The sequence below is a fragment of the Acomys minous genome, assembly GCF_964271855.1.
Source record: "Acomys minous genome assembly, chromosome: 11".
NCBI classification, from domain to species: domain Eukaryota; kingdom Metazoa; phylum Chordata; class Mammalia; order Rodentia; family Muridae; genus Acomys; species Acomys minous.
In genome coordinates, this window is record NC_140492.1 from 72,652,422 (window position 1) to 72,932,777 (window position 280,356).

The 280,356-nt window shown below is 50.6% G+C and overlaps 9 protein-coding genes and 1 long non-coding RNA gene across 35 annotated transcripts; 5 read left to right on the top strand and 5 right to left on the bottom strand.

Annotated features, from left to right (window-relative positions):
* Window positions 1-6,903: 6,903 nt before the first annotated feature.
* Window positions 6,904-58,637, bottom strand: TXNRD2 (thioredoxin reductase 2). Of its 5 annotated transcripts, none has more exons than XM_084802441.1 (18): window positions 58,524-58,637; window positions 55,237-55,302; window positions 49,880-49,936; window positions 49,122-49,266; window positions 48,569-48,643; window positions 46,585-46,663; window positions 45,700-45,762; window positions 44,658-44,728; window positions 34,457-34,476; window positions 33,632-33,723; window positions 32,422-32,596; window positions 18,369-18,505; window positions 14,142-14,237; window positions 13,517-13,609; window positions 11,673-11,744; window positions 11,087-11,184; window positions 8,286-8,492; window positions 6,904-7,137 (listed from the first exon to the last, which is right to left on the bottom strand). In XM_084802441.1, exons 1-17 carry the CDS (start codon window positions 58,624-58,626, stop codon window positions 8,369-8,371), a joined length of 1,566 nt encoding a protein of 521 aa, XP_084658567.1. In that variant the 5' UTR covers window positions 58,627-58,637; the 3' UTR covers window positions 6,904-7,137; window positions 8,286-8,368. The 5 variants fall into 5 exon arrangements, with proteins under 5 accessions (XP_084658567.1, XP_084658566.1, XP_084658569.1 ...); XM_084802440.1 differs by having other exon boundaries at window positions 55,237-55,305; window positions 58,524-58,635; XM_084802443.1 differs by lacking the exon at window positions 58,524-58,637 and adding an exon at window positions 57,809-57,922 and having other exon boundaries at window positions 55,237-55,305.
* On the top strand, window positions 58,563-81,702 carry COMT (catechol-O-methyltransferase). Its single transcript, XM_084802469.1, has 5 exons — window positions 58,563-58,719; window positions 75,138-75,405; window positions 75,848-76,041; window positions 76,358-76,489; window positions 80,371-81,702. Exons 2-5 carry the CDS (start codon window positions 75,138-75,140, stop codon window positions 80,563-80,565), a joined length of 789 nt encoding a protein of 262 aa, XP_084658595.1. The 5' UTR covers window positions 58,563-58,719; the 3' UTR covers window positions 80,566-81,702.
* ARVCF (ARVCF delta catenin family member) lies at window positions 81,376-140,748 on the bottom strand. 5 transcript variants are annotated; one of them, XM_084802424.1, is made up of 21 exons: window positions 140,493-140,746; window positions 135,947-135,998; window positions 124,291-124,389; window positions 100,851-101,081; window positions 92,985-93,143; window positions 92,297-92,823; window positions 90,713-91,212; window positions 89,912-90,095; window positions 89,309-89,426; window positions 88,829-89,000; window positions 88,295-88,312; window positions 87,393-87,464; window positions 86,108-86,235; window positions 85,730-85,880; window positions 85,266-85,464; window positions 85,027-85,138; window positions 84,842-84,929; window positions 84,558-84,611; window positions 84,203-84,282; window positions 83,533-83,652; window positions 81,376-83,125 (listed from the first exon to the last, which is right to left on the bottom strand). In XM_084802424.1, exons 3-20 carry the CDS (start codon window positions 124,297-124,299, stop codon window positions 83,545-83,547), a joined length of 2,910 nt encoding a protein of 969 aa, XP_084658550.1. In that variant the 5' UTR covers window positions 124,300-124,389; window positions 135,947-135,998; window positions 140,493-140,746; the 3' UTR covers window positions 81,376-83,125; window positions 83,533-83,544. The 5 variants fall into 5 exon arrangements, with proteins under 5 accessions (XP_084658550.1, XP_084658552.1, XP_084658551.1 ...); XM_084802426.1 differs by lacking the exon at window positions 83,533-83,652 and having other exon boundaries at window positions 140,493-140,748; XM_084802425.1 differs by lacking the exon at window positions 88,295-88,312 and having other exon boundaries at window positions 140,493-140,745.
* A 148-nt stretch (window positions 140,749-140,896) lies between these two features.
* On the top strand, window positions 140,897-185,981 carry TANGO2 (transport and golgi organization 2 homolog). 5 transcript variants are annotated; one of them, XM_084802463.1, is made up of 9 exons: window positions 140,897-141,087; window positions 163,904-163,997; window positions 172,543-172,631; window positions 175,705-175,824; window positions 176,511-176,625; window positions 179,134-179,204; window positions 182,081-182,234; window positions 183,545-183,649; window positions 185,067-185,981. In XM_084802463.1, the coding sequence occupies exons 2-9, from the start codon at window positions 163,942-163,944 to the stop codon at window positions 185,185-185,187; spliced, it is 831 nt and encodes a 276-aa protein (XP_084658589.1). In that variant the 5' UTR covers window positions 140,897-141,087; window positions 163,904-163,941; the 3' UTR covers window positions 185,188-185,981. The 5 variants fall into 5 exon arrangements, with proteins under 5 accessions (XP_084658589.1, XP_084658590.1, XP_084658588.1 ...); XM_084802464.1 differs by lacking the exon at window positions 140,897-141,087 and adding an exon at window positions 143,556-143,657; XM_084802462.1 differs by lacking the exon at window positions 140,897-141,087 and adding an exon at window positions 145,426-145,516.
* On the bottom strand, window positions 150,775-153,820 carry LOC311609392. Its single transcript, XR_014783376.1, has 2 exons — window positions 152,132-153,820; window positions 150,775-151,036 (listed from the first exon to the last, which is right to left on the bottom strand). It is a non-coding gene; the product is annotated as an uncharacterized lncRNA (long non-coding RNA).
* A 10,076-nt stretch (window positions 185,982-196,057) lies between the features above and the next one.
* DGCR8 (DGCR8 microprocessor complex subunit) lies at window positions 196,058-236,935 on the top strand. 2 transcript variants are annotated; one of them, XM_084802430.1, is made up of 15 exons: window positions 196,088-196,224; window positions 200,933-201,932; window positions 202,368-202,527; window positions 213,207-213,349; window positions 213,470-213,752; window positions 215,063-215,260; window positions 215,463-215,564; window positions 216,377-216,475; window positions 219,749-219,831; window positions 230,699-230,799; window positions 231,121-231,227; window positions 232,247-232,374; window positions 234,105-234,218; window positions 235,296-235,380; window positions 235,481-236,935. In XM_084802430.1, the coding sequence occupies exons 2-14, from the start codon at window positions 201,213-201,215 to the stop codon at window positions 235,377-235,379; spliced, it is 2,322 nt and encodes a 773-aa protein (XP_084658556.1). In that variant the 5' UTR covers window positions 196,088-196,224; window positions 200,933-201,212; the 3' UTR covers window position 235,380; window positions 235,481-236,935. The 2 variants fall into 2 exon arrangements, with proteins under 2 accessions (XP_084658555.1, XP_084658556.1); XM_084802429.1 differs by having other exon boundaries at window positions 196,058-196,163; window positions 235,296-236,935.
* Window positions 236,936-237,683: 748 nt separating this feature from the next.
* On the bottom strand, window positions 237,684-242,279 carry TRMT2A (tRNA methyltransferase 2 homolog A). 5 transcript variants are annotated; one of them, XM_084802435.1, is made up of 12 exons: window positions 241,994-242,279; window positions 241,181-241,725; window positions 240,656-240,764; window positions 240,149-240,330; window positions 239,873-239,987; window positions 239,671-239,786; window positions 239,486-239,597; window positions 238,931-239,053; window positions 238,693-238,768; window positions 238,401-238,517; window positions 238,206-238,302; window positions 237,684-238,101 (listed from the first exon to the last, which is right to left on the bottom strand). In XM_084802435.1, the coding sequence occupies exons 2-12, from the start codon at window positions 241,711-241,713 to the stop codon at window positions 237,876-237,878; spliced, it is 1,806 nt and encodes a 601-aa protein (XP_084658561.1). In that variant the 5' UTR covers window positions 241,714-241,725; window positions 241,994-242,279; the 3' UTR covers window positions 237,684-237,875. The 5 variants fall into 5 exon arrangements, with proteins under 5 accessions (XP_084658561.1, XP_084658558.1, XP_084658560.1 ...); XM_084802432.1 differs by having other exon boundaries at window positions 241,974-242,279; XM_084802434.1 differs by having other exon boundaries at window positions 241,969-242,279.
* Window positions 242,280-242,485: 206 nt separating this feature from the next.
* On the top strand, window positions 242,486-251,640 carry RANBP1 (RAN binding protein 1). Its single transcript, XM_084802467.1, has 6 exons — window positions 242,486-242,643; window positions 243,801-243,937; window positions 246,965-247,122; window positions 249,758-249,886; window positions 250,657-250,722; window positions 251,243-251,640. Exons 1-6 carry the CDS (start codon window positions 242,629-242,631, stop codon window positions 251,347-251,349), a joined length of 612 nt encoding a protein of 203 aa, XP_084658593.1. The 5' UTR covers window positions 242,486-242,628; the 3' UTR covers window positions 251,350-251,640.
* Window positions 251,641-256,085: 4,445 nt separating this feature from the next.
* ZDHHC8 (zDHHC palmitoyltransferase 8) lies at window positions 256,086-271,688 on the top strand. 4 transcript variants are annotated; one of them, XM_084800632.1, is made up of 11 exons: window positions 256,086-256,333; window positions 262,241-262,362; window positions 262,524-262,681; window positions 262,764-262,936; window positions 264,439-264,541; window positions 264,877-264,968; window positions 265,136-265,271; window positions 265,576-265,696; window positions 265,791-265,900; window positions 267,085-268,082; window positions 270,749-271,688. In XM_084800632.1, the coding sequence occupies exons 1-11, from the start codon at window positions 256,230-256,232 to the stop codon at window positions 270,960-270,962; spliced, it is 2,331 nt and encodes a 776-aa protein (XP_084656758.1). In that variant the 5' UTR covers window positions 256,086-256,229; the 3' UTR covers window positions 270,963-271,688. The 4 variants fall into 4 exon arrangements, with proteins under 4 accessions (XP_084656758.1, XP_084656759.1, XP_084656760.1 ...); XM_084800633.1 differs by lacking the exon at window positions 270,749-271,688 and adding an exon at window positions 269,005-270,178 and having other exon boundaries at window positions 256,087-256,333; XM_084800634.1 differs by lacking the exon at window positions 256,086-256,333 and adding an exon at window positions 256,394-256,452.
* A 152-nt stretch (window positions 271,689-271,840) lies between these two features.
* On the bottom strand, window positions 271,841-278,279 carry CCDC188 (coiled-coil domain containing 188). Of its 6 annotated transcripts, none has more exons than XM_084800639.1 (9): window positions 277,896-278,279; window positions 273,976-274,261; window positions 273,710-273,820; window positions 273,393-273,449; window positions 273,250-273,309; window positions 273,081-273,145; window positions 272,900-272,957; window positions 272,570-272,619; window positions 271,841-272,487 (listed from the first exon to the last, which is right to left on the bottom strand). In XM_084800639.1, exons 1-9 carry the CDS (start codon window positions 277,970-277,972, stop codon window positions 272,301-272,303), a joined length of 951 nt encoding a protein of 316 aa, XP_084656765.1. In that variant the 5' UTR covers window positions 277,973-278,279; the 3' UTR covers window positions 271,841-272,300. The 6 variants fall into 6 exon arrangements, with proteins under 6 accessions (XP_084656765.1, XP_084656767.1, XP_084656762.1 ...); XM_084800641.1 differs by lacking the exon at window positions 277,896-278,279 and adding an exon at window positions 274,559-275,431; XM_084800636.1 differs by lacking the exon at window positions 277,896-278,279 and having other exon boundaries at window positions 273,976-275,432.
* Window positions 278,280-280,356: the final 2,077 nt, after the last annotated feature.

The following is a 280,356-nucleotide window of genomic DNA, read 5'->3' on the forward strand; positions in this document are numbered from 1 at the left end:
CTCATGCTTTTGTCTCAAGAGTTCTGGGGTTATAGGCACAGGTCTCCATGACTGCCTGTAATAGCTGTTTTAAAATGTAATTCCAGAGGCTGGAGAGACAGCTCAGTGATTAAGGACCTGAATTCGATTCTTAGAAACCACATGGTGTTTTTCCTTTTTTCTCTGAACATAAAAAAGGAAGGTCCTTCTGAATAAGAGAAAAGCACCCTTTCAAATAACCGGTTGATCATGAGCAGGTGCCTCACCTGGGAAAACATCCGGGAGACCCTACATCGAATACTACCCAATCAAAGGAGGGAAAAGTCAACCAAGGCAGAAGGCTAAGGCACATCTCTGGGCTTTAACAACCACTTAGAACATGGCAGAAAGGGCCAGGCAAAAGCCAGCCATGGTGGCATGAGTAACTCCATCCAGGCAGAGGCAGGCAGACCTCTGTAAATTTGAGACTTGAATGTAGAAAGTCCTAGACTGGCCAGGCTACATTAAAACTGTTTCAGAAGCAAAAAGAGACAAGCTAGACAGAACTAACTGTGTGCTTAGGAGAACGTCCACCACAGAGGAACACTTCAACCTATTTGGCCCCCTGTGGCATCAGGCATCTGGTCCTCAAAGCAGCCTGCGGTGAGGTGGCTGGGGTGGATCTAGAGCTGGTGATGGCAGACTCGCTCTCAGTGTGTCTGCGTCTCCTGGTCTAGCTTCCCGCCCTGGCACGCCTGGGCGCTGGGGAGCTGACAGGTACAACACCTGAGAGAATGAAGCACGGGATAGGAGACTTGGCCTTGCAAAGAACAGGCTGACGGGAACAAGAAACTCCATTTACACACAGCTTCCCTCCCATAGACTTTGAAAATTAAATACTCCCCAAGCTATGGAAACCCAGGCACTGGCTGAGTGCTAGAACTTTATTATTATAATGGGTCGGCCCAGTTCCAGCCACCACAGGCAGAACAATGAGCCATTGAAGCCTTCTGAAGGTCTTGCTCCCCAAACACCCTCTCCCTCAGGCTGGGACCTGGTACAGAGGCCTCAGAGGGGAGAGCGGTAAGGCAGGCATGCCTAAGTTTTAGCTTTGCCATCTCAGCTCACAGGGACTCCTGGGGGGTCTGAGAAGTGCTTTCCTCACTCACCAAGCAGGGCCCCCATGAAAACTTTAAGCGGAGAACCCTATCCAGACACAGCTTCATACTGACACCCCATCATACGGCTTGACCCTTGTGGGTTAGGAGCTAATTGTATCTGCCTCCAGGGAAGTCATGTGAAGGTGCTGGAGACAAAAGGTGTTCTCGTCAGGCCTGGCCAGTGTGCCTGTCTAACATAAGTACAAAAGAGAGAGCAGGGTAGCCCTCGCCCCATGCCAGGGTGTTCATACTCAGACCCACACCCAGTGCAAGGCTCTGGGGCAGGGAGCTGTGCCCATCTGGCTACCAACCCCCAGTTGCTATGTAACAAGGTCACACTATATCTTGTTTATGGTCCTGCTTTATTCCCAAGCATTTGGTGTTATTTGATCATCAGTTCTAAGCCCAAAATATCCAATTTTATTGGGAGAGAAAAAATTTTAATTTTATGGAACTACAAGGCCCAATTGCTGTCCCATGAAATCCTAGAGGGGTTGGTGTTAGGTCTGCCTTGCCCATCCCTTTTGCCTTTGCCCCTGGCTTTAAGTTTCCTCCCCTAGATGAGGCCTCACTTTGCCCAAGGAGGCAACTGAAAGGGTCTGGCGTCTTAAGAGACCCCTTCGGTCTATCTGGATTGCATTTCCAGTCTGTGAGCTCTCAGCAGCCTGCTCTGGCCTTGGCAAAGGCCAGTCTGAACACAGAAGGCCTGTGAGAAGAGTTCTCTTACTGCCTACTAGGACGGCCTCGTGTGCTCCTCAGACGGCACTGGGACGGCCCCTGGGACCCCAGCTTGGGTTTCAGGATTATGGTAACCTGAGCATCATAAACCGCAGCAGGGCTGAGATTAGGCAGGCTCAGGTCTAAGATGCTTTGTTAGGCCCTTGGGAGATGGGAAGGGCTCCTCACTGGCCTCGTAGCCACAGGTGCTTGGCTGTGGACCAGAACGTGCAGGGCTCCAGAAACCCTCTGGTGGCAGCTCCAGAAACATGAGAGCTCCTGGAGAATTTAGGGGGCTGGGGGCAGCAAAGGGAGACAGCAGAATCCAGGTTCCAGCAGCAGGGATACTCTGTCAGGCCCCTGCCTGAGCTGCCGTGGCCTTGGCTGCCTCACCATCAAGATCAAATGGGCCTTCGGTCCCTCTCTTTCCTCCCAGGGCAGGTTCCTGTGCAGAGTGGACTGCATCTATCTTGGACCTTTGATAGACCTGGGCCACACCAGGTAAGCAATGGCAAGCATGAATGTGACATGAAAGTTCATGAAGAGATGCAGGGGACCACCCTCAGCCCCTGGATGTACTGGGAAGTGTGACTACAGTTTCCTTACCAAGGAGCTATGCATGGCACCAATGGAAACTCAGTCACTGTCTTCAGCCACTGGCAAAACTTCACCCTGCCATATGGGTTCTGAAAACAGGAGCCATAACTTCAGCTATATGTTCTGGGATTTGGAGGCAGGCTACAAATAAGGACCAAGGAGTGGCCAGGGGCAAGCCTGATGCCTCGTGGCTCAAGCCTGTGATCCATCAGCCTATGGTGTTGGTGATATCTCCCAGTTCTCTAGAGGTGCCTGGGTGCCCTGTGTTGACGAATCTTCTACCCAGCTCTTTCACATCCTCTCTGGGATACTTTTTTTCTAAACCCTGTCAGGAAGCGTTGCTGAGCAACTGGGCCATGCAGCATGGCTATGGCAGGAGAGAGGTGTCTCCACAGCTCTGGAGAATCTCCCGTCTCACCTGGAAGAAGCTAACCAAAGTACCAGGGAGACCCTCGCCTGGCTATGATGGATAAGCAAGGCCTGGGCCAGGCAGTGGCCTCCTATTGCCTTCTGCTGTGAGAACAAGGCACATGTGTGTGGCTCCGTTTATTTATTTGCGCCTTTGCCTAGTTCAGGAAGCATATTAAGTAGGGGCCCCTAGCACTGCAGCCTGAGCCTGGATCAGAAACCAAAGCCCTATAGATTCAGATGACTGTAGACTTCCACTGGAGCCAGCACCTTCTGGGGACAAGAGAAAGAGTGAGGCCAGCTCAAAGAGTGCAGAGGCTTGTACTTAGCTCAGCTTCCTCGGGGAGACAGACATCTTTTGTGCTGAGGGCCCATCAAGGCAGGTTTGGGGGCTGTGGTCATTTGAATAAAAATGGCCCCCAGAGGATTATATATTTGGATGCTTAGTCATCAGGGAGTGACACTATTTGGGAGGGATTATGAGATGTGGCCTTGTTGGAGGAAGTGTGTCACTGGGCCCCATGGAGCCAGGACTGTCTCAGGTCATTTAAATGGAGAATCAATGCACTGATGCTTCTAAAGGGAGTTAGTTAGGCCTGTGTGGTCCACTCCTAAGCATCGAGTGCCCAGCTGCTGGCTTCAAGCTATTGGAATGCCCACCCATGTCAGGTGTGACCTGCATACAGCATTCCCCCTGTGTATCCCAAGTGGAACTTAGGGTGGACTGGCTAGGGAGGTAGGAAGACAGCTAGGTAGAAGCCAGGCCAGACATGGTAAGAAGAGGCCCTTGCCTGGAGGATGTCTTCCACGGTTACTGGGTGCAGGGGAAGCAGTAACAGACAGTGAAGACACAGTCATGTATGTATTTCATGTGATCAGGGGACCAGACACGAATAGTGACTGACCTTCTTTGATTGATTTTTGAGACAGGGTTTCTTGTGTAGCCCTGGCTGTCCTGGAACTCATACTGTAGACCAGACTGGCCTCGAACTCAGAAATCCACCTACCTCTGCCTCTACCTCCTGAGTGCTGGAATTAAAGGCATGTGCTAATACCACCTGGGGTGACAATGGCCTTTTAATCCAGTCTCTTCAAGGACACAGGCTCCCTGACAGACATGCTGGGCAGCTGTCTCAAGGTGTTCTTAGCCCTGGTTTACCCATAGCTCCAGGCAGCGTGCAGAACGTGAGTGCTAGGCTTGGAGCTAGCTTTGCCTGGTTCTGAATCACACCGGGGCCAGGGCCCCTGTTTGGGCACTACTTCTGGAGCGGCTACCTCAAAATTTGAGTCATATGCCAAAATAACAGAGGACAAAAATGTGGATCTTGCCAGGTGTGGTGGCGCATGCCTTTAATCCCAGCACGCAGGAGGCAGAGGCAGTCAGATTGCTGTGAGTTCGAGGTCAGCATGGTCTACAAAGTGACTCCAGGACAGCCAAGGCTACAAAAAGAGACCTTGTCTTGAAAAACAATAACCACAAAACAAAACAACAACCAAAAAAAAAAAAGCCCAAACAAACAAAAATGTGGCTGTCAGGGACAAGCTCATATCTGAGGCCTCAGGCAGACACGGCTGTCCTGCCCTGGTCCACTTGCTGGCAAGGGTGCCCAGCCAGCACATGGAGATAATGTCCATGCACAGTAAGAACCCATGCCCTCTGCTGTCAGCTGAGCAGAGGCAGGGTCCCCAGGGGACTTTGCAGTACTCAGAATGGGGGAGAGGGGCAGCAGTCTCAGCAGCTCTGCCATTCTAAGAGCTGATGGCTTCTTTTATATCCTCTGCTGTTTGCCTCAGCTGGGCTTTGTCCTCCAAACCCTCCAAACCACTGTCACCCTTCGCTGTGTGGTGCTGCACAGGGATCTCAGGACAGCATGAAGTGGGGATGGCATGGGAAAGGGCAAGGTGCTAGGAGATGGGCACTTCCCAAGATAGGGAGGCAGGGAGGGGGCTCCTCCCACTCCTCCCCTTCCCACATCCTTGCGCAATCCAGAGCCACAAGCAGAGGTGTGTAAAACATTGCCGGGGGTAATTGCAGGTTACATAGAGCAATCTGAGGAATTAAAAACATATTTTCATTGCATCATAAAAACATGCAAAGGCAGGGAAGCGGCCGCCCAGAGGAGCACCTGGGCCTGGGGCATTCTAGCCCTTCTTGCATTTTCTGGTCCAGAAAAGGGACTGGCCATGCATTGATCCTGCAGTTAGGCAAGGCAGTTACTCAGGACAGATGCCATTGCTGATGCAGCTCATTCATGGGTCCTGCTCCTGGCACTGGCCCTGCCTTCAGCACAGGGCACAACAGTGTTGAGTGAGCGGTCCAGGGTAGTTACTGGTCTCTGCACTCTGCCCTATTGGGGTCCTCCTGGTTCTGTTTTAGCTTCACAGATGATTGACTGAGGGCTCTGGGCCCAGGTCTCACAAGAGCCCTGAGCTGCCTTTGTGGCAGCTGCTCCTGGGCTCTATAGCCAAGCCAATTGTGGGGCTGCACTGGCTAGCTCCAAAGATACCTTGCATGGTGTCTCGTCCCTATGGCAGTCTCTTCTTTGCAACACTCATTGCTTGTGAGCTGGCCAGACCCCTGATCACTGTTTTCAGGACCTGAAGCCACTAGACCATGGGTCTGTGGATATTTGGATCCTCCTAGAGGCTGGTACAGGCTGAGACAAAGATTCCAGGGGCAAGTACCCTGGTGCAAAATCCATTCTGGGAGAAAGTATAGAAGTACCCTGGGGCAGCACACACTAGCCTGGGGCAGCACACATTAGCCTGGCTATGGGGTCCAAGGACAGGTTCAGATCACAAAGGCGGCGCACTGCTCTGGTGAGGCCTGGGCCCAGAGCCCTCGCTCAATTGTCTGTGGAGCCAGAACAGGACTGGGAGAACCCCAAGGGGCAGTGTGCACAGATCAGTAAGCACCCTGAAGAGGCTCTGGGGATATGAACATATGGATGGTACTGGCTGACTGGGTAGGCAAGAAGCTACAGGCCAGTGTGCGTAAAGAACAGTCACGAGTTGCTTCTACTTGATCCTCACCAAGTACCAAGGACACTTTCAGTGTCTGCTTGCTGCCACGGCAGGGACTGCCCCCAGTGCTGCGGTACCCATGGGACGCACCTGGCCAGGCCCCCCAGGATTCCTACTCCAGTGGCCTGAAGCAGATGTTAGCTGACCTCTTCTGCCTCTGAGGCAGACAAAACCTCAAGCTAGAGGAGCCCTGTGCCTCGCCTCCCCCAACCACACCCCAGGATCCTGGCAGGCTGGGGCGTGCCACCAGTGGTGCATTAAATAGGACATGGCTGATCTGGCTCTGCACTTGTCAGGAGGGCCGGGCCCAACCCAGCACTTGGCGTCTTAATTGGGCGTCTGAGAGCACACTGCACACTTCCACTTCCAGCCAGGCTCCCGTAGGCCCATTACGGGCGCAAACACATTCCTTTGCTAGCTGACAAGCAGAGTCCCATCCAAGGCTCCCGGGCCAGGCTAAGTGATGTTTTCTTAAGGAAGACACGAGATTAGCCTCTGCTAAAGCCGGAGCACAATACAAGGCCCTGCCCCTCACTGTCAGGGCTGTCTCTCCCTGCAGTGACTGACAGGCGCTCCCAGGCCCATCAAGCTTCAGTGTGAAGGATTAGCCAAAACCAGTCTAGGAGCTGACTAGGAGGGCCACAGTGGAAGTCTAAGGTGACAGTTCAGGTCAGAGACAGAAAACCTTAAACAACCCTGCCAAGCCCTATCCTCCTGTTCCTACCCCTGATGCCTGCAGGAACTAGGCCACCCTTGCTTCAAGATGCACACAGAGACCTTAGGGAAAAGGTCCCGGAGGGATCCCTAGAAAGATATCTTCAGACCTGAGCCAACAGCTGAAGGGAGGATGAGGATGGTGGGGAGATGTTGCGTCCCACCAGGGACCAGAAGGGTCGGGTCAGGGTTGTTCCTCCCAATGGCTGCTGGGAATTGTAAGACATGAGGTTCAATGTATTATGGTTCTGGTGGTAGCAGATCCCAATTGGGAGCTACTGTCATGTGACATTGAGCAATCCAAAGACACCACAAGCAGACATGCTGTAGTAAAACACCCTCTTTATTGGCGCTCCAGAAATGCCAGGGGTTCAAACCTGGGCAGCCCACATCGGGGTTTCTGCCCAGGCTGTCATCATCTGACGCTGGGAGTATGAAAAGGCCGGCCAGAGGATGTAGGTGTGAAGCCATCCCTGCAGGACACATGCCATCTATGCAGACACATGATGTTCCATCCACATCTTCTGGGATCTCTGAGGAGGCAGCAGGCCTTCCAGTCCTGCCAATAATAGGTGGGGGTCAGCACAGGCCAACCCTCACACTGGCCTAGCCATGTCACCCCCAAACTACACAAGATCCTTGAGAAACTGGGAATAAGCCCTTGAAGAGAGTCGTCCCCCTCCATCCTCAACTCTCTCCCCGCCCCCTCCCCACTGCAGTTACTACAAAAATACTGTGATAAAAACATATACTGGGCTCTTAACAAAAACCCTGGAAAGTAGGACTAAAGAGATGGCTCAGAGGTTAAAGTACTGGCTGTTCTTGCAAAGGTCTTGAGTTTAATTCCCAACAACTGGTGCCCTCTTCTGGTGTGTAGGAAAACATGCAGACAGAATACTGTACAAATAATAAATAAAGTATTTTAAAAACCTGGAAGGTTTAATATTTTGGTAAGAACTTCCTTAGAGGGGTTGTCATTGTCAAATGCAGCCCTGGCCTGAGAATCTGTGGTGGAGCAGTTGCTGGGCTGCTCAGAGCAGACAGGGCATCCTGAGAGGAAAAGTGCTCTCTCTAGCCTCCTCAGCTCCAGTGAGGACAGTGGTTACCAAGGGCCCCAGACCAAGAAGGGGTGATAGACAAGAGACATCTAAGATGGGTTGTAGCTTGCAGATCAAAACGGGCTTCTGGAAGACACTGTCAGTCTGAGAGGTGCACTGCAGGGGCAGGAGGCCCTCACCACTACAATGGCTGGTAATGCACTGCGACTTCTAGCTGCCCACTCGCCACCCTGACTCTACACAGCTATAGCAGAGCCACATGTGTGGCGTGGCGTCCAGACAGCCGTGCACAAGGCAGTACCTCCACCTTCTGGACAAGAAGGAAATGAACCGGCACTAGAGCTCACTGCAGGGACAAATGGCACATAGGGAGCAGCACCTGACACTGCCAGCAGACACTGTGTGACCTAGCCCCCTGACATCCCTGCTTGTGGGGGACGGCAATGACAAGACGGGTGGGGATCTGACAGTGTCCTTCAGGGGCTGGATCCTTCATGGTTCTCCCTCAACCCTATTTCTGGGCCACCATGGTCTGACCAAGGCTCGGAATTCAGCTCTTCTAGATAGCCTCACCATGTACCGGGCATCATGCCCAACATGATGGCTCCCATGACTTATAGCCACACACTCTCTTCTCGAACCTGCTCACCTGGATCCGGGTGCCTGAGGAGCCTAGTGCTGGTCACATGGCATGGCATGTGCCCTCAGCTTGGCAGGGATGGTGACTTAACCTCAGCAACCAGTCACAACAGGCTCCAGGCCCGAGCGCTTGGAGATGTGCAGCTTGACCACCTCCTCGGAGCAGGTGGGATGGATCCCTACGGTCTGCATCACCTGGGCATATGAAGCCCCACATCTGCACACACCAAGAGGAGAATGGTGAGTGGTCAGCGCCAGGAGCTCTGTCCTTGGGGAGCCCTTTGACGGCAGGGGATTCCCTCACTGGGTCAGGACTAAGAATACCTGCCCACTGCCTCCCAGCAAACACCCACCATCCACAATTGCTAAGTTGCTACCCACCACAGGCCCTCCTATGCAACCTTTCCTCCTTGCCTTGCTCTGTCCTGGCCACCTGCTCTCCGATCCTTGAGGCCTGCTCTGTCACTGTCAGAGTATGTCAGGAACTACCCACCCTAGTCTTGTTTGACTGCAGCCTGCACCCTCCCCCCCACCCCCCAGCCAATTCTGCTCAGAAACTCCACATGGACATAGGACACCCAAGCACAAGGCCGGGAACTGGCCATTCTGTGGATGGTATTTGTGAACTCAGAGTAAGTGCCACGAAGGGAGGTGGTCTGGCCCAGTGTCGCCATTGGTCCTGTGAGAACAGCCTCCACGGCCAGCCTGTCTCTTGGCCTCTGAGATCTGGCCTCTGCCCAGGTGCCCCGGCCTAGCTGCCAAAGGTCTACAGGTGCATGACTGCTATGGGCATTCCAGGTGGCTGCACACGCACCTGCACTAACTCACACTCGCGGTGAGGATTATCTATCTCCTTGACTGGCTCAGGGCTCATGGATACCCTGCAGGGCACAGGTGACACAGAATTGGAACCTGCAGTTTTTGTAATGTGCAAGGTCTGTATAATGCGGGGTTCAGCAGGTAACTACCCATATGAACAACAGATGCATGCTCTTCAAATACAGTCAGGAGCTCCTAGTGGACAGGTCCACTGCAAGGCCTCCTGTCCGTGTCTGAAACATCTGTCTGAGCACTCCACCAGCACGCTCACACCTTCAATGTCTCTAGCTGCAGACCCTGGAGAACCATCGCAGTACAGTCTCAGGTGTTGCTCCATCACAGCCAAAACCGTTCTCTGGTATTTTAATAACATGACCAAATGAGTGAGGCTGACTCCGGGCCTTGAGTATCCTAGGAAAAGGCTGCCCAGTGTAGCTGTGTATCTGAGTCCTGGGCCATGGCTGTATGGGTTTTTGTTTGTATTGTGTGTATGCATGTGCCTATGTATGTGGCATGTACAAATATTCATGGTCCTCGGGATAGGACCCTGGAGGAAACAGAGGTAAGAAGGCATGGGAAAGGTGGACAGGAGGAGGGTGTATAGACATCTGGGTCCCCAGTGGGCTGGGAACACATGAGTGTGGCCAAGAGCTGGGCCTTGGTGTGAAGAGGCCTAGGGACAGGGTAGAGCAGGGAGAAGAACAGGACCAACAAGCTGAAGATGGTGTGGGCGAGACAAGGTGAGAGGGCCACACCTAACATTGGACAGCAAGTCTCAGGCCTGCCTGATCTGCGGAGGTATTAGGGCAATGGCTGGCAATAAAGTTCTCCCTGGCATGGGCAGTAGGTCCTAGGTGAGCCTATGTCTTTCAAATATATATCTGTGGTCTTTAGGAGATTGCAGCAGTCCTAGCATGGTGGTGCACGCTTTTAATCCCAGCACTCGGGAGGCAGAGGCAGGCAGACCTTTGTGAGTTCGAGGCCAGCTTGGTCTACAAAGCAAGTCCAGGGCAGCCAAGACTATTATACAAAGAAACTCTTGGAGAGGTGGGGAGGGAGGCAGGAGATTGCCAAGGAGTGATCATATGGAAGTTTACTCCAGTGCCAGCAGAATCACTAAGTAGGACCCACGAGCCAGGTGTGGCCTCTCCTGAACATCCTGCTGGTGTCTACCGCTGACAGTGAGCAGGCACCCACAGCACCAGCTTGGCTTTGGAGCCCTGGGACTAGCAAGACAGGACCGTCCCACAGCACACTCCCATTCGCCGTCCTGCACGCAAATTCATTGCCCAGACAATTCAGTTTCTGGAAGAACTGCTGAGTCTTTTAAATGGTGGCAGTCACTTTTTATAGTATTGATGTCCTTGTTATGCAAAGAGCTCCTATAACCCAATAATTGTAGCACAAACACTAGGATACAAATAGACAATTCGGCTGGGCGGTGGTGGTGCACACCTTTAATCCTAGCACTTGGGAGGCAGAGGCAGGTGGATCGCTATGAGTTCAAGGCCAGCCTGGTCAAGGCTACACAGAGAAAGCCTGTCTTGGAAAAACCAAAAACAACAACAACAAAACCAAACAAATAGACAATTCACAGGAAATAAAAATGAAAATGAAGCTGGGCATGGTGGTGCACACCTTTAATCCTGGCAGAGGCAGGAGAATCATTCTAGCCTGGTCTAGAGTGAGTTCCAGGGGAAAAGAGGAGGAGGAGGAAGAGGAAGAGGCTGGAGCAGTTAGGACTCAACCTCACTCATTTTGGCCATGCCCCAGGGCTGCAGCCATCCCTGCTTAGGACCCTATTGTGGCTGGAGAAAGTCCCTCTCTTGCTATGTCTGCCATGCCTAAGGCAGGCTGAAGGATGCCTGCTGCCGACATGTACCAACTCCCGTCCTGCAGAAGCGTGGACCCAGCAGCTTCCACACACTGTGCTGTCAAAACACAGATGGGAGCAGCTACAGTTCAAAATTGCCAAGATTCTACACCACTTACTTGATCCCCAGAGCAAATCCTTGAGTGACTTCTCCAGCGTTGGGGCCAAGGAAGTGCAGGCCCAGCACCAGTTGTGGGGGCTCCCTCATGCATACCATCTGAAAGCCACAGTGTGTTTGACTATCACGGAGCCACAGGGGACCCAGCCAACCATAGGCACCTGCCCCATCTCTGCAGCCCTCAGAGGGTTCCATCTGTGGTAGTGAGCTCTGTCAATTTGACAGGACCCAGAATCACCTAGAAGACCAACTCTGTGAGGAAGGTTCTACATTGGCTCAGTTGTGGGCGGCACCATTCCATGGGGTTGGGGTCCAGGCTGCAGGAAAGAGAGGCTGTGAACCGAGCACCAGCATCCATCTCTTTGCTTCTTGACTGCAGACCCCCTGCGACCAGCTGCTTCAAGCTCGGGCACCATGCTTTCCCTCACACTGTGAATTCACAATAAACCCTTCCTTCCTGACGTTCGAAGGGTTAAGTGGCTAATGTTTGCTGCTCTGCCCTGTGGATATAGAGCACTCCCCAGGGTCGCTCGCTTTCTCCCTCTTCATCCCGCTGCACCCTACCTGGGGCCCCTAAGCACACTCACCTTTATGTAGCACTGTGAGGCATCCCGATCCGCCACTGTGAACTCGAGTGGCTTATAATACGCATGGTAAACCTGAGTGACGAGACACCAGCACCTGAATCAGTGACCATGGCCAAGACAGTCCTATAGTCTTGGATACAACAGGAAAAGTACTGGGAAGGCAGGATTCTCAGGGACCCAGAGCCACTCATGCGACTCAAGGGTATAGTATGAGGTGTAGAAACAGCTCAGCTGGTTGTACAGAGTGTGTCATCCTATGTTCAGGCAGACTGTACCCATAGCCAGGTAGTCTACAGATAGACTCTCGCCCACCCAGATCTAAGACTCCCCACTGAACAACAGGAGAGTAGGCACCAGGCTGCTGAGGTGCCACTCGCCACGGTGTAACATAGAGCCCATGGTTTGAGCCATGGTACCGGGTATCCCCCAAGAGGAAGATGCTGGGTAGATCCATGCCTCCCAAAGACCAGTGCAGACTGGACAGAGAGACCTCAGGCAAGTCGCTGGTGTAGGAATGCCCATCCTACCCATGTAAGCAGGGATGGCGCTCAGATGGCTGCCTGGCCTCCCCGAAGCACCCTGCTGCTGGCCTGGCCTGAACTTCAGCTAAGAGGAGGGGCTGGTGCAGGGTTGTGGAGGAGCAGGGCAGGCCCCCAGCCTCACTGGAACTGTGGGACAAGGGCTTTCAGCACCCATGAAGGGCTTGACAGTATGTTCAGGGCTGTAGCCATATAAAAAATGAGCCGGGCCCCACATGTGCTACACAGCCATTATTAATTAATAGGGCTTTAGAGAATATTGTTCTAAGCAAGACAGAACTGAAGAAAAAACAAACAAGAATGTTTGGCCATTCACCATCACGAAACATAAAACATTATAAAATGCTCTGACCACATGTCCCAATGTACTTATGATGAATCTAACAAAAATAGCAAATAAAGTGCTGGGAAGGCAGGCCTGTCAGGCCTGTCTCCATGATGGAGAGGCCTGGGTACACGGAGCGGGCAGACTCTACAGCCTCGTGACCTGGGCTTCACGGCCTGCAAGCTGCTGCTACATAAAGGCCCATGTCAAAGTCATCTGGCCTCCACTACCTGGCAGCTTTCAAGGCTTCCAGCCACCTCTGAAAGTACCCCAGGGGCATAGCCAGCCTGCCGCTGCAGACTCCCCAAATCACCCTGGCCCAGTAAACATCCTTTTGCTTAGGACAAAGGTTCCAGTCAGGGCCATTGGGCCTATAGGCCCTGGAAGAGTTTGGGAAGGGGACAGAATTTGGGCTGGGAGTGAGTGACTTGCCCACTCCCAGGAAGTCACCAGGAAGATGGAGGTACAGGTGGGTAGGAGTGGGCCAGCCTGGGCTAGAAGGAAGAGGAGCCATTCAGGCTAAGGGAGACTCCTCCCCATAAGGGCCCTGCAGAGCAGCACTGGGACCTTCTGTTACAAGCTCTCCGCATGCTGAAGTAGAATGGACTTCAGATGCCCGAGGCTCTGGCGGTGACACCAGGGACCTCAACAGTGCACCTAGTTTATACAGTGTAGCAGGGGGCGGCTGGAGGCTGCCACATCACAGGACCTCAGAGGAAAGCAGCAGTCAGGAGCCCTGCCCTAAGGACAATCCAGGGCACCAGGTGACACTGAGTGGGACCAAGGAAACAAAGCTTGGCCACACACTTAAGTTGCCAGAGGCTTCTGTCTCCCCTTATTTCTGGGGCTGGTCTCCAACTCCTGTGGAGGCCCCACACCATGCCCTGCCAAGAACAGCCCCCTGTTTACCAGACCTCCAGTCCACAGAGGGGCTCTGTGGAGAGCGGCTATCCGGGTGCTCCTGCTGTCAGTCCCCCTACCTCCACGTGCTCCTGGCCGTGAAGAGCCACGGCCTCCTCCTCAGACAACCCCACGCAGCCGTACTCCAGTGGGGTGAAGACAGTCGTGGGAACCTAGAAAGTAGGCCTGGAATCAGATATGCCTTTTGACTCCCCCAAATTGAAACTGCATCTCCCGAGTGGTAACTGAGTAGTAATCTGAGGCCAGGGACCCAGCCACACACGAGCACAGCAGGTGGTCACTCACTGTTGCTGGGCTGCACCAGGAGGCAGACTACATACATCCCTTTCTCTAGAAGAGAGGATGAGCTGCCAGGCACAGCCCCGCTACTCTCACTGGCACAGGCTTTTCTCTGAACCTGTCACCCCAATGTGCTGGACTGATGACAGCTCAAAAGAGAGCCTGCTCATAGTTCCCAAAGACTAGAGATCTGGTTCCTGTGGCTCCAAGGACTGTGCCCTCTTTCTCCTGTACAAGCATGAACTCACATCCTCACATGTTTGTGCATATATACTCATGCACATGCATACATGTGTGCATATATACACCATGCACACGCAGGCACATGGGTGCAAATGCCCCTTTACCCAGAAGCAGGAGCCAAGCCTTTCTTAGGTTGGGTTTGGGTCTTTTAAAGGAACTTACATTGCTGTAATCCATTAAGGCTGAGGATCTCCCAAAGAGCCGCTGAGCCAGAAGCTTTCCGGCCTTGATAGCTGTGGGTGTCAGCTCAGGCCGCCCCTGACGGAGGAACAACACAACAGTGCTACATTCCAGGCAGCCTGTGCGGATGCCACACCACCAGCCAGCGCCTGCCCAGCAGGTGAAGAGTCCCAACACTGTGCCACGAGCTTTGAGGATGCAGACATAAGCAACACGGATATGGACATGAACCGTGAGGGTGTAGATACGAGTTGAGAGGGTGTAGACACGAGCTGTGAGAATGTACGTATGAGCTGTGAGGGTGTGGACACTGCTGCAAACTGTGACGCCTCGAAGTCTTTAGCATGCAAGGTTGAACTTCCCACAGTGACAATCCCAGGGCCCCTACGGATTTGCTCATTGCCACTGTCTTCCCTCCAGCCCACTTTGGGGACATGCTGAGTCATCATCACTTTCTCCAGAAGGGGAACAAGTGGCTGGGCATAGCCCCCACCCTAACTGGCACAGGCTTTTCCCTGAGGATCTCAGAGTGCTGGTTCCATGACAGAGCACAAGAGAAATCCTGCCCGTGTTTCCCAATGACTCGGGGTCTGGTTCATATGGCCCCAAGCATGTCACGTGCTCCTGACACACAGCTTGACATGCATGTCATAGTCCATGACAAATCCCAAATCAGTATCACTCCACAGGAGACCCCTCTGTCTCAGGGTGCACCTTGCCTGGGGTGTTCCTGCTTGTAGCAGCCCAGGCCCCGGCTGCCAATCACCTCAGCAGCAGGAAATGCAGATGCTGTTTGGCATTCCAGAAATGAGTAGAGATCTACAGAGATAAACTCTGCTTCCAGCCTGTGCATTCCATCAGGCCTGAGTAACTCAGGAAACATCCCCACACAGCACACTGTATCCCGTTATAACACCACCACCACCTCACCCTGGGGCTCTGTAGCTGCTGGCCTGACCTGACTGCCCGTTTGTTTGTTTGTTTGTTTGTTTGGTTTGAGACAGGGTTTCTCTGTGTAGCCCTGGCTGGCCTCAAATTCACAGCGATCTGCTTGCCTCTGCCTCCCGAGGGCTGGGATTAAAGGCCTGCGCCACCATGCCCGGCTGACTGCAGGGGTATTAACTGCATTGCTTACAATCATCTTTTAAACTGTGTACTGAAAATTAAAAATAATGAAAGAAGGCTTTCATGTGCCACATGCTGGTGGCAGCACAGCACCGGGCCCTAGGGTGTACAGAGACACACTTGATGTTCTTCTGAGAGAACACAGATGCTATCTCAGGGTGCAGTGCTCACAAGATAGAGCTGAGGCCTATAGACAGAGACTACAACCTCCAAACCAACCACAGGCAGAGACAAAGCAGCCACACTGCCCAGGTTCATGGCTTGGGCCTCATTTAGAGAGTGATGTGAGGGGCTGGAGAGATTGCTCAGTGGTTAAGAACACAGAGGGCCTGGGTTTCAGCATCCACATGACAGCTAAGAACTGTTTGTAACTTCATTTTCCGGGAATTTGATGCCCTCTTCTGGTCTCCACGTGCCCCACGCACACATGTGGTGCACAGGTATGCATGCAGGGGAAACACCCATACATTTAAAAAAAAAATGTTTTTTTAAGTGGTGAAATGATCAAGGAGTAGGGCTGGACAGCAAACCCCATGGAGTTTTCCTGCAGCACTGGAGGTCTGGCACCTCTTATAGAGTCACGTGTTGCTGAAATTCAGTCACAGGGCCTGATAGTATCTTGTACAGTGGCCACTTGGCTCTTATCTGAGCACGTTCACAATGGTAGGGGACCCCCCTGGTGCATCAAAGACTCCAGGGAGCCATGCTGACCAAGCAGGGGCTCTCCTTAGGATTCACTAGACTCAAACCCTGGTTCCAGCTCACCTCAGGTTTCTCTCTCCGTTTCCCAAAGTGAGTTCCAAAGGGAGCCAAGGTGGGGGGGGGGGGGCAGCCATTTTCACGCTCTGAAGGCATAGGTGCCAGGTGCCCTCGTCTAGCCTGCTTTGCTGCTGACCAGAACCTTCAGTGACCCAGCCCACAATCTCGGTACAGCAATGGCCGTGAGCATCCTGACACCTGAAGCTATTCACCACCTATGTCTCCTACCAAGATGCTCCTCCACAGGGCGTGTCCCTGCAGTGTCCCTCGTGTTCCTGGTGACTGGTGATGTCCAACACTCACGGCAGGAGCACATTGGCACAGGTTGAACAGTATCTCAGCAACAAGAAGGTAATACCTATTTAGAACTCGGCACTTGGGTTCACTTGAACTTGGGGCTTATGTATAACATACTGGATTTACACGGGCCTGAAGTCTGACAAAGGACAGTCTGTAAGAGACAAAGGAGGGCATACAGCTCCAGGAGGAGACTGTCAGTGATGATGCCCCAGAGCTGGCATCCAAGGACCACCCAGGCCCAGCATGGAGGAGGCAGGAAGTGATCTCCTAGAAGATACTGAGGAGTACAGCTCTGCCCATGCTCAGAGTGAACTCCAGGCCTCCAAGAGTGAGTGCTCTATGCTCCTGTATTTGTGGTGGCATAAACTGCTTGTCATAGCAGCCCCAGGACAGAAACACTCTCGTGGAAGATATGGCTGGTCTCAGCACAGAGACAAGGGGGCCGGCCTGGGGACTCTGGCGGCATCTATCAGCATGTCTAAGTGAGGCACCTGAGCAGCTTCCCATGATGCATCTGGACGGTTCGGTGCATGCTACTCCTGAGGCTAAGGAGACAGGACCCAGCGCTGATTGTGAAGGGGAGGACGCTGGCTGGGTGTTCCTCAAGCCAGGGCTTTACCAGGCAGGTGCTGGGGGTCATTGTCCGCATGGAAGAGTGGAGGCAGGGGGACATTTGAGGAAGTGTCCACAGCTGCAGGTCTAGTCATCAGGAAGGGGGTCCTGAACCTTGATACCGTCCCCACACTGGGCCCTTCATTCAAAACCACTGACAGCCTAATCAGAGAGAGAACTGCAGCAGGCCTGGGCTCAGAGGGGGAAATGTGGCTGAATGGATTGGGGGGAAGTGGGGTGCTGGCCCCCCTGCTGTGGTTGTAAGACTTCTCCAAGGTCACATCCAGGAGCAGCTAGTTCTGTGTAGAGCTAGGATTTTTTTTTTCTTTTTTAAGTTTTAAGAATTATTTTGTGAGCCGGGCGTGGTGACGCACACCTTTAATCCCAGCACTCAGAGAGGCAGAGGCAGGCAAATCTCCGTGAGTTCGAGGCCAGCCTGGTCTACAGAGTGAATTCCAGGATAGCCAAGACTACACAGAGAAACCCTGTCTCAAAAAAAAAAAAACCAAACAAACAAAAAGCAACTATTTTGTGCATAGGTGTTTTGCTTGCATGTATGTCTGTGTGCTCCACATGTTTGCTTGGTACCCAAGGAGGCCAGAAGAGGGTGTCAGATACCCTGGAACTGAAGTCACAGACGGCTATGAACTGCCATGTGTGTGCTGGGGTCCAGGTCCCCTGGAAGGGGAGCCAGTGCTCTTACCTGCTCAGCCATCCCTCCAGCCCCCAGTTTTCAACTGCCTCACCCTGAGCCTCCCAGAGAGGCAAAGTATTAGCAGGAGCAGAGGCGGGTGCTCCATCCCTCCTAGGATGCGCCTGAGCAGGATCCTGTGACTGGTGCTCTGGGTTTAGAGAGACACATGTCTTTTCCTGCATCGTGCTCATCTCAAGGCTCAGCTGAAACGGGTAAGTGAGAGCATAGAAACAGGAGTTTCGGGCTGGAGAGATGGCTCAGAGGTTAAGAGCATTGCCTGCTCTTCCAAAAGTCCTGAGTTCAGTTCCCAGCAACCACATGGTGGTTCACAACCATCTATAATGAGATCTGGTGCCCTCTTCCGGCCTTCAGGTGTACATGCAGGCAAAACACTGTACTTAATAAATACATCTTAAAAAGAGAGAGAGAAAGAAAGAAAGAAAGAAAGAAAAAAAAAGAAAGAAAGAAAGAAAGAGAGAGACTTGATACCCTATGAGCATATACAGGGGGAGGAAGTCACCCTCAGTCACAGTCATAGAGGAGGGGAGTAAGGGGAAAATGGGAGGGAGGGAGGAATGGGAGGATACAAGGGATGGGATAATCATTGAGATGTAATATGAATAAATTAATAAAAAAATTTCAAAAAAAAAAAAAGAAAGAAAAGAAAAGAAACAGGAGTTTCCAGTGGCTCGGGATGGCCAGACAGATGGAGAGCATACCTCAGCAACATCTCCAATGGCATAGATGTGGGGGACAGAGGTGGCCTCCTGCGCATCCACAATAATCTTCTGACTCTCAGGGTTGGTTTTCACACCAGCCTTCTCCAGATTCAGATTTCTGGTTTCTGGAATTCGACCTTAAGGAAAGATACAGTTGAAGGATCTAGGTTAGCAGTTTTGATGTGGGTGCCTTTTATTTAAAACAGTTCAACCAAATGCAGTGGCACCCACGCGAAATCCTAGCTCTTGGAAGGCTGAGGCAGGAGAATAACAAGTTCAAGGCCCGGCAAGGCTACACATATGCTCTAAGAAAACAGGGTTGGCTGGGCACGATGTCACACACCTTTGACCCCAGCACTGGGAAGGCAGAGGCAGATGGATCTCTGAGCTTGAGGCCGGTCTTGTCTACACAGAGAGCTCCAGGATGGCCTGGTCTACACAGTGAGCTTTGGGACACTTAGGGCTACAAAGCAAGCTCTGGGACAGCCTGGTATACATAGTAAGCTCTGGGACAGCCTGAGCTACACAGAGAAACCCTGTTGCCCAAACAAGGGTGAGGATATAGGTAGCAGACTGAGTATACACAAAACTCTGGTTTGAGTCCCTGTATAATAAGTAGATCAATCAGTCAATCAATTAACCAGCTAACACCAGGGGTGGGGTGGGGTGGCACATGCCCGTTAATCCCTGCACTCTGTAGGCAGAGGCACTCAGATGTCTGAAGTGGAGGCCAGCCTGGTCTACAGAGTGAGTTCCAGGCTGGCTGGCTTTGAATCCCAGCTACTTTGAGAGGCTGAGGCAAGATGATTGCTTGAGCACAGGAGTACAAAGCGGGCCTAGGCGAAATAGCAAGACTGTTCCCCAAAGACAAAAACAAACAGAGAAACCAAAGAATTCCTCAGAATGGCCACTTAGAAATTGACCAGGCTGATCGCGGAGGGGCAAGGTGACAGCTCAGCCATCAAGGGAACAGCAACAGCCTCCAGCTCCTTGTGGTAACTATGACAGCCACTTGTAGGTGCCCACACAGCCCCGTGCCAATCAGTACCATCCACCGAGGACGGTGTTCCTCTCGGGTGATGCTTTCTGAAGCATGGGTAAGAATCGCGTACCTGATGACACAATTGTAGCCTAACATTAGTTTATGGGGAGCCAGAACCTAGAACCTTCCATGCACTCCCCAGGACCAGTACCAGTTGTTTCTGAATCAAGAGAAGCCAGATCTCCCTAGGAGGCGGAATGGTGTACAGACATCTGTCTGTCTGTCTTTGCTGTGTTGTCCCCCACACAAAGCCTAACTCCACAACACTAGAACCACAGCTCCTCCCTGGGCCTCCTCTAAGGGACATCTAATAACATACTCCACAGACTGAGGTAGAGTTCGACCTCAGAACTGTGTCGTCGTCCCCCCACCCCCAGCCCATGCTCAGGGCCTCTGGCCAGGGAGGGCCTGTAGGTCTCTTTCCATGGAGGCTGCACACAGGGTCACACAGGCCCAGGTGGCAGGGTCTATAGTGGCTACCAAGGTGCAACAGGCCCCAACCAACCTCCACCTGTCCTCTTACTGTTTGCCCTTTGTCTCGCCTCACAATGACACTTACTCTTTCATCCCTTTGTTTGGTCTGTTTTGCAGTGCTGGCTAGACCTCGGGCCTCACACGTGTTGGGCAGGCTTTCAGGCTTTCTACCACTGAGCTTCATCCGTCATGAGACAAGGCTGCATAGTATTTTATGTCTAACAATGCAGAGGAGAGGGCTCCCACAGTAAAAGGTGTGACAACTTGGGATCTAGAGACCCAACAGACAGAGATCCTCATGAATGAAGATGCAGAGGCCACCAGAGCGGGTGAGGCACTGAGGACTCAGGGCTAGCCTGGCCCCAGCCGCTGATCTCTTCAGTGCCAGGTCCTGACCACCTTAACCTTGTCGCTCCTCTCAAGGGCTTCTTAAATGGGACAGTGCCCCCTGCCCCTTCCTGCTTTGGTTCTGCAGAGCTGCCAGTATAGCTGGCTGCCCGGGTTGCCGGGCTTTCTTCTGTACCTCAGAGTTCCCATTTGTAAAAGAAACCAATGTGGGCCCCAGGCAAGCTGAGGCATAGGGCTCACGAGGAAATCAACAGCCACACTGTTGCTCCTGCCACAAGGCCCTGACGGCTAAGCCCGGACAAGAGAAACTCCTCATGTCGGCTGAGGGCTCCTTAAGGATGGGGCAGGACGCGTACGTCTCCAATGGAGAGTATGTGTCCCCCTGTGAAGACAGGGTGCATCCATATACAAGTGCACATATACACACGTATATACATATTTGCCAAAGAAATAAATGAAAAGATTAAAAGCAGTGCCCTATAGAAAGGGGAGAGGTCAGCTATGGCGATACATGCCTGCCACCACAGCACTCAGGCAGATGTGTAAGAGGACCACTGAAAGTTCCAGGCCAGTCTAGGCTGCAGAATGGGTTCCAGCCAACGGTACACTGCAAGGCCCTGTCTCATTTAAAAAAAAAAAAAAGCAAAACAAACAAAAGAAAGAGAGGGAGATAGTGTGGAACAGAGGTGAAAATACTTGTCTAAACACATCCTTTGACACTTTGTTGGTTTTTTTTTATTTTTTGATGCTTATACATAGTTTATATATTCAAAAGAGACATTAACACTGAGAGAAAAAAAAAATCTAAAAACCACAAACAGTTTTAAACAAATGAACCAACAGGCTGTGAGAGAGCAGATGACAGGATCGCTACAGTTCTCTCAGCATCCCCAGGGGACAGCTCCAGGGCCCCCTTCCCAGATGCCGTGCCACACAGGGCACAGCATGCCCCGCCCTCTGTGCACTCTCCAGGCCTGCTTCAATCAGGGCTAAGTAAGGAGTTGCCATGCTGTCACCCAAGGGACAGGAAAAGAGGCGGTATGTGTTCAGTACAGTGCAGCAGTAACAAAGTATTTTGGGCTGGGTCTTTTGCTCAGTTGGTAGCATGCCTGTTCAGCATGTCTGAAGTCCTGGGTTCAGTCCCAGCACCGGGATGGGGGTGACAGCAGCAGGAGGACCAGAAAGTCTAGATCATCTTGGCTGTACATTGTACAGTATGCTCGAGGCCATCCTGGGCTACATGAGACCCTGTCTCAAAAACAGCAACAAACAAACAGTGGCAGAACACTGTCTCACATACACAAGTTTTGTTGCCAGCACTATTAAAAACATATCTACTCGCAGTGAGTCCAGAGCTGTGGAAATCCGCAGATGCCAGGCCAACAGTTCTGAAGAAATAGGAGATACTCACGGCCTCATGGTATGTATTTCTTTTTGTTGTTGTTGTTGTTGTTTTCTCTGTGTTATCTTAGGCTGTCCTGGCCTCACTTTGTAGACCAGGCTGGCCTTGAATTCACAGCGATCTATCTGCCTCTGTCTCCTGAGCTCTGGGATTAAAGGCGAGCACTGCCACCACCCAGCTATGGATTCTATCTTTTTTTTTTTTTTTTTTTTTGGTTCTTCAAGACAGGGTCTCTCTGTGTAGCCTTGGCTGTCCTGGCCTCACTTTGTAGACCAGGCTGGCCTCGAACTCACAGAGATCTGCCTGCCTCTGCCTCCCAAGTGCTGGGATTAAAGGTGTGTGCCACTACAGCCTGGCTTTGTGGATTCTATCTTAACAAAGAAGTTGCAAAGATACAAAGAGGACTGTTAACATCCTGTAATGTCAAATTCCTTCAGGAAAGTCAAGATTTCTTCTCTTTTCTAGAATATGTAGTTCATGTCCACAAATAGGACTTGCAGCACAGAGAGGCCTGGAGTGGCCCTGGTCTCAGCCTGGGCTCTCTACAGCCTCCCAGCTGCCCGGGAGTCAGACTCTCTGGAGCTGCAAGGAAGCAGCAGAGTGTGATCAGCGAGTCCCACAGGCTGCGCCGTGCAGGGAAGTGGCATGTGACCCCAGGGAGGTGGCTAGTCTATTTGTGTAAACTGGGGTGTCTTGGTTCATGTGGCCCCATGTAAGCTAACTGGCTGGAACTTCCTCACACAGTTCTTCACTGGGGGGAGGGGGGGTCGCTTCCACTTCCCCAAATAACGAGGACTCTGTTGGTGAAGTACTTGCTCTTCCCTGTCCACCCTGTAAGTCTCCTACAGACAGGCTCCAAGTGCCACCTCCCACCAACACGCTATCTGCATGGACAGACTAGGCCCTGTGTCTCTAGAATTGACCCAGATAGCCCGAGCATGCGCTGTATGAGGAGCACAGTGAGTGGAGCCAACAGTGAGAGCAAGCCAATTCACGCCCCACCCAGACCCTCAGTACAGGCCTGGAGCCACCTCACTAGGAGCCGGTAATGGTGCTGAATAAGTAGGGCTGGCAGCCAGGTCTCCAGAGCGCGGGCCTCAGCTTGCCATCCTCTGCACGCCCTGTAGCTGTCCAGCACAGCACTCACAGTCTTCAGACAGCGTGTCAATCACATCCGTTTGTCTCCCTGGGTATCAGTGTGTCTGTCCCTCATGCTCCACACAGCTCTGGGCCTTCAGGAAGGGGGTAGCATGTGAAGTTTTTAGCTCAGTTATCAGGGGAGGTCCCCTTTGCCTTGAGTTCAGATAGCTGTGGCCCCTGAGTGGGTGTTTCCCCCCCAGGGCCAGGCTGTTTATGCCTCTCAAGAGCCCAAGACAATTCCCCACCAACAGAGGTGATCTGGCATCAAAGGCGCCATTCCCACAGTTCTTGGAATATGGGACAAGCCAGACTTCAGCATCGCAATGTCCAGGAAGTGGGTGGCGCCCACCTAAACATCTGGCAGATGAAGCTTTAAGTCTCCAGCTGTTATGCTGGACGGGGAAGTCAAAACATGGAGGCTCGGCTAAGCCCGGCTGCCAGAGCTGGCTTGGGCCTGGCTCCAGCCTTCTTGGCACTGCTCAGCCACAGGAACAGGGTGTGGGCAGGCAGGCACCATGGGGATCAGCCTAGACTCAGGCGGTGGGAGGCCACATCAGAGGAAGGCGCTGGGCACATAAGAAGAGGCAAAGGCTCCGCCTGTGGGTCCCTTCCCTAGCTGCTGAGTGTAGCCTGATGCATTCACTGTCTCCTGGTAATTGTGCTAGGGCTGGAGTGGCCAAGGGAAAAACTGGTAGGCTGCTCTTTCTTGATGCTTGCCACACTATGTTCATGATCTCTCCTACACATAGGGCCCACCTGGTCCTGTGAGGCTAAGAGCATCTTTGTGCTCTTTGTGGTTACTATGGTAACAAGGAAGCCTATACCAAGGTCTTTATGGAAAAAAAAAAGACACTTAATGATAGAGATACATTCTGATAACTGTGTCACTGAGTAGCTTGCCATTGCATGAAGATCAAGGACGCTTACGCAAACCTAGATACTCTCGCCCACCTGTGTGGTACACATGTGTAGCAGTTTGTTCCTGGGCTAAAACTGCATACAGCACTCACTACACTGAATGCTACAGGCAACTGTAGTGCAACAGGTCTGTGCCTCTAAACAGGTTTATTTCCACATACGTCACCATTGTGCCACAGGAATGGTTTGGCACTGGCACAGTCTTACGGAAAGGCTGGCTGAGACACACTACACATGCATATGGAAGTGGTACTGGGAGAACAGGCAGGGGAGGAATTAAGGGCCCTTCACGGTCTATTGCAAAGCCGAGACGTCTAGGACGTGTGGTATATATACCTTTGGGAAGTACATGGGCACGTACGCCAAGTCTGCAGCATACCAAATGCCTGGCTGGCTGGATACAGGAGGAACACAGGGTAGCAAGGAATGTGGCACACATGCGGCGAGTGGTTTATTACTACTTCTGGAACGGATGGTGGAGACACCAGACCTAGAAAGCTGTAACAGCATGGTGTGACCCCCCCAAGCCAGAGAGGCCATCTCTCCCCAGGCATCCTCTATTGTGGGCCCAGTCCCTGAAACTGAGACTGAAGCCAGCGTACAGACCACAGCTCCCTCAAGCTCTGCTTTCGCCCTTGTGATGAGAGCTGCCCCCGAGGGCCCAACCAGAGATGTAGGCACATCCTCAGCTCAGGTCTGGAACCTCAGGGAAGCAGAAAACAGGTGCCAGGTGTCAACCTAAGCAGGTGGCTCTAGTCACTCTAGACCCAGGGACACAGTCACAAAGCGAGATGCAAGGTGCACGCCAACGCATGCGCGGAGCAGTGTCCCAGCACACAAGCTGTGCTGCCGTGATGCTGTCAGGCTGCCCTGTGCTCGGCCTCTCCAAACCGTGCTGTGGCCTGAGCCAGTCCGTTCGCTCGTCTCTGTGGTTTCCTTTCACAGCCTCAGCTCTGGAATAAGCGTGTGGTGGCAACAGGCTCCTGAGCAAGGAGACGTGCAGCGGCTCTCCGCACTCTACTGCCTGGACTCTAGCAGGAAACATACCTGAAGCATCCCGTGCCACGTAGCCCCAGATTTCCAGAGGAAGGAAAGCTAGACTGGAGGACAAGGCTTTCCCCGCTGGCAGCAAGCTGTTTGTCTGTCTGTCTGTTTGTTAACACTCTGGTCTTGGCGTAGCACCTCTCATGATGTTTTAATTTGCACTTCTCTAGTGACTAATAAAATAGCCAGGCGTGGTGGCGAACGCCTTTAATCCCAGCACTCGGGAGGCAGAGGCAGGTGTATCACTGTGAGTCTGAGGCCAGCCTGGTCTACAAAGAGAGTCCAGATTAGCCAAGGCTACACAGAGAAACCTTGTTTCGAAAAACCAAACCAAACAAACAAAAAGCCAAAACTGCTTCCTGCCTCCTCTTTATTAATGGCATTTCGTTTGCAAACTGCCAAGCCCCGCCTTTGCCTGTTGGTTGCCTTTCTTGCCTTGTAAGAGCTTCACATACAACCACTGTATGATGCTCTGCCTTCTCCGCTACGAGGGCACTCAAACACAGGTTCAAAGGCAGTTTTCCACTTTTCTGAGTAAGCATAGACCTAGGCCCACAGTGTCTGCTCCTGGAGCACTGTATTAAGCCTCTGGCTGTCTCTTCTAACAGCATTTCCACCCACCCCACCCCCCACACCTCCTGAAGCCTGCCGCCATCCCTCCCGAATAGCCGACCTTACCCTAAGAAGTGGCTAGAGAGGGCTGCAGGCCAAGATGCCCGATAAAGCAGCCCTCGGTCATTCCCACTTACTCTGCTCCATCCAAGGCTGCGCAGGTGGAGGGTCACAAGCAGCACCCTGCGCCTCTCTGATCCACGCTAGTTAAACGAGCATGCCCTCCAATTTCACGCCTGCCTACAGCACATGTTCCCACCAGGGAAGGGCAATCCGTGAAATGAGGTGAGACTTAAGTGCCAGCAGGAATAGGCAGGGCGAGTGAGGGGCTGAGATCCAGACTGACATGGCCACAGCAGGTGGCACAGAGCTGGACAGGCCAAGGTGCACACAGGCAGGTGTGGAGAGCCCAGGCTACTGTGCCGTGAGGCCCAGAGGCTCCTCGAATGTGCTGAGCCTGGCCTGCTGCTTGCCTGCTCCACTGAGGCGGTTTTTCAACTGATCTTCCCTCCCCCTTCCCTGTGTTCACGGGGTCTCATGTGAGCCACGGTGGCCTCCAGCTCGCTATGTCACTGAGGAGCCTCTGCCTGCCTTCCCGGGCTGGGATTACAGGTACATGCCTGCTTATGCCAGTGTATATGAAGCTCAGGACTGAACCCAGGGCTTTATGCTTGATAGGCAAGCACTCTACCAACCAAGTTACACCCCTAACCTTTTCTTTTACTCTTTTGGGGTTGGGGAGATGTGGAACAGGGTCTTACTCTGTAGCCCAGGCTTGCCTCAAACTCTCCCTCTAGCCCATGTTCCCCTTGGACTCATGGCAATCTGTCTGCAGCAAAGTGCAAGGTTTAGAGGTGACAGCCACCAGGCCACTTTCCTTATTCATCTAATCATTTACTTGGTACTGGAGATTGAACCCATGACCTCCAGCATGTGTCTACCACTGAACCCCAACCTCTTTCTTTTCCTCTCCTCATATTTCTCTTTTTCTATCAGAGCCCTGACTCAATATAGCTTAGGCCCACTTACAGCTGTGAGAGCCCCAGAAACATTCTAGCACCAGAGAGACCTACAGTGGGGAGACTCCAGGCTGGGCTGTGTCCATGCTCTGCTCCTCTTCAGTCTTAGCTTAGCAGCCAGTCCTGGGGACCAAGCTACCTCTCAAAACCTCCAGGCAGCCTAACGCTGCTTCTTTCCTTTTCCTGCACTCGGTGTCCAGCCTCACCTGTCCTTCTCCTGCCCCGTCTCCTGCTGCCTGGCACCCAGTGCAGAGCGTGGAGGGGGTTGTATGTGGCTGTGTCTGCAGTATGGGCACGTCCTGGGTGGGGAAGAAGAAGACTATATAGCTCACCCTGGGCTGACAAGGTAGGACCCCCAAACACTGGATGTCTCCACACAGCTCCCCTGGGCCCTGCCTCCCTGGCACTGTGGATGACCCCCACACGGGGTCCGATGGAAGCTGGGAAGTCTGGCTCCAATTCCAGACTGGCTGACTGGCTGCCCTCACACCATGCGAGGCTCAGACGTGGATTTATTCACACAGATGATGACAATGAAGACAAGATACTAGGTTGTCTAAGCCTGAGGAGGAAGAAATGGCTTAGTGGCCTGGGGGAGAGAAGGAGGTGAGTTCCCCTGCCAGGCCTCACCTGCCACTCTCCCACTCAGCAGGCACATGCTGTCCTCAGCAATTAGGTGAGTATGCAGGGACTACGTAGGGGCAGCGAGGCCCCTTTTCCACATGCAGGGAAGGAAGCCTGTGACCCAGGAATGGATGTATCACAGCCTTACAATCACATCTCAGCCCTACAAGAAGCACAGCCGGGGCTCAGAAAAGGCATCCGCTGGGGGCTGCCCTGGGCCAGCTCCCCAGGCAGCATCGGTTCAGGCCACAACTGGTTAACTCCTGGCTAGGCAAAGCAGATCCCGCCTGCCCGGGCTGTGCAGGCTGACTGTCTTCACTCAGCGCTGTAATCGGCACATCTGCAGACAGGAAATCCTCCACGCTGAGGTTCCCAGTCTATTATCTGAGACACCTGGTGTGGGCGGGTGATTCAGAGACAAACAATGAGGGGCCCCTGCACAGCAATTAACTGCTTTAACTGCTAATGTGTTTAATCCACCACTGGAGATCAAGGCTGTGTGGAGGAAAAGGCTGCCTGTCCCTCTTGGCTTCTACAGTGCAGTACCACTCTGTCAGGGCTGCAAACTCACATTCTCACCAACTACAGAACGCTGGCCTGGTCAGGGGTGAGGTGCTGGGCATCTTCTGTCCATGGATGTCATGGGAGGCTAGAAGGGCATCCATCCCTTTTATTTTATTTTTTACTTATTGATTTATTTAGATTTTTGAGACAGGGTTTCTCTGTGTTCGCCTTGGCTGTTCTGGAGTTGCTTTGTAGACCAGGCTGGCCTCGAACTCACAGTGATCCACCTCCCTCTACCTCACGAGTGCTGGGATTAAAGGCGTGCGCCACCATGCCCAGCTCCCATCCCTTTTATTAAATGTCCCTCCGAGTCCAGCTTGTTGGGACACAGTACCAGCTGCTTGCTTGGATGGATGGAAAGTACAATCTGCAGAGGTGTCTGTGCCCCTCCCAGGCCCCCACCCCCGCCCCACCCCCACCCCACCCCCACCCCATCCCCTGTTTTATTAGAACCTCCCAGACTGCATCATCTTATGGCAAACAGAAATAATGCTTCGTTAAAGGCTTATCAGTGTGAGGAGCAGAAAGCATCCCCAGTTGTTCAAATGGGAAGTGGCTCCTGAATGTTTACAAAACCTGGCTCAGAGGGGGGTGGTGAAGTCAGCACATGCCCAAGCGCCAGCCCCACCACCCAGAAGGCATGCCAGAAACCGCTGCCGCCACTGCCCCAGCCCTGGGGAGGCAGGGTCAGAGGCCAAGGACTTGGAAAAGCTTCCACCCCAGCATCAATCACTCCTGCAGCCTGTCTGGGGATACTCTTTTTGAAAATACAAAAAGTAGAACAGACTCCCAGCAGGGGAGGGCCAGAGGCTCTGCCTGGCGGGATGCCCCGCCCCCTGGAAGCCAGAAGCAAAGGCAGACCCTACTCCACAAGCCACAACTGTCCAACAGCATCAGGCCACACACCCTAACGACAAGACAACAAGATGAGGGTGGGGTGGGGGGGTGGGGGGATGGGGGGCTGGGGGTAGGGCATGGTGATACACACTCTGGTGGGCCCAAGACTTGGGAGACTGAAGCAGGAACACTGCAAGTTTGAGGCTAGCATGGGCTACTGTACTTTTCGTTACTATAAGACACACCTGACCATAAGACGCACCCAGTTTTTAGAGCAGTAAAACAGTAAAAACAAGAAAAACAGTAAAAATAGCTATCAGACCATAAAATGCACCCTAATTTCGCCCCCCACTTTTGGAGGGGAAAAGTGTGTCTTATGGCCCGAAAAATACAGTACATTGTAAGTTCAAATCAGCCTGGACTATGTAGTGAGGCCCTGTCTCAAAAACCAAATCAGTCATGCAAAAACAACAAAGGCAAGACAGGGTTCTGTGTCCCCTCAGTGAGGTACAGCGAATTGGGGTGAGGCAAGAAAAAAAGCTGTCTCCTCACTACTTAAGTTAGCCAGGCAGTGGTGGCACATACCTGTAACCCCAGCATTTTAGAGGGAGAAGCAGGCAGATCTCTGTGAGTTTGAAGCCAGCCTGGTCTACAGCCAAGGCTATACAGAGAAACCTTGTCTCAAAAAGCAAAAAGCAAAAACAAAAACACCCCTAAACAAACAAACAAACCACAAAAACAAAAACCCAAAAGTTTAAGGTAAACCAGACACTTCAGGGTGCGAGATGTCCCCTAATTTTTTGTACTGTTCATAATGGACTTATTTAAAAATACATTTTTACAATATGACCAAGAACACCCTCTTTGGTGACGGGGCTTTGGCTAAGGAGAGGATGTATTTGTGTTGGGGCACACAGATCCACACTCACACCCATCTCCTCTTGGTATAAGCCATTGGTCTATCTCCTCTGGATTAAACCTTATTTCTGAATTTTTTTTTCTCTTTGATTTTTTTTGAGACAGGGTTTCACTACGCAGGCCTGGTTATCCTAGGACTTACTCTGTAGACCAGGCTGGCCTTGAACTTATGGAGGGGCCTACCTCTCCGCCTGCAGAGTGCACCACCACCACCTGGCTCACATTTCTGATTTCTATGCAGGATAAAGTTTATCCAGAAGCATATTGCTCTGTGATACAGTCCCGTCCCTTAGAAAGCCCCATTCTGGGGCCCACTGTGCCCCGGACAGCCCCTCCGGCACACCTGGAGACCACCTGAGTCACTGAGGTGGAGCCAAAAGAGGCGTCAGAGCCTTGGCCAGCATCAGACCCCAGCCAGATGTTCTGGGACAACGCTGTAAGGTCAGCTTCTACTGTTCCAGGCATCCCCTGTGCCGCTGTGCAGGTTCATTAGGAAAACAAGAAGCCAGAAACTAGAAGGTACTCACACTGAGGCAGGCAGGGACGTTCATGTGGAGATGTGGTGTCCACATGCGGGACCCCCACTCACCACTGGCCACAGTGCCCTGGTCTCCTAGCATGCCTGTTACAGGAACGACATGTTGGATCTCTGTTTGCCCCGCTGTTCTCGGCTGAGCCTCCACACCCTCCATCACACAGAGCCAGGCCCTGGAGGCATGCCTCTGGCTACATTCTCCTTCTCTCTAGGCTGGCCCGTATGTTAGCAAAGTGAGCAACAGTTAAGTATACAGCCTCACCTGCTAGGCCTTCCTCCCCAGGAAAAGCTGCGCTTACCATTCCCAGAAAGCAGAAGGATGAGAGCAAGGCTATGCGGTGCCAGCCCAAGCACACCTGCGGGGGTGGAGCCCCTGTTAAAGAGCCATATCCGCTGGCCTGTATCCACACAGCTAGCCCGTGTTCGCTGCAATCGTCCTGACAATAACAAAAGGTGAAAGCAGCCTGCATGTCTATCAACAGATGGACGGATAAACAAAACTGTCCAGCCTTTAGAGGAAGGAAACGATGACACATGCTAGCACATGGATAAACCTTGAGGACATTATGATAAGTGACTCTGGTCAGCAACAAAAAGATAAATGCTGTATGAGTCCACTTATGCGTTCCTGGAGTCATCAAATGAAGACTGAAAGGGGAGCGGTAGGTGCCAGAGCAGGAGGAAGCACGGGGCTCCGGAGTAGGGTGATGCTCTGCAAACAGATGCTGGTGATGGCTGCACGCTGGCGTGGATGCCCTTAGTGCCACTGAGCTACATACCAAAAAAAAATGTTAAGGCTTCTTTCTAAAGATTTATTTATTTATTTTATGTATACAGTGTTCTATCTGCATGTACACCTGCAGGCCAGAAGAGGGCATCAGATCACATTACAGATGGCTGTGAGCCACCATGTGGTTGCTGGGAATTGAACTCAGGACCTCTGGAAGAGAAGTCAGTATTCTTAACCACTGAGCCATTTCTCCAGCCCCCATACCAAATAATTTAAAAAGAACCTTTTATGTTACGTGTATGACGACAATGGTTTTTTTTTAAGGTTCTTTGAGACAAGGTTTCTCTGCTTAACAGTCCTGGCTCTCTTGGACTTGCTTTTGTAGACCAGGCTGGCCTCCAACTCACATTGATCCAATCTGCCTGCCTTTGCCTCCCAAGGGCTGGGATTAAAAGCATGTACCACCACTCCTGGCTATGACCACAATTTTTAAACTTAAAAATGTTCTTGTGAAAACAGATGTGTGCAACTGTGTGTGTGTGTGTCCCCGTCCGTCCAGGTATGCATACATGCATGTGTGCATGTATGTAGGTGTGTGTGCAGATATGCATGCATGCATGTGTGTGTGTGTGTGTGTAGGTATGTAGGTGTGTGTGTATGTGCAGATATGCATGCCTGTATGTGTGTGTGCAAGTAGGGTGTGTGCATGCAGGTATATAGGGCTGTGTATGTGCAGGTATGCAGGGTGTGTATGTGCAGGTATGTATGGGTGTATGTGTGTATGTGTAGATATGCATGCATGTGTGTAGGTATGTAGGGTATGTGTATGTGTGTGCAGGTATATGTGTGTATGCAGGTATGTAGGGTGTGTGTGTGCATGTGTGTAGGGTGTGTGTGTGCAGGTATGTAGGGTGTGTGTGTGTATGTGTGCAGATATGTAGGTGTGTGTGCATGTGTGTAGGGTGTGTGTGTGCAGGTATGTAGGTGTCTGTGTAGGGTGTGCGTGCATGCATGTATATAGGGTTGTGTATGTGTGCGTGTGTGCGTATGTGTGAAGACCAGATGTCAACCTCCAGTGTCATTCCCCAGGGACTGGCCTCCATGTTTTATTGAGGCATGGTTGAAGCTCACTGAATAGGCTAGGCTGCCTAGCCAACAAGCTCCAGGGATCCGCCTGCTTCTGCCTCCCCGGCTCTTGAATTACAAGTAGGCTCCACCATCCCAACTTGTTAATCTGGGTGCTGGGGAGCAAATCCATGCTTAAGCAGCAAGCACTTTACTAACAGTCTCCGCAGCTCTCCACATATCATCTTTATGAGATGAACAACTGGCTTAAATCAGATGTGATGGGAAACACCTAGAGCCCCAGCACTTGGGAGGCAGAGGCAGGACGAGCAGGAGTTTAAGCTCATCCCTGACTACATATGGACCGTGAGGTTATCTTGGGCTGTGAGAATTAAAGACAATCTCTCACGGTTTAAGCCCTATGGGAAATCTCTAGGATTGACACTAAAGCCTTATTAGCAGTCTGTGAAGGGTTGTGGAAGGCCTCGCATACCTGTCCTGAATGATGACACCACCAAATCTTTTCTTTGGTTTGAATTTCCAGAATATCACATGGCAGTGGGAAAAGAAATAGAGGAGCACTGTGTTTGGGACAGCAGGCATGGGTACTGAGCCCCTTAGGCTTTCCCAGTGGCCTGCAAGGTGCAGTGCCCAATCTGCTTGGGAACAAAGAGAACAGGGAACCCAGAAGGTGAAGGAAGGAAGGGGAAGACATCTTTCCCAAAGGAATATGGTCTCCTTGAGCTAGAGACAGTGTGCATGTGGCTCGCCGCATCCTTACCTATGGCCCACAGGACAGTGTCAAAGGTGCCGGTGTCCCCCTTGCCAGAAGCACGGTCCTCCCAGGTGACTTGCAGTTGGTTAGTTGGGAGTTTTTGGATGAGAGAGGGGACACAGCCTTTCAAGAATCGGGTACCATGAGACTCCATGTGCTCTGTGACCAAAGATGACATTTGCTGCAAGGCACAAAAAGACACCATGAGGACCAGGTCACTACCCACCAGGCACTGGGAGAGGCCCCAGCCCCCCACTGTGTTCTCAGTGCCTTGGTAGGGCCCCAAAAGGGTTCCACCCAGAGAAGCAGGTGCTTGAAGGACACAAACCATCTAAATCCCGTGGCATCTGCCTAGGTGAGGCGCTTTATGCTGGGCCTCATGGAGGAGGGGCACTTTCTATCAGGGACCACATCTCAATTTGTCCCAAACAAAGGAACTGGCTCATTAGCTGCTTAGCACTCTGCATGCCATTAAATGCCTGGTGGACTCAGATATGCAGGTCCCTAAGGAGAGCTACAGGGGCTGTTCAGGGCCCGGAGCATCTCCTACCGCCTGGCCTGAGACGCCAGCCCCTTTCCCTCACCCTCCTCTACATCTGCAGGCTGTCTGCTGCCAACAGGTCCCCTGGCAGGAGGAAATTCAGGCTCTCCAGATGTGTCCCTGTAGAGGGGGCCTGGTGTGTACACCCTCAGCTACAGTAGCACAGCTTTAGGATGAAGCCCCAAACACAGCTGCATGGGCTGGAAAGATGTTTGCGGGGGAGGGTGATGGGGTCAGGGGTCATGAAACCACAGGCCCAGTTCACTCCCTTTTCAGCTGACATGGCCCAGGTTCTGTAATCAGAGTTTAACGTGACCGGAAACTAAACTATCTTTGGTAGAGGACACGGTATTTGACACCTCAGTAATAACCTCACACTTAGATTTTAATGGGTGGCTTATTTTGGCGGATAGGGCTTAAAGTAGCGCTCATGTTGGCCTTTACTCTTGGACTCAGGTGAGCCTCCTGTGTCGGCCTCTCAAGTGGCAGGAGTTTATTATATGCTGGTGCTAGGATGGTTGGCTTTTAAGGAACTGTTTCTGAAGATTTGGGTCTCTCCCCAAGGCCATACCTGAACCTGCTTGGGGTAGGGTAAAGGCAGACAAAAAAGAGTGCCACCTCACGGGAGGAGCCAAGCCGGGGGGGGGGGGGGGGGGGGGGGCTCGTGGGCACTACCTGGTCAAAGCCTCGGAGAGGAATGCTGCGCATCATGACGGTGGTATCCAGCCCAATCCCAGTGAGGAAGCCAGCACACTCTAGGGCCACGTCTGCAGCAGCAGCAGAGCTAAGGAACACTGACCGACTGTGAGGGAGGACAGCCCAGGGTCTCCTGTCCCTGCTCAGAGCCAGGAGCGGCCTCTGCTGAAAGCTTCAGAGATTCTGTAACCCCAGGTCTCAAGTGCATGGAGCGCCAGCTCTCCCAACAGCACCCGCAGCTCAGACAGGTTTATGTCTCCATGGGGCTTCCCTCTGGCTCGGGTGTTTCGTCTCAGTCTCCAGGAGAAACTGCAGAGATTCAATGGAGAGCTGCTGGCCAGACCTCGTGGGAGAAGAGCCTTGTGGGTAGAGGTGTAGAACACTGCCTGGGGTCTGTGCTCCTGTGCTCAGCCTGGGACTCTAGTTGGGGCTTTCATCTCCACCCCTCCCCACATCCTGTCCTGACCCCCAAGGCCCTCAGGGCTCCCCTCTTGACCCTTCCTGATCTGACTGCTTCTCCTGCAGGAATGAGGTCAGATCAGGGCTGCTCTCGAGGGAGATGCTCATCACAGCCATCCTGACTGCCTTGCAGCCCTCTCCAGCTGGCCTGGCTGGCTTAGTGTGAGGCTCAGGAAGCAGTGGCCTTCAAAGGTCAGCCTCAAACACTTCCCTGTGCCGGGACCCCTCCATAACAGGTCCATTTGAGTCCACGTGCAAGAAAACAAAGTATCTTCTGGAGTGAGAATGGTAGAGGGGCCAAGCATCATTCCTAAAGATGGCCATCTGCACGTTGGCAAAGGATACAACTGGCTCCAACCACCAACCTGCAGAGGAAACCAGCAGAGAGCACACAAAGTGAGTACCGGCAAGAGCGCATGCTGTTGTTCCAAGGCTGGGACAAAGATGGGCCCTGTAGCCTTCTTGCCAGGTACTCATAAACCAATGAGAGTTGATGCTGACTGTTCACACATGTGGTGCCAAGGTATAGAACTCACTTCCCAACAGCCAAAGCTATGAAATACAACACGGCAAACAGTGCTATTGAACCAGCAAATTGCCTGGTGGTGAAGGGTGCATGGTCAGTGACAAATGACACCTGGCTTGTGAAAAATAGAGAGCACCAGGCCCTGGTAGACATGTTGAGAGATGTCTCTCAGAAGCACAAGGTTTTCTTTCTGCCCACAGGTGAGTCCTGTCTTAGGTTCCTCAGAACCTCTTAAGCCAGGATGGAAGCAGGGATGAGTCAGACAGCAGGAGGACCAGAATGGGGACAGTGGCTTATGGGAACAGCTTCTAGAAACTGGGCCCATGTCTGTCCACCAAACCCCACAACACCTGGCCCAGAGCCAAGAGTTCATCCCCCGACCTTCCCACTGTGACCCACTGGAAACGGTCATTTTAATCCTATCTGGTGGCCAGCTCCACATTCCATATCCATGCATTTGCACATATGTACACATATGTACACGCATATAGGAACATGCAAACATGAAAAATCCTTTGCATGCACATACACAGGATGAACATGCTGGCACAGACAAGTTCTCTCTCTCTCTCTCTCTCTTACACACACACACACACACACACACACACACACACACACACACACACACATCTATACCCTCTCATATGCACGCCCAGGCACAAACACACAGGCACAAACACACAGGCACATATGTGCACACTCATGCAGAAGGCCTGAGCAAACACGGAATCCCAGCCAGGGCAGCTGCACGTGGGTGGGCTCGTCAGATCACCCCTTCGGTCTTTGAACAAGAGCAGGTGATGTAAGGATGGATAAGCCTGATGTCAGTACTAATCCTGGCAAGTACTAATGATATAATTCCATTTCAAAAAGCGGCGGATCCCTCGGAATACTCCTGCAGGTGCCCTGCGGGAACCATCTGGCATGCGGCTTCTGCGCAAGAGCTGGGGACAGAAACACACTGACTGGCTGAGTACAAGGTGGCCCCAGCTGGTCAGAGCCCTACTCAGCATGTGGTGAATATGGGCAGGGGATCCTGGGAGCCCCAGCAGGCCAGGAGAACAGAGGTGCTTTCCAGGCCCCTGGACACACCCCTGCAGACATCCAGCGTATAAAGCCTAACACTTTCTGGACGTGATGTATATAGTGAGAGGTCTGAGCCACTTAAGATATGAAACTACGAGTTACTTAAGCTGCAAACAGAACTGAGTTGCTTTGATCACCCTGTCTCACCTGCAGGATGAATGGTGAGAAAGTCTGTGAGCGTCCAACAAGCAGTGCCTTTGAAGAGCAGTGCCCACCTCCCAACAAGCTGCAGAGACCCCAGCCCAGCGGGGCAACACCAGTGTAGTCTTTTTGTTGGTGACGGGGCCTTTCTATCTCAAGCTCCCAGGACTTTCCCCAGCCCCCGTTTCTAGGCCCTCCTACTGCATTGCTGAGCATGAAGCAAGCAGTCTCCTGGATCTGATTCTTCCATTTCTGCAGTCCACGTGTGCCTCTCAGCCTCCCACAAAGCAGGCCGCGTGTAGGAGATGGATGGGCGGGCAGCCAGGGCTCACCATCTGCTCCAGCAGAGTCCCAGGAGCACGTGGACCTCCTTCTGAGGTGGCCCCATAACAGAAGGTGGGGAACCATTTCCCAGGTGCCCCCAGCCCTCAGGCCACCGACTCCAGATTGCCAACTCCAGAGCACACACAGGAAAGACAGACACCCACAGGCAGGGGCATTCCTGGGGGTGGGGGAGTCTTGAGTGTACGCACTGAAAATCTCTACAAGAGCTCACATTTTGCCAGAATGGACAGTGGCCTTGGGCCATTTGTTTTCTGAGCTATGATAATAGTTAGCATTGGTGTTTTACTCCACCTCTCCCTCTAATTAACCAATTAATGTGAAAGTTTATTCTTTGAAAGCTGAACACAAGAGCTCAGAGGCCTGAAGCTCCAGGAATGGCCACACATGCCAGCAATCCCAGCCCTTTGGAAGCGGAGGCAGGAGCATCATGAATTCAAGGCCAACTTGAGCAACACAGTCTGAAGCCAGCCTGGAACTTGTCTTGGGGGGTGGGGGGGGAGGGTAAAGAAGATGACGATGATGATGACACTGGGACAAAAGAGGAGACAAAACATGAAGCTTCCAGAATCAAAGTCAGTTCCCAGAGGCTGGTAGCTTTCGGTGGTTTCTACTGGCCACACTGATCCAGGACCAGCTACAAACGCACACTGACCAGTGACCAGCGCAGACGCAGCCTGGGGACCAGCAGTGCTGGCAGCCTGGAAGAAGGCTCAGAAGCCAGGGACTTAGCACTGTATTTAAATGCCCCGGGCCAGATCTAAGTCACCACCCTACACCCCAGTAGCCTTGAGCGCTATCTGAGGGGAGTGGGCTGGGCAGGGGGGTGTCTCTGTGCCTCTGGTGTGCCACTGTGAGATTAGTCTAATCACAGGGTGGCTTGCTCGTCAGAATTGAAAGCAAGGAGGAAGCAGAAAGAAGGGCATCAGCAGAGGCCTGGGAAGCCAGGCTCACTGTTCAGCCTGCCCCTCAGCCCCGCAGGACCCTAATCCTCTCTCCAGGAGGCACTCCCCACACAGGTAACGGTCTGCAGGTGCACCTGGCTCCCTGGTAGCACTACCAGCCCAGGAAGTGCCAGACAAAGTTCCAGCCCTCCAGACACTCCAGGAAAGCAGCGCCAGGGAGGAGACACCACAAATCCTAAATCCCAGTGGATTGGATCCAGAGTTGCCTGGACCTGCCGGCAACACCATATCCTTCGGAGGGGGGTGGGGGTGGGGGCAAGCCCCGAGGAGCGGAAGCCACCCGAGGTCCTGGCTCCACACAGGGCAACAAGCAGAAAACCGAGATTCAAGTCCTAGGCTGACAGCTGCTCTCCCTTCTGCTACACTAGATTAACAGAAAGAGAAATTAAGCAGAAAAGAATATTATGCAGCCATGACTCTAAGTGGCTCTTTTTTTTTTTTTAAGATTTATTTATTATTATGTGTATAGTACTCTGCCTACATGGACACCTGCACACGAGAAGAAGGCACCAGATCTCATTATAGATGGTTGTGAGCCACCATGTGGTTGCTGGGAATTGAACTCAGGACCTCCGGAAGAACAGTCAATGCTCTTAACCTCTGAGGCATCTTTCTAGCCCCTAAGTGGCTCTCCTAAGGTAAGATGCACCCTCCTATCTCCTATACTTAGGATGGCAGAAAAATGGCCACAGTACCTTGGCCTGACTTCATAAGGCTCAGACCGAAGACTTTCATGACAAACTCTGACCAATCTGCTACAAAAACTCTCTAGCTGGGCATGCTGACTCACACCTGTGAGGGTTGTCATGAAATTGAGGCTGGCTCAGGCTACATAGTAGGTTCTAGACTAGCTTGCACTAGAGACCCTGTCTCAAAGCACAAAACACTCTCTCAGCTTCCCAGTGCCCAGAGACAGAAAGCTTCGGGTTGGTACGGGCACATGGGAGTGGACAGTCGTGGGCTGGCTTCAGCGACCACCGTTTCCAGTGCCAGTGTGGTGTGTAGCCGGGACGTTTTGAACGGGACAAACAGCAGTGAGCGAGGTTGGCTCCAAACTCTATATGCCCTTTGAGGACCAGAAGCAGTGTGAAAGGACATTAGGAACAAACATCTGGAACAGTAACTCAGCCCCTGGGTCTCAGGCCCAGCACGCTGCCAAGCCAGATGCTCATCCACTGCGGCTTTTTCACCATCCTGGGTGTGCCAGCTCCAGGGCCAGAAACGGTGAGCCTAACAACAGCACCCACTGGCCAGCCCGCTGGGTAAGGGACGTGGAAGAGGGTGCCTGTGGGGCTGTGTGTCATGGTCTGAGAGAACACTTGAGAATATGTGGGAGCATTAGAGGCTTTCTGGAGGAATGGGGGTGCACGGAGACAGTCTGAGCTGCAGGGTTAGAGGCGGGGCTGGCAAGAGCCCTGCACACCTGACTCAGGCCCACTGTGACCCTGAAGTGAATCCCAGTGCCAAGCCCAAGCTCCCTAAAGCAGGAGCAAGCTCACATTTCTCACCCAGAACCTTCCGTTGCCAGGACCTCTAGATAGCCACAGGGATGTCACCTTCCTCACCTTCACCTTCCTCTCTGGCCGCAGATGCCTGTTCCCAAAGGGGCTTCTGGCTTCTGGCTTCTTTGCTCTCTCCTCCCTTCTCCAACATGGTTTTGGATCTTGAAAAGGCAACCAGGCCCAGCACACACTGGTGGCTGGGTAGCCAAGACTGGGCAAGTGCCAACTTGCTGCTCTACCCTGGGCCTCATACTGCCCAGCCTCAGGCCCTCTAAGACAGGACGAGGAGTCTGAGGCCACATCTGCAAGCTCAGGGCTTCTCTCTAGGAAGTTACTAACGCGCTGGGCTCTAGCCAGGTGCCCCATCACCTGACAGGTGTGCCCTTATTTGGCCAGTACCCAGCTGCAGGGTGAAGGGTATCGCTTAACCATGTCTCCTATGGACAGGCCTCAGACACAAGTGCCCCATCTCTGCCATCTGGCTCTCTGAGACCCAGATGTCATCCAAGGAGCAAAAGGGCCCCTCACCTCGATGTCCCGGGGGCAAAGGCAGTGGGAAGCCCAGACAGCTCTAGTCACCATGCTCATCTCGATCAACTTACCTCACGGATGACTAGCAGGCGTTAGTCACCTCGCCCCACATATATGCACCAGAAAATAAGCTGGGGCTGCTGCCTGTGCCAGGTAAACAACGGGAGGGAAAGCCGCTCTGAACACTACCGATCCCACCAAGGATCTAGGGCTAGGACCATACATACAAGTCCTCCTTCCTCAACAAGTGCCAGCCAACAGCCAGTGCCCACTGCAAGTCCAAGCCCAGAGGTACCATGCATCCTTGGCTGCTGACCTGGGCCTCCTGGATGAGCCATGTCAAAATGTCACCCGGCTCTGGGAGGCACCCTGGGGCCACAGGGACAGCCCTGGGATCCATATTAATTTCAGCTCCATTTTAAAGGCGAGTTAAAATAAACACAAGGGATATTTATAAGGCAAATAAATCTAGCAGAAACAGCCCCTCCAAGTGTGAGCAGGGCCTCCCCTTCTGCCCCAGCCCAAGCTGATAAAATACAGAAATGCTACTGTAGACCCTCCAGGCTTATTTTGACTGCACAGAGGAATGTAACATGTAAACACTGCCTCCCCTGCCGCACTGTTACAACTTGCATTAACAGCCTGGACAAAGCCGCATTTTCACAGAAGCATCGTACAGGGATATATCTCCAGCTTAATTTAAAAAAAAAAAAAAACCATTTCCTCACATAAATCATGCTCAGAACTAAACGGGTGACTGATGCACCACAAACACGTTTTTTTTCTTAAACAATAACATACCTAGATTCCAGCTACACGAAAGAGCTTAAACATAACAAAAATAAAATAAAATAAAATAAAAAACCTCTAAATGTTTTTTTCTGAAGAAAATAAACACTGCAGTTTTGTTCCTGACTGAAATATCTATGGCCATATCTTCCCAGCTGAGGCAGCTGCCCCCAGCATGCAGTCATACGAGAGCAGCCTCACTTCTAGCTCCTGGGGTTGGGGGTAGAGTTAGGGGGAACCTTCTTGCTGGGCTATGCTACATGGGCCTGACCAGAACTCAGCAAAGTCTGGCCTTTGGAGACAAGAATGGCTTACACCCAGGAAGAGGCCCAGGCTAGACAAGAGGTGGCACAGGGCTAGCTGACAGTGCCACTGCAGCCCCAGTGTCCCTCACGTAGAGTCCTGCACAAAGCATTATGGAAAGGCAAAAGAGTGAGAGTTGGGGTGAAAGAAGCCGAGAGGGAGTGAAGCAGGCTAAGCGGCAACCGGCAGCACTGCCTGCACATGGGCCACAGGGCCACGGCGGCCAGCAGGCACTGCCGCAGTCCAGCTCCACAGCAAAGGGCCATCAGGCCCCAAACATAAAAGAACATCCAGGCAGAGGTGACTAAAAACCAAACCAAATACCACGCTGGAGGCGGGACAGGCCCTTCTGAGCATGTAATAAATCTAAAACCCATTAAGAGCAAAGAGAGATTTAGGTTACATCTAAAGGGGAAAGAAACCATTTGTACATCTATACATTACAAAGAATCTTTCTGGTGTGCAACACAGGGCCATCTCTGATATTTGAACCAGCTGGGAGATAAAGAAGAGATGAGGGGAGGGAGGACCCAGCCAGGTACAAGGCCAAGGACCACAAAGGTGATCCACGCAGAGACACTCTGAATTTCAGAGGAGGCCAGGAAATAAATGCAAAGGTGACCCATGGAGTCTGAGGGCATTCAACAGACAAAGCTAGGAAAACAGACAAGGGGCTGGGGCTGGAGCTCAGAAGGAGACTGCCTGTATCGGGGTACAAAGCCCCGGGTGAGTCCAGATCTCCCCACACCTAGGAAGTATTACGGCATAGAAAACAATGATAACTGCTGACGTAAACATTCAGACTTCGGGTGGGGATGCCGCTCAGAGGTAGAGCATTTTGCTAGGATGTTTGATCTGCAGCAGTGCAAAAGACAAAGAAAATAAGAACAAGAAATTGGCACTGGGTATGGTGGCGCACGCCTTTAATCCCAGCACTTGGGAGGCAGAGGCAGACGGATCTCTGAGTTCGAGGCCAGCCTGGTCTACAAAGCGAGGCCTGGACAGCCAGAGCTACACAGAGGAACCCTGTCTTGAAAAACAAAAACAAAACAAAACACAAAGTAAGAAACTGAAGGGTTGAGTATTTAGCTCAGTAGCAGAGCACTTGCCTAGCAAGCTCAAGGCCCTGGGGTCAGTCCTTAGCTCGGGAAGGAAAAAAGAATAGGAATTTGAGAGATGGGGCAGTGGCCCACGCACTCGGAAGGCTGAGGGAGGAGAAGCACACACCCAGGGCTGAACAGTGAACTGCAGACCAGCTGGGCTCACAGTGGGGCTGTCAAAGAGAAAGGAAAAAACAAAACCCTAAACAAATGCATAAGTATCTTAAGAAGCCGGAATCCGAAAGGCAGGGGCTGGAGAGATGGTTTAGATGCAGTTGTTGCTCTTGCAGAGGACCCAAGCTGGATTCCCAGCACCCACAGGGTGGTGTGCAATCACCCACAACTCCAGTCCCAGGGGATCTGATACTCTCTTCTGACCTCCATGGGTACCAGGCATGTATGTGATGCATAAGTGAAGACAAGACAGTCATACACATAAATTATTTTTTTAAAGGCAAATCACAGTGGGAGTCATCACAAGCCAGTAGGAGCTCAGCCTTGGTGTGAGGGAGGGGCCACAGGCAGCAATAACAGGAACTCAACCTCACTCTGAGTGAGGGCTGCAGGCAACAATCATAGTCACACATGGGAATGAGAAGACGGACTTCCATTCTGTGTTTTATAGGAAAAAAGCTGTCCATGCTCATGTTATGGAGATGCGGAGGAGGCAGGTAGCAGGGCATAAGGGACAGAGTGCAGCCAGCCTGTCAGCAAAGGCCTTCGGACCCAGCTTTTCTGGAGCTAAAAAAGACTTCCCCTATAGGTGTATATAAACTGTCTAAGATCACTGTTTGTCAAACATGAGGATGCAGCAACACTGGACCCTAGTCTACCACCATTGGGAACACTGCCACTGGAACATCTCCAGTAGGAACATCCCCAGTGGGAATAGCACCACTGGGAACACCACCACTGGAACATCTCCAGTGGGAACACCACCACTGGGAACACCACCACTGGGAATACAACTGGAACATCTCCAGAGGGAACACCACCAGTGGTAACACCACCAGTGGGAACATCACCACTGGGAACACCACCACCAACGGGAACACCATAACTGGAACATCTCCAGTGGGAACACCACTACTGGGAACATCTCCAGTGGGAACACCGCCACTGTGAACATCTCCAGTGGGAACATCACCAGTGGGAACACGCTATTGCACTACTGAAGACAGTCTGATAAGCATACTTCCATTCCAGCCAAACAATCCCACTGTCAGGTACAGGCTCAAGAGTGAAAAGCATGACTCAGGTAACATCCGTGTGCCACCTTCACAGCAATGCAGTACACACTGCCCATCCATGGATGAGCAGACAAACAAATGTGAGCTGCTGGTGCATTATGAGGCAGCTGTGAGAAAGAAGGACAGGTGGACCAGATGGCTCCATGAGTGCAGGCACAAGCTGCCAAGCCTGATGAGTTCTATCCCCGGAACCCAGTGGGAGGGGAGAACCACTTTTCGAAGGCTGACCTCTGACTTGTACATGTAGGTCCTGCACACACACACATACAAATAAGCAAAGCAATAAAAATGTCTTGTTGTTGTTTAAGGAAAAAGGAGCCGGGAATGATGGAACACGCCTGTCATTCCAGAACCCAGTTGGTACACACAGGAGGATCAAAAGTTCAAGGTCATCTTTGTCTGCATTGTGAGCTCAAAGCCAGTCTAAGCTATACGAGCCCCTGTCTCAAAAGAAAGAAGCTGGAAGCCTGTAATCCCAGCACTCAGGGAGGCAGAGGCAAGCGGATTGCTGTGAGATCGAGGCCAGCCTGGTCTACAAAGTGAGTCCAGAACAGCCAAGGCAACACAGAGAAACCCTATCTTGGAAAGAAAGAAAGAAAGAAAGAAAGAAAGAAAGAAAGAAAGAAAGAAAGAAAGAAAGAAAGAAAGAAAGAAGAAAGAAAGAAAGAAAGAAAGAAGGAAGGAAGCTGGGCCAGTGAGATGGCTCAGCAGGCAAAGGTGCTAACGGCCTAGCTCAACAACTGATCTTGACCTCTGCAACCCACGTGGGAAGAAGAAAACCAACTCCTGTACATGGTATCTCGACCTCCACATGTACATCCTGGCATATGTATAGCTTACACACTGAACAGATAAACAGTGTGGGTCAGAGGAGACGGCCCAGGGACTGGGCAAAGCACACGCTGTGCAAACCTATAGAGCCTGAGTTTAATCCACAGCACCCATATAGAGGTAGAAGAAGACAACTGAACCCCAAGTTACCCTCTGACCTCCACATACACACTGTGACACACACACACTGTGGCACACACACACACACACACACACACACACACACACACACACACACCTTCATGCAATAATAAATAAGTTTTCTTTAAGGGTCTTGACAGTCAGGCATGACATGGTACACACAGCTTTAATCTCAGGACACAGAAACAGGTGGATTTCTGTGAGTCTGAGACCACTGTAGTTTACATTAGCAAGCTCCAGGATAGCCAGGACTATACAGAGACTCTTAAAACAACAGCAAAGGAGCTTGGAGCTTCAGAGATATGGAGTGCTTGCCTGGCTTAGTGAAGCCCTAGGTTCAATACTAAATACCATAGGTGTAGAGGGTGGCGTCTTTCATATGCTCCAACACATAGAAATGGAAGATTTTACACTTCACTGAAATATGTCCAGAGCACACATGCATGTTACATTCTCACACCTATGTACATACTCCAACATGCACACCATATACACTTGTATATCCGCACATATTTACATGCGTAACATATGTGTACACGGCCACACCACTGGGGTACTTTTTTTCCACTAGTATTTGCTTGAGAAGGCACAAGACAATGAACACTTATCAGCCAAGCCTGTGCCGCCCCCTCGTGGCCACTCTGGTTCCTGCAAGCTTCCAGTCTCCCAGGACAAATCAGCTGTGGGCAGGCTGCTGCTGCATTTAGCACATGTGCCTTACACAGCCTGCTGTTCTCACCTCCACACCTGGCCACAGCTTGGAGCATGCTCAATGCACAAAGTGGACATGGGAGGAGATGATCGAGAGGGACTCAGCAGGGTACAGGGGAAGCTGCTGACAGCCACTGCCTTGTGTCACAAATGGCTGACTCTCTGTGACACTCAGGCTATCACTTTCAAGACAGTCACGGGACATGGGGCACCTGCAGCCCTGCAAACGGTCCACAAAGGGCTGCCTTTCCTTCTTTTAGAGAGTGAGTTTGGGGCTCCCCTAGGAGCAGAAAGCAGATATGCCAGCACAACCGGCCCCAGGCCTTACGTTTTCCCAGGGGACTCCTTCAGCCAGAAGAGGTCATCACTTGTGATTCCATATTCCAGGGCTCCTTTGACCTGAAGAGGAAGAAGAGGGGACTCATGTGACAGGACTGCCTTGTCTGACATCCGTGTCTCCGGTCTGTGCCGTCTGGGGATGGGAGGTGACTCTGTGCACACTATGGCTGGTGCTGCAAGTGCTGGGCTCTTTCCCAAGCATGCAGCCCTGCCCAGGAAGGTGGAGTGGGGGCTCCATCCTCCTGCTGCAGATCTAAGACACAGGCATGCAGAGTGCAGCACGGACATGCGGAGAGAGATCTCGCGGTTCTGGGTTTTAACGGAAACCCCTGCAGTCTATAGCTGACACTGGCTAGTTAAGCAGACTCCAGTAGCCACACGTGACAAAAAAGAAATGCCTCAAAAAACCTGCTCAGAGAAGTCACCGCAGCAAAGACATCATCCCCGTGGGGGAGTTACTTGAAATATTCTACTTTCCCCAAAATCCCTGAGATATGTGAGGAAACCAGAGCCTGACTTCCAGCTGCAGGGAGTAAATATGGTGTGGCGTCTTCGAAAACAAGCTAGTGTCTCTCAAAAGGTTAAGACAAATGAGCTTGTGACCTAACTTCCATTCTTTTGTTTTGGTTTGGTTTGTTTTGTTTCGGTTTTTTGACACAGGGTTTCTCTGTGTAGCCCTGGCTGTCCTGGACTCACTTTGTAGACCAGGCCAAGTGTGGCGTCACATATCCCAGTCACAGCTAATGGAGACGGGGAGGAGGGCCGCAGGGCCAAGTGTGACGTCACGCATCTCAGTCACAGCTCACTGGGGAGGCTGAGGTGGAGGGACGCTGGAACCCAGGTGTTTGGAACCAGCCTGGACAACACAGCTAGACACTGAGGGAGGGAAGTCAGAGGACACTGGAGTAAAGGGACATGGGCCCCAGGAGCCTGCAGTGCAGAGTGGTCCTGAGGCCCTGCCATGTGAGGAGCCTGAGGTCCCATTTCAGCAGAGTACAGGACCCAGGCAAGGGGCACAGCAAGCCACTCACGTGTGTGGGGTACCTCGGCCGCCCTCCTGTAGCAATGACTATGTGGTCGGCTGAAAGCAGCGTCTGAGGATAAACAGAGAACTGTGGGTCAAACAGTGCGTGGTCAGCTGCCAAGGGGCTCAAATGCCTGCAGTGGCTGGGGCAGCACTTCCTGTGACCCTACTGTGCAGTGTGGATGCTCTGCAGTGTCTCACAGAGCAGGGGTCTCACAATGTCCCCTGAACAGGAGGGTCGGATGGAAGGCGCAATGAGGTGTTGCAGCTCCAAGCACTTTACAGTGTGCAGGGCCTTTGCAAACACCGTGCCTGCCTCCTCAGAGCCCCACAGACACTACGGGAAGGGAGTGACTCTCAATTTTGTCATCACCCCAAGCTGCAGGACAGTCAGCTGTGGCATTTAAGCTGCTTAACAAGGGTGTGTGCGACTGAAGATGGATCTAGTTCAGCCAAGGCAAGCTTCCTGCATTGAGTTACGCCCCCCAGCTCTGTTCAGTGTGTGTGTGAGTGTGAGAGTGTATATGTGTATGTGTGTGAGTGTGTGTGTGATGTGTGTGTATGAGTGTGTGTGTGTGTGTGTGTGTGTGTGTGTGTGTGTGTGTGTGTGTATCTGTGTGCTGGGGAGACATGGTCCCACTATATAGCCCAGGGCTGGTCTAGGACTCAAGATGCTGCTTCTGCCTCTCTAGTGCTGGGATCTCAGGCTTGGCCTCTGCACCCAGCTTTTGAATTACTCTGAGGAAGTGTGACCTCAAGGGCAGCTGTTAACACAAGAACAACGCCCAGGCCAAAAATAAATAAATAGATAAATAGATAAATAAATACATAAGTAAATAAAAAGGGATCAGGTGCTAGAGGAGCCCTGAGAGACAGGCCGATGCACACTTACCTCCTTCCCACCTTTGTCGACACCATAAATTGTGTTCTTGTTGACAAAGCTGGCTTTGATGTTAAAGTACTTGACTTTCCTGCAACATAAGGTGAGATTTACTTGCCTTTTCTTTTTTTTTTTTTTTCTTTTTTTTGAGATAGCACCAGCACGTGCTCTAGGCTAGCCTCAAATCCACTACCTATGTTAGGGTTTCTACTGCTGTAGAAACACCATGACCAAAAGCAACTTGGGGAGGGAAGGATCCATTTTCTTTCTTTCTTTCTTTCTTTCTTTCTTTCTTTCTTTCTTTCTTTCTTTCTTTCTTTCACCAAGGTTTCACTGTGTAGCCTTGGCTGTCCTGGACTCACTTTGTAGACCAGGCTGACCTCGAACTCACAGAGACCCACCTGCCTCTGCCTCCAAAGTGCTAGGATTAAAGGTGTACGCCACCACACTTGGTCCTTCAGGTTGCTTTCTTATAGACCACAGGACCACCAGCCTGGAAATGGCAATACCCACAATAGACTGGGCCCTCCCCACATCAATCACTAATTAAGAAAATGCCCTGCAGGCTTGCCTACAGCCCAGTCTTATAAAGGCATCTTCTCAATTGCGTTTCCCTCCTTTCAGGTGACTCTAGCTTGTGTCAAGTTGGCATAAATCTAAGCAGTGCACACACTATGTACCCACGGAGAGCCCTGAACTCCTCAACTTCCTGCTCCACCTCCACAGAGCTGATAAACCAGGATTAGAGGTATGCACCACCCGGCTGCCTCAGCCTCCAGGTCTAGTTACGTGGGTAGGCCCATGCAGGCTGCTAGGAGACAGACTTAGAGCTGACAGGCCGCACACAGGAAATAAACACATGCAAAGACTTTTTAATGTAAGAGAAATAAAAAAAAGAAAAGAAAAGAAAAAGAAACACAGCTCCAGCCCAGGGCCTGTGGCCCCACTGGGACAAGTAAGTGGGAAGCTACACTGGAAAGCAAGAGCACCCTGCCTGTCACTCTGGGTTCCCTGAGACATGACAACCACAGATGTTCAAGACAGCGACAAAACCATGCTTGCCACGTCCCCTCCCGAGAGGCCCACACTGTGACTGGAGGGGGAGGGAACCAGGCCTCCCAGAGGGAAGTTCCTTGGGGAACTCAAGTGTCATCATATATGTGTCACCTCTTAGGAGGGACACAGTGTCCCGTCTCAGGGGTGACTAGCCTGTCCCTGCTCATCAGTCCAGTCACATTCACAGGCTCAGGCCTGAGGCCGCCCCTCCCTGTCTCACTCTCACCCCAGCTCCAGCCATTCAGCTCACACACATGTAGCTCCTTTGCTGTCATTTCCTCAGTTGCAGGCCTCTGGGGCATCCTCCACACCACACAGCACTGACTGACTAGCCTCCACACAGCACTGACTAGCCTCCACACAGTACTGACTAGCCTCCACACAGCACTGACTGACTAGCCTCCACACAGCACTGACTAGCCTCCACACAGCACTGACTAGCCTCCACACAGCACTGACTGACTAGCCTCCACTCCACACAGCACTGACTGACTAGCCTCCACACAGCACTGACTAGCCTCCACACAGCACTGACTAGCCTCCACTCCACACAGCACTGACTGACTAGCCTCCACTCCACACAGCACTGACTGACTAGCCTCCACACAGCACTGACTAGCCTCCACACAGCACTGACTAGCCTCCACACAGCACTGACTGACTAGCCTCCACACAGCACTGACTAGCCTCCACACAGCACTGACTAGCCTCTACACAGCACTGACTGACTAGCCTCCACACGGCACTGACTGACGAGCCTCCACACAGCACTGACTGATTAGCCTCTGCCCTCTGAGGCAGAGGGACACTTGTTTTCACTGCCAGGGGTTGTGCTGCAGTGAACACTGTCACAGGCACAAAATGACCCCAAGAAGGCCAGGAGGGTGGACCTCCCAGGGCCACCTCACATATGGCCACTGAGTCCTGGGAGTCTCAGTACCTGTCCTGAAGCTGGACACGGTGACCCCAGTTCAAGGACTTCACATGGTTTTGCACAGCTTCTGCCATTTTCTTCCTGTGGACACATGCAAAAACCCGTGAACTCCACAGCAGCGGGGCTGGCTGCAGACTTCACTCAGACAGTGAGAGAAGACTGTGTACCCACAGGAATTCTGGGAAATAGAGATGTGGTTCTTTTATTTTTTTGGAGGGGGCAGGGCTTTTCTAAGTAACCCAGGCTAGCCTCAAACTTAAGATCCTCCTGTCTCGGCCTGCTGGGACCAGGCTGCAGGTGAGTATTACCACCCCCAGTTTGTAGATTGTTAAAGGGCTAAACCCTGACCCTCGTCCTCCAGGGCTGCCTGTCTCTGGGCTCTGACCAGGGTTTGGGCTGTGGAATCCTGGGCTCTCTCTACCCTGGGGAATTTGGTATGCTTCACCCCCAGTGACCACCAGAAGTGTGTGGAGAGTGCCTCTGCTGAGCCAGGACTAGAGATGAGTGGCAGAGAGCACATCTCCCCTCTCGACGGCACCCCACGGCAAGGGCTCCTCACCAGCTGTGCTGGATGGGCTGGGCCACTTCCCAGCCGTAGTGTTCAGCATCTCTGATCATGCCCCCCAGCAGTGCGGCCTGATGCATCAGCTTCTTGGGTATGCAACCCACATTGACGCAGGTGCCACCAAGGCCCCACCTGGTACCTGGAATATCAGAAAGAAGCATGTGCATGTACAGCATGTGTGTACATGCATGTGTGTATACGCATGTGTGTGTGTGTACATGTGTTGCAGGGAACAGAACCCAAGTCTTTGCACGTGACAGGAAAAGTGTTCTGTCACCAAGTCACCAAGGCCCTGGTAGGAGTGGCTCTGACTTCCCATGTAGGAAAATGCAAGAGGCTTCCACTCCACAGGCTCAGAATGCCTTCAGGAAGCTTCTATTTTGTGACTTGAACCTGGCCCAGGTGAGCCTTCCCATGTGAATTTGTTCCCCGTGTCTACTCAAGAGTCTTTTAAAAGCATTTTTTGAACATTTTATTTATTATTTTTGTGTATAGGAGTGCTTTGTGTACATGTGTGTGTGTAAACTACATTGTGCAGTGCTCACAGAGACCAGAAGAGGGTGTCAGATCCCCTGGGAGTGGAGTTATAACCAGTTGTGAGCCACCATGTGGGTGCTGGGAATTGAACCTCAGTCCTCTGGAAGAGCAGCCCACGGAGCCATCAGCATAGACATGTGTGTCTGGTGAGCAGGGCACTCTTAGGGGAGACTGTGGGCAGAAGGGAATGAGCGGCTTCTGTCTGGGCCACCTACCTCGGGGAGAGGGCTCCACATAGTCAGCCACAGCCACCTTCTTTCCGAGCTGAGCAGCTGAAATGACAAGGACATCTGCAGGTGAACACAGCAGGAAGCTGGCACAGAGCTTCCCAGGAGCCCTTGGGGCCCAGAAGGAGGCAGAGCATCCGGGCGGACACCTGAGCAAACAGGCCTCCCTTTGTCCATGCAGCTGCCCACCAGCAGCTCTGCACCAGCCCTCCCGGGTACCCACCCAGCTTGCTGCCTGCGGGCAGGAGCCCTCCAGCCTCTTCGCAGACTGCAACCTTCACACCCCACATGGAGGCAGTGCTAGAAGGCCTTGCTCCCAGACTTCCTGCTCCCTCCTATGGTAGGCTTGGAAGTTCAGGGTGAGACAAGTGTAGACTTGGAGCACAGGGTGTCAGCCTCACTGGCCACCGACAGAGTGACCATGATGTCAGCCAGAGGTGAGGTGGGGAACTGGGGCTGCTGGGAATATATGATATTACCCAACCATAAAGAAGTAAGTAAAGAAATGACAGAAGACACAGATGATCCTATTGATAAAAAGCGCTCAGAAGAAGCAAATCCACTAAGACAGAAAGTAAAGAGTGAGTATGACGGCCAGGGAGGAGAAGAGATGAGGTAGTCGGGAGAGCGAGTACTAATGAATACAGCACCCTCAGAGAGATGAAAATGTTCTAAAACTGTGATGGTGGTTATGCAATCCTTAGATATACCCAAATCTCCCGGGCAGTGGTGGTGCACGCCTTTAATCCCAGCACTGGGGAGGCAGAAACAGACGGATCTCTGGTGAGTTTGAGGTCAGCCTAGTCTACAAAAACGAGTCCAGGACAGGCAAGGCTACACAGAAAAAAAAAAAAAAACCTGTCTTGAAAAACAAAAACAAACAAACAAACAAAACAAAACAAAGAAGCAAACTGAGCAAACGCAGGGGAGCAATCCAGTAAGGACTTCTCAATAGCCTCTGCTTCAGTTCCTGCCTCCAGGTTCCTGCCTTGAGTTCCAGCCCTGACTTTCTTCATGATGGACTATGGTATGCAAGTGTAAGCCAAATAAACTCTTTTCTTCCCAAGTTCCTTTTTATTATAATTTTTAAAAAGTATTTATTTATTTATTATGTATACAGTATTCTGCCTTCATGTATGCCTGCACACCAGAAGAGGCCACCAGATCTTAGTACAGATGGTTGTAAGCCACCATGTGGTTGCTGGGAATTGAACTCATGACCTTTGGAAGAACAGACAGTGCTGTTAACCTCTGAGCCATCTCTCTAGCCCCATTGATCATACTTTTAAAAAGATTTATTTATTTATTTATTTATTATTTATTTATACAGTGTTCTGCTTGCACATATACCTACCCACCAGAAGAGGGCCCCAGATGTCATTACAAATGGTTGCGAGCCACCATGTGGTTGCTGGGAATTGAAATCAGGACCTTTTGAAGAGCAGACAGTGCCCTTAACCTCTGAACCATCTCTCCGGCCCCCTGATCATAATATTTTATAACAGACACAGGAAGCAAACTAGAGACAGAAATTGGTGTGAGGACTGTGAGACACTGCTGTGAAAACCTGGCCATGTTGTTTTGGGAGGACTGTGGCAGTGTTTGAAGCTTTGGACTGAAAAAGCCACTGAGTGTTCAGAGCTTAAATGGCTGTTCTATGGGAGCCTGGAAGATAAGAGCGTGGAAAACTACCAGGGTTGTTCTTGGTGTATTTGAATTGAGACTCTACGGATTCTGGTCAGTGGGAATGAAAAATCTGCTGTGGCTAAGAAGAGACCAGCACTGCTGAGGTGAAACTTTTCCTTCACTAGGACAGCAGATGCTGGTCAGCTGGAACTGCGACTAAGAGACCCACATCAGCGACTAGTGAAAATCTGCCAGGAAGTTTCTCCCATGGATCACCACTCAGACATGTGGAGGAATGTCTTGAGTAGATGTAACAACTGTCAATAAAGCACTATTTAGCCAATCAGCTGGACAGAGGGACAGGAAGTGGAAGGCGGGACTTCCTGGAGAGGGGGCGGAGCCAAGAATTGACAGTTGACAGAAGAGAGTTGACAGTTGAGAGCTAAAGAAGGAAGAAGCATCTGAGAATCAGATTGACAAGTGCTTGGGATATATGTATGTTATGAGGTTTAGAGCAGTTTATGTTAGTTTACGAGTAGATTAGAATCAGTTTAGATTCTGCCGGGTGTAGTGCCACCCTTAAAGTACGTTTCAGACTCTGTCAGTTATTGGCTTCCTAGGCTGAACCAATACCATTTATTGTAACAGACAGAAGCTGTGGTCCACAGGGGTCAAGACTACATCTCAAGCTGTCAGCCAAACTTGGTAACGTATACGAGTATGCCACACAGTACTGGCTCAGGGGCATGCAAGCTGTAGGAGTGAAGGGGTCATAGGCAGACAGTGAGGCTTGGCACCATGGAACATGGTCAGAATCTCTGAAGAGATACCAGGAGGGCATGGTGAGGTCAGCCTCAGATGCAGTAGATACCTTAACATACTAGAGATGCCAGGACCATGGGAGGACCACCAAGGACAGCAGCGGGTGTCATGTGGAGCTGGCCTACGTGCGCAACAGAGGGCAGAGGCGGAGACCATGAGTGAGCGCCAGGACTGCAGAATTCTATTTGGATGTTAGTTTTCCTTTGCTCTAACTGTAACTGTGGCCCGGTTCTTCCCTCTCGTAATAAGAAGTATGTAACTTTTTTATTTTACAGGAGCCCACAGCTGAGAGACTTTGCATTTTTAAAGAGCTACTGGGTTTTTAAAGAGAACTTGGACTTTTAAAATACTGACATTTTAAGCATGGCATTGTGGCACATGCCTTTAATCCTAACACACAGGAGCCAGAGGCAGGTGGATCTCTGCCTGATCTACAAAGTGAGTCCAGGACAGGAGGGCTGGCCACACAGAGAAACCGTGTCTCAAAAAAACAAAAAAAGAAAGAAAGAAAAAGAGAGGGAGAGAGAGGGAGAGAGAGGGAGAGAGAGAGAGAGAGAGAGAGAGAGAGAGAGAGAGAGAGAGAGAGAGCAAGCTACAAAATATTGCTGAGAAAAGGGGAGAGGAGGAAATCCCCAGAAGAAATACAGCATATGACTCAGCTGATACTTGTTTGTTCCCAAGAGGATTTCACACACACACCCAGAGCTGGGCATGGGGGCTCACGTCTATGATCTGTGCACTAGGGAAGCTGAGGCAGAAGGATCAGGACCACATCAGGGTCAGGCCACGCAGGGGCCACATCAGAACCTGTGTCACACAAAACAAAACAAGGGGAAAGGAAGCTGGAATAGTAATGGCTGAATTATATCCTCGGTGCTAAAACTCGTAAGTCAATCACAACCCTCAGTACCAAGGGATACAACTGTACTTGGATAAAACCACACAGACACACACGCACACACTCTAGAATTCACAGCACCAGTATTGACAAGAATAAACACTCAAGGCCGGGCGTGGTGGCGCACGCCTTTTATCCCAGCATTCGGGAGGCAGAGGCAGGCGGATCGCTGTGAGTTTGAGGCCAGCCTGGTCTATAAAGTGAGTCCAGGACAGCCAAGGCTACATAGAGAAACCAAAAAAAAACACCAAACAAAAAAAAAAAAAAACAAGAATAAACACTGAAGTACAGAGCTCAAAGAGATGGCTCAGCAGCTGAGAGCATGGGCCACTCTTGCAGGGGACCTGCTTTGGTACCAGCACTCACATGGCAGCTCACAACCATCTGTAACTCCGGTTTCAGGGGAGCCAACACCGTCTTCTGGCCTCTGTGGAAAACAGGTACCAGGCACACAATGTACATGCGCGTGCGCATACATACACACACACACACACACACACACACACACACACACAGAACAATCATACACATTTAAAACAAAAACAAAAAAAAGCTGGACACTCCTGGCACCTGGGAGGCAGAAGCAGGTGGATCTCTATGGATCTCAGCCTAGCCTACAGAGAGAGCTCCAGGACAGCCAGGGCTACACAGAGAAACTCTGTCTGGAAACAAACAAATAAATAAATGGCAACAATAACAAGACAGAACTTCAGTCAATACAGGCTATAGTCATGCAGCCCACACAGACTGGTGAGCGGCACCAGGGACACACTCACCGCCCTCACTGTGGTACAGGGTTCACAGATACACCTAGCCATCAGACTTTTCCCTTGATTCTTATCCCTTTACTTATTTACTTTGAGACAGGATCTCATTATGTTGCCCAGGCTGGTGTCAAGCACCTAGACTCATGTGATCGTCCTGTGTGGGAAAGACTGTAAGCTTTGTCACAGGTGAAAGCAGTCTTGGCGGGCTTTACCCTTGGGCACCCTATGGCTACCTTGTGATAGACTGAGTGGAGCCATACTGGGCCTGGAATTCAGGAAGCAGACCTGGGGACTCCACCTGGACTATTGTTTTTCTAATCGACCCTCAGTGGGAGAAGGAGGCCGCCCTTTGCACGTGACTCAGGCAGGAGGAGAGGAGAGAGCAGGAGCAGCTTCAGACCAGGCTTGAGTGCACATGGATCAGCTAGCTGGCTGGACCAGCACACAGGCCAGAGACACCTAAGGACCCGTCACGTGGAACAGATACCAGAAGGTTCATTCTTTTTTCCCTTTAACCTTTTTTCCCTCTTGTGTAAGCTAGTTGGGTTGTATAATAAAGTTTAATTGTTAAGAAACAGAACCTACACTCCTGCCTCTGCCTCCTGAGTAGCTAGTATCACAAATATTTTCATAACCAGACCCAGCCTTTGAATATGTACTGGCTTATTGTCTATTAATTCTATGTCATTAAAGACTCCATCTCAGAGCCGGGCATGGTGGCACACGCCTTTAATCCCAGCACTTGGGAGGCAGAGGCAGGCAGATCGCTGTGAGTTCGAGGCCAGCCTGGTCTACAAAACGAGTCCATCTCAGAAACAAAAACACTGGGACAAGAGAGATGGCTCAGTGGTTAAGAGAGCAGACCTACTCTTGCAGAGGACTTGATTTCAGTTCCTGGCATTCATGCCAGATGGCGCAAAACTAGCTGTAACTCCAGCTCTGGGGGATATGGTGCCCTCTTCTGGACTCTGCAAGCACCTGCACTCACAATCACATTCTCTTACACAGAGACATACATACATAATTTTAAAACACTAAAAATAAATTTAGGACAAACAGATAGGAATGGGACTATGCCACTTCAGGAGAGACCATATTCAGCCTCTGTGTGGATTCCTGACTAAAGAAGGCATCTGTTCCTTGAGCATTCTGCTCCTAGACACGATGCTGTCTGTGGTCACGCAGCACCACCCTGAACACAACAGAAGGTACACAAAACATGAGCTACATACCTTCCTTGGCACAAGCTAGGCCACCGGATCCCCCACCAATCACCAAGAGATCAAAGCTTTGCGGCCCTGCTGAGGAAGAACAGGCGGTAAGAAGGTGCCAGACCCACACCCTGACCTTGCTCTCCAAAGCTTTGTGGTGCAAAGTTTATCGGGATGGGGAATCCTATTGGGGCAGTCAGGGGTGACCACACTGTTATCACAAAGTAGAAACCAGGGTGTGGTGAAGTTGGTTACTAGGGTGTGGTGAAGTTGACTGCCAGGGTGTGTGACCATCTTTGCAGAGAATCTCCCTGACTCCCAAAAGGAGTCTCAGCACCCAAGACATCAGTGTCTTGAGCCAGACAGAACAGAAACGTCTTCCTTCTATCTACGTGCCTTTCAGGGATAAAGGTGACTTCAATACAGCAACTGGGAACACACACATAGTCCCTCCCACACAGTGAGGAGCCTCAGCGTCACCCTCTGACCTCCACACGTGTGCACCCACAGCCACGAACGCACCGAATAAACCCACAAACCAAATGTAAAAATAATACTTTTAAACGGCCACACCTGTCTTTGTATCCGCCTTAAGACGGCAAAGCTACCTTATATGCCTCAAGGTCGCTGGCCTGCACCCCCACTACAGGAACACACAGATGAAGGTCAGAGGTGGCCCATGGTTTGCAGCCGCACAGCTAAATCTACCCCAGGTTCAAGTCCTGAAAAAGCCTGAGCAGTTGCACATTATTTGATGGCTTTGATGTGATCCTAGAGAAGAAAGGAGAAAAGCGGGGTGGGGGGGGTGGGGGGGGGTGATGGGGGTGCCAATCTGTCTCCTCTCTTGCTTTTGGGTGCCTGGAAAAGAATCATACCTTCCATTGCTGACACCTGTCCTCCTGTTGCCAGCGTGGGCTTCCACTGGATCGCCCTGCCCTGAGGCCCCACCCTGTGCCCTCCAACTGTTTGCTATCAAGCAATTGGTAGGGCTGGCTTATCCTGGACCACCTGCTCCTCCCCCCCCCCCCCCCCCCCGCTGTGAGGAGCCTCCTCTCTGATAAACACTTGGGAGAAGTCCTCAGTGAACGTTTGCAAGGGTCAGTCCAGGGAAGGATATGAGAAGCCAGCTGAGGCTGGGGGATACCGCTCTATAGAGCAAAGCCTAGGCAGCGGCTGTCACGGGCCACCTCACCTAGCTGATTATAGCTTCCTGGAGGGAACCCTCATATTCTGGCCTTCGCTAGCTCGCTGTGGTTAGGCCCCTCCTCTTGCCCACAGTCCCCTCTCCAGACTGTGTCTTGGCTTCATCTCTGCCTCCTGACCCCACGTGTTCTTTCACTTTTAGTTCCTTTCTATTGTCTGGAACAGGGTGAACAGAAAGTAGGAATTTAACGGACACGGCAAGGTCCAAATAAAGGGCACACTGCTCTGATAAAATAAGATGGTTCCCTAATGTGTACCCATAGATGGGCTGCCCACCCACCAGAGGAGTCGCCTGTGGGGGGGGGGGGGACCCTGGGTAGCTGTCCACAGATGCCAAGTGTCTGGTCACTCTAGCTTCTTTTGGGACGATGCACCCCACCCCACCCCCTGCTGGAAAATATGGGTCCTACCCCTGCTCCGCAAGGACAGGCTGCAAGGCTGAGCTGGCGGGGACTCAGATGTGGGCTCTGGAGTCAAGTGGCAAATGGTATCTTCCCTAGACCCCAGAGGATCTTCACCCCAGCAAAGCTCTGAACTCCTTGGGGGTGTGAGATGGGATCCCCAAGGCAGCAGTGCCTCCTGCCCAGTGAAAAGCAAACCCCAAAGCCACATGGGGCTTCCGAGCAGCTTGAAGGGCCCTAGGCTTGAGGTCAGTGAAGCTCCTGTCTGCAGATTTAAACATTTTTTCTTATTTTTATTTTATGTGTATTATGAATGTTTACTTGCATATATGTCTTATGTACCATGGGCAAGCAGTGCCAGAGGCCAGACGAAGGCATTGGGTCTCCTCGGAATGGAGTCACCATATGGGTGCTGGGAATTGAATTTTGGTCCTCTGGAAGAGCAGTCAGTGTTTCGACATCTCTCTTGCCCCTTCTTTACAGATATTTTACTGCCACTATGTAGGGCGGTGGTGCCAAGGGCACAGGTACATTGATTGTTTTGCTTTTTTACCTCCACAAAATCATTGTAAATGTACCCGCTGAATACAGGCCGCAAGGAGGCTGCAAAGAGCCAGGGACCTGGGAGTTTGCAAAGCTACTGAAAGCAACCTTAGATCCCTAAGATCCGTCCCCTAGGTTCCCACTTGACTGCCTCCCCGGCTAGCTTCTGCCAATTTACACATGCCCTGAGCCAGCCTGCCCTCTCCCCCTGCAGGCCAAGGGCTTTCCATGCCACTGCCTCTGCGAAGAATCCTGGCCTGGCCTTGCTCCTGTCTCTCTACATTGACACCCTGTGAGCAGAACCGAGTTCTGAGCGGAGACCACTCAGGCCACCCATCTTACCACTGCAGACTGGAAACTGGAGAAACCTGGCCTGTTGCGGGAAGTGAGAACCACGCTAAGGCGAGCCCAGCCTCCCCTCCCCCATCCCCTTTGAACTCGCTTACTATCCTGATTTCAGCCAGAACCGTCCCAGGTGTTGTTTCCTCTTCATCCCAAGGATATACCCAGACCCTGAGAAGTGGGGGCGGGGCTGGGGGCGGGGTCTACTGTCTTTGTATTTACTCCCTGCGTGCAGAAGTAAAAATTACTTGCTAGGCACGCGATGAGCAGGTAGTTCAAGGTCAGTTCGGGCTGCACTACGGACCAACCATGACTCAAAACAATCAAAACAACAAACCAAGGCAGTTCATGACTCTACCTCCAGAAGGCAAAAGTCGGGGGCAAACTAGCTAGGCAATCTGAGGCCCGCTTGGTCTACATGGGGGTGGGATTAGGGGCAAAAACAAAAACAAAAAAATTACAACAACAAAGAGTACCTGCAACTAGGAAGTTGTGGACCAATGGGGTACTTGGTGACCACCAGGGCCTTTGACATCATCCCTGTCAATGCTACAATTAATATCGGGAGCACAAACTCCAGGAGACTGGGCTTGCCGCCAGCGCAGGAAGACCTCAAGCAAAGCACCTCCAACATTTTAGCCTTGTGAGAAGGGGAGCACCGGGTAGAAGCAAGTCCCCTCCTACCCACGACACAGGTTTTGTGACACCCCGGCCTGCGCGGGCACGCCCACGCGGATACAGCAGGGCCCCGCCACCGCGACCCCGTGTGGACACACGCCCGACGCCCTCTCCACGTGCACCGCCCACGACCCCACCTACCTCCAGCTGCATTCGCCGCGCCCCGTGTCCCGCGTGTCAGAGCCCGGATCCGCGACCGGAAGCGCGCGCCGGGTCCGCGCAGCACCGCCACCAACGCCGCCATGGTCGGGGGACCTCACGCGGTCCGGGCTGCCCTAAGCGGTGCCTGAGCCGTGAGCGCCTCGGGGGCCAGATCCGTGAGCGCGACCTTGGCGAGGTGAGTGCTCCTCCCCGGCTCCTCTGCGCTTTCGGGGAGCGCAGACCCCCGATCAGATTCTGCACCTTCGGAACTGGGACCCGGCTGATGGCGCTGACCTCGGGCGAGGGGTTCCCCAGATCTGAGTAGCGGACCTGACATAGGGGAGCCCCGGCTGGAGCTAGGTTATGTGGATACTTGTGAAGAGGGGCTCTGATCTTGGCAGGAGAGGGGGGGGGGGAGGTGTCGCTGAAGCCAGGCAGGTCTCCACACTTCTCTGAAGAGCTTGAAGATCAGTGTTGAGGAGGGAGATAATAGCCTTCGGTGGCCTTGAGCCTGGATTTGGGTTTAACCTGGACAGAATGTTGGCACATTCGGGGCCTCGCCCATCATAAGAGAGAGGGTCTCACTTAGTGCTTGGATTGGGATCCGAACCTTAGGGTCAGAGTTGCAGGGCCAAGGTTGGTCAGTAGAGTGGGAAGTGGTTGAGCAATCTCCTCAACAGGTGTTCTCTGAGAGTGACTTTAGTGTGCCTCTGGGTCTCTCCTTGCAAGAAATTGGGCTATCCTACAGAGAGGGACTCCTTGGAGCTCAGGAGCACTGGAGCCGGCTTTCGGTGTATGCTAGAGCCTAAGAGAGCAATGTGAGACAAAGTGCACGTCTTCCAGCCAGGGACTTTGGGGTACTTGTTGGCCTTTCAAGCCTTAGGAGTACATTGGGAGCTGTCACAGGCACTGGTAGCCTATTTTAGGGGCTTGTGATAGTGAAGGCCCCAAGAGGGCAGCTTGTCACAGAGAAACAGCACTACCATAATTAATGAAGGAGCAGCTTTTACCTAGGAACTGCTGACAGTTGGGGACAGGCAGACGCATCCCCATTTGAAAAGTGACAAGTGGATGTGGTTTGAAGGGGAACAAAGAAGTACAGAAGTCAGTGAAGGGAGCAATTACACAAATTAGGGAAGGGAAAGGTGGCCTATGCTCAGCCATCGTGTTCTGGCAGCTGGGCTTATGAAACCTATTTCCCATTCTCCCACAGAAGTTGGGGCTAGCAGAAAATTCGTTCGACATCTTGAATTTTCTCAAGCAGACACTTTGGGGTCTACAGTTCTCTAGGGATGCAGCCTTGAGCTGTCAGGCTAACGTTTAAGGAAGAGAGGGCACTTCTCCAAAGATGGAAACATCCTTCCTACTAAACAGAAGTCCATTTTCTGTTCTGTGACCTTTCACCTCACAGGGGATAGTTGTACTAAGACAAAGGTAATTGTTAACTGGCAGGAGCAAAAGTTTTGTGAGGGTCGTTCTTGAGAAAACACATAAAGGTTGGTGTCGGCTGCAAATCAGTTTTTGAGTGTGATGGGCATGTGTTGAACATATTTCCAGATGCAATGCGCCAAGTGCTTTTGAAATGTAGTTGAGCAGTCTGAAGGGTTTCCCAGGCTGTCTGAAGTGATTCACCACAAGGTTTCAGGCCTCGTCACTTCCTGGAACAGTGTGTGGACCCGGTAGAGGACCATGGCTGCAGGCAAGAAGTTAGCCACAGGACATATGATGTGTTGAAATCTCTGAAGTTTCTGTCAAGTTGTCTCTCAGGCTTTAGCCTGCAGGGCTTTCCCAGATCCTGGTGGGGCAAGACAGCTGCATCAAGCAAGGGTCCCACCAAGGACCCACACTGTCAGGCTTTTGCTCCAAGTGACAAGAAATTAAGAGGGAGAAAATTGGAGAACAGTTTGGAGAGTTGTGGTCAGATATTTTTTTTAATTTTATTTGTTTTTTATTTTATGTGCATTGGTGTTGTGCCTGCATGTATGTCTGTGTGAGGGTGTCAGATCTTGGAGTTACAGACAGTTGTGAGCTGCCCATGTGGGTGCTGGGAGTTGAACCTGGGTCCTTTGGAAGAGCCATCTCTCCAACCCTTGTGGCCAGATATTAAAGGCAGACGTACTGTGGGTGTTCTTATAAGCAGCTTCATAGATTAAGCAGAGTGTGGCAACACAGCACCTGTGGTCCCTGCACTCAGGAGGCAGAAGCCGGGGAGCTGTCATGAATTTGATGCCCGTCTGTGCCACATAGTGATTTCTAGGACAGCCTGGGTTTATAGAATGGGACTCTGTCTTTGATTTGTTTTTGTTGTGGTTGTTTTTTATTTTATTTTTTATTTTTGTTCTCTTTGAGACAGAGTTTCTCTGTGTAGCCTCAGCTGTGTTGGCCTCGAATTCACAGAGATCCGCCTGTCTCTGCCTTCTAAAGTACTGGAATTAAAAGTGTGCACCACCACAACCAGCTTGGGACCCTGTCTTTGCAGGGGGTGGAGGGTGAGGAGAAAAAGGCACAGGTTTATTCTTGCAAATGAAGCTGTAGATGTCTTGTGATGTCAGGGTTTTTTTTTTTATTAGGGGAAGACAGAGTACTAACACAGTAAAACTCAAAGTCATGAACATTTGGGCCCTAAGTATATACAGTTATTTATTTGTTTATTTGTTATAGTTGATTCATCTTTTTTTTAACTGGTCTAAAACTTGCACCAGGACATCCTGTGTTGGGATGACATGAGCTACCACGCCTGGCTCTGTGCTTGCATGTCTGTTTGTGTGTGTGACTATGGGCAAATACATGCCATGATCAACATGTAGAGGTCAGCACAATTGTGGGTGCCTTTTCACATCTTCCACTTTGTTTGAGGCAGGTCTTCTATCTTGTTTACTGCTGCTTAGGCCATAGTAGCTAGCCCACAAGCCTCTGGGGGTTCTTCTGTCTCTGTCACTGTCTCTCTGTCTCTCTGCCTCTCTCTGTGTCTCTCCCCACCCCCTCTGTCTCTCTCTCTCTGTCTCTCTGTCTCTCCCCCTCACCCCGTCTCTGTCTCTGTGTGTGTGTGTGTCTCCTCTCTCTCTCTCTCTCTCTCTCTCTCTCTCTCTCTCTCTCTCTCTCTCTCCCACCTCACAGCACTAGGATTATAAACCTGTAATACCATGTTTGGCTTTAAGTGGGAATAGGGATCCGAACTGAGGGGTCTTTCCTTGTTGTTTTAACATCTTTTACTATTCCTTTAGGAAAGCACTGTTATTTCTGTAGGCGATTTTGGCCTTATCAGTTGTATTAAAGTCTCTTTCCCTTTTCCTCTTCAGTTTTTCTGACATCAGAAGGGAAGAACAACGCATAGCCCAGTTGGTAGAGAGCTGTCCTGGCATGCATGAGGCCCTGGGTTCAATCCCTAGCACTTCATAAAATGAGGCATAGTGGGCTATGTCTGTATTCCTAGCACCCAAAGAGAACAGCAAGAGGATCAGAAAGTCAGTTGGCCTCTTCTTCTCCATAGCAAGTGTGAGGCTAGCCTGGGCTACATGAAATCCTATTGCCTCCCCATCCCCAAAATCAACAACACATGTAAGGAAACAGGATGAAACGAGTAAGTCATAAATCCTCAAAGCCAGTGAACAAGATCAGAATCTGAAATCCAGTCATGAGGGATACAGCATCTGGGAGGTAGAGGCAGGAGGATCAGGAATGCAAGGCCAGTCTTGGCTGTGGAGCAAGCCCAAGCCCAAGCTGGGGACCATGAGACCCTGCCTTAATAGAAGGAAGAGGAAGAGAAGAAAAGGAAGTTAAGAATCTGATCAGCTGCCAAGGTGTGCTGTGCTTCTCTGTTGAAACAAAACCACTTCTCTTTTTGATCAAAGATAAAGCAGAAAAAACAAAAAACAAAGATAAAGCAGCATTTTGACTTTTTGCAGGCCTGGGTGGGATTGCACCCTGGGATTTGGTGTGTGCTAACCCTCTCTATACCACTGAGCTCTATATACCGCAGCCCAAGATTATTCTTGTTTAAAAAAGAATTCTAATCTTGGTGGTGGTAGCGCACGCCTTTGATCCCAGCACTCGGGAGGCAGACAGATCTTTGTGAGTTCAAGGCCAGCCTGGTCTACAAAGTGAGGCCAGGACAGCCAAGGCTACACAGAGAAACCCTGTCTTGAAACAATAAACAAACAAACAAACAAACAAACCTAGGTGCTGGAGTGATGGATCAGGGGTTAAGAGTAAATGCTGCTCTTCCAGAGAACCTGAGTCTGTTTTCTATCACTGACATCAGGTGACTCATGGCTGCCTCTAACTCCAGCAACAGGAGATGGGACACCGTCTTCTGGCCTCATGGGCATGCACATATACACATACTCTCACAGAAACACATAAATAAAAAATTATTTAAAAAATTGTAGCTAGCCAAACTTTTAATTCCAGCACTCGGGAAGCAGAAGCAGTCAAATCTTTGTGGTTTTTAGGCAGGACCAGGGACCTCAGGGTATTTTGATGACCTCAGTAAGGACAAGCTACACTGACATTTATACACACGAATGAAGGTCTGGTGGCAGATTCTTGGGCGCTCCTGAGCCCTTAGGGGCTTTCTAGAATTCCTTACGGACCTCTGAGGCCAACAGCTATTAGACTTCTCTGGTATGAATAAGCCAACTAATTCTAATAAGATCAGAATGCTTTGTTGTGGTAGTGGTTGGTTTGGTTTGGTTTGGTTTTGGTTTTTCAAGACAGGGTTTCTTTATACAACCCTGGCTGCCCTGAACCTCACTCTGTAGTCCAAAATGGCCTTGAACTCAGAGATCCCCCTGCCACCCCTACTCCCCCACCCCCACCCCACCCTGTCTTCCAAGTGCTGCGATTAAAGTTGTGCACCACCATGCCCTGTGGTTTGGTTTGTTTGTTTTAAGGCACAACATGGAGTGGTTGTTTTGTCTTGTTCTGAGACAGGGTCTCTCCATGTACCTTGCTAACTTAGAGCTTGCTGTGTAGACCAGGCTTGTGAGCTTGCAGCAATCCTCCTGCCTCTGCGTCCAGAACAGTGGGGTGACAGATGCTGCCACAGCTGGCCTGCCAAGCTTTTCAAGGTTCCTTAAAGCTCTCTGGCACCACCTGGTTCTGGGTCCTGCCATGAGGCGAGCCGACTTAAGTACAACCCTGCACATAACTTACCATGAAAGGAAGTCCTTGGTAAGTGTGATGTTTGGAGGGATCAGACCCTGAGGAAGGAGAAATGTCTCAGTTTGGTTTAACGAAGTATCATTTACCGAATACTTGTGAGTCATGGATAGCTAAAGAGAAACCAGTTTCTTTTTATAACCAACAAATAAAAAAATAGACCCCTAGAGAGCGGCAGTGATGTATCTTTTTGTTTCACTCAGCCCCTGTCCTTAACCCTTTATTCATTTTAATTGTTTTAGTTGGGTTTTTTGGCAGGGGTGCATTTTTTAAAAAAGATTCATTTATTTATACAGCTCTCTGCCTGCATATACACCTGCATGCCAGAAGGGGGCACCAGATCACATTATAGATGGTTGTGAGCCACCATGTGGTTGCTGGGAATTGAGCTCTGGAAGAGCAGTCAGTGCTCTTAACCTCTGAGCCATCTCTCCAGCCTGAGACCTTTTTAATTTTTATTTTTGTGGGTTTTGCTCACTATGAAGATCCGACTGGCCATGAACTCACAGACCATCCTTGCCCTCCTTCCAAGTGCTGGGACTAAAGATGTGCACCACCACCACTGAGCTAATCTCCAGCCCTTTTCCTATAATATTATAGGTTGTTCCGCAGCGACAGGGTCCTGAGGAGGAAGGACCAGGGGATCAGAGATAAGTCAGAACAGGTGGCTTAGGAGGGATGCATAAGCTATGTGTTATACCAAAACAGTTTCTTAAGAAGTACAACATCAGGGCTGGAGAGATGGCTCAGAGGTTAAAGAGCACTGACTGCTCTTCCAAAGGTCCTGAGTTCAATTCCCAGCAACCACATGGTGGTTCACAACCATCTATAATGAAATCTGGTGCCCTCTTCTGGTGTACATGCAGGCAAAACACTATATTTAATAAATAAATCAATCTTATGTACTGTTTGCCGGGGACATGGGGCAGAGTCAGTGGCAAGCTATCAGTCATACAATGGGACAGAGTCAGCAGGCCCCTGATCAAGCACTGTTCCACAGGGGAACACAGGATTTCTCAAGGGTCTCAGAGACCCGAGCACCAGCAGCCTTGGGGCTGATTACGACAGTCTCTTTGGGGTGGAGGTGGTTTAAAAGTCAAGTTCCCAGGAAATAAATCCTGAAGTCCTTTGAGTCCCTGGCCCCAGCCCAAGTCTGGGCCTTGCCAGCCTGCCCCCGGGGAAGGAGGACACAGAACTAGGTTCCTTTTGTTGATTCATCAGGGCTTCTGAGAAAACCCTGGACTGGCCTGGCTCTCAGCAGACTATATATGCTATATTGATTATATATATTGTAAATGTATACGTGTGTGTGTGTGTGTTGCTGGGTATGGGACTCAGGACGTTGTGTATGCTACACATATGCTTTACACTAAACTGTATCCTCAAGTCACATTATTTACATTTGACATGGATTCTTACAAAAGCCAACTAGGAAGTAAACAATTACCAGTTTATCACATACCAGGACCTGTAGCAGATTAGTACAGCACGTGAATTCATCATCTCATACACACACGTATGTGTATGTGGACATGCATGTGCATGCATGTGGCCAGAGGATAGCTTTGGGTGTCATTGCTCAAGAACCAGATACTGTGATATTTGAGACAAGGTCTGTCACCAGCCTGGAGCTCTCCAGGTTGGTCAGGCTGACTGCCCAGTGAGTCAAGGGTCCTCCTGGGATTCTCCCCAGAGTACTCCCCATGCCTGGCTGGTTACTATCTCCCCAGATCCTGGTACTCTTTTTTTTTTTTTTTTTTTTTTTTAGACAGGTTCTCCTTATGTAGCCCTGGCTGGCCTGGAACTTGCTATGGTGACCAGGATGACCTAGCGCTCACTGAGATCTACCTGCCTCTGCCTCCCAAGTGCTGGGATTAAAGGTGGCAGCGCCCTGGCACAATTTTTTAATGTGCTGAAATATGTTTGTTAACTTATTAATTAGATACAAACTAGTCATTCTGTATATCTGAAAAATATCTAGTTCAGATGTAGAGGGTTTATTTTGCCTAGAAGACAGAGCTGTGGATTCGGACCCAGCACAGAGAGAGAAAGGAGAAGGAAGGGTTAGGAATCTGTAAGGCCAACACTGAGCGGTGGAGGCAGGAGTGTCAGGTCATCATTAGCTAACAGAAAGCTCAAGAACAGCCTAGACTACCTGGGACCCTGTCTCAAAGCGGGGAGATGGCCAGGTGGGCATTATGCTTGACATGCACACGTGAGGACCTGAGTGCCGAGTGCTAGAACCCATGCAGAGCATGGGCGAGCTGGCCAGACATGATGGCACGGGCCTCTAATCTCAGCACTCTGGAAGCAGGGGCAGGTGGATCTCTGTGAGTTCGAGGCCAGCCTGGCCTACATAGAGAGTTCTAGGACAACCAGGACTACATAGAGAGACCCTGTCTCAAATAATCAAACCAACCAAACAAGCAAAAAACCATGGACAAAATGGTGTACACCTGCATCTCCAATGATGGCGTTAGTGATAGTGATAGCTCACTAGCCAGCCAGTCCAGCTATTTCCAAGTTCCACTTTCAGCAAGAGACCCTGCTTTAAAAAAAAAAAAAAGAAAGAAAGAAAGAAAAGAAAAGAAAAGAAAAAGACATAGGTAGAGAGCGATAGAGGGAACCTGGTACCAGTGTCTGGCATGCATGCATACAGTCACACCCCATGTACCTGCGACACACCTATCCTTGTTTGCTTGGGCACTGGGGATGGAGTCTAAGGTCCCAAACAGGCTATGTGCACTGAGTGCTGAGGGCTCTGTCTGCTAGCATGGATAGGAGTGGAGCTTAGACTGCAGTGGGAACCTATGAGATGATGCTAGGGTGCCCAAGGGAGGGCCTGAGCGGTGAAAGGGTGAAGCCAAGGGTGGAACATGGCTCAGTGCCCAGCGGCTGTGCCTGCTCGTGTGTGCAGGGCTCTAGGCTCCATCCTACTGCGGGAAACTGGAATGGAGTGATGGTAGGGGAGGCACCATGGAGAAGACAGTTGGGGGCCCTTGTTGCATCTGCTCATCCTTGACAGTCACAGCAATGGAAAAGAGGATTGAGCGTTGGCTACGTAGGGGTAGGGGTGCTTTTGTGTGTTGACTTAGCACGGAATTGAGATAGGTGTGTCCTAGCCTGCTGACAAGCACCCATAGCGGAGTGGGGACACGGACATCAGAAAGGGCTTAGGAGGAGGCAGGAAGACAAGCTCCCAAGCCCCAAACCAAAGGTTAAGTTGTCACCTTCAGAAGAGGAAGGAAGACCAGGAGCCACCTAGCTCCCGGTGAGTGAGGTGGGAGAAATCAAGTCTGTCCTCATCATAGCAGCAGCTGTTTGCCTGAAGCCTTGGACCCAGCGATCTCTCAGGTCTGGTGAGCAGGCCAGCTGGACATGGGGTGTAGCTCTCTGAGCTGGGACTAGCCAGTCTGAGTCCTGGCTCCATAGGAGCAGCCAAGCCTGATGCTGAGCAAGGACACCTGGCTCCCAGAGGCAGGAGGATGAGTTTAAGGTCAATTGTTTGAGGCCAGCCTGGTCTGGTCTTTATGAAACTGGCTTTGGGGGGGGGGGGGCAGGTGGAGCTCTCTGGCTTGAACAGAGTTGGGAAATGGAAATGTCCTGGAAGCAGGAAGAAGAGTTGGCTCATGGGAACCCATTTGGATTTGCACTGGGGCTTATGGAAGTTCCACTCCTGGGTGGAGTGGCTCCGTGGTAGAATTTACATGGCGTATACAAGCTCCTGGGTTCTGTTCCCACCCAGCACTGTGAATGGGAGGGCAGGCGTTGAAGGCTGGCTAGGCCCTGCACAAGTCACCAAGGCTGGGAGGCACGCATCTTGTCTTCAAGTGTTGTGGCGGCTGCAACACACAGAGTATCTATTTGATGGCTTTGGGTCTTCTCAGGCAGATGCTGAAGGGTCCTAGGATCATCCTTAGGGTGTCACTTTGAGACATCGCGGAACTAGGTTCAGGTTTGTCACCTGGCCTCTTTCAGCCAAGGTGGAGGTCTGGGCCAGAAAAGACTCAAAGGAACCTGCTAAGGCCTTTGGAGGGAAAGAGAAAATCTTTGTTAAGGACACTGGTGTGATGGGGACCAGAGCTTGCTGTGGGAGGGGGTGTCGGCCATTCACCCTTTAGAGAGTGAGGTGAAGAGGTCAGTGTCAAGCCCTTTGTGCCCTCTACCCATCCCCTCAGCCCTCTCCACAGTATTCTGCTTCCTACTGAGAGTGTGCAAGCAATCCTGCTCCTAGCGCTGGGTCTCTCTGCTGCTGGGGCAGGATCAGCTGCCCGTCAAAGTGCAGAATAGAGGGCCATTAGCGCACACAGAGTCTGGCTTTGAGAAGACAGCAGAGGAGGGCGGGGCCTGCCCTGGGCTCTGAGGAGGCTGGGGTGAGGGTGGGGGCGGGGGTGGGGCAGGCATCTAGAATCTGCTGTAGGCAAAGATCTGCACCTCAGTATAAATATGACTACAGCTTCCATAATCTCTAGCGAAACCCAGCTCGCAGCTGGTACATAGCCCTGGTGAAAACCTTCAACCAAACTCTAGTTGCTGGCCTGTGGTGAGCTGCCAGACTGCACCAGCTGTTTTCGTTGTATTCTCTGATGCTCCAGGAAACCAGCAGGAGGGCAGCCTGCGCATCCTGTGCACTATAGCTATCTGTAATCCTTTGCTCCGCAGGCAAGAGTAGCTACCAGCAGGCAAGCCTGTGACCCATTCAGACGAAGCTTTGTTTACAATACTCAATAGGCCATATCTGCTTTCTCAGGTGCCCTAGGTACCTCCACCTTCCTCTGCAGACTAGAGAAATGATAGATGCTATACAGTGGGCCTGAGACAGTTGTAGGGAAAGACAGCTACAGTGCCAGTGTCCGGCTCCCAGCTGTGGAGGGCTGGAGGCCACGGTGTCCACGCTTTCATACTTCTGTTAGCTTTTTATGTGTTTGGAAGCTCAGAAGGGATTGCGGGGCTCTACAGATACAAGTGTGTGGTGTCTCGGCTCCTGGCTTCCCTGTGCACCCTAACGTGTCCTTCAGCATCACACCGGCTGCTGACAGTGTAGTCCATCCCTGAGGACCTCTCCAGTCTCTCCAGGAGGACAGGTGCCCTCTGTCTTGCGCTCACTGCAGCTCTAGTCATCACTGCCCTGCTCAGCAGGCCGCAGGTGGTGGCCCTCCCAGCCTTCTGGGGGAGCTGTGGGCAGAGTGGGGCTCCTTCTTCTTTCATTGCTAGTGCCCCAGTGTCCTTCCTGCAACCTGTCCCGCTTCTCACTTACCTGTCTCTCTCTTTTCTCTGAGCTGCCAGACTTGTGAGGCCAGTCTTCAGCCATTCTCAGGGCCAATATCAGTGGCTGGTCTCAGTAGTGGCAAAACAGGCCTGTAGTGGCTGTGTTAGTTGCTTTTCCTATAGCCGTGGCAAAAACAAAACAAACAAACAAAAAACCCTTGTGCCTTAGTAGCTATTCTATTGCTGTGGAGAGACACCATGGCCAAGGCAACTCTTATCAAAGGAAGCGTTCAATTGGTAGTATTGCATCTGAGTGTCTCCAGCTGCCATTGCAAGAAGCAACAGCAGGAATGGAGCGGGGGTGACACATCTGCACCCCTGAAGCTTCCCTATGCAGAAGTTTGGTGCTATGCTGCCACTGCATCCCTCTGGATCTGGACACAGGCTTTCCCAGGGGGCTGCTGTGTTCCACAGGCTGCCCTCTCAACTCTGACTTCTGGAAAACATAAAGATGTTTTCTCCGAGATCAAGATGCTCTTACAACCAAGCTGAAGCCAGAATCACAACAATGGTTTTAGGACAGTCCTTAGGGCCTGGCACATCGCTTGCCACTGAGTAATTCTTTCTTTTGTAAGCTAGGGGTAGAAGTCTCCCGGATCCTGCATGATTGAGGGCAAGGCAGGACAAGAGGTTACATAGCACCTGGCCCCTGCTGGCCACTAACATGCCCAAGAAGCACAGAGCACCCATCCAAGATGTAGGCAGTCTAGTCTAATGAGCCAGCCCCCAGCACAGCAATCAAAAGGCCAACTTAGATGATTCCAGGTGGGGGTGGTGCCTAGAGGTTACCCTGGAGGTGAGTGGCCTCCACCTGTTTAAAAACAAAAGGCCAAACAAAATTTTGTGTAACCCTGGGGCTTTTGAGACAGGTCTCACTATGTAGCCCAGGCTGGCCCAGAATGCACTATGTAGCCCAGGCTGGCTACAGGTGTGTACCACCATGCTTGGTCTTCCCCTCCTTCTCCTTCCCTCCTTTTCTGTTTCTGTTTTTGTTTTGGGATTTTTTTCTTTCTTTCTTTCTTTCTCTCCCTCTCTGCTTTCTCCCTCTCAGCCAGAGTACTTCAAAAGCCCTGCTGAGGCCTTGCAGCCCTTCCCCTCACAACTACAAGATAATTTTGTGGTTCAGTGGAGCCAAGAGTCACAGAAGCTTAGGTAGACTGACTCCCTTCCACCCCCTTGAAAAACTGTAGAAGTCAGAGATGTCCTTTGTGACGTTGTCCCCCCACCCCATCCTGGGCTGTACACAATAGCTGTCTTTCCTGTTCCACTTGAAGCCATCTCCCCCATTGTTCTCACTGTGCCCCCTTTTACCCCACCCCACCTTGAGGTGCGCTCTCTCCAGCCTGCACCTACCACCAGAAGAGGGCATCAGATCTCATTACAGATGGTTGTGAGCCACCATGTGGGTGCTGGGAATTGAACTCAGGACCTCTGAAAGAGCAGCCAGTGCTCTTAACCTCTGAGCCATCTCTCCAGCCCAAGGCTCTCTCTTAATAAAACGCATTCTGAATACTAACTGGCTCGCTCTGCTTCCCTCTCCTTGAACGAACCTGAAGTCAATAATTTATAACAGTGAGAGTTCTAGCCCTTGTACGCGCCCGTGTGTGTGTTTGTGTGTGTGTGACGATAGGATTCAACAATTTAGCATCTAGATCGAGCTTCTCCCATCCAGGAACGTGTATGTTTTGGCGTGCTGGGGATATGTGCCAAGTGCACGCACTGATTGAGCTACACCCAGCTTGGGTTCAGCATCAGCTGCCTTTATGCTTGTGCCATTAGTAGATGATTAACGTCCCCTTCAGTCCACCTTCTGGTACTTTATAAAATAACTTTAGGAGGAAAACATGAGACTTGGCCATTTGTCAGTTACAAAGGGCGTTCACGACGTTGTGTAAGTCCTACCAGAACCTTCCTGCCATTCCCCACTGTAACTCTGTACCCACTGAATTCCCTCTCCCCTTCCTGCAGCCCCAGAAGCTAGTCACCTGCCACTTTTGTGCTATCTGCTGGTCTGTGTCTGGAGGGTTTCACTCGTGGGGCCCATCCGTGCTGCAGCATGGGTCGGTGCCTCCTTCACCCCAGCGGAGTGCACCCTACTGTGGAGTGCCCTGGCTGGTTTAGCTCTTCAGTGTGGAGAACCCTAGGGTTGCTTCCACTTGTGGGTTACTGTGAGTCATGCTGCCATGAGCAAGAGTAGACAAGTGTCTGAGGCCTGCTCCCAGGTCTGGCTACACAGCACGGTCACGTGGCGATTCTTGGGATAACCTCTCATGAGACCATAAAACTTTCCACCAGTTTTCACTTCAGCAGTGTGCAGGGGTTCCAATTTTTTTTCCATATGTTTACCAACTTTATTGTCTTACTTTAAAATAGAAAAAAGAAAAAAATCAAGCCTGGTGGTGCAGGCCCTATAACCCAGCTAGCTACTTGGGAGCTGGAGTCAGGAAGATTGTAAGTTCAAGGCCTTCCTGGGCTAAAGTACATTTCAAGGCCAGCCTGGGCAATTTAATAACAGCTTGTCTCAAAATAAGTGGCTGGGAGTCTAGCTCAGTGAACCCTTGTGTGCACTGCTGAGTGTCCAACTCCAGAAAAAAGGCATTTTGGTGACAGAGAAATACAGCATGGTTTTGACAGGTGTTTCCGCAGTAACTGACTAACAATGTGAAGATTCTACACTGACAGGATCTTGTTTCCCAGGTTGTCCTTGAACTCCCAAGGATGATCTTGAACTTCTGACCTTCTGGGCTTCACGACTCCTGGATGTTGGGATGACAGGAGCGCGCCAGCGTTGCTCAGCTGGTGCGGGGCTGGAACCCAGGGCTGGAACCCAGGGCTAACATTCTGCCAGCTGAACTGCATCCAAGCCTCTCCCTGTGCCCTACTTTTAAAAACACTTTATGCACGTTATATTAGACAAGCATTCTACCACAGAACTACACCCAAGCCCTAAATCCTCTTTTTTTTTTCTTGAGGTTTTGTTGTTTTAATTTTTATTGATTTGATTGATTGTTTGAGACAGAGTCTAGTATGGCCCAGGCTGGCCTCAAACTCATGACCTTCTTCAGATTCCTGAGTGCTGGGATTACAGATATCCCTACTACTCAACTGGCTTACCACTCTGTTTTAATTACTGTAGCTTTGTAAGGTACTTCTTTTTCAAGAATTAATTTGGTTATTTATGCTCCCTAGAGATTCAGTAAGATTTAGCATGGTTTTCTCTACTGAAAAAGAAAATTGCCCTTGGGATTTTGGTAAAGATTATATTAAATCAGTAGACAGATCTGGGTAGCACTGAGAATCTTTTTTTTTTCCCCCTTCTTTTTGGTTTTTCGAGACAGGGTTTCTCTGTGTAGCCCTGACTGTCCTGGACTCACTGTATAGACCAGGCTGACCTCCAACTCAGAGGTCCACCTGCCTCTGCCTCCCAAGGTGGGGATTAAAGCCATGCTCTACCACTGCCTGGCTTAAATGTATATTTATTAATGTGTATATATAATATATATTGTATGTAATTTAGGCTGGCTTCAAACTCTTGACTTACTGCCTCAGCCTGTCAATGTTCGGCAAGGTTCTGAGCTACCTCCATAGCTGGGTTTTTGGATGGACGGATGGACGGACGGACGGACGGACAATACAGTTCATTGTCTCACCACTGTAATGCTACTTCCAGTAGTGATAATGGGTATCACCCAAGCACGTTAGGAAATTACACCATAAGGAAGGAGGAAGATGAGGCTGGTGTCAGGTGTCTGCCCACAATCCCAGCACTCAGCCTTTCAGGCTGCTTCCGGCACCTTTCCCGCTTTGCTGCACCCACTCTTGGCCTTTTCTGGTAAGCTGCCTGGTGCTCCCAAGGGCCATTGTTCCCCTGGATAGCTTCCTGTGGGCTTATGTGTGTGCTGAGTAACTAGCTGTTGGTGTGTGGTGGTGGGGAGCTGTGGCCTGAGCAAAAAGAACAGCTCTTTCTTCTGCTTCTCCCAAGATTTTTTTATGCAACAGGCCTTCTGAGTGATGCCTACATTCTGTGAGACTGGGAAAGTGCTGGACTTTTTCTAGGTCAGTTTCTGGAAAGAAAAAAAAATTGACCAAAGGCCAAATTGAGTCCCTCAGAATTCCATAAAATTTGCATGTCTGCTCAGCTCAATAAAAGGAGTCCAGGCCTCCCACAGCGCAGCATGGGGGCAGGTGCTTGGATGATGGAAGCAAGTTTGTGGGGCGTGGCATTCAGGCCCAGCATGCATGCAGACCAGCAACCATGTGAGCACTTGTGGAGACAGGCTCCTGTTAAGTGTAGGCTGCGACATCTCAGCACTCAGGTCTCTTCTGTTCTCTCCTGAGACTGTCCGAAGTGTGGACCTGCCTCCTCTAGAGACTCTTCCACTGGCCTTTCCGGCCTAGACCAGGGTCTGTGTCATCACCAGCGCCCCCTGCTGGAAGAAGTGTAAATGGCTACAGTCTTCAGAGAAAGCTTCACTGCCTCCTCTTGCTTGTGTCATCTTCTGTTTTAGAGTCACTGGTGTGAAATCACACAGTTTTGCTGTGAACTTACTGAGCTCTGCTCACAGTATCAGCTGTGGGAACTCTGGGCTGCTCCCCCAACTTTTGCTTACCCAAAGGCGAGTGTGTGTGAACACACTCATGCTTACCTTGTACTGCGGATGGAACTCGGGGCCTTATGTGTGCTAGGTAAACACCATGCCATCGAGCTCACCCGGCCCATGTGTGCTTTAGAGGGTCTGTAGTCTGCAGCTGTTCCCTACTTGTACAGGGGAGGACCCAGTATCTCACTCATTGCCTTTGTGGGGGTCTTCAGCCAAATGGAGCAAGTCGATCGCAGGAGCAGAGCTCCCTTATCTTATTGATTTTGTACAGCCCCAGAGATTTCCACAAGGAGATGTGGCCCAGGGAAATGACCAAAACATTGAGCATGGTGATACACGCCTGTTTTAATCCCAGCCCCCAGGAGGATTATGAGCTCAAGACCAGCCTGGGGGCTGAAGAGATGGCTCAGTGGTTAAAAGCACTGCCCAGAGGTCCAGCAACCACATGGGGGCTCACAACCTTCTAGACTGGGATCTGATGCCTTCTTCTGGCCTGCAGGTGTACAGGTGTAAATGCAGAGCACTTAAAATAAATGGAGAGATGGCTCAGAGATTAAGAGCACTGGCTGTTATTTCAAAGGTCCTGAGTTAAATTTCCAGAAACCACATGGTGGCTCACAGCCATCTATAATGAGATCTGGTGCCCTCTTCTGGCCTGCTGGCTCCCATGCAGGCAGAATACTGTATAAATATTAAGTAATTTAAAAAAATAATAATAATAATAAAGATATAAATAGATAAATCCTTATTTAAAAAAAAAAGACAAGCCTGGGATATATGCCTGGCTCAAGAAAACAAGGACTGGGGCTGGGCGGTGGTGGCGCACGCCTTTAATCCCAGCACTTGGGAGGCAGAGGCAGGCGGATTGCTGTGAGTTCGAAGCCAGCCTGGTCTACAAAGTGAGTCTAGGCCAGCCAAGGCTACACAGAGAGACCCTGTCTCGAAAAACCAAAAAAAAAAAGAAAACAAGGACTGATAATGGAGGTGAGCTTACCTTGTACACACAACCAAAAGGAAGAAAAGACCAAGGGGCCACAGCTTTCCTACTTTCTGAGGCAAAGAATGGTGATTTTGAGGGCAAAAACAGGATGAAGAGCTCTCTGGACTAGGCTGGTGAATTCTCGGGATGTCACCTGGTGATCTGTGGGGCTTGTGAAGCCAGTTGGAGAATGGGGGGTTGGGGGGGCCGAGGGTTCTCTCCAGTGAGCCCATCCATTCAGCTCTCCAGCCCCATTAACAGTGTCTGCTTGATGAAGGAAAGCTTCAGTTTTCTGACTTGGTACTAGACGATCCCCTCCCAAGAAATCTTCACCTTCCGCCACATGCAGGAACAGACAGGTCCTGTGCGCACAGTTCTTCTCTCAGCTTGAACCGATCAGAATGCTAGTTCAGTGAAAGATGGCACCTCCAGGCTTGAGGACCACCCCACCTTCCAGTCCTCTGGCTGCAGTGAGCAGTCTGCAAGCTGCACCTGGCTGTGACCCAGCGAGAGGCCCTGAGCCCTGGGGACGCAGTCTCTGAACCTTGACCCTGTCTCCCCGCGCCCCGCCCGCCCGCCCCCCCCCCCCCCCCCCCCCGCCCACAGATGCTGCTGGCTGTCGTCTCATTGGGTCTCCTGTTAGCCCTCCTCCTCCTGTTCCTGCGACACGTGGGCTGGGCCTTGGTAGCTATCTGCTGGTTTGAGTACGTGCAGCAGCCGATCTGCAACCTGCTCATGGGGGACACAAAGGAGCAGCGAATCCTGCGCCACGTGCAGCAGCACGCAAAGCCTGGAGACCCTGAGGGTGTCCTGGAAGCCATTGACAGCTACTGCTCACAGAAGGAGTGGGCCATGAACGTGGGTAACGTCAAAGGTACGAGGCATGGGGGGCCATGACCTGGGTATGGCAGTTCTGGCAGAAAAGTCTGTTAAAAGGAGAGGGAATTGTGGGTCATACTCCTGTCTAGCCCCTGTGGAGACATTTACCCTTGGAGGAACCAGGTAGGTGGGCTAGAGGGACCCGTGTGTGTGTGTGTGTGTGTGTGTGTGTGTGTGTGTGTGCACGCGCGCACGCACGTGCACGCGCGCCCACGCACACAAAGGGCTGGAAGATTCTCCAAGGCTGTGTACTATGGGCCTCGGGGTTATCGAGAGGCAGAAGGTCAGGAAGGAGCAAAAGGAAGGGTAGGAATGTTTCAGGCCAGAAACATGAGAAGAGTGGGAATGTTACCAGTCTGGAGAGGGGGAAGGCTCAGAATTGAGGATGGGGTTCCCCTCTTTCTATCTGTACTTCTGTCCACCTCACCACCAACCAGGCCAGATCGTGGATGCAGTGATTCGGGAGTACAACCCCTTGCTGGTGCTGGAGCTAGGCGCCTACTGCGGCTACTCAGCTGTGCGAATGGCCCGCCTGCTGCCACCGGGAGGCAGGCTTCTCACCATGGAGATGAACCCTGACTACGCTGCCATCACCCAGCAAATGGTGGACTTTGCCGGCCTAGGAGACAAAGTACGGCCCTGTGACTGGTGTGGGCAGCTGTGGCAGGGAGAGCTAGACAGGCGGGGGAGGGGGTGTTAAGGTCTTTGGCCAGTCATTAAGCACCTGCTGTGTCTGGGCTCCTTGGAGTCAAGGAAGGAACCCCAGCAGGTTAGGGAGATGGTCTTACTGACCTACCCTTCAGAGCAAGCAACTCCCTGGGCTGGCCCAGGGGAGACTACACAGTTTAGACTCTTCTCCAGAGCCCCCAAGAGATGTATATCCGGGTGGGGGTCCGGGCTCCTGCATAGCCCTGCAGGCACAGTGCTGACACAGAACACTGTTCCAGGTCACCATCCTCATTGGGGCATCACAGGACCTCATCCCCCAGCTCAAGAAGAAGTACGATGTGGACACGTTGGATATGGTCTTTCTGGACCACTGGAAAGACCGCTACCTGCCGGACACACATCTCCTGGAGGTAAGCTGACTTGCCCCTGCTCGGCAGGGTGGCTTCTGCGCTGTCATTACTGAGGTCACTGAAGAGCCCTGCTGAGGGTGGCCCAAGGGCGTAGGTAGGTCCAGGGATAATCTGAGAGGTCAGTGGACTGTAGAGGCCCTGTGGCAGGTGGAGATGCAAGGGAAGGGATTCTGGGAAGCAGTGCCAGGCCAGAGACTCCCTGCACTGTAAGCAGGGTGCTGCTAGGGAGTGCAGTGGGCACCAGAGACCAGAACACTCGGGCCTGAGGGACACAGAGAAGAGTACCTGAGGAGCAGAAAGGGCTGCCACACAGTCTGACTGGGGGTGATCAGGGCCTGGGCACTGGGAGGGCAAGTGTGTCTTTTTTTCCAGAAGCTTCTGCTATACAAACACTCCAGTCTCCCGAGGCCTTTTCAGCCCTCAGCACTGCTGTTCAGCCACCTTCACCTAGCAGGACCCCAGCTCTCACAGGGGTGGGGGTAGAGGGTGGGGGGGAGAGAGGTGTGACGGGGGCGGGGAGCCATCCCCACTCCAAAGTGACTAGAGCTTGAGGGTATAATACCTTGTCCTGCTCTGGTGGCCAGCAGAGGGACATGGGGTGGCTCCTTGGCCTCCACTAGGTCTCCTCACAGCCTTCTACAGCCAACATGGGGCTGTCCACATGGTGTTGACCAGCCACAGTTGTCTCACGAGCTGTACACCCTGTCATGTACAGTGGAGTCCGGAATGTGAGAGATCAGCCAACAAGCCCAGGGGCGGGACAGGGCCACTGTGGCTTGGGCATGAATATAAGGGCACAAAGGACAAGTCATGAGATCTGGGCGCGTGATAGGAGCTGAGTCCTGGCGTCTAAAAGGATGTCGTTGATCTTGTGGAAGCCTGGACAGGGTGAGACGGGGGATATTTCGGAGGTCCCTCGATATTTTGGAAGTGGTGAGCACTACTAGGGTGGGAGGCAGGGATATCCCAGAGCAAAGGACGTGTACCAGAGAACCTGTTTTTCCCAAGAGGGCAGGCAGTCAGGGATAAAAAGGAGACCAAAAAGGCCAGGCTAACCATGGGAAGCTGACTTGGGAAGGGGTCCATGCCTGGCAGACATTGGAAACAGGAGGTTACCTACTGTGGGCAGAGGACAGTTGAGCAGTCAGGCTCCACCTGGGCAGGAGAGCCAACCACAGTGCAGGGAATGGGCCTCTGCAGCTTTCGGTGTGCGGTAATTGCAGGCCTGCTTTTAGAAAGAGCCAAATATTGCTGTTCAGTAACTAGGAAACTAACAGTTTTCAGCACTGCCGCTCAAAGCTGGCAATTAGCTCCAGAAGAGAAACGTACATTGGCAATGGGTGCACTTCCGCGCTCCCCCAGCCCCCACCTCCACCCCCCCACCCCCCCACCCCCACCCCTCGCCGTATGTCTTTGGGGAATTAAGCCCAGAGGCTGCATCTTTAAGAACTAAAAACCGGGCAATGGTGGCACACGCCTTTAATCCCAGCACTCGGCAGGCAGAGGCAGGCAGATCACTGTGAGTTCGAGGCCAGCCTGGTCTACAAAGCGAGTACAGGACAGCCAGGGCTACACAGAAAAAAAAAATCCTGTCTCGAAAAACCAACAAAACAAAACCAAAATAAAAAAAGAACTAAAACTACATCACTACCCAGGCTTGGGAATGCACACGGACAGTCTCAGGACTTGAAGGCGGGGGCTCACCTGTTTGAGGCCAGCCTAGGTTAGACAGGAAGACCCTGTCTCACAAGCAGACATCTCACCCACAGCATTCTACACTCTCCTGTCCCCTCAGCACAGATGCCAGCTGCTCAGGCACAGGTACCCACTCACCTGCAATTCCAGGAGGCTCATGGTATCTGAATACTGGTAGGGCAGGGGCTGTCCCCAAAAAAGGTTATGTTCCCGAAGGGCAGTAGGACCCCAGCACCTCCAGAAGCGCATGCCTTGCTGTCATGATGAAACCAGCAAGTTTTGTTTTTTTTTTTTTTCTTTCTTTCTTTTTTAAAGTCTTCCCTTTATTAGCAGCAGTAGGATTGAACCTAGGGCACCAGGCATGGGAGGCAAGAGCTCTACCATGGAACCACAGCCCCGTTTTTTTGTTTGTTTGTTTGTTTTTTTGGGGGGACAGGGTTTCTCTATGTAGCCTTGGCTCTCCTAGACTCCCTTTGTAGACCAGGCTGGCCTCAAACTCACAGCCATCCACCTGCCTCTGCCTCCTGAGTGCTGGGATTAAAGGCGTGCACTACCACGCCCAACAGAGACCAGCAAGTTTTAGATGTCTCAGTGTCATTAGTCTTACTGACTTGTGACTCTCGATGTTTCCAAGCCCCTGGCTGAGCCTGGGAACTCCCAGCTCCTCTTGTTGCCTTCCTGCCCTGAGCTGCAGGGCCTCACAGTGGGCGGGGCAGCTGCCTTTGGGCCTCACAGTGGGCGGGGCAGCTGCCTTCCTGCAGAAGAGTTCTTCATTGATGTCTTCCCAACCAGTGCTGACTTGATGGTCTCTTTTCTACATCCTAAGCGAGACTGTGTCATGACCCATAATGAAACTCAGTCACACTGTAGCGCCTGAGGCTAGCCCCTGGATTTGCTGACCAGCCTGAGGGTCCCTCAGCTGTCTCAGAGCCCACAGGCTGAGATGACCATCCCCCCACCCCACCCCCACATGGCCACTAGGGCCAGCCAGAGCTTTGGACAACTGTTGAGAGTACAGTACTACTGATATGCAAGTCTGACTGGGAGTGATCAGGGGCTGGCCACAGGGAGGGCAAGTGTGTCTTGGATCTTTCTCCAGAAGCTTCTGCTATACAAACACTCCAGTCTCCCAAGACCGTTTCAGCCCCCACCCCACCCCCCCTTCAGTGTGGGACATTAGGAAGACGGGATGTTTTTATTTTCGTGTGGGGTGCTGGGAATACACTTTGGGTCACAGCTGCATGGCAGCGCTCCTCCCACTGAGCTATATATGTCAGCCCACACTACTTACTGGATTTACCTTTCCATTTTTAGGCTGCTTTCAATGTGTTTGAAGACAAGTGTCTTCCAAAGGCCAGGGAAGCCTAGAACCCTTAATCCTGCCTCAGCCTCCTGACTGCTGAGATTACAGATGTGGCCTCATCAGACACAACGGCCTTGTTTCATGATTATATTAAAAATAAACCCCAGCTGGGCATGGTGGTGCACGCCTTTAATCCCAGCACTTGGGAGGCAGAGGCAGGCGGATCTTTGTGAGTTCGAGGCCAGCCTGGTCTACAAAGTGAGTCCAGAATAGCCAAGGCTACACAGAGAAACCCTGTCTCAAAAAACAAAACAAAACAAAATAAATAAATAAATAAATAAATAAACAAACAAACCGCTAAGCCTCCTGGGCAACCCTCAGATGAGACATTCAGGTGCCTCACTTCCTGGCTGTCCCCACCCCCTACACACACAAGACACATTTTCTCATCAGGCACTTAAGTAATGTATATGTTATCAGCAGACTTACTTCCCAGAGGGGAGAGACAGGTACCCTGCATGTGGGGTTTCTCACATCCATAGGTTCTACAGCCACTGTTTCAGGGGCCCAGGGACAACTTTTTCCTCCTGCGCAGAGCCCAGCACCTACTGTCTTCCCCAGCCCAGGTGATCTCCAAAGATAGGGTTGTTGGTAAAGACGCCACATTCCTGGCATAGAGTGTTGGAGGGAAACTGGCCTTCTGGCTCCACCATCCCTTCCACTCCGCCAACCTCCAAACTTTCACCATGCTGCCTACATGCCCCTCCTGGGCTAGGGCTGGATACAGGGAGAAGGGATAGGAGCTGAAGTGACTGACTCCATGCCAAGTCCCACTGCACTGTGTTTGCCAAGCATTCCTGACCCTCCCTTTCTGTCCCTGCAGGAATGTGGCCTGTTGCGCAAAGGGACGGTGCTCCTAGCTGACAATGTCATCATCCCGGGCACCCCCGACTTCCTGGCATATGTGAGGGGGAGCAGCAGCTTCGAGTGCACACACTACAGCTCAGAGCTGGAGTACTTAAATGCGGTAGACGGCCTGGAGAAAGCGATCTACACGGGTCCAGGCAGCCCACCCTGAGCTTCCCTTTCAGCTCCCTTCTGCAAGATGACACACACCCACGCTGACCCCTTCTGTGCTTCTGGCGCCTGTCCTCAAGCGCTGCGGTTCCCGACCGACCGTCACAGCTCTCTCTGCAAACCCGCCACAATGAACCTGGGAACCACCTGTGGATAAGAGGCTGCACTGCAGGAGGTGTGGCAGCTCACAGGGCCTGCTCAGCATGCAGAGGCCTCACAGTTAATCCTCAGCATCAGACAACAAGGGAGACTTAAAAAAAAAAAATCAAAGCAGGTGTCAGTCTGATGGTGTCACCAACTGCAAGAGGAGATTCTTATAGGGTTTTAGTGCAGGATCCCTAGAAACTGCTGTCAGCCCAGCAAGAAGTCAGGAAACTGAAAATATCCAGATACCATTTGGCTGTCACCAAATGGCAGCACCTCAGAGACCGTACTGTCACCAGCAACTCGTACCACATTTCCTCTTAAGAATGAGTCATGGCCACGGCATGGTGGCACACGCCTTTAATCCCAGCACTCAGGAGGCAGAGGCAGGTGGATTGTTCAAGTGAGTCCAGGACAGCCAGGGCTACACAGAGGAACCCTGTCTCAAAAAACCAAGAAAAATACAAAACTAAAATGAAAATGAAAAGAGAATGAGTCTTGCTGGAGACATGGCGCAGAGGTTACTGGCTGCTCTTACAAGGGTCCTGAGTTCAATTCTCAGCAGCCACATGGTGGCTCACAACCAGCAAAGAGATCTGGTGCCCTCTACTGGTACACAGACATACATACAGGCAAAATACGATACATAATAAATAATCTTAAAAAAAAAAAAAAGTTGGGCAGTGGCTTTAATCCTAGCACTCCAAAGGCAGATGCAGGTGGATCTCTGTGAGTTTGAGGCCAGACTAATCTACAAAGTGAGTCCAGGGCAGGCTAGGCTACATACTAAGAAAAAAAAAAAAGTCATAAACTTGCAAGTGTGGTAGCCCACACCTGTAATCCCAGTACCCAAGAGGCAGAGGCAGCCAGATCTGAGTTCAAGGTCAGCCTATTCTACAGAGTGAGTTCCAGGACAGCCAAGACTACAAAGAGACACTCTTGTCTTAAAGATGTTACCTCTTATAAAAGAAATTAAAAGATCTAAATATTTGGATACAGATTCACTGACTGTTATTCACAACTACCACACTGCTCTTACCCGGTGCACACTGGACTGACAGCCTTTGCGCCTATCTTTGACTAAGCAAGAAAGGGAGGGGGCAGGGTGACACAGGTAGCCATGGGGCCATGCAGTCCCTGTTGCTCTCCACCCCTTTGTGACACCCAGGAGAAACCATCTCTCCAGTCCTACTTCCTGGCCTACAGAAGAGGAAGAAGGCTCAGACCACAGGCGCCTGTCTGCCAGGCACACCCCCCCACCCACCCAGTGAGGAAGCATGAAGTTTGGAGTTGCCCACCCCCACTTCACCTCCTCCAGGGGCTAAAGGTCTCACTCAATAGGATCCCATTTCCTAGACACAAAGATCAACTCCATCTTGGCTGGTCCTACCTGTGCCTAGCCAGTCAGTCAGCATGAAGGTCCCAACTGGAGCCAGGGAAGACAAGTAGGAAGTGTGTGCAGGGCTGGGGGGCTGGGCGAACCTCCCATCCCTCCCTCCTCCCAATCTCAGCAAAGGGATTTCAGGGGACTGTGCCATCACCAGGTGGCAGCAGTGGCTCAGTTAACCCAGTGGGATGCTCTCTTCCTCTGGGAGCAGAGTCAGAACACAGGGAGTTAGTTCCTTTGCTGCTTTTTTAATCTTTAAATTTTCTTACAAAATTTTCAATGTTTGTTGATACAGTCTTATTTTGGTTTCGTTTTTAACGCTTTTTGTCAGTTTTCTTTGTTTTTAAGTCACAAACAGCAGGCACTGAGCAGCAGTTCCCACGCTGCTGCCGGCAGTCAGGCCCCCGAGGTTACTTGAGGTTCTAGGCAGATGCGACAGCCAGGGTGGCCTCAGCCACAGGCAGCTTAGGAGGAGTTTGCTGCAGAGGGAAGATGTCCCAGGAACCCAAGGACATGGGTGCTGGGGACAAGCACAGCTTGCCCCCTAGCTGGCTGCCTCCTAAACTTCCCTGCCTGGACTTTTTAGGAACAGCCCTGGCTGTGATCAGCCTGCATGCAGCATAGTATTCCAGCCACCCTTGGGAGCCCATGTTCTCTTTCAAGGCCCCCTACTTGTCCCATTGCCTGCTCCAGGACCTCCTGTGCCGGCTTGTATTTGCTCCTCGGTGTCACTGTGCATGGGGGGGAGGGTAGGCTTGCCCCTCTCACCCCCTCTCCCACTACACAGCACCATGTCAGTAAACAGCTAACTCAGGCTTGAAGAGTTAGATCAGGAGAGTGGGGAAGAGGGTAGGGTAAGACAGGACAAGAGGGACAGCCATTAATTCAGGCCCTGGCTTGGGACAAGGGGCTTGGCCAACCCGCCACAGAAGGGCAGGGCTCCTCCGGCTCCGAGTCTGGGTCTGCTCAAGACAGCCCTCTTCCAGCTACTGCGATGTGATCCCTAAGAACAGACAGCTGAGCCAGGGCCCTGCAAAGGGAAAACAGACACATGCTTGAGCGAGGAGTCCAGACAGGCGACAGAGCCAGCAAGATGTAGCAAGGTGAATTAGAGCCTCAATACACAGTAACTGACCCCACAGGCCACACAGAAGCAGTGGCTGTGGATTGAAGGGAGGACCGTGCCAATAGCCTTGACACTGGGACCAGTCCTTTCTTGCTGGTCCTCACAGGGCAACATGCTGAGGGAATCTAAGGAAATAGGGGCGTGTCTCCTCAGGACCCCGATCTCTTCCAGGGGCTGGAATAAGGTTGTGAGCCCTGGGAAGACAGTCCTGTCGCCTGGATCTATCCTGCCAGGATCACACAGGGAGCTCAAGACGTGCAACAAGCAGAGATGAACAAGAATGGGCAAACCGACCAGACGAAGGAACGTACCAGGCATGCAAGCTAGACCCAGGAGTCAACAGGCTGAGGCTTAGCGTCCCCCACGGCGTCCACCAGCCTGACCGAGGGCCTGCTGGGCCCAGGTGGAGGGGCCTTCCTGCCAGAGTCGGGCTGCAGTGCATGGTGGGTGGGCAGACAGGAGTTAGAAGCAGAAAAAAAAAAGCAGGTTAACTGCAGCTAAGGGCAAGCTAGGCTGGTCGACATGGACAAGGAAGGAGTGAAAAGAAGGGCCTGCCAAGGCAGTACAGGGAAACCAAGCTCTGGAACTGGTTATGGGGCGCCACACGGATATACCCAGAGGCTGGTATGTGAAGCCAGGATACTGGCACAGTGTATGTGGCAGATGCTGCCCTTCCTAGGGGACCACAGTGGACATCTTGCCCCGACACACATATAAGAAAAGGGAACACATCCACTTGCTCAGACTCTCTGGTCCTATGTAGCCCATGGCCGGGCAGAGCCACCCCTGTCCACTCCAATGCAGCAAGAGTGTGCACCATCAGACCTCTCAGGGACTGATGCTGGGCTACTGCTTGGGCTCTGCAAATGAATGCCACTCCAACCATGTCCCCGAGCCCTGATCAAGCTTAGCACTGCCCGGCTGTTCTTGTGACAAGCCCAAGACATGAAGCCTCCCTGGGTATTTGTCGCTGTCACTCACTTTCAACAGTTCCTTCTCGGAGGCCTCAGAGTCATTTCCCAGCGTCCTCCGCTCCCTCCGGTCAACTGTGGCATACCCATCTGTAGGGTGGAACAAAGCAGAGAATGAGCAGAATTCTGGGGAAGTCGGGAAGAAAATCCTAGACAGGGAACTCCTGGTCTCAGGGCCAGCTCCAACCAGCCCTGAGGCCTCCAAACGGCCTGTCTTTTCTCCAGCTGGCATTCTGCCATAGCAAGGCCTCCCCAGCACCACCCAGGATGGGCGCAGGTGCCCATCACCACCTACCCCACCATCCCACCCCCCCCTCCCCCCGCAGCCTTCTTCCCTGAGCTCTTTCCTACCCCTCTGAACTCACCCGGACCAAGTGTGTCCATGGGGATCAAATCCCGGGTGACTGACTTCTCCCCATCTGCAAGGCACGAGCAGGTTTCTATGAGCAGTGGGGCAGGCAAGGGGAGGGCAGGGCAGGGCAGGGCAGACAAGCTCGCTGCCATAGGACAGTCAGTGCTCAGTGTTGTGTGTCAGAAGTCCGTGCTGCCTCCCTAGCCCCACCTACCTCGTGCACTGGCAGAGGGGAGCTACTCTTAAGCCTCGGGGTTAAGTTTTGTATCCCTCCCCCCCCCCCCAGCCTGTGCTCACCAGGGTTCTTGTCCACCAGTGGCAGTGTGCTGTCATCAAAGCCCCCAGAACTTGGCGTTCCTTTGGGTCCCTTGGCAGTGCTAGCAGACTACAGAGGCACAAAACACATGTAAGAGGTAAGGCCAAAGACACTTCTGCCTGTGGGCAGACCTGGCAAAGTGAGAGAGAAGGCAGGACAACCGCACCTGGAAGCGTGCCTTGGTCCAGCCATCCCTCTGTAGGGCTCCACGCAGCTCCTTGTAGCTCCACACAGTCTGTAGCACGTGTGATGCTGCCTTGGCCTCCCGCACTGACTGGCTGCAGCAGCAGCAGCAGCAGCAGCCAGGGTTGGGGTCAGTGGCCTACCGTATCCCAGTCTCCCTCTACCCCACCCCCCCCACCCCACAACCTCACCCAGCACGCAGCAGGCCCTGCCCTCACGCACCTAGATGCCACGAGTGCCACCAGTGCAGGCACACCACGGGCCTGCAGGAGGGAGCGAGCATTGTCCAGGCTGTCAGACACAATCTCATGGATGGTGTTGAGTACGGCTACCACCGTATCCTCCTCCAGGTGGGCACTAGGGTGAGCAGGAGCCTGTGCATTGCGAACATTCCGAACCAGCTCTGTCATGGCATAGCTCCCTAAGAGGCAGGGTCAGGTGTTAGGACACACCTCTGTCCTACCCCTGTGGGAAGTAGCAGCATTCAGACAAAGGAGCTCACCAGGAGAGCTACCACCTCTACCGGCAGGTTAAGCTTCAGGGACCAGGGGAGGAAGACCTAAGCTCCTACAGCTCAGGATAGGACCAGCCAACCACATGGGTCCTCTGTAGTCCAGCCTCCAACAACATGTCCCCAACACCTGCTCTGTTTCACAAGTCTCGGTTTATCCCGTCAGCATCCTCACCAATGAGGTCTTTGTTGCGCTGGTCTAGTGAAAGGTTGCGCAGCGCGATGGCGACAGCACGTACCACCTTGTCCGTCTCAGACTGTAGCAGTTCCACCAACACCGGCAGCCCACGTTCCTTGCGTACCGTGGCACGGATGTACGTGGCCCACTGTGAGGGCAGCACAGGAGGTGACTGCTCAGAGGGGAGTGGCCTTGCACAGTACCTACACCAGCCATACTGTCCAGGGCACAGTGCTCACAGCCTGACGCTGAAGAGGTACTGTGTCCCCTCTTTTCCCACTGGCCCAGACAAAGGCAAGGGCCTGAGGCAGAACCAGCGTGGTGTCCGGAACGCCCCGTCCGGGTCTTGCCCTCCCTGCCGACCTGACTCCTCACCGTCCAGTTGCCAGCGCTGAGGTTTTGGAGGGCACCGGCTGCAGCTTCCAGGGTGTTGAAGTTCCGGCTCTCCGTAAGGAGTGAGAGGTAGAGACGCACCACCTCGGGCTGATACAGCAGCTCAAAGCCTAAGATACAGGCAATGGCAGCCCAGAGTCATGGTGAGAGACCTCTCTCCAACTCCAGCCCCTTTTTCTTCACTGTTCTGGAACTAGGGTGAGCTGCCCAGGATGGATACTCAATAGTTACGTCACGTTTAACATCAATTAATATCCCCATTTAGGCAAGGTGGGTGGGGGCGCAAACTTAACGGTCAGCCGGGAGACAGAGCAGGTGGAGGAGGCCAGTCCGTCTTTAACCCTGCTTGCAAAGAAATGGGACCAAGCTCACCTGGGCGCACATCCATAAGTGGGGAGAGGGAGATGGACGCTAGGCTACTTTAACAACTTCAGAACTTACCTCCCCTGGATTTAGGGCAGTGCCCCTAAAACCAAGGCTTACCTACCCTCTCTGACAACAGGGACCACCTTCACCAGTACGTTACAGACTATGTAGCTGATGCCCCATGTCTCGAAACAGGCATCCCCAGCTGCCCTAGTGACTGGGGCCCCGCCCGCCAGCAAGGATGGTACCCAGCACAAGACCTCAAGAATTAAGAGCTAAGATGCCTTCGATGTATTAAGAGCCAGAGCTTCTGCCTAGCTCAGGACATTACTCCCACAATCCATCACTCTCCCTCACCTCAAGCCCAGTCTCCCTCCACTCCTGCTCTCCAAGTTTCCCCAGGGCATCTGCACTGGCTGGCTACTGTCCCTGGGCCCTTCCACCCCAGTTAGGGGCATCTGGGTTCTCCTATCCAGGGTAGTCTCTCACTGAGGTCAGTCCCCAATGCATTCAGTTTAGTTTCAGAGCACACTGGAAATCCAGCAGACAGAACAGATGGCAGGGGCGCCCCACTCTGGACTGCGGAAGTCCATTCTCGCATCCTGGCCCCTGGGTCACTACCTTTGAAGTAACACAGCTTAGTCGCTGCCTGCAACCTTCCAACCCACGCACCTCTCACTCACTGAGTGACTATGTGAAAGCTTATGTGAAACAACCTGTGCACACGGTCTGAACCCTCAGGAGGTGTCAACCCTGGACCAGTCTCTAGGAAACCCCACTATGATGGATGGGTCTGTTTGTCTATCTGACCCTCTAAGGCCAGGCCCTTCTGGCTTACTCAATAGCACAAAGCTCTGACCCTTGGGCCAGGCTCCCCAGCCCCACCTCTTTGCCCATTCACCTTTGGCAGCCTCAGTTCGTTTGGGCAGGTCCAGTGTGTCAAAGTTTCGGTCCATCTCTCCGTCCCTCTTCCCTGAAACAGAAGGGACAAGTGTGTGCCAGGAGGTTGGAGGTAGGCACAGCCATCTCCTGCTCAGAGCCCAGAGGGAAGTGAGTGAACAGGCACTAAGAACTCTCTGGCAGAGATGGACTGTTCTCAGAGTAAGGAGTCAGGCTGGCCAGTGGTGGCAGCAGAGCCTAGGAACAGCCTAACCATGTCCTGGGTGCCCAGGCCTCAGCTCTCATCAGTTAACGGTGATGTAGCACGCTGCGCCACAGAGCAACAAGATTAGGCCTAAAAGCTCCATCCAAGGGGAAAACTTCCTCGGCCCAACCTCTACTGTACAGAAGGATGCCTGCATCGAGGTTGTCCTCTTAGCCCCTTCCTGGGAGCCCCTGGCTCCTTCCTGCTAGGCCCTCTAGCCAGCAACGAGCCGTTGCAGATGACCTGGTGCCCCTGGCTTGCTTACCCGGATGGTACTTCTGTGCCACACATCACCCACTCCATCAGAGGGACAGATGATCCTCTAGTACTGGCCACTCCCTGGGCCCTGCCTACTGTTTGTTCTGTCCCACTCCTGGCCTGGTAGCTTGTTCTGACTTTGTAAGCAGCAGTCTCTGGGCCTCCCCCACCAGCCCAGGGCCAGCATTCCAGCCTGTGTTGTCATGGAGATGGCTGCCCTTCCCGTGGACTGGGGGGGTGGGGGTGGGGGTGGGGCAGGGCCTGAAGGCTGGAAGGCATCCCAGCTGCCCTAGAGTTGTCATGGAAATAACCGCCTGGCCTGAGTGTAGTAGTAGGTAACTTGAGTGCCAGTCTGTTGCTCGCTGCACTTGCCAGACCTGGACAGCAGAACGGGGACTCACCTTGATGGAACCACTCCTCTGGGCGGCCGGAGGAAGCACGGGAAAGAGGAGATGAGCCTGAGCAGTGGTACCCCACCCCCACCCCTCCACGACTCACACTCCCACCCAGGCCAGGCCAAGCAAGCAGACTGTGCGGCCTCACTCCAGGAGCTCTGGGGACTCATTACCCATAAGCCACAGGGAAGACACATGGTCAGAGGCAGGTAAAAGCAATTAACCTGTACCACGGCCACCGCCAGAGAATGCAGGAACCCTGCAAGTATTGAGGGTGCCTGGCCAAGTGAAGGAAAGACTAGCCAGGTAGAGTCACTGTGGGCCCTCAATCCTTCCCCAGAGCAGAGAGACTAAGGTGGGGTAGCACCCCACGGCCCACAGGAAAGGATTGGGCCTTGCATCTGCACCTTTCCCATTTGCTGCATGTCCCGGGGGCTGACTGTCTGTCTTCTCGCCTCCAGGATCTCCTCTCACGGATATGGAAAGCCCCGAGCCCTGGGAGCAGTGGGAAAGAGACAAATCCCACCCTCACCCACCCACCTTTGGCTTTCTTGCCACCAAAGCAGCTGGCGTCATCCTTCCTCCGACGCTGGGAGGCTGTAGCACTGCCCGGGATCCCAGGCTCGGCCTCCTGGTACCTGTCAGCCCCTGGCACCTCCTTGTGCACGTGGTAGGACAAGTTCCGCATGATGCACACGCAGTTCTCTACTGACTGTGGAAAGAGGTGGCCTGGTTGAGCAGGAACACTGAACAAGGGGGCTGCTGATCTTCTCAGACCATATGTGTGAAGAAATGGCTGGTGGACACTAATGGCACCGTCAGCCTAAGGTAGAGGAGACTGCCGGGAGGGACCATGTGCCACGTGAAGGACTGGGTCCTTTGCTCTGGGCAGTTACTACCAGCTCTCATCTGTGCCATTCTGGGGAGCTCCCAGCCCTTGGGCCCTGGTTCTTGTGACCATTTGGTTCTGAGAACTTGGGGGGTAAAGGTTGTGAGCTGGTCCCCACCTGCCCCACCCACCTTATTATCTGTGTCCTTCCTGCCCACAGCTGACTGCAGGGCATGTAGGAGAGCGTCCACCAGCCCTTCGCACTCACGGAGTCGCCGCCGGGCCTCGGCACCATCTGAGCTCACATTCCTGGGTGGAAGGGAGCAGGACCACCGGTGACCCCTGTTCTTGCCCCCACTAGCCCGCCAGCCCATTATGCCTCAGTGGCTTTCGTCTGCACAAAGGGCCCTGCTGGATCACAGTGAAAGTGAACAGGGTGGCCTGACTGTGCCTGGTGTCTGTGGGAGAGGAAGCAGGTCCCCCAGTTCCCAGCTGAACTGGAATGGGATAGAGATAGGCCCCTGGAGGCCAGAATCCATGATCTGCAGGTAATTCTGCCCTTTTGTCCCAACAGTGGTTCCCAGTATCAGGACCCATGGTGGTAGGAAACTGAGGGGCAGGCAGGACCTCAGGGGCTTAGCACTGCATCTGTGGGTGTTGAGGAAAGCTCCCCTGGAAACCTGAGGCTCAGGGATGCAGCTCAGGAGCTCCTAAGACTTGGCCGAGCTGGGATATGAGCACGGTAGCTCCCGGCCCCCTGCAGATCTGGCCTAAGCCCCGCCCCCTGCCCACACCTCAGGCAGCCTGATGTGTTCTTGAAGACTGTTGTCCACTCGGCATCCCGGGGCTTCGAGTCTTCATTAGGCTCTCGCTCCCAGCCTGAGTGGGGCACGATGACCTCATGGGTCAGCGTCTGTAAGCCGTGGTCAATGATGACCATCTTCAGGGGCTCGTAGGATGACAGGTTCCAGAGTGTGCCTGTAATGTGTGCCACTAGTCAATACTGCTGACCACGGTCCTACTGCCTTGGCCTCCCCAGGGGTGATGCTCGTGATCTGCTCCTGCGTTTCCTCCTCACCCTGCAGTTGCCACACGAAGCTAGCATAGTTGTTACTAGGTTTTAAGGGGTTGTTGTTGTTGTTGTTGTTGTCGTCGTCCCAGGGAGGGTACCCAGGGCCTCTGCACACGCTAGGCAAGCACTCCCACTGAGTGATACCCAGCTCATATAAGAAGTTAGGAGCAGTGAAACTATAAGAGGTTCTGGGGCCCCATAGAGCAAGATGTATTGGCAGTGCTTAATGGTGGCTATCAGTTAACAAGGACAAGTTATACGAGAGGCATAAGCAGTGACCCATCCATTCCCTGCTACATGAATAGGTGAACTGGCAAATGGTCCTGTGACTCCCAAGCTCTCCAAGGCACAAGCCCTACTCCTGCACTCGCACAGGTTAGGAACCAGGGAGGCAGGGTCTGGTGCCGGCAACCCTGCGGCTGAGAGTTGAGGACCCATCCCAGAACCTGGGCCTGCTCTATTCCTGTTTACCCACTTTCGGGCTGAGCCATGCTCATGTCAGCCATGGCCAAGGCCCACTCACCAGTGACCAGCTCACGGACCTCATTGTCACGGGCAGCCCGCAGCAGGCGCACCAGGGCTGGCACACCCCCGCAGTCCCGGATGGCAGCCTTGTTGTCAGCATCTCGGCCATAGGAGAGGTTGCGCAGCGCCCCACAGGCCCGGCGCCGTACCTCAGCCCGAGGGTGATCTAACAATGCCACAAGCAGGGGCAGCCCACGCAGCTGCCGCACTCGCCGCTTGATGCCCTCGTTTTCAAAGCAGAGGTGCTGCAGGTAGGCCGCCGCATTGGCCTTCACAGGGTCCACAGGGTGCCGCAGCATGGCTAGCACCTCGGGCAGCTCCGGGTCCCGCCAGCGTGGCTCCTTGCGGGTGCTATCCACTGAAGGCGAGCGCCGCACTACCCGGTCCAGGCTGCCCAGACTGCCCCTCTCAGGCTGGGCCAGAGGGGCAGTTGCTGCTGGGAATGGAGGCCGCTCGTCTATCAGCTCACCGGCATCATCTGCTGTGTCCTCAAAGGCCCTGTGTGAACAAACACATGCTGTCAACACCTTCACAGTAGCCGCCAGCCCTGCCCCCCACATTCTGTCCAGGGGTCTGGGAATTTCCTGTCAAGGCGGACTGATAGCATCCTGCATCTCAGCCCCAGAGAGTGTAGGCAACAAGAGTTCTGCTCTGGCCAAGCCAGTGGCATTGCAAGGTCAACATTACAGCCAAACCCAGCATCCCTCCCATGTCTAGAAGTTCTTTCTTTAACAGTGTTACTTAATTGTGACCTAATACGCTTTGATGTGGCATCTGTCAGGGACAGGGCAGGAATCCTACCTCCTTTCTGTAGTATCAGCTGACTAGACCAGTATGTGAAGGGTAAAATATCCCTCCCTGTGCATGGCCCTCCAATCAGACAAGGACTTGTCTTTGGCTCTCAGTTGCCCAATGAACTCTCAAGCCCCGCTCCCCAGGGAAGGGACTGAGGCTAGGAAGGTCAGGTAATTTGCCCAGAGTCACATAGCAAACTCTAGACTCAAGCTGTGGCCGTGTCTTCATGCACGGATGTAAGTGGGAGCAGCATAAAGGGTAGGATCAAGGACCATCATGACAAGAAAAACCAGGGCCTCTAGGTTTCAGCTAGGGTGCATGGTGGAGACCAAGGCACGGACCCCTCAGAGGCCTTAAGGAGAGTCACATCGTGAGCATCTGATGTCTGGGTCTTCATGGCCAGCCGGCTAGCCATTAGAACAGAGCCAACTTCAGGCTGTGTCACCAGGTTCATGCCTATCACCCCAGACCTGTTCTTTTTTTTTCTTTTAATTAAAAAAAAATTTTTTTTTTAAATTATGTATACAGCGCTCTGCCTGCATGTACAGAAGAGGGCATCAGATCACATTATAGATGGTTGTGAGCCTCCATGTGGCTCCTGGGGATTGAACTCATGACCTCTGGGAGAGCAGTCAGTGCTCTTACCGCTGAGCCATCTCTCCAGCCCCTCAGGCCTGTTCTTGCTGCCATCCTTAAGAAGAGATGGAGCCAATTCAAAGGGAAATGTAGCCTGATGGCCTGTGGGGTACTGTGTACTGGGGAATAGAAGACAGCATCGGGTGCTCACCTGGTACGGAGGCCCCGCCCATACTCAGGTCTCCTCCGCGCCGCTGTGCTGTAGTCAGGCTCCAGGTCAGGGCCACCCTCATCATCGGCAGCCAGGCTCCGCGTATCATCCTCCAGGCCGTACGGCTCAGCCTGGAAGTGCTCAGGCAGGGAGCGGCCACTTGCTGGTCCAGACTCGGAGCCCATGGGGAAGGCTTCTCGGCGGCCAGGCAGTGTGAAACAGCCGTCACCAGGTCCTGGGCCCAGGAGGCCAGTACGTGGGGGCCGTACCCCAAGCCCTCGGGACAGGCTGCCATAGCTTGGAATATCATGGGGCTCGGGGCCATCAGGAAAGCCACCTCCACTGCTGAGGTAGGCTCGGGAAAGTGTGGCTGCTGGGCCACCACCACGCAGCAGGAAATGTCGGTCCAGGGGCCCATCGGCAAAGGGGCCAAGTGGGGGGCCGCCGTCCAGCAAGGGGAGTCCATCAGGGCCCAGAGGCACCTGGCGTACTGTCCTTGTGGTCACAGTCTTGACCGTTTTGGTGACCTGATGGACAAGAAAGGTGGCTCTAGAGACTGGACAGTGCCACGCCAGCCTCAATTCTCCACCCAAACAAAGAGTTTCTAAGGGGCCACTTCACATGCCTGTTCTAGAGGGGTGGCTGTGGTTGCCCAAGCTGCTCTCCTCTTGCCTGGGTCCAGCCTTACCTTAGTCTCAGTGCGCCGGGTTGTACCATCTTCTGATGTGACAATGGACACGTGAGAGGTGGGTGTGCCGGGGTCTTCCTCCACTGTCACCGTCTCCTCCAGTACCTCGGGTGCCTCTGGCATCGTGGCGAGCGATGCCTGGCTACCCGGGCTCTGCTCCTAGAGGGAGAAGGGCGTCGGGGTCAGGGGTCAGGGATCCACATCATGACTGACTCTGCCTTGGATTCCTGATGACGTACACCAGGGGTTATCAGCTCCTCCACCTTGGGCTGAGGTTCAAGGCAGGTCCATCTGGACCCAAAGGCACCTGGCGCACTGTCCTTGTGGTCATGGCCTTGACTTTTTGGTGACCTGATGGACATGAAAGGGGTTATCTGGGCTTGTTGGCTCTAGAGAGCTGGACAGTGCCCTAAGCCAGTGTGACCTCAATGCTCCTGGGTGCAAAGTGACCTCCCCTCAGCTGCGTGGCTCTGCCACAGGTGTCTCTAGGCCCAAAGTGGACCACGAAGGTTCTGCAAAATGCTCTGCTGGCATCACCCACCTCCTCAAGTTGTCCTTTCTCATTCTACTCCACAAACTCTGAATGGCCAAATTCTGGAGTCAGTTTCAGCAGAGTTCACACACTCCTGTACCAAGCTCAGCTAGGAGGTCCGAGATACCCACCTCCTAGAGTACACAGGCACCCACACTGCTAAGATATCCTTGCTCCTTCTGCCCCAGAGGCTCTTGGGACATGGAGACCGTACATCACGTCAGACACTAGATATATGGATCCTACTTGCCACCACCCTGCAGAGAGGCATGATGGGGGAATTGTAGGCAAGATAGTTACGGACTGAGGCCCACGGCTCTGAGAACCACAGTCTGTTCTGGGCCCAGGGCCTCACCCTGTCAACATCTCAGGGCTGGCATCTGGCCTGGACAGGGGTTGGAACTCAAGCAACAGTGGGCGGGTTGGAGGGGACACATTCTTTCGTAACCATGGCTAGGTCAGCAGAAGGCTGTGCCTCCTCACCCAAGGCCCAGGGAGACCTAATAGTTCATGCGACATCTCCCCAGCTCTGGGGCCACAATGCCCTTCCCTGGCCTGGGTGCTGTGCTAAGCAGGGGCCAGGCTGGCTTCGAGACAGGCCTTCCTGCAGAGATCACTGGGACAGTAAGCCTTCCCAGGCCAGCTCCCGTACTGGGGAAGCACCTGGCCCCCGTTGGAGATTGTGCATGAGTACAAGTGTATTGCTAGCACCACAGGACATCTCCCAGGCTCTGGTGACACCAGAAAGTGGAAACACAGGACACGCCTCTCCCTCCCTCAGGGGCTCAGCTCTGGAGAGTTAAGAGGTAATTTTGCAAATGAGAGACCTGAGGCCTGGCTACAGGTGGTTGGCGCAGGACCGCTCAAGCCCTGGCTGAGTGATTTCAGGAACTGTCTAAGAAGGAAACCTTTGGGCTTTGCCTCACCTCTCCAGGACAAGGTTCTAGCAGCCCTTTTCCTAGCCTACGGATGAAATGGAATGTCTGCTGGGGCCTGGCCAGGAAGAGGAGACCCTGTTCCCTGGGAAAGAGAAATAGATGAGGCCCAACGTGGGGACAACTGGAAAGATGCCAGACTGGGTGACCTGGGCACTTCTCCAAGGCCACTGACTCTGTGCTGAGGCCTGTGCTGTTCCATCTCTTATTTGGCGACCGAGTGCCAAGCCGTAGCTCTCAGTGCTGGACTCTCGGAAGCTTGTCAGAGGGGTTTTTTTGGAGGGGGGAGGGGGGATAAGGGGGGACCTAGGCGATGCATTCCTAGATATGGAGGAGGGGGAGGAGCAAGGCTGAGGGGACAAGTTGCTTAGGACATTCTGCCAGGGGACAGGGCCCCTTTGTAGATTTGCATGCATCTACATACATTAAACATTCAGAGAGTCCGCCCTTCTCTCTATCTAGGTGGTAAAGCGATGGGGACACTGAATCACACACAGGCCCTGGGCTGTGCTGAAGATGTGGCACACAGACACAGGAGTGGCCTGGATAAGAGGGATCTCCAGCAAAGGTTGGCAACCTGCAGTAGTCACCCACTAGTGTATGGGCTGAGGGATCCTGAGTTTCCAAGATACTCTGCTAGCAAATGACCTCAGGAGGCTAAAAGCAGTCAATGACCTCACCCAGGCAGGCAGGAGTGTAAGTCAGCCACGTTCCTGGGAAAGTCAGGCCAGCTACACATGCCTGGGCATACACACAGACAGAGGTCTGGACTCACACAAACACATGCCTCCAACAGGAGCATGTGTACATACATGAGCTCCCAGTCAGGAGCACAGGCACAAGTATGTATAACCTCAGTTCTCAAACGTACCCATCTTCCATCCACCTGTCTGGACTTTTATTGGCACTAGCCTTTACATGTGCTTCCAGCACACAGGGGAGGAGCTAGTGACACCTAGTCACCCACCCACTACTGGGGTTTCACTGATCATACAGATGGGAAGACGGAGGCCTCTGGTAGTAAGAAGCTCAAGGCCATCCTGGGACTCAGCTTCTGGAATTGCTGTGCAGTGGGTCTGTGAAATGGGGGGCTGACAAGCAGCAATCGACATTCTGTCTCCATGTTTCACAACCTAGCAACCAGCCTATCCAATCCCCAGACTCCCAGCCACTTCACTCTGTATAAGGCATGCCCACCTTCCTGACGGTACTGCCACAGCCCGGGGCGACACCCCACGGACCAACTATATACGATCACTCCCTGCTTCTCCAGCCTCATCCTCTCTCCTCTAGAAGAGGCCATATCCATCCATCCAGCAGGACAGGAGAGGGACCCCATGGGCACAGTGCTGAGCACAAACCCATGGGGGCTCAGTTTCCTCTTGCAGAGAAGGGAAGGACACAGGAACCCATCCCACCTATATGCCCAATGCCACGCAAGATGTGTCCTGTACTTTACTGATGAGCATCTATAGTCTGTACCACGCAGGACAGACCATAGGTCTCTGTACATCACCCTGTGCAGTTTCTGCTGGCATACATCAACCACTAAGTGAAGTGAGGTGCATACTCAGAGCCCACACCTCCGGGGCCAGGTCCCCAGAGGACACAAGGTAGATGGATGGATGGCGTTCTGAACTCCAGCATGACCCTCCCCAGCAGAGTGTAAGTAAGACAAGTTAGGCTGACATCTCCCACCAGGCAGGCCCTTGGTCACCACAAAACACCACCTCCTTTATGCTCAGTCTCTGCACAACCCTTCCACAACCCACAGGAGCAGTAATCCTCCCAGGGTGTGGCCCCAGACAGTAGCTAAAAGGCCAAGGGACATATGGTGGGATGAACAAACTGGGGAGGGGACCAGAAATCCACGACTAACTAGGCAATCAGTGACCACAAGCTATGGACCACGTTAGGTATATAACAGACCTCCCTCCTACTACCAGTTGTCTTTCAGGCAGTCCCTGCGCCATACAGCCTGAGTTTCCAGGCCTACTAACGAATCCCGCCCCGTCGGAACACAGCAAAGGCTGCACACCTGCCCCTCACCAGTAATGGTCTGTATGTATGGCCAGGATGCCGGCAGACCCCTCACAACCACACGTGGGCAGTACCGGGCTCTGCTCCTCCCTTACCCTCCCCTCACGTGCAATGCCGCGGCAGAGAGGGTTTCCATTAAATCTCCAGAAGCTGCTCCACTGGTCCCCAGAGTGTAGTGGAAGCAAGCGGAAGGGGAATAGAGGGAGCCGAGAGATCCCCTAGGGAGCAAGAAGCCTAAGCCAGTTTCCTTCGGTGGGCGGGCCTCACTCTATTCGAAGAAGGGCCATTGGGAAGGGCCTGTACCCCCGCCTTCTCGCCACCCCAACCCCCACCCCCGCCACCTGTCCTACGGCCGGCCAGAGGGGTGCACCCTTCCCGGGTCACGCTCGATTTGAGTGCAGGGTCGCCCGGCTTGCGCCCCAGCACGGCGTTCCAGCCCCAGAGGTACCGGCATGCGTGGTGCTCGCACACGCCCCCTCCGCAGGGCAGCGGGCTCACTCCCGCCACCGCTCCCGGCCCCAGGGTCAGCACAGCCGGCTCCAGAGCAGACAATAGCTGCCGAGGGCTGGCGGCTCGCAGAAACAAAAGCAGGTCTTCCCGGGTAGACCAGGGCCTCAGGACAACGCACCCCGCCTTCCCCATAGGGACCGAGTTCTTTCCAACCTGTCTGAGTTCGGCCGGCATCGGACCGAGGCTGGGAGGCCACAAGCCGGCGGGGGCGGCAGCTGGACCGCGCTCCGCGGGCACCTCGGCCGCTCCAGTTCCACTGACTCCCTCCCGTGAAGGCGGACCTGGCAGCCGCCAAGACCAGCAGCCAATCGGGGCGGGGCGCACCCAGGCGGGGCGGGCGAGGCTCCGCCCCCCCACAGGCCAGGGCGGGACTCTGCAGCGAGCTAGGCCTGACGGGTTGCCAGCCCAGGTCTTGCCTCCGCCCGAGGGTCGGCACCCCCCACCTCCCACCCCCTCCCCCAAAACACACCCTATGATACTTTGGCAAAGCCTTCCTACCGAAGTCTTAATCTACCCACACTGAATGTGTAGGGGCCTATCCACCTCTACAGTTGTGTAAACTGAGGTCCCACAGAGTAGACCAAGGCAAGGTTACTTACCATCCTGACACAAGCTACTTTTAATCCTAACTGAGTAACTTTCCTCTTAAGGCACAGCTCTGGTACAGTCAGGCTGCAAAGTCTCAGGTCCTCCTTCTGCATGGGTCTCCAAGTAAGGGTCCCTGCAGAACTTAGTGGGGACTTTAGTGCATAACCTCACAAGGCACACAGCTTATGTCTTGGGCTCCCCATCAAGACACAAGTCAGTAACTTCTCACCCTTTGAAGGCCGTTTCAGTGTATTAAACCATGGGACCAGCGGCCAAGTCTGGAGTTGCCCTAGGCTATAAAGTCTCTGATTGGAGCTCTTGTCAGAAGCCCTGGAAAACAGGTGGCTTTATACCCTGTCCTCTGTCTGGCTTGAGTCTTTTGGGAAATGGCAGATGGGCTGTGGGGACCTGAGCCAGCAAGATGCACTTTACTCCACCCTAAGCCTTCCAGCAGCCACACCTGGGGAGTTAGACTTCTGGAGGAAAACAAGTACAGGGAGGAGAGAAGCCAAGACTATAGGACGCGTGCTTCATCACATGTAAGGGAAGGTTTTGAGACAGAGCTGAGGCCAGCCCAGGGATGCTCAGTGGGTACTCTACGGAAGGCTTAGCTCCCTGTCTCCTGTCTGCTTCTCCTCACTCCAATCTGAAAATTCAAACCATGATGTGCCACTAGCAGAGGCTGTACTGCCCAGCATGCTCAACCATGCTCATGTATGCTAGGTGCCCACTGGCCTCAGTTTCCCTGCTCAGGCCAGGATACTCTGACTTCTGACCTAGTCCATCCTCCATTCTTACCACCCTGGCCAGTGAATCAAACATACTGTTTTTGAGGAGATGCGTTATGTTGAAGCTGTTTCTATCTTCTGTACGTTTTCTAACTGCTAGTGCCCCAGCCACCTGAGATAAGTCCAGTAACCCAGCTGACCAGGTAGGTCACAGTGGTATGCCCCTCCTTCCCCAACCCCCACCCCTCACATACCAAGGGTCTCTACTGCTGAATGTCTTCATCCTGTTAGAAGATGAAGGGCAGGCATCCAGGACCGTGGAAGAGTTCAGGGAGCAAGGCTGCAGTAACCCTTGACCCCTGGCTCCCAGGCTACAGGCTCCTGGCTACCTGCCTTGCCACCACCCCAAGCTATCGACCACCAGTGCTGACTCTGTGCCTCTAAGGTAGGTCCTGGGCCACCTCGTGTTGAGATTAATATACAAAGATTCAACACTGAGGCAATGGCCTGGCCAGACCCCACCTCCTCCTGTCCCCACTGGCCTGTTGGATCTGACTAGAGCCAAGAGTGCGATGGGATGATGGGTAAGAGAAGACTAGGGTTGAGGTCGGCAGCTCCAGACTGTGGGAACATCTTCCTGTCAGGGCACTGACCCTGAGGGTGCCCTCTGTCCTCCCATACTACTTGTCAATGAGATGGAGAACAGAGCCTGTTCTGTCCTTGGGACGGCTGTACTGAGTGCCTTGGTGCCTGAGGAACATCCTCAGGGTCAGTGACTGCCACTGACCCCATGTGGCCCAATTGAGCTGTTTCACTTCCTTTAGAAGGTTAGGGAACATTAGCAGCACAGAGCTTACTATTTGGTTGGGTTTGGTTTTACATGCTAGGGCCTGTCTCTCTCACACTTACACACACACACACACACACACACACACACACACACACGGAGTTACAACCCTCATCCTGTCTTCATCCCGTTAGAAGATGAAGGCTTATACGGCAGATCAGGGTCTGCAGTCAGACTCAGCAAGCTCATCACGAGTGTGACCCACTCCCCTCGGTCCTAATTTACTGTTCTGCCTTTCACAAACCACTCAGGGCCATATAGTTGAGAAAGGGCTCTCTGGCCAGATGTAGTGGGTTATGGCTTTAATCCTCGCAGTTAGGAAGCAGAGCCAGGCAGATCTCTAGTGAGTTGATGCCAACCAAAGCTACATAGTAAGGCCTTGTCTCAAGGCAGGGGGGCGGGGGGTGGGGGGGAGGGGAATGGAGGAATGAGAACAAGGAGGGTAAAGAGGAGGAGGAAAGGAGGGGAAAATGGCTCCTTACTATGCTCGGGGTCTTCTAGAAATCTAGAGATCTTTGGCTCTGGCTGCTCTGCATTTTAGGTGAGAAGTGAACAGGTGTAGGAACCCTTATCTGTGAACCATCAGACAAGGACAACCAGGGCCAGTCTCAGCCTGTCCCCTGAGTCTCACACAGGGAGCTTGTGTTTGAGTCTCACATGCCCAGCGCCTCCCTACCTCTCTGGATAAGATGGGCCAGGGTACCTCCTGTCTCTACCAAGTGCATGGTAAGCCTAGCTCACTGGAATGAAGGCCGGGAGGACCAGAGAATGCCGGGATTGCAGATGTTCTAGCACGGAAGGGCTGTACCAAGTTTAAGAGTGCAGGAGTTGAGCATGGGAAACTGAGGATCCAGTCACTCCCTGAGGAGCTCAGAGGACAGCTGAGGCAGGTGTGTGCTCAGGGTGGTGAGGAGTGGCCTCCTCTTCTGGCTGGAAGCAGGGTGAGCCTCCACCATAATGGAAGCCTAGGTAATCAGAGCCGACTCCAGACCTCTGCCATTTCCTCATTCTGGGACCTCCCTGTGTCATGAGGGTACAAGAAAGGGCCAAGAAACTCTGACGCCTGGCTGTGTACTCCCACTTAAGCACTCTCAGGTCCTGGTTATGGAACGGAGCTCTCCACCTGGGGCCTGCATACAGTCTGAGGGCAGCGGCGTGTAAGAACTGATGTTTCTAGGCCACTGAGCTGTGGGCAGATGGTGGGATCCTGCTTGGTTAGACAAAAAAGTTTTGTATTTTTTATTTTTTTGGCTTTTCAAAACAGGGTTTCTCTGGGTAGCCCTTGGTTGTCCCTGTACTCGCTTTGTAGACCAGGCTGGCTTCGAACTCACAGAGATTCGCTTGCCACTGCCTCCCCAATTGCTGGGATTAAAGGTGTGCACCACTGCACCCCGCTTAGGCAAAATTTTTAAGGAACCGTCTCAAACAGATCCAATCCAGCTACCTGAACCCTGAGGGCTCACTCAGTGGACAACAAGATTCCGAGGGGCAGGCATGCCCTGCTCTTGTCTTCGCCATACTGGGTCTGGCATAGACAAATGGGGCTTCTGGCCCCTGTGGGATCTATTTTCCTCTCCTCCCCCCCAGACCCCAGCAGAGCTACAAGTCACTGCATGCTAGCTGTGATCCACCAAGACCTCAACTGTCTCCCTCCCTGGCTGTCTTTACCCTCCCCCGGACTATTACCTGCAGAACCAGCTGTTGCCAGGCCATTGGCAGGGGCTGCCCACTGCCCACCATGCCACCACTGCTCATGCCAGGCTGCTGGGCACGCTCCAGCTGCAGGGCAACGTGGCGCCGTTCCTGCTCTAGTGCCCGTGTCAGGCGCTCAAAGCGGGCCTCCTGTTCCTTCACCGAGGCCAGAATGCTGGCGGCCGAGTGCACGTTGCAGTCCTCCATGATCAGGGTGCCAGCTGCCTGCGGGCGAAGCACAACAAGCTCAGGGTGGGGCCACAGGAGCAACCTGATGAAGCCGTCCCGGGCCCCTTGCCACCCTACTCACAGATCACAGGACTCTCTCCCAAGCCAGAGCATCCAGCTCTCTGGAGGGAAGCTGCATTGATTAAATTCAAAATTAAAAGCCATTAATCTGGAGCTGGCCGGAAGCAGGCAACTCCCTCCCTGTGAGGCTGGGCCTCTGACCCAGGCGCTTCTGTTTCCTGCCAAGCCCAGCCTAGACATGAACCATGGGTTTCTCAGAGCCTGATGAGAGGGTGAGGAGCACTGATGTGATAAGTGTGTTCTCTCCTCTCCCCTCTCTCTCTCTCTCTCTCTCTCTCTCTCTCTCTCTCTCTCTCCCTCCCTCCCTCTCTCTCTCCCCCCTTCCAGGCTTCTGGCTGCCCCTGATTCTGGCAGCTGATTCCAATCTCATGGGATCACCTCAGTCCTGTCTCACAGAGGGTAAGGGTCCACCAGCAGCCACATAGGCAGCATGGCCAGGTCAGAGCAGCCAGCAGGCAGGGTATGAGGGGTTGTCCCCACCACAAGCGCAGGCCACCAAGGTCAGTCGCTGTAGTGACCGTGGAGCTCCTAGAAATGCTGACCAGGAGTGCAGCCTCCACTCACAGCCACTCTACCCAGGACAGGGTTGTCTCTGCTTCTCATGGCTGAATAAAACCTGAAGGAGGTTCCGGCAGAGCAATGTTATGTTTAGACTCCCCTTGCTTAAAGCTGGCCTGTGTGTGAGCGGCCTGATCTAGAGGGAGTTCCCAAGCATCAGCATCCCAGTCTTTAGAGGCTCAGGCTTGTCCACACACTAGCTGAGTGCTATTCCTTGACCCCCAGGGCCCCTGGGAATTGGAAGGAGGGGGCTTGGTGTTTGCCGTGATAAGCCAGCCTTTTCCCTTGCCACTCGGTCTCTGGCTGACCAGTGTGTTTGTTTTTCACGGACAACAAAAAATAGGCCAAGTATGCAGAGCCGCGATCCAGGAGCTTGGCTGCAGGGATACGGGGTGGGGGTGGGTTACAGCCATAGGCCATGCTCAGTGTGTGGCCTGAAGCTCAGTGCTGCTTGGGACCTGCTCCCAAGCTGGTTCCAGGCCAGCCCACTGAAGCAGACTGCTGGACCCCTCACCCCTGCACCGATACAATGTCTGAGCTTAGAGAAGGAAGGGCCTTGTGTGGGAACGTCATGCATGTGCTGGGTGATACCCACACAAGACCAGTCCTGCAGCAGCCCACTGGTGACACTGTACCTCAGAGGTAAAAAGCGCAGTCCCCTCAGCAAGACAGCTGGGGAAAGTGAGGCCCAGGGGAGGCAAGAAGTGAGTGTTGGCCCCCACAGCTGTTCATTTCCTCTGCACCTGTCACACAAATAAAACAGCCAATGTGACCATGCAGAAACACTGATGTGGGCAGAGGAACTGACCTCAGCCAACCATGGCCTGTAACATTAGCTTCTGTTGGGAGAGGTGGTGGCCACCACTAGGGAAAGAGATAGGAAGTGAGGGACAGATTGGGCTCTCTGAACACTGTGGCACCACAGCAACAAAAGTCGTAGCCACCGAAGGGGCACACAGCAGCCTAGGTGTTGCTAGGAAGCCAGATGAGGGTATGGGGTGAGCCTTGAGGAGGGTCTCACCCTAGAGGGGACACTTACCCTAGGGAGGGAAGGGGTGGGTCGAAACATCAGCCCACCTAAGCGGAGCTTCAGAACCACAAGGCAGGGACAGCCAGCCAGCTGTGGGTCTTGTGGACAAGAGTCAGCATCCTCCCAGCTTGTGTAAAAATGGAGAATCTGGTTCCACTTCTGACTTCATCCCTGTGCCCTCTGACCTCCATCTGGTATAACCCACCCCGGGCTGCAGCCTAGAGGTAGCTTCCCAGACCCAAGCCACCTTAATCACGCCACAGCTCTGGGAGCCACAAAGCTTCCCTCTGAAGGGTAGCCATTGGCTCTAGTCCGGGGCCCAGAACTCTGAGGCTGAGATGAGAGAGTGGCCAAAGCCCACATTGGCCCTTCCATTGGCCAGTTGAGTTTCCCAGGGAGCACCCCCTAAACACTTGCTAGATTGTGGGAGGCAGAGTCTTAGCAGCTCCGGTAGAAGAGTAGAGTATGGTGCTAGCCCCACCGTCTTCCCAGCCTGTGTACCCTGTCTGCTCTTGAATGGGGTGCTGGCCCCTGTGACTGTGCTTACCCATCTAGGCCGATCAGAGGAGGCCCCCACAGGAGACATGGGTGACCCAGGCCCAGAACCCCAAAGGACAGGGGTTCTTTTGTTTGTTTTTGGAGAGTTTTTGCTTGTTTTTGAGAGTCTTACTTTATACCTCTAGCTAGCCTGGGACTCACTTACTATGTAGACCAGGCTGACTTCAAACTCCCAGAGATCCGCCTGCTTCTGCCTTCTAAGTGCTGAGATTAAAGGTGTGCACAACATGCCTAGCTCAGGACAGCTTTTTTTGTTTGTTTGTTTGTTTTGTTGTTGTTTTTTTTTTGAGACAGGGTTTCTCTGTGTAGCCTTGACTGTCCTGGACTCACTTTGTAGACCAGGCTGGCCTCGAACTCACAGCGATCCGCCTGCCTCTGCCTCCCGAATGCTGGGATTAAAGGCGTGCGCCTCCACACTTGGCTAGGACAGCTTTTTTAAGGTAGTAACTCAAAATGCTATTTTTATATTAAAACAGTAACTATAAAACTGGACATAAAGCTGGGCATGGTGGCACACACCTTTAATCCCAGCACTCCAGAGGCAGAGGCAGCTGTCTCAAAAAAAACAAAAACAAAAACAACCCAAAACTGAACATAGCAGCACATGCTTTTAATCCTAGTACGTGAAAAGCATAAGCAGGCAGATCTTTGTGAGTTCAAAGCCAGCATGGTCTACACACAGAATGAGTTCTAGGACAGCCAGTGCTACATAGTAAGACCCTGTCTTAAAAAACAAGCAAATGAAAAACAACAGTACATATAAACTGTCCTGGAAAGCAAGATGCATGATTTTTTTTAAATGCTGACCACAGAGACTTCTAAGTTGCTTCTCCCAGTCAGGTCTTGGGGCACAGAGCTGCAGATGTAGGGTAGGGACAGGCATCAAACAGCATCTGCTGGATCCTAGGAATTACCTCAAGGACATTCAGGTAAGTGTGATGCTCTGGCTGATGGCCTTTCCTCCTGACCTCTGTTCACCTGGGAAGACCCAGCACCACTGCTCCACACAGTACCCCACCCAGGTCCCAGCAACCAGCTGCATAATTCCTCTTAAATGTGCAATGAGACAGTAACGAAGGGGACCTTCATTGTGACCAAACACCATAACTAGGCCAGAGAAACCCAGGAACCTGGGAAAGGGAGCTAGAAAAGTCAGGACTGAGATTAAACTTGAAAAACTCAATTGTGGGCTAGAGAGATGGCTCAGTGATTAACAGCACTGTCTGCTCTTCCAGAGGTCCTGAGTTCAATTCCCAGCAACCACACAGTGCCTCACAACCATCTGTAATGGGATCTGATGCCTTCTTCTGGCCTGTGGGTGTGTATGTAGGCAGAGCACTGTATACATAATAATAAATGAGTAAACCTTAAAAAAAAAAAAAAACACAACTGCAAAAGAACAGTGACTACCAGGCATGATGGCACACAGGTACAATCTCTGTACTTAAGAGGCAGAGGCAGGAGTAGTATCACAAGTTTGAGGCCAGCCTGGTGGCCATAGTTCAAGGACAGTCAGCACTGCATAGGGCAACCCTGCCTCAAAGCAAAACAAACAAACAACAGGGCTGGAAAGGTGGTTCTGTGTGGGTAAAGTGCTTGCTGTAAATAACTGATGACCTAAATTCTGCTCCCAAGGACCCATGTGAAAACCAGACAAGGTGGCACAGGTGTCTGTAATCCCAGCATGCCCCTACCGGGAGGCTCTGAGGCTGGCTAACCGGGTGTATGCAGCGGGAAGCTACACAAGAGCCCCTGTCCCCAACAAGATGGGAGGGGAGGACTGACTTCCGAAGTCCTCCACATGTGACCTGTGGCACATGGGTGCCTGCACTTACACAATGTGTGTACATATGCACACAGGGTGTACACACACACACAGCAGAAAGATAGGGAGGATAGAATTTAACAAACAAAGCAAAACAAAACACGGGCAAGCAGTAGTGACCAGGGTCCCCGTGCCTGTGCTCTCATAACGCACATGGGCAGAGGAGGCAACCGGACGCAAACAAGAGACTAGAGAACGTGTAAACCACAGACAGGAAGACAGAGGAGGTGGATGGGCAGGTGAGTGGGTAGAGATGGACAGACAAACAGGTCAATGAAGGGGTGAGCAAACAAGGAACAGATAAGCAAAACGTGGGTGGGGGGCGGGCAAGGGGTGGTGGTGGGGTGTGGACTGATGAGTTAATGGATGGGCGGACGCTGGGCATGTAAACGGATGGGGAAGAAGAGGATGGCAGATGGGGCATGGCTGTGGATGTACGGACTGGAAGACATACAGGTAGAAGGCTAGGTGGGTAGACTCCTGAATTACTGAGGGAAGGCCGGGAGAGCAGGAGGATGGGAGGAACGGGTAAGGTAACGAACAAGTGAGGAAATGGGGGTGTGCCAAGAGAATGGAGATGGTTGTGTGAGCGTGTAAGAGGTCAACTGCAGGGTGGGCAGTCTGGTGCGTAGGCAAATGGCTGTGTGGGAGACAAGGCAGACTGACGGAATGGCCGGGCCCAGATAGCTGAGAGAAGGATGAGTGAAAACGGAGAGCTGGGAGGGATATGGTCCCAACACTCTGGAGGCAGGAGCAGGCAGACCTGTTGCTTAGAGACTAACTTGGTCTAAGTAGAAAGTTCCAGGCTGGCCAGAGCTACATAGTGAGGGAGAATGGAAATACGGGAGTGTGAGTGATGGGATGAGCCTCACAACCACAGAAAGGATGCCTTGTGGCTGTGTCCTCTGCAGCAAATGGAGCCCCATCTCACTCTATGGGGGGGGGGGGCGGTGCTGGGGGGGGGCGCTGCCGGAGGGGGTGGGGTGGAGGCTGCCTCTTTCCCCTGAAACCTAAAGCAGCATTTGCTGTCTTCTTGCTGACCCAGACATTCTTCCTCTGAAGGAGCACAGCCAAAGGCCTGGCCCGGAAAAGCACATTACAGGGCCGAGGTCAACGAGGGTCGAGGAATTAGAGGAATTTCTTAAGGGTTAGTAGGGGGCAGGAGAGGGCCTGGCTTCAGTCATCTATCACAGAGCCCAGGAAGACACTGGGAACAGCTGAACCTCCTTCAGATCCATACTCCACACCGTGCCCATCCCAAGCAGGAAAAGGACACAGCGCCAGCAAGCCCAGAAGCGCCAAAGCCAATTCTCTCTGTCTGGGAGGACATTCTGGGAGCAGCCTTGGTCTCCTGTCCTCAGCTCTGCCAGCCCAGGAAACATGCTCTCTGCATATGAACAGCCAAGTCTTGGGAGAACTCAATCTTTATCCTTATCTTGTCACCCTGACCCTGACCCTTGAGGTCAGGTGGTACCCAGAACCTTGGGAATGGCTTCTAGACAAGCTCAAAGGGACAGGCACTGTGCCCAGACTGGGGACAGATCATAGGAGGTCTGGAACATGAGGTTCACAAAGCATGTCTGCCAAGGCTGGGACCATAGAGTCTCAGGCAGGGGTGTAGGGCTAGGAGACAGCTGCTCTCAGCCTCGCCGTAACAGCAAATAGATGCACCCACAGGATTTTGTGAGAATCAAACATTTCTATATCTTGTGACAATAACTAAAGTATATATACAGTGTGGTCATTAAAAAAAAAAAAAAGACACCCTGAGCAACATATACATCAAGCATTTCAGGTGGAGTAGTAACAACGGCTTCATATGTACACGGTGCCTTCAGCACAACTGAGGCTGGGCAGGGTTCAGGGCCTACCAGCTCCCCCCTCTCCTCAGCTCAGGGCCTACCAGCTCCCCCCTCTCCTCAGCTCAGGGCCTACCAGCTCGCCCCTCTCCTCAGCTCAGGGCCTACCAGCTCGCCCCTCTCCTCAGCTCAGGGCCTACCAGCTCGCCCCTCTCCTCAGCTCAGGGCCTACCAGCTCGCCCCTCTCCTCAGCTCAGGGCCTACCAGCTCGCCCCTCTCCTCAGCTCAGGGCCTACCAGCTCGCCCCTCTCCTCAGCTCAGGGCCTACCAGCTCGCCCCTCTCCTCACTTTGTGCCTTAATCATTTCCAAAAGACAGCGGAAGCAAGTCATATGCAGCGGCACACTCCTGTATCTGAGAAACTGAGGTAGAAGAATCATTTGAGCCTAGGGCAGTGGTTCTCAATCTCCCTAGGGTTGCAACCCTTTAATCCAGCTCCTTATGCTGCGGTGTCCTGTAATTTTGCTACTGTTATGATTGATAACGTAAACATCTGAAAGACAGGAGATCTGACTCCTGTGAAAGGGTCACGCAGCCCCCAAGTTGAGAACCGCTGGCTTAGGACCTCAAACCTAGGCTGGGCAACACAGTCAGACCCCCATCTCCAAAAAAAAAAAAAAGAGGTGGTGGGGGGCAGAGGATAGACGTGCAAAACTTCAAAAGAAAACTGTCTTATTGAAATTGAGAATTTTGAAACATTCCACAGTAAAGCAGTATCGTCAATTCATTAAGGTACTCTTTCATATTTTTTTGTTTTTTCGAGACAGGGTTTCTCTGTGTGTTTCTGGCTGCCCTGGGACTCTCTCTATACACCACAGAACTCACAGAGATCTGCCTGCCTCAGGCTCCTGAATGCTGGCATTAAAGGTGTGCAACCCACCCCCCTGCTACTCAATAGGTGCTTTTATATAAAGCAGTTTAAAAAGATACCAAAAAAAAACCAAAAAAACAAAAAAAACCACACACACAGAGCTGAAAGGGACAAAATGATATACACAGGTGACATGGCTAAAGCCCTCAAGCAAAAGGCCTGGGAATGCCGTGGACAGATGTAGGCACAGAAAAACCAGAAAGACTCGCATCCTGGGGTCACAGTTGTAGCTGAGGTGTCCTCGTGCTGGGGTTTCAGGGTCCAGTTTTGCACGAGTTAAGGGTATAAACAAGGCTAAAGAAGGGGGAGGCAGCCATCTTTTCAGCCAGGCGCTGGAGACTCCAAGTCGGCTGGGGGAGGGGGAGGCGAGGGGAGTGTCTGCTGCCCAGGGAAGCAGCTGGTTTTCAGGCAGCCTGGAAGCAGATACAGCCTGGAAATTAGATTTCCCACAAAAGAGTCAGAGCATTCTGGCAAAGGCTTGGGTTGGGTTGGGGGTGGGGGAGACATTCTTCAGTGACTCCTGTCTCCTAGGGTATGCCCATGGTACCCCAACAGCACTGTCTCAGGGGATAGATAGAGCTCATCCGTAAGGGAATCCTCAGTGGGTTCCTGCCTCACAGTAATGGGACACCTTGGGTCAAGGGCTGCCCAGCGTCGAGGAAAACTGGGAGGGCCTGAGAGATACAGGGAGATTAGGGGTTACTGCAGGGCTAACCTGAGAGGCTGGGACTCTGATTAAGGACAGGATGCTGCTGTGGCCAAGAAGGCAGGTGCCTGGAGGTTTGAGGAGCCTAAGGTCTGGCGACTGGGTGACCCTGAGGACTGTCAGTCAGTGGAAGATGAAGTGGTCGAGTAGGTGGTCAGATCGTATTCCAGGAGGCCTGGGCCACAGGAAGCTGCTGCCAGATCCTGTGCTGAGGATGGGGCAGACACCTGTCACCCATTTCGTTCCCTTCAAGCCTCTGGGTCCTGTGAGCCTCACCTCTCCATAAGGGCTTAGGGGACACGGAAGATAGACACCCCCAACTCAGGGCAGTCCCTGATGCCCCCATCTGTGTCTGATGCAGACATTAGCTGCAGTCACCAGCGCTGCCTCTGCAGGCTCTGAAGTGTCTCTTAAGGCAGCAAGTCCCCCAGCACTACAGTAGCAGGTTGGTATCGACCCTGAGGGCCAAAGGCTAAAAGCAGGGAGCTCCCCCAATACACCTTCTCTCACAGATGCCTGGTGCAGCACTATGGGAATGAAGCCATTCTCCATCTGGCTGGAGAACGTTGTTGTTGTTGTTGTTGTTTGTTGGGCTACATCAGGCCCACCGTAGGAGGCAGAAGTCCCTCAGGACATTTTCTTTACCCACGCAAAGATGCTCAGTATACCCCGCCCTTACAAAGCCCACACAGGTCACTCAGGCAGTAGAGGTGGCCAGCCTGTTGCTCCCACTCCTCCTTTGCAACATGCCAGTGGCTTCACATCTTAAGGAGGCAGGAAGCCTAGGGCTGAGGCCCCAGGCACAGAGCCAAGCCTGCCCTCTGCGTTTTAGCCAGGCATGAGGGGGCTGGAGTTCTCGGCAGGTCTGGGAGGCCCACTCTTATCCCTACCGCTAGGGGCCCTGTCAAGGACAGTGTCCTGCAAGATAAGGCCCTCAGCTGGGCAGGTGCAGCCGTCACTGTGCTGCCTGCCAGCCCTGCACACTGTGCTGTTGGCCGGCAGTGTCCTCCCCTGCTTCAGATGGTGGGACCCCCTTCTGCCAGGCCCCTCCATTACCATGGCAACACTCAGGCTTCTCTAGAGGGACAGAGCGTCTTTGTGGTGACACAAAGCCCCTTTGAGGTGCGCCCCCCCCCTGCTGCAGTCGGAGAGCCTCTGAGGGACAAAGGTGGCCCCCAGTCCAGCCTCCCAGGATACAAAGCTAAGGAATGGAGATAGGAAAGCCTAGTGGTTAGATACTAGGATCTGACTACTCACAGAACAACCCCTGGTCAGGGGAAGCTGGTTAAGGGGTGCCAGAGAGACCCCAGCACAAGCAGTAACTGTCCTTGGAGCTGGAGAGTCTTACCCTTTCTATATCTTTGTGACAGAGGAGACACTTGGCTAGGTGGTGTCAAAGACTTTTGCAACAAGGGACTCTCATGAGTCAGGAAACACCTGAACTGGCCAGTCTGGACAGTAGTGGGCTGAAGGCCCCATGGGAACTAGGATACTCAAAGGCCTCAGCAGACAGGTAGGTAAGGGTTATGCAACTTCTGGGCTGGAAGGAGAGGTTCAGTCCCAAGCCTGCCGTATGGCCTGGCGATGGCATCTAGGTCTTGCTCCAGACCTCTTTTGTTTCTCTGACACCAGTTCCCCCTGCCATAGAAAATCTTAATTTCCCTGCTTGCTCTAGAAAGAAAAAAAAAATGTGGCCAGGAACAGCTTTGCTATGCCTACAGGTCAGGCCTCGTCAGGAGGGTCTCTCACTGTGGACTGGCTCATTCTAAGGCTAGGGATATAGAACGCTGAGGACTGTAAGTCCCACACATGGTGACAGGCACCCTGTGCAGACCTGATCAGGCCGCCCTACAACAGGCCTCCGCCCAGGGGTGGCCGTGACATGGACCCCCTCCCAGCTATCCTGACCTGAGGGTCATGCCCATCCTCACCGCTGCTGATCAGGCACTTGGCAATGGCCTGGCACGCTGGGCGCTCTGCCCAGAGGCCCTCACTGAGTGACCTCAATCTGACCCACAATGGCTTTACTAACTAAACCCCTAGGAGGGTAATGAGTCCTACTGGAAGTATGAGGTAGCATGGGCTTGGGGGTGGGGGGCAGTATCCATCCCTTTGTGGGTAAGTGTACCCGAACCCCAGGGAGGCCAGCCTAGAGACCATTCTCAACCCTGCAGGGCCTCTGAATCAGCAAGCACCGCAAGCGGCTCTGACCCAGGCCCGTGTTGTCCTCCCCAGCCCGCTTCCCCATGGGCATTCAAGCTATCTGCTGACACTGTGGACATGAGGATGCTAACTAAGCAGGGAGCTACAAATCCCCTCGGTCAGCTCAGGCACAGCATGCAGGGGCTTCCCCACCAGGGCGGAGGGGGGTTTTATAGAACTGTCCACAACCTCTGAGAGACAGCTGCTTAGAAGACTATAGTGACAGGGTGTCTCTGTGTAGCCTTGGCTGTCCTGGCCTCGCTTTGTAGACCAGGTTGGCCTTACACACAGAGAACCACCTGCCTCTGCCTCACAGCAGAATACTGGGCTTACAGGCGTATGTCACCACACCTGGCTCCTGCTCATTTCTTTTTTCTTTTCTTTTTTTTTTTTTTTTTAAGATTTTGTTATTTATTATGTATACTTATGTATACAATGCTCTGCCTCCATGTTCACCTGCATGTCAGAAGAGGGCATTAGATCTCACTATAGATGGTTGTGAGCTACATGTGGTTGCTGGGAATTGAACTCAGAACCTCTGGAAGAATAACCAGTGCTCTTACCCACTGAGCCATCTCTCCAGCCCCTCCTGCTCATTTCTTTATCAAAGAATCACTACTGAAGACACAGGTAGGGAGACTGTCCTTCCTGCCATGACCTGGCTTGTCCTAACCTGTGTGTAGTGCATAAGCGGTGGTCCAATTGGGGTGACTGAGGAACGTGAAGGCGAGTGCAGGGAGCAGCCTATGGCTGGGGTGTATGGATGGCACAGCTGTGGCAGGGCTGGGGTCACCCGGTTCTAGATGAACAGAAAGCTGGAGTAGGCGAGAGGATGCAGAAATCCTGACCAGCTCAAGGAGTTCAGGTAGGCCTCTGTCAGGTTGGGGGCACTGAAGACCCCCTGGATCCAAGAAATTCTAGAAGACACATTCGTGCTGGGGACAGAGGAACCAGCGGCTTCTGCCCATGGAGCCCCGAGACAGGAGTTAGTGCAAACATCAGCACCATTCTTCAGAGACCTCCCTGACCTCCAAGACAAGAAACCGGCAGGGCTCGCCTCACTCTTGGCCACCATGGCTGCGGCACTCCGGTGAGCCCTGGGAGGATGCAGCGTTGCCGTTCCTTAGTCACAGTGGCCTGTCTGCATACAGGTGACCTTTACGGGAATGACTGTCTCCTGCTAAACGATTCAGAGAAGAATCAAGTGGTATGCGACCCTGGCCTGTCACAGCAGCACTGAAGTCTTACTAAGGGAAAACTAGCTCCCTTACTAAGGGAAAACTAGCTTGACATCCCAAGCTGCTTAGACCAGAGAAGAATTACTCCAGTCCAAACAGTCAATTACCTGGCCAAGGCACCAGCCCCAGAAAGGTGGGTTTGCCTAAGGAGATGGGTGGAATAATTACCCCTTTAATGAGATACTGTACTTTGCCTCCTTAGAATCCCTGCCTCCAGCACACTCCCACTGAGCTAGCGTACGGTTCCATGGGCTCCTTCTGCCTTTCTGAACTCTGACTCTAAAAGCTATAAATTAGCTGGGCATGGTGATGCACAACTGTAATTCCATCGAGGAGGCAAAGGCAGGCGGATCACTGTGAGTTCAAGGCCAGCCTGGTCTACAAAGAGTCCAGGCAGCCAAGGCTACACAGAGAAACCCTGTCGTGAACCCCCGTCCCTCACCTCCCACCCAAAAAGCTGTAACTTTCTTTTTTCTTCTACTTTTAATCTCTTTCAGACACTGGCCAGAAGCTAAGTTTTGTTTGTTTTTCTTATACTTTGGGCTTCCTTACTCTTTCTCTAAAGCTCCCCTCCCCACATGTGTCTGTTTGTCTGCCACTGCTGGCCTGTGTCTTCTAAACTAACACAGCATAGCTTTTCTTCTCCTTTCCCCTCCTACAGCCAACAGCTGAGGATTATAGCTTTCCTGCATGAGCACAGGCACGGGCACGGGCATGGGCACACGTGTACGTGTGTACGTATGTACGTATGTACACACACACACACACACACACACACACACACACACACACACCTGCCCTGACCCTGGACTCACTTTGTAGACCAGACTGCTCTTGAACTCAGGAGGTTTTTTTTGTTTTGTTTTTTTTGGTTTTGGTTTTAGTTTTGGTTTATCAAGACAGGGTCTCTCTATGTAGCTGTAGCTGTCCTGGACTCACTTTGTAGACCAGGCTGTCCTTGAACTCACAGCGATCCACCTGCCTCTGCTTCCCAAGTGCAGAGATTAAAGGCGTGCACCACCACCGCCTGGCTTTTGGCTTTTTTTTTTTTAATTATTATTACTCTAATAAAAATGTTCTCTTTGCTTGACTTTCAAACTTCCCCTGCCTTTTAATTCTTTAATCTGCAGGAAAAAAAAAAGCCATTCTGCACCCAGCCATGAATCCACCCACTATATCTGAAGCAGAGAGAGAGAGGTTCTAGGTACCAAAGGTCTGTGCCCTCTCTGGTTTGTCTTAGGCTCCCATGTGGCTTTGGGCCAAAGCCAGCTCCAGGGGCTCAGAGGGCAAGCACCTCCCAGCTGGAGGCTGCTTGGCTAGCACTTCATCTATTCTCCCTGCTGGGTGCTGGGGACCAGTTGAGCCAGGAGAACCCACACTAACAGGCCCAGGTACCACCCACTGCCAGCAAGTGGGAAGAGTGCTGCTGCCTTCAAATGTAAACAGAACAGTGGGGATGGGCAGGGGGTTTGCTCCTCCAGTCTTCTGGCTCCCCAACTCCATAAGCCTCAGAGCCCTCGGGAACTGGATTTGCTTTCTCCAAATGCTGTCACCAAAAGCAGGAAACACTGATGATTCAGAGATTCTTTTCTGGAGGAGGTGGAGGTGTCTTTTGAGATAGGATCCTTCTATGTATCCTAGGCTCATATGTAGCCAAGGTTGCCCCTGAACTTCGGCACCTCCTGCCAATGCTGGGATTGCAGACATGCAGTACTGATGACCGACCCAAGGGACTGAAGTACAGCCCCAACCAGGTCTGGGGGTTGTCTGCTGTGAGAGGCCTGGGATAGCTGCCTCCAGCTGAGTCACATGAGTTGCATTTCCCAGCATAAAAGGTGAGGAACCACAGCTATGACCCCCAAAACGGTTAAAGATGGTGCTCCCTGAGTTGGAAACAGACCACAAAGAAAAGGGACCATCGTAAATGACTTTTACAAAACCACAGCGAAGGCAGTCGATTGCAATCAACAGCAGCAGCAGAAAATCATGCCTGGTTGGGTGGACTGCAAACTCAAGCCGCAAAGAGGCAGAAAATGACCAAGGCGACCAGGGTCAGGCCAGCGAAATGGCAGAGAGAAACTCCTGGAGCAGAAGGAAGAATTTCAACCATAGTGACAAACCGGATCAGCTTGAGGCAAGTCTCGTAGGGGCTTCTCGGGATTAGGGTCGGAACCTGGGTTGGGGTGAGCTTTCTGCACAGAAAGGGTTGTTTTCTCCTGTTTCTCCTGTTAGAAACTGTACCACTCACGGAGGAGCTCAGAAAGGGAAGACGTCGCTTTGGGCTTATGATTCTGGTCTAAGGTCAGGAGGCTGTGGACAAGTGTGGCCTCCGTTGGCAGGACTGCAATGTGGCCCTGAGTGTCACATGCTAGAAAAATGGAGCACAGAAAACCTAGACAACTACAAACATGCCTTATCTACTTAGATAAATAGGCTTATCTACTCCAGAGGGCAGAGCCCTAACCACTTCCCAAAGCCTCCTTCCGGCCCAGGCCTCATTATCTTATAAAGTGAAATTAAATTTCAGCCTGAGGTCTGGAGGAAACAAGCCATACTAAAACCACCGCAGAAGCTGCAGCCATCAGGGACATGTCGTCTGCGAGCACTGAAGAAGTTCCATCAAGGCTGTGTTTCTTCTGCTCTCCTAATGTGCTGTGTCCACTGCACGCTACCTGAACACAACCTGCTGGACTTGGTAGATCTGGATCCCTTTTTCTCCAAGACAGTCACAAGCACTGGAGGGGACACTGCTCATCATTAACAAATATTACCTGCCTCGAGGCTACCTCTTAAGTCTTAAAAGCTTTTGTGGTAAGAAGCGCTAATGGCCTTTTAAAAAAAAAACAATACTATTCCTTTCTGACTTGGAGAGTGTTGTTTGTCACTTCCTCCTCTTCCTCCTCCTTCTCCTCTTCTTCCTCCTCCTCCTCCTCTTCATTTTTTGAGACAGGGTTTCCCTGGACTCTTTGTAGACCAGGCTAGCCTCGAACTTACAGAGATCTACCTGTCTCTGCCTCCTGAGTGCTGGATCACAGGCTTGTGCCACCATGCTTGGCTGTTTGTTTTGTTTGTTAAGAGTCAGGGTCTTTCTATGTTGCCCAAGCTGATCTTGAATTCCTGATATCAAGTGATTCTCCTGTCTTAGGTTCCTAAATAATCCTGGATTACAGGTATAGACCATGTGCCTTGGGTCCTCAGCTCTGAAATCCTTCAGGAAACAGCAGATGTAGCCTTCTTTCCTTTTTTTTTTAGACAGGGTTTCTCTGTGTAGCCTTGGCTGTCCTGGACTTGCTTTGTAGGCCAGGCTGGCCTAGAACTCACAGCAATCCACCTGCCTTTGCCTCCCGAGTGTTGGGATTAAAGGCATGCACCACCACGTCTGGCCTTTTAAAAAAATATATTTTATTTAATTTTAATTTATGTGCATTGGTGTGAGGGTATCAGATCTTGGAGTTACAGACAGTTGTGAGCTGCCATGTGGGTGCTGGGAATTGAACCCAGGCATTTTGGAAGAGCAGGCAGTGTTCTTAACCACTAAGCTATCTTTCCAGCCCTTTATGGTGTATTTTCATTTTTCACTCAATTCTAGGATTTTTTGTTTATTTGTTTTGGTTTTTCAAGACAGGGTTTCTCTATGTCATTTGGGCTGTCCTGGAACACACTGTGTAGCCCAGGCTAGGCCCAAACTCAGAGACCCACCTGGTTCTGCCTCCTGAGTGCTGGCATCTTGATTTCGTCAGTGACTCATTCATCATTCAGTAACTATGTTGTTCAATCTTTGTGTTTTCTGAATTTTCTTTATTTCTACACTATTTTATTGTAGTCAGATAGAATATAAGAAGTTATTTCAATTTTCCTATATTTGCTGAGAACTACTTTGTATCCTAATACGATATATTTTAGAGGAAGTCCCAGTGGGTGCTGAGTAGACTGTGCATTCTGGATGGAATGTTCTGCAGGTCAGCTGACCTGGAATGCATTCTAAGTCCCATGTTTCCTTCTTGTCAGGATGACTGTCTACTGGAGAGAGGAGGGTCCTGAAATCACCCACGACTACTGTGTTGAAGTTAATCTAAGACCTTAAACGGTTTGCACTGGCTGTATGAGAGTAGGTGGACCATTGTTTAAAGCTGTAACATCCTCTTGATGGGCTGCGCTCATCTTTATCTCTTTGACCCATTTTAGATTGATGTCTACTTTGTCAGCTAATAGAATTCTGGCTGTTTGTTGCTCAGCTCCATTGCTTAGAGCGCTTTGTCCACCATCCCTCTCTCTTCCTAAGGTAATTAACGCCTATCTTTCATGGTATGTCGTGACACATGACTGAGGCAACTTAAAGTTTATTTTGGCTTATGGTTTTACAGGGATAAGAGTCCATCGTGGTGGGCTATAGGCAGGCACCTTGGCAAAATCAGGGAGCTCAGACATCACATCTTTAAGTCAAAGCACAAGGCAGACAGTGAACTGCAAGTAGGGCAAAACTATATAATCTCAGAGTCTGGCCTTAGTAATCTATTTCCTTCAGCACCTGATCCTCCCAAATAGCTACCACAACTGAAATTAGTGTGTTCAAAGGTAGTGGGAGTTTTGGTTTCTTTAAAAACTGTTATGGGGAAGAGAAAGAGAAAATTTGCGGCCAGGCAGTGGTGGCACACATCTTTATTCCCAACACTAGGGAGGCAGGTGGATCGCTGTGAGTTCGAGGCCAGCCTGGTCTACAAAGTGAGTCCAGGACAGTCAAGGCTACAGAGAGAAACCCTGTCTCAAAAAACAAACAACAACAACAACAAAAAAAAATTGTTGGGGCTGGAGAGATGGCCCTGCGGTTAAGAGCATTGACTGCTCTTCCAGAGGTCATAAGTTCAATTCCCAGCAACCACATAGTGGCTCACAACTATCTATGATGTGATCTGATGCCCTCTTCTGGCCTGCAGGTGTACAGGCTGGCAGAGCACTGTTTACATAATAATAGATAAATAAATCTTTAAAAAACAAAACTGTTATGTTGCCAGGCAGTGGTGGCACACGCCTTTTAATCCCAGCACACGGGAGGCAGAGGCTGATGGATCTCTGAGTTTGAGGCCAGCCTGGTCTACAAAGCGAGTCCAGGACAGCCAAGGCTACACAGAGAAACCCTGTCTCAAAAAGCAAAACCTGTTATGTTATATAAACATGTTTTTGTTTTAATCCCAGGTATAGGATATGGGGCTGCTTTAGTTTGTCCACAGCTGTTAACTATGACTGTCTTATGCTCTGGTAGGGGTGTGATCTGTGCCAGTTACAGGAAGTTTAATTGTAGGTATGCTAGGAAGGAATAAATGCCAGGATCCCAGGAGGGCCTGGGGCAGCTGCTGCTCTCCGTCCTGCTGCGGCCCACTGCTGCTGCTGGTTTGCTGGACTGCTGGATATCCTGACTAAGAAGACTGTACGTGCTCCAAGGAACTACATCACTCAACAGCAGGAAGAAGCTACAGAGAACTACGCCCTCTCTCCCCATAACCCTCTTTTCCTCCTACCTAGAGTTGGGGGGCGGGGGTTAGAAGGTATTAGGGTGGTAAGGGCTGGAAGGGAGTTAGAGGTATACGAACGCTAATAAAATAGTTAAAATACAGATGCCTACATTCAAATACTTGGGACTATGGGGACATTTCTCATCCAAACCACTCTATATGGGGTTTAAATCTAGTGCGATAAACTTTTGATTAGAAAAATTGAGATCATTGTTTAGAGCTATTATTTAATACAAACCTTATAATAGGTTTATATTAAACCCTGTCATTTTGTTGTGTTTAGTGTTTTCATAATCCACTTTAGCTTGGCGTCTGTTCTAGCCTCTTCTTGGGTGTTTAGCATTCCCTTCAGCCCTCTCCATCCAGCACCTTCTGCAGACCTGGCTTCACGCCACCAGGTCAGGAATACCTTTAGCCTGCCTTTTTTTAATCTTGTAGTGTTTTTCTGTCTCCTTCAGTTCTGGCACAGTAGTGACATGTGGTGGATGGGGTCTTTCAAATTTTGAAATGGATCACCAGAGGCTTCCTGGGGTGGAAGTACCTACTGAGAAATCAGCCGTTTGTCTGCTGGGCTGCCTTTACATTGACGTAGTGTTTTAACTATATGGGGAGTTTCCGTCCTGGTTTTTGTCTATTTGATGTTCCACATATCTTTTACCTGGATGAGCCTCTCTTTCCCTAGATTTGGGAAATTGTCTCCTTTCGTTGTACTGAAAATATTTCCTACGCCTTTGTATAGAATTCATCTCCACATAATTTGTAGATTTGTTCTTTTCATGGTGTCCCAAAGATCTCAGATGCTCTAGTTTGTATGTTTTTGTTACTTTATCTTTGTCCTTCACTGAATGCTCATCAAGATCTGCTATTCTGTGCTCCCTGTGAGCCAATCTACTGGTGAGGTTTTCCACAGAGACTTTTATTTGACTGAGTTTTACAATTCAATCATCTCAGTTTGGTTTTCCTTCAACTGTCTGTGTTCTCTTGGAATTCACTAGGGTTTATTTGTGTCTTTTTTCATTTCATTTCTTTTTCTTTTTCTTCGAGATAGAGTTTCACTGTATAGCCTTGGCTGTCCTAGAACTCACTCTGTAGACCAGGCTGGCCTGGTACTCACAGAGATCCTTCTGCCTCTGCCTCCTAAGAGGCGTGCGCCACCACAGCCCCAGCTCTCTTTCATTTCTTCAAACAGTTTGAATATTTTTGTTGGTTGGTTGGTTGGTTGGTTGGTTGGTTTTGAGGCAGAGTGTTACTATGTAACTCTGGCTGTTCTGGAACTTGCTATGTAGACCAGGCTGGCCTCATCTGTCTCCCTCTGCTTCCCAAGTGCTGGAACCAAAGGTATGTAGGACCACGCCCAGCTCTTTGAATGTATTTACTATCATTATCTGTCTGGAATTTCATTTAAGCCACCTCACGGGGAGCCATCCCTGAAGAACGTGGGATTGGCCATCTCGGAGGAGGCACTGGCTTGGCAATGCATGTCATCTGTGCTATGTTTTAGAACCTGCACTTTAGGAGGCAGGCTGACAGCTGACTTTTGTTGTTACTATTCAGGTCACCTTTCCTCTTTCAGTGGAAGTGTTTGCCATGTTCCAGATACATACGATAAAGCAACACAGGGCAAGAACAGAGCAGTGCTGAGCTGGCCTGGCAAACAGACATGGGACAGGTGTAGAGGAAACAGACGCCGCAGGGGAGGCATGAAAACTGACTTGTCTGGTTTTCGGGTTCAGCCTGACATTTCTTGCATCATTTTTTTGGCTCCTGGAAGCCCATTTGCTGTTGGCCGCTCCTCTACGATGGGGAACCCCCATTCCTGCCTCCCTGTTATGGCACACTTGGAGGCCGGAGGACAACTTGTAAGACTGCACCACGTTCACCTTCCTTGTGATAATATAAATCATACAATGGCTATGACATGAGATGAATTCTTTCTAGAATTTTCCATTCAGTATTTCTGAACCATGGTCAACCACAGGTTGCAAAGACTGGAGATAAGAGGAAATACTGAGGACCTGTTAACCAGGAAGGAGCCAATCAGTGACCAAAGAGCAAGTAACAAAAACTCCAGGGCCAGATGGCTTCATTTAAACACTCAGACACTAACACTAATCTCCCTCCAACTCTTCCCAAAAAACAAACTCATTAGTCCATGATGTGGTGCTATCCTGAGAGGAAACTCAGACCAAGATGCTTTTAGGAAAGAAGGACACTGCAGGTCCACATCCCCAGTGAGTCCTGAAGCAAAATGCTCTCAATTCAGCAACACATAAGGCTTGAAACCTCTAACCATGCAGCATCTATTCCTGGACGTCAGGGATGGCTCAACATACAAGAGTCACTCTATTCAGACCTTCACACTAAAATAACAATAATCAACATATCACATTACTGGATTAATTAAGGGACAAAACCATGTAAATGAATACAGAAAAATTAACAAAACTTAGTATCCTTTTGTGATAGAAACATTCAAACTAGGCAGAGGAGTAAACTATTTAACATAGCAAAGCCTATATATGGAAGGCACACAGTAAAAATACTTTTCTTTTTCTGGTTTTTCCAGACAGACAGGGTTTCTCTGTAACAGCCCTGGCTGTCCTGGACTCACTTTGTAAACCAGGCTGGCCTTGAACTCACAGGGATCGGCCTGCCTCTGCCTCCTGGGTGCTGGGATTAAAGGCGTGTGCCACCTCGCCTGGCCAGTAAAAAAAGAAAGCTTTCCCCCTAAAATCAAATGGTACACGCCTGTAATCCTAGTGCTTGGAAAGCTGAGACAGGGAGAGTGCTGCAAGTTTGAGACTAGCCTGGGCTCCTGAAAACAAAGCAGAAAGGATCCTTTTCCTCATTCCCCTCAGCACAGGGTGGTACAGCGCCTACAGAAACACTCAGCACAGGGGTAGAGCTCCTACAGAAAGCAGCTAGACAAAAAAAACGAGAACAAGGCTGGGCGTGGTGCCACACCTTTAATCCCAGCACTCAGGAGGCAGAGGAAGGCAGATCTATGCGAGTTCAAGGTCAGCCTGGTCTAGAGTGATTTACAGGAGAACAAGAACTACACAGTGAGACCCCATCCCAAAACAAAAAATTGAAAATAAAAGCCACTCCTAAAGACTCTATATACATAAAAACAAATTAGCGCTAAAAACAAAATCAGCAAAGGCATCATATATAAATCAACACACAGAAAGCAGTTTCGGTTTTTGCACACAAATAACAAAGAATCCAGACAGAAAAGATAACAATCCATCCCATTACGACCAGATGATAGCACAGCCGGTAATCCCAAGGGAGGTTGTGACAAATGTATCATAAACTCAAAGCCAGCATGGCTACATGGTGAGTTCAAGGCTAGCCTGAGTAACAAAGTGAAACCCTATCTCAAAAAACCAAACAACCAAACAAAAAACTAAGCGCCGGGAATGTAATTTAGCAGTAGAGTGATTGTCTCGCATACATAAAACCTTGGATTTGATCGACAGCACAATGCGCATAACATTTGCCATTTGAAATAGCACTAAAGATAATAAGAATAAAAACCCAGGGATGCCAGGCAAGGATGTCCACTTGGCAGAATGTCTGCCTAGCATGCAAACAGTCCTGGGTTCAATGAACCAGCCATGGTGGGACATGCTTGTAATTCCAACCCTCCAAGTGGAGGCAGAAAGATCAGTTCAGAGTCATCCTTAGCTATACATTAAGTACCAGACCAGCCTAGCGTACAAGACCTTGTCTCAAAAATAGCAGCAGCAGCAGCAGCAAATGAAGATGTGTACACTGAACTACAAAAGACATAAATACAAATGACACATGTGTGGCAGTCAGAGGACAACTTGGGGGAGCTGATTCTTTCCTTCTACCATATGGGCCTGAGGGGGTTGCTCTCGGGTCATCAGGCAGGAGTCTTTACCCTAAAGTTAGCCATCTTGCCAGCCCTAAAAGACTTTACTACTTATGATGACACTACAGCAAAGCATTTAATATATTTCAAATAAAAAATCTCAGTGACATGTATCAAAAAAGTCACCAGCATCTCAGAGAAGCCCAAAGACCCAAAACAGTCTTGAAAAAGAACAAAGCTGGAAGGCTCATATTTATGACTTCTAACGGTTTTACAAACCGGGCATGATGGTACACGCCTTTTATCCCAGTACTAGGGAGGCAGGGGCAGGAGGATCTCTGAGGTCAAGGCCAGCTAGGACTACATAGTGAGACCCTGTCTCAAACAAACAAAGTGACAGAATCAAAACTATGAAGTCACAACATAGACACAGACATACACGCTGTTCAGAGGCACAGGACACAGAGCTTGGGAAGCAGCGCTCATCTGTACAGGGCTAACAAGGTCACTCAGGAGGAGACAGTCTTCTCTACACGTAGGGCTGGGGAAGCCAGACATGATACAAAGCTGGAGCCTCATCTTACACTGTGTGTGTCCAGTGCCTCCAACCATCAGAAACCTACATAAAAGGAACACTTGACACTGTAAGGCCTAGAAGAAAAATTTCATGACACTGGGTTTGGCATTTCTAGATAATATGTGGAAGTAACCGGCAATGAAATAATAAATGGTTGAGTTCAGCATTAAAAACGTTGGGCTGCAGGTAAAAACAAGGGTAGAGCATTTGTTTTTGTGTAAGCAAGGCCCTGGCTTCAATCCATAGCAACAAACCAATAAACCAACCAAATAAATAATTAAAAACATCTGTGTAGCCAGGAGTAGTGGCACATGCCTTTAATCCCAGCACTTGGGAGGCAGAGGTAGGTGGATCTCTGTGAGTTCAAGGCCAGCCTGGTCTACAAAGGGAGTCCAGAACAGCCAAGGCTACACATATAAGAAACCCTGTTTAAGCCGGGTGTGGTGGCACATGCCTTTAAGCCCAGCACTTGGGAGGCAGAGGCAGGCGGATTGCTGTGAGTTCGAGGCCAGGCTGGTCTACAAAGCAAGTCCAGGACAGCCAAGGCTACACAGAGAAACTCTGTCTCAAAAAACAAAAAACAACAACAAAAAAGAAACCCTGTTGGGGGGGTAGGGGGGAGTGCTGGCAAGATCTGGACAAATTGGAATCCTGTGCACTGTTAAATGCTGCAGCCACTGCAGGTATAAAGGTTCTAATAAAAGAGTTTCAGGGCTGGAGAGATGGCTCAGAGGTTAAGAGCACTGACTGCTCTTCCAGAGGTCCCGAGTTCAATTCCCAGCAACCACATGGTGGCTCACAGCCATCTGTAATGTGATCTAATGCCCTCTTCTGGTGTGCAGGTGTGTAGGCAGAGCACTATATACATAATAAATAAATAAATAAATACCACTTCCGATTCACCCTCTGCTTCCTTTTTGTGGACAGAGATGTGATTTCTCAGCTTCCTGCTCCTGCTGCCAGGCTCCTGGCCACTTTCCTTCTAGAATCCTAAGCTGAAATTAACTCTTCCACTTGTAAGTTGCTGGTCATGGCATCATCAAAGTGACAGGAAAGTGACCAACTTACGCAGAACTGAAAGCAGCTTAGGAAGACACACTGGACACCGACTCACATTTACAGAAGTACTATTTGTAACTGCCAAGAGAAGGAAGCAATCCAAATATACACTAGTGGAGGAATAAATGTATGTACTACATAGTATTATTTGGTTTTACAAAAAAAGAAAGCAAGGCATGGTGGCTCAGGCCTGCAGGCTCAGCATTCAGGAGGGTTGGGTATAGGTGCCATATATCTATCTACAAAAGAAAACAAAAGGAAGGAAACCCTGACACACAGGTTTTTGTTCCTATTTCTGAGAAGGGTTGTTGAGGGTTGGTCTGGTGCTATGTATTCTAATGTTAATTATTTTGCTCCCTGAGGTCAGCTTGCTGTCTTTTACGAACAGACACTCATGCACCCAAAATAATGCTGTGTGATCCTGCATCCAAAATTATCCCTGGTTGGCTAAAGAAAGTTGTCTACACACCTAAGCAGGGCAGAAGTGAGGTAGGCGGAGCTAAGGTTTCCAGACTTGGAGGACAGGATCATAGGACGGAGATAGAAGAGGCAGACACGCCATGGGTTAGTGTGAACAAATAAGCTCGTGGCTGGGACGAGCCTGCTCTGCAGATTAGTGATGGAGGAAAGCGGCACAGATGAGAAACACGTGCAAGTATTTATGAGATATTGGGTGGGAAGTAGCCCAGCTAGTAATTACTAGAGCAGTTGGCATGGGACGTAGGGCTGGGAGGTGAAAGGTAACTTAGCGAGATAGTCTCTGCCCAGCTCCAGTGAACAGGCATATTACAAATCTAACAGGTGTCTGTGTTTTTTATTGATATGATAGCAGCTTAAATAATTAACTGCCAAAATAATCATATCTATGGATTAATAGTAAACATTAATATCTAATATCTTCTACAACGAAAGGTCTTACTCGGTAGCCAGGCTAGCCTGGAACTTGCAGCAACTGCCTGCCTCAGCCTCCTAAATGCTGGGATTGAACCACCATGCCTGACTACGGGCATCTTTGTTTTAAGACTTATTTTAACATGTGTGTTGTTTGTGGTATGTGCACATTTGAGTGCAGGTGTTTACAGAGTCTAGGAGAGGCATCAGATGCCCTGGGGCTGGAGGGTTATGTGGTTGCTAGCCACCTGACATGGGTGCTGGGAACAGAACTCAGGTCCTCTGCAAGAGCAGGCCACAGTGTCAATCTGTGAGCAATCTCTACAGCTCCTACAGATGAGTCCTGAACACATCATGAGAACTGAATGCTACAGAGACAAATACTAAGTAATTCCACTTACATGAGGCATCTGGAGTATTCAAGAGAACGGAAAGATAGCGCTCTGGGTCAGGAGGGAGGAAGTGGGATCTCACTGCTCGTAGCTTCTGCTTGGAGGTGACTGCAGAACAAGGTAAATATACTTATTTAAAGACTCTCCTCAGGTAATGTCAGAAATGATCAAGCTGAGCCAGGCATGGTGGCACATGCCTTTAATCCCAGCGCTCAGGAGGCAGAGACAGGGGGATCCCTGTGAGTTCAAGGCCAGCCTGGTCTACAAAGCGAGTCCAGGACAACCAAGGCTAACACAGAGAAACCCTGTCTCAAAAAAGGAGAGAAAAAAAAAGTAATGAAATGATTCTTAATGATATTCTGCTATATTCATAGACTGGCACCTAGCCCACCTGTCATCAGAGAGGCTTCACTCAGCAACTGATGGAAACAGATGCAGAGCCCCGCCCCCCCCACCCCACCCGCAGCCAAACATTAGGTGGAGCTTGGCGAGTCCTGTGAAAGAGGGGAAAGAAAGGTTGTAGGAGCCAGAGATGTCAAGGACACCACAAGAAAACCATAGAGTCAACCAACCAGAGCCCAGAGAGGCTCACAGAGACTGATCCATCAACTAGGAGTCTGCGTGGCCCTGACCTATGCTGTCCGTACACATGTTACCGTCTCCTCGTGCGACTCCTAACAGTGGGGGCAGGGCTGTCTGCGGCTCTGCTGCCTGCCTTTGAGACCCTTTCCCCTACTGGGCGGCCTAATCTAGCCTTAGTAAAAGAAGAGCTACCTAGTCTTACTGCAGCTTGATGTGCCATGGCTGGTTGATATCCATCCAGGCTGGCCCTTCTCTGACATGGAGTGGGGAGCTGGGTTGCAGGGAGGCGGAAATTGGAAGGAAAAGGAGGAAAGAGAGACTGTAGTCGGGATGTAAAATAAATAAAAATTTAAAAAGAAAAAAGATTAAAGCCAGATTTGGTGGAGCACACCTTTATTCTCTTACTCAGAAGGTGAGGCAGGCAGGTCTCTGTGAGTTTGAGGCTAGCCTGGTCTATATAGCAAATTCCAGGATAGCCAGGGCTATATAGAAAGACCCTGCCCCAAAACACCACCAGTAAAAAAAACAAAAAACAAAAAACAAAATAAAACAAAAAAACCACCTAGGCTATCTTTTGCATTCCACAGCGAAGACATCTGAAATATGTGATCCAGAGAGGACAGAATTGAAGAAAGACCTAGATATTTTGTGCCTCCACCACCTCTGCTTGGGCCAAGATTTAAAAACAAAACAAAAAAAGACCCCTAACCTTTCCTTCCCTCACCACCTCATTAAGAAAGGTCAAACTGGGGAAGATAAGATCCCATTGGCCTTCACTGGATTATAAACCAGAGCTGAGCTGCGGTCCCAGGTGTGCCTGCCTCACGAGGAAGCAAAGACACGCAGCTGGAGAGGTGGCCTAAGCAGCACAGCTCCCTAGCCTGGGGGGTGGGGGGTGGGGGTGGGGGTGGGGCTGGGAGACTGCCTAGGACTGCCTGAGACTGCCCTGCCTTAGGATCAGAGAGCTAGCTACACACTTAAGGTACTTAGGAGGCCAGGCCTATCTCACCCAAGCAGGCTGCAGAGCAGAGAAGGGCATATGTGGATGAGGGGAGATGATCTAAAGAACTGGTTTGTGGAGGGGAGCTTTTATTTTGAAGATAATGGGGGAGTCATGTGGTGGGGTAGGGGCTAAGACATAAATACTTGCTAAAGTGGTGGTGGTGGTGAGCCAGGCCCAGGGCAGAAGCTTCCTGGCCTGAGAGCAAACCACCACCCTACCCCACCCCACCCCCTGCTATCCCCCACCCCACCCCACCCCCAACTCCCCACCACCCACGCACACACCCACTGCAGGTAATAATGGAGACACTTCCCAGAGCATGGATGGTTACTTCTAGGAAATAAGGCCATCAGCAAAGGGCAGGAGGGTGTGAGAGAACAGAACTGGACAGGTGAGGTCAAGGGTGACAGGGCCCTCCCACAGGCTGATCTTCCTCACTCAAGTCTGTACCCAGCACACATATATATTCTGTTCTGCTAGGAGGTCAAGTCTAAGTTGTTCTAATATAGAAAAGAGGCTCAAAAGGAAAAAAGAAAAAGAAAGAAAGAAAAAAAGAAAAAAGAGGCTCTGGGTGCATGAGGCACATTTCATAGTAGCCCTGATTTGGCAGAGATCTGCAAACAGTTTGCACCACAGGAGAAAGCATGTTTCCAAGCACCTGGGCAACATGCAAGGCTGCAAGGGGAGGAGCCAGGCCCTCAGGAGGTAGGTGAGGTGGACGAGAGAGACCAATGAGAGGACACAGGAGAGTAGACCAAAATCCACAGCACACTTGTAGGGCAAATGGGAGAGCAGGTCTCCCCCTTAGCACAGCAACAAAACAGTCTGTGAAAACTCACAAGGGGGATTGGAGAGATGACTCAGAGGTTAAGAGCACTGACTGCTCTTCCAAAGGTCCTGAGTTCAATTCCCAGCAACCACATGGTGGCTCACAACCATCTATAATGAGATCTGGTGCCCTCTTCTGGTGTGCAAGTGTACATGCAGGTAGAATTCTATATACATAATAAAAGAAAAGAAAAACTCCCAAGGGGGAGGTCAGTGGTGCTAGTCTGTGGGACTCACAGGTGAAGGGCAATGGTTGTACAAGGACAAGCATGGTTTCTTTTCTTTTTCTACATTTTCTATAAACAAGCAGATACTGACTTTTTTGTTTGTTTTTTTAAGACAGGGTCTTGTAGGCCCAATTTTCTCATCTATTATATTTTATTATGAACTTATTAAACGAGCCTACCTCCCTAATAACCCGACTAACCCAATCAGAAAAGGACATATTTTTTTTAAAAGATTTATTTATTATGTAAACAGTATGCATCAGATCACATTATAGATGGTTGTGAGCCACCATATGGTTGCTGGGAATTGAACTCTTGACCTCTGGAAGAGTAGTCAGTGCCCTTAACTGCTGAGCCATCTCTCCAGCCCAGCAAAGGATATTAAAGAACACTATAATGAAACCTTAAGGATGCCAGTCCCTGGCACAGTCAGCAGGGCTTCAGCAGACCAGCAATTCCACCAAAGCTGCTGCTGGAACCAGGAGCAGCAGCTGGAACCTCAAGCCTCAGCTGGAGTCCAGAGCCTTGAAGCTTTCCCTGGAGCGGTTCTCTTTAGGAGCCTCTTGAAGTGCAGGGATGAGCAGCCAAAAACCAAGTCCCAACCAAAAGCCTCCTCGCCTGTTTTGGGCTCATATATATATATATATATATATATATATATATCCTCTCAGTCTGCTCAAGGGTGTTTTGCACCAGGCTCCCACCAAATAGTTCGACTTCTATGTGGAAAAACATCCTGCTTTCTTACATCTAAGTGGTAAACATCCTGCCCTCTTCTCTGTCCCACGCTTGGTATCAAAACAGAAACAGGTTTATCTCCCCTTCGGGGTCTCTCTGTGTAGCCTTGGCTGTCCTAGACTCACTTTGTAGACCAGGCTGGCCTCGAACTCACAGCGATCCACCTGGTTCTGCCTCCCGAGTGCTGGGATTAAAGGCGTGCGCCACCACACCCAGCCCTGACCTATTTGTTTTTTTACATTTAGGGCACAAAGGGAGTTGCTGGCATCTCATTGGCCTCTGCTGTGTCATGCCTTCTTGGGTATATCCAGCGGGGCCTTGCCCTGCCAGATTTGGGAGGCATGTCCCATCTGTGCCACCCTGAAGTTGTAGCCTTGACTCCAGGTTTGGTGTAGGATACTGCTTTGCGACGTAAGCCTGACAGCCGTACACCTGTGCCATCCCAGACTCCACATGGCCTAGCTCTCAGTTTCCCCATCTGTATATTCACAGCCACTCTCCACAGAGCAGCCTAGAACCTGGTCATCCAGAGTGAGCCTGGAGGTGCCCAGCACCTCCCTCTAGGGCACAAGGTAAAGGCCCCGGGGAGGCTCAGCTGGAGCATCCCTGTAGCCTCACCATCGGGCAGAGCTCAGCAAGAGAGCTCAGGAGCCTGTGCCACCTAGGAAGAACTTCAGGGAAAGAGGTGGCTCAAAAGTTGAATCTGGCATATTCAAGAAACTTAGCAGGCCACTTGCAAACATCCAGAGGTACCACAGAACCCCCCAACTCTGCCTGCATCCTTCTTCCTCCGCACCCTGACATGGGTAGCTAGCTCCTCCACAGCGGTGCTGACTGGAAAAGCCTAGGACTTGGGCTGTAATGGTAACTCCTAGACTCCCCAGCTGAGGACCAGGCTGGAACAGGTACACCCAGGCCTGGAGGCATCTGAGGCCCTCACCCAGCTCTGTGAGGAGGCTTCCTAGGCAGATCTCCAAAGACAGTCTCCCAGCAGGGAGGAAGATGACAAAGCGGCTGGGCCTAGATAAACACAGGGTGGGGATAGGTACCCAAGCAGCTGTCCCAAGGCAGCTGGTGAGACTACTCAGCAGAGACCCCTGCCCAAACATAGTCAGGACCTTTGTGAATAGCCTAGGTACTACAGGCCTTGAAGGGTGGGATTCACAGCATACCATGCCACTGTAAGTCACTCTGAGCAGGAGAGACTTTGCCTTATGTGCACACAAAATAGGCATTATAGGGCAGAAAGTGTTTATCTTTTTTTTTTTCTTCTCGAGACAGGGTTTCTCTGTGTAGCCTAGGCTGTCCTAGACTCGCTTTGAAGACCACGCTGGCCTCGAACTCACAGCGACCCACCTCCTCTGCCTCCCGAGTGACGGGATTAAAGGCGAGCACCAGAAAGTGTTTATCTTAGGTCACAACTCCAGGTTATGGTCCCTTACTGCAGAGCAGGCAAAGCAGCAGGTCCTTGAAGCAGCCGGTCAAATGAAGTGCGCACAGTCCCTCGCCTGCTTCATCGGCGGCTCCACCTCTGCACTCGTGCAGCTCAGGGCGCCCGCCCTGCCTACAGAATGGATCTTCCCACTCAATTAAGACAACCCTGCAGCCGGGCGAAGCGAGGCCAGCCTGGGCTGCAAAGCGAGTCCAGGACAGCCAAGGCTACACAGAGAGACCCTGTCTCGAAAAGCCAAACCAAAACCGAAAATGACAAACCCCCACAGACATACACACAGGCTCATCTAATGTAGACAGTCCCTCATTAACCATCTCTTCCCACGTGATTTTAGGTCGTGTTAAGTCAACCAGCATACCTGCTGTATTAATCCGAGTTCTCTAGAGTAACAGAACTTACAGAGCGAATCAGTACCATCTCCCTCTCTACTTATAGCTATATATTTATAGAGAGATAGATCTATATAGAGAGACTTATTTGTTTTATTTATTTATTTCCTGGTGTTTTGAGACAAGAGTTTCTTTTCGTAGCCCTGGCTGTCCTGGACTCACTTTGTAGAGTTCAGGCTGGCCTTGAACTCACAGAGATCGCCTGCCCTTGCCTCCCAAGTGCTGAGATTATTTATTTACTATATATGGGAGTCATACATATGGGATATATATATATATATATATATATATATAATATTATATATATATGGAGGGGTTTACTAGAATGTCTTACAGTCTAGAGTCCAGCTGGTCCAACACTGGGTGACTGTGAACAGAAGGCCCCAAAACCCAGTAGTTCTTCAGCCAGTCTACAAGGTGATGTCTTCCATATACACCAGATTCCCAAGAAGTAGCTCCTAATGCCAGTGACGGAATGGGCTTGCTGGTGAGAAGGGGAGAAAGCAGTGCTTCCGCCTTCCCCGTCCTCACATAGGCTCCAGCAGAAGGTGTGGCCCAGACCGGAGGTGGCTCCCTCACCTCACAGAAGATCTGCATTAGAGCTGTGCCTTCACATGTCAAAGATCCAGATTAGAAGTGGATCTTTCCACTTCAAATGACCAAATTAAGAGGAAAAAAAAATTCCTAGCATTGTGCCTAGCCATTTTGGGGTTAATTCCACATGTAGTCAAATTGACAGCCAACATCAGCCATCACACCTGGCAAAGGCAGAGAGCCAGTCATGTAGGCGAAGTTCCTGTGAGGCAGCCAGGCCACCTGAGCACACTCACCCCTGGGGCTGGGACACAATCTGGAACTAGCTGAGTGGCCAGCCTAGAAATGCCTCTAGCCTGGGACTAGCAGGATTGCAGAGCCCATCACCTCTGAGGATGAGGACAGTGGCCACCCCACTGGACAAGGTCACCTGAAGAGCCACACAAACCGGAACAGTTCATACACCCCACTACAGGCTTCTTCAGACCCAGAAGCTCTAGCAACGTCACCAGTGGATGCTAGTACATGTCACTTTAAGAGCAGACACCTGCAAGGAGACCCAGGGTACTTTAGGAGCTTCTGGAACAGACCCCACTACAACGGGGACCAGGTCCTGTGTTCCATCAACAGTCTCCACATGTACCACAAGTGTCACAGTCTGCTCAGGTGGCCCCGCTCCAGGATTCCCACAGAGATACCATGGAAGGGAACATCCAGAGAACCGTGGGTATCCATAAAAACACATACGCAAGCTAGGCAAAGTGGTGCGTGCCTTTAATCCCAGCACTCAGTGGGAAGACGCAGGTGGAGCTCTGTGAATTTGAGGCCAGTATGATCTGCACAGCAAGTTCTAGGCCAGCTACGGCTACATACATAGTGAGACCCTGTCTCAAAAGACAAACTCCAATCTACGTGTGTGTGTGCATCTACGTAAGTGTGTAAGGAGGCTGGAGGACACTGTGCCCTGCTCTGTCGCTCCCTACCTTGTTCTCTGAGACAGATCCCTCCCTGACCATGGACTAGGCTGGTCATCTTGTTGTCTCTGTCCTCCATAGTTACTGGGGTTACAGGCTCAAGCATGGAATATGCCAAGATTTTTAAAACCGTGAACTAGGGTCGTCACGCTTGAGCAGCAAGGACTCCTACCTGTTGAGCCTTCTTCCTGGCCCAATTCTTGGTCCTTTTCAGTGAGAGCAATGAGCACCAACTAGGGACTGAATGCATCACTAGTGGCACCAAATCTGAAAACTTGAAGACACAGCAACACGCCCCCCAACCCCACCCCACACACATACGCACGCCACACCTTTTTAATGTGAACAGTTTCCCACTACTACAAGTTAGGCAGCTGATTTAATGAACTGGGTAAAATAGCAGGAGACAGCACCTCTCCAGTCCAAGGGAGGAGCCTTATCCTGGCCTGATGCGTCTCCTTTGCCAGATACGTATAACACGTCCCATTTTTACCGACAGATGACACTGGGGAAGAAACAGTCCATGTGCAACAGGAAAAGCAAAGTTAAACCTTCATTTTGCATTTACATCAAAATAAATTCAGGGTGGATTAAATCTTGAGTGTAAAAGCCTAAAGAAGAGGTATTGAGTAGAAAAGAGACACTATTTATCCAGCTGCGTGCTGCAGAGGACAACAGAGAGTAACTTTAGAAAGGGAAAAATAAGCCGAGCGGTGGTGGCGCATGCCTTTAATGCCAGCACTCGGGAGGCAGAGGCAGGCGGATCCCTGTGAGTTCGAGGCCAGCCTGGTCTACAAAATGAGTCTAGGACAGCCAAGGTTACACAGAGAGAAACCCTGTCTCGAAATAAACGAAAAAAAATTTTTAAAAGGAAAAACATTCAGTTTTCGAACATCAAACACTGCCATGAACAAAAATGTAAAAGCTGAGAAAAAACTGTGCAGGAGGCAGAGAGATGAGTGGAGAATTGGTATCATTAATATTTAAAGACTCGAACTATGGGCTAAAAAAACCATCAAGCCCTCAGGGGAACCCTGTGTGGGGCACACCAGGCTGGTTTAGTTGTGTGAAGAGTACATTATTATCAGGCCTTGAATGGAGGTGTGTCACTCCCTCAATGTCTTTAGGCTCTCCCCTCTTCAGGGAGTCCCACTAATGCCACCTCACAACCCCAAATTTGTAATTGCCCTTGTTCACTTCCTCAAAGAGCTGGGAACTCCTCTACTGCAATGCCCAGTGTCCAGCCTGGTGAGTCCGGATTCCTCTCCTCCTGTTCTATGATGTTGGGTGCCAGGTAATGGTAGATGCTGGTCTTTTTTCCAAGAAGGCTGAAGCCCTCTGCTCCTTTGGAAAGTAAAGGCTTATCATCTTGGTGAGTTTTCTCTCTCCTGCGGCACCTACAGCTGACATCTACCATTACCACAGCCAAGTAGCGGCCGTCACTGTTGAGCAGCCTCAGGTGGGCCGTGAGTGTTACTGGGGCCATCATCTGAGCTCCAGCTAGCCTGGCCTCCCTACGTGCCGCAGCCTATGGCAAGGAGAGAGGGTCTGAGTTTGCCTAGCCCACATGAGATGCTGGATTTGAGCCCCAGAATCAGGGGGGACATAGTAAGAGGGTTGCAGTTCCTCTTTCCACTGTTGTCCAGATGATGTCACCTGTTCTACAAAGAGTGCCATGGTCCAAGGCAAGGATACTGTGGCCCAGTGAGCCCTGGACACAGCCTGAGAAGCTGCTGCGTGGCTCAGTGGACTGTGCACTGACGTGTGCGGCCAAACAGTGGCTCTTCCACATACCAACAGACATGGCTGGCCCAGCCAGCAGCTTCCTGTACCCAATGTCCTAGGTCACAAGTGAAGAGGAGTCAGGCCAACCTATACATCCACTGTGCCTGATACCCCTTCACAGAGGACCCCTGGGCATCCGGAAGCCTGGTGCTCCTGGGTCTGTGGCTACCTCACAGAGGACCCTCATGCATCCGGAAGCCTGGTGCTCCTATGTCTGTGGCTACCTCACAGAGGACCCGGGCATCCAGAAGCCTGGTGCTCCTGGGTCTGTGGCTACCTCACAGAGGACCCCCGCCCCCCGCCCGCATCTGGAAGCCTGGTGCTCCTATGTCTGTGGCTACCTCACAGAGGACCCGGGCATCCGGAAGCCTGGTGCTCCTGGGTCTGTGGCTACCTCACAGAGGACCCTCATGCATCCGGAAGCCTGGTGCTCCTATGTCTGTGGCTACCTCACAGAGGACCCTCATGCATCCGGAAGCCTGGTGCTCCTATGTCTGTGGCTACCTCACAGAGGACCCGGGCATCCAGAAGCCTGGTGCTCCTATGTCTGTGGCTACCTCACAGAGGACCCCCGGGCATCCGGAAGCCTGGTGCTCCTATGTATGTGGCTACCTCACAGAGGACCCTCGGGCATCCGGAAGCCTAGTGCTCCTATGTCTGTGGCTACCTCACAGAGAACCCCCGGGCATCCGGAAGCTTGGTGCTCCTATGTCTGTGGCTACCTCACAGAGGACACCCGGGCATCCAGAAGCCTGGTGCTCCTGGGTCTGTGGCTACCTCACAGAGGACCCCCCCCCCCCCCCGGCATCCGGAAGCCTGGTGCTGCTATGTCTGTGGCTACCTCACAGAGGACCCTCGGGCATCCGGAAGCCTAGCGCTCCTGGGTCTGTGGCTACCTCACAGAGGACCCCCGGGCATCCGGAAGCCTAGTGCTCCTATGTCTGTGGCTACCTCACAGAGAACCCCCGGGCATCCGGAAGCTTGGTGCTCCTATGTCTGTGGCTACCTCACAGAGGACACCCGGGCATCCGGGAGCCTGGTGCTCCTGGGTCTGTGGCTACCTCACAGAGGACCCCCCCCCCCCCCGGCATCCGGAAGCCTGGTGCTCTTATGTCTGTGGCTACCTCACAGAGGACACCCAGGCATCCGGAAGCCTGGTGCTGCTATGTCTGTGGCTACCTCACAGAGGACCCTCGGGCATCCGGAAGCCTAGCGCTCCTGGGTCTGTGGCTACCTCACAGAGGACCCCCGGGCATCCGGAAGCCTGGCGCTCCTATGTCTGTGGCTACCTCACAGAGGACCCCCGGGCATCCGGAAGCCTGGCGCTCCTATATCTGTGGCTACCTCACAGAGGACCCTCGGGCATCCGGAAGCCTGGCACTCCTATGTCTGTGGCTACCTCACAGAGGACCCCCGGGCATCCGGAAGCCTAGCGCTCCTATGTCTGTGGCTACCTCACAGAGGACCCCCGGGCATCCGGAAGCCTGGCGCTCCTATGTCTGTGGCTACCTCACAGAGGACCCCCGGGCATCCGGAAGCCTGGCGCTCCTATGTCTGTGGCTACCTCACAGAGGACCCTCGGGCATCCGGAAGCCTGGCACTCCTATGTCTGTGGCTACCTCACAGAGGACCCCCGGGCATCCGGAAGCCTAGCGCTCCTATGTCTGTGGCTACCTCACAGAGGACCCCCGGGCATCCGGAAGCCTGGCGCTCCTATGTCTGTGGCTACCTCACAGAGGACCCCCGGGCATCCGGAAGCCTGGTACTCCTATGTCTGTGGCTACCTCACAGAGGACCCCCGGGCATCCGGAAGCCTGGTGCTCCTGGGTCTGTGGCTACCTTCTCCCTGTCACAACATTATGGAACCAGATTTCCCCTGTGGGCCCTGATGCTGGCTAAGCGGAACTCGGTGAGAGAAAGGAGGACAACTAGTTGGAAACTGGACAGCTGTAATGGATGAACAAGTGTGTCCAGGGCACACTCCTTGTAACTATCACCCAGTATGCCCCAAAAGCAGCATGTGTAGGGTGTCAAATGCCATCAAAGTGTCTCTTCCATTCATAAAGTACCGGGGGTACTTTATGCCACCCAACCTGCCACGCTGTCTGGGCATCACACCTCAGTGCCACTGAAGCCGGCAGGCATAACTCACAGATGAACACAAAATAGGTAACCACCCCAGCTAAGCCAGCTCACACAGCAGGGCTACGATCAGAGCAGAGTGTCATTGGCTCTGCCACCCTATAGTGGCAGAGAGGTGAGGCTGTCAACTACAGGCATGCAAAATGTCAAGATTCATTCACTTGGCAGGTGAAGTCCGTGGTACCAGGCCTCGGGGCTTATCAGCAGTGGCCAGCTGACTCCCCTGGGCAGTCGGAAGCATCCCTGAGCTGAGTTCTGGGCCAAGCAGGCTGTGCTGATACCAGATACCACCATGGCTAGCATCCAAGCGGAGATGGACAGAGATCAGAGCCAGCTAATGTCCTCATTAACAATGTCCAGAAGCCTGGTAGGTCGGCCCCACTGTGGGCTCATCCCCAAGGCAGCCGTCAATCAGGTGGCTGCTACGCACACCTGAGCCACTGGGAAATCCAAGTTGGCATGGCAAGCCCCTGTATCTGGTCCCACCCAGCTTGGAGACTGTGCCCAACCAGGAGCAAGCGGGGAGCAAACGAGAGCACTCACTGCCTGGGCCCAGCCCATCCCACAACTGACCACATGTAAGGAGCCAGCCACGATTGTGCCAGCCGCACCCAATAATGGCGCTGGTCTGTGTGCTGCTACCTGTAAACAATTGCCAGTACGCATGCATGCGTTTGCTAGAGCTATCTCTAGTTGCCCCTCCCGTCAGGGGGGCTATGCTAATTGCAACTACGCTTGTGTAGCTGTTGACCTATCTGCATTCATATGTTAATTAGGCATTCTGCCTGAACCTGTGAGGTGTTAACACGCCGCTTTAGATGGTATTTAAGTTCAAGCTCTAGGGGGGTTCGGGGTCTTTCGCTTCAGCTTCAAGGGGCGCTCCCAATAAAACGTGTTTGAGAAGGATCCTGTGTCAAGCGTCTTTCCTGCTGGCAGGAGGTCGCATCAACCACACCCACCAACCCCACCAGAATACTCTGCTATCCTGAGCAACACAGGCTACTACTTACCTATTTCATGGGATCTCAGCATGTCCTGACATCCATCCTGTGGATTCTGTTCCTGTAGAGAAACCAGAGGATATTATATGAAGCCGCCTTGGACTCAAACCCTTCTGGATGCAGGCATACTGGCCTAGCCTGTCCTCCAAGCAGGACACTGGCTTCCTGATCCTAAGGCCTCCCTGTGGTGCTCCTGACTCAACCCCACATCAGGCTATCCCCACTCCTTGTAACTATCACCCAGTCTGCCCCAAAGCGACGTGTGTAGGGTGTCAAAAGCCATCAAAGTGTCTCTTCCATTCATAAAGTACCAGGGGTCACAGGAACAACCACGTATCTCCACACACAATTGGGACTGCAGTTCGCATTAGGTCAGCTTCCCTTCTGGTGAGCTTGAAAGGTCAGAGACATGGACACACTGCGCCCTTTCTCCTCCCAGAAGGCTGCATCATTGGGGTTTTGCTGCTCCATGTAGGGTCACGTGGCTCCCCGACCTGCAGCCCATACTGACCTTGCTGGATGACATCTGCCTCTCCCAGGGCTCCCCAAAGCTAGCTCCAACCCTGGCTCCCAGTTCCTAAGACACTGGTGGCAGGCAAGCGGTAGGACTCGGCCCTGGAGTGTGAAGCGTTCACAGTGTGTACCTAGGCTGGAATATGGGGTGAGACAGCAGTGGTGCCTGCTCAGCACCCACATCCACCATGGAACCACCACATCCTATCTTGGCAAATAGTCCAGGGACACATTCTCCCTTGGTATATCTGAGCCTAGGGACACTGCCAGAGTGTTTATGTCATAAAAACAAAAACCTGTTTGGCATAAACATCCAGGGAGGGATGGGCAGGGAAGGAGGCATCTCTGGGGTACTATGAAGTGGGTAATGGGAGCTCTTCCTTCTCTCGTCTGTTTCCAGATTGTTCTGTGCCTCTGACCATCTTCCCCTGTGGTCTCAGAGGTGGGTCTCTCTGTCTTACAATAGCCTATCAGGCTTCTGGGTTTGAATTCCATCTAACGCGCACGGGCGTGTGCACTTTGTGTGTGTGTGTGTGTGTGTTGGGGGTTGGGGCCAGGGGTGTGTACAGCAGAGAGTGGAGGGAATAGTCAGAGCTTGGCTTGCTCCCCTGGGCAGTCCCTGAGGCCCTCTGGTGGCCATATTCAGGGCCAGGCTGTGTTGCTAGAAGCTGCCAGACCATTCAGTAGAGAGGTTTCAAATACGAAGTGGAAAGCTGGTTAAATGTTAGAGTGGGTTAGTGGAATGTGTGGATGAGGGCCAACGCACAACAGCAGAGGCCGGGGGAGCGGGCCCACGCTAAGGCAGGAGGACCTGCTGATCCTGGAGGAACGGTTGGATACTGTTGTCCACGGGCCCTCCCCCAAGCAGAGGCAAAGCCTGTGACTGGACAATGAGCCCTGCTCTAAGCATGACATTTCTGGGACAACCTTGCCTTTAACTTAAATGTTAACCTAGATTCCTGTCTCACAGAGAACCATATGACTCTGTTATCAGGCCCTGATCTTCAAAAAGTCTCACACCAGGACTCGCCAGAGGCCACAGCCTTGGTCACATGAGTTGTGAGCCAACATCTGGCTCCCCATTGACCGACCGTCCTGGGTAGGTATAATTCCCCATTTTACAAAAGTGAAAACCAGAGCTGGAACAGGCAGGATCTGAACTCAGCTCTTCCTATCCCCAGGGTTCCCCACACCCCTCAACCAGCATGGCTACAAGAATATGACTCCTGCCATATGAGACTCCAAGAGAGACGGTAGGGGAAAGGAGGAGAGGCAGGGGAGCTTTGGGATGCAGGGTGGTGGAGGTCAACAGAGACATGGTACAGGTATGGTCAGGGTGGAGTGACTATGGCCAGCCAGACTGTTGGGGACCCTGAATCCAGGAGGCAGACAGGAAGTGACAAGAGAGACTGGACAGGGCAGTGACACAAAGGCAGGTCTAGTGATGGGACTCATGACAGCGGATATCCATTTTGAAACCCTTTGAACATCCTGCGGATGTTCTATAGCCACAGGCCCCAGGGTCACCCGCCCGCCCAAGGACCACTGGGTGCTTTGTCATATTCCATTTCTCCAATGGGGATAGTCTGAGCCTGCCTTTGTCATAACCTGCCTCCCAGGCACACACACTGGGTTCCTCCACCAACACTGCCACCACCTGCCTATACCCCACAGACCTACTCATGACTCTGGGGAAGGTCTGCAGCTGTGTCACAGTGTCAGGCTTCAGCTTAAAGGCCAGACCAGGAAGCGACAGGTCAGCTAAGGCTGACTACGTGTAGAGTTCCCGCGGGTTCAAGCTGAGTCAGGCCAGGCTGAGCATGAGAAGCAGGTGACGTAGGGTCACACACGCCCACGGAGGATCAGGATGGCCTAAGAGCTTGCTCAGTGCTGACTGCACTGTGGCCTCAGCACGCTACAGTCCTGCGTGGCTTCCTTAGGTTTTGCTCTGTGAGCGAAAATGCAAGTAGCGGGAAACATGCCTTCCCAGCAACACAACGTGTGCAGAGATACAGAGAACTCTTAAGCCACTAGGCAGCGAAAATTTATTCAGCTGGATGACCAGAGCCCACCACAGCAGAACCACTCCTCCTGACCCATCCCAAGAACACACCAACTAATTGATGCACAGCCCACACCTGGACTCCCCTGCGAAACCGTTCCCATCTGCTCCTGGGTCTAGGTTTCATCATCCTACCACTACATGGCCCTCAGATCTCCGTCAGAGCGCAAGAACCACTCCAGGATGTCAAGGGGCCTTGTTGCAGGATCTCTGACCACCACCACCCCAGCTCCCTGCCCCCCAAACTCCACATCCTGACAAGCAGCCGAGAAGAAGCAGAGCTCTACCTTTCCAGCTAGGCATCTGCTGAAGAGTTCCAGGCTGGTCTGGTGGGTGACAGAAACTCAGCCTGTACTCGTGTGCTGCATAAGCAAAGGCAGGATACAGGGTTACTTTTACGGAGGCTAAGAAATGCCAAGGGTGCCTGGGACCAGGGAGAGGCAACCTGGAAGGGTGTGCATGTGTGCAAGAATGAAACGTAGGGAGCCAAAGCGCACAGATCGAGGGGGGTAGGGACATGGCGAGAATAAGGGCTGGGTATAATTCATGCAAGAGAGCCTTGGTCGCAGCATCTGGGCAGAAGTCATGAGGATGGCACAGCTTGGGGGACCCAGTGGGCACTGGCTTGGCTATGCTCAGAAGTTCCTCTGTCTTCAGGGCTAAGTACCTTGTGCTCACCTATGTGATAGTCCCTAATATCAGGATCCCAAAGGGAAGGTGGCTGTAGACTGCAAGAAACACCTAGTTCCTCTGATGACACAGAATTGTAGATCCAGGCCTTTCCAGACAGCCAGTATCTACCTGGGCCACCTGCTTCTGAAGCAGGCATCACCTCAGAACATAGGGATGAACTCCCAACAGTCACGGTGTACGTCACCCATGCCAGGCTCACAGATCCTGAGACCCTCCCCAGAGCAGGCAGCACTTGCTCTGGATGGATCCTGGACCAGAGAAGGAGAGGTAGAGGGGCTGGGATCACTGTGGAGTTGAGGGCTCTCTGCTGAGTTGGTCCTCCTTATGGGGAGATGTTCCCAGAGACAACTTAGCCAAGGCTCCATCCTCTGGCTTTATAAAAGAAGGCATGTGTTCTGCATCTCAGGTTGTTAGCCCATATTAAGAGTCTAGCCTAAAAGTTAACACAAACGGAAGCATTTTCTTTTTTTCCCATCATTTCTAAACGTCTGAATCTACAGGGAGGAAGTTGAAAGTCCACTAGTACCCTAGACATTCGGGTATCTGACACTGAAACAAATACAGTTAAATGTTGCTTGTAAGCAACATTTAATTGTTTAAAAATTAGAAAGGGAAAGCTAGGGTACCCAGGTCTCCTGCCCAGAGCAACTCCAGAATTGCAGACTGTCCAGGGCCTGTGTCCCACTGAAGAATGTATAGGTACCCTAGGAGATCCAGACGGAGACACCAGACAAGGGATTCCCAGCAGCGCCTCCTCTCTCATTTGTGAGGCCTTAGGAGTAGCGCGGTGCGGGGACATCCCTTTGGCAGAGCCAAGACCCAGCGCTCAACAACGGCCGTGCCACCCTAGGAAGTTCCCCAGCCTCGCCGCGCCTGGGTCCCTGTAAAGTTTCCGGAGCTGCTGGGTCCCTGCTTCCAGGCGCTGCGGTGGCTTGCAGAGGGCAAGGCTGCGGGAGCTGGGTCCTGTTCAGCCTGGCGGCGTGAAGCTGGCACCGCGACCAAGTCGGACAGGGCCTTGAGGTCACGCACAAAGGGACCCGCCCCCAGCGACCCCGGGTCTCTGGGGGCCCTGTGTGGACGAGGGCGCGGGTGGGAAGAACTGGCTTCCGAACCCCACCCAGACCTTGAGTCCGAGCCCAGGACCCTGTCGCTCCCCGAGTCCGCGTCGCAATCTAGACGCTATACCCAGCCCGCTCCCCAGCACCCATCCCCAGCCAGCCCTAGGTCCAGACGCGAGTGTCCAGCCCTAGGCCCACAGCCGGACCCCGCCCACTCGGCCGAGCTCACCTGGCGCGCGGCGTGGGCGGCTCCGCAGCGCGGCCTCCGCCCCCAAGACAGGCGTCCCCGGGTCTCCCGGCGCGCAGGGAATGGCCTCTCCAGCGCTCTGCCCCGAACGCAGCTCCCAGGACCACAGCTCGGGCAGGTTCTGGTGCGGGTACGGGGGATTGGGGGCGAACCCTCCTCCTCACCTACCGGGAGCAGCCATCAGGCTGGCTGGCCCTCCCACCCTTCCCGCGGCCCGTGCGCAAAGCGGACCTGGCCGGAGGAGAGGCCTCCGCCCCGCCCCATCTAACCGCGAATTTCCCCATTGGTAGAGAGACGCGCCCCGCAACCCGTACGGATTGGATGGATTCAGAGAGATAGCGGCTTGCTGTTGGGCTCCTGGTATTGTCAGTCTTAGCCGAAGATCGGCCCCTCTAGCGGAGCAGGCCGAGGCTCTGACACCTGCCCGAAATGCTGCGGTTGCGACGGTGGCAGGAGGCTAGGAGCTGACCCCTCCGGGCCACCTTCCGAGGACTCTCCCCTGAGCCGGAGCTTATAGGACTGGCGGTCAACCCCGGATTTCAGCAGCATTGTCTCCATCATCACCCCCAGCTCGCAGGTATCCTGTACAGCGCCTGCGGTATGCCGGACACTGAGCGTCGATCCCATTTTATGGCATAGAATATTTCTCCCACACCTCGCAAAGGAGTGTTGGGCTGCTACCCCCACTTTACAGATGGAAAACTGAGGTCTGGGTAGGTTCTTGTTTGCTTTAGGCAACCAAGGCGTGAACTCAGGCGTTGGACCTCCAGGCCTGGGAACTCTTCTCACTGGCCTAGAATCTCTGCAAGCGAGGACCAACAAGGTTAGCTAGGCTGGCAAGGGGGTGGGGATGGCTATTGCAGTTAATTTACCAACATGGTCTAATAATGTTTATTATTAGGCCTATAATTATTATTACATCAGTGTTTTCTAAACCCACTACCAATCAATCAAGACACAGACACCTGTTATATTTTAAAATAGCCTTAGTTAGCCTGGGCAGGGCAGATATTAATCCCCTAAACTACTTCCCATAGTGGGGCAGATATGGGATCTTTGTCCCAATCCATGCCATCTGATTTTAATAATTTCTATCAAGCTACCTCCCATCCATAATCTCAAATACTTGTTAATGTTCTTCATCTGAGCCAAATCTCTATCCACGCCGGCCATGTGCTTCTCCTCCATCTAACCCATGATGGCACAACCTTTTTCATCTCTCTTCTCTCCTCTGGTCTCTCCCCACCGCCACCCCCATTCTCTCTGTCTCCCCAAACCTGAGAACCTTAGCCATGCCTATCCCATTTGCCCTGCCCAGATGTGATGCCTTTTATAGGTCAAATAGGTTAGGCTCTTAGGTGGGGCACAGAGACAGCCAGCAGTAATCAGCACAAAAATACATCAGACCAACTTCCAACAACTTGGGCCCAGACTAAGGCAAGATTACAATCTCTTCACAGATGGCTGTAGTGACTTCAAGAGCAAAACCAGATAGATTCTGGTAAAACTAGGGTTTGTTCCTTCTGTGAAGCCTGTATTTACAAAGCCCTTCGGTAGCCGCCCCCCTCAACACACACACACCACACACACACACACACACACCATGAGACTGTTCTTTCCTGGGGCAATGACAAGAGTCCTCAGCCTGGGAAAAGTGGAATTAAGCATTTATCTCTCCCTATATCCTCTGCCCTGCTCTGAGTCTCGGAGAAACATCAAGGAGCTTCATCCACTGCCTGAAAAGATTAACACACATTTCCCTGCTAGGTACAGAACACCAAAAAAGCCCACATCTCTATAGTGGCCTAAGGCAGCAGAGGGGAACCGCCAGGGATTCTGTGAACAGGAGATGGGAGTCCAGAGAGGCAGGGGCACTGAATCTGGCCTGTGCTGGCTTATAAGCCTTCCATACCCTGGATGCACCTGGAAATGTGCAACTTCCGGCCTGCCTCTGTTTCCCAAGGGCCCTACAGATAGTGCTAATGGAGATGTGTGTGTGTGTGAGAGAGAGAGAGAGAGAGAGAGAGAATGTGTGTGAAAGTGCGGGTACCTAGGCATCTATGCTGAGTCCAGTGTGCTCACTCAATAATGACTGGTTGGCAAGAACAAAGAAAGTAAAATGCCTGGGGCAAGATCTCACTTCTGGGTCCACCTGTGTCTAATTGTGCACTAGCAATAAAAAAAAAGACACCGGGCCGGGCGTGGTGGCGCACGCCTTTAATCCCAGCACTCGGGAGGCAGAGGCAGGCGGATCGCTGTGAGTTCGAGGCCAGCCTGGTCTACAAAGTGAGTCCAGGACAGCCAAGGCTACACAGAGAGACTCTGTCTCGAAAAACCAAAAAAAAAAAAAAAAAAAAAAAAAGACACCAGGAGCTTTTCAGAGTCAAGACAGTTGCTACTAATCCATTGGCATCGGCACTTGCAATGGACGCCATTTGGCATCCTGGCATTGAGATAGTATTGCGGCTCTGGGAAGGCGGAGTGAGCACCCCCCCTCCCCCAGGAAAACAGAGTCCTCCCAGAATGCAGCTCTTGCTATGTAGAACAGCACTACAGATGACATTCTGGCTAAGTTGCTGGGTGGTGGGGGAGTCTCTCTCCACCATTAGAAGTGGATTTAGTACACCCAGCTGTCCACTGGCATGTCTCCAAAGGCATTGGCCCCTAGACATCCCGGAGCCCTCCTCTTGAAAACCTTGCAGTTTTGCATCACTGCTTCCCCATACTTACTGATGGTACAAGAGTCTAGACTGTCTCCTCTCTGCTGATAGAGGGTAGAGGGTAGATATATAACCTCCCCAAATTAGCCCAAACTAGAAATGCCTACCTCCAGAGACCTGTCCGCTGTAGATTCGGATCACCAGCTGCAGAGAGAAGAACAGGATGGGTAGAGACAGCGCAGCTAGGGCTGCCTCCCTCCCAGGCAATCTCTTACAGTCTCCCTCCCAGGCAGGGGTCAAAAGCACAGCAGGAGACCACAGGAGCCAATAACACAGTTCCCCCCTCCCTCTCATTCCCCCTATAGCCAGCAGCTGGCCAGCTCTGTAGGGGCAGCGCTGGGGAAAGCCACAGAGCGAAGGTGTGTGTCAGGAAGAACTTCCTAACCAGTCAGCACTTAAAAGACTGAAAAGGTGGCTACAAAAAGTGGTGAGTTCCCCCGTTCTGAGGGCTGTGCGATTGGAGGTGGAATGGCAATGAGCCAGACTCAAATAGGAGAGAACAGAAAAGGGGCAGGGGCTCACATCCCATCAAGAGGCTACCTGCTGCCTGGGACAGGATTTGAACCACCAACCAGCATGGTCTTATGTCTCTCTTTCTGGGAACGCTTGTCCAACCCACGTCCCACTCTAGAGGTGCATAGCTTGGTGCATTGGAGACAAGCTACTGTTTACCTGCTAGACCATATCCAGACCACACTCATTTACCTCCAAACCTATGTCCTACCTGTCCACCACAACTACTTCTTAGTCCCGTAGACCAAGTAAGTGGTCTGGTTGCTCCTTTGGAGACTTGCGGGCAGGAGCACAGGGTGATTGTGCTAACCTGGAGGAACTATGGAAATGCCCGGCCAGGTCTGCCACCTGCTGGCCACAAGTCACAGTGCAGGGGGTACTGTCTTGTGTGCAGATGGTTTCCATGGGCTCTCAGAAGGAATCCAGGTAAGGCTGAGAGCGAGAGCAGATCTGTAGCTAGGTCTGGCTAAGCTTTGCCTTTGCAAATGCTTTGCTGATGCCTTGCCAGTTTTCCGCAAAGCGGCATCATTTCAGTTTGGGACCATGGCGCCTAGATCCTCCATGTAGCTACTGCCAAACCTGCCATCTTTAAATTTTTTAATCACTGGGCCTGGAGAGATGGGTCAGAGGTTAAGAGCACTGTCTGCTCTTCCAGAGGTCCTGAGTTCAATTCCCAGCAACCACATGGTGGCTCACAACCATCTATAATGTGATATGATGCCCTCTTCTGGGGTGCAGGTGTGCATACAGGCAGAGCATTGTATACATAATAATAAATCTTTTTAAAAGTTTTTAAACTACATTTTATTTAGTGTGTGTGCACCACAATGCACATGTGTTGATCAGAGGAAACTTAAAAGGACTCAGTTCTCCCGTTCCACCATGTGGGTCAGGTGACCAGGCTTCACAGCAAACATCTTTACTCCCATGGCCATCTTGTTAACCCTTTATTTTACCTCAAATGACTAGCTTAAGTGCTCTGAGCAATTTTATTTATGTCTGTAAAGTGCAGTGAGTGAGAACTGGGTATCAAGACACCGAATTGAGAGGCTGTCGTACATTATTATCATTGTCCTTAATGTAGTTGTCATCTTTGAGCACTCACCTTGAGGAGGGCCTCTGATGCGCCACCTTAGTGATGCTCAGGCCCCTGATGCTAAAGGGAAGCCCTAGTGAATGCCTTGGTCCTGCTCCAGCGTCCCCAGTCATGGCCCAGAGAGCTCAAGCATGGTCAACTCCTTATCCTAGGGTCTGGGCCTGCAGGACAGCCTCCATGTCTACTCGAAGGCTAAGGAACGCAAAGTGGAGCAGAAGTCCCGAGTTCTGTGGTGCAGCGACTGCAATAGATAAGGGAGTCCAGAGGCCAGGGAGCCAGACAGTCTGGATTGAATTGGAGGCGACAAAGGGAAGGGAGGACTATCCAGGACAGATGCGAGTATGATCTAGAGGTTAAGACCAGGACACAGTCTAAGGGGTGGGGGTTCAGGGGCTATCTCAATCTCGCAGAGGTAGCCCGCAGGCTGAAGAGCTGTGGCAGATGCCCGCACAACTCCAGCCTTGGCGCAGCTCCAGTCTTGGCGCAGCTGTGGGGGCGGAGCCTGGAGTCTCTGAGCGACGGCACGTTCGACCAATAAAGCTGCTGCTGTGGGTTCGTCGCTCCGTCCTTCGCTGCTGCACCCAATAGCGAGCGCTCTGGTGGCGGGTTAGGCGGGCCCTGGGCTGGAGGCTAGGGCGCGCGGGTGCGGCACCCGGAAGTCGGCGGCGGCGGAGGCGGTGAGTGTGCGGCGGGAGGCTGGGGCTGGAGGTCTGCGCGCCTGGCGGGGCTAACCCGCGGTTGGGCGCCGGGCTCCTGGAACGCGGTCCGGACCAGGTTGGTCGAGGGCGAGGCGGCCCGTACCTTGTCCTAACTCAGTTTCCCCTTTCCAAGGCGTAAAATAGAAAGTAAACGGTCTGGCTCGGGACTCTAGACCGACAGACTAGACCATCTTTCTGAAAATTGAAAGCAGCCCACTTGGTACTAGAAGATGCTTCTGATTATCCCTGTCAGGAGTGGGTGCGGGGAGGGGGTCACGGCCGGCGGAGCAGGCTTGCTGTGTAAGAGGCTAGATTGGCAGGACTGGGTGCTGCATGGTTGTTGCAGGGTGGAGGGCTGCTATCTCCAGCGTCAGGGACTCATTTGGAGCCTAGTCATGCCGCCCCTGTCATCCTGATCCCCGCGCTGAGGCCTCCTCAGGCCTCACAATATGTCAGAGTAGGCAGCAAATGCTGGGTCATTCCTATGCCTAGTATGGGCTTTACTAGCTTGGCCTGGTAAACCCTTGCTCGGAACGGGAGGGCATTGCGTTGTAATCTGCGTCCAAGCCAGGCCTGGCTCATTAGCAGCCCAGGTTTTGCTTGTCTTAGTCACTTGGACAGTGGACAAGGAAGATCCGATGTTGTGACCCCAATTGTCTACCCTCAACATCTTTCCCGTGCTTCCTTTCGCCACGTCTTTAGAGTGAACCTTATGCCCTTGCACAAGTCCCTGATCCTCAGTCCCCCGGCCCTCCCCCAGTGAAGTGTGTCTTGCTTAGCAGACCTGTCTGCTGTCTGGGTCTGCTGTTTTGCCACTACTGGGCCGAGAGCCATCTTCTATGAGGTAGATGTGACAGCTATAAGTGACAGCTGAGTGACACTTTGAAAGATGTCCTCTAGAGCACTTTGGAAGGCAATATTCACTGATCCAATCTTGTTCATAGTGAAGAAAACTATACCTAAGGAGTCAAGTGTTTCCAAGGCTTTTCCAGGCCAGCGTGGTTGGCTGCCAGGCTTATGTTCTCCCCAGACCTCCTGGATCATGTGATCTGCTGGAGAGGGTGACTGTTGGGGATAGACTGAGAAGAGCCGGTGCCCCTCCTTCAGATTCTGAGTGTTCCTGCAGGGATGTGGGGTGCTGTAGTGCTCTCATCTCTTCAGGCCACCAGCCCCACATCTTCATTTTACTTTTCTGTCTTTATTTCACTTAACAAGTGTTTGGCGGACACCTGGCAAAAGAGGCACAGCTCCCAGCTGTGGCTCTCAGCAGCCTGAGACTTACCCCTAGTTTTAAGGACCTAAACTCAGGTCACAGCTTTGATGCTGAAAAGAATTCCAGGCTAGTCAGCTTTTTGTTTCTTTGGTTGGTTGGTTGGTTGGTTTTTCCAGACAAGGTTTCTCTGTGTAGCCCTGGCTGTCCTGGAACTTGCTCTGTAGACCAAGCTGGCCTCAAACTCAAAAGAGATCTGACTGTCTCTGCCTCCCTGAGTGCTGAGATCAAAGGCCTGCACCACCACTGGCTCGGAGCTAGCCAGTTTATGAAGCAGAGTTGGAAATTGTGTTAAAAATATCTCAATAGAGGCTTAAGCATGAATATTAGGAGCAAAGGAGATGCTCAAAAGAGAGTAAAACATCCCCCAGAGTTTGGGTTTGGGGCTTCTCAAAAGCAACTCATTGAGTGAGGCTTAAAAGTTCTGTTTTAGCCACATGAGGTGGTGCTGTAATCCAGCACTCAGGGAGGCAGAGGATGGTGGATCTCTGTGATTTGGAGGCCATCCTCATCTACAGAGTCCAGGCCAGTGAAGGCTAACATAGAGAAACCCTATCTCAAAAAAACCCAAGATGGATGGTTTCTGAAAGCAGTGACAAGGTTGTAAATCAAAAGTTCAGCCCTCAGGCAACAGGAAGGTATCTTACTGTAAACAGTTTTGTTTGAAGTTCTCTGATTATGACTGGGTCCAGAGATAAGGCCATACCCAAGGTCATATACGTTTTTTTCACGCCTTAAGCATGGCTTATTGCTGTTTTAACATAAAATACCTGTAAACGAGGCATGGTGGCTCACACCTTTAATTCCAGCACTTGGGATGAAGAGGCAGGCAGAACTCTGAGCTTACTCAAGGCTACACAATGAGACCCTGTCTCAAGAAAAAAAAAAATCTGTATATGAAGAGAATGCTGACTGCCAGCAACCTGCACGGCAGTGGCTGTTAATCGTGCGGCAGGGTTTGCTTTCCACCTGGCAAAAAGCTGCAATCTCATTCCAGGATGAGGCACTGTTCTTGCTTCTCATGTCCTCATCGTTTTTCCTGTCCCATCCTTCCATCCTGCCTCCCCGGACTGCAGCCCCTCCGTAGGGTCTCCTAGTTGCTCTGATGCATGTAAGCAAGCCCTTCCCTGGATGTAGGTGACCACCTGTAGAAAGTGCAGGACAGAAAGGCTTGGAGGAGTCCCAGAGGCACAGCCAGGCTTGCTGTTGACACACTATGTGGGGGAAGAGCCAGAGCGCATCTTTTGATAACGTGTCAGCTTACAACAGCAGTGGCTTTGAGTCTGGCATTTGTTGATTCAGACTACAGGGCTTGCTGAAGGGCTCCTGACAACAAGGTCACCTCAAACCAAGTTGATCTTTGAGGTGATCTGTACAACTTCCACCTCTCCTAATCTCAGTTGTTCTCTGAGTCAGGATTTCCAATATAGTCTTTACTAGCCCAACTTGCTCTGTAGCCCAGGCTGGCCCTGAACTCATGGCTGTTTTATTTCTCAGTCTCCAGGGTGCTGTTATTATTTTTTCTTAAGTGTGTGTGTGTGTGTGTGTGTGTGTGTGTGTGTATGTGATATAAATATGAGATATAGTTTTGCTGTGTTGCCTGTGCTGGCATTGAACTTGCCATCCTCCGGTCTCTGCCTGCCATGTGTTAGGATTATAGGTGTGTGTGTCACACCCAGCTTTCTTCTGAGATTGCAAAAATTATGTACACAAACTTAAAAAGACCAGTGTCCATGTCCCAGCAACTGCTCGGTGGCACATTGCTGACATTTGTATCATAACTGACAATGTGTCTCAGTGCTTGCTTTTTAAAATATGTTTATTTATTCTTATGTATATAAATTTCTATCAGTATGTACACCAGCATGCCAGAAGAGTGCATCAGATCACATTATAGATGGTCATGAGCCACCATGGGGTTGCTGGGAATTGAACTCAGGACCTATGCAAGAGCTGACAGTGCTCTTAACCACTGAGCCATCTCTCCAGCTCCCTCAGTGCTTGCTTTTAACCTCTCTTTGGAGAAGTTGTGAGCAAAAATGGCTCAGTAGTTAAGAGCACTGTTCTTGCAGAGGTTCTAGGTTCAGTTCCTAGCAGCACCCAGATAGCAGCTTACAACTCCATCCAGTTCCAGGATGGACCTGAGACCCTCTTTTCTTTGACCTCTTCAGGCAGTTGGAATGCACACAGTACACAGACATACATGTAAGCAGCACACAGACATACATGTAAGCAGCATACTCATATACATAAATAAGTTTGATGGGGTTTTTATTATTGTTTTGTTTGTTTGTTTTTAAGAACTGCCATATTTTGTCTGGGTGTGGTGGCACACACCTTTAATCCTGGGAAACTGAGGTGGGCAGATCTCCAAGAGTTTGAGCCAGTCTGATCTATGTAGAAAGTTCTAGACCAGCCAGCGCTCCTGTTTCAAAACAAAACAAAACAAAACAAAATAAACCCAAAACCCAAACTAAACAGATTGCCCTAATTATGTGTTTATCTTTCAATACAAAACGAGGTGATGGCCAGGCCTATCCATATTGTGGGGAGCAGGGGACAGGCTGGCGAACCGAGCGGAGGCTGAAATGCAAAGCTCTCCTGTATCCACGGCCCCCTGTCATACCTATAGTAAGTTTGGTTTGTGCTCTTCCTTTGAACTGTGAGGAGACAATGACACCCTCGTGTGAGGCTGAATTTATGTCTTCAGAACACTGAGGAGATCTGAGGAGAAGGTATCAGAGGAGACAATCTGTCACAGTGAACTGCTGTGTCATAGCTGATTGAGCAGCGTAGCCTTACAGAGCTCTGGCTGCCAAGATGGGAGGAGAAGAGGGTGCTGCAGCCGATTGGTTGCCGGGAGACTGTCTCAGCCAAGGTCTCAGGAATGGCGACACTGTGTTCTATGTGTGTTTACCTCTTATGCTGCCAGCTCCCTGGAGCCCACATCACAACCCATCACACCAGACGTTTCTGTCTGTTTTGTCCTGCCCAAAAGAACAGCTACACACACACACACACACACACACACACACACACACACACACACACACACACACACGGGCTACCACAGCCAGCAGCAATTTGACTGCTTTACATGGGCTTTTGAAAGCCCAAGGAGCCTGTCCACTGATTGTCCTTTCCAGACTAACAGACTAGGCAGCCCTAAAACTACACTAAAACTGCATTTTCCTTCTTTCTTTCTTTCTTTTTTTGTTTTTGTTTTTGTTTTTGTTTTTGAGACAGGGTCTCTCTGTGTTAGCCTTGGCTGTCCTGGACTCACTTTGTAGACCAGGCTGGCCTCGAACTCACAGCGATCCGCCTGCCTCTGCCTCCCGAGTGCTGGGATTAAAGGCGTGCGCCACCACACCCGGCCTTTTCTTTCTTTCTTTTTTTTTCTTTTTTTTCTTAAAAATTTTTATTTATTTATTTATTTTTGGTTTTTTGAGACAGGGTTTCTCTGTGTAGCATTAGCTGTCCTGGACTTGCTTTGTAGTCCAGGCTGGCCCCAAACTCACAGCAATCAGCCTGCCTCTGCCTCCCGAGTGTTGGGATTAAAGGCGTGCGCCACCATACCCCAGCTTTAAAAGTGCATTCCCCCCCTCCCCAGAGCTGAGGACCGAACCCAGGGCCTTGCGCTTGCTAGGCAAGCACTCTACCACTGAGCTAAATCCCCAACCCCAAAGGTGCATTTTCAACCGTTGTCGGTCCTCTGTCATGTGGCTCTAGAGTCACGCAGCCTCTGTCCATAGCCTCGATCCATACAACCCTTGCTGGTTGTCTGGGACTGCTAGATCTCCAGCTGGGAAGTTCCTTTGTGTGTGTCCTGCGTCTTCACCTTTCTGCCCACAAGCCCTGCATGCCTTTTCCTCTATGCCCGAAGTGTGTGCTGCACGCTGCTCAGGTGAGTGAGGCGGCTGTCAGGCAGTCCACTTGTGCTCTGCCCTGCAGCCCTGTGTTCTGGGCCCCGTTGCTCATTCTTACTTTCTGCCTCCACGGGGAGAGAGCAAGATGTGCAAGCTTCCTTCTGAGGCACATTGGAAGGAGACAGCTTTCTTTGTCTTGAAACATGCCAACTGCGGGTATGCAGGTTTTCAGCACACACTTGATGGATTGTACCAGGGAGCCCAGCCATTCACAGACAGAGGCAGAGGCAGAAGCCACTGCTGGCTCCCAGGCATCTGCTTCCCACAGTCTGTCTATCCCTGAGACCAGTTGGTTCTGTCTGCCTTACTTATGTCCAGTCACTGTACAAAACACAGTGATGCTTGCTCTCCTGCCTGACACCTCCCTGCTGCTACCCCGGGGTCAGGGGCTTACTGCTGTTTTCCATTGTGTGCTACTCTAGGGCAGGACAGCACCAGAGGAAGGATGCGAGCTGGCTTTAGGTGTGATGTATTAGAGCACTTGTAAGCAAGCTAAGGCATGCATGAGGCTGTGGCTTCCATCCCCAGCACCACATGCACATGAACCACTAAAGACCCTGGACCTCGTTACTGTGCTGCTTGCCGTCCTCACCTATTTTCACCTGGGGCAGGGCAGACATTCCCTCCTAAGCCGTCCTCATTTATCTCCCAGCCCCCAGCCCCTGCCATCTGCTTCTTATAGTTTCTATTTGATTTACCTCCCATCCATAACCCCAAATACCTGCTAAGGTGGCTCATCTGGGCCCACATGGCTTTCCTATTCAATGGTGATCCCCTTCCTCCTCTGCTTCTCCTGCCCAAGATTTTACCTGCTCAAAGCCCATGAACCTCCACTGCAGCCCTTCCTTCTGCCTTGCCCAGGTGCAGGCCTTTTACTCAGCCAGTCAGGAAGGCAAGATTATACAGTGTTCTGCCCACATGTGTGCCTGCACACCAGAGGAGGGCACCAGATCTCACTATAGGTGGTTGCGAGCCACCACATGGTTACTGGCAGTTGAACTCAGGACCTTTGGGAAAACAGACAGTGTTCTTAACCTCTGAACTATCTCTCTGTGAGGCAAGATTATACAGCAATACTTAGGGTACCTGAGAATTCGTTTAGCCGTGCGACAACTAGATCTTGGAAGCCAGTAATTAGCATCAAAATAGCACCAGACCAACCTCCAACAGGCATGGTGGATTGGTGGTTAGGTGCTATTGGCTGCAGTTTGTTAAGAGGTCGTGGGCACCACCCAAACAGACAAGAACCCAGGAAAGAGGTGATCACACTTTGGGCTAGGAAGGGAGTTATCCAAGACAGGAGAAGCCAGACATGGTGGCGCACGCACGTCTTTAATCCCAGCACTCAGGAGGCAGAGGCTGGAAGATTGATGTGAGTTCGAGGCCAGCCTGGTCTACAAAGCAAGTCAAGGACAGCCAAGGCTACACAAAGAAACCCTGTTGGAACAAAACAAAGCAAAGACAGGAGATACAAACCTTGTACAATAAAGATGAGAGGTTTTAGGCAGGTGTGGCATATGCCTGTGATCTCAGGACTCAAGAGGTAAAAGCAGGAGGAAAAGGAGTGCAGAGTCAGCCTTGGCTACATAGTTCAAAGCCAACTTAAATTTCAGGGTCATGGGAAGGAGCTGACATGAGATCAGCCTACAAAAGAGCTTTGTTAGGAAACAGAGTCCTGACGGGAGAGCGGGCCCACAGGTCCAAAGAAGAGCTCCCTTGGGAAGGAAAGCTGCTGTGTATATCATGATGGGGTCTGAAGGAGAGATAGACCCCTGAATGCTGGAGTAGAGATACAGCATGGCCATGACAGCTGAGACGGGCCTTAAAGAGGAAGAGAATCTTTAAAATGGCGTGGTGGCGCATGCCTTTCACCCAAGCACTCGGGAGGCAGAGGCAGGCAGATCTCTGTGAGTTCAAGACCAGCCTGGTCTACAAAGCAAGTCTAGGACAGCCAAGGCTACACAGAGAAACCCTGTCTTGGGGGAGGGAAGGAAGAGATAAAATAAAATAAAATAAAATAAAATAAAATAAAATAAAATGTGGTGAATCAAGGAATTTTATAACTCTTGGGTTTTTCAGGGAGGAGTAGGCAGATTCCATATGGGGTGGGGGTGGGGAACTCCACCTACCTGCCAGAAAAGGAGAGGCTGAGCTAGGTAGGATCAGGGCTCAAACTGCCTTGAATTTGGGGTTGGGGTGTGAGGCTTGCTTTCTCTTTTCTTCTTTTTGGGCTGGCTTACAGTTTCACAGGTTCAGTCATTACTGTCATGGCAGGAAGGCAGCCTGCAGGTGGACATGGTGCTGGACAAGGACCTGAGAGTTGGACATCCTGATCCTGATCTCAGGGCAGCAGCTGAAGAAGACTGAGCCACACTGGGCACAACTTGAACATATCAGACCTCAAAGCCTGTCCCTCACAGTGACACACTTCCTCCAACAAGGCCACACCTAGTAATAGTGCTACTCCCTGTGGCCAAGCATTCAAACACGTGAATCTATGAGGGACCATTCCTATTCAAAACCATCACACAGGCTTTCCTTGTGTCTGCCTGCCTCTGCTGCCTGAGTGCTGGGATTAAAGGTGTGCACCACCACCTCCCAGTTTGGCATATGCCTTTAATCCCCCAGCACTTGGAAGGCTGAGGACGGCAGATCTCTGAGTTTAAGGCTAGGCTGGTATACATAGTAAATTCTAGGATAGCCAGGGCTACGTAGAGAGACCCTGTCCCAAACAAAACAAAAGCTCAAATGTAAGACGCTTCCTGGTTTTCAGAAGTGGCTAGTTGGACCAGGGGATCTGAGTCACCATTCTGGGAAGACTTCTGCCAGCAGCCTTAGGACACAGGAAGCCCTGAGCTTCACGGTGAGGATTCTTCCCTTCACAGCTTGCACATGCTCCTGGCATGGCCCACGTGTGCCCAATGACATCAGTTGTGTGTGTCCTTCATGACAGTGAGCAGGCTGTGTCCATGTGGGGCCTGGCAGCCTTTGGTATTGAGCATGTGGCTGAGGTCCAGTTCTAGCACCCCTCTCTGTCCTCCTCCTGGCATGGTCAGCAGAAGAATTGCCAGGTCCCGTGTGCTGTGTTCCCGGGCCTCGCCCAGCTGAGGCCACTTGTGTCCTGAGCATCCATTCTAGTTGGGACTGGGACCTGCCCTGGCTCAGGACCTGTTTGCCAGAGCTAGCCTCAACCATGGTGATACATGGAGATGGGATAGCTCAGAGAAAGCTGGGTACTCTCTTAGGGTTGGAAGCATTGAGTGTCATAGGAGATGAGACCTTCCTTTGTTGTCTTATCTGCACATAAGGACCTTGGCTGTTTTCAGACATGGACAGAGCTGGTGTAGATGTTCATGTATTCATTATATATATATTTTGATTTGTTTTGTTTTGTTTTTTGCTTCTTGAGACAGGGTTTCTCTGTGTAGCCTTGGCTGTCCTAGACTCACTTTGTAGACCAGGCTGGCCTCGAACTCACAGAGATCCGCCTGCCTCTGCCTCCCGAGTGCTGGGATTAAAGGCGTCTGCCACCACCACCTGGCCATTTATTGTATATTGAGCAGCCTCCTGTATGCTCTAGAAAGTAGGCAGCTCTCTCTAGAGTTCATATCAGGACTCTGGTCAGGGAGGAGTTCCCCTGTAGGCAGTGGGGCAGGGTGGGGTTATGTGCATTTACATACTGGAGAGTCTCCCACCACTTTTCCTCCAGTATCTGCTTAAGGTGTTGTAATGTAAACACCCTAAGGATGAAACTAATGTGCCCTGGCACCGAGGAGCACGCCTTTAATCCCAGCACTTGGAAGCCAAAGGCAGGCAGATCTCTGTGAGTTTGAGTCCAGCCTTGTCTACAAAGTGAGTCCAGGACAGCCAAGGCTACACAGAGAAGCCCTGTCTCGAAAAACAAACAAACAAACAAAAAAAGTCAAGGAACTAGATTTTATTTATTTATTTTTAAAGATATTTTATTTATGATATGAGTATGCTGTCTTCACACACACCAGAAGAGGGCATCAGATCACATTATAGATGGTTGTGAGCCACCATGTGGTTGCTGGGAATTGAACTCAGGACCTCTGGAAGAGCAGCCAGTGCTCTTAACCTCTGAGCCATCTCTCCAGCTCTATAAGAATTAGATTTTAATTCACTAAGCTTAATGATAAAAGAAAGACAGAGAGCTATGGAGGGAGAAATGGGGAGTGTGCTCCCAAACCTTCCAGCCTCAGGGTTTTTAAACCACGGGAACCTGACTAGCAGGAGACACTCCCAGGACACTTCCCGGGGCTTGTCTCCAGGGCGCCTTTGATAAGTTTTTTCTTCAAAGAGCCAGCTTTTGGCACCTTTTGTGTGGGTTAGGGTCTGCAAGGAACTAGCTTTTTAACACTTTTGGGTCTGGTGGGTTGTCAGTCCACAGGGGGTCTGCTCACCTATGTCGGAGCATGAAGCTTACCGGGAGGGAGCAAGGGCCCACACTCATTCAGGGTAGAACACTGAAAACTCATTTGAGTTTCTGCACCCGAGTGTGGACCCTACTTGGAAGAGTGAGACATCAAGAGGTCAGGATCTCCATCAGCCTGTTAGGGTAACTTGGTAGACGTATTAGAGTTTGGGAGATGGGCTTCCCTCTGGCCCAGGTATCCAGACTGATGGTGCAGGTATGACTAACCAATGTGTATTGTATTGATGCTCTGTGGATGTCAAGCCCTGTACTTTACAATATAAGGTAAGACACCAGACCTCGCAATGGGGATCAGCCAGCTTAGGCCTAGAGTCCTCAGCTGGTGATACCTAGGGGCGGAGCTTGTCCTTCCTTTCAGGTGAAGTAGAATGTGAGATCTACAGCACCACAGTGTTGCTCTACGGACATTTAAAATGTAGAGCCTGTCTGCAGTGTTTTGCGTTCAGGGAGTTGTAACTTCCACAGCCATAGAACACCACTGAAGGAAGTCAGGACAGGAATTCAAACAGGGCAGCAACCTGGAGGCAGAAGCTGATGCAGAGGCCATGGAGGAGTGCTGTTGAGAGTGGTTTGCTCCCCATGGCTTGCTCAGCCTGCTTTCTTACAGAACCCAGGACCACCAGCCCAGGGATGGCACCACCGCAATGTGCTGGACCCTCCCTCAGCAATCACTAATTATGAAAATGCCCTGCAGGCTTGCCTACAGCTGGATCTTTTTCAACTGGGATTCCCTGCTCTCAGATGACTCTAGCTTGTGCCAACTTGGCATAAGATTAGCCAGCACAGGGGTATACTCTTCAATTCTTTTTTTCTTTTTCTTTTATTTATCTATTTATTTATTTTACTAAATAATTTATTTTATCTGAGATCCTTTACAGATTTATCATACTTTCATACAACATATGATTTTATTTTACATTCCTAATAGGTACTATCAATAGCTTAACCTGAGTCTTTAAAATGTACTCTTCAATTCTGAGAATTTGTTGGCCTTTTTGTTTTGTTATTTTCCCTATATTCCGAGGGTCTATTTTCAATTATAATTTGTTATGGCATGGCCAAAAATAAGTTTGTTTTGGAACACATGCATGCACACGTGGGGGTGGAGAGAGAGAGAGAGAGAGAGAGAGAGAGAGAGAGAGAGAGAGAAGAGGGAAGGAAGGAGGGAGATGAGGGGAGCTCATGGGCACTGCCAGCAGGATGCCTTACTAGAAAGAGGCTGCTTAGGGAAGGCAGGGGTTCCCAGGGCTCTTTGTTTTGGTTTTTGTTTGTTTGTTTGCTTTTTTGTTTGGGTTTTTCTTTTTTTCTATACAGGGTTTTTTTGTGTAGCCTTGGCTGTCCTGAACTCACTTTGTAGACCAGGCTGGCTCGAACTCACAGCGAATCATCTGCCGCTGCCTCCCGAGTGCTGAGACCAAGGCCTGAGCCACCATGTCTCAGGGCTTCCTACTGTTGTGAGTGTTTGGCTTGCACTCATGAATATGCACTCTGTGCATTGCTTGATGGCTACAGAAGATGAAATAAGGGCGTTAGATCGCTGGAGTTACTCAGTTGTAAGCCGCTAGGGTAGTCCTGGGAGCTGCCCAGGTCCTCTACTAGGGCTGTACTTGCCCCTAAGCACTAAGCCACCTTTTCAGCCCTTGCTGTGTTTTTCAGGCTAGTAGTAGAACGTGTCATTGTCCACTTGGTGCTGGTTTTGCAAGCTTTTAGGATGCAAGAGTTACAGGGACATGGAGGCTTTTGGAGGCTTGCTCCTACAACAGTGGTCCTCAGCCTTTTAAACTCTGCGTGTCACATTTTAATACAGTTCTTCACGTGATCATCCCCAACCACAAAATTACTTTTGTTGCTGCTTCATAACTGTAAATTTGCTTTCTGTTTTTGTTTTTGTTTTTTGAGAAGGGTTTCTCTGTAACCTTAGCTCTCCTGGACTCACTTTGTAGACCAGGCTGGCCTCTGCCTCCCAAGTGCTGAGATTAAAAGTGTGTGCCACCACGCCTGGCCTAAATTTGCTATCGTTAAGAATCATAATGTGGGGCTCAGCGGTTAAGAGAACCGTCTGTGCTTCCAGAGGTCCTGAGCAACTACATGGTGGCTCACAACCATCTGTAATGTGATCCGATGCCTTCATCTGCAGATAAAGCACTCAAATACAATCAATCTTAAAAAAAGAATCATAATGTAAAGCCGGACATGGTGGTGCACACCTTTAATCCCAGCACTCGGGAGGCAGGGGCAGGCAGATCACTGTGAGTTCGAGGACAGCCTGGTCTACAAAGCGAGTCCAGGACAGCCAGGACTACAAGAGACACCCTGTCTCAAAAAACAAAAAAGAAACAAACAAGTCATAATGTAAATATCTGATATGTGAATGAAAAAGATTAATAAGAGGAAAGGAAACATGACTGGTCCCCAGTTTTGGGTTTTGGCACCAGATGAATGAAAAAAACGGAAGTAGAAGGAATAGAACTACTCCCACGTATGTGGAGGAGGAGGCTTATTATAGACATGTGGGAGAGCACAGCCAGAGGCAGGGACATCTGGGAGAGGTGACAGTGGGCATGAGCCTGCTAAGCTGGGCCCATGTGAGGCAGGGGGAAGGGAGGGGAGACTGGAGAGAGGGGAACCAGGTGGAGCAGCCAGGAGGCCCAAAGGCACACTAGGACAGGTGACCAAAATGGTTGGATTAAATAGAGAAGAGCATCCAAGCCCCTGGGCTGGAAGGTTCAGAGAAGAGGCATGGGGTCTGCCAGCCTGGAAGGCCTGGTAACAGGTTGGGACTGAGGGACCCTGGTGGCCAGTGTCTACTTTGATATGTTAAGCAGGCACTTCAGCCATTTGTCTCAGGCTTGAAACCTAACACCTGTGAAAGGGTCATTAGGTGCCCCTAGAGGTTTTGACCCGCAGGTTGAGCACCACTGTTGTGTAATTTTTTTTTTTTCTCTTTTGGTTTTTCAAGTCAGAGTTTCTCTGTGTAGCCTTGGCTGTCCTGGAACTCGCTTTGTAGACCAGGCTGGCCTCGAACTCACAGAGATCCACCTTCCTCTGCCTCCCAAGTGCTGGAATTAAAGTCTTCTAGGCCAGTCAATGGGTTAGAGTTCCTGAGGAGATTGCCCCAGTGCTTGCTGCATAAAGCCGTAAGAATGAAGAGCAGGTTGTGGTAGACCCTGGGATGTTGGGGATGCAGCAGTGTGAAATGTCCACTGAGGGCAATAAGTGGGGCCCACACCACACTACGTGCCAGTACAGAATTTAACTTTTCCCTAGTGGGTTCTCGTCTTCTTTGATCTGACCTTTTCTGACTATGTAGGGTGGCTGTGTTGAGTCCAGGTTTGACCAATCAGATCAGGTATAGGCTCCGTCTGCAGCGTTTTCTGGCCCGGTGGGACATGCCTTCGTGGAGCAGAGGCTCAGTGGCTCCGTAGACTGGGCTGTGGAAGTGGGCTGGGTGGAGCCTGTTGATAGGCCTTAGGGTCCAGCCCTTCAGGAGGAGTGTGGTGAATCCAGCAGCTCCCAGATGAGGAAGAGAGTGACAGGGTTAGGCTGTGACCTGGGACCAGGGACCACTGCACGGCCTTAAACCAGGGCACTCCCCACTCTGAGCCACTGTGCAGGGCCACAGTTTAGATGTCGGTGAAGAAACCTAAGACCTTCACTCAAGTGATTCGATGGAAGGATCCAGAGCACTCAGAGGCTCTTGTGTTCATGTTTATAGTTTATCACAGGGCACAGAATCCTGGAGACTGGGCACGGGTTCCTATTTGCCAGTTCTCGGTGGAGCTGCGTGCCCTCTCTCAGTTTTCTGAGCGGTGAAGTGGGAACAACACACATGGAATTTTCCAGCTGGAGAACTGCTCACTTGGGTATCTGTGGTTTCGCTGGGGCTTGATTATGGGAGACTGGCAGGTTTCTGGCCTGTTTGGCTGACCTTGCTTAGTACCCAGCTGATAACTATGTGGCCCACGGCCACCATCACAAGTCACAGTGGCACAGCCTATCCTGTACTACCCAAGGCTTCCGTGTCGGTGAGGACACTTTTCCCAAAAAAGGCATGCCAAAGAAACAGCTGGAGTGTACAGGGTGTGTGGGTGGCAGCCCAGATCTGCTGCACTACTTCTGCCTGCCAGCGAGGGCACTGAACAGAGGTGTGGGCTTGTGTTGGTGGCGATCGCCCCCAGGACGTGGGGTGCCAGATGTTGCAAGGGCACAGCGGTAAATGAGTGTGCGCTGTGGGTGCTCTGGACTCTCTGCAGTTGTGACCTCTGGAACCTTTCAGCATGGGTCCCAGTCCCTGGGCACTTGTTCAGTGCTTTCAGGGAGGGAAATCACAGCAGTCCCCCCCCCCCCCCCCCCGTCGCTGTGCTCAGCAGGATGCCATACTCTTCTCCTCCATTTTCACAAATGGCCAGAGGTTTTCTGTTTGGTTTTGGTTTCCATTTTACTGTATGTGTATGGGTGTTTCTCCTGCATGTGTGTCTGTGTACCAAGAGCAATGGCCATGGAGCCCAGAAAAGGCATTGGATTCCCTAAAACCAGAGTCACCAATGGCTATGAGCCACCATGTGCATGTAGGGAAATGAACTCCTCCATCTCTTCCAGGGACTTTTATTTATTTATTTACTTAAATTTCTCTCTACTGTTCTGATTAATCTGGCTTCAAGCGATTCTAGTATCTTATATGACCCTCATCACTCTGCCTTTTTTGGGTAGCCAAAGACAGAAATTCCACTGAACCCACCAGCTAATCAGCGCAGGAGTGGCGCCAGGTGAAGTAGAAATATCTTCAGGAAAACCGGGCTCATCTTCCCCCCAAACATGGCCCTTGTGCACAGCCTCATGGCCTGTAAGGACCCTTGTGGTGTGTGTAGTCTGCTGTGGTCCTGTGGTCTCCGCTGGTCCAGAGAGCATGGGAAGTACCTGGCGTGCTCAGGGTTAGTGCCCCTGTCAGGTGGTTTTGACTATCTAAATACCAACTTTCATGTGTGATCGGAAGACTAGGGCATGGGCTCAGGGTCTGCTCTCAGCCCTGCAGGCCAACAGGAGCAAGGGGAGAGCTAAAGAGGCCGCATGTCAGAGAGGACCTCACCAGACCACGAAAAGAGCATCAGAACTCTACTGGCACTGGGCTGGAGACACCTGCCACTCACGGGGGCTTGCCAGCAGCTTCCTGGGGGAACATCTGGGCTCAGGTGTAGGAGGGATGTGTTATGGGAGAGGTGCAGTGGGAAAGGTGTGAGAAGTAGTCGCTGGCCAGAGAGGATGGAGAGCCTGTTGGGCAGCGGGCCTGGCTTGAGTGGGGGGTGAGGGATTGGAGAGAAAGGCAGTTCCTGATGGTCCCCTCCCAGGGGCTGGCTTTCCTCTGGTCCTTCTCTCCCAATGACTGCGTCTTCATCGAGGCTGCAGCCCTGAGCTCTGCCAGCACCTCCAGCTCCAGGCTGCCTGGAGATACATCGATGGCCTTCCTGTGGACCATGGAGCCCTGCCCTCCCCACCACTCCAACCTACGGGGCTGGCCTGCTGCCCTCCTGGGCCAGCTAGGATGGCAGGTCCTGCAGTTGAACTGGAGAAACACCCTTGCTCGGGCTGTGTCTAGTGACAGTGGCCAGAACTGCCTCGGCCAGTGGCCCTGCCCAGTGGCTAGGTACACAGATAGCCTAGGGAGGACCGAAGGAGTCTGAGGTCCAGAAAGCTGGCCTCTTCTGTGACACCAGCAGCTGGCTTTTGCACATACCGTTAGTCCAGGAGCCGCCACCCACAGCAGCTGGCAGGTCGTCCCTCCTGAGGCCCAGCATGCTGTCAGTTCCCTGCACCGCCTCTGGATAACTGCTCGGCTGTCTCTCTAGCTGTGTCCAGTCCCTCTTGACTTCACCACTGCTCTTTGCCTCCCCCCTCCTCCTATCGTCTGGGCTTTGTACTCCCAAGAGGCGTCATTTTTCGAAGAACTTTGTAAAAGTTTCTTTTTGTGCTCTGAACTCTGGTTTGCCCTTTATTTTTCTCATCCTGCAGCTGTTTTCCTGGCTGCTATTGTTTTCCTAGAGTCAGAGCATGGCTTGTCTGTGATATATGAGTCAATCTGTCGTAATCGCCAAGGCCCTGAATTTCAGGGTCCTTCACCCTATAGTGTAGATCTGTCTCTGTTTCATGGAATGCTAGGGACGGCACAATTTCTCTTTTTCTTTTTCTTTCTTTCTTTCTTTCTTTTTAAAGTTTTTGAGACAGGGTTCCTCTGTGTAATAGTTCTGGCTATTCTGGATTCGCTTTTGTAGACCAGTCTGGCCTCCAACTCACAACCATCTGGCTGCCTCTGCCTCCTGAGTGCTGGGATTAAAGACGTGCGCCACCACGCACAATTTCTCATAGACCACCCCCATTTTTTTTTTTTTTGAGACAGGGTCTCTCTGTGTATCCTTGGCTTTCCTGGACTCACTTTGTCCTCGAGCTCACAGTGATCCGCCTGTCTTTGCCTCCTGAGTGCTGGGATTAAAGGCGTGCACCACCACGCCCGGCCTCCCCATTTTGTTTTATCCGTGCTCATTTTTATGTGTTTCAATGCTTTGCTTGCATGTACGTGGGTGCACCATGTGTGTGCCTGGTACCCACGGAGGCCGGAATAGATCCTAAGACTGGAATTACAGATGGTTGTGAGCTACTATGTGGCTGCTGAGACTTGAACCAGAGTCAGTTTTCTTAAATTCTGAGCCCTGTCCTCCTTTTTATATTTGAGATGTTATGTACGAGTATTATTGTATGTGGGTGTGGGCATACATGCCACAGCACACATGGGGAGGTCAGATTACAACTTTGTGGAGTCAATTCTTTGCTTCCACCTTCATGTGTGAGCTCCTGGGATTGAACTAAAGCCATCTTGTAAGCCCTGGGTGTTGGCTGTTGCTGCTGCTGGTGGTTGTTGTTGTTGTTGTTGAGACTAGGTCTAGAGCTCTGCATGTGTGACTCAGGCTGGCCTTGAACTCAGGATCCTCTAAGAGCTGAGTTCTCAGACATGCCACTACAACCTGCTTCCCTCTTTTTCTTTTCACACAGCTTCTGAAGATAGCTGTGGATGTAGCGCCCTCTTTCCCTGTGAGCGTTTGTCTCAGCCTAGCTCTAGGGTCGGGCCTTACCTTACCTTTGTATTCCTCTTGAGGGTGTCTGACACTCTGAGACTGATGCTGTGGCCTTGTCAGGGAAAGCTGAGCTTGCCTGCTTCCCCAGGGCTCTAAGGCAAACCATGGCAAGCTGTGGCCTGAGCCCCTCTACTGCTGTGGTGCAGGTCTGCAAAAATTTCATTTCATAGCCCCAATAATTAGAATGGCCAGTGTCTGTCACAGGCATACCCCTGGTGTCCCTGGAGCTGGGGCTTCTCCCAAGGCTGTAGTGGCTGTTAGGATTTGTGAAAAAGTGAGTGACAGTGGTCTCCAGGTCTCCAGCCCGTGCTTTCTGCTACTGTGCCCTCAGGGAGGCTTTGAAGGCCCTCATCTGGGTGACGCTCTGTATAGCTGCATGGAGATTGGGGACACGAGTGCCCTAAACTATAGACACTGCTGGAGCTGGGTGTCTTGTGATGGCCTCCTACAAGGAGGACCATCAAGGGCCTGACCCACAGACCTTCCGAGGGAGGCACCCAAACTCAAGTGGTCATGTTGCACTTAGCATCTAAGCCCCTCCCCAAGCCTGAGAGTGAGCACAACCTGACCCAACCTCCAGAGCCTCAAAGACAGGAAGCTGGCTACACTGACCTGAGGCATCTCTAGCTGTGCCTTTGTGATGCAGTAGCCTTCTCTGGGCATACATGTGCCCATGCAGACCATCGCATTGCTTACAAATATCACGCAGAGGTACACATGAACGTAGATATGTGTGCATAACTGCAAAATAATACATACACATTTTTGCACTTAGGCACCTCTGCAGACTTACATCTGTGTGCACACACTGCCCTCTACTCACTGCTTGCCTACCTCAGTAGTGGATCAGTTTCTTGGCTTTAGCTGTAGATATTAGCTGTATCCTGGAACTGTGATACTAAATCATTGTGGAGCTTCGAGTCTCCCTTCCAGAGTTGATGTGTCTAGATTAGCTCTATTCTCAGAACTACAAAGTACAGGGAAATGCCTTCTGGGCTCTAGAGGCCCTAGGGCATGGGGTCTATGTGACAAGGGATTGTGCACTTAGTCCACACTCAGTTAGCACCCAGGTGTGTGCACACATGCCTAGCACTGGTTTCTGCCTACTGATGTGGGCATGCAGAACCATTAGGTCCTTTGAGGTGGTGTGTGTTTGTGTGTGCTAGGCAAAGGCCTATGGGGACATGTGTCACAGATCATCCCAGGTGAGTGAGCCCTGAGGGCCTTGGGGATGCCATGGGCTGCCATGGGATGCGATGGGTGTGTCTCTCTCCATGGCTCATGGGCAGTATGTGGTGCCATTGCTGGGGAGAGGATTTGCTACCCCTTCAGCCCAGCTTCATGTATGGTCCATATTGCTGCTGCTGCGCCCTTCCAACACCCACTACCACCCCCACGTGGTGTGTCCAGGGTAAGGAAGTATCATGGTGGTGGCATTACAAGCTGATGCTGATGCCCCGGTGAAGAGAGATGTCTATGATGTCTCACTAGTTCAGCCCTCCTCACCGACAATGTGTCCTGGGCCACTGAGGCACCGGAAAGGCCCTCTGACACTGCTGTTCATACCTCATTATTCTCCTTTTCCCACAGACCTTGCGACCGTGTGAGCAAAGCCACCCTTGCAACCCATGTGCATCATCTTCTTTAAGTTCGATCCTCGTCCTGTTTCCAAAAACGCATACAGGTAACGAATGCCCTCGTCCTGCCTCTGCCATGCTGCACTGGGCCTGGGGGACACGGCCGTCCCTGACCCCTGGGGTGCTGTGCGTGCGAGAGACAAGGGCAGGCTGCTGGGGGTGTGGGCCTGTCTCTGCAGGCACCCTGCACAGGCCTGGTTCTCCTGCCGGGCACAATGGCTGCTTAGTGTGGGGTACTGGGGCCATTACCGTCCTAGAACAGGGACTCAGCTAATGTGTGGCAAGACAGGGATGAGGTGCAGTTCTGTGGCTTATGATTGGAGTCCCAGCAGCAGAATTGGGGTAGTGAAAACAGTGAGTGAGACTCCGCCTGGTTGGGTCACTGAGGGTTCTGGGTGGCAGTAAATTCAGGAAAGCATCCATGGGTTTGGGGCACTCGATCCAAGGAGTGAGGAAAGTGGGGTAAGTGGGGTACCAGCCTAGAACATGGGAAACAGCGGGCAGAGAAGAGTGAACTGAAGGCTAGCCCTCCCCACTTTCACCTACGTGTGAACTCTGGACAGTAGCCGATTCGTTCTGCAGGCCATGTCAACACTCGTTTGTGTGTATAGAGGATAAGGCAGAGATTTAACTGACAACCAGACATAGACTCCTGTCTTGTGTCTGGAGCATTTCCAAAGTTTTGAGATGTGTTCCAGAGTGAGAAGATACAAGTGAGGAGATAACAATTAGGATGTAACCTGAATACATTATCATAAATTAAAATTTTAAAAAAGATGTGGCTGGGTAGTGGTGGCGCACGCCTTTGATCCCAGCACTCGGGAGGCAGAGGCAGGTGGATCGCTGTGAGTTCGAGGCCAGCCTGGTCTACAAAGTGAGTCCAGGATAGTCAGGGCTACACAGAGAAACCCTGTCTCAAAAAACCAAACAACAAAACAAAACAAAAAACCAACCAGTTGTGTTCCAGAAATGATACAAGTTGTCTTTGGGGTTCCCATGCTGAAGGGCAGAGACCCCATGCCTGGCATAGCATCTGAATTCCCTCATTTCAGTCTCGGGGATGGGAGTGCAGGGACGTGGTGTGTCCTCTTTCTACAGAGGAAACAGAGCTGGAGCAGGCTACAGGAGGTGATGCTAATGGCCCTGGCAAAACAGTAAAGGGAGTCTGGGTCCATTCTGCAGGTGGAGGCTTGCAAGGAGAGTGATACAGAGCTAGTTACCTCAAGGGCTGTCTGGTGAGAAGTGAACTGACTAATGAATATGCAAGCAGCAGATATGAGTGGCAGTCGATACTCCAGTGCCCAGAGCAGAGCCCCATCTGCCACACCTATATTAATTAAGACGCACAGTTGGGGTGCTGCTCTCCTAGAGGACTGGGGGTATTCCCAGTACCCACGTGGTAGTTCACAACTGTCTATAACTGCAGTTCCACAGAATCCAGTGCCCTCTTCTGGTAGCCACATATACCAGGCACTCCAGTGCTGCACAGATATATATGTAGACAAAACACTTATACATGTGTGTGGGTGGGTGTGTGTGTGAGAGAGAGAGAGAGAGAGGGAGAGAGGGAGAGAGGGAGGGAGGGAGGGAGAGAAGGAGAGAGAGAGAATGTGTGTGAGAGAGAGGGGAGAGAGGGAGAGAGAGGGGAGGGAGGGAGAGAGCGTGTGGGGGGGAGGGAGGGAGGGAGGGAGGAAGAGAGAGAGTGTATGTGTTTGTGAGAGAGGGAGGGAGGGAGGGAGGGAGAGTGTGTGTGTGTGTATGTGAGAGAGAGAGAAAGAGAGAGGGGGGAGGGAGGGAGGGAGAGAGAGAGAGAGAGAATGTCCTATGGATGGCACAACTATGACTCCTTAATGACTGAGAAGTCCCTCGGGTGCCATCCTGCCGGATATTGCTGGAACCTGCCTTCTAAAGCATCTAGAGTTATGCGATCTGTCACAGGGCAAGGACTAGGTGGAGGTACTGACCCATGCCCGCCACTTATATTGAGCATTGCCGGAACTAAGACTTGAGGAGCTGCTTCTACAGCAGAGGCTGTAGAGGCCGAGCCTGGGCCTTGATGAACTAAGTTGAGAAGTGGTTGGCCAACCCCTTCGCTCCCCTCAGCCCCTGTGCTCATGGGAATTCTCCTTCACTGGCAAAAACAAAGTTGTGTTTTCATCTGGAGTGACGCAGCCCAGCAAGCAGTTCCTTAGTCTTAGGTGAGGTGTGAATCCCAGGATTGGCCATTGCCCTCTTGAAAACCACCTGCAGGTAAAATTAAAATGGGAAGAAAGAAAGATAAGAAATGGGCAAGTGCCGGGCAGTGGTTCATGCTATGAGTTCGAGGCCAGCCTGGTCTACAGAGCAAGTCCAGGATAGTCAAGGCTACATAGAGAAACCATATCTCAAAAAAAAAAAAAAAGAAAAGAAAAAAAGAAATGGACCACATAGAAGTAAATAGTGAAAGACCTACGTGAGCCAAGTGTGGCCACACACACCTGCAATCCCAGTCATGGTGGGACAAGGCAAGCCAGGCCATTAGGTGGAGGAGGCAGCAACAGAGTGACACCACTACGTCACTTTTTGTATTCACTGGCTTCCTTTCTACCATGCTCAACTGCTAACAGATCCATCCAGGCGCACGGCCTGAATCTCTGGCCAGCTTCAGGCGGCTGAAGTTCAGTTGCTCCTCTCTCACAAGCGAATCCTCACAGCCTGTGCTTGTGGCGAGCTCCACCCACTTCATCCCTGCTGGGAGAGGCTCCACCCACCTCATCCCCGCTGGGAGAGGCTCCACCCACCTCATCCCTCCTGGGAGAGGCTCCACCCACCTCATCCCTGCTGGGAGAGGCTCCACCCACCTCATCCCCGCTGGGAGAGGCTCCACCCACCTCATCCCCGCTGGGAGAGGCTCCACCCACCTCATCCCCGCTGGGAGAGGCTCCACCCACCTCATCCCTGCTGGGAGAGGCTCCACCCACCTCATCCCCGCTGGGAGAGGCTCTGCTTCAGCAATGCTGGCCTGTGGGGGCAAGCTCCAGTGCTCACCAGTCACCACCTGGGCTTTGCTGCAGGCCGCTTCCACACCCAGTTATTCTGAGACCCTGAGGACCAACCTGTACTCAATCAACAATAGAATAGATCATTAGAAAACAGGCTTAAATGACCAGAGCCTAAAATATCAATTGGAAACCAGATGTGGCTTACACCTGTAACCACAGCACTTGGGAGGATCTGGAGTTCAAGGCCAATGTGGGCAACATGAAACTGAAAGAAAGAAAAAAAAAGATTGATCACAAAGCCAAGCTTGGTCCCCAGGGCCCACCATGGCTGTGGCAGATGGCTTTGGAAGTAGAAGAAGTCTCCTCAGGTTTGTTCCTATAAAGTCAAATTGCCAAAGGCACAGACTGTTGATCAGGGCTACTGTGATGGTTTGAATGAGGATGGCCCCCGTAGGCTAATGTGTTTAAATACTTGGTCCCCATTTGATGGAACTTTTGGGGAAGGATTAGGGGGTGTGGCCTTCTTAGAGGAGGTGTGTCACAGGGGATGAGATTTGAGGTTTCAAAAGACTTGGACCATTCCCAGTGACTCCCTCTCTGTCTCCAACTTGTGGGTTAAGGTATTTCTTGCCAGCATGCCTTTGCTTGGCCACCAAGGATACTAACCCTTTGAAACTGTAAGCCCTAAATATTAAACTCTTTTATAAGTTGCCTTGGTCATGGTATTTTATCACATGGAAAAAAAAAGTGACTAGACAGCTGCACACAACCACAAGATGGTTTGGGGTAGACTGTGTCTGGGTTCCTATATTTGAATTCTAACTGTAGCTGGGTGTAGTAGTGCAGTACTTTAATCCCAGAACTCCAGAGACAGAGGCAGGCGGTTGTCTGTGAATTCCAGAACAGCAAGAGCTACAGACTGACACTATCTTGGGGGGAAAAAAAACCCAAAAAAATAAAAAATAATAATAATAAAAATTCTTAACTGCCAGCATATCAGAATGCAGCTCTCTTTAGAGATAGAACTTGAAAGAAGTGAGAAATAAAGGTAAGATGAAGCCACAGTGGGGCTGCCTTGATTCAGCATGTGGAGTATCCTGAGACGAGATTAGAATACAGACATACAGAAGAAGGCTGCTATGACCAGAAAAGTAGAAGACAGGGATCCCAGAGGAAACTGGCCCTGCCAATTCCTTGATCTTGGACTTCAATCCTCCAGACCACAAGCCAATGGACTGCTAAAGGTGAAACTGCCACCCTATGGTGATCCGTTATGACACAGGGAAGCCAGTACACTGAGGAGACCAGGCAGCGTGATGGCTTCCCCCGGGGACTTTGACTGCACTTGTTCATATTGCCAGGAAGGAGGCTCAGCTGCCAGCTTGCGACACTGGAATGTTCTTCTGATGGAGATGAGCTAACTAAAGCAGCCCTGGGCAACTCAATGGATACGAGTCATGTTTCCCCAACTGTGGGCCAAGCTCACTTTGGTAGCCACTTCCATTCCAGCTCCAGGGACGTCCAATAACAGTTGCAGTCCACAGCCCTGAGCTGTCACCTCAGTAGCCTGACTTGTTCACTGAGAGGACAAGTGGGGAGTGCTTTAGATTTGGGCCATGATCCCCAAAGCGGCAATCCCCTAAGGTCTAAAGTCTCCTAGATCAGAATCATAAGACACAGTACTGGAAACGATGCTTGAAGTTCTTGGGGCTTGTGGTGTTCACAGCTCGGTGGTAGAGTTGGCTCCAATCCTCAGCACCGCAAAAATAGAACACAATAAAGCAATTATTGGATCCAACCTAGCAAAACGCCTTCCAAAGGAAGAGGCCAAAAGCAAAGCAGATGAATACCTATCACTGTGGTTGGTAATTGTATTACCTTAAAGTCTACACCTGACTATATGACAAGATTGATCACTAACCACATTAAGTCAGCATAGCCTGGGCCGGGCGTGGTGGCGCACGCCTTTAATCCCAGCACTCGGGAGGCAGAGGCAGGCGGATCGCTGTGAGTTCGAGGCCAGCCTGGTCTACAAAGCGAGTCTAGGATAGCCAAGGCTACACAGAGAAACCTTGTCTCAAAAAACCAAAAAAAAAAAAAAAAAAAAAAAAAAAAGTCAGCATAGCCTGTCCAGTCGCCCCAAGAGCCGTGATGTGGAGAAACTTGCATTCTTTATAAATGCAAATGTAAGCACGCCTCTCCATTTGCTGGGGAAATGTACTGTTCCACTCCCATGCACAAAGCTGAAAAATGGTGCAGTCTAATTAAAAATGTTTTTCAAGAGCATGTGGTGTGTGCATGCCTCTGGGCACATGCATGTAGAGGCCTGGGGTTCATGTTGCAAGTCTTCTTCAATCCCTCTCGGCTTTATTCACTGAGACAGAGCTTGCCAATATGGGTCGCCTTGCTCCAGGCCACTGTGCACATCCAGCATTTACAGGTGCTAGGAACTTGAATTCAGAACACAGACAGATGGACCTTCATGGCACTGACGTCCCCCCAAGTGTCAGCTGAGGGTTTGCTTTCTGCTCTCATATAGGACTTGATGTGGGTGCCCATTGCTCCAGCACATCTCTGTATTGCAAAACCTCCACAAGCCTTCAGCAGTGCAACCTGTGATAGAAATAGCCCAGCAGTCAGTGTTCTTGAGTAGTTAGGCAAACACATTTCCTGCTTAAAAATAGGCAGTGAGGGACTGGAGAGGTGGCTCAGCAGTTAAGAGCAATGTCTGCTCTTCCAGGGGATGCAGGTTCGATTCCCAGCACCCACATGGTGGCCCACAACCACCTGTAACTCCAGTTCCGGGGGATCCAGTCCCTTCTCTGGCTTCCATGGGCTGCATGCACACGATGCCCAGACATACAACACCCATACGCAAAAGTAACAAAAAGTTCCCAGAAGATGTATTTGTAAAAAATAAGTAGTTGAACATCTAAGGATTCTGCTTAGTCAGGTTTTTTTCTTTTCTTTCCCTTTTTATTTGTTTGTTTCATGGTTCATTTACTGGAGTTATGTAAGAATCAGTTCTGGGGCCAACAGTCCCAGCCTGGCTCCAGGTGCAGAGCTTGCCAACAGCACAGGGGCGGGGGCTTCCGGATTCCACTCTCCCCAGCTCATATTCAGGAGTCCAGAAACAAGAATAGAGAAGGAGAGCTGGTATTTGAGCAAGGAACCTGCACAGGGCCAGGTGGAAGCTAACCTTACCCCTGGGAGACCGGGGGTCCCCAGCTGTGTCCCTGTGTTCTCTCTGCAGCTCATGCTTCGGGGGGTGGGGAGCTATGGTTCCTTCCTCCTGGCCACTGCAGGCTGGGCTCAATGAAAACCTGTGGCTTTGGGAATGCTGGCATTGCTGCCAAGGTGGGGGACAACTCTACCCCAAAGGGGGCAGAACAGAGAAGGGCGGGCTCATTGGGACTTGGATGTTGAAGGTGTAGAGACATTCTGAATGCCTGTGTCTGCCTCTCCCTACCCTGGCGAGGCTTCCACGGGAGACCTAGAAGGCTCAAGAGCCAGTTCCTCCACCATTTCCAACCTCCTCCTACAACAAGTCTCCAGAGATCGCCCTGCCCCAGGTGCTGCTCATGTCCAGTGTGCCCCCCAGCTTGATGGGAGCCTGTGCTTCTAGGCCTGTCTGCGTGTTTGCAGGGAAGTGCCCTACTCTCTAGCTTGGCCCTGTGTGCTTGGTAATACCATGAAGAATCCTTACTGCTCTGACCCTTTCGGGGTATGGCGTGCGTGAGGCTGTCCCACAAGACCTGGTAGATCTGTCTCCTCAAGCTGAGCCACGAAAACCTGGCAGTGACCATCAGGCAGAGAGAGACCAGAGATACAGCTCCATGCCTCTCCGATGCCTCTAGCAGCCTGAGAGATTCTGCTCAAGCAAGGTAGTAAAGTGTGACAGTGTGGTTCTTTTTATTTATTTATATGGAGGTCTCGTTGTGTAGCCCTGGCTGGCCTGGAACGCAGAGATTTGTCTGTGCCTCTCTAGCACTGGGATGAAAGTCCTGTATCATTACGTCTGGCTTGACTTCACCATAGGGGAAAAAAATCTCAGTGTGAGTCAGTATGAAGCAGAGTTGAAGTTTATTTGGGAAATTTTAACATAGATTTTGGCACTCAGTTTGTTAGGGACACTCAGGTATAGGATAAAACATGCCCAGGGCAAAGGTGTGGGCTTCCCCCAGAGAGTCCACTTCTGTGTCCTTGCAGCGTATAATTCTGGTGCCTTCTAAAGGTCCATCTCAAAGGTGCCTCCTGAAGGGACGTCTCAGGTACATGTGACATCCGTGCCTCCTGAAGGGACCTCTCAGAGGAACGTGTGAGATCTCGTGCCTCCTAAAGGGACCTCTCAGAGGAACGTGTGAGATCCCGTGCCTCCTAAAGGAACATCTCAGAGGGTTGAGGAATTTGAAGGATGCGGTGGCTCCTGAGGGACACTGGTCAGAATAGCTAATAAGTAAAGGTCATATGGGTAACAGTGAACGTGAAGATGCTTTTACTATGAATGGATTTCACTCTTGTTCATGAGATTCTCAGCAAACTTCAGGTTAACATTTGGGGAAAGTAGTAAGACCGTGCTCAGGCCTTACATTCATTGCTATTTTAACTTCTCTCTCTCTCTCTCTCTCTCTCTCTCTCTCTCTCTCTCTCTCTCTTTGTTGTTTTTTGTTTTTTTGTTTTTGAGACAGAGTTTCTCTGTCACATTGGCTGTCCTGGAACTCACTCTGTAGAGCAGGCTGGCCTCAGACTCTTGCCTCCCAAGTGCTAGAATTAAAAGCATGTGCTACCATCATCTAGCTATTTTAATATTCATATATATATATAATTTTAATTTTTTATGAGTATTGGTGTAAGGTTGTCAGATCCCTTGGAACTGGAGTTATAGACAGTTGTGAGCTGCCATGTGGGTGCTGTGAATTGAACCTGGGTCCTTTGGAAGAGTGGACAGTGCTTTTAACCACTGAGCCATCTCTCCAGTCCTGTTTTAACATTATTATTTGAAAAAAAAATCCATAAAAAAGTTGTCTCTATGTAGGCAATCTTTTTACACATATTTATTTTATTATTTTAAACTACTCATATTTTTGTGAATATGTGCACATAAGTGCAGGTGCCCACAGACACAAGGTGTGTAAGATGTTCTGGAGCTGTGGTTACAGGTGGTGGTGAGCTGCCTGATGTGGGTTCTGGGAGTTGCCCTCCAGTCCTCTGGAAGAGTATTCTATGCTCTTAACTGCTGAACCTGCCCTGCGTAGGCAACCTTGACAGTAGGTATTAATTGTGCTACAATGCTCAACTCTGAGACTGTGAGATACTTCAGCCCTTCCCATGTCTCCTTAATTTTCTTTCTAAGCTGCCTCATACTTACATCTTATCCCAGGGAGCCTGTCTCCTGAGCAGGGGCTCTGAGTGTGGTTTCCCAGGAGATGCCTAGGCGCCTGTGGATATATGGCAAATGGCAAGGACATGTGGGGGGGGGGGGGGGCGGCAGGTGGTATTTATGTTGCTGCTGCTGTAAATTTAACATTAAACCAGGAAGCCTGCAGCTCCATGGTGGAGCACATGCAGGTCAGTCCTGAGCACATAGTTTCCTTGAACTTTCTTCTCCCAGGCTCATCTTGGCAGCCAACAGAGATGAATCCTACAACAGGCCGTCCAAGTTGGCAGACTTCTGGGGGAACAACAGCGAGATCCTCAGTGGTGAGTGCTCCACACCTGGTAAGCAGCTCTTTGCTGTGCTCCACTAGCTCGGGGAAGTGTCAAACCCACCAAATAGGGCTAGTCACGGCCCTGCTCCACATGCCAATGCTGAGTGGCTTTGGGGATCAGCCAGCCCCACAATCAAGCACCTCTTAGAACTGGCCACCCAGTGTGCCCCACGCGTTCCTTACATGCTGGGGAGCCCTGGAAGACGTGGTCGGCCTGTGAGAAGGGACCACATTGCTTGGTTTTGGGTGCATCCTAACAGTGTGTTTCATGTCTGTGTTCATGTTTCTACCTGTCCACCCCTTGCTCCACAGCAAAGGCTGTACTGGGTACATCTTGTAGTCCTAGAAATATTAGCAACAGATTAAGCTTTTTCTAGATGCAAGCCAATTGCTAAGAGACAGTTTGGTCTTTGCTTTAAGACCTATTAGGCAGGCGAGGAGCCAGCCCCTGAGAGCTAAGTATTTTTGCTTCCTGAGGCATGGTACTCCAGAGCCCCAGGCATTAATGGGTTTTCCAGTCTGGCTTCTGGGTGAGTGCTGTCCATTCTGTCCTTCTGTGGGATTCTCTCACTCTTGCTAATCAGTTCATCTCTGGGAACAGCTGTGGCCTCTGTTCTACTGTCCCATGAGCTCTGGCCTCTGTAGTCTGCCTGAACCTTCAGCTCTGTTCTCAGATCACAGAGTCGGCTAGGTCCTGAGGACTCTACTCATGGGGCTCAGCTCACTTAGTGCTTTTTCACATTACATTTATTTATTTATTTATTTATTTATTTATTTATTTATTTATATCTCTGTGTGTGCATGTGCCACCTTCATGTGTGCTGGTCAGGACTTTTTTTTTAAAGATTTATTTATTTATTTATTTATTTACTTATTTATTTATTATGTATACAGCATTCTGCCTGCAGGCTACAAGAGAGTACCAGAGTTCGTTACAGATGGTTGTAAGCTACCATGTGGTTGCTGGGAATTGAACTCATGACCTTTGGAAGAGCAGTCAGTGCTCTTAACCTCTGAGCCATCTCCCCAGCCCAGGACTTTTTTGTTTGTTTGTTTTTTCGAGACAGGGTTAGCTGTCTTGGACTCACTCTGTAGACCAGGCTGGCCTCGAACTCACAGTGATCCACCTGCCTCTGCCTCTTGACTGCTGGCATTAAAAGCTTGTACCACCATGCCTAGCCCAGGACAGGTTTTTTTTTTTTAAGATTTATTTATTTATTATGTATACAGTGTTCTGCATGTAAAGACTGCACACCAGAAGAAGATACCAGATCTCATTATAGAAGGTTGTGAGCCATCATGTGGTTGCTGGGAATTGAACTCATGACCTTTGGAAGAGCAGCCAGTGCTCTTAACCTCTGAGCCATCTCTCCAGCCCCAGGACAGCTTTTTAATCTTACCAGTTCCTTTGTGTTTTTCCTTTTTCATTCTTCCTTCCTTCCTTCCTTTGTTCCTTCCTTCCTTTTCTCCTCCCTTTCCTTCTTTTCTTTCTTTAGTGAAAACAGCTCTCTGCATAGCCCTGGCTGATCTCAAACTCAGGAGTTCCACCTGCCTCTCCTTCATGAGTACTGGAAAGGCGTGTGCACCACACCCAGCTTTGCTTTCACTTCATTTTTATTCATTTATTTATTTTTCTGAGACAGTGTTTCTATTGTAGTCTTGGCTGTCCAGGACTCACTTTGTAGACCAGGCTGGCCTTGAACTCACAGCGATCTGCTTGCCTCTGCCTCCCAAGTGCTGGGATTACAAGCATGGACCACCACACCTGGCTGCTTTCACTTTTTTTATTTAGTGTGGTGTGTGTGTGTGTGTGTGTGTGTGTGTGTGTGTGTGTGTGTGTACACTTTTTGTTCTGCCATTTGGGTCATATGTCATGCTCGGCAGCAGGCATCGTTACCTACTGATCCATCTTGCCAGCCTAGCTAGTCTCACTGTTTCTGACTGGCTGCAGCTTGTTGCCTGCCACTGCTGGGATTATAGGTATGTGTTGCCGTCCTGTTCAAATTCTTCTCTGAGAGCCCATGTTCTCTTAGGCTTTTTCTTTTCTTTCTTTCTTTCTTTCTTTCTTTCCTTCCTTCCTTTCTTTCCTTCTTTCTTTCTTCCTCCCCCCCCCCCCCAGACAGGGTTTCTCTGTGTTAGCCTTGGCTGTCTTGGACTTGCTTTGTAGACCAGGCTAGCCTCAAACTCATAGCGATCCACCTGCCTCTGCCTCCCAAGTGCTGGAATTAAAGGTGTGTACCACTATGCCTGCCTGCGTTCTTTCTTTTCTTTTTTTCTTTTTCTTTTCTTTTTTTTTTTTTTTTTTTGTATGTATGTGTGTGTGTGTGGTTTTATGTGGGAAAAGAAATCTGTACTCTGCTGCTTAGCCAAACAGTGGGAGCTCATTCATTTTTCAATTGCTGGTTTGTACAGTTTCTTTATGCATTTGAGTCTTGTTGGGTAAATGGGCTGCCAACTAGTTTCCTTAATATCTTTTCATGAGTAGAACACTATTTTTAACAAATATGGTTTTTATGGTTTGTTCTTCTTTGTCTTGTTCAGGAAACCTGTTCCTCCCACAGGCCATAACATTATTCTATAAAAGCCGCTAAGAGGGCAGTCTGACTTTTGTCTCAATTTTTTTTGTTTGTTTTGTTTTTTGAGACAGTTTTTCTGTGTGGCCTTGATTGTCCTGGACTTGCTTTGTAGATCAGGCTGGCCTCAAACTCACAGTGATCTGCCTGCCTCTGCCTCCAGAGTGCTGGGATTAAAGGTGTGTGCTACCACACCCAGCTTCATATGACATCTTAATAACTCCTTTTCCTAATGGTCCAGCTATGACACCTCCTGTCGTCTAGGGTCTCTCTCTTACCAAACATCCCTGAGCCACACCTCCCAACTCCTCTCCTATGACTTATAGGGCCTAGACAATCTAGTGTGGGACCCAGTGACAGCAGCATTGCCCCTATGAGGAGCTGTATATCCTGGCAGAGCTATGGAACATGCCCGCTGAGGACTGGGCTAGAGGGTACCAGTGAGGCCCATCACAGGAGCTTGGCTGGTGGTAATGTTGTTGTCTGCCATAGGGCTCGACATGGAGGAAGGCAAGGCAGGAGGAACATGGCTGGGTATCAGCACACGTGGGAAGCTGGGGGCCCTCACCAACTACCTGCAGCCCCGGCAAGAGCCAGACGCCCGTGGTAGAGGTATGGGATCTACAGGCTCCGGTGGGACCGAGGTAGGGCAAAGCTGAGCACATTGTGGGGTGGAGCCGAGGTAAGACTGGCAGAGCAATGGACGTGGGCAGGTCTTGGTACCATGGGGAAGGAGGAAGGCGGGCGCCCAGCTAGGCCTTCTTCTGGGGAGTGCCACACCCTCCATGTGCCCCTCAGGACAGTGACAGGAAGAAGAGCTGGAGAGAAGAGATGGCCAAGTGTTGCCGATATAATTATACCAGGCAGTGTTCAGGCTTATGTCTCCTTGATCACTGCATCATTGTCCCCTGCCTGTTGAGTTTCATCTTCCATTTATTGTTGAAAGAGATTTGTTTATTTATACATTTTATGTATATGCGTACATGTGTGCCTGCACATCAGAAGAGGGAATCAGATCACATTATAGATGGTTGTGAGCCACCATGTGGTTGCTGGGAATTGAACTCAAGAGCTCTGGAAGAGCAGCCAGCGCTCTTCACCACTGAACCATCTCCCCAGCCCTGAGTTTCATCTTTCTTAAATGCTGGATTTCCACATAGAGGCATAGTGGGCAAACTTTGTTTTTGTTCACTCTACCATATGGAGACTGAACCCAGGGAAACGAGCAAGCCAGGCAAAGGTCTGTCTCATGTTCATGGCTGCTACCTTGGCTGTTTATGTGTGTGCCCACCCCACAGGTGAACTTGTGACTCACTTTCTGACCAGTGACATGGACAGCATGTCCTACCTGAAGAAGGTCTCCACAGAGAGCCACCTGTACAACGGATTTAACCTCATAGCAGCTGACCTCAGGTAACTAGGTCTTTAGCCCTTCTCCGTTCAGCTCCCTGCCCTCGTCGGCTCGGTAGCCTTTCCCAGCACTTCACTGGAGGGGTGTTTGGCAAGCATCTGAGGGCCTCGCCTGCCTCAGACCCGCTTCCTGAGACAGCCTGAAGGCCAGCCGCTGGCCTCCTACAGTGAGGGGGGAGCTGGCAGCGCCAGGACTGAAGAGCGTCTTGCTTGGGGTGACTCCAGCTTGGGCACTCATCTGCTCCTGTGGGAGGCTTTGTAGCAGTGGGCATCAGTCTGTCTTGACTAGGAACTTGAGCTCCCACGTGAGTCTCATACTGTGCGTGGCTGCAGGAACACAAGTTGTATATACTTGGCCTTTCGGGGTGTTAAATGCCCTGATGTCCGCGAATGCTGTTAGCTGTATCCAGGTGTCTGTCCTGAGCTACCTCCTACCATCAGTGCACCCTAGGCCCTGTGTAAGGAGTGCCCTGTGTCATTCCTGGACTACATGAGTGGACTGACTCACTGTGGAAGCTAAATGAGGCGCAACGGTTGCAGGAAGAAAGCCCAGGGTGGGAGCTGGAAGGGCACGCTGCCGATCTCCCTCTGGGCCTCCTAGAGGCCGTAAACCTATGCTTACTCTCCTCTCCAAACATAGAGCTATGTGTGCATTCTCAGTAGTAGTGCCATGTGTGTTTAATCCAGCCCCAAGAGGCCAGAGCAGTGACATGCAGGAACGGTTACTCGGTGGCTATGTCCAACAGCTGGGAACAAGGCTGCTGTCCTCTGAGCAGCTGTGCTGTGGCTTCTGCAGTTGGGCCTCTGGAAATCCGAGTAGCTTTCCTTGTTATAGACTGCAGGGTCAGAAGACAGCTAAAGAGCAACGCACCCGTCTCCCCTGCCCTAAGTCAGGCTGCTCATGCCACGGCCAAGGCTGCAGGGTCTAAGCTGAGTGTGACAATGCACACCTTTAATCCCAGCACTTGGGAGGCAGAGGCAGGCAGATTGCAGTGGGCTCAAGGCCAGTCAGACTACATAAAGAGTTGCAGGCCAGTTAGGACTATCTAGTGAGACCTTGTCGCAAAACAAGCAACCAAGTCCTGGGGCTGGAGAGATGGCTCAGTGGCTAAGAGTGCATACAGCTTTAGCAGAGGACTGCAGTTCACTTCCCAGCACCCATGTCAAATGGATCTTGAAACTCTTAACTCCAGGACTTTATCCTATATCTCTGACCTCCATAATCACCCTTATACACACAATCGGAAGTAACAACACATCTTTGCTTTGTTTGTTTGGTTTTTCAAAACAGGGTTTCTCTGTGTAGCCATGGGTGTCCTAGAACTCACTCTGTAGACCAGGCTGGCCTCGAACTCACAGAGATCTGCCTGCCTCTGCCTCTCGAGTGCTGGGATTAAAGGCGTGCGTCACCACCTTCCAGCTGTAACAACAAATCTTTAAAAATAACAAAAAGAAACCAAGGCTTACAGTGGAGAGAGATTTGTTCTGGTCACAGCTGGCCTTTGCTTTGTCCGGTCCGTGGCAATGTGACAGAGAACCTGATACAGGTACTCAATTCCATGGGTCCTTACACGCATGAGAGTGTGTGTGCACAAACACACACACACATACACCGACTTGTCCCCCCTCAAACAAAATCTCCAAAATTTATTGGCTAAAAGTTGCAAGGGCTGGGGTGAGGAGGAAGAAGGTGAGTGGGGTGTGGACGCAGACTGTGGCTTCCGGGGCTGGGGGCGCGCCATGCCTGGTGTCCACGTGGAACAAGAGACTTATCTCAGTAACCAAAGCCACCCCTGTCTGTGTTTGTCCCTTTGGAACGTGTTTCAGAATCACTTCTAAGATCCAACTTAAAGGCTCACTGTAGCGTGGAGGAGCCGGGGCATTTTCAGCAGGTAGAGCCTTGTAAATAGTTGTAAAAATGTTAAAATAATAGAATATGGTCTTTGTCACTTTGTTCTCGGGAACCTACTCTGAGTCTACATGTCACACCACTTAAAGATTAGCCATAGGAGCCAGGCAGTGGTGGCGCACGCCTTTAATCCCAGCACTCTGGAGGCAGAGGCAGGCGGATCTCTGTGAGTTCGAGGCCAGCCTGGTCTACAAAGCGAGTCCAGGGCTACACAGAGAAAACCTGTCTGGAAAAACAAAAACAAACAAACAAACAAACAAAAAACCCAAACCAAAATTAGCCATATGGGTGGCAACTGTGACCCACTAGAAGGGCTGGGGTGGGCTGCAGCTATCGTAACGTGCCCGAGAAGCATGAGGAGCTTCCACATCCTGCTTCCTCCTTGCTGGCTCCAGGAGCCTACCCACAAGGCCACCCAGGGCCTGGTGTCTCTGTGGACCAGCTTTCCAGGCCCTGAGCTGGGCTGAAGTGGGCCATTGTCTTTGTGCTAGTCACCAGCCCAGGCCAGAGGCAGGGCCATGAGCTCACTGGGCAGTGCTGGGAGCAGGGGGTGCTGGTGTTGCCTATCTGACTTTTCTCTGGCTTTTGCCTTCCATTCACAGCACAGCAAAAGGAGATGTCGTTTGCTACTATGGAAACCGGGGGGAGCCTGAGCCTGTTGTGTTGACACCAGGTGAGCCTGCTTTGGTGTCCAGACAGGGTGGGGGCTGCTCCTATGTTGGGAATACTGTGTGCTAAGACTGAGCAGGACCCCCTGGGAAACATCATGAATGCGGTCCAGCACAGCGCAGGGAGAACTAACCTCCAGGGGCCAGCTGCCTTCTCCTTCATTCAGCAGCATCTTGGATCTGTGGGCCTTGGACACTGACTTTGGTCCCATATCAATTATCCCTACCCCTAGGAAAAGAGTCAGTGTCCTCAACAATATCCATATTGCAACTGTGTGACAGTTTTCATTCCTAATACTGTTTCTGCATCCCCTAAGTCAGGTTGAGGACACACTGCTTCCCACTGAGGATCAAAATGTTGTGTTCCACATGGAGTTCAAGTGGGAGGAGCCTGGGATAGCTGAATGCCCTCCCCTGCCTGTGCTATAGCTCCAGGAGATAATGGCGAGGCCTGTAGTCCTGGCCTGCTTCACACCAGAATCCCTAACACTGGGCCGAGGGCCTCTAGAGCTCCCCCCATTTGCTGGGTTATGTCTGGGCCAGGATGTCATGGGCTGGTGAGATCCTAGAATAGGCAGCCCACAACACAGCATGGGTTTTAGTCCATCCCACTAGCTCTGTGTAGCCTTGGCTGTCCTGGACTCACTTTGTAGACCAGGCTGGCCTCGAACTCACAAAGATCCGCCTGCCTCTGCCTCCCGAGTGCTGGGATTATAGGCGTGCACCACTGAGCCCAGTTCCCACTGGCTCTCTTACACATTCCTCCATAGGGCTCTCTGCCAGCTCTAGGCACTCTAGCCATGGCCCTGCCCTTGGTGGTGTATATCCTCTCCTTCCTGTGCAGGCCCCGGAACAGGTCCAGTAGCACTCCCAAGAACCAGCTGGTGCCTGACTTGAAGTCCTGAGTTTAGCAATCATATGGGTACATCTTCAGGCAAGTCTTGTTACTCTGTTTGCCTCAGAGCCCCTTTGTTTCAGCTTGTTGGGGTCTGCAGATCCATTGAAGGGGGTTTGTATCTCAGGAGTCCTTTTCATACCAGCCGGAGCTCAAGTGCCCCAGAGGTCTCTGGGAGAGCAGTTGGAGGCTGGGGGATGAGGTCTACTGTTGTCACAGCTGAAGACTCCCTGATTGGAGCTTATTATCTGCTGAGTCTTTTATTGTAGAACTTCTTTTTGTTTGTTTGTTTGTTTGTTTGTTGAGACAGGGTCTCTCTGTGTAGGCTTGACTGTCCTGGACTCGCTTTGCTGACCAGGCTGGCCTCGAACTCACAGCGATCCACCTGCCTCTGCCTCCAGAGTGCTGGGATTAAAGGCGTGTGCCACTGCGCCCGGCTAGAGCTTCTTTCCATTATGTCACGATCTATCTCTTGCCTCTACTTGACCTATATCCATCCACTTCCCTTTTCTCTAGTGTTGAGAATTGAACCCAGGTCCTCAGCCTATGAAATGCATTCTTAGTAAACACTCAGCTCCCTGCTTGTAAGCCAGCGAATTGCCCTGAATTCAACTCCAGCAGGGACTACATAGTGAGTGCCAAGCCAGCCTAGGCTACAGAACATTGAAATGTGACTTTCTCATGTTTTGCACATGAAGTCAATCACACAGCCAGCTACGGTGGCTCAAGCCTATAATCCCAGCACTGGGGAGGCAAAAGCAAATGGACAGTCATAATTGCAGGGCCAGCTGATCTGCAGAGTAAGTTCAAAGTTAGCCAAGGCTCCATGACAAGCCCTTCTTTGGGAGGGAGGGAGGGAGGGGTGCCTCTCTGTACCCCAGTACTCAGGAGGCTGAAGCAGACTCATTTGAAATGAGTCTGGAATCTATTTACAATCATGTGGGAAGCTGAGTGTGGTAGTTCATGCCTTTAAATTTTGTTCTCTTTTTTTTTTCTTACAGAAGTTCTTTCTATCATCTAAAAAATTTATCAGATATCTAACTTGCAAAAGTCCTTTCCCATTTTGTGTTTTATTTAACTTCTTTGACATTTTAAAAAAATTTTTTGAGACAGGGTTTCTCTGTGTAGGCCTGGCTGGACTCGTTTTGTAGACCAGGTTGGCCTCAATCTTATAGATATCCGTTTGCCTCTGCCTCCTGAGTGCTGAGATTCAGGCATGAGCCACTGCGCCCAGCTGATACTTTCTTTTAAATACATAATTTAAGATTTTCATGAAGTCCAGCTATCTTGTTCTTGCTATGCTTTTGTTGTCTTTCCTAATAAATCATTGCTTAATATAAGGTCATGAAGCTTTTTCTTTTTAAAAATATAGTGTGTGTGTATGTGTGTGTGTGTGTGTGTGTGTGTGTGTGTGTCTGGGATCAGAGATACATGCCACCACTTGATCCTAAAGCTGTTCCTTTTTTATTTTATCTTTTGGAGACAGTTTCATGTAAACAAACTTACCTCAAACATTCATTTGTTGTACATGTATATGTGTGTACATGCCTGTGTGTCCATGCCTCAGCTTGCATGTGGAGGTCAGGTGTCCTCTCCTTCCACCATGTTGGTCCCAGAGTGTGAACTCCAGGGTTGGTGGCAGGTGCCTTTACCCAGGGAGCCATCTTGCTGTCCTTGAGTTAACTTTTGTACAGAGTGTGAGATCAGGCCCAATTCTATTCTTTGTGAATCGCCCAGCTCCATTATAGAATGGTCTTTCAAGCTACTCCAGAAAGAAAAACAAAAACAAAAAAAACAAAAAACAGTGACATTAGGGCTGACAGCTTGGCCTTGGGGGCTCCAGCAGATGCAGGGTGGTGTTCCAGAGACTGCTGGACCCACATTGGCTTTGGTTTCCACTGGTGTCTTGTTTGGGATGCTCGACTGTAACCCGTCTGCCCACCCACCTGGGGCCTCTGCATGGCCAGGCTGACCTTCTTCCCACAGGAACCTATGGCCTAAGCAATGCCCTGCTGGAGACGCCCTGGAAGAAGCTGTGCTTTGGCAAACAACTCTTCATGGACGTGGTGGAGCAGAGCGAGGCCCTCCCTAAAGACGCCCTTGTCTCCCAACTCCTAGATGTACTCAACAATGAGGAGGCGTAAGTGAGCACGTCCCTCCGGGGCAGCCACCCAGGGCTGGGCAGGGAAGAAGGCAGGCCCGGCTACATGTCTGCAAAGGCGAGCAGCTTGGCTCCTCAGCTACAGGAGAGCCTGCCTGACATGTTCCTCTTGGGGATGCAGTCAGGGGTTCCAGGGGAGCCCTGGACAATGAAAGATGGCGTAGCAGGGCATGTGCTCTGAGAAGACTGGTGTTTTTTGAGTCCTGGCCTCCTTCTTTACAAGGAGGGCTAGTATGATATTCTAGAAGGTTCTAGCTGCTCAGCAAACCTTAGGGAGAAGAGCCAGAAAACTCCAGAAGCCAATGAGAGCAGGCCTAACGTTTGACATTGTTTGCTATGCCTATCTCCAGTGATCTTGAGGCTAAGCATTAGGCATAGACACGTCTGTCCCTGGAAGGAACAGACCTCCCTTCCCACCTCCACCCCCATCCTCTTCCATACTATGGACATTTTTTTCATGGGGTACCTTCAGACTGGGCCTCAGCCATCCCAGCCACAAATCTTGGTGTCCATCAAGATGGTTTTTTTTTGTTTTTAAGATTTTTTTATTTATTATTTATAAAATATTCTGCCCAAATGTATGCCTGCACACCAGAAGGGGGCACCAGATTTCATCATAGATTGTTGTGAGCCGCCATGTGGTTGCTGGGAATTGAACTCAGGACCTTTGGAAGAGCAGCCAGTGCTCTTACCTTCTGAGCCATCTCTCTAGCCCGGCATTTATTTCTTCACATTGCCATGCATCTTTCCATTCTCATCTAAGCTTGGCCACTTTCCGCCCAGATGACCAGGTGTCCCTCCATGTTGCTCACCCTGCAAGCCTCTTTCCTGTGGGCCTTGAACCACAGCATCATTCTCCAGCCTCAGCACCAGCTGCCCTCTTGTGGGGGCTGAGCTGGGCTTTGCTCAGCCATGTGCCCACATGGTCCTCAATCACTTGGGCAGGCAAATTATGGCTCTGGTTGTTTTTATTGATAACCATAGTCATGGTACAAGTTGTGGTTGGTGAGTCTCGGGATTTGAGGGGCCTCTTGTGTATGAATGGATGCCCACAGGGTACCACTAAGACACAGTAGAGAGTGCATGTGCCGTCTGGATGCCTAGGCTTAGTGATGGAGTCATAAGTGATGGAGTAGAAGGGTAACAAAGTAGAAGGAGCCAAGTAGGACAGTTATAAATAAGCCTCGGGAATCTCAGGCTGCTAGCATGGCACATAGGGGTTCCTAGATACACAGGCCACAGACAGGCAGTAAGGGACTAACGGCTTCTCTGGCCTTCTATTCTTCCAGACAGCTGCCAGACCCAGCCATTGAGGACCAGGGCCGGGAGTATGTACAGCCAATACTGAGCAAGTATGCAGCTGTGTGTGTCCGCTGTGCCACCTATGGCACCAGGTGAACAGGGTTGGAACTACTGGGCACATTTACTTCCCATTAGGTGTCCCCCACAACACAGCTGGCCATGGCCAGGTACCTCCCCTGACTCAGTGCATTTCAAAGCCCATAGGTAATGGGCCATGCATGCATAGGGTCAGGTGGGTCAGAGCTTTAGCCTCCTGAAGTGCCATTGTGTCCTAGGTGGGGCTCTTGGCTGCCTACCTTGTTTAAAGAAGCCAGAGATGAATCCGGAAAGGTGATGCACACCTGGAATCCCAGCACTTGGGAGACAGAGGCAGGCAGATCGCTGTGAGTTTGAGGACAGCCTGCTCTACAAAACGAGTCCAGGACAGCCAGGGCTACACAAAGAAACCGTCTCAAAAAAAAAAAAAAAAAAAAGAAAAGAAAACAAACAAACAAGCCAGTGATGGAGTGTTGGTTGGCAGAGATGCCCTGGCACTGGCTCTCCAAAACCATGTTTGATATGCTAGATGGCAGCAGGGCTTTCCTATGTGTGCCCACCCTTCTAGAAGGCAGGAGCTCACACATGAGAACCTACCGTAGGGTGGGCTAGGAGAAGAAAGTTAGCCAGCTGACAGCCTGGGCCAGTGGAAGGAGGAGGAGATAGAGGGAGGCAAACAGATCATGTGCCCCAAGTGCTTAGAGCTTAATTGCTTTTCTTGAGTTTTTCGAGACAGGGCTTCTCTGTGTAACAGAGCCCTGGCTGTCCTGGGAGCTTAATTTCTTGCCCTTGGAAAGCCAGACATGGCCAGGTGTCTTGGAGCCTGGTGTGCTGCCAGCGGGGTCAGCTCTGGGGCCACCCTGTGAGGAATGTAGTGGATTAATTCTTTTCTTTCTCTTGGGGGGGAGTTGCCGGGGGGGGGGGGGGTTCAGACAAAGTTTCTCTGTGTAACGCTGGCCGTCCTGAACTCGCTCTGTAGTCCAGGCTGGCATCCAATTTAGAGAGTCCCTTGCCTCTTCTGGCATTGAAGTCGTGCACTGCCACCGCCCAGCCTGTAAACTGGTTCTTGCTATAGAAAACGGTCAGACTAAGCTGGGCATTTTAGAGCGGTGGTGAGGCTGGCCAGGGAGCCCAGATGCCTCTGCTGAGCCCCTTCATGTCTTTGAAATGGAGGCCATTATTTATTTATTTATTTATTTATTTATTTCTGAGACAGGGTTTCTCTGTGTAGCCTTGGATGTCTTGGACTCATTTTGTAGACCAGGCTGGCCATGAACTCACAGCAATCTGCTTGCCTCTGCCTCCCGAGTGCTGGGATTAAAGGTGTGCGCCACCACACCCAGCTTGAGGGTATTATTTAAATAACCCACCTGAAGCCAAAGCTGAGTATCTGGTTACCCCTTTGTGCCTCAGGTCTGGTCCCAGCTGTAGCTAGGAAAGGTGGGGCTGGGGCTAAAGGATGCTTTCTTTCAGAACCAACACCATCATCCTTGTGGATGCAGATGGCCATGTGACCTTCACTGAACGAAGCATGCTGGACAAAGATACCTCCAGCTGGGAGACCAACACCTATGAGTTCACTCTACAGAGTTAGCCACTGCTAACTCTGCTAGGTTCTTAGGACGCTGTGCCTCAATTCCCCGGCATGGACAGGAACCTTCCACAGCCACACTCCATTTCTGTGACTTAGCCAGCAACCCAAGGACCAGGACCTTCTGATCTGTGTTATCCATACTCTTCCACATAGCTGGCTCAGGGTTTGTCTGTCAGTGGGGAATGACAGAGTTGAACACTAGGTCTGAGTCAGGCCTAGGCGCATCATGCATATGTGAACGCACCTCATGCTTAATCTCACTACCACGATGTACACACATGTATCTGACTGACCAGCAGGGTTGTGCCTCTCACTTCACATGTTCAGCCAGTGGGTTCCCTGGACAGGTAAGAAAGGAAGGCTTTTTATAGAAACCGGCCTTTGCTCTCCTGAATGCAGAACACACCAGTGCCTCAGTTCCTCGTCATCAGCTGTGCTCCTGTGGGAGAACTGGTCATGTGAGGGACTGAATCAGGCACAAGAAAAGTCCACTTCAGTAGAAATGGAGTCTAACTGGAGAGCCTGTAGTTCTGTATGTGTTGGGGAATCCCATGTGTGTTCACCGGTTCTCCATGCATGAGGACCCTACGTGCACTGGCCAGTCCTATTGTGTGGATCCTGGGATCTCTTAGACTCCTGGTTGCCCAGCAGGCATGGTGGTCTGAGCAGGACCATCTCATCACGCGGCTGAGCCCGGCCCTGCCGTCTCCCAACTCCCTCATCACAAGCTGGACTCCACAGGAATGCGAACCTGAGTGTGCACTGTTGATAATAAAACTTTGAGCTTGTGATGAGTAAGAGTGTTTCAGAGTTCTTCCTTTGTGTGGTGGCAGCAGTCAGAACTGGAACTGCCATGGTGGGTCAGATGCCCACTCAAGGATCTTTTTACATAACCCCTAAAATGCTGATGGATGGCCGCAGGTCCGTTTGTCTGTCTTTCTGTCCTTAGGCAGAGGCCAGGGTGTGAGAGAATATTTGTGACTACAAGGTGGACTGCCACCACCAGGGATTCATCAGACAGAGTCCCTAAGATCCCTTTTTTAAAGGATTCATTTATTCATTCTGTGTATATAAATGCCCTGCTTGCATTTACACCTGCATGCCAGAAGAGGGCATTAGATCTCATTTAGATGATTATGAGCTACCGTGTGGTTGCTGGGAATTGAACTCAGCACCTCTGGAAGAGCAGACAGTGCTCTTAACTACTGAGCCACTTCTCCAGCCCCTGCTTCCCCGCCCTGAGTCCCTAGAGGAAGAGATAGGCAGGGAGTGGTGGGAATGGGTGAGTCAGAGGCCAGGGGTGTTCTTACCCTGGGCCTTGGGAACCATGCTCCTCCCTGCCAGCTAGGAGCCCCCTAGCTCAGGCTCCTGCAAGCTTGTCCTATAGCAGGTTTCACTCTCATGAGAACCTCTTAGATGTCTCATCTACCTCTGGCTGTCTTAGCAGCCAGTGAAAGCCTCCCAAATCCTGATCACAGAACGCTCTGCTGCAAGTCAGCCTGGAGCTTCTCAGTGGCCTCCTGCAGAAGGGGTGGCCCCAAAAGTGTAGCTTCTCTTATTATGGTCTAAGTTAAGTTCTCTCAAAAAGGAAATCCTCATCCTAGTTCTTCAGAGGCTGTCTGGAGATTGTCTTTGCGGAGGTAATGCAGATAACATGGAGTCAGCTTTGGCATCCAAATCGTGACAAGAGTGCATGCATGCTGGAGTTCTGGGCCAGCTAAGGTGCACCTGAGCTTGCAGAGGGAGCGCAACCTTGATGCCACCTCCATCCAGACTAAAAGAAGTGTATGTGCCGGGCAGTGGTGGCGCATGCCTTTAATCCCAGCACTCAGGAGGCAGAGGCAGGCAGATCATTGTGAGTTGGAGGCCAGCCTGGTCTACAAAGCAAGTGCAGAACAGCCAAGGCTATCCACAGAGAAACCCTGTCTTGGGGAGGGGGGGGGGGGAGGGAAGCATCTGTATTTGGTGGGCATCTAGCCCAGTGCTTGTCTAGCAGCCCTGACACTCCAAATTCCGTCTTCAGCCAAATGCCCAAAAGAAAAGCCAAATATAGTGGTGGATGCCTGTGGTCCCAGCACTCTAGAGACTGAGTCTGAGACTTTCTGGCTGTGTGGTGGTGAAGACCTTTAATCCCAGCACTAAGGAGGCAGACAGAGTTTGAAGCCAGCCTGGTCTATAGAATAAGTGAAACCTTGTCTTGAACCCACTCCACTCCCCCCTCCAAAAAAGTTTGAGATCAGCCTGGACTACCTAGTGAGACCCTATCTCATATAACTAAAACCCTAGTCAAAACCAAGCCTCAGAACAAATATTCTTCTGATATTTGTTCATTACCACTGTGTTAGCTGTGTTAGCAAACAGATTTACTTGTGAGGAATATGGTATGGAAAGAGCTTTATGGTCCCTTAGTTACCACACAGGTAAGAAAGCAGAGACCAGGAAAAGACAAGATAGTGTCCAGAGCCTCCACAGCAGCAAGCCTTCTCCTTCTATGGAGGTCTCAAGTGCCTGGCACCCTGCCTTTACCTCACTGGCCCCAGGTCCCTCCCACTAGGACCTTTATATCCACTGCCCCTCTTCCTCTCTCCCTGTCTTTAGATGCTAGGGTGTGTATGCATATGGAAATCAGAGACAATGTAGGGCATCATTCCTCAGGTGCCTTCCTCCCTCCCTCACTGGCCTGGAATGTGCCAAGTAAGCTAGGCTTGCGGGCCAGTGAACTCCAGGAATTCACCCTCTGCCTGAGCACTAGAATTACAAACACATGCCACTCCACACAGTCCTTTTTCACAAGGGTTCTGAGAACTAAACTTAGGTCCTCATGCCTGCAAGGTAAGTGAAGCTCTCTTTTACCAGCCATGGCTTGGTTAACATCTGTTAAAAGTTGAGCTCTCCGAACAGTGAGATATGGAGGTAGAAGTCTTTGCTAACAACTCTAGTTCAGTCCCTGAAACCCACATTAGGAGAGTCAACTCCTGAGTTGTTTTCTGTCCCATGCATGCTGTGGCACACATGCCTTGCGCGCGCCTCTCTCTCTCTCTCTCTCTCTCTCTCTCTCTCTCTCCTCTCTCTCACACACACACACACACACACACACACACACACACACACAGAGAGAGAGAGAGAGAGAGAGAGAGAGAGAGAGAGAGAGAGAGAGAGAGAGAGAGAGATTAAAGTTAGCCTGGTGTGGTGGCACAGGACTTTAACAGCAAGCAGAATACATTAGAGACCAGCCTGATGTACAAAACAAGTTCCCGCCTGGTGTGGTGGTGCACACCTTTAATTCCACCACTTGTGAGGCAAGGGCAGGAGGATCTCTAAGTTCAAGACCAGCCTGGTCTACAAAATGAGTCCAGGACAGCCAAGGCCACACAGAGAAACCCTGTCTAGAAAAACCAAAACAAACAAACAAAATAACCCAAAAAACCAAGTTCCCAGACAATCAGAGCTACACAGAGAGACTGTATATCACAAACAAAAAGACTAAACCAAGACACTCAGAAAACAAGACCCTGGGGGCTGGAGAGGCTCAGCGGTTAAGAGCACTGGCTGCTCTTCTAGAAGTCCTGAGTTCAGTTCCCAGCCATGGTGGCTCACAACCATCTACACTGATGCCCTCTTCTGGCCTGCAGGTGTACATGCAGGCAGAGCATTGTTTACATAATAAAGACTCTTAAAAAACAAGACCCTGGACCCTCTAACTAGGCGTGCAGCTCAGTGCTGGGTGTCTTCACCCTTCATTTCCTACCTTAAAGATCCTTTAGGACAGAATCTTGGTTTGTTGCTACTGCTGTTGTTGGTTTTTGTTTTTTTTTTTTTAAAGATTTATTTATTTTTTATTTATACAGTGTTCTGCCTGCATTGTGAGCTTGCACACCAGAAGAGGGAACCAGATCTCAGTATAAGTGGTTGTGAGCCGCCATGTGGTTGCTGGGAATTGAACTCAGGACCTTTGGAAGAGCAGACAGGGCTCTTAACCAGCGAGCCATCTCTCCAGCTCCCTTTGGTTTTTGGTTTTTGGTTTTGTTTTTTAGACAGGGTCTCTCTGTGTAGCCTTGGCTGTCTTGGACTTGCTTTGTAGACCAGGCTGGCCTCGAACTCACAGCGATCCACCTGCCTCTGCCTCCCGAGTGCTGGGATTAAAGGCATGTGCCACCACACCCGGCCAGAATCTTGTTTTATCATAGGAAAGTCTTTTCTATCATAAGACAGAGCTGGGTGGTAGCAGCAAGAAAACAAAAGGAGACAAAGCAACATATAAATAAATGTATCAATGTACAGCCAAATCCAAATTACATTCATGACAGGTAACAATTTCAGATAACCTATGTATGCAATGTTAAACTATAAGGCTGTTGTAGGTAGACTTGATATCTGCTGGGATGATGATGATGATGATGATGATGATGATGATGATGATTAATGTCTGTTTAAAGACAAGGTCTCGTTATGCAGCCTGGCTGGCCTGGAGCTCATAGAGACTCAACTGCTTCTGCCTTCTAAAATGCTGGGATTAAAGGCATGTACCACCATGCCTGGCTGCTGCTTTGATTTTTTTTTTTTAAGTCTAATTTCTGGGTCTAGGGGGATCCCTTAGAGGACTCAGTTGTTATGGGTCTGGGGTCACTTAGAGATTCTGCTATATTCATAGCAGCTTTATTCATAATAGTCAGAAACTGTAAACAACCCAGATGTCCCTCAACCAATGAATGGATAAAGAAACTGGTACATTTACACAATAGAATACTACTCAGCTATTAAAAACAAGAAAGTCATGAAATTTGCAGGCAAATGGATGGAACTAGAAAAGACCATCCTGATTGACATGACTCAGATCTAGAAAAACACACATGGTATATACTCATTTATAAATGGATCTTAGCCATATAGTACAGGATAAACATACAATTCACAGACCCGAAGAAGTAACAAGGAGGACCCAAGGGAGGATGCTTAAATCCCACTCAGAAAGGGACACAGACTAGACAGCGGACGTGGCTGAAGGGAGGGATCAAGTAGGAGAGGGAGCACAGAAATGAAGGTGGAGCTCAGACCTGGGGCGAGTGGGGAAGGGAGGACAGAGGGCCTGCAGAGAGAAGGAAAACCACTGGTGGGGGCATCTCTGTGACAAGCTGCAGACAGGGCAGGGTTCTGGGAGGACATGGGGGTGACTCCAGCTGAGACTCCTAGTAGCAGGGGTCATGGAGACTGAAGAGGACGCCCTCTAACTAGACAGGACTCCTAGTGGAGGGAGGGGAACACCAACCCACCCACAGAAGCTTCTCCCCAAGATTTACCCTGCCTACAAGATGTGCAAGGATGAAGATAGAGCAAAGATTGAGGGAACGTCCAACCGATGCCTGGCCCAACCTGAGGCCACCCCATGGGAGACAGCCAACCCTGACACTATTAACAATACTCTGCTCTGCTCACAGACAGGAGCCTAGCGTAACTGGTCTCTGAGAGGCTACACCCAGCAGTAGATATAAACAGATTCGGAGACTCATGGCCAAACATTGGGCAAAGCATGGGGAGTCTTGTGAAAAAGTAGGGGGAAGGATAGAAGAACCTGGAGATGAAAGGAGCTCCACAAGAAGACCAACAGAGCCAAGTAGCCTGAGCCCAGAGGGGCGTGCAGAGACCGAAGCACCAACCAACGATCACGGATGGACTGGACCTAGGCCCACTGCAGCAATGTAGCAGAGGAGCATCTCAAGGCTTCTTGTGGGCTCCCTAGTAAGGGGAGTGGGGTCTGTCTCTGACATGGACTCGGTTGCCTGCTTTTTTTTTTTTTTTTAAATCAATCTCCCCTGGTGGGGCTGCCTCACCAGGCCACAGGGGAAGAGGATGTGCTCAGTCCTGATGAGACTTGATGATCTATGGTGAGTGGGGGCTCCCCTTCTCTCAGGAATAGGGGAGAGGGGAAGGGGGTAAGAAAGGGAGGGTGGGACTGGGAGGAAAAGAGGGAGGAGCTGTGACCAGGATGTAAAGTGAATAAATAAATTAATTATATATAGATTTAAAAAGACAGTGTCTCATTATGCATCCTGACTGGCCTGGAGTTCATAGAGACCCACCTGCATGTGCCTTCTAAAATGCTGGGATTAAAGGTGTGCACCACCATGCCTGGCTGCTGCTTGGATTTTTTTTGGGGGGGGGAGGGGTTCGAGACAGGGCTTCTCTGTGTAGCCTTGACTATCTTGGACTCACTTTGTAGACCAGGCTGGCCTCGAACTCACAGTCCACCTGCCTCTCCCTCCCGAGTGCTGGGATTAAAGGCGTGCGCCACGACCTTTGCTTGGATTTTTTTAAAGTCTAAATTTTGGGGTTTAGGGGAATCCCTGAGAGGGCTTGGTTGTATGTCTGGGCTCATTTAGAAATTCACCAGTCTGACCGTTAGTAAATTTTAACACACCAGAGTGTCTGTTCAGAGGCCCCAGGCTCCAGGTGTGGCTACCACATACGGGTTTTTACAAGAAAAATAAAGTGAATTAATTCTGTTAAAAAAATAAATTTTAACAAAGGAGGGAGGGGCTTTTATTCAGATACTGGTACCAGGTCTACTACATGCAGGACTCAGGATTCCTGAAGGCAGCACCTGGCCACTCAGTCAGGGGCTTATGAAGGCAAAGTCGCAAGCAGCAGGTCCTCTGTGCAAAGCAAGCTTGTTTACAGAAGCAGAAATGACAGTTAAAAAAAAAAATTAACCTTAGCAGCCCTTAACATTTGGAGGTCTTATGTTGTTTTTTAGTTCTTCAGCACAGAGGCTTTGAACTGTTAAGCATAAAGTTAGCCATCAACATAATGTTAGCCACCACACAGTGGATAAGACACCTGTGGCCAAGCCTGATAACCTGTGTTCAGTCTCTGGGACCCACATGGTAAAAAAGAGAACCAACCCAATAAAGTTGCCTTCTGAATTGAATTTTACACACACACACACACACACACACACATACACACACACACACACACACACACGTACACGCCAACAAAAAGACTCTTTTGGGCTGACTGGATGGCTCAGCAGGATAAGGCACCAGCTGCCAAGTGTAACTACTTGAGTTGAAGTCCTAGAACCCACATAGTGGAAACAGAGAACTGATTCCACAAAATTATCCTCTGACCTCCACATGTGTCATTGGACACATGCACCCACAAACATACATAAGCATACCAAAAAAAAAAGTGTAAACAGGCCCTTTACAGATGTTACATTTTAGCAACATAGCAAAATACCTTGGACAATGAACCTATCTTAGTAGGAAAAAGCAGGAGGAAAAATATGCGTATGTTGACACCATAGTTGTAGTTTTGTACTCCCCCCAAGAAGTGGGAAAGCTATCAAATAGTTACTTTTCCTGGAGGTCCCACAGAAGACTTTTATCCAGTATGCCTGCTGTACATGAGTCCAAGTGTTAGGACCAATGGTGTTATTTATTTTAAAAACAGCATCCTGGGGTGGGTGGGGGCTAGAGAGATGGCTCAACGGTTAAAGTTAAGAGCATGGGCTCTTCCAGAGGACCAGTTATAGATGGGACCCAACACCTCTTCTGGTCTCCGGACGCACCAGGCATGCATACACTACATAGACATATACACAGGCAAAAATCCATACATATGACAATAAAATAAAAATGAAAATTAAAAAGAAATAGCATCACGAGCTAGAGATGGCTCAGCACGTAAGAATACTAGCTGCTCTTGCAGACAACCCAGCTTTGGTCTCCAGCATCTCATGGTGGCTTATCACTAGTGTAACTCGTTTCAGGAAACCTGATGCCCTGTACTTACCCTCACAGGTACTAGGCAAGCACCTGGTGCTCACAACAACATGTAGGCTAGACACTGAAACACATTTAAAAAATCTTCATGTGCTGGGGAGACGGCTTAACGGTTGAGAACACTCACTGGCTGCTCTTCCAGAGGACCCAGGTTTGGTTTCCAGCACCCACAGCTGTCTGGAACTCCAGTTCAGGGGCTTTGGCAACCTCACACAAATACACAGGCAGACAAAACACCTATGCACATTAAAAAGATGCTGTTTTTTTTTCTATTTTTAGACACATTAGTTTTTGTTTATTTGTTCCAGACATGGTTTCTCTATGTAGCCTTGGCTGTCCTGGAACTCACTCTGTAGATCAGGCTGGCCTCAGATTGACAGAGACCTGCCTGTCTCGGCCTCCCGAGTGCTGGGATTAATGATGTGTACCATATCTGGCTTATTTCTTCTCCTCAGTGCATTTAAGTTCCACTTAAAGTTGACTGTTCAGTTATTATCTTTAGTTTTACTGCCTAGACTTCTAGATTAGCATGCAGGGAAAAAAAAATCAGTAATATTGAATGATCCTTATGGAGGGAAATATAAAGCCAAGATATTTTTTAGTTAGATTGCTTCCTATTTACAAACACTTGCAATTTGCATCACCTTAATTGTCAAACATAAAACCAACTGTGGGGCTAGGGAAATGGCTTCGCTCATGTTCTTACAGAGGGCCCACGTTCTGTTCCCAGCACCCCAATGGTGGATTGCAACCACCGCAACTCCAGTTCCAGGGGACTTGATGACCTCTTCATACCTCTGTGAGTATCTAGTACACACATATATTTGTAGACAAACATTCATACACCTAAAAACAAATGGTAGCTTTTTTTCAAACATTTCCTCCTTCCTTGGACCCATTTCCCACTCCTGAAATCTAAAGCTTTTTTATGCTGGTTGGGGAGCTATGTCTCCATCAGATATAAGGACTGATGTCAGAGCTATGTCTCCATCAGATATAAGGACTGATGTCAGAGCTATGTCTCCATCAGATGTAAGGACTGATGCCAGAGTGGTTCCCACACCTTCCAGGATCCCCTCGTGCTTCTCTGTGAGCACATGAACCTGTGTCTCCTACAGCTGTTGGCCTTTCTTTTCTTTTTTCTTTTGAGACACGGTTTCTCTGTGTAGCTCTCTTTGTAGACCAGGCTGGCCTCGAACTCAGCCATCCACCTGCTTCTGTCTCCCTGAATGTTGGGATTACAGGCTTGTGGCACCACGCCTGGCTTTGTTTTTTTGTTCATTTATTTATTTATTTATGGTCTGGTGGCTTTTTTCTTTCTTTCTTTCTTTTTTTAAGATTTATTTATTTATTTATTTATTTATTATACAGTGTTCTGTCTGCATGTACACCTGCACACCAGAAGAGGGCATGAGATTACATTATTAAGTGGTTGTGAGCCACCATGTGGTTGCTGGGAATTGAACTCAGGACCTTTGGAAGTGCAGGTGACACTCTTAACCAGAGCCATCTCTCCAACCCCTGGTGGCCTTTCTTTTCTTTTCTTTTTTTTTTTTTTTAAGATTTATATTTCTGCCTGCATGTACACCTGCTGGCCAGAAGAGGGCGCCAGATCTCATTATAGATGGTTGTGAGCCACCATGTGGTTGCTGGAAATTGAACTCAGGACCTTTGAAAGAGCAGTCGGTGCTCTTAACCTCTGAGCCATCTCTTCAGCCCTGGTGGCCTTTCTTAAAGTGGAGTCTTTTAGGGCTTTTCCATGGGAAAGGTGTTCGCCATTTGCAATTATTAAGAATTTTGGGGCCGGGCGTGGTGGCACACGCCTTTAATCCCAACTCTCGGGAGGCAGAGGCAGGCAGATCACTGTGAGTTTGAGGCCAGCCTGGTCTACAAAATGATACACGGAAATTCTGTCTTAAAAAACCACCCCCCCCAAAAAAAAAACAGAAAAAAAAACCCCCACAAAAAACCCAAAAGAACTTTGGGGAGAAATTTTCCTACTGTACAGTCTTCTAAAACAGTAGGGATATAGCTCAGTGCTTTTAGCCTAACTCGAGATCTTGGGTTCCATCTTGTCACTTTTTAGCGGCTTTTTAGTACCTTTGATTTTTCATGTCCAGCAGCAATAACTTTAGTTTTTGATCAACAAAACATAGTCTTCTATCACTTCTCTTACATTTATTGACCGGAATGAGAACCTAAGGGGAAACTGTACGGTCTTTTTCTCCATGTATCTTATTTTCGAAGTTCTGGATAGTATTAATATAACTTAAGCCCACCTTGGTCTCTGGCCAATAGCAACGGAGTAATGGCTTTACAGTAGGGATTTGGAGGGTTCAGGAACGGACCTGGCTAACTTCATTTTGTTTCCATCCTAAAGAGTTTTCCTAAGTTTTACATACTGCTACCTTGGGTATTGGAACAGATTTGATGAATGAATGAATGAATGAATGAATGAATGAATAGCTTAACGGTCTTTGGCATCGACACAGCTCTGCAAGGCTGGTCTAAGGTCCGTGCCAAACCAAAAGGATTCGGACCACTTTGAACAGAATCCCCAAACAGGCCTCTGCTTCCCTTCCAGCACGGAGGATGCTGTAAACACTACGAAAGATTTTTAGTCATTAGACCTTTGTCCTTCCCGGTAAAACTCCTGCGAGTAAATCTCTTTCCTGTCCTCGGCATTGCGCATCTTGTTCTGGGATGGGTGGTCCTCCAGCTTAGTCCTTGGGACGACCCAGAGTCGGAGCTCCGTTGTCATCCGCCAAATGCAAAAGTGACTACTGAGCTCGAAAGAGCCCGGCTCAGAGAACTGCTCCCAGCGTTCCTCGCACTCCCGCGCTCCCGGGCTCCCGGCAGCCCCTGCGCGCCACTCTCCCAGCTCACCAAGCGGCTCCAGCCCTCGGCGCGCCCAGCCCCTCCCGGCGGCGACGGCCGTTAGCTCTGCAGGGCTTGCCCTTAGTCCCGCCCCCGAGGCCGCCATAGCGCCTCGCCATTGGGCCGCGCGCGCCTCGCTCCGCCGATTGGCGGCTTCCTCAGCCCGCTCCGGGCTTCCCCCCCAATGCGCGCGGCCGTGCGCCGGGATTGGTTGCTCACCGTCAAGGCCCGCCCTCCGCTCGCCCGCGCGGCAGCGAGTCTCCAGAGCCGAGAGCTTTTGCGAGGGCCTTCGCGGGTTGCGGCGGCGCCGGGGCGGTGAGGGTCGGCCGGCTGTGGTCGGGCTGCGGGCGGCTCGGGCAGGTCGCGGGCGCCACAGGTAGGTGCGGGGCGCGAGGGGCGCCCCGCGGGCGGCGGGCGCTGCGGCCTGGAGAGGCTGCGCCCTTCCCTTCCTCACCCACCAACCCCCCCTCCCTTCCCGGGCGAGGCCTCAGGCCGGGGCTCGGGGCGGGGCACGGCGCGCGAGGCGGGCTGGGCCACGCGGAGTCGCGGCGGCCTTTGTGCGGTGGCGACCGGGCCCCGGAGCCCAGGCGTCGTGGACTTAGGGTGCTGTCGGCCTGGTAACGAAGCCCCTTGGCCTGTGGGCCCGAAGCCATCGCCTCGCCTTCTGGCGGGAGAGATGTGGGCAGGGACAGCTCTCACCCTGAACTCCGCCTGTTTCGGGTGTTTGGAAGAGCCGAGTAGCCGCCCAAGTCGCCACCTAATTACCCGTCATGAAGTGTCGTGTAGCTTATCAGGATGTGGTTTTACAGCAACAATGAACGTGGTAGAAATAAATGGGAGGTGGCAACCTGTTGACAGCAATGCCTTTCAAGTAGTAGCATCCAGTGGACTTGGGTTGCTTTGGGTAGGAGTTTGATTTGCCATCTTGCATGTGTGCATGTGCCTCGTTGCGGGATACAGACACGTCCTATTTGGGGTTGACGACTCTTGTAAGCCAATCACTGGGAAATGGCCACTATCTTCTGGCTCAAACTGGACTCCCAGTGCTGAAAGTGGCTCAGTCCTCACTTGTAAGCCATCACTAACCAAAGGGAGTGAAAGACTGGTCAAGTGAGTGTGGCCTGTAAGTTCAGAATAGGAGGATTTTCACGGTGACAAAGGAATTGCTATGGTCATACTGCCTTTGGGTTGAGCAGGACGCTGTAGCACTGTCCCTACAGTTAGATCTCCATGCCTGTCCAGCAAGTAGAAATTGTTGGGTAAGCGCTGTGCTAGGGTCCAGGGAAGCTAGCTACGGGTCCGGCTTGCTCACAGTCCAATTGGCAAAGCAAGATCTGCATCCACAGGGTCAAAAGCTGAAGAGTAGTGAAGCTGAAGGCCTGCTGTTTGAGCTCCACATGGCCAGGCATGCTGTGGAGCAGGCGCTTCACTGTGGTGTCTCAGTTTTATCTTGTGAGGAACATGATTTTGACTGGTATGTCCAGTTTTGGCCTTTTGTTGTCATCATCCCCCTCCCATGTGACCTCATCTAGTCTTCACATCAACGTTCCTTGACATCTTCGTGATTCCATCTCCAACCTCCTGCTTCTAGTTGTCCTTTTCACTTGGTATAGATTACTTTGATACCAAATAGTTTGATCCAAGCGTAGCTCCAGTCACAGCCCTTACCAGAACAATCCTTAATGCCTGTCTGAAGTCACCTTGGTGCCTCCCTTAGGCCTTCATGCATCTCTCAGGAAACCTTGCTACCTGTTTCCAACAGCAGACCATGTCTCAGAAACTGCAACTTAAAGTCCTGGTCCAAACTACCTGGTGAGCTTTTTAATTCTTCTTCCCTCTAATTTGATCCCCACTCTCACCCTCTTAGTAGTTTTTCTGAACACAGAGTGACTCATTAAATTGCAAGATGTTATAAAACTGAGGTAACACAGACTCGGTCCTGTTGTTTGGGTGGCAGAGCAGCTGTACCATTTCATGGCTTTGTGACCTTGAACAAATTTTTTAACCTTTCTGTCACTGTCCTGAGTGAGTTGCATAAAATTCTTAGAGTGGGTCCTCTGTGAAGGTTGGCTGCCATTCCTATCCATGGGTTGATGATACCACTGTTTTGACCCCTTCTGTGCAGTATCCTGTTGCTAAAGATAAAAAAGGGGGGAGGGGGAAGCCCCAGGACTCACTGACCTGGCCTGCTGCTGCTTTCCCTCAGCTTGGCCACACCGTCCATGTCTCTGATGTAGGGTCTTTGCTTTGTTGTTGTTGTTTTTTGAGACAAGGTTTCTCTGCTACACAGAGCCCTGGCTGTCCTGGACTCTATCTGTAGACCAGGCTGGCCTCGAACTCAGATCCACCTGCCTCTGCCTCCTGAGTGCTGGGATTAAAGGTGTGGGCCACCATTCCCGGATGGGTCTTGGCTTTTACTCTTGACCCCCCCTTTTACCCTTGCTACCCACTTGGCTCCACCTGTGTCATCTTTAGGTGGGCACTGGCTTCAGAACCTTGTATGATCTTTTGGAAGCTGTTTCCTGTTTCCCACTTTTTTTTTCTTGCTTTGTTTTAGCTGCAGTGTTTGTCAGCATTAGCATCATAGATACTTCTCTGTTATTATCCATCTTCCCCACTAATATGAAAGCTCTGTGGGGCAAGTGTTTTGTCTGCCTTGTGCCTAACACATATAAATGTGTGTGCCTTATGGAAGGCATTCAGCAAATAGTTGATTAATGAATTGAGTAAGCTTTCAGAGGGAAAGTAAGAAACTTACCTAGGCCTGCCTGCTGCTGAACCCAGGAGCTAGACAATTAAATTGTGCCTGCAAGATGTGAACTTTCCTTTTCTGGGGCCACAGGTCCCCCCAAGGTGTGTATCTCTTTAAATAAAGCCTACCCTGTTTAACACTTATTAATATCTTCATTTATTGTCTTTTTGTGGTTCTACACTGGCCCACTGCTCTTAACATGCAGTATGGGTTCCCTGTCTAATACTTGGTCTCCGACCACTACTTGGGTATTCTTCTATTAGTATATTTTATCTCAGAAATCACAGATTTGACTTCCTGTGGTCTCTGCACACCTAACAGGCCCTGTCCTGTTCTTATTCGAGGTTGTTAGAACTAAGCATTCTGACCTGTCTGTCCTCTGCAGTGGTCCTTAGTTGCCAGGAAACTGGCTTTGTCCCTTTGGTCTCTCCTGGCTCCTTAGTGATTGCTGCACTTCTCAGTCATTCCTAAGCACCTTTGATGGGAACACCTTTACAGAGGTGTTTTGTTAAATTCCTACTGAATTTAAACACTTGTGGCACGTGTATCTCTGTGAGTTCGAGGCCAGCCTATTCTACAAAGTGAGTCCTGGGACAGCTAAGGCTACACAGAGAAACTCTGCCTGGAAAAATTGGAAAGAAACAAAACAAAACACAGGAACAGTAGAACCTGCTAGGCTATCTTAGGTTATAGGAAATAAAATGATAGTATAGTTTGACCTTTCAGCTATGTCCAGGCACACTATGGGGTCATGCTCTCTTGTTTGTGGTAGCACCTCTCAGTACACTGTGAGTATTTAAATAGTTTAACCTAAACAAGCCTCTGGCTTTTATGTTGTACCTTCAACAAGGCATAGCCACCCCACTCAATCCTTTCACTGTAAGCTGCTTATATAGTTGATGTTTTATGTGTCTCGTCCTCTCTGGGGTCTTAAGAATACGAGTTCTTGTAGGTGCAGCCAGACTGTCACCCATGGGCATGGTCCTGTGTGTATATCTGCACCTGTACCAGTGTGCATGGCATGTGCATGTTTCTGTGCATGATGTGGGAGTGTGCATGAGAGAGAAAGTGTGTGTGTGTGTGTTTCTACCAGTAGCTTTTCTGTGGGTCTTTGGTTTTGTGGCAAGCCTTTTGCTGATCTGCCTTCTGTGTTGTGTCATCCCTCTTTGCAAGCATCCTCTGTAGCAGAGCTTCCTAGGATTATATCCTTCCCTCTCTGCTATTTCCCTCTTGTGGTTTTGGTGCTTTTCTCCCAGTTCATGTGATCTCCACCACCAGACCTCTTCAGGGCTCCAGAGTTGTGTTGCCTGAGTACTTGTGAGACAGGACTGCCTGCAGCATCCCTCTATTCTTCTCTAGACTTCTGCCTAGGTATTAGAGTGTATCTGCAGAGAAGCTTTTTTCTTCACCTCCTTGTTTTCTGCTTTCCACCCCCATAGGGTCTGCAAGCATAGACAATTTCTTGTTGTCTCCAGAGCTGCTTCTACATCTTTGTTTTGGAGAACTGTCCCAACACCTGGTGCAATCACCTATATACCTGGTATAGCCATGACTCTTATAAGGAGAGTCACTTCCCTCTTGGTAGCTCCCTATCCTCAGCCTGGAGCTAGGCTCCAGGTGGCACCCAGGACCCTTTTTCCCTTGGCTCTAGCTTTCTCCTATGTTGTCCCACCTACCCCCCCATCCCCAATACTAGCAGGCTCCCTTCCCAACAGACACCCTCCCTCTACTGGGAATGGATTTATGCTGCCACTCCTGGTGACCTCAGCACGCTGCATCACTGTCCTGTCCACGTGCCACGTTGTGGGCCCAGGAGAGGGGGTCGCTGGGTAGCAGAGTGCCTGGCTATATCTCTGAGGTCCCTATTGCCACAGAGTTGAGCTGAGGGTCTCGTTCGCCCTCTGACTGACCCAGCCTTTACAGGTGAGTGGATTGATGGCCAGGAGGAGGCCATGCACTCTACAAGTGTTCCTGAACTGGTGATCTCCTGCTGCATGCTTGCTTATCTACTAGGCTGAGTTATGGGAATGCTGTGGGAGAGTTTAGCCTTTTATTTTAGTCTTAATCCTTTTTGAGTTCTAAGACTATTTTTGTGCCTCTGAAATAGGGATTAGAATGAATAGTTGGTAAAATACATAATTTAGAACTTAAAGTTTAGATTCTGAAAAAAACTAGTAAGGTTAGTTTTTTTCTGATGTCTAAAAAGCTTGCTTAAAGGCAGTATTATCTTAGCCCTTTACTATACCATTGATAGAATTTGATTTTTAACTTGTTACCATAGAAGTAAAAGGCTTCTGTCATTTTGTGACAATATTTTTAAATTTCTTTGCAGGTGGAAGAAGAAAGGTGTCACTTTGGCATGAAGATAGACTCACTTAGACGTCAATCTTTTAAGCTGAGTGCATTGTGATTTCCAATAATTGAGGCAGTGGTTCTAAAAGCTGTCTACATTAATGAAAAGAGCAATGTGGCCAGCTTGACTAAGCCTCCAGTGTGTGCAACGCGGGCAGGACGCCACCGGGTCTCGACGGACTTGTGCATGTTAGCAGTATAGATTTATGTAAGGTGGTTTAAAACTCTGGTGTTTTAAAGTAGTCTTAACTGCTCATAATATGGAGACATATGAGAGTCCCTCTCCTCTCCCGCGTGAGCCCGCAGGAGAAGCGATGATGGAGAACCGAGCTTGTCCCTTCCAAGTGCTGCCCCATGAACAGTCTCCACCACCTCCCCTGCAAACGTCCAGTGATGCAGAGGTAATGGACGTTGGCTCTGGTGGTGATGGACAGTCCGAACCTCCTGCCGAGGACCCATTCAACTTCTACGGAGCTTCTCTTCTCTCCAAAGGATCCTTCTCTAAGGGCCGCCTCCTCATAGACCCGAACTGTAGTGGCCACAGCCCGCGCACTGCCCGGCACGCACCTGCGGTCCGGAAGTTCTCCCCTGACCTTAAGTTGCTTAAGGATGTAAAGATTAGTGTGAGCTTTACTGAGAGCTGCAGGAGTAAGGACAGGAAGGTGCTGTACACAGGAGTAGAACGCAGCACTCGGGCCGAATGTAACCACCTCCTTAGTCCTGTCAGCGGGGACTTGCATGCTTGTCCCTTTGGCGGGAGTGTTGGTAATGGGGTAGGTCTAGGGGGTGAGAGTGCAGATAAGAAGGATGAGGAAAATGAGCTGGATCAGGAAAAGAGAGTGGAGTATGCAGTGCTCGATGAGTTAGAAGATTTTACTGACAATTTGGAGCTAGATGAAGAAGGAACAGGCGGGTTCACGGCTAAAGCAATCGTTCAAAGAGACAGAGTGGATGAAGAGGCCTTGAATTTCTCCTATGAGGTATGTTGGTGACCTGTTCTCTGGAGGGCTCTGAGCAAAACCCAGAGAGGTTTGGAAGTGGCTTTATCTTTTGAAAATGGGGAAGTCAAAGCTAAAGCCTATGTGAGGTCAAAAACATTAATGTGGAGAAGACAAAGATGTAAAGAGTTAACATTTCTAGAGTTTCTTAGTGGGATGTTTGGCTAACACAGAGCCTTATCTCTTTCCAACCTGAGTCAGTAGGTGCTGCTGAAAAGCCTCTTTGGCTGGGTGTGCTCCTGGAGTGGGCGTGTTGGTTTCGCTTGTCATTTTATCCTGTTTGTTTTTCAGATGATCAAATGCCATCAGGGCATACCCAGTCCCCATTGAGGGTCTCTGTATTTCCTCACACATGTGAAACTTGTTCTTGCTACAAAAACATGGAGGGCTGTAGGATCTGAACACCTTATTTTGCAGGATGACTTTGACAATGATGTGGATGCTTTACTAGAAGAAGGTCTCTGTGCTCCCAAGAAGAGGCGAATAGAGGAAAAGTATGGCGGAGACAGTGATCATCCATCTGATGGAGAGACAAGTGTGCAGCCAATGATGACCAAGATTAAAACAGTGCTCAAAAGTAAGTGAGTCTCTTAACAAATCTGGTGTGCTTCAAAGCCGCAGAAGAGTTTTCTTCTCAAGAACATTTTGGGAGTTCTCAGGTGCCAGGCATGGGTCTGGGTAGAAACACAGGTTGGAGTATATAATAGTCATGTGAAATGAAGAGAAGACAGATTGTGCACAAGTACTCACATACACAACCCAGCTTTAGATCTTGACAAATTTCCATGGAAGTCACAGAGAGGCTATAGAGGATCCCTGAATGGGGCACATGGGTATGTGCCAGGATCAGGAGCCTACACACATGGAGGCCAAGGCCAGAGGTAGGTTTTTGGTGCTTTGGCAGGTGATAGTTACCATCCAAGTCTTGGTTCTGTTGCAAGTGAATCAGGAAAGTACCAGAAGCAGGCTGACGTTAGTTAGATTCTGGGCTGCAGTGTGGAGCAGGATGGAAGCTCTGTGTGAATAGAAGTAGAAGTGTTGGGGAGATGTGCAAAGTGGCACTTAATACCTGCAGCTGATGAACACCCATGGTTGTATTATCAGGCTCTGATCCCAGTGCAGGGAAAGCGTAGGACAGGTCACACAAGCTTCTGTGTGGACTTGATTTAGTGGCGCCTAATATGGTAAGGATGCTAGGATCAGCTGGCAGTAGGTAGCCATTAAAAGACACATGGGACTTAGGTATATAAGGGACCCTAGGCTATGCTAAGGGTGGAGAGGTTGCCCTCCTTGAGCTGCTGAGGAGAAGGGAGGGTCTGCAAAGCTAAGTACTAGATATTGCCACACATGTTGGTAGCTGAGCAGTGGAGATGGTCATGATAGGTAATTTCAGACCAGGTGAGCCTTGGCCTATAGCTTCTGGGAAGGATGGTTTTATGTTGTTTTTTTCTTTTTCTTTTTTTTTTTTAAAGAATTTGTTTATTTATTTATTTAGTATGTAGCGTTCTGCTTGCAAGTACACCTGCACACCAAAAGAGGGCACTAGATCTCATAGATGGTTGTTAGCCACCATGTGGTTATGGGAATTGAACTCAGGACCTTTTAAAGGGCAGACTCTTAACCTTTGAGCTATCTCTCCAACCCTTGTTTTTGTTTTTTAAATCTCAATCATTCCATTTTACCAGTAAAGATTTGGGAGCTGATGTGAATGCCTGTCAGCTCAGAGAAGCAGAGAAAGCATCTAGCTGACTTTCCTTCACAGCTGACTTCCCAGAAAGAATGGCCCCCCTCCCATGCTGTCTCAAACAACCCCTCAAACTGATTGTCCCTCCCTTCTACTTCCTGTGTGTCTCTCTGTCTTCCTGATGCCTTTTCTTTTTTTCCAACCGAGGTGGGGTTTCTCTATGTTATCTTGGCTGCCCTGGACTCACTTTGTAGACCAGGCTGGCCTTGAACTCAGCATTCCACCTGCCTTTGCCTCCCAAGTGCTAGGATTAAGGGTATGTGCCACCATACCCGGCTCCTAATGTCCTCTTAACTATATGTTGTTTTTTGTTTTTTTGTTTTGTTTTTTTTGTTTTGTTTTTCTTAATTCACTTCTTGTCAGCAGGTTGCTTGTTCTGCCTCTTGACCTATGGTTGACTTTATTTAATGCTGTTTACAGTATTCAAGAAGAAGGCTCTTGGATTAAAGGTGTGTGCTAAGGCTGAGCCACACCACAACTAAAACCAGATTTTTTTTCCCCAGTAAATAGTACAATCTTAGGGAGGGGATCCACAGTGTGACCAAATATCCTGCAACATTTCCCCTTTTTGTCTAAATAAAAGGAAAGGTTTTTTAACAGAGTAAAACTGTTTACAATAATGAAGCTATTTCTGCCAAGCTTTCCAAAATGACCAACTGGGTTGTATTTGGTAGTCTTAGAATTAAGTATTTTTAAGTTCAAAGTTCTATAAAGTGTTCATGCCAGTCTCTTTTGAACTCAGCAGTTTGAATGTCCCAAATAGTTTGTTGTCCAAAGCTGATCTTTGGGAAGTGTTTGTCAGCTTAGTGGCAGTCCTGTTTAGGTAGAACACAGCAGTCAACCCAAAGGTGTCCACTGTTTGTGCAGAACCTGGTGGCAGAAGAGGCATGGGGCAATCCAGGTGGATTCATTGTTGCAGGACCTCATCATCATCTTGGAGACTCAAAAGTTACTTTAGGAATGCTATAAAACTTTTTAAATGCCATAGTCAACAGATATCCAATTAGAGGATCACAATCTATTAAGTACATCCAAGGTACATAAACTGTTCCTAAGTTACCTGCTTCAGATCCAAACCTGAAAACACAGGAAGCCGTATGACTCCTAGTATCCTGACAAAAAATTTATATATATGCATAATCTGATAGATTTTGTGATAATATACCTTAAGAAAAGTTTTAGAAAGTCAAATGAAGACTTAAAAGATTATGAGATTAGTGGCAATATTTTTTGTTTTCCTCTGTCCCATACAAAGTGGCTCTTCTGATATCAGACAGAGATTTTGGGTTTTCCTTTAACAAGTGTACGTGGGTTTAGAGAACGAGAAAGCCACGCTCCAACCCAAAAGCTAGCTTTAATTTTTAGTTGTCCTGGGACCACATAACCATTTGCCACTTATGTCTATAGGGAGCAGCAGAGAAAAGCATTTGGGAATCTGATGTGATTGGGCCTGCTGCCTGGCAGGAAGAAAGAAGGGAGCACCCACCCGTGCTGTCCCACCCCTAGCCCACATTGGGTGGGTTTCAGGCAGGAAGGGGCCATGGTGGCATGGGTGCTGGCACTAGTCAGGGGCTCTGAGCTGGGATTTCAGACCAGTCAGCGGGAGGTGGCCTGTTTAGTCTTTTTCTTGGGATATTTTTCTTGATGATCCATCTTTTCCCTAAGATGTTTCACTTGTTCAGTGGTCTCCTGATTGGTTAGTTGTCTTCTTTTATTCTCCTGGAAAGATAAGAGCAAAACCCTGCCCCAACCCTAATTCTGGTATCTTCTCTTTTTTGGGCAAAATTTTTGTTTTGATTTTGGGTTTTTTGGTTTTTGTTTTTTGTTTTTGAAATCAGAAATTGAGTCAGTTGAAATTTTACAAAATTTCTTTTGAAACCTTGAAACTAAATATACCTTAGTATGTGTGGATAAGTATACCTATGGTCCTCTTTCTCTTTATATGTAAATTCAAGGTTTAAGTGTATTTATTTTTAGATTACAAAGGACATTCACTTTTAATTTCAGCCTGCCTTTTGCAAGTGGCTTTTAAATTTAAATCACTGTAATTCTTATGTACCCGTCTCTGCCTCTCAAATGTTGGGATTAAAGGTGTGAATCACCACCTGGCTATGGATTCCTTAAAATGGTTATTCTCATAGGTTGTCTTGGTTTCCCATTTCCCCTTATTTTTTAATGTTGGGGTAACCTTTAAGGTTTTTTGAATTTTTAAAAAATATTTATTTTATTTATTGTATATCAGTGCTTTATCTGCCAAAGAAGGCATCAGATCACTTTATAGATGGTTGTGAGCCACCATGTCGTTGCTGGGAATTGAACTCAGGACCTCTGGAAGAGCAGGTAGCTCTTAACCACTGAGCCATCTCTCCAGCCCCAAGGTTTTTTGAATGTTTAATCCATCAGTTGCTGATTTATTCTAAAGTTGCTCCCTGGCAAATTTTAGTATTCTAGTCTAATTTTTTTAAAGATTTATTTATTTATTTGTTTTTTATATATGAGTACTCTTTTTGCATGTACATCTGCAGGCCAGAAGAGGACATCAGATCTCATTATAGATGGTTGTGAGCCACCATGTAGTTGTCAGGAATTGAACTCAGGACCTTTGGAAGAGCAGTTAGTGCTCTTAACCTCTGCACCATCTCTCCAGCCCAGTATTCTAGTCCTAATTAAACATGATACTAATTTGTTCACAGTTTCATTGTTTTCAGACATTTTGTCTGCCTTGCCTGCATGAGCTGCATAAAATTTGATGTCTTTGCTAACTTTTGCTAGGTTTCTTCCTTATCATATATGCCCCCTATGACCAGATAGTTTTGCCTTTTATCTATCTGCCAGCTGTAGTTTTCCATTTTGATGACCATTAAGCTATACCATTGCACACGTACCACGCATTGGAGAGATTTTCCTTTTGCTTTCCTAGCTGTTTGTCTTATAGACAGTAGTGCTGCACTGATTTTGTGCTTCCTTCCACAGTGTTGGCCTGGCCATTCTAGTTCCTGGTCTGTAGGCGGTTGCTTTCCGTTAGTTTTGGTTCCATCGGTGGTTGATGAACCATCAGTAAACAATGCTTTGGCTAAATGTTGTGACCATTCTGTGAGTCCCCATAGTTCAATAGGTGCCTGTCTTGGGGTAGGGTGAGCAGCTTAAGCAACTGAGCTATTTCCTTACTGCAGGACGGCATGGACCCCTTTACTACCACATCCTGGTCACAAAGTTATTCGGATAAGTACCAGTTCACTGTAATACCTTAAGCCTGGGAAGGACTGTTTTTGTTTTTGCTTTTTTGGTTTTTTGAGACAGAGTTTCTCTGTGTAGCCCTGGCTGTCCTGGACTTACCTTGTAGACCAGGCTGTCATCAGACTCACAGCAATCCGCCTGCCTCTGCCTCCTGAGTGCTAGGATTAAAGGTGTGTACCACCACCGCCTGGTGGGAAGGACTGTTTTTTAATGGCTCTAATCCATTGTTGGGGTAGCCTTTAACCATCGAGTGGTTGGCAATGACTGAGTATATAATGTTCTCCATGTCTCGTAAAATGTCCTTGTTTCTCAAAGAAAGAATATTTATTTTCTGTATATGAAAAGTGTTTGCAATAGAAGCCAACAGGCAGTTTTTGGTGGACTCCTTTTTACTTTATGAAGAGTCCCTCATTGCCAATTCACCAGTAAGTATGAAATCCATAATTAGGGTATCACCTGGTTCAGCACTGGTCAGGGGTGCATGTATGGAGATGAGCCTGCCTGCAGTTGCAAAAGCTGCTCTTTGCTCCTGTCCCCGTTGGAAATCAACTGTCTTTCTAGTAAGCCTGTAGAGGGTTTTTATAATAATATGTAAATATGGTATGTGATTTCTCTAGTGTTGCAAACATGACAATTAGCTGTATCTCAGTTTTTGCCCTGGATGGTGGGATCAAAGGTGTGCGCCACCACTACCTTGTTTGCTGTAACTCTAGAGTTTAGAAAACAACTAGTTTACAGAAATATGCCTATCTTTGGGATTAAAGGCATGGACTACCACCATCCTGCTCAAACATTTTATCTTAGCTCTAAATCTCTCCAACTCTTATTAAAAATTTAGAAAACAAGTTTGGACTATAGTAAACCTTTGAATTTACGTAAAATATTGCCTCTTTACTGTTTTTCCCCCTACTAGCCAGTGTCTCTCCACAGCTGTTGTTTCTTTCTCATTAGCATTTAAAAATTTTAAAGTTAAAACTCTGAGGGGGGGGTGTCTTTTCTTTCTTTCTTTCTTTCTTTCTTTCTTTCTTTCTTTCTTTCTTTCTCTGAGACAGGGTTTCTCTGTGTAGCCTTGGCTGTCCTGGACTCACTATGTAGACCAGGCTGGCCTTGAACTCATAGCTATCTGTCAGCTTCTGCCTCCCCAAGTGCTGGGATTAAAGATGTGTGCCACCACTCCCGGCACACTGTCAGTTTTAATTTTTACAGGTATCTCCATAATAGCCATAACTTCTGATAAATATATAATTACAGAATCAGCCTTATCAGAACTTAAAGCAGTGGCCTATTGAAATCTTGAATATGTACATACGATATGGTGCACCTACTTTAATTTTCCAACTCTATAAATTGAGACATCCATTTGCCAAATTTCATTACTTTGGGTACCTTTTGGTTTACTTCTATTGATTATAGAAAGAAAAAGTAAGACAGTGCCTTATAATTTCCTTGGCTTGTTGCCAAGTGATAGAAAAATCTTTGCTTCAAACCTTTGCTGGTTAACATGGTGTTTCTTATGAAATTCTGAGGCTTCTAGCACATTTACTATTAGCAGCTGATCAGTTTCATCATTACTTTGTGCTAGAGGACCTGGTAGACCTCTATGGGATCTGATGTGTTATAGACTGTTGTGGTTAATATAACAGTATGACTTATTCATTTTTATTATTAGCTCTACAACAGTATTTTCTAACCCACTAACAATCAATGAAGATACAAACACTTGTTATATTTTAAAATAGCCTTAGTTAACCTGGGGCAGGGCAGATATTAATCCCCTAAACTTCCTCGCATAGTGGGGCAGGTATCTCATACCCTGCCTCAAATACTTGCTAATTATCATCATCTGGGCCAGATCTCCATCCATGTTGGCTCCTTCTTTCTCCTCTTGTCTTTCCTCTCGTCTCTTTTGGTCTCTCTCCCAAAAGCCCAAGAATCTTAGCCATGCCTATCCCATTTGCCCTGCCCAGGTGTGTTGGCCTTTTAATTAATCAAACAGGAACAAAGTTTTAGGCAAGGTTATAAACATTTTGGGTTATGTGAGTCTGATCATTTGGGCAGACCAGACCAACTTCCAGCAGTATACAATGGTTGATACCTATTTCTAGTTGCTTGTTGTAGTTGAATAAATAATGATGTTAATTCTGAATCATCCATAACAAGTTCTGCTGTTTCTATATGTAAAACAACCCTTTTCCCATGTTGAGTACCTATATTAAAGAGATTCAGAAAGATCTAATAATACCATTAAGAATGGCATACAGCTCTTGTGTTAATTGAACTGAATCATAAGGGCTTTGCGCCATGTTGCTTATTTTTCCTGATTTACAGCCTGCCTTTCTTGATTTATTTATATCAGTATGGAGTGTAGTGGCTCCGGAAATTGATAACTATATGAAGAAGAATCCATCTAGTTCTTTTTATGAACTAAAGTCTCTTGTTTTAGGGATATATGTTGTTACTCTATCCAAAAGAAATTACTGGAAGCTCTTTGCCAGTGTTCATACTCTACCCATAATGAGGCAATTTCAGCATTGGTAAAAGGTACTACAGTTTCTTCTGGGTCTATTCTGCTAGTTGACAAAGTCTCATTTTTCTTTTCACAATCAATTCAGAAACCTTTTCTAAAGAGATCTTTGATTTTTTAAAAAATTCTGTTAGTGTGCTAAAAATACCCATTTTAAGATATTCTCTCTGCATAAGAATTTCTGTGGGAGAATCGGTAGAAGGCAAAATAAAATACAATTAAGTTTTGGATCCAAGCAGTCCACATGTGCATCCTGTAATCTCTTTTCTTTTTTTTTTTTTTTTTTTTGGTTTTTCGAGACAGGGTTTCTCTGTGTAGCCTTAGCTGTCCTGGACTCACTTTGTAGACCAGGCTGGCCTCGAACTCACAGCGATCCGCCTGCCTCTGCCTCCCGAGTGCTGGGATTAAAGGCGTGCGCCACCACCGCCCGGCTTGTAATCTCTTTTCTACCAGAGCCAATTCTCTCTCAGCCTCAGCTTATAATTTTCTTGAACTATTTAAGTCCTTATCACCTTGTAAGGTTTGAAATGCCAGTTAATATCTCCAGGCAGGCTTTTTAAAAAATCATTAAAAGTTTAATCCTGATTTGTACTTCTTTTTGGATTATTTTTAGAAAAAACATTGTTTCAAGGAATACCTTGCCTATAGTACCTTTTCAAATGAACTTGCTTATCACAATTAAAACATAGGACATTTTGATTTTTCTTAAAACTTTTAGAAATTACCTATATCAGAGCACCATCGTAAATGTGAGATCCAATATCAGCCATATTCCATTTGTCTATTGATGCTGATCTTACTTTTTTAAGGCCTAATCAACCTTTTGCATTCTGGTTACCATTTTCAAAAGCCAAAGATTGGATTAATATGTATTTGTCTGATTTCTGACTTCGATACTATTCTGTTGACAACTGAAGTCAATCTTTGCAAAAAATCATTGAAGGCTTTTTTTGGGCCTTGTATAATTTTAATAAATGGCTCAGACCTCTTTCCTGATTCTTTAATCTTGTCCCAGACATTTAAAGCTGCTAAATGACATAGTGCCAAAGAATAATCAAGTTCAAGCTGCATTTGTAAATCAGCATATTGATCTTCACCTAGCAACTGATCTTGGGAAATAGTAATGCCTAATTTGTTCTTCTATTGTTTTAACTTCCTCTTTTCACCATGCTCACCATTGTAACTGAGGTCCAGCCTCCAGTATTGCTGTTACCAAATCTTTCCAGTCTTGAGGAATAATTTTTCCTGAATTTCTCATCAATTTAATATCTGCTTTACAAGGTGAATACATACCGTATGATATGTCTGATTCCTTAAATCTCCTCAAATCTAATATGTCTATAGGATTCCATCTAACTTCTTCAAAACTTTGGGAGGGATACCTGTTATCTGCTGGTAGTTCTTGTACAGTAACTGAATAAACTGAGGTTGATTTTCCTAGCAACCTTGGGCCGCCCTCCTTCAGCTTAATTATGCAGTGGCATGATAGATCTTTGTCTAAATCCCTCTTTCTGTGTCTGAGTCTTTTTCTTATTGTCATTTACAAATCTTTCTAAGGCTTTTAATTGATCTACTTTTCATATTTGGCACAAAAAACTACTATGGCTCTTGAGGATAAATTATGAGTTAATAGACTGATAGTAATTAAAATTGGTGTTATGTCTCAGTTAAATCATTTATCTTTTCATTTTCTACTTGTATTTTCAAGCCATCTAAAGTAGCACCATACAGGGTCCTGATATCCAGTATTATATTTCCTAACCCTAATGTGGGAAAGATTTTTCTTCTTCTCTCCTGGAGGACTTTCCAGGTGTCTTACCAAATCTGATGGTTTGTTCACAGCTGGCATGTGTGGTTGTGCCATGAGATGGAGTGCTGCTTTTTTTTTTTTAAACAGATTCTCAATTGCCAGGTGATAGTGGTGCATACCTTTAATCTCAGTACTTGGAAGGCAGAGGCAGATGGATCTTTGTGAGTTTGGTGCCAGCCTGGTCTACAGAAGGAGTTCCACAACAGCCAGAGCTGCACAGAGAAACCCTGTCTCAAACATCCCCCCACCCCCCCCCCAAAAAAAAACCCTCAAAAATGATCAATAACAACTTGAGAGCCAGATGCTGGGGTGAAAGTCTAATAGTTCTGAGAGGCAGAGAAATCACCCAGCTGGCTTCCCTCCTCAGTCCGATGACCTCCCAGAGGTAATGCCTTCTTTCCCACGCTTTATCAAACAACCCTTCAAAATCATGGCGGGGGGCGGGGGGGGGGGCGGGGATCACAGTGTGATCAGATATCCTGCAATAGATAGGTCAGGTGTTCTTCATCTTGGTGTTCCTGAAGGTTGTCTTCATGGTCTTCCCACGGTTTCAGGAGCCCCATACGGCAGCAGTGGCCCTGGCTTATTTACATGCCTATGAGGAGTTGAAGTAGGAACGTGATACTTGGAAGTCTTCAGATAGCTTGGTGGCCTTTGTCTGCCTGCTGTCACAGATAGGAGTCTAGGGTAAACTTGTCTATATTGTGCTGGGCCCCACGTTCTGTTTGCTGCTTCCCCTGAATTAGACTAGAGTTTGTGTGAAGCAGTTCCCCTGTGGTCAAGTTTCTGGAAGTTGTACTCATAGGTGTACTTCTGTTCTTTGGGGTCTGTACTATGGTGGTGGCTGATGTTGAGCCTTCTCAGATAGTCGGTAGCCTTTTTATTAATTCATGTCTAGGTTTCATTTATATTTTCATTAATTTCTAGATAATCATATTGCTCCTAATAACTGTAAGAACACTTGTTTTTAGTTAATTCTTTGATTGTTTTTCCTCGTATTAGTTTTATCATTGAAGAGAGGTAAGTTTAAAACAAGTTTGGTACTTAACACTGCCAGTAAGGCAAAGAAAAGGTTGGAAGCAGTATCTTAAAGGCAGTGTAGAATGCTGGGTGGTGGTGGTGGTGCACACCTTTAATTCCAGCACTCAGGAGGCAAAAACAGGTGGGTCTCTGAGTTTGAAGTCAGCCTGCCTTACAGAACGAGTTCCAGGACAGCCAGTCCAGGCCTACGTAGAGAACCCTGTCTCGAAAAAACAAAACAAAACAAAACACAGTGAGTGCTCCTAACTGCTGAGCCATCTCTCCAGCCCCCTTTGTTTTTTGTTTTATTTGTTTGTTTTTGAGACAGGGTTTCACTGTAGCGTTGGCTGTCCTGGACTCACTTTGTAGACCAGGCTGGCCTCAAACTCGCAAAGATCTACCTGCCTCTGCCTCCCAAGTGCTAGGATTAAAGGCATGTACCGCCGCAGCTGCTGCAGCCGCTGCCGCCACCACCCAGCCCCCTTTGTTTTTTTAGGATGGTGCTGTGGGATCCAATCCAGGACTTGGCATTTGGTAATAAGGTAGTGTTATTCACTGCTGTGCGTCTGGTCACCAGGAACAGTAGATGATATATTTGCAGTATATTAGCAAAGCCTACTCATTCCTCCAGCACCTGTTACCATGACTGAACAGGTAGGGGAAATCCAGTGTCTGTTCTCCAACTGTGGAGGCAAAAGCTAGAGTTGGGACTTTCCTTGAACTATTTGAGGCTTCTTGGGCATTGTTTATTCATGTAGAAGTCCTTACCTCACTCCAGATTCTATCCTAGGGGTGCAGTTGGTTTCATCAGTCAGGTAGAAACTTGGCAAGACCCACAAAGTACAAAAACTGTTTAAGAGGCATTGTCTAATTATCTTTTGTTTGTAAAGGGATTGCAGAAAGTTTCTGTGTTCTGTGCAGGCCGTGGCCGTCCACCTACAGAGCCATTACCTGATGGGTGGATCATGACTTTCCATAACTCTGGAGTCCCTGTATACCTGCACAGAGAGTCTCGTGTGGTCACCTGGTCCAGACCCTACTTTTTGGGAACAGGAAGCATACGGGTAGGGGAATAGTCTGTCATGTATTTAGGCATGTCTGTTTTCAGTGCTTGTCTGCGTGTGTACAGTAAAACAGACTCAGAGTTATCCTGATAACCCCGGTTTCAATTTCACTATCCACAGAAACACGATCCTCCTCTCAGCAGTATCCCCTGTCTGCATTATAAGAAAATGAAGGACAACGAGGAACGGGAGCAAAGCTGTGATCTCACCCCCAGTGGGGAGGTGTCACCTGTCAAGCCACTGGGTCGATCTGCAGAGTTAGATTTCCCTCTGGAAGAGCCTGACTCAATTGGTGGAGACTCAGGATCCTTAGATGAAAAGGACCCACTAGGGGCTGAGGCAGCCCCTGGAGCCCTGGGACAAGTGAAGGCCAAAGTAGAGGTGTGCAAAGATGAATCAGTTGGTAAGTATTCTCAGTCTCTCAGTGTGTGGCCCCCCGCCTTGTTTTTTTTCGATACAGGGCTTCTCTGTGTAGCCTTGGCTGTCCTGGACTTGCTTTGTAGACCAGGCCTCAAACTCACAGTGATCCGCCTGCCTCTGCCTCCCAAGTTCTGGGATTAAAGGCATGCACCACCACTTCCCGGTGCTACCTGGATTTTCACTCCTACCATATGCTGTGCATCCAGTTCCTATTTGTATCTGAGAGGGGACCTTTTCCTGTACAGCTCACACGCCAGGCAGGCCCTTTCCCTGCTTGAGTGTAGCAGCCCCTGTCAGTGCCAGAGCTCTACAGCATCTGACTGCCAAAAGCTTCAGTAGAGATGATACGGCAATGTCAACTAGCCTTTCTGGTTTTATACCACCTCTGAAGTCTTGCTCTTCAGTACAGTGTGCTCCTGTAACATTGTTTAAACTTATCTGATGAGATGAGAATGAGCCTGCAGGCATAAAGTCAGCACCTAGGAACTCCCGTTCTTGTGTGACTAGTTCCCTCCTTGACTTTCTTTTGATACATGGTTCTGCTTTTTGACTTTCACAGACTTGTTATTCTGCATTTGTCTGGTTATATGCTTGTATTTCTCACTCTGTCTTGTGCGTTTAGCTTAGTTCTGTGCCTTAGATCCCTGGTGGTGTCAGAGCTTTATCAGTCTACCTGCTGAGTCGCTTCTAAAGAGGTCATGTAGCTTTCAGGGTTAGGCTTGTGTGTAAGAACAGCCTGGGAGAAGAAGCTGCTACTGAGGGGGTGGTGAAGAGGTGCATAAGTGAAGAATCCCCCAGGGGTTGGAGAGCCACGTGGATATGGTCTGTTCCTAAGTTTGGAGGGCCAGAGGTAAAAGTGAGATGGTCAGAGAGGGTGATAGACACCTGCTCTTGACAGTCAGGTACTTGGTATTTTTTAGTGTGTATATACAGTGTCTTCCAGCCCTAATACTTATTTTCCATTAAGGACCTAAAGACTAGTGGGGATTTTGTTGTTGTTTACTTTGTTTTATTTATTTTAATCACTCTATATCATTTTTGTGTTGTTTTTCTTAGTCCAGATGAAGTAATGGCATGCCCAGAATTCTGTCCATAAGGGACTTGCTGCAGTAATTTGAAGTAACTGTGAAAAGACCTAATTTTTTCCCCTTGCTTTTGAAAGGGATGGGGAAGGGAAATGGGTATCATGTGTCCTGGTCTTGTTTAAAGGGGTTACCATTATACACAGGGCTGAGGAAAACATGATTCTTGGCTTTGGAAGTCTGATGTGTAGTTCTGGTATATCTTGGACAGATCTGGAGGAGTTTCGTAATTACCTGGAGAAGCGTTTTGACTTTGAGCAAGTAACTGTGAAAAAATTCAGGACTTGGGCTGAGCGGCGTCAGTTCAACCGGGAGATGAAGCGGAAGCAGGCTGAGTCAGAGAGGCCCATCCTGCCAGCTAACCAGAAGCTCATCACTTTATCTGTGCAAGATGCACCCACAAAGAAAGGTGAACCTGGCTTGTACTGTCAGCAGATAGAGCATGCTAATGTCATTCTAATGTGCTTAGTCTGTTTAAGAGTTGCTCTTACCCCAAAGCTGTGGAATTTCTGTACTGCACAGGCTGCCATGTTCATGGTGATAGTGAATGACTCTATAATGTGATGGGACAGGTTCCTGAGTGTTACCTGAGAGAGTTGTTTTTGTCACAGAGTTTGTCATCAATCCCAATGGGAAGTCTGAAGTCTGCATCCTGCACGAATATATGCAGCGTGTCCTCAAGGTCCGCCCTGTTTATAATTTCTTTGAATGTGGTAAGTTCAAACCCATTTCAGTCCTGAAGAGTCTTACACATCATTTTGGTGTGGCTGGAGGTGGGAGTGAGTACATTGGACCTGCTGGATTAGATAGCCGTGCAAGGCAAGGACAAAGAGAAGTGTGGTGTAGATAGGGGTCTTATTTTCATGTGATGACCCTTGTCCGAGAAGGGATGGCTCAGTTTCTCAAACCCTTTTGAGTTTGTCCCATTTCCCCCTTCCCTATTTTTCTTGTCTTCTCTAGTCTGCCTTAGTGGCTCCTGACTGTTGTTAAGAGTAGTCTGCAATAAAGACCTTTCTCCTGTGCCTGAGTTATTTCCTGGTATTCTGCCCTGTGTCCACCACTCCCCACCCTCCAATGATGAAGGATCCTTGATCTCACCACACTTCCTGCCAGCTCTGTCTTCTGAGGTTTCCTCTGCAGTTTGTGAATGCCAGTGTGGTTGCCCTTGGGAGCTGAGACCTGGGAGCACTCATTTGGGGCGGGGGATGCTTTTTCTCAGATGTCCTTGATTCTATGCTTTGCTATTGACAGTCCTGTTTGTCTTTCAGAGGCCTCATCCCTGTACTGGGAAGCTCTGCCTCCAGCTCCTGTTTCCCCTTTGGATAATTTCCCATAGTACCCTATACTCTTCAGTTTTCCCATCTGTACCCTTTGCTGTCTGTGGTTCCCAACCATGTCTCCATAGCTCAGACAAGCATACACATGATCTATTCAGGGGTATCTTGTCAGGGCTGGCAAACTTTGTGTTCGTATGCTTTTAATGTCTTACCAAGTGTGTTTTGAAACCAATGATTTTAATTTTAAGAGAATCCAAGTGAGCCTTTTGGTGCCTCCGTGACCATTGACGGTGTGACTTATGGATCTGGAACTGCAAGCAGCAAAAAACTTGCGAAGAACAAAGCTGGTAATGTGGTTTACTTGGTATATCAACTATTTTTCCTGTTCCTATGATAAGATGCCCTCACAAAAGCAGCTTAGAAAGGGTTTGTTTTGGCTTATCCATTTATCATGGCGGGAAAGGCATGGTGCAGGAGCTTGAGGGTGCTTCTAACATAGCATCTGCAATCAGAAGTTGGCCAGTGCTCAACTTCTCTTCCCCTTTTTGTTTAGCCCAGGACCTTGCCCCATGGGATAGTGCCACTTACCATGAAATGGGCTTTCTTACCTCAGTTAACTATAAGCACATATTCCACAAATATACCATCATGTTTGGTATTCCAGAGACACACTTCCTGCTGGATCTGTGTCTCTGATTAGCAAGTTGCTAAGTAATAATGCCTGTAGGTTTTTAGGGGTATGCGTTAGACATTTACTCATGTAATCTATTTTTAAATGTGCTTTTAAAAAAGGTTTAATTTTGGTTTGTGTGTACTTTGTGTGTGTGTGTGTCTGTGCGCTCGCGCGCGCACATGCGTGCATATGTTTGCATCCCTGTATGTCTGTATGTATGTGCACTACTTGTTTGCTGTTGGCCTCAGAGGCCAGGAGAGGGCATTAGAATTAAAGGAAATTGTGGATCACTTGGTAATGGGAGCTGAGACCTAAACTCAGAGCCACAAGAGCCATCTCTTCTGCCCTCTACTATGATTTTTAAAACGTCAGAGTATCAATAAATGACTGTAATTCATCTTAAAACTAAGGATTGGGGATATAGCTCAGCTTTAGAGTAGGTCTGATCTCTTGCACCATCAAAGATGAAATACAATAATTATGTGCTTATTGTAAATCATGTAAACTAAGAATAGACTTGATGAATTAGAATGATCCCTCAATAGCTAAGAGCATGTAGTGTTCTTTTAGTAGAACCAAATTTGGCTCCTGTCTTAGTTACTTACTTACTCCTGTGACAAAGCACCATGACCCAGGCAACTTTAGAATAAAGCATTTAATTGGGGCTTGTGCTTTCAGAGAGTGAGTCCATGACCATCATGGCAGGGGATATAGCAGCAGGCAGGCATGGCATTGGAGCAGTAGCTGAGAATTTATATCTGATCCACAAACATGAAGGGGAGAAAGAAAATGGTGTGGGATTTTGAAGCCTTAAACCCCACCTCCATGATATATTCTCCAATAAGGCTGTGCCTCTTATTCCTTTTCAAAGTGTTCCACCACCTAGGGACTAAGCATTCAAAACTCAGGAGACTAGGGCAGCCATTCTCATTCAAGTCACCATAATTCCTAGAACCCACATGGGGCAGCTTACAGATACTGGTAACTCCAGCTCCAGGGAGAATTAATTCCTCTGGCTTCTGCACACATATACACATAATTAAAACAAGATTCTAGCTGGGCGTGGTAACACATTTAATCCCAGCATTCAGGAGGCAGAGACAGGGAGATCTCTCTGAGTTTGAGGCCAGCCTGGTCTAGTGGAATGAGTTCTAGGACAGCAAGGGCCATGTTTCAAAAACAATGTTTGTTTGTTTGTTTGTTTGTTTGTTTGTTTGTTTAACCCTAGAGGGTCTCTTTACTACTAAATGACAGCAGGGCAAGTGTTTTCTGTTCTTGTTCCAGCCAAATGCAGATTTAGGTATGTCTGGAGCTAACTGGGCCATGTAGGTACATGCCAATTTGTTTTTGTTATTTTTATTTTTTGTTGTTTTGTTGTTTTAAAACAATATTTCTCTGAATAGTGGGATTAAAGCGTTCACCACCACACCTGGCATGCAAGTTTGTTTTTATTTTTTTAATTTACTTTTAAAGATTTATTTATTATGTATACAGTATACATCAGATTACATTAGAGATGGTTGTGATCCACCATGTCTTTGCTGGGAATTGAACTCAGGACCTCTGGATAAGCAGTCAGTGCTCTTAACTGCTGAGCCATCTCTCCAGCCCCATGAGTTTGTTTTTAAAGACCAAATGTGGTGATGCCATGAGAGAAAAGGCAGATTGTCATGCTATCACTATCTTGAGGGTTTTTTTTTTTTTATATTTATATAGACTATTCCTTGACCACTTCAGGTTCGAATTGGGCATTAGACAGTTGCTGCAAACAATGTTCATCTCAAGAAAACTAGTGTTTTCTTTTAGACCTGCTGTATCTTTGCCTTCTGTCTCCTTACAGAGATAGGCAGCATTTTTGCACCAAGCTCTTCGGGGTTATTTTGGTTCTTCTGAACAGTGCAGGGCATTGTAGATTAGTGTTAGATGTACTTCTGGCCCTGGCACATAGAGGGCCATTCTTGAACTTGGTCCCATTGGATTGTTGTCTGTCAGCACTCTTCTGTACATAACAGGGGACATCCCAATTTTCTCAGTCTCATTGGGTCTTGAGGGCAGGTGGAGGATTTTCTACTTCTAAGAAATCAGTTCCTCTCTGTTATTTTCTTTAGTGACCAATGTTGAGGACAGTAAGTCTTTTTGTTTCATGTTGCTGCCTGTTCTCTGTTCAGCTGCCCTTTTGCTTACATATTCTGCCTCAGTCTCCAGGATGCCCTCATCTCTGTTTTCCTACTTACTGTGTAGAGCCAGGGATTGAGGCAGGTCCTCATATGCAAAGCTCTCTACCACTGAGCTAATCTAGCTTCAGTTGACCATTGTCAAGACTTTGAGCAGGCAGCTTTTAGATAGGACCTGGCAGACAAGTGGGAACTTCCTCAGGCTATCTCATCCTTTCCAAGGTTTCCTACTCATTCTGCACTGCCTGGTCTTACTATGAACTTATTTTTCTGGAGTGTCTTACCAACAGTGCTGTGCTGGTCCAGATAGCCATTAGTCCATGGGCTATTGCGTGTGTTCTTCCCCCATTGTGACAGGTAGTGGCCTATTCATGTTGGTGCCTTCCACATGCTTCTTCCAGAGTTCCTCAGATATGCTCATTTAGCTACCTGTTCATAGTAGCTGCTGTCCATGTGCTGTAGTCTGTAGCAGCCTGCTGTCAGGCTCTTTGGGTCCAGGTTTTGCCAAGCCATTTTTTTCATGTACTACATCTTGATTCCTCTAAAAACATACCGATGTGAATTCCTCCCTTGGTAAAATTGGCATGCAGACTTTCTATCATCTCACTGTCCCTTCTTCAGGATTCACTTGTTTTTATCTCCTGGAAATTCGACCTTTTAAAGTGCTGTTGCTGCTTTTGTAAGAGCCAGCATATAGCTCACTGCTGGCTGGGCAGGATGCCTGGTTTTCTGTTTGGGCTCAAGCCCTCACCTCAGACTTTTTCTTTTTGTAGCTCGAGCCACACTGGAAATTCTCATCCCTGACTTTGTTAAACAGACCTCTGAGGAGAAGCCCAAAGACAGTGAGGAACTGGAGGTGAGTGTGGTGATCTTGTTCTTCTGGGAGCTACAACTGCCATACAGCCACTGCCCCCATTGCCTCAACCAGGGCTGTGCACCATGCCAAGGATATAGTCATTAACTTGTAAGAGGAACTTGCTTATCTTTGTGAAGGCAGAGAATTTTACCCTTTAGTCGAGTATGTATTATACACACAGATCTACGATAGAAACAAATCTGGTACTACGATTGAGATTGTTTTTTATGTTAGAACTGTCTAAAAACCTGTCCTGTGTAAACCTTTTAGATAAATATGGTTCTATATCTATTCATAACAAACGGCTTTCATCTTGGTTTTAAATTGATTTCTTTGCTTGTCTGTTTTAATTTTCTTGTGGTCCTGGTCATTTTTAATTGAGATTTTTGAGCGCTTTGACCTTTGGATGCCTTTGTCACTTTGGATTCAGTTAGGAAGGAGTCCTGAATATTTTTAGGAATTGTGTTGTCTTGGCTTTTCAGATTCTTGTGTCTCTACATTGTGTCATGTATATCTCTTGGGATAGGTATCACTTTTCAGGTTTTTACATTTTTATTTAAATGGGAGGCAGAGGTAGACACATCTCTATTAGTTTGAGGCCAGCCTGGTCTACATAATTAATTGTAGGCTAGCCAATGACTACATGGTGAGGCCCTTTTTCAAAAAAAGTTGGGGTTTGTTTGTTGTTGGGTGGTTTTGTTTTTGTTTTTTTCTTCAAGACAGGGTTTCTCTGTGTAGCCTTGGCTGTCCTGGACTTGCTTTGTAGACCAGGCTGGCCTCAAACTCAAAGTGATCCACCTGCCTCTGCCTCCCAAGTGCTGGGATTACAGGTGTGGGCCTCCACCCACTGCTCAAAAAGTTTTTCTGTTTTTTGTTTTTTTAATAAATTTTTAAATTTTATGGGGGCCCTGTTCATGGCTTCTTGGAGTCATGTTTCACATTTGCACTAGGAGAGAAAGCAGTCTCTAGGAACAACAATTCCATGTTTATATTACATTTGTTTATTATTTATTTTGTGTGTTGTGTGTGTATGGGTGCATGCATGATTTTTACAAGTATGGAGATAGAAGAACAACCCAAAGGAGTAGATTGTTTCCCTCCACCATGTGCGTTCTCTGACTGAAATTTGGGCCCTCAAGCTTATGTGACAAATGCTTTTGCCATTGTGCCATCCTGTGGCCCTTGACTACATTTAGCTCTGAGGAGAGGAGAAAGATAGTAAGGTAAGAATAAGAAAAAAGATGTCTGGGGTGAAGGTATAAGAAAAAGCCATGGCTTGGTGTGGTGTCGTAGTGCAGGCCTGGGAAGTAGAGGCAGGAGGGTCAGAACAAGAACAGTCTTGTTATGTGGATGTTCAAAGTCAGCTTGAACTAATGAGGCCCCATCTCAAACCAAAAGTTAAAAAAAAGAAGAGAAAAAGAAGTAATCACAAAGGAGTACACAGAAAAGTTAAGAAAGACAATAATCTAAAGGAAAGGCCAAAGAAGGGAACCAACAAAGCATCCTCCCTCTGTCTTTCTTGCTGAGGACAAGAGAAAGGATGGATCTTTTTTTTTCTAGGCTTTTTTTTTTTTTAAAGCTGGAATTACAGACAGTTGTGAGCTGCCATGTGGGTGCTGGGAATTGAACCTGGGTCCTTTGGAAGAACAGCCAGTGCTCTTAACCACTCCAGCCCCCCTAGGCTTGGTTTTTATAGGTTAGCGAAGTCCAAAACAAGTCAGAGAAAGAGAAGGGCTTTTCTCAAGCTGCGTTGTTGGGTTGAAGTCCTGTATGTAGGCCTGGCTATGCTGGGAGTAAGAGAGTGTTGTCTCTCACACTGCTTCTGCTAGCCTAGCTAAAGGACACTCTCTGTCCTTTACCTGGTGGTTAGTGGCAGGCAGTTCTTTTGTGTATGTACAAACACAGAACAACCTCAGATGTTGTACCTCAGGTCTCATCCACGCTTTTGAGAGAATTTTTCTAACCTGGAAGACCCATTAAATTAGGCTGCTTAGCAAGCTAAGTGTCTTTTCTTGCCTAGTTCACCACTATGCTTGGAATTAATTTCTGGGGGTTGAACCCGGGTCTTCACGCTTGTGTAGAAAGAACTTTGCTGTCTTCCCAGTTCCTAGGGTGGGAAGTTCTGCCCAATAGCAGTTGGTTTTCTCCTCCCTCTGAGACTATACAAAGTAGTCAAGCCAAAGCGGTCTGCACTGTCTAGCTAAGAAGTTCATCTTAGGTGTTCGTCTTACCTGTCCTGCCTCAGTTCCTTCCTGTTCCCCACTTGGATTCACACAGCTAGTTTTCTCTTACTGGCATTTGGTTTGCAGCTTCCTTATCTGCTTTCGCTGGGTTTCATTCTGACGCAGTTGCCATGTACCGCTGAAATATATCTGTCTAACCTGAGTTATATCCAGTTTCCTAGGTTCATGAACACTCATTCTTTTTTTCCCCTTTAATTAAAATATTACTACATCATTTCTTCTCCCTCCCACCTCTTTAGTACCCTAACACATTCTTGGGGTAGTCATTTGCTTAGCCAGTGGAGAGGAGCAAGCCTTTGGAGTTTGGAGACATGAAAATTCAGGGTCTTCTCTGCCCAGTTTAGTGGTATATAAGACCTCTCCTGAGGTGACTCCCCCTCCATGACACAAAAGCAAGCTAGGAAGTGCTTGATTATGGATTTTTTTTTTTACACCCTAATTTTCTTTCTTGCTCACAGACCTTCGAGTCTCTGCTCCCTTTGTCCTCAGGACCAGTGGCCACGATTGGCGATGGGTGGGTAGGGAGACCCACAGTAGGTAGTAAAGTTTGTTTCAAAAAACAGAACAACAAAGACTGGGGTATGGCTTGATGGCAGAACACTTTACTAATATATTTAAGGCCCTGGGTTTGATTTCTAGCCCGGAGTTGTGGGGGACACAAACAAACATTGTCTCCTGAGCACTGGGATTAAAACCAGGAGCCACTACATGGCTACTATAATCCCCCACAACCACTACCACTACCACTACCACTACCAGGTCTCACTCTGTAGCCTTGGCTCTCCTGAAACTTGCTCTATAGACTAGGCTGGCCTCAAACTTACCGGGATCCGAAATTGAGATTAAAGGCAGGTACCACTACTACTTGGCTACAAATTTTTATACTTGGTGGTAATTTTAATTTGTTCTAAAAGTTTCTTCCACTGTCTTATTTTTATGTTTTTGTTCCTACTACATTCATGTTTGCTGATATTTCTTTTGCTGTTTGAATCTACTGGGAAACACCTAGTGAATAGCTCAACTCTGCCCTTCCTCTTGTTAGGAATGGGATCTAGGGCCTTAGACATGCCAGGCAAGAACTCTGTCCCTGAGCCATATCTCCAGCCTCATTCCCTGTGTTTCTGTGACAATGTCTCACTATGTAACTTTGCTGCCCAGGAAGACCATGTTGACCTCAACCTCCCAGAGACCTGCCTTCCTCTGTCTCCTAGTGCTGGGATTAAAAGTATGCCATCAGTAGTTAAGGACACTTTACTCTTCTTGCAAAGGACCAGAGTTTGGACCTAACTTTGGGTGGCTCACAGCCACTGGTAACTCTAGTTCCAGGGGATTCAATACTTTTGGCTTTATTGGGCACATTCACTCACATACACATATAAACATAGTTAAAAATGATAAAAATAAATAATATAAATTAAATGAAAATAAGAAAAGAGGCTGGTGAGATTGATGAAAGTTTGCTATCCTGGATTTGGTTCTCTGTCCCTTTCCCCCAGCACCCTTTCTTCCCCCCTCAGTTCCAGATCTGATGCTCTGGGTTTCATGGTCTATACTTATGTGGCACACAGACATTCATGCAGTCAAAACACCTGTACATATAAATAACTTTTTTTTTTATGAGAGCTTAAAAAACAAACTGAGAGCCGGGCGTGGTAGCGCACACCTTTAGTCCCAGCACTCGGGAGGCAGAGGCAGGTGGATCACTGTGAGTTCGAGGCCAGTCTGGTCTACAAAGTGAGTCCAGAACAGCCAAGGCTACACAGAGAGACCCTGTCTCGAAAAACCAACCAAACAAACAAACTGAGAAGGGAACTCAAGGACAGTTTTATTGGCATTACAGAGAAAAGAGTGGGGCAGGCAAGCAGAGTAGGAAGGAGATGAATAAATAACAGAAAGATGAGAACAAGTGAAGACAAGGTAGACCAAGAGAAAAGAAAGAAAAGGATCTGGTGGCTGTGGGCCTTTGTTTCTCATTGGGTCTGTGTGTGTCTGCCTGTCAGTCTTTCAGTTCTACCTTCTTTTTGTAGCTGTCTTGGTTGCTCTGGAACTCACTATATGCAGTATGTATCAAAGAGAGTAATAAATGACTTATTGACCTGTTGTTATCAATTTATTTTCTAGTTCTTTTGTGTGTGCGCATGCATGTGTAATGCAGGCTTATGCTCAAGTTGTGTGTCAATGCACATGTGGAGGCCAGAGGACAGTTTCATGAGATTGGTTCCCTCCTAACTCTACTTTCGTTCCAGAGATCAAACTCAAATCACTAGGTTTATGTGACAAGCTCCTTTACTACTAAGCCATCTTGTTGGCACTTCCTTTGGGGCACTTTAAAATCCTGTTACTGGTTCATCTTTTAACTTTGCAGTTTATTATATACAGCGTGGATCTTTGTCATTCAAACACCTGTGCTGATATAGAAGGGCAGCTCTTAAAATGATTTATTGGCAGCTTGAAGATGGTCCATTGTAGCCCTTAAAACTGGTCTCATTTCAAATTCAAAACAAAACATACAGGTTTTTTATATTTATTTTATATTGTTTTTAAGATGGATTTTATTTGTGTATGTGTCTGCCTGCCTGTCTGCTGTGTGAATGTAGGTGCCCAGGGAGGCCAGAAAAGGGTATCAGATCCCGTGGAGCTGGAGTCACAGGCAGCTCTGAGCTGTATAACATGGATGGTGGGAAATAAACTGATGCCCTCTGGAAGAGCTGTAAGCATTCGTAACTGCTGAGGCATCTCTCCAGTTGTATGTGTGTATTGTGTGTATACATACATGTCACTTTACACATGTGGAGTTCAGAGGACCACCATATGGATCCCAGGGATTGAACTCAGGTTGTCAACTTGACACTACATACCTTGACCCACTGAGCTATCCCAACACCCTCTGTCCCTTATTGATCATTGCCATATTTTTGCCTCAGAGGAAGCTGAAAATGGTACCTGCGGAGATGGTTGCAGAATAACCTTTTATTTCTTCTTTTCCTGTTTAGTATTCCCTATTACCTTTAAACTGGCTGATAGAATCATTGATTACATTTATTTTGTGATGCCAGCGATTAACCCATGGCCTTACACAAGCTAGGCATGTGCTTTGACACTGTCCTATTAACTGCAGAGCCAACTCTCTCCAATCCCTACTTTTATTATATTTACCAGTACATATGTGTCTGTGTGAGTGTAGTTGTGTGTGTGTGTGTGTGTGTGTGTGTGTGTGTGTAGGGGTGCCTACAGAAACCACAGGGGATGTTGCATCCTCTTGGAGCTTTAGTTACAGGCATTTATGAGCTACCCAACATGGGTGCTGGGAGCCAAATTTGGGTCCCCTGGAAGAGCAATAAGCCCTCTTAATTGTTAAGCCATCTCTCCAGCCTTTAGGCTTTTCTTTAATTTTGTGCTGTGTGTCTGTATAGATTACAGGCCATCCTTGAGTATCATTTCTCAAATAACTCTCCATCTTAGTTTTTGAGATAGGATCTCTCTATCTTCAGCAGCCCAAGCCTGCTTTTATTTTTTATTTTTTCATTATTTATTTATTTTTGAGACAGTGTTACTCTATAGTATCCCTGGCTGCCCTGGAACTTGCTTTGTTTATAGACCAGGCTGTCCCCAAACTCACAGTGATCCGCTTACTTCTGCCCCCGAGTGCATACGCTACCACAAAGCTGGCAAGCCTGTGCTTTTTATTCTGGGTAATTTGAAGTCTTTATTAAGCCCACCACCCTCAGTAATAGTTTGTATTTCATGCTCTTCCCCCATATGGGGCCGTCTATACTTAACAGTTTGCATGTCTTGCTTTTTGTTGAGAAGTAGACATTTAAAATGTTTGGCCACTGTGGAAATAGAACACACATAGCCATCTATCCACACATAGCACCACAACCAAAGTTAGTTATTGCTGTTACTGTTTGTTTATTGGTGCTACTATAACAAAGTATCAAAAACTGGCCAGATTAAACCACAGAAATTTAGTTGCCATATTTCTGGAAGTTAGAAATCCAAAATAGTGTCTGGCACTAGTTCCTTCTAGACATTGAGCAGAGGCCTTCTGGGTTCTGGGATGGCTATTTTCATGTTTATGCTTTTTCTTGAAGGCATGTTTTCCTCTGAATTTCCTCTGCTTATAGGGAGAGGCTAAGTGCTCCATAGGGCCCACTTACCCATGTTCTGAGGTACTAAGGGTTAAGACTTCAACTTGTATATTTGGAGCAGACAGTTTATAGTTCAATTTATAAAATATTTTTCCAGATAGTAATTGGAAAGTGTTACCTGTATTCTTGGGTCTTACCTATCTGTATTCTTGTAACATGTCTGCTAAGTCAGTTCGTTTAGATGAGCTGATCATTGGACAGTGATTTTCCTGTACTAGTATGCCTCTCAGCCTTTGCTTTTGTTAGTAGTTGGTGATTTTTATAAACACAGATCCTGCTTACATTTTATTGATTCTTAGATTGTCCCACTGTGGTGAGTATTCCTTTGGTTTTAGTTCGATACTAGCATGTAAATACAACTTATTGTTTGTGAATTGACTTTGTATCTTTCCCTTTGCTGAATTCATGTATTCTCATAGTTTTTCTGTAAATTTGTTGGATCATCTTTTGGGCATGGCTAATAAGAAATGTCGCCAGGAGGCTCAGGTATTTACTCCTTAGTGGGTAGTGCTGTTTGGAGAGACTGAAGATGTATAACCTTGATAGAGGAACATAACTAGGCATGAACTTTCAGTTTATAGCCTTGGCCTACTGCTTGATGCTTGCGTTTGAGATGTAGTATTTCAGCTTTCCTGTTCCTGCCACCATTCTTGCTACCTACTACCATGTCTCCCTGTCATTAGACTCTTACTCCTCTGGAATTGTAAATCCCAATAGATTCTTTATTCTGTAACTTGCTTTTAGTCATTGTATTTTAACATAGCAACAGAAAAGTAACTGATTCATCATGTATAGGATTGTGCTGGCTGGTCTCTTACCTTGCCAGTCTGGATGTCTTAACCTAATTGTCCTAGCTTTTGAATAGAAATGGTGAGAGTGAAGATTTTTTTCATCATCTCAAGGGGAAGCATCCAGTTCTTATTACTGAGTGTGGTGTTTTCTGTGGAGTTCTCACAGTAATCCTAAAGATTTATTTATTTATTATATATACAATATTCTGCCTACAGGCCATAAGAGGGCACCAGGTCTCATTATGGATGGTTGTGAGCCACCATGTGCTTGCTGGGAATTGAACTTAGGACCTTTGGAAGAGCAGTAGTACTCTTAACTTCTGAGCCGTCTCTCCAGCCCCCTATTGAGCATTTTAAAAATATATTTTATTAATTTATTCATATTACATCTAAATTGTTATCCCATCCCTTGTATCCTCCCATTCCTCCCTCCCTCCAGCTTTCCCCCTACTCCCCTCCCCTATGACTGTGACTGAAGGGGACTTCCTCCCCCTGTATATGCTCATAGGGTATCAAGTCTCTTCTTGGTAGCCTGCTCTCCTTCCTGAGTGCCACCAGGCCTCCCCATCCAGGGGATGTGGTCACTGTCGAGCATTTTTAACCTGAAAAGCTGATAGATTTCTGTCAGATGCCTTTTGTACCATGACCATGATCTTATTTATGGTATGATATTTTTTGTATAATTATATTGATTCTTTTAACGCATGTATTCCTGAAATAGAATCCTACCTGGCATGATATATATTCCTTTCTGTGTATTGGTAGTTTCCATTTATTGTCTCTGTGGTGTGTGTGTGTGTGTGTGTGTGTGTGTACACGTGTGTACACGTGTGTACAAGTGTGTACGTGTTTGCATACATGCATGCCCACAGGTGCCACAACATATATGTGGAAAAATCAGAAGACAACATAACTTTTTTTGGGGGGGGGGACACCATATTTTCTTTTACCTTTATGTGGGTTCTAGGGATTGATTTCAGATTGCTAGGCTTGTTGCCATCTTGCCTGCCCCTTGTTTGTTTGAGATAGAGACTCGCTATATAGTACTAGCAAGTTTGTAACTTGCTATGCAGACCAGGCTGGCCTCAAACTCACTTTGTAGACCAAGGCTGGCCATGAGCTCACAAAGGTCTACCAGCCTCTGTGCTGAGATTAGAAGTATGTTCCACCAAGATCAGTGTTACTTGTTTGTGACAGGGTCTTGGTACATAGAACTCAGGATTCTCCTGCCTTATCTAACTGAATGATGGCCACATAGGCAGTCAGTACTATCCATGCCAGCTGGTACTCTTCAGAATTTTTCCATCTGTGTTTGTAAGAGTTACTATTGTGTAGTTTTGTTTGGTTTGTTTTTATACTTTTTCCTGGTGTTAATATGGTATGAATAGCATTATAAACTAAGCTGTGAAGTATCTTTGAGTTTATATAGAATTGTTATTTTTTTCCTCCTTAAATGTGGAGTGGTCATTACCAGTGAAGTCATCTGGACCTGAAATTTTCTTAGTGGGATAATTTATAAACACCAATTTGGCTATCTTGAGTGGATATTGCTGACAGCTATTTTAGAACTCTAATTTTCAAGACGCTGTTCCTCAGTATATAGATTGTAAGGTTGTGTGTGTTGGGGGGGGTGGATTTGGGTTTTTTGTTTTTGGTGGGGGCAGTGTTGAGACAGGGTTTCCCTGTGTAGCCCTAGCTGGCTGTTCTGGAAGTTTGTAGACCAGGCTGGCCTTGAACTCTGAGATCTGCCTGCCTCTGCCTTCCATGTGCTGGGATTAAAGGCTTACACCACCACTGCCCAGCTTAGATTGTAGTTTTTCATGGGCTGTCCATGAGTTACCTGTGCTTCTTTGTCATCTATGAGCGCTGGGCATTTGAGTCTCCCAGGTTGTCTGTCAGGAACACCAGTGCTATATGTAGGTTACTTTGCCATTTGATTGCACTTCAGAGATGCTCCACAGAGATGCTTGCTGTGGGCTTTATGCTCAGTGTTAAACCAGACACAGGTGTCTTTATGTTTCTGAGTGTGTTCTTCAGTGAGTATGCCGGTCAGGTTCTTCCAGGGAATAGTTTGTGGTTGAGGATAAGTTGGCCATATGCTTACTGTACCCTGATGCTCAGGCCCCAAATGCTGGGTAGAGCGGGGTTATATAGCATGAGCAGAGATGTTGCTAATTAGTTGGCTTCCTTACTGGTTCTTGTGGCTAGTTTCAGGGTCTAACTCCTGGTGAGGTGGGTGGCTTTCCTATATTCGAGGGAAGAGGAATCTTTTGATTCCTGTTTGAAGACAATAGCCAAACCACAGGAGTTGGAGTTCATGCTTACCAGTCTTGGCTGGACAATTAATGTACAAGTTTCCTCTACACTGTTGTCACTGGAGCAGTACAGCACAGAAGAAAGCCATCTGTGTGCTATTCTAGAGAGGTCTTGACTTAGCTTATCAAGTGACCCAAGGTCTGAGCTCTGGGGCTCAGTGGATCCTCTAGCTGGAGGGCACCATTGTTTCATGTTTGTTTCAAGCTCTTGGTGCCTATTTGATTGTCAACAAACATTAATCTTTGCTCTTATGTCTTCTGGTATATTGTGGTCTGGGTTGTATTGTATCCCTAAAAAGGTTCCACTGAAGGGCTAATCTCTAGGGCCTCAAAATGTGGTCTTTGGAGACCAGCTTGTTACAGGTATAATTATTGGCATGTGGTTGAATAATTGTGACTGGTTTTCCAGAGTGGAAAAACAAAGAAAAGACATTGAGTAAAGGTTGGCTTGGTGTTGCCATAAGCCAAGGAGCTGGGCTACCAGAAGCTGGATCTTCCCATGTAGTCTCTGCAGGGGGAGTAGAGCTTTACTGACTGCCTTGAATTTTTACTTTTTGCCTTTAGAGTTGTGAAAGGACACACTACAGTTGCTTAAAGTCGCCCAGTTTGTGGTACAGCTGTGTATTGCTCAGAAGACTTACTTATATAAACCCTATAGAGTGCCTACATGAACTCTAATGTTGCTAGGCTATAAAATCCTATGGGACTATCCCTGTGTATGTGATCTACCATCAGCAGATAGATTTATCAGTGCATGACTACTCAGTTCCTGCAGCCTGTCCCAGAGATAGTGTGTGCTATAGAATGAGCTGAGCCGTCTGGCAGTCTTTTGTTCACTGAGTGCAGGGTCAGTCCTCTGGCAGGGCAGGGAAAGTTCTGTTAACTGCATTTCTAAGCCTCTATCCTTTGTCCCATGCATTTCGTGGCTGCTTCTCCTACCCTGAACCTTAGCCTTGCTATACTAAATTTCTCTCCCTATATGTCTTCATTATTTTTCTGTTGCTCTGACAAAACACCTGTTGGGGCTTACAGTTTACAGAGGGTTAGTCTATGACCATCATGATGAGAAGCTTGGTGTCAGGCAGGCAGTCATGGTACTTGAGAAGTAGCTAAGAGCTCAAATGTCATCCACAAGCAGGAGGTGGGGTGGAGATGGGGTATAATGATGAATCTTTTGAAACCTTTAAAACCCACCTCCAGTGACGCTTCCTAATCCTTCCCAAACAGTTCCATTAGCTAACATACCTTGGGTATGGCAGGCTCTAGCAAGTTAAGAGGAGATGTTCAACGTGTGAAAAAAACAATGTGGTACAACTCTAAAGGTGTGTGCCTGGTCAGAATTCACAACTATGTGCTTTGCCTTTTAGTATTTTAACCACATCAGTATTGAGGATTCACGAGTCTACGAGCTGACAAGCAAGGCCGGGCTGTTGTCTCCATATCAGATCCTCCATGAGTGCCTTAAAAGGTAGGGTAGGCAGCACCTCCCTCAAGAATCAGGGCACGGAAGCTCCTCAGGAGCACCTCAAAACTTTGTTTGGCTGTTTGTCTCAAGGTAGAGTCATTATCTGTTTGTCTGGGTGTAGAAGAGCCCCTTGGCTCTGGCTGATAGATGATCCCTGGGTAACTAAAATGAGTATGTGGAGAATCTCCCATGGTCAGCGCCTCCCATGAGAGGCTCTGGTTTTCTTTGGAGAGCTATTAATAGACTTGGTTATATAGTAGCCTTTCCCAGAAGACACTGTGTATCCTCCACTAATGTCTTGTTATCTTTGTTTTCTTCTAAAAGAAATCATGGAATGGGTGACACATCCATCAAGTTTGAAGTGGTTCCTGGGAAAAACCAGAAGAGTGAATATGTCATGGCATGCGGCAAACACACAGTGCGCGGATGGTGTAAGAACCTGTCTGCTCCCCTGCTCCCCTCATAGACTGGCATGTTTTCAGAGGACCTTTGGGGTGTGGCAAGCAGTTTCTAATATGGAGTTGTGCGGCTTGGTCTGCTACTACTAGTCTGGCAATCATCCTAAGCACCAGCTGTGTCTGGTGGCCGTCCTGCCTGTGTTCTTCCTCCTGTCCCACTCTTGTTTCTCTTATCTCTAACCAGCTAGTCTCTGGTGGCATGAGAGGAGTGGTTTCCTGGGAAGCCAACTGAGGTGCCTCCTGATGGCTGTCTATCTGCACACCTGTATTCTGGTCTCAGGCTACACCTTACTCTGCTTTTACATGGCTAATTAGTAATAGCCAACATAAAGCAAGCATGGTAGAGAATGCCATTACTTGTAGCTTCGTAGGAAAGAGACCGGGCAGGAGAGTCATGTGAGGATGTGAGTTAAATATTAACTGAACAGCATAGTGAGACCTTGCTTCTTAAAAAAAACAAAAAACACTGTAAACACTACAAGTAAAAATTACACACACGCACACACACACACCTTGGGAAATTGCAGGCTTACATTCAGACCTAGATATTCCCAGTTACCTATGACTATTGCTGCACCCTACAAACTCCAGTCCCCACAGAGGTAGGCTACTAAGAAGGCTGAGCAAATGTGAGCAGTCTAATGATCTCTTAGTCTGGAGAACTCTCCTGGCTCAGGGCATCTTTCATATGGAGGATCCATTCAGACATACACCCTCAGGAGTTATACTACAGGAAAGTGAGGTGGAGTGGGCCAGTGAAGAAAAGGAAGCTTCATTGTCTTAGCTAATAGTTTCCCCACAAATCCTAACTTGTATCTCCTGAAAGCTGCTCAACAGGGTAGTACCTGGATCCAGGTCTCAGAACTGGGTCCTGATGTCCAGCTCAATGACCAAGCACTGCCTGTCTTCCCTGTGAAATGCCCTGCATGGCTTTCTAGGTACCCAGGAAAGGTTCTCCTGTCTTCTCTTCACCTTTGTTTTTCCTCTCACAGGTAAGAATAAACGAGTTGGGAAACAATTAGCCTCTCAGAAAATCCTTCAGCTGCTGCACCCACATGTCAAGAACTGGGGGTCTTTACTGCGCATGTATGGCCGTGAAAGCAGCAAAATGGTCAAGCAGGTAAACAGACTTTCAGATCTTCTGGAAGCTGCTCTGCTTCCTTTTTTCTTCCTTTGGAGTTCATGTCTCAGGGCTTGCTGTCAAGGTTGGTCTTGGCAATACTGCTTTTAATTATGACTATCTCTACGGTGCTGTGTCAGTGATTGTGCAGGCCAAGGGTGGGAGCACCCGAGCCACGGCTTCCTCTTACATCTGCCAAAAAGTTAAGTATGAGCCATTAAGTGACATTCCTAGACCACCAGGCCTGTCACCCACCAGACAGTAGATGCAGGCATTTGAATTGTGTGAAGCCTCAGGAGCCAGTCGTTTGGCAGTCCCCAAGTCTGTATCCTCTAGAGTTGAAGATTCTCAGTGACCTAAAGAATATTATTACCTGTTTTGTTTCTGTAGCTTTTACGTAGATTTCAAAATTTAAATTAGTCCCCAAACCTGAGGAGTATTGGGAAGTAGGTGTTGGCTCTGTCTTCTTTTTGACATGCTAGTGAGAGCCTTGCACATGCTAGACAAATGCTTTACACTGAGCTACATCACCAACTTTTTTTTAAAGATTTATTTATTTCAGGCGTGATGGCACATGCCTTTAATGCTAGCACTTGGGAGGCAGAGGCAGGCGGATCACTATGAGTTCCAGGACAGCCTGATCTACAAAGTGAGTCCAGGACAGCCAAGGCTACACAGAGAAACCCTGTTTCAAAAAACCAAAGGGGAGGGAGATAGGTTTATTATTTATACAGTATTGTGCCTGCACACCAGAAGAGAACACCGGATCTCATTATAGATGGTTGTGAGCCACCATATGGTTGCTGAGAATTGCACTCAGAACCTTTGGAAGAACAGACACTGCTCTTAACCTCTGAGCCATCTCTTCAGCCTACCAACATTTATATATTTTCCTTAATAGATGCAGAAACTACCCTGATCATCAGGATTCCATCATTTAGAGGAGTATAGGTGGAGACCCTGAAGACCATGCTGTGGATCTTTGAGCCACCCTGCCTTGAGCTGAGCCAATAGTTTGGAGCAATACAGTATTCCTTCAGGCTCCCCAAGACTCAGGCCTGGCCCTGTCCTTGCTCTGGCTAGCAAGGCCAGGAGTTAAGGAGGCACATGGAGAGTATAAACAATATAAGGCTTTTTCTGATTTCTTTTCTTCCCTACTGCTGGGGATCATCCCTGTACAGGCTAAGCAAGGACTGTCTGTACCACTCACTGAGTTGCATCCCCAGCCTGAATAGAACCATTTTCTATGAGTTGAAATGTAGGTACAGTGTTTGCTGTACATAGTCTGGGGCTGAGACAGAAAACATTGCTGCAACCATGGGCAGAGGCTTCCTTCAACTACAGAGTGAATGACCCTTGTCTGGCACAGGAACTGTGGAATTTTAAGACACAGTGAGCATCCTTGCCTGTGGCCTCCAAGACAAGAAAGGAAGAAAACCAAAGAATATCTGGGCAGGCTGTTTGGCTGTGCTATGTCTCAGCTGGCTTTAGCCATGTCTTTGGCACTGTGTGAGGGTTCCTAGTATAGTGAGTGCTTGACTTTACACTCAAGACAGTAAACACACAGAGGTGTGATCATGGAGGAAGGGACAGAGTATCTGGGACAAGCCAGAGCCCAGGACTATGCTTGTACCATGTATCTGTCAGCAGCCAATGCTTATCACAGGGGGGCTACTGTTGTGCACTTCTGTGCCCCACTAGACCCTTATGCTCCTGCTTTGGGTTCCTAGGAGACTTCTGACAAGAGTGTGATAGAGCTACAGCAGTATGCCAAGAAGAACAGGCCCAACCTTCACATCCTGAGCAAGCTGCAAGAGGAGATGAAGAGGCTGGCTGCAGAACGGGTGATTATCTCCCTTCCTCACCCCTTTCCCAGGCTTCCTAACTCCCTACCTGCTAAACTCACCATCTCTCCCCACCTACCCCCCCCCCCCTTCAGTCCCCTGCACTGTTTCTGCCCATCTCACAGTTCTTGGGTCATTGAGATTGCTGGGCCAGCTCTTTCCTTGTAGTTGGATCCTAGGAGCCCATTTCTGACCCTTGACTCTGGAGATATTCAATCCTCCTTCCAGATGAGGTTGGCTTTCTTTAAGCTTTAGCATCAATGGTGCTTTCCTAGAATGACCTTATTATTAGTCTGGTTAGAGAGCAGACAAGCCAGCCTTTTAGTGACTAAAGGTTCCTATTTGGGGTCAAGTATTTGAAGGCAAGGATTGTGTGCTGGCTTTGCACTCAGTAACTCAAAAACAATCATAAGCCTGGGTAGAACTTAGTCTTGATGAAGCTTCCTAAAACTACCATAGGTGCCTTATCCCAGGGGGCTCTGTTACTGACATTGTTACCTGGCCTCAGGAAATATCTTATTGTCATTCACACCCCTAGACCACCTAGGTTGGGAGCCTTTCTGGCTCTGGTGGCATGGCCCAGGTATGAACACAAACTCGGAGGACAAAGTGTCTGTTGCTAGTTGCCTTTCTACTGTTCTCAGGTGAGATGAGCCTTGTCTGATGGAGTAAGCAGAATTTGCTAGTTTGACTGTCCTGGAAAATTAGTTGTGGGCAATTAGTGTGTCAAGGCAATGAGCCCAAGACATAGTTCTATTTGTAGGGAAATTTCCTGGGCTTTTGGACAAGAAAGCAAGGCTAGGATTATATTCACCATGGAGGGGATCCCAGCTTGTTGTAAATTCTTCCATTCTGGGTATCTCTAGATTGCCAGGGAAGCATCAGCACATGGGAGTATACCCTGGCATTCTGAGGAGACCCTCTGGCCTGGCCAAACCCAGCCTGCTCCCTCTACCTTCCCTCCTACCAAGCTATCACAAGCATTTGTGCTCTTGGAATTGAGGGCCTTCCACCTTTACACCCCTGTGAACCTCTTTGCTGATCCTACCTCTACCATCATTGGCCTCTATTCTTCAGGAGGAGACTCGGAAGAAGCCCAAGATGTCAATTGTAGCATCTGCCCAGCCTGGTGGTGAGCCCTTGTGTACAGTGGATGTATGAGGTAGGCAGCATCGGCCAACAGTGCTACCCAGGAGACCCTCAGCCACACATCATCACTCTGCAGCACCAGGCCTCCAACCTAAGTTTCTTCCCTGTGGCAGTGTCTAGGCTCTGGCTCTTCCACATGGAGACAGCTGTGACCACATAGTACACACGAAAAGAAGCAGTTCTGGAAAAGCTGCTCTCAATGTGACTGGATATATAACGATCAGCTAAAGTAACTGCACAAGTGGAAGCTGATAGACAGCTGTAGTTCCTGCTTGTACGTATCTGCTGCGAACTGTTTTTATGAAGGTTTTCATTAATTTTAGTACACTATATGCACTGACAAGAAGTAATACTTCGTTAATGGATGAGATGCCCAGGTTTTATAGCTTTGGCTAGCCTGTGATGCCAGGTAGCCCCTTTGCTCATGGTTCCTTTGTGGAGCCACTAAGACCTGGCCAGAAGGTGCAGGTATCCTGTCCTGTAGTATTACCTGCTTTGTGTGTTTCCCATTTTCCTCTGAAAAGGTTATAACAAAGGAATAATTCAGGCTATTTTGGCTTAAAATAAAACAGGATTTCAGTACCAGAACTACTCTTCAGAGATTGCACAGTGAAGATACTGAACTGTCAAGATACTGATTGTTAATCTGGTTGACCCTTGGGGATACAGTCTACTTTTTTGATGAAGCCTTTTGGGTGGGTGGGTGGGGGTTGGAGACAGGGTTTCTCTGTGTAGCCTTGGCTGTCCTTGACTCACTTTGTAGACCAGGCTGGCCTCAAACTCACAGAGATCCACCTGCCTCTGCCTCCTGAGTGCCGGGCTTTGATGAAGTCTTAATGCTCTTATAGTTGTCTTCTGGATACTGAAGCTCCCACCTTAGATAAACTCTAGCAAGTTTTTTACAAAAATTTTTGCACAGCCAAGCCCATCTATTCATCAATTTTTAAAGCTTTTATGATGTTTTAGAATTTGGAAAGAATGAAAGATTTAGAATCATGCATTTCCACAGATGGACTTCAGTGTAATCCATCACTAATCAAGAGCTGGCATTGTACATGACAAGTAGTTATGGCTTCTCTGGATCTCAAGAGTAGCTGCTCTTATGTTCTGTGTGTCTCTCGCCTATACATGAAGATACATGGATGGCATGTGTTGTCAGATAAGATGGCCTTTGAGAGCTTCCCAACAGCACATTCCTCCTCCCTAATCACCTGTGTTACAGCATTTAACTTCTCTGTTAATCTTGGCAAAAAGATCGTCAATCAAGTTGCTAGAATTGGACACTTGATTCTTTTTTGCCTCCAGTCGTCTGACTGGCCATGGCCCTAATAGATTTGCCATTGAGAAAGCCTTGAGCATATGGTCACAAACACAGGCACTATCAATAACAGGTGCTGTCACATTCTTCTGGTCTCCCCTGCCCTCCCTGTCTCTTACAGGTGGGTGAGTCCTATATGTACAGCCGTGCTACAAGGCTGGGAGCCTGTGTTGATGCTGCTTCTGTGTACTGGCCGTGGCTATAGGGTGCACTCTGATGGTCTGAACACATAAAACTGTCCAAAAGGGAACGGCTGGATTCTTTCTTCTGATGGGAGTGAGTGCCAGGACTGTCCTGGAGTCAATGGTGTTTTTAAGTGCCTTGGTGGACACACCTAACCCCATGTGAACTCAGCATAGATGTGTGTTCAGCCATCCTCAATGCTCCCCTGGAATACTTGTTAGTACCTGGTCCTAAAATCTGGCTCTGGACTAAATTTAAGCAAGCCCTGGCATTCCATTAAGCATAAGGTGAAACAGGCATAGAAGCACACACTTCTGATCTGCATAGAAATACTATCTTTTGTTTTGTTTTTGTTGTTTTTTTCGAGACAGGGTCTCTCTATGTAGCCTTGGCTGTCCTGGACTCACTTTGTAGACCAGGCTGGCCTCGAACTCACAGCGATCCGCCTGCCTCTGCCTCCCAAGTGCGCCACCACTGCCCAGCTAGAGATACTATGTTTTGTTTTCTGATACAGGGTTTCTCTGTATAACCTTAGCTCTCCTGGACTTGCTTTGCAGACCAGGCTGGCCTTGAACTCACAGCGATCTACCTGCCCGGCAGAGATGCCATCTTAAAACAAGGAAGCACAAGGTGCTAGCAGAGGAGTTGAATATGAAAGCTCTTGATGTTCAAGGTCATCTGGAAACTAAATTAAATCTGAGAGTCCTTCCTGCCTTTCAGAAAGGGTTGGCCAGGCCTAGGCAGACTGATGTATTCTGATGCCCTACTCTGATATACCTTAGTAGGTGGTAGTAGGAATGAGTCAAGGCTCTGGCTGTCAATACAGAAACATCAGCAATTGTTTATTCTAGAGTATGCTTATCCCATTATGGGACAACACAGTGTTTACACTCCTTGAACCAACTTAGGTAGGTATCATGCCCCACCACTGTTTGCTTGGTCATCCTCTGCTTACTAGGGAACTCTAAGGAACTCCCCAGCTTTTGTCCTGTGCTTCTTCCCAGGATTTAAGATGAGAGGGAGGTTTCTGTTTCCTGTGGATTTGTATCAGGATTTCTTGGGGTTTGAAGGTCTTGATTCTCCAGGGCTCCTATGCCATTGGGGTGTTGTTCCATCCTCTCAAACAGGATAAGCATCTCACAGTGTGGAGTCTGTGGGAACAGGTCCACAGCCACAGCCTTGACAGGATGGAATGGGAGGCCTTTCACTCGGTTTGATGGGGCCCTGCAGAGGCTGTGGTGGAAAGGAGGTAGCAATATTAGCCCCACAAAAGTTGCTGTAGGTAGCAGATTAACTGCCCATCTGTTTGTATCTTCCTCCCTACCCCCAGCACTTACTCCACAAAGTTGCCCATGGCTGCCCGGGGGTTACAGGAAACATACAAGAGCCGCTTGATGTTCTCAGCTCTCCGGATGGCCAGAATCACCTTGGAATCTAACAAGGCACAGAGGGGCTAGTTTCTCCAAATGGTTGACTACCCAGTATAGCTTTTTTCTCTATTATTACTGCCTCCCGAAGTGGAAGCCACTCACGTAGGCCAGCTCGTGGTGGGTCTAGAACAGCTACAAGTTGCTGGGAAGATAGTCTGCTCACCAAGCCTGGCACCAGATCCTCAGCCCTGCCACAATGGAACTCAACGTTGCTCAGCTCTAAAGAGAGTTCATAGTTGTCAGTAGGTGCTGGGCTTGGCACTAGGAGCACACAGGCCAAAAAAGCTTCCTTCTCCAGCCTGAGGACCCCTCAGCACCCCCAGAAAGGCCCTCACAACCTCAAGTGCAATAATAAAAGCACACAGCAGAGCTTACTGCCTGCAGAAGGTCTCACCGTTGGTGAGGGCGTTCACACGGGCATCCTCCACAGCCTCCTGGCACAGCTCTATCCCAACTACTCTCTTCACCTTCTAAAATGGAGAGATAGATAAGCCCCACTGCCCTGCTTGCCTGGGAAAGGAAGAGCAGCACAATTGGCTGTATCTGGGACAGGGTAGTAGCCAGCCTCAGCCTTTAGGTTCATGATAGCAGTCAGAGAGGGAGATGTCCTTACCTAGGACTAGGAGGCTTACCGGGGCCAGGGCCAGGCCTATGGTGCCAGTGCCACAGCACACATCGAGCACAGTACTGCCCCCATCCAGCTGGGCCCATTCCTGGATGACTGTGTAGAGCACCTCAGCTGCAGGTGTGTTTACCTGGAGGTTAGTTAGCCATAGTGTACTCCAGCATAGGCTAGCACCCCACCTTGCTTGGATCCCTACTTGAGATGCCAACAGCCTTGTCCACTCTTGGCTTTTAAAAACCAAATCCTTACAACAGTGGACCCCCCCCATCAGTGGGGTGCTTTACCCCTGACTTTACTTCCTTCAGGCCAGCTGAGTGACTACATACTTTATGCTAGAGACCTTGGACTCTTTCTCCCCATCCATCCCCATGAGGTTTTCCACAATAAGAACAGCTCAAATGCCAAGGACCACCACATATATCGATCAGTGGCAAATATCCCTTTCCTATCTTCATTCTGGGGCCCCTATTACCTGAATGTTCTCTATAAATCTTTTTAAGCCTAATTACTTGCTGCCTTCCCTTTTCTCTGTGTGTCTCTGTGTTCAGAAGGGGTAGGTTACCTGGAAAAATGCATGAGGAGAGATGCGGAAGGTCAGCCCTAGCAGGTCCTCCTGGATGCACTGATCACCAGCCATGTGCTCCAGGGGAAGGCCTTCTTGGCTGGGAGTCTTTCTAAGGAGAGGAAGCAGATCTGTCAGGGTCACTGGCCTGTCTGGCCCCTCCTGCCCCCACCTAGGCTCCTTACCTCTGTCCTTCCTCCACAAAGTAGAGGGAGGTCACCCCACTGGTCTTGCCTGGCCCCTCCATGAAATGGTTCACCAGGGATGCCTTTAATCCTGCCATGTCCTCAGAGCTCAGTTTCTGTAGTAAAGGATACACAAGCACATCAGGCTATGCAAAAGCCACCTACAGTAGACACTTGCCCCAACAGGACCACCACCTGTGACCTGGGGATGGAAGTAGGCAATGGCCATGGCCTGTCCTCGGCGGCTGGTACGAACAGTCAGTTGCTTCCAGTGGCCTGTATATGTCTCAGGGTCATATGCCAAATATGGTGTGGACCTGAAGAAACCACAATTGTCTGAGCACTCAGTAAGTGCCTGTCTATCCTGTGGTACCCTTCCCCCCCCCCCCCCCCCCACTGCCAGAGCAGAACCCACACCCTCTAATCTCAGATGGATTGGGGGACTTCCCAGGAGCCCAGCCCCAGGCCAGGTTCCCACCGGATGAATTCCTGGAAGGCCTTCACCACCTGCTTTGTGGCCTCTGGAATGTGCACAGTGTCAAAAGGGGCTGCAACAGCGCATGTTCCACCCTTATACTTGCCAAGACGGCAGCCAACAGTGTTGTTCTCTCCATCTACCCCAACTCCAACCAGAAACTCACATTTATTACGATATTCGGTCTGCAAGAGACAAGATGGCAAAGAGGCAGCCAGCTCTCAACCTTGACTGCCCAGTACTGGAAGAAATACCACAGTGAACAAGAGACCCAGGTTTGCCCAAGGGGTAGCAGGCAAAACAAGGCTTACTGCTGGTTTATCAAGCACCAGGAAGAAATGAAAAGCAAGAAAAATGTCAACAAAGGAAAGCTAGAAAACAGGATGATGGACTGGCCCAGTGTATATGCCTAATATATGAGGCCCCAGGCTTTACCCCAGCACTCTGACAACGCCAAACAAGGACATCCTCCCCCTCCTCACATACAGAATGTCACTTAGCCAGCCTAACCTGCTGGGGTGATGGCTTGACTCCCTCCAGTGGGCAACAAGCTTTATTGTGCTGTTGTCTCTGTGTGAGCAGCCAGGGTAGCAGGGCGCGGTTAGTGTTGCCAATTTCCCTGCAGGATGAAGCACATCTTGGTTGGACTTAACACTTCCCCACCACACTGGGCAATTCCCTTGAGGCCTCACTATCCTGCAGGCCTTAATAACCAGCGCCTTGGTTGACCACTTTAGGCTAGTGGTCCTGAACTTACTAATGCAGTGTGTGACCTTTTAATACAGTTAATGATGTTGTGGTGAAACCCAACCATAAAATTACTGCCATTGCTATTTTACAAGTGTAGCTTTGCTAGTGTTATGAATCCTAATGTAAACGTATCTTCAGCTGGCTTTAGGTAACCTAAGACTCGGTGACCACAGGTTGAAAGCCTGACTTAAACCCTGTGTGTCCTTAATAGCCTACAGGGCTTCTTGGTGGAGCAGGCCAAGAGCAAACACCTAGCTCTGCTCTGGATGTCAGTGCCACACTCACTTGGCCAGTTTCTGTAGCACCCGCTCACATTCCAGTCGCTTCTGCTCCAGCTGCTCAGTGTAGGGCACTGTCCAAAGAGGAGTTACCACATCAGCAATCTGCATTGCAGGTGGCTCACTATCACCTTCCTGCCGCCTCTTCCTAGCCATGGGATCAGCCTTGGGTCGCGCCAGGCGAACGCTGAGTGGGCGGCCTTTCCAGAGAGCGCCGTGCAGTACTCGCAAGGCCTTGTCTCGTTCAGCCCCGCTGCGAAACGTTACAAAGGCACATGGTGGTTGTCCAAAGAGTTTGATTTTGTGCGACTGTAGGCCAAAACGGCCCAAAAACCGCCGCACGTCACTGAAGCTGGCGTGGCGAGGCACATTTTGCAGCTCCAGTTTAAAGATCTCTGAGGTGAACAAATCATCCCTTATGTAGCTGTAGAGGCCAGGCTGAGGTCCAAGCCCTGCAGCTGGTCCAGGCCCCTCCTCCTCTTGCCGTTCAGGGGCAGCAGGGCTGTGTGCTGCACCGGCATCCGGGCCGCAGTCCTCCATGTGCTCCCGAACCTGTGTGGGGACCGACGGGCCAGGCTGAAGGCTCTACTGCCCGAGGCTGCACGACTGCCTCGGCCCTGCTCGCCCAGCCGCTGCCAAATGCCCACTAGTGCACACCACACCCAGCCTTGCCCAAACGCGCGTCTTTCTACTTTTGAGACCCAATTCTCCTTCATCCTATCTTTGATTCTACAGTAATGAACGCAACCCCACCTCTGCCCACCCCGTCCACATCTCCTGCATGGCTCCCTTTGCTTTACTTCCGTATCCAGCTTCTCACTCATCGCCTGGCTCATCTGTTGTCTGGACCCGGGAGCTCACGAGGACCACCACCTAGGCCTCACACACGAGGTGCTCGGGAGTTCGGGGCGACGCCGTGAGAGTACACCACCGTAATGCAGGAGACTCGGAGCTGAGACCACACGCCTCGCCCGCCTGTAGTCGGCTCGTGCACACTAGCCGCGCCTCATTTCTCTGAGGGCCTGGCTTCCGGTGACGTCACCGCCACGCGCCGAGTCCAGACTGATCCTTGCACACACACACACCCGCCTCACGCTGGCGTCAAAGGGACTCACAACTTGCAGACGGAAGTGCGCGCGTGGGTCGCCGGGAGAGCGCGTTCACCGGGCTGAGACGCGGCCGGGCATGCGCCGCGGGCGTTTTGGCGGGAAGCGCGGGGCGGGCCGGACAATGAATGTCCGCCGTCAGAGCCAATAAAGCTGCACTGGTTTTGAATCACTGCGCGTTTCCCGCCGCTAAGGTCAGGGGTCAGGGTTCGGGTCGGGGGGCGGAGGGAAGAGCGGACGGGCGGGAGACGCCGGCGCCAGACGCGGAGGAAAGGAGCTGCGACTAGCCGCCCAGAGGCCGCCGAGCCCGCGACGCCTGAGCCAGTCGAGCCGCCGTCGCCGCGCCCCCATGGCGGCCGCCAAGGTACGGCGAGGCCCGGGTGGGGCAGGGAAGGCCGGCGGCAAGGGCCGCTATGGGCGGCCACGTGGGCGGCCCGCGCCTGGGCCGCCAACCCTCGCCGGCCTGCGGCTTCCTGGCATGGCGAGGCGCCGGGACCTGGGGGGGCTCGAGGTCTTTGGGGGATCTGGGCGTGAGAACTGCGGGCCAGGACTCGGGTCTCAGGGGCTGCGGGGCGGCGCGTGACCTTGTGGTGTGCGGAAGAGCAGCCATCGTCACACCGGGCTCCCGGCTTCATCTGGGGACCTGGCAGGCGGCCGGCTTCCTTCTCCATGGCCCCCTGTGATCTTCCCACTAGCTTTGGCTAAGCCGTCTAAGAGATGCCCCCAGACCCCCTCATTCATTCGGTCATTACGGCTGTCGGTGGCGGAAGCTCGCGTTCCAGCGCGGCTTACGGACAGTAGACGCGCGGAGTCAGGGCGGGGGCGGCTTTGTTGGTGGCTCGCGTGTCGGCCGCAGCTTAGCCGCAGTGCTGAGAAACCGAACGTAGGGCTTCTGTCGAGTTGGGTAGTGAGTGTAGTAGGGTTTTTCTGTATTACCAACGCACGCGATCGTGTCTGATTTTAAGCCCGCATGCTTTTGTAATTCTCCAGGTTGGGCCAGAATCTTAGATCTTATTTGTAATTGTAACACTTAGCTTCTTTTAGCTTAAATGTTAAAGCTTGGATAAAGTTGCTGGAGGGGTTGTAAATTCGTGTAAATGCTAGTAGTCCCAAAGCAATTTCTCTTCCTAGTAAACTAACAAGTGCTTGGGTAATCTTCAATAGAAACTGGTACGTCCACTCTTCATTTTGAGGTTATCATATTCTTCACATCGTGGACATTATTTCACTTTACAGAGGAGGAAATTTCTCCCAAGCTACTTTGCCAAGGACTTTGCTGGGCATATGTACCTGGTGTGTGGCGTCAAAAATCCATTGTCTTGTCGCATGCTAGCCTGTGATTTTTGTAATGCTGGTTGTAAGTGCAATCTGATGGTGTGAAAGACTGACGACTTAATTTCCAGTTTAGGGAGAGGCTGCTAAAGCCTGTCTTCGCTTTCCAGGTGCCATTTGAGATTGGTAGTGCCCACTGTGCGCCAAGTCCACCAGCTAACAGAATCGCTTCTCACCCTTTCTGCACAGGACAGTCATGAGGACCATGATACCTCCACAGAGAATGCAGATGAGTCCAACCATGACCCCCAATTCGAGCCTATAGTTTCTCTTCCTGAGCAAGAAATTAAAACACTGGAGGAAGATGAAGAGGAACTTTTTAAGATGTAAGTCTGCCCTGGTGTCCCAGGGAAGTACCTTTAGATAGGCTGAGACAGAAAGACGAGCCCAATAGGAAGCAGGTCTCCGTGGGGCGTTTCTTTCAAAACTTGCAATACCCAACAACCACAGTTGGGCCACTTATGTTTTCCTCTTTGCTTTCTGGAGGAGCCATTCAAGCTAGGAACTCTGTCTCCTGTACTGTTTCTCTTGTGCTCGGGTTTAAGCCCTAGTGATAATTAATGGCATAACCTCTTTGTGATTTCTATCTGGACCTGCACAGAATTATATGTTGGCTGGGCACATTTTGATTTCTGTGAGTTTGGTGGGTTGGCTGTAAAACTAACTTTGATTCTCCTGACTTAATTGTCCTCTGTTTGCTAACTTGGGCCTAGTCCTGGAAGTTTCTAGCTTTCATATAATCTAATCTAGACCTAGAATGTTGTGAGCCTCTGATTCTTACTGCTAAGGTAACTCGCCCTTTCTAGTTTTTCCTGCGCTCTAGATGGCTGGTTTAACTCAGCTGCTCCGCCTCAGACGCTTCTAGTTAACTGATTGAATCTGACTTCTCTCTCAGCCTCTGACTGAACTGCTTTGGTTGGCCTCAGACTAACTCTAGCAATCTGGCTCCTCGTTGTCTGTCTTATCCTGTCTCTCCCTGTGTCTAGCTTGTTCTCTCTCCAGCGTCTCTCTGTAAAAACTGCCTCTGAATTCCACAAAGTAGACTATTAAAAACAACTCTACTGCGCTGCCTCTCAGCTCACTCTTAGCCAAACTGCCTGAGCAGCACTCAGCTCTGCATGCCTCTGTCTCTTGAGTGCAGGGATTAAGGGCGTGTACCACGGTGCCTGGACCTAAGCTTTTCTTTACCTAAAACTTGGCATGTTCCAGGCTGGCCTTGAAGTTAAGAGGTCTGCTTGGGATTAAAGGTGTGTCTGTATCCCAGTGTGGCCATATTTCTGGATTAAAATTCCTCTGTACTTGGCCCAGCTTGATAAAGGCTTTTTTGTTTTTTGTGTGTGTGTGTTTTTGAGACAGGGTTTCTCTGTAACAAACTTGGCTATCCTGGATTAGCATTGTAGACAAGGCTGGCCTTGGTCGAACTCACAGATCTGTCTCCCGAGTGCTGGGATTACAGGCATGCACCACCACGCCAGGTGCTAAAGGCTGTTTGAAGAAAGGCCTGCAGTTTTGTGGTGACTAGTCTTACATTGAAAATTCAACATCTTTAGTTTTGGTCTGCCAAAACCTTTGCCTGTTGCTCCTGCTGCCTTGTTGGTCAATCATATGAAATGTGTTCTGTCACCTGTGTGTCTCCACAGTGAACTTCACCTTTCCTCCAAAAATTAGGAATTCTACCAGGCTGTGGTGGCTCACACCTTTAATCCCAGGACTTGGCGTGTAGATTTCTGTGGGTTCTAGGTCAGCCAGGACTACATAGTGGGTGGGGCCTCCCTTTGTTGAACAGGTAGTCTTTCCCCCTTGCTTTGTTTTCTGTTGTCTTAATTGAGTATCCTTAAAGATTGAAGTTTGTTTATGTGTGTGGGTGTTTTGCCTATATGGATGTCTACACAATGTGCAGCCTGGTGCCCAAGGAGGCCAGAAGAAAACAGTGGATCCCTGGGGACTAGAGTTACAGACGGTTGTGAGTTGCCATTTGGTACTCTGGAAGAACAGCGGTGCTCTTAACTGAGCCTTCTCGCTAGCCTGAGGCTCAAGTCTGAGGTCTGAGAGCATCGTGCTAGCATATCTCACGGACCCCAGTCTCTTTAGTGTGGTGCTGTACGTACTGTGTAATAAAATCAAGGGAACTTGCTAATGTCAATCTTTGTTATACATGCTAGTGCCGTTGTTTGGCCTCCGTCCTCATGGCTTCATCTAATCCTCTTTACCTTCTAAAGGACACATTTTCAAATACTGTTAACATGAATTTGGTATACAAGAACTAGACACAATCAAACCACAGCAAACAAAAAGTCTGTGCATGCCTCATGCTCTGAATTGCACAAAATGGCAGTGGAAGTGGCTTAGTTACCAAAGTTGCTTTTTAAGGAACTACAGCGGTAGTTGTGTAAATTTTGGTTTTTCTATTTTGTTTTACTGTCCTGATTGAACGCTAGGCAGGTACTATACCACTAAGCTGTTTCTCCAACCTCTTTTTCTTCCACTTTAAATTTTATACACTTGGTCTTTAATCTGTAAGCCAAGATAGCAGAGCACAGGCTATCTTGTATCTGGTTTTACCTCACAGCAGATACTGGCGTGTTGTCTATGTTTAGCATAGTTGGGCAGTGGGTTCAGGTACATCCTAGCAAAGGTTGTCCTGTTTCCTCTGGTATACCTCCTTTCAGGTATGTCTAAGAAGTCAGATAAAGGTTCGTCAGCTCTGAAGTGGGAGGGAGGCCTGCCAAGGAGAGCCATAAGTACCTTTGTACTCCCTAGAAGGGGGGAGGGGCGGCACTGTAGCTCTATTCCACAGCCTGGGGTGGGTAGTGTCCCCCTGAGTTATGTGGTACTTGACCCTAAAAGAACTCCTGGTCTTGTGCCTTTATATCAGGGCCTTTAGGCCTTCTCTTAAGGAATTAAGTGAAGACATTCTCTCTCCCTTGACAAGACTGAGTTTGGAGGGGAGCAGAGGAAGGGCCCTGGAGATTATGGAAGGTTTCTCCTGACAGGAAGTTGGTGCTTGCACCTGTGGAGGATGGTGTCCCTAAAGCTTTGTGTGGTTATAGGGCACCCATGTGGTGTGACTGGGTTACCCTGCTCTCTGGAGCTTCTTTACCTGCTCTGGGCCGTGGATCTCCTGGGAAGATCATTTGCTGTGAATCTGGAATTTGTTGGATTTTTGTGCTCCCCTGGGTTATAATTTGCTTAGTAATTCCGACACCCAAAGGTCTTAGAAGAAGATTGTTGGTGAGGACACAGTGTTCAACATACCCTTATGTTCAGTGCTCAGAGAACAGGTGTTCTTTTAGGGTAATTGGTCCAGATGTGAGTTCCCTGTCTAAATGTTCCCTTATTGACTTTTCTCACAGGCGAGCAAAGCTGTTCCGGTTTGCTTCAGAAAATGACCTGCCAGAGTGGAAGGAGCGAGGCACTGGAGATGTCAAGCTCCTGAAGCATAAGGAGAAAGGGACCATCCGCCTTCTCATGAGGAGGGACAAGACCTTGAAGATATGCGCCAACCACTACAGTAGGTGGTCTTACAGCTCTTTATGCCCAACAGTTTTTAGCAGCTGGTTACCAGGGTAGGGGGGTGTATTTGTGATGTTTATTGAATTTAGGAGTATTTTTCAAGGCTAGGTGTGGTGGTGCGCGCCTTTAATCCCAACACCCAGGAGGGAGAGGCAGGTGTATTGAGGCTGGCTTGGTCTACAGAGTAAGTTCCAAAACAGCCAGGGCCACACAGAGAAACCCTGTCTCCAAAACAAACAAGAGGGAGTCAAACAAGCCTCTGAACTGTGACAGTGAGGCTTACAGAATGTAGGCTGTGGGCAGGATAGTCCTAGAGCAGATAGAGACCTTCAGGCTAGACTTGGCCGGTGGTGTAGCAGGTGCGTGTTTGTTATCTGGGCAAGTTGGAGGTGTCTGGTGGCAAAGCTGCGGGCTTTCTGCTTTCTGATATGTTATGCCCCTCTGAGTGTTCCCTGGGGTGATGCAGGAAGGGAATGGGGCTGAAAGAAGGTGAGTGAGCGGGGCTCTTGGGGCTGTTGGCGACGTATGGCCCAGGGTGTCTAGAGAGTCTCAACAAGCCCCCCTTCCCTCCTGTTTGTCTCAGGCTATTTAGGTCCATCCATCTTGGGCTGCTCTTTATCCTGGTGGAGCCCCCTAGTGCAAAAGTCTGCATTTTATAAACTTGAGGACTTGGGGTGGGGGTTGGAGGTGTGCAAAGAACAACTTTGTGGAATCTGTTCTTTCCTTAGCATCTTTACATGAATTCTGGAATCAAACTTGAATCTCTGGGCTTGTGTAGCTAGCCCTTTTATCTACTGAATGCATTTTTGTCTTTCCTGTGTGTGCACATGTGCCATGGCTGTGGCAGTTAAAAAGGACAGCTTGTAGGGACTGGTTCTCCCCTGTGGTTCTGGGGCTGTAGGCAGCCTTTACTGAGACAGCTGCAGCCCTGCGTCTACCTTCTGTAGCGGGCAGGAACTTCCATCCTGGGTGCAAAGGCAGACTGCAGGTAAGGTCAGGGTGGTGGGGCTTACCAGGGCCTGAGAAAGCCCTCAACCCTCCCTACCCCACAGCTGCCTCAGTCCCTGTTTGGAGCATTTCGTTGGGAGGCTCAAGCTGCTCCCAAAGCCTGGCTCTGCTCCTGAGTGGCCTCTGCAAACCTCCCCACCTGGGTGGAGTTCCTTGTCTCCTGTGCCTCACAAGCCCTAGTGGTTGTGGGTCAGGGTTGGGCATTGTCTTAGTCACATGGCGCCCCTCGGAAGGGAGCCATGGGAGCTTGCTTATGTTTCAGAGGGTTCACCCACTATCACGTTAGGAAGCAGACAGGCATGGCCCTAGAGCAGCTGCTGAGGGAGAGAGAGCAGCAGCCAGACACTGGGCCTGGAATTAACTTTTGAAACCTCAGAGCCCACCCCAGTGACGAGCCTCCTTCAACAAAGCTGCACCCACTCCAGCAGGGCTCCGCCTCCTAATCCTTTCAGATAGTTGAACTGAGAGCCAAGCATGCAAATGAGGGGCATTCTCATTCAAACCACTTAGGCTTCCGTTGAGGTACAGGGAAAGTGAGGCTGAGACCACTGTTGGGATGCTCAGATCTCTGAGCTCCAGCTGTCATGTGTAGTCAGGCTGGTGCATGGTTCTCATTGGAATCCTGGAGGTACTGCCAAGGGTGCGGGGACCGGTGGCTGGGCATAGACAGCAGTGAGTGGTTTTCTAGAAGAGCAGGCTTTCAGTGGGGGACAGCTATCTGTCAGTTCCCCCTTGGTTTTGTAGGATCTGAGGGATTCAGAATAAACACGTTATGAGCCATGGGTTATCTTCCATGACATGCTAGCATCTGTTATGGGATTCTGGTATCCACTGCTACATTCTAAGGTCTTCCTAAGGGTAAAGTAGTGGGCCAAGTTTTCAGGCTCCTTTGCCGCTGTGTTTCCAATTTAGTCAGTCATTTCATGCTGGCACGGGCATGTGTTTGCAGCTATGTGTTGGTCACCCTTAGGAAGCTTTGGGCCTGGGTGGCTACCCGTAACACAGCAGGAGGCAGAGCCTGTGCTTCAGGGTCCTGATTTTAAGCAGATGTGGTTTGTGTGGCCTGTATTTTAAATTCCTTCCCAGTGGCAGACATAAGCAATGTCTACATTTCTCCTAAGGTCCCAATGAGAAATCAAGGTGTGATTCTGCCAAAGTTTACTTTGGGAACCAGGGAGTTGATTAGTCTTTCTTAAAAGGCAAAGGTGAGAGGTTTTTAACATACCTGTACCTGGAAAATGTTGCCCTACCAGGGATGATGGCTTCTCCTCTCCATAGGTAGAGCCCCTCTCCCCTAGTCTTTCCGAGCCTAATAGTCTAGCCAGCCCTGGAGGAGGGCACATGCGGTTAGGACAGAGTTGCACAGGATCAGTGGCAGGAAGTAGATGAATACTCAGGGTCTCTGGCTTTGAGGGTTATAAACAGTCAAGCCCGGCTGGGATCATTTGGAAGGAGGCATAGTTAGTTGAACTCCCCTTGCTTGGCTCATAATCAGGTACAACAGCCTGGATCTTGGATCCGAGACTCCATGTTGACTCTTGTGGGTCCCTCACTTGGTGAGCATGTTGCTCTGGATGGTTTGCCCCAGGGTCCTGCTCTCCTCACAGACTTCTTCTGTCCCCTAGTCACACCGATGATGGAGCTGAAGCCAAATGCTGGCAGTGACCGCGCCTGGGTCTGGAATACCCACGCCGACTTTGCTGATGAGTGCCCCAAGCCTGAGCTGCTTGCCATCCGCTTCCTAAATGCTGAGAGTAAGCAGAACTTGCCCAGCTGTGGGCCACCTCCTGGGTAGCTGCTGCTTTTGGGGGAATTGACATTGACCCAAACCATGCAGAGCCTGCTGTGTGAAATTCTAGAGGTCCGTATAAACAGTTGTTGCATCCAGTTGACTCCTATCAGGCGTGTGGAACCAGAGACACACCCTAGAGTTTCCTCCTGCTGCTGCTTGGTTTCTGGTTCCTCAAGACTGGGACACTGGTGTACCCTACAGACGCTTAGGCACCTGTACTAGCAAAGACTGCAGAGATGGGCAAGCCCTGGCTGATCTCTCTTCCATGGGGGAATCTTTCTCGTCTGAATTGCCACAAACTGTGCCCTGGGGATCATGGAGAGTCAGCAAGCACCATGGCAAATGCCCCAGTGGCTGGTGCTCTTGTAAAAGTGAGCCTTGCCCTTGTTTCAGGAGTATAGCGTGTATCTGGTAGCCCTTCCAACATGAGTAGAGCCTGTGGCAAGAAGGGCCTTGACTCTTGATTTTTCTGAACACAGTTGCTGGTCTCGCTGCAGGTGTTAGATAGTCAGAGGCTGCCATTGGGGCTAGGCTTGGTGGCACACGCCTTTTAATCCCAGCACGTGGGAGACAGGCAGGTAGATCTTGTGCGTTCCAGGACAGCCAGGGGTATGTAGGGAGATCCTGTCTAGAAGAAGTTGCCATTGGGGGCTGAGAGTTGGCTCTTCAGACTTCAGCATCTAGTCACTCTACTCTGAGAACTTTCAGACACAGTCTCTTCTCTTTCTACAGATGCACAAAAGTTCAAAACAAAGTTTGAAGAATGCAGGAAAGAGATTGAAGAGAGAGAAAAGAAAGGTGACATGGAGCCCCTGGGGATGTTGAGGGTGGGTGGGTGGTGTAGCTTCCTTGCAGATTCACTCTGCACTTGGCTGCAACTCCAGTCTGGTGCTTTTTCCGTCTGCCAAAGAAACATTCCGGGGTGCTGTGGCTGCCTCTGCCTGTCAGAGGCAATGCAGCTGCCTGGGGACACAGCCTGACTCCTTGGAGGCTTTGACCTCATGTTGGCCTCAGCATTTGTGGTCAGTTTCAGGTACAGAGCTGAGTCACAGCTCTTCGGAACCCACCAGGGGTGAAAGGACTTTTAAGATATTCCTCACTTGTTCAAAGAATTCTATTTCCTGTTCCTCTGAGGCAGATGGGGCCTGGGTTAGTAAGTGACACATCACTGAGTAACTTAGTAGGTACCACCAGCAGCTTGCTGGGGCTTCTTGGGTCCATCTGGGGAAGAGCTGTGGTGATACTAAGGTTGAGCCTGCACTGGGTGTGTGGCAAGGGCAGTGTAGTTAACAGCCAGTTCTCTGTTGTCTTATTGCAGGACCAGGCAAAAATGATAATGCTGAAAACGTGGCTGAGAAGCTGGAAGCCCTTTCTGTGAAGGAGGCCAGAGATGAGGCTGAAGAGAAGTCTGAGGAGAAGCAATGAATCACTGTCCTTTTCCTTTCTTTTTCTTTTTAAAAATTTGCCCCACCTTTTAAGGCTTGTTTTTATTCTGTTTTGTTTTTACAAGGGATTTTATAAAGAACTGAATTCCAACCTTCAGGTTGTTTTTTATTTTTATTTTTTTCTTTCCCAGTTTTGACACCATCGAACATGACTTCAGAAATCCATTCCCCAGTCATGAAAATGTACTGTGCTAACTTTCTTTTCCATAGTGGAAACACTTATTTATAGTCATCAAAAATAGTGAATAAAAAATGCCTTTGAAAACCTGGATCAGCTGGCAAGGTTGTGTGGGGTGGTGAGAATGTCTGCACACTGTGTGTGGGGTGGCAGCATTCAGTCCAAGGTGCGCTGCTTCCCTGCTGCTGGAACTGTTGCTTTGTGCTGTTGTGTGGGTGGCTGTGTGTGTGTAATAAAGCAGCTAAACAGATCTGGCTATAGGAAAAATTTGGTTGGCTCGGTGAAGGAAAGGCCACCATGAAGGGGTATATTCATTCTAGTACTGTGTCAGTGTGGCTATGGCTAGCCCCACACCTTTCTGTTGGAAACCATCAGTTACAAACACTTGTTCCTCTTGCCGTGGGTCTGAGTTCAGTTTTAAGCACCCATATCAGGCTGACCATAATTAAGCTCCAGGGAACTCGACACCTCTCCACCTGCTCAGGTAGTGTGTGCAAGTGGCACACACACAAGGAAGGTCTGATCTGATGTGTTTTGGGCTGACGTGGCCATCAGGAGCTTCACTAGCCCTGCCTTTCACAGGATACAAGCTAAGCCATGCGGGGACTTAATTGCAGAATGATAACAGGAAGTGGTCACTAGCTAAATGCCATTAACACCTAGCAGAGGTGCTTTAGAGTATGGATATTTACTTGTTGCTGTTTGGTCTCCATCTGTCAGTTTGTATCTTCTTACTGGCCCTGTTATGTCTGACCTGTCCTTTGCAGAGTGTGCTTACAAATACAGCTTTATTTATGTACTTATTTAGTTGGTTTTTCAAGACAGGGTTTCTCACCAGGCATCATGGTATATGCCTTTAATCCCAGTACTCAGGAGGCAGAGAAGGCAGATCTATTTGAGGCCAGCCTGGTCTACAAAGTCCATGACAGCTAAGGCTACACAGAGAAACCCTGACTCAAAAAACAAACCCAAACAAGAGACAGTTTGTCTGTGTAGTCCTGGCTGTCCTTCAAAGTAAGTTTTCACAGTGACATGTCCATATTGATGGATTCTATCCATGCCCACACCACCTGCTCCAGAAGTCTCTTTTCATAACCCCAGATGGTCTGCCAACTACGGGCTGCCTCTTGGTTTTCTCCATCCTAGGAAGAGATTTGTACGTGTAGTGAGACCTGATGCACTGGAATTGTGAAAGTGACCACAGGTGGCCTTCTGTGTATTAAATGGACTGTCCATGGACTTGACCTTGCTCAGGGGAAGCCATAGACAGACATTTAGGTACACCTTTAAACAGTGCAAAATAACCTTTATCTTGAGTTGTAACAGAAATGAACCTTTTGGGTGGGAGAGATGTTGCCAGAGAGGGGTATGTGTGTGTGTGTAGGACCAAGAGATGTTGCCAAAGTGTGTGTGTGTGTGTAGGACCGAGGTGTGTTGCCAGAGGGTGTGTGTGTGTGTGTGTCTAGGACTTCATCAAGTAGAAAGTTCCCGTGTCTAGAGTTTGGCATTCCCTCCCCCACCCCCCACCTCCATGTATCTGGCAGTGGAGCAGAATGGCTGTGGTAGCCCCCATACACCACATAAATCTGGAGTCAGACCCAGAAGGGTTCCTTCCATTCTATGAATTCAGAAAGGCCCTTCCCGACTGGCTAGGGGACACCTGTCCTATGCTCAGGTTGTATTCTGGTGTACATTCAAGGAAGTGGCTTGTTGACGCTTCTAGAAGGCATAGCTGAAAGGAAGACATGCATTGGTACAAGTCTGAGTGCGCTGTTGACAACAGTTTGAAGGACATCAACAAGTTACTGAAGCTATCCAGCCTGGCATGGTAGGCAGAGGCTGCGCAAAATGGGACCAGGTCTTAACAAGTGTTAGGCTGTAAGAAATACGCTAGCACCCTCTTATCCATGGGGGAGGGTACCAAGCCCTCTGTGTATGATGTTTGTTACTTTGTATACGTACCTATGGTACCTTTGTAAGGTAGGCACAGTGGGCACAGTAATGAAGGGAGACACACTCCAATGGAATCAAGTGGATATAGTCTAAATAGCTTATGTAGGTCTTAGCAACCTCAGCATTGGTTCTTTTCTAACTAAGTAGAACACTTTGTTTCACAGGGCCTCTGGCATCAATACTGTTGCACTTTGGGGATACTGAGACATAGTTAGGCTACCAAGTAGCAAATGAGTAGGAAGTTGGTTAGCTGAAGGAGTTCACATCCAAAACAGAGACAAGCATGATGGTACTGTTACTAATTTGTTGGTGGGGTTGAGGTAGTCTCATATAGCCTAGGCTGGCCCAGAACTGGCTATGTAGCTGAGGATAACCTTGAATTTAAGATCCTCCTAAATGCTGGTATCATGTACCTGTGCTTTAGTAGTGGCATTCTACCAACTGAGCTACGTCCTGACCCTTTTGTTTTTATGTAGCTTGGCTAGCCTGGAACTCACTATGTAGTCCAGGCTGGCCTCAAATTTGAGATCAATCTATCTCTGCCTCCCTGGTACTGCGATTAAAGGCATGAGCCATCACACCCAGCTTGTTTGGTTTTTGAGATGGGTTTCACTGTGTAGCCAAGGCTGGCCAGACTTGAACTGGGAAGCAGCCTACCAGCCTCGTCTTTCAAGAGCTGACATTACATGAGCTAACACACCCAGTAAAGTGTACACAAATCTGAATTATTTATTATTGAACTTTTTTTTATTTAACAATTTTGGACTGTGGGTAGCGAAAACATCAGGAATGCTACTTTATACCTGCATCTCAGGTCCCTCCACTGGGCTGACTGCCATTTTCCACTTCAGTTTCATTCCCTTTTCCCCTGTCCTGGGCTGTGGGTTCCATGGCTACTCTGGTAAAGAAGATCTGCCTGGGCCTCACAGTGCCCAAGCTCCCCGCTGCCTTGCCAGCCCCATTCAGGAAGAAAGGTACTATCATCACATGGGGGCCCTGCCCGCCCAGGACACCTCTGCCTAAATTCTACATTAAGCTGGGCGTGGTGGCGCACGCCTTTAATCCCAGCACTCGGGAGGCAGAGGTAGGCGGATCACTGTGTGTTCGAGGCCAGCCTGGTCTACAAAGTGAGTCCAGGATGGCCAAGGCTACACAGAGAGACCCTGTCTCGAAAAGCCAAAAAAAAAAAAAAAATCTACACTAAACAAAAGGCTCTCACACACCAGGCAAGCAGTCTTCCATGACCAGTGTTGGCTGTGTTCCTGCATGGGTGTGGCAGTGGAGCAGTGTGGCTGCTTGGTACCCTACATACAATATGAGCAGAACCAGTCCCAAAGGAACTCCGGAGTGAGGGAGCTGTGGTTCTGAGCTTTCTGTAGAAGTCCAGGTTCTAGTGGGGGCACATTTAGCTTTGCCTAGTGCAGAGGGCCAGCTGGCTATCACCTAAGAGCAGAAAGGAGTGTGTATCCACTCTGCTTGCCACTGGGCCCAAAGGTCACATCACTGCCAATCTTACCAATACTGGAAGAACTCTTGGTGACCCTGCTGTGCTGCATCTTCTGGCATGGACTGATCAACAGAACAGAAATGTGTTCTTGCTGTTGGAAAGCCGGTTCTGTATCAAGGCATCCAGCCTTGAGTTGTGGGCCTCCAGGCCAAGGAGCCCCAAGCCTGTGGCAGTGTTGCAGGCCTCTGGGTTTTGGCTATACAGAAGCACAGAACAGCAGCCAAGAGAACAGGATGAGGGGTGCGGGCAAGGTGGGGGATGGGGGGGGGGGTGTCCCAGTATCTCCATCTGCGGAAGGGTGGGATATGAAGAGGCCTCCGGACTGGGGATGACCCTGGGGAATCGCCAGCCAGGATGCTGCCCAGAGCCTGAATAGGCTGTGTTGTTGTGGCCAAGGCAAGCCATGGAGTTTGACCTCGCCCCTACTCAAAACACACGAAGGCTGATCTGCCAGAGAAAGCCAATGCAGACGCCTTAACCTGCCTGTCCGGCATTCTTGGAGGGCCGGTCCACCTTAAGCAGCAGTGTCCTGGCGCTGGCAGGTGGGATTTCCCGCGGGTGGGAGCATGCGCGCCTTCTCTCTATTCAAGGCCTGAGCAGGGTACTGGCACTTTTCCTACTGCACCAGCCTTCTAAAGGCATTTCTCAGTCTCTTACTTACACATGCCCTCAGTCAAGCCTGTAGCCTGAACCAGGTCGTAGACAGAGACTCGGTGGCTCGACTCCTGGTGTCTGGAGGGCTGCGAGTTGGGTAAGGTTTGTATAACCACGATATCCCTACCTTGTCACAGCAATCTCGTCCACACCCTAGTGATTGCTAGCGGACCTTCAACCTGCTCCAGGACTGTGCTTGGGGAGCATGTAGGCCCAAAAGGGGTCCCGGGTTAGGGCCTGAGGCTGCAAGCAAAAAATCCGGGCTTCCCACAGCCCTGCGGGTCCAGAAGGTCGTGGCGTGTGCGTGGAGTGGCGTGCTAGCCTGCAAAAGAGAAGACGGCCGCCCGGCGCTCCGCCCTCGGCCCGCCCCCGCAGCGGCCCTGCCGCCGGGTCCACCTTAAGGGGCGCGCTGACATCAGCGCGCCGCCGCCGCCCGTGGGGTGGGATTTCCTCCGCTGCCGCTGCCGCGGATCCTGCGCCGCGTCCAGCCCGCGCGCCCGACCCCGGCCCGACCCGGCCGGCCCCGCCCGCCCGGCCCGGGGAGGGATGCGGCGGCGCGGCGCCCAGGATGCCCCGCAGCCCCGGGACGCGCCTCAAACCTGCCAAGTACATCCCGGTGGCCACGGCCGCCGCGCTGCTGGTTGGCTCCAGCACCCTCTTCTTCGTATTCACGTGAGTCGGCGCCGGGTCCAGCGGGGGGCAGAGTGGGTTCACGAGCCCCACGGAGAAGGCAGCGGGCTGAGCGAATCCGCAGGGGGAGGCAAGGGCTAGGGTCCAGGGAGCGCGGACAGGTGAGCGGTCTAGCAGGCCCTGGGTGTGGCTGCAGCCCTTCTTTCCCCCGGGGCTTTGGAATGGGACGCGTGTCACCCAGAGTCACCCACCCTCCTAGAGGCGGGTGGGAGCTGTGAGGCCATCACGTCGCAGCCAGCGTGTAAAATCAAGTTATTCCTGCGATTCCCGCGTAGGTGTGGCCTGCCACACAGACGCGATTGACTGAGGCCCTCTGCCCTCCCTGAGCACAGCACTGTGAGAGGCTGCAGACCAAGCTATACCCAGGCCCCAGCATCTACTCTTCTAGTTCTGGGGGATAAACAGACCTCAGAGGCCAGGCGTGGGGAGGGAGCACTCTTGCCAGCCTGGCACCCAGCAGCTGCAGCCTTAATTTTTTTGATAGACTGGCTCACAGGTCATGGGGTCAGTCATGATGGTCCCTGACCACTCATTTCTTTCTACAATACCAGAGCCTTGACACAGCTCAGGTGACCAAAGGGATGGCTGTTTGTTTCCAGGTGGGACAATCCCAGATGTAGGTGAGCCTGGGGTGGACCTGAGCCACCCTTTCCACTTTGTAGAATTGGTGTAGCCGCGTTTGTGGGAGTCTGCATTCTGTGCCTGTTGGAGGAGGAGAGTCCTTACCTGGAGGCTGGGGTTGGGTGGGTGCCACCGGCTGCAAAGAGCAAGTTTAAAAAAGGCCTGTGTGGACGGGCTTATTTCTGGCTCCGAGGAGCCTGTGTGTTCTTGTCACTCAGATGTTGTGGACTGTTGAGTTAAGGGAGGGGTGGTGGTAGGTGGGCTTAGGGAACTGAGACTGGAGGGGACACATCCTGGAAAATCCAGTCCACTAGAGGTTGGAGTGGGGTTCTGCCTCAGTGCAGGGAGATACAGACTGATCTGTCTCAGGGACAGATCAATGTCTTTGAACATGACTTTAAAATTCAGACATGAAATATGGGAATAAAAGTTGTAAGAGAAATTTAAATCCTCCACCCTGTACTTTTCTTTCCTCGGAGGACTTCCATCGTTCCAGAAAGGTCCTTATGTGGTGGTTCCTGGGAACTTGGCTGAACCCCAAGCTCTGGTCCTGAGGTTACTACTGTTCCCCTGGGCAATGCCTTCCCTACTGTTGTTGAACCTGAAGTTCGGGTGCTCGTGAGGGGTGGGATTCTCTTTAAGGAGCAACAGTCTCTAACTTCACCTGGCTTTGCAGTTGGGAGAACATGACTTGACTTAGGCCCTGCCCTGCTCAGTCTGTGTGTACCCCCATCTGCCCTTTGAGTGAATCCCTGAGATGTGGCTGTGGCTGGCCCTGACCTTACCTGCCCCCACCTGGCTCTGCCGGGGCACTCCAGGTGGCTCTGTTCTTCTCAGAAGGGGCTCTGCCAGACAGCTGTGCTGAGTTGGGCCGTGCAGGGTCAGGGCACATGTGGTGGCCAGCCTGGGGTATAGGTGTCTTTCTCAGGCCCTCCCACCCGCCCTGTTTCTGGCACAGCCCTCTGACACCTCAGATACCAAGAAAAGGGAGTGGGGTCCCCAGCCTACCCTTGGGGGCTCATGTTGGGGCCCGGAACTTTATCTGAAGGTGAACGACCCTCGTGTCTTCTCTTTGCACTACTGAGTGTGAACAGCTCCTCTCAGGGCACAATTTACTTACATGCCAAGAAGGGGGAGCCTGAAGACTGAAGGACCAGGGACTCCCTCCCAATCAACTTCTTTCTAGACTAGGGGTGGGGGTGGGGGGAGTTGGCAGGGTGGGCTCTTGCTGGGATATCTGTCTCTGTGGTACAGTGCCAAGCTAGGACTGGTGTTGGGATGGGTCCAAAGGCCTCCTCCAGGCCAGGCCAGCCCCCAGATCCACTTTTCTTTTCTTTTCTTTTTTTTTCTTTTTTTTTTTTTTTTTTGAGACAGGGTTTATCTGTGTATCCTTGGCTGTCCTGGACTCACTTTGTAGACCAGGCTGGCCTCGAACTCACAGTGGTCCACCTGCCTCTGCCTCCCGAGTGCTGGAATTAAAGGCGTGCGCCACCACGCCCGGCCCAGATCCACTTTTCAAAAGGACATGGCTAATGCGTGCCAGAGGGTGTGGAGACTGCTGTGTTATAACCATTTGGGCACCTTGGTTGGTAGAGCTGGTTCAGGGGGGCCTGAGCTCTCTGCATTGTTAGAAACCTACGCTGGGACAGCGGACAGTCCGGTCTGTTCCCTGGAAGCCATGAGGGACGTAGGTAGAAGGCAACAACTGTGGCATAGTTTGAAAACCCCATGGATTCCCCTGCCAGGGCGTCCTGCTTTTGATGGAAATTATTGCTCTTCTGAGCCTGCTTCTGTCTGTCCAAATGTCTAGGGATTGGGCAGGTGGGTGTAGCTGCTTCATGGAAGTCCAGGGTGAGAGGCTGTTGTTGTGTGCGGGGCCCCGGGCACCCAAGGCCAGTGATGCTTTCAGACGGTGTTAATGAAGAACTTGATTAAAAGAAAATGTCTGAGTAAAAAATTTCCATTCCACATTTAGCTTTGGCAGAAGGCACCCCCTTTCTGGGCGGTGACTCTCGGCTGGCCTAGGCGGGGCTCTGGACCTCCACCTGGGTGGGGCACATAGTGATGGCTTGTGTTCTTGCCTGAATTACTGTTGCTCAGGAGGCATCTTAGACCTAGGGTGCTTGGAGCCCCCAGAGCTAGGAACACACACCACACACACACACACACACACACACACACACACACCACACCACACATACATGTAGTCCATAGCAGGGCTTGGGCCAGCCAGGAGAGGGTCTTTAGGAATGTAGCAGGTAGTGCCTTCCTGCTCACTGAAGACCAGATGCTCCACCTGCAGATGGAGCCTCTCCTCTGTCTGACTTTTTCTAACCCTCCTGCATGCTCAGGACTCAAAGCGGTGCCTTCAGGGATGTGTGCACTGGCTCCAGCTGGGCCCTCCTGGAGCCAGGCAGGGTGGGGCCAGCCTAGTGTGTCTGGTAGGCCCAGGCTGGAGTAGGGTACATTTCACAGGCAAGCACTGTAACTGTCTCGAGCAGAGGGCTAAGCAAACAAGTACCTAGTGCTCCTACATGCCATATCCTTTGGGAACGCTGGCATGGCCTCAAGTATTCTCCTGTGTCCTGTGTGTCCTCACACCTCCTTTCAGTCTTTGGTGGTCCTTGTGGGTGCTCGTTCTTGCCCTGACTTGGGGCCAGTGGGAAGCCCAGACAGGCAGAGAGTTTGCCTGAGTCCCAGGGTAGTGGGCAGCTGACCTAGGTGAGACAAGCCTGAGGGGAGGCGGTGGAAGAAGAGGGGTGTGCCACATGGCTATGTCCACGTGTCCCTGGGTCCCTGGACATGAGCACATGTGCAGTTATGGCTACATGGTGTGTATGTCCACATGCAGGTCATCCTGCCTGTCCCTGTGTCTGCAGCTGTTCACACATGTGGGATGGTTGTCTGTGCTTTCACTTATCTGTGAGCTGTAAATTTGTGCTTTTGTGTGCGCTTTGGGGCATGCTTGTGTGCACATGTGCTTGTGTCCATGTTTCTGCGTGTGCCAGTATGTGCTGTGCTCCCCACATAACCCTCTCCCTGCTCAGTGCATAGGCTTTCTGAGTCTGGATTCTTTCTAGACCCTGGCCGGGAGGCCACCAGAAACATCTAGAGAGGACAGGCGCCTGGTCCTGGACCTCGGTCAAGCTTTAGGGGCCGAGAGACGATGCAAGGACAGTGTCTTAGGTTCCAGTTCCAAGTGTGTCAGGAGGCCCTTTGATACCTAGCTGGGGCCTCACTGGCCCTGCTGTGTGTTTATGCGGTGGTGCTTGTGCTGGACAGAGGCTACCCTTTACCTCAGTGGCACCCACCAGTGCCAACTGCCAATGATGGCCCTTGCTCCTCAGGCAGCTCACTCAGGGCAACCGTCTGGCCCATGCCGTCTGCTGAGGAGCTGGAGAGGCAATGCAAAATACAGGCTTGCCAGGCTAGGGGTGGGGGGAGCACTCCAGCCCTGGGAGCTAGACCCTCTGCACTGTCGAGGCTAGCCCAAGTGAAAGCCAGGAGGCCTGAGGTCTTCAGCTTCTTGTTGATGCAGAGGGAGGACAGCAGTTGTCTCCACTTCATGGCCAGGAAAGCCAAGGGCAAGGTGCTTCATGTAGGACAAGGTCTCCCCATGTACACCCCAACCTGCTTCCTCTACACCTGTGCCTCCCCCTTTACAGCTGCCCTGGGACCCCTCACCATTTCTGCAGGGGACACTAGGGTTTGACACTATGCTTTTGACTTTCTAACATGGGCTCTGATTTTTCACTTTGTACCAGTGTGGAACCTACCCCCCACCCCCCCACCCCCCGATCCCCATCAGACACCACAGGGAACTGGTGTGTTCTACCAAAGTCAGGCTGGAGGGGACCCCGACCCAGGAAGGCTTGGCTGCTTCTCTCAGGAGTCTCCCCACTACCTGCTGAGCTCTTCACTGCTGGGCTGGCCGTGCTGTGGGGTGCCACTGTTGCTTTGCTGGACAGCGGGGGGAAGGGGGAGAGGTCGTAGACATGTTTTCAGTGCCATCTGTGTGTCAGTCAGAGATAGAGAAGGTAGTGTGTGGCGTGTGAACACTCCAGGCTGGCAGGTCGGGTGTGATCTGCTGGACCCTAGTGGCTGTGGCCTGTGCTGTTAAGCTGTGTGTCCATCCTGGCCCAGGGAAGAGGATGGGGTATCATGGCTGGTGGCCCCATAGAGGGTGCTGCCGTGGGAAGCAGGAGCTTTAAATAGCCTCTTGCTTCCCACTAAAAATAGTTCTGCTGCCATGGAGGTGGTTGCTGGGGCGGCGGGCCTGGCTCCTGGCCAAGGCAGGCGTGGGCACACAGTGTGGACTGTGCACTCGAGTGGCGGGTAGCTGCAGGCCGTGCAGGCTGCCACCATCACTCCATCTTGCGGTCGGAGCAGCCGGGAGGGAAACTCCACATGCCTGGCTCTGCAAAGGACCAAACACAGGCAGGAAAGTAAACCCCTGTGTGTACCCCACCACCTGCCTCCGCAGCCAGGGACACAGGAAACCCTGCTTCCTGAGCCAGGGGAGCTTCTAGAACCCAGTGGGTGGACTCAGTAGCCACTGCAGGTCAGGATTAGGGTTTCAAGGCCTGCCGTGTCTCTGCGGGGGATTCTGGTCAGGGCTGAAGCAGGTGTGCAAAGTCCTTACTGAGAAGCTACAGAGAGAGAGAGACGCCATCTGGAAGGCTTCTTGGGAAAGTGGGGGGGGGGGCAACCTTGGCTCCCAAGTCCTGTGGGATGGCGAGAGGTCGGAAGGGTAGGGTGTGTGCTTTCTTAGTGTTTGAGGTCTCCTGTGCAGACCCAAAAGAAGGCTGTGACCCTGCAGAAAAGAGGGGAGGGTATCCCCCATTAGTGGCTGAAGCAGTGCCCGTACTGAGGGGGCACAGGTCTGGCACAGTCTGACTCAAGCTGCTGGGTAGTTCACTGGCCTCTGAGTTCTCTCTCGCTCCTGTCTGGGTCCCTGAACAAATTGCAGCCAGGCTGTCTTAGCTCTATGGCCACCTCCAGTGCTGTGACCCTAGGCTGATGGGCATCTCCGAGATGTGTCCTCAGCTGTGAATTGTGTTCCAGACAGTGGCCCTGGGGTTGCCAGGGTTGGAGCTAGCCCAAGGAGCTTACTCTGGGCATGAGGAACACAATCAAGGAGCAATGATAGCTGACAACTGCTTGTGTGCCTGCCAGCGCCCCCTGCTGGTGGCCTGGTGGGCCCAGATGCACACCAGTGGCCTTGCCTCCTTCACAGCCCCAGCTCTCTCTGCCCATTGTCCATTGCAGGTGCCCATGGTTGACAAGAGCTGTGTCACCAGCTATTCCTGTCTACAATGGCATCCTCTTCCTCTTTGTCCTGGCCAACTTCAGTATGGCCACCTTCATGGACCCTGGAGTCTTCCCCCGAGGTAGGGCCCTGTATGGGGCAGCTCATCCTTTTTCGCTAGAGTGTAAGTGGCTGACTTGGGCTTCCCGGTAGGTGGGCTGGGCAGAGATTAGAGAGGTCCTCTCCTGCTAGGAAGCTCACCTTCCTGTACTCTTGCCACCCTACTGGGCTCCTGACGTTCAGCGGACGAGGACGAGGACAAGGAGGATGACTTCCGGGCCCCACTGTACAAGAATGTGGACGTGCGGGGCATCCAGGTCCGCATGAAGTGGTGTGCGACCTGCCACTTCTACCGTCCACCGCGCTGCTCACACTGCAGCGTCTGTGACAACTGTGTGGAGGTGACCGCCCCCGCCCCTGCCCCCACCAGGCCCTGCGCCCAGTTCCTGCCCTCCATGCATTCTGACACGCTGCCCCTGCCAGGACTTTGACCACCACTGCCCCTGGGTCAACAACTGCATCGGACGCCGCAACTACCGCTATTTCTTCCTGTTCCTGCTGTCACTCAGCGCACACATGGTGGGGGTGGTGGCCTTCGGTCTGCTCTACGTGCTCAACCACTCAGAAGGGCTAGGAGCCGCCCACACCACCATCACGTATCCTTATCCTCATGGGGTCCAGCCCAAGGCAGCATGTTCTGTGGGGGGGGGGGGTGGGGAGGTCAGTGGGGACATGGATCTTCCAGCCCAAGGCAGCATGTTCTGTGGGGGGGGGGGTCAGTGGGGACATGGATCTTCCAGCCCAAGGCAGCATGTTCTGTGGGGGGGGTCAGTGGGGACATGGATCTTCCAGCCCAAGGCAGCATGTTCTGTGGGGGGGGGGAGGTCAGTGGGGACATGGATCCTTCCAGCCCAAGGCAGCATGTTCTGTGGGGGGGGGGAGGTCAGTGGGGACATGGATCCTTCCAGCTCAAGGCAGCATGTTCTGTGGGGGGGGGGAGGTCAGTGGGGACATGGATCTTCCAGCCCAAGGCAGCATGTTCTGTGGGGGGGGGGGAGGTCAGTGGGGACATGGATCTTCCAGCCCAAGGCAGCATGTTCTGTGGGGGGGGGAGGTCAGTGGGGACATGGATCTTCCAGCCCAAGGCAGCATGTTCTGTGGGGGGGGGAGGTCAGTGGGGACATGGATCTTCCAGCCCAAGGCAGCATGTTCTGTTGGGGGGGGGGGGTCAGTGGGGACATGGATCTTCCAGCCCAAGGCAGCATGTTCTGTGGGGGGGGGGGTCAGTGGGGACATGGATCTTCCAGCCCAAGGCAGCATGTTCTGTGGGGGGGGGGGAGGTCAGTGGGGGCATGGATCTTCCAGCCCAAGGCAGCATGTTCTGTGGGGGGGGAGGTCAGTGGGGACATGGATCTTCCAGCCCAAGGCAGCATGTTCTGTGGGGGGGGGGGAGGTCAGTGGGGACATGGATCTTCCAGCCCAAGGCAGCATGTTCTGTGGGGGGGGGGGTCAGTGGGGACATGGATCTTCCAGCCCAAGGCAGCATGTTCTGTGGGGGGGGGGGGTCAGTGGGGACATGGATCTTCCAGCCCAAGGCAGCATGTTCTGTGGGGGGGGGGGAGGTCAGTGGGGACATGGATCTTCCAGCCCAAGGCAGCATGTTCTGTGGTGGTGGGGGGGAGGTCAGTGGGGACATGGATCTTCCAGCCCAAGGCAGCATGTTCTGGGGGGGGGGGGTCAGTGGGGACATGGATCTTCCAGCCCAAGGCAGCATGTTCTGTGGGGGGGGGGGGTCAGTGGGGACATGGATCTTCCAGCCCAAGGCAGCATGTTCTGTGGGGGGGGGGGAGGTCAGTGGGGACATGGATCTTCCAGCCCAAGGCAGCATGTTCTGTGGGGGGGAGGTCAGTGGGGACATGGATCTTCCAGCCCAAGGCAGCATGTTCTGTGGGGGGGGGGGTCAGTGGGGACATGGATCTTCCAGCCCAAGGCAGCATGTTCTGTGGGGGGGGGGGGGAGGTCAGTGGGGACATGGATCTTCCAGCAAGCATTGCTGTGCTTAGGTGTGAGGGCGGCCACAAAGCTGTCAATGCAGTATGTGGTCAGGGGGGGTGGTGTCCCCGTGTTCCTGCCTCAGCTTTTGGCCTTAACAGGCCAGCATGGCTGTCATGTGTGTGGCTGGCCTTTTCTTCATTCCTGTCATCGGCCTCACTGGCTTCCACGTGGTACTGGTCACTCGGGGGCGCACCACCAATGAGCAGGTGCAAACCCTGTGGGCTGGGCCTCAGGAACCCTCATGTGAGGCTGCTTAGGCAGCTGTGGGAGGGGGGCTCAGGGTGTGGGGCCATGGCTGCTCATTCCCTGCACACTTGCCACCCGTGGACATTGTAACCACCAACTAAATACTCAAGGCTTAGAAATGCTAATAGTGCCCTGCAAGGGCAGGCAAGGGTAACCTGGGTATAGGGCATCGCTGAGCCCACTTTGCCCACACTGCCTCCCATGAAGACCACTTCTAAGGATGCCTGCCTACCTTTGCCTGTGTCCCCCACCTGTCCTGGATGGCCAGGCTGGCTGAGGGGTCCCATGTCCACAGGTGACTGGGAAGTTCCGCGGGGGTGTGAATCCCTTCACCCGAGGCTGCTATGGGAACGTGGAGCACGTGTTATGCAGTCCCCTGGCGCCCCGGTGAGGCCCGGCCTGGGCAGGGGGACAAGGAGGCCTGTTCTGGGTGTGGGGTGGGCAGCCTCGGACCCTCAGCCTGGTTCCTTTCTGCTCTGGCCAGGTGGGGCTGGCCCTGCCTTGGTCTGTTCTGGCCTGCTTGTCTGGCCACTGACCCTTCTGCCCTGGCACAGGTATGTGGTGGAGCCCCCCAGGATGCCGCTCTCAGTGCACCTAAAGCCACCCTTCCTGAGGCCTGAGCTCCTGGAGCGAGCTGTGCCCCTCAAGGTCAAACTTAGCGACAATGGGCTGAAAGCTGGCCGCAGCAAGGTGGGGGTCTGGACTGGAACAGTAACGGGGGTGAGAGCGGGGTTGTGGGGTGTAGAGGTGGGGACAGGAAAGGAGAGGCAAGTTTTGTGCGTGTATCCAGAGCCACAGGAAGACACCAAACTTGAGCTAGGCACGATGGTGGCACATGGCTGTAATTGCAGCACTTGGGAGGCAGAGGCAGGTGGACCTCTGAGGCCAGCCTGGTCTACGGAGCAAGTTCTAGGGCAGCCAGGGCTACCCAGAGAAACCTCGTCTCGAAAACAACCTTCCCCATACTTCACTCACACTGCTGCCTTTTCTCTAGTCCAAGGGCAGTCTAGACCAGCTGGATGAGAAACCTCTGGACCTTGGACCTCCACTGCCCCCCAAGATAGAGCCTGGCACCTTTGGAAGAGATCTGAAGACCCCAAGACCTGGCAGTGCTGGTGAGGTGGAGGGCAGATGAGGAAAGGGACATGAAGTGAGCTTTGTGTGACTCCCCACCCCACCCCACCCCATGACTGTGGTCCCTCTTCGCAGAGAGTGCCCTGTCAGTACAGAGGACCAGCCCTCCAACACCTGCCATGTATAAGTTCCGGCCAGCCTTCTCCACTGGTCCCAAGACACCCTTTTGTGGACCTAGTGAGCAGGTAAGGCCAGACTCTGCTTCTGAGAAGGGCCCCCAACCCTGAAGACAGCTCCCCCTCTGGGAAAGTCCCATCCCTGAGAGGGACCTGCTGCTGGGAAAGGTCTGTCCCTGGGGAGAGCCTTGCTTGGTCACGGTGTCCTGTTCCCATTCTGTGTTTCAAACAAGGCCATACTGTCAGAGTTGTCATGTGCGCGCTGGCAGCTCTCCATGCTGTGGGCATACTGAGCTGGGGTCCCTTGGAGGGGAGCATCCTGGCCTGGCATCTCTGCTTTCTTTACTGGCATTGCCCATACACCAGGCGGGAAGCTTCCCCCTCTAGCAGTTAGGATGGCTGGAATTCCACCATTAGTCATTTTGTAAGGCCCACGGGAAGCCCTCAGAAGAATTGAAGGTTTGTTTGAGAAAGCACATTTATTTTCCTGAGTTAAGTACTTCTTTGTCTGTCGCTGTGGGACAGCAGTCTGTGGAATGATCCAGAACTGAGTGTTCCCAAGGCTGTCATCCGGAGACTAGCTCCACACATCTAGACCAGCTCTCCCCTGGGGGCCTCCTTACCTGTCTGGGCCATTGGGTGAGAGCAAGCCTGAGCCCCTATGGGCAAGGGTCCATCCTGGGGGCAGTAGAGCAGTGCAGGCTGGGAGGTTGGGCCGTTGCCTCCCTGTGACTGACTGCACCCCACGAAGGACTCTATAAGGCGCCTGAGTACACCAGGACAACAGTTACTCTTAAAGGCTTTGGAATTTGAGGGGCCTGTGGCTCGGTTCTAGTCAGAGAGGCAAAAAAAAAAAAAAAAGCCCCTCAACCGGTGGCTGTGGCCACTCTGGGTTGGAGTGACTCAAGACATAGACCCAGTGTCTGGAAAAGCCTGGCCTGGCTTCCCACCACGGAGATCCACCATTGGTGGCTTAGGAAGGGTCCACGCAGCCTCTTTTAGTGATTGTGGGTGGAGGCAGGCCCCACACTACTTTTCCTGGAAACTTGGAGCTGACTCTGCTGTTGTAAATTTTATCCATAGTAGGCACGAGAGGGGTGTGGGCCAGGGATGGGAACCTCTTGCTCTAGATTGTGTCAGCTGCCCTTGCTTCTGTGGCTGGTGTACTGAATGGCGGCCTCAAGAGTTCTTGGTGCTATAGAGTCAGGTAAGTGGGGGAGGGGGCAGTATGAGAGTACCCTGTCCTCCTACAGGTCCCGGGCCCTGACTCCCTTACTCTGGCAGATGACAGCACCCACAGTCTAGACTTCGTGTCTGAGCCCAGCCTGGATCTCCCGGACCACGGGCCTGGTGGTCTGCATCCTACCTATCCCCCTTCCCCGCCCCTCAATGCCACGGATGCCTTCTCAGGTGCCTTACGCTCCCTGAGTCTCAAGGCTGCCAGTCGGCGGGGTGGGGACCACATGACCCTACAGCCACTGCGCTCTGAAGGTGGGCCCCCCACCCCTCACCGTGGTCTCTTCGCTCCCCATGCCCTGCCCAACCGAAATGGCAGCCTGTCCTATGACAGCCTACTTAACCCTGGCTCGCCCGGTAGCCACGCATGTCCCACGCACCCCTCCGTCGGCATGGCCGGCTACCATTCACCCTACCTGCACCCTGGGCCATCAGACCCACCACGGCCCCCAGCCCGCAGCTTCAGCCCTGTGCTGGGTCCCCGGCCTAGGGAGCCCTCTCCTGTGCGCTATGACAACCTGTCTCGGACCATCATGGCCTCTATCCAGGAGCGCAAGGACAGGGAAGAACGCGAACGGCTGCTGCGCTCCCAGACTGACTCACTCTTTGGCGATTCTGGTGTCTATGACACACCCAGCTCCTACAGCCTGCAACAGGCCAGTGTGTTAACGGAAGGTCCCCGTGGCTCTGTGCTGCGGTATGGCTCCAGGGATGACCTCGTGGCTGGGCCTGGCTTCGGTGGTGCCCGCAATCCTGCCCTGCAGACGTCGTTGTCCTCACTGTCCAGCTCCATGAGTCGGGCACCTCGGACATCTTCCTCCTCCCTACAGGCTGACCAGGCCAACAACAATGCCCCGGGACCCCGGCCTGGCAGTGGTTCACACAGGTCACCTGCCCGGCAGGGCCTGCCTTCCCCACCAGGCACGCCCCGATCACCCTCCTACGCGGGCTCCAAGGCTGTCGCCTTCATCCACACGGACCTCCCGGACCGACCGCCCTCACTGGCTATGCAGAGGTGGGTGTCCAGAAGTATAGATGGGTTGCCTCATTCAGAACCCCTCATGACCTGGTTCTCCCAGCGCATCCTACAGACCCACGGTTGTCTGTAGGAGCAGGGCAAGGTGGGTGGGCCTTAGCTTGCCTTCAAGGCCTCTAGTTACTTGTTTGGGAAGGTCTGGCCCTGGGTACACTATGAGTGTGGGAACACACATTTGCATGCTGAGCCAGCACAGACTTGGCTGAGAGCCCGCCCTGGAGCGAGCTTTACATGGGTCTCTGGACTCCCAGCTTCCCAGGTCTTAATGCATGCTAGGCATGCTGAGACTGAGGGACGTTGCCTCGCCACAACTGGTATGGACTGAGCATGCAGCCCCAGACAGCAGGGCCTCCATGCTTAAAGACAGGCAAGGGCAGGAAGGACCCAGGAACCTGAGCATCGTTTTCATTGTTTTGGTCTCAGGTGAGGCCTGAGAGGAGACCCCTGTTTAGGATATGAGGCTACAAAGGGTCCGTGGGGCATCCCCAACTTTTCTCAGGAGTGATGAGATGGGGAGACCAGCTATAGTCCCCTCAGGGGAACAGTGGTAGCTCTGAATAGACCAGAGGATAGGTGTGATCTTCTCTTTTCCCGGAGAGGCTGGGAGAGAGCTGTGCGTCCACTACTGAGCTTCCCAACTTCAAGCCCAGTGGGCAGGGTAGGGCCCAGAAACTCAGCCTTAGTTGCTCTTTGCCTGATCCAACTAGGAGAGATCAGGGTACCCGTGAGGATGATAGCAGTCCTGACAGTGTCTGTCTGTCCCGTGACAGCACAATCCTAAGGGCAAGGACTGCCTGGGTCCAGGACACAGCGCTCCAGTCCACATCTGCATGTGTCCTAGCGCCTACTGTCCTGTGTTCACTGTGTGTGCACGTGTGTGTATGTGCTTGTTTTGATGCAGGGATCACCCTCAGCTGAAGACCCCCCCAAGTAAGCTTAACGGGCAGTCCCCAGGCATGGCCCGTCTGGGGCCTGCCGCCAGCCCCATGGGGCCCAACGCCAGCCCTGCCCGGCACACGCTGGTTAAGAAGGTGTCCGGCGTGGGTGGGACTACGTACGAAATCTCGGTGTGAGAACTGACCACCACTCATCTGCTGTGATTCCACGGGGACCAGGACCCCCCACAGTAGCTCCCCAACCCCATCGAGTTCTCTGCCCCAGGGAGAGGAGGCTACCCAAGCCTGGTGTGGACACATCTACAGGAAAGCAAGCCCTGCCTCCACAAGCTTGTGCTCCGGCCTCTGCCTGTTCATCCACTTATCCTACTCACAGGGCAGGTGGAGCCAAGGCTGTGGGCTGTGATGGCGACCTGGACTGCCTCCTCCATCAGCCAAGCTCAGCCCTGCACCCTGTTGCCCTCATTCCCTGAGGCCAGTCCCCAACAGTCATCCCATGGGCCTACCCACTCCTGTGTGGATGGGTTGCTGCAGCCCTGTTCTCCCAGCTGCTCCTGATACATGGCCTTTCACTGACTAGCTGGTAGCTTGTTGCTTGGCAAGGCCTATGCTTTGCAGGGAGTGTAACTTTGGCCTGCTCTGGGTTGGGATGGATGGATGGATGGATGGATGGATGGATGATGGATAATCCGGCTGTAGCAGGGGTCCCAGCTCCCTCTGTTCCTGTCTTGCCTGGCTGGTGGGTTTATGTCCCTGTGTCTGTATGCTGTGCTGCCGTGCCACGTCTCATGTGTTAGTGCTCGGCTACCACTGTTCTTCATCAAAGCCTTAACTTCTGCTTTATGCTCTTGTGGGAGGTGACAGGGGTTGGGGGGTTGGGGGTTGGCCAGAGAAGAGAGGGGACCAGATGCTGCCCCAGGGACTAGTGGGGCCTAGAGCCCCTTCCCTCCCTCTCAGGCCTTCCCTGCCAAACTGGAGAGTCCTCACCCCAAAGCATACAGAGTTCCCAGCACTGGCTCGGCCAGCGCCGCTGGAAAGCACATCAGGAAGGGGTCAGTTCTCCCCCTGGCATCAGGGACCCGAGTAAGCACATGGCAGCGTCCGCTTGCATTGTGTCTGTCTTATGTTTTTATATTTACATCTATATATCTATAATTTTATTAAAAAAAGGAAAAATCATTTTGATCCTTTCCTTGGGCAAGGATATGGCTGTGGGTGCAGGGTGGGTGTCAGGAAAGGGGTTGGCCAGCTGGCACAGAGTGGCACATTCCTCTTGATCATTTCTGCTGACATGCCAGGTCAGGCCTAGTTGGTAACGGACCTTCTGCTGGTAAGTGCAAAGGCCTCTTATCCCAGTCTCTGTCATATCAGACAGCAGGGTGTTTGGTGAAAGGCTAGGACCATAGCCGCCTCCTGGGAATCCAAGGCACCAGAGCAGGTGCAATGGAGGGTACACACAGGGCCAACACCTGGCTGAGAAACTCTACAGAAAGTACTTTCTAGAATGCACTCTTCCATGCCATCTGCCAAGGGAAGAAGGGCAAGGGATTACCAGAAAGCCACGTTTTCCTGAGCTGGGGCTCAGAGCAGAGCTGGAGAGGGCTGGGCAAGGTTCAGTGTTTCGGAGAGGGATTTCCAGCGGGGAGGTGTCCAGAGCCTGCGGCGGGGATGGGGGTGGGGTGGGGCACATAGCTGGATCCCTGCTGACCTCCACCTTTCTGCTTCTCTCTCACGGACATCGGCCCACAGGGGGCGAATTGGCACCTGTAGCCGTGGATGGGGGTGGCGTGGTCCGCCTAGGGGGACTCCTGGCCTGCACCTGTGCCACCTTGGCCATCCTGAGGATCACCCGCCGCCGCTGCGGGCCCCCTGGAGCGTGGCCGCGGGGACGGCCCCCCGTGGGACCATTTGTCGGCTACATTCCGCTGCATCCAGCCTTTTCCCCAGCCTCTCAGGTCCCTAACAAGACACCAGTAGGTGGCTCTAGGGGACGGACAGCCTGCTGGGGACCCGGAAGACCAGGCTGCTGCAAAGCTTGGAGTGGGGCTGGATGTAGCCTGGGATGCCTGTCCGTTTCCTGTCAACCAGCCACATCTTGACTGAACAGGCTGGTAGGCCCATGGCCCTGTGTCCAGGTGACCTCAGGAAGTACCCCCACCTGCTGCAGGAGTTCCGTGCCCAACTGGGGGTAGCCTCAGAACTGGGAACCAGCATGACCTTCACCCCAACCTCCCTAGCCCTTCCAAGCACTTTAAGCCACTTCTTCCAGGGAGCCCAGGCCTCTGTGGGTTGAGCTGGGGTGGGGGTCTCAGGTCACCGCAGGTTACTGCACCCCTCCACTCAACTCCAAGCACATGAACAGATGCCTTAAAGTCCTGGAGCTGCCAGCCAGCCCGGTGGACCATGGATTTGGTCCATCCATCTCTGCCTCTTGCCTGCTCTGACCCCACCCGGGTCATCTGCATCCAGGGGTGATACCTCTGAGAATACCCAAGCCTGTGGGGGGCCTGGATGCCCGTAGGAGGAGGGCGGAACAGAACCTTTGCTGACTTTCACACAAAGGCCCTGTCCTGGGGTCACTTCCGGGCAGCAGTCCTATCTCCCATCTGGGGGTACAGATACCACAAAGCATTTTGTGTTCTACAGGATTACCCTCCCTCAACTTCCCTAATAAATTTTTCTTTGCTTACCTCCATGGCACTATCCAGCAATGTGAATGCCCCTATTTTAGCCTTGGACAGTGCCAGGAGGCTGAATTAGAGGCCATGGGTTGAGGGGTCAATAGCCCCTTGCAGAGCTGACAAGATGAGGGTGGGTCAGCAGCTTTGGGGCTCTGACTTCTAAGGTCCTTAGGAGGGCCTGGTCCAGGAGAGCAGGAAGGACTAGTAACTCCCCAGCTGTAGCCTTTTAGGAAAGACCATCCTGCCACACCCTCAAGCTCCTGGGCCCTTTGTGGAGAAGTACCCTTTGGAGCAGGTAGGAGCCAACACTCATCTGAACCAGGGGCCCCACCACCAAACCCCTACTACCACTAGACCAACTTAGTGCCTCAGAAAGTCTCTAAACCTCTGGCCCCAAAAGCCCCAGTTTCCATGGAAACAAGCTTACATGCAAAGTGTGTCATGACTGTATATCCAGCTGCAGGCCCAGCCCTCAGGACTAGTCCCTCCTCCACCCTTCTCTGCAGCTCCTGATAGGGATTGTGTGCAGAGGTGCTGTAGGCAGGGGTCAATAAGGCCACCGGACACCCGGGGCAGCACCAGCCTCCTGGCGGCCTTGCTGGAGCTGCCGGATTTCCGGTCTAGAAAGGCAGGAAGTCGTCCACTTCAAGGCGCAAGAAGGGGCTCAGTAGGGCCCTGAGTTTCCAGACGGCGGCTCTGCTCAGCAGGGGTGGCACCAGCCCCTCGAAGGGCGCGGGGTCCACCACATACACGTAGGCAGCTGTGCAAGCCAGCAGAGCACCCAGCAGCAGCCTCAAGGCCAGCAGCCTGCAAGCGGTGGCAATTAAGGGGTAGGGAATGCCCACGGGGTGATCCTGGGGGACTGGGCTCTGCCCAGAGGGTGACCTACCAGAACTGGCCCTTTAGGCCCTCGGAACATCCCAGCTGTGGCCTGCCTTTCTGTCAGGGAGGGGGTTGAGTCAGAACCTGTCCTCAGTACCTTGGGGGCCCTGGGGGAGGGCAGATCCCTAGCCCTGAGTTGCTTACAATAAACTCGGACTCCACGGTGGGTCAACCCAGCTGTGCCCGCTTCCCTTCCCGGGGGTAATCTCTTGCAGCCGCTGTGCTCTCTCTAGCCCTGAGACCTGGTCCCTGTGGTTCGTTTCTCAGAATCTCTCTAGCAGTTCCCTTGGGGGGAGGGGGGACTCAGGAATCAGGGAGGGATGGGGAGGGGCCGTACCTCCAAGCATGCCGCCTGCTGCTGCTTCCTGGCCTGAGTGCGGCAGTGGGCCCTCTCCCTGAAGGAGTCACACTGTGAGGACCCTCTCCCCCAGCCTGGCACCACCCCTGCCGTGGGACTGGAGATCAGAGAAGGGGCCACCCCATCCCGACCTGGCTCAGCCCAGGGTCCCCCGAATCACCCCAGAATCTCCAGCTGAATGTCTTCCATCTGATCTAACACACCCCGGATGTCCTTCTTGAGGTTCTAGGAGGCAGAGGAAGTGAAGCCAGTCCTCTCTGTCCCGCCACTGTGCTCTACCCACTGCGTCTCATGGCTGTCACCCCTACCATGGCCCTATGATGACCTACCAGGAGTCCGGTGGCCTGGTTGTTCAGAGCCATGTGCACTTCAGCCACACCGTCCCACACCTGGGAGCAGGGAATTGAGGCCTGCCTCACTCAAGGAACAGGATAAAGCAGGGCCTCCCTCCCACCACAGGCCAAGCAGGCACCTCAGTAATGGCCATCTTCTTCCGCTCAAAGGACAGTCTGATCTGTTGCAGCTCATTCTGGGTGGGGAGCAGCAATGTGGGCACAGGAATCGGTTCCCCCAGGGCCAAGCCCCTCTCCCCAGGGTCCACCTGGGATTGCTGCACAAAAGATTCCCTCCCCTACCCCCACCGCAGAGCTGCAAAGGTGCCGTGACTTCCAGGGGCCAGGTACTGGCTGCCTCAGGGCTGTGGGAGAGCCCTGGGGTCATGCATGCCCAAGGCTGTGGATAAATGGGGGTGCTGCTGCATGGTCCGGGACTGTGTGTTCCCCCACTTACCCAGGCCAGGGCTGTGCAGCTTGAGTGCTCGGTACACAGAGGCAGGAACTGCTGCTGCCCAGTCCCCAGGAGGGCTCCCAGCTGCTCCCGGAGGTCCTGGTTCAGCCTTTTCTGCATGGGAAGGCCAGGTGGGGAGGGGGAGGGCAGTGCAAAAAGATAGGAGCCACGTGCACTGGTTGCTTCTCAGGCAGAAAGCCAAAGCCCTCCACTGCGCTGCCCACCCCACCCGCCCCTACATTGTACATTGGCCCATGGGATGCACTCACCAGGCTGTGGTTCTCTTGCTCCAGTTGCAGGCAGGATTGCTCTGCCGACCTCAGCATCCCGCTCTGCAGCTGTGTGGAAGCTGTCCTGGATGAGGCTATGGCCCCTCCCCCGGGAGGCAGGGTTGGGCATGGGCAGGGTCTGGGTCCTGAGGTGGGGGGTCCTGTCCGCCTGGGTGGCCCCTGCTCATGCCTTGAGTGCGGGGGCCAGCCCCACTCTACTCCAGTCTCCACTTCTTGTCTGGACCCCGCTGGCTCTCGAGCTCTCTGTTGCGGCATCTCTCCTTCACTGGACAGAAACATACCAGGGGCCTCTCGTCCCACTCTGGATCCTCCACCCCCTGTCCCTGGAGCTGGGAAAGGTCTGGAAGACTCTAGTGACTGAGTGGACTGAAGGGGGGCCAGACAGGGCCACCTTACAAATCCCTGACAGGGCTGATCCAGGCATCCTCCGTGGCTGCTCGAAACTGGGGCTGGGGGACACTGGGTGGTGTGAGAGTGTCGGCAGGGTCCCAGGGGTTTGGGCCCCTCCATTCCTCCCTGTGACCCCTTCCTGACCCCAGGTCCAGGCTCTGGCCTGGCTGACCTGCCACTCTCTTTGAGGGCACTTTGGATGTCACTCCTGTTCACAAGTCTATCCAGGGTGACAGTCACAAAGGCCTGGGTACAGCCAGGGAGGTCACAATGGGCTGGGCCCAGGGCTGGGGCAGAAGGGAGGCTAGAGCGCCCCAGCCCTGCTCTCAGTGCCCCTGGATCCCCTGCGACTGCGTCTTTTCTCTGTGTGGGGAAAAATGTTCATGGTGCCCGTTCATTCTCAGAAGGTTGGCTCTGGGAGAAAAAAAAAATCTGAGCCCGGGAAGAAATCAAGTGTGGCAGAAATGGCAGCTGCCCCCACCCCAGGTTCAAGCCCTTCTGCTATGTGTCCTGGTCAGGATCCAGCTGAATAAAGGTGGGTGGGCAAGGTCATCAAGGCCACACCCCTTTGATTATGCCCTCCAGGCTGGTCAAATTGCCAGTGACCTGCTTCTCAGCCCAGGGTGAAGTCACAAGCCGTGCTGTGTCTTAGTTTGAGAGTGGGAAGAGCTGACAGGTCACCATATGGGTCTAGAGGGTCTGGGAATGTCTGCTCCGTAAGATGCAATACATCCCTGACCCGAGAGGTCCCTGTGACCCCAGAGGCCCTGGCATTCCATGGCGACAGACATCTTTCTGCCTATCCTCAGTGCAGTGGCCAAGTTGCATGCTTTACATGTTAGCATGCTGGGGATGTGCAGGATCTTCTGCGCACAAGGCAAACATTTCGTCCCTGGGCTCCTCCCAGACTAGCTGGGTTCATTTTTCTTTTCTTTTCTTTTTCTGTTTTTGTGGTGGGTTTTTTTTTTTGTGTGTTTTGTTTTCTTTTGTTTTGTTTTTGAGATAGAGTTTCTCAGTGTAGCCTTAGCTGTTCTGGACTCACTTTGTAGATCAGGCTGGGCTTGACACAGCGATCTGCCTGCCTCTGCCTCCCAGAGTGCTGGGATTTACAGGCGTGCACCACCATGCCCAACTTTTGTTTTTGTTTTTGTTTTTTTCATTTTCAATCGTTAATGTATTTTTATTTCTCTCTCTCTCTCTCTCTCTCTCTCTCTCTCTCTCTCTCTCTCTCTCTTCCTCTTTGTGTGTTTGTGCACGCTCATGTGCATGCACATGTGTGCAAATGCACACAGGGTCCGGAAGACACACAGCCTTGTGTCACTTGATGGGGTGCATTCTGAAGACATTGCCAGTAGGCATCTTGGCATTCTAAAGTGTACATGTGTAAGCCTACATGGTGCTGTTTCCTGCACGCCTGGGCCATGTGGAACCTGCCTGTGAAGGACCCACTGCTCCTTGGTTGCTGCGCGGAGCAGTGTGAGACTGAAAAAGTGCAGAGTGGGGTACCCTTGTGGGTGAGGGGGGCGGGGTGGGTGGGTAGGGGGAGAAACCAGGGCAAGATGTGAAATAACTGTCACTCAGCCGCATTTTACAGTCATTTAAAAAACACACTAAGATAACAAAAAGTCTCACATAGTGAATGCATAAGGGATCAACATAGTCATTTATTGTCATTTTGCAGTGTTGGGCTCTGTGCCTTGTATGTACTGCACTTTATTCAGTTGTGTTCCTGCCATTTCCACTACGAGCATGTGGGATATGCTATGACACAGTTCCATAGTTGATGTGAGTTTTTCATTAACATACACACACAAAAAAGTTTTTTTTAGCAGTGATGGGAGTGGAACCCAGGGCTTCGCACATGATAAACAAACCCTACCATTGGGTCACACTTTCAGGCCTTGCTATTATTACACACTTTTTTAATTTTTAATTTTTCAAGACAAAGTTTCTCTGTGTAGCCTTGGATATTCTGGACTCGCTTTGTAGACCATGCTGGCCTTCAATTCACAGAGATCTGTGTGCCTCTGCCTCCCAAGTGCTGGAGTTACAGGCTTGCGCCACTGTGCCCAGCAGCTATTAGACACTTTTTTTTTTTTTTTTTGGTTTTCTGAGACAGGGTCTCTGTGTAGCCTTGGCTGGCCTGGACTCACTTTTGTAGACCAGGCTGGCCTTGAACCCACAGCGATAGGACCACTTGTGGCCTGTAGTTGACCAAAGTGTTATGTAGCACACGATGGTCTTTTCTTTTTTAACTTTGAGTTTCAGTGGCCATAGCTTTGGTTGCTGAGGTGTTACTGCTGGTCCCTGGATGCCTCTTCTTTTTTTCCGAAGTATCCTGTTCTCTTTTCAGGATGCAGTGGCTTGGAGGGCAGGGGGAAGAAGAGATCTTTTGTTGCCTATGTTTTCTCTTCCCCTCTTATAGTTCTTTGGTTCTGTTTTCCTTTTTGTTTGGCTTTGAGATTTCCCAGCAGACATTATCCTAATAAAAACCTATCTGGCTTTTCTTTTCTGTCTCTGTTTATGGAGGAGTTGAGAAAGCTAATGGGTATGCTTTCAGTGGAGCTATAGGGATGGTCCAGGTCTAAGAAGGAAGGCCTCTTGCCACACATCTCCCTACCCCAGCTCTCATGTCTGGATTAAGACTAGACCTAGGGAGTTTGTCAAGAAAGTTTGCTGACAGCTGCCATAAGCAGTACTGGAGCACATGCTTGCCCCCAGCCAGTCAGTCCCAGTTCCTGGCAAACTGTATCCCTGAGTTAGCTCTGCATCCCATTTTCAACCTGCTGAGGTCCCTTTACAGATCGATGGCCTGCCCCCTGGTGTCTTGCAGACCTGGAATGTATACCCATTAGGGGCCACTGAGACCTGTGGCAGAGGAAAGAGTGTGAGTCACAGTGACAGCTCAGTCTGGGCCCAGCTGGCCACAGTAGCAGGAGTTCTGCTTTGTTCCAGGATGGGACGCATCTATACACCCACAGCACAGGTGGAGGCTGGCAGTCGCACAATGGGAAGGGCCCGGGACTTGCCTCAGCGTGTCCTAAACTACCCAGAAGCTTCCTGCTCAGGCTCCGGGAGGGTCTTCCAGGCCCCCTGCCTGTTCGTTCCTGTCTGGGGTCTCGTGGTTACTAGGATATGATGGTCTCAAAGGTGTGGACCCAGGAAGGCCCTTGGATGGCATTCGCTGTGAGGTAGCTGTGGGTAGGGCTGAAGGACCCCCAGCAAAGATCCTGAGTAGCTGTTTGGTGGTGGGGTCCTCCATCCTGTGCTCTGTGTTTCCAACCTGACAAAAGCCTGGCAGATACTCAGGGACTCCCATCCTGTGTGACTACAGGGCACAGCACAAACGGCTATAGGCTAGGGTCCTCAGGCCACAATCCAGGTGCCCACGTTGGGCTGCAGTTGCTGAGCAGCTGTGGAAGTACCAAGGGCACCCTAGACGCTCGTAGGCGCTGAGGCCCTAGGGTACCTACCTCAACCCGGAACCCCACATCCTCTGATCCTCTTACCTTTGCTTGGGCTGTACCCTATCTGGAAGGCTGGTTTCTCTCAGAGCCAGCCCTGAAGATGTCTCCCCTCTCTCCATGGTCCTTGTATGGTCTTGAACTCCAGAGCTTCGAGGTGGGGGAGCCTAAAAGGAGAGCAGAACCCTGGGTCTGCAGCATAGCTGCCTCCTGCTCAGGGCCTCACCTGTGCTAACACCTGTTCAGCACCCCGCCCTGCTCATCACTGTGTTGGGTTGGGCTGAGGGTCTGTGTGGAGCCCCGGCTCCACGCAGGAGAAGGGCTGAGTCTGCACTGGGTGGAGGCCGTGGATGGGTGCAGAGACTCAGCCACACAGAAAGTGTGGGAAACTAGGGTGTGTTGTGAGGAGCCGGAGTGGCCCTAGCCCCTGTTGCTAGGCAGCACACTTCCCTGGACACCAGTTGCCATGGCAGCCGCTTCCTGCCCATGTTGCCATGACACCCAGATGGCCTTGAGGAGCCTGGAGTGGTAGTAAGGGGCTAGCTACCCAGACACACTCACCCCTCCTTGGCTGGTGCCTAGGGGCTCCTGAGGAGAGAAGAGGGGAGAAAAGGCTGTTCTCTTCAGAGCTTCTTGCCTACAGCTGGCCTGGGATGAAGACAGGGGCCAAATGGGCTGATTTTGCTCTTCTCACTGTGGCCCTAATAAATGTCCCAAGCTCTTTTCAGGGCCTGGGTAGAACTCAGAGTCATAGAGCCAGCCACACGACTGAAAGGTTCATTTCTGTGCATTTTAGCCCAAGCATCTGTCCCAGACCCACCCAGTCTGTTATCTTGGCTTGCAGCCCCAAAGCACCCTGGGTAAGCCCGGAGAATCCTCGAAGACCCTGAGTAAAGGTGTCTGAGGTCTCGCCTGGGAATCGCTCTCTCTCTCACTGGGACTCCGGCCACTCCTTTCACCTTCTTCCCGGGGACCTAGGGTGTGGCCTAGGCATCAACTTGCCTTTGCTCCTTTAGAGATGCAAGGTGACACTTGTCTCTGAGCCATGGACCTTCCAGGTGCTCGTAGACTCAGCCAGAGGCACAGATGAGGGAAGAAGTGATCTGTGTGACCGAGTCACCTCAGAGCCGGGAGGTAGGGGCTGCTCCTGGCGAGGTAGGCATGAGCTTCTGAGAGCTGTGTGGCCTTCTTTGTCCTCTGCAGTCTTGGGTGTTTGTGTATGTGCAGAACAGGCTGGGATCTGGGTCACGGGACCATGGTGTGGGCAGAAGAAGGCCTTAGAACTGGGCACGTTGATCCATGCTGATGTGTATCTGGATTGTGTAAGGCTAATGCAGGGGGATTACTGTGAGTTTGAGACCGACCTAGGATACGCAGTGAGATCCTGTCTCAAAGGGGACAATCACTAGGTAGGCTGGATCCTTGACGTCCTGGGAATTCCCAATTTTCTGTTTGTTTGTTTTTCAAGACAGGGTTTCTCTGTGTAGCCTTGACTGTCCTGTACTCCCTTTGTAGACGAGGTTGGCCCTGAACTCACAGCGATCCACCTGCCTCTGCCTCCCAAGTGCTGGGATTAAAGGTGTGTACCACCACCCATGCAGCTGAGAAGTCCTAATTTTGAAAGGTTAAAGCTCCGAGGTGCCTGCGCAGGGGTAGGGGTAGACCTGTGAGCAGGCTAGTGCCTGCCATGGCCTTTGTGTTCCCAGGATGTGTGCATCGTCGGGCCATTTGTCTCTCTCCTCTGTGGTCCCTCTCTGGACATCACTGCTCACATTTTAAAATTTAAGAATGCTAAAGAAAACGCTCCTGTGGATGACACCGTCCAGAGGGATTACCACCATTCCAGGATGTTAAGGGCTCTGAGGCCTCTTGCTAGGAGGTAACATGCTGGCCACCATGCTCCTGTGCTCCAGGAGGTCGCTGGGCATGAGCGGAACGTGACATCCCTGCCCAAGCTGAGGAGTCACATCCCTGGACAGTGGTGTCCAGAAGGTCAGCGTGAGTGGACTGCCTGGTGGTCGGCACAGAGTCCACCTTACTGGGACCGCAATCTGGGTTCTTGTCTCTCCTCTTCTGTCCTACCTGACCCTACTTCTGGGGGACTAATGGCCTACTTGTCAGTGCAGGCAACGGTGATAGGCTATGAGCTCCCAAGGCCTGTTTCTGCATCCTGACATCAGGACTTTCAGGTTAATGTGGGATTGTCGGCAAATGAGGGGGTCACCTCAAGCTGGCACCTGACCACCCCCACCCCCCACCCACCATGCCGGTGGCTCAAGCTGGCAACCCCCCCCCCACCCCATGTCAGTGCAGGCAGGGCAGGAGTAAACTGCACTTCTTATTCTTGCCACCAGATGGCACCTCAACCCTGCAGACCAGGCACAGGTGCTTGGGACCCAGCGGCCAGGGCAGACAGCTGCCACTAGGAAGTAGAGGAAGTCACCAGGCTGACACTTCTGCCATAGAACGGGGCCAAAGCTTCCACACCCCACTTGGATCTGTGGTT

Bases quoted from the DNA above. Each gene is read 5' to 3' on its own strand.
- TXNRD2 (XM_084802440.1), bottom strand. From the start codon at position 58,626: ATGGCGGCGTTGGTGGCGGTGCTGCGCGGACCCGGCGCGCGCTTCCGG. The intron at 34,477-44,657 runs GTAAGGCCTGGG...TTTCCTCTGCAG, and splicing joins AAGGAGTCCCCTGGGAAAAC to GTTGGTGGTTGGAGCCAGTT. The intron at 11,745-13,516 runs GTAGGGGGACTG...CTCGTCACTCAG, and splicing joins ACGGCCAGGAGCACGTGGAG to GTTTACCATGCGTATTATAA.
- COMT (XM_084802469.1), top strand. From the start codon at position 75,138: ATGCTGCTGGCTGTCGTCTCATTGGGTCTCCTGTTAGCCCTCCTCCTC. The intron at 75,406-75,847 runs GTACGAGGCATG...ACCACCAACCAG, and splicing joins GAACGTGGGTAACGTCAAAG to GCCAGATCGTGGATGCAGTG. The intron at 76,490-80,370 runs GTAAGCTGACTT...CTGTCCCTGCAG, and splicing joins CGGACACACATCTCCTGGAG to GAATGTGGCCTGTTGCGCAA.
- ARVCF (XM_084802424.1), bottom strand. The intron at 84,930-85,026 runs GTGCGGTTGTCC...GTGCCTCTGTAG, and splicing joins GGACCAAGGCACGCTTCCAG to TCTGCTAGCACTGCCAAGGG. The intron at 84,283-84,557 runs GTGAGTTCAGAG...TCCACCCTACAG, and splicing joins CATGGACACACTTGGTCCGG to ATGGGTATGCCACAGTTGAC.
- TANGO2 (XM_084802463.1), top strand. From the start codon at position 163,942: ATGTGCATCATCTTCTTTAAGTTCGATCCTCGTCCTGTTTCCAAAAAC. The intron at 163,998-172,542 runs GTAACGAATGCC...TTCTTCTCCCAG, and splicing joins GTTTCCAAAAACGCATACAG to GCTCATCTTGGCAGCCAACA. The intron at 175,825-176,510 runs GTATGGGATCTA...CCCACCCCACAG, and splicing joins GCCAGACGCCCGTGGTAGAG to GTGAACTTGTGACTCACTTT.
- DGCR8 (XM_084802429.1), top strand. From the start codon at position 201,213: ATGGAGACATATGAGAGTCCCTCTCCTCTCCCGCGTGAGCCCGCAGGA. The intron at 232,375-234,104 runs GTAAACAGACTT...TTGGGTTCCTAG, and splicing joins GCAGCAAAATGGTCAAGCAG to GAGACTTCTGACAAGAGTGT. The intron at 234,219-235,295 runs GTGATTATCTCC...TCTATTCTTCAG, and splicing joins AGAGGCTGGCTGCAGAACGG to GAGGAGACTCGGAAGAAGCC.
- TRMT2A (XM_084802432.1), bottom strand. From the start codon at position 242,009: ATGAGCCAGGCGATGAGTGAGAAGCTGGATACGGAA. The intron at 241,726-241,973 runs GTAAAGCAAAGG...GTCCCCACACAG, and splicing joins GTGAGAAGCTGGATACGGAA to GTTCGGGAGCACATGGAGGA. The intron at 238,303-238,400 runs GTGAGTGGCTTC...GTGCCTTGTTAG, and splicing joins CCCACCACGAGCTGGCCTAC to ATTCCAAGGTGATTCTGGCC.
- RANBP1 (XM_084802467.1), top strand. The intron at 243,938-246,964 runs GTAAGTCTGCCC...CTTTTCTCACAG, and splicing joins GAAGAGGAACTTTTTAAGAT to GCGAGCAAAGCTGTTCCGGT. The intron at 247,123-249,757 runs GTAGGTGGTCTT...TCTGTCCCCTAG, and splicing joins GATATGCGCCAACCACTACA to TCACACCGATGATGGAGCTG.
- ZDHHC8 (XM_084800632.1), top strand. From the start codon at position 256,230: ATGCCCCGCAGCCCCGGGACGCGCCTCAAACCTGCCAAGTACATCCCG. The intron at 256,334-262,240 runs GTGAGTCGGCGC...TGTCCATTGCAG, and splicing joins ACCCTCTTCTTCGTATTCAC to GTGCCCATGGTTGACAAGAG. The intron at 262,363-262,523 runs GTAGGGCCCTGT...CCTGACGTTCAG, and splicing joins CCCTGGAGTCTTCCCCCGAG to CGGACGAGGACGAGGACAAG.
- CCDC188 (XM_084800636.1), bottom strand. From the start codon at position 274,506: ATGGAGGGGCCCAAACCCCTGGGACCCTGCCGACACTCTCACACCACC. The intron at 273,450-273,709 runs GTAAGTGGGGGA...CTCCCCACCCAG, and splicing joins GCTGCACAGCCCTGGCCTGG to AATGAGCTGCAACAGATCAG. The intron at 272,488-272,569 runs GTAGGTCACCCT...CACCGCTTGCAG, and splicing joins GGCCTAAAGGGCCAGTTCTG to GCTGCTGGCCTTGAGGCTGC.